The 248,749-nt window shown below is 47.2% G+C and overlaps 6 protein-coding genes across 8 annotated transcripts; 4 read left to right on the top strand and 2 right to left on the bottom strand.

Moving 5' to 3' along the window:
- The first annotated feature begins 19,994 nt into the window (after nucleotides 1–19,994).
- LOC121447346 (GRB2-associated-binding protein 2) lies at nucleotides 19,995–147,706 on the top strand. The gene is made up of 10 exons (XM_041650541.1): nucleotides 19,995–20,136; nucleotides 107,178–107,478; nucleotides 132,765–133,008; nucleotides 138,084–138,655; nucleotides 139,480–139,547; nucleotides 140,495–140,759; nucleotides 141,454–141,544; nucleotides 142,011–142,113; nucleotides 143,085–143,210; nucleotides 143,828–147,706. Exons 1-10 carry the CDS (start codon nucleotides 20,059–20,061, stop codon nucleotides 143,969–143,971), a joined length of 1,992 nt encoding a protein of 663 aa, XP_041506475.1. The 5' UTR covers nucleotides 19,995–20,058; the 3' UTR covers nucleotides 143,972–147,706.
- A 457-nt stretch (nucleotides 147,707–148,163) lies between these two features.
- LOC121450494 (ubiquitin carboxyl-terminal hydrolase 35) lies at nucleotides 148,164–170,432 on the bottom strand. Of its 2 annotated transcripts, XR_005974618.1 has the most exons (12): nucleotides 170,159–170,432; nucleotides 163,485–164,259; nucleotides 162,376–162,508; nucleotides 160,637–160,766; nucleotides 160,178–160,279; nucleotides 159,412–159,570; nucleotides 154,027–154,220; nucleotides 152,547–152,640; nucleotides 151,682–151,788; nucleotides 149,998–151,258; nucleotides 149,000–149,215; nucleotides 148,164–148,754 (listed from the first exon to the last, which is right to left on the bottom strand). XR_005974618.1 is itself a non-coding variant. In XM_041655440.1 (11 exons), exons 2-11 carry the CDS (start codon nucleotides 164,155–164,157, stop codon nucleotides 149,051–149,053), a joined length of 3,018 nt encoding a protein of 1,005 aa, XP_041511374.1. In that variant the 5' UTR covers nucleotides 164,158–164,259; nucleotides 170,159–170,430; the 3' UTR covers nucleotides 148,164–149,050. The 2 variants fall into 2 exon arrangements, 1 of the variants encoding a protein (XP_041511374.1); XM_041655440.1 differs by having other exon boundaries at nucleotides 148,164–149,215; nucleotides 170,159–170,430.
- On the top strand, nucleotides 169,885–184,879 carry LOC121450502 (BTB/POZ domain-containing protein KCTD21). 2 transcript variants are annotated; one of them, XM_041655463.1, is made up of 2 exons: nucleotides 169,885–170,046; nucleotides 182,073–184,879. In XM_041655463.1, the coding sequence occupies exon 2, from the start codon at nucleotides 182,102–182,104 to the stop codon at nucleotides 182,882–182,884; it is 783 nt and encodes a 260-aa protein (XP_041511397.1). In that variant the 5' UTR covers nucleotides 169,885–170,046; nucleotides 182,073–182,101; the 3' UTR covers nucleotides 182,885–184,879. The 2 variants fall into 2 exon arrangements, with proteins under 2 accessions (XP_041511397.1, XP_041511389.1); XM_041655455.1 differs by lacking the exon at nucleotides 169,885–170,046 and adding an exon at nucleotides 170,649–170,701.
- An 18,899-nt stretch (nucleotides 184,880–203,778) lies between these two features.
- On the top strand, nucleotides 203,779–221,585 carry LOC121448380 (probable dolichyl pyrophosphate Glc1Man9GlcNAc2 alpha-1,3-glucosyltransferase). Its single transcript, XM_041652364.1, has 13 exons — nucleotides 203,779–203,886; nucleotides 206,151–206,229; nucleotides 207,074–207,267; nucleotides 208,818–208,927; nucleotides 209,210–209,277; nucleotides 210,617–210,743; nucleotides 210,994–211,097; nucleotides 211,770–211,890; nucleotides 214,013–214,152; nucleotides 216,968–217,107; nucleotides 218,906–219,003; nucleotides 219,385–219,457; nucleotides 220,560–221,585. Exons 1-13 carry the CDS (start codon nucleotides 203,801–203,803, stop codon nucleotides 220,789–220,791), a joined length of 1,572 nt encoding a protein of 523 aa, XP_041508298.1. The 5' UTR covers nucleotides 203,779–203,800; the 3' UTR covers nucleotides 220,792–221,585.
- Nucleotides 221,586–225,395: 3,810 nt separating this feature from the next.
- LOC121449322 (NADH dehydrogenase [ubiquinone] 1 subunit C2-like) lies at nucleotides 225,396–230,056 on the top strand. Its single transcript, XM_041653644.1, has 3 exons — nucleotides 225,396–225,693; nucleotides 229,371–229,514; nucleotides 229,900–230,056. Exons 1-3 carry the CDS (start codon nucleotides 225,525–225,527, stop codon nucleotides 229,947–229,949), a joined length of 363 nt encoding a protein of 120 aa, XP_041509578.1. The 5' UTR covers nucleotides 225,396–225,524; the 3' UTR covers nucleotides 229,950–230,056.
- A 3,675-nt stretch (nucleotides 230,057–233,731) lies between these two features.
- Nucleotides 233,732–239,650, bottom strand: LOC121449570 (thyroid hormone-inducible hepatic protein-like). The gene is made up of 2 exons (XM_041654096.1): nucleotides 238,770–239,650; nucleotides 233,732–234,322 (listed from the first exon to the last, which is right to left on the bottom strand). Exon 1 carries the CDS (start codon nucleotides 239,239–239,241, stop codon nucleotides 238,789–238,791), a length of 453 nt encoding a protein of 150 aa, XP_041510030.1. The 5' UTR covers nucleotides 239,242–239,650; the 3' UTR covers nucleotides 233,732–234,322; nucleotides 238,770–238,788.
- Between the last annotated feature and the right edge of the window lie 9,099 nt (nucleotides 239,651–248,749).

Raw genomic sequence — 248,749 nt, 5'->3', positions numbered from 1 at the left:
TTTGGAGCCTGTCCTGGAGACCAGGCTGGCCTCGAACTCACAGAGATCCACCTGCCTCTGCCTCCCGAGTGCTGGGATTAATGGTGTATTGGCCTTAGTCACCAATCTAGTTCATTTATATTAGCTATTTAAAATACTGTAATAGTCAATAAAAATGTACCTAAGAGGGTACATTTTTGGGGTGAGGACAGGGTGTAACGTATGAAATCCCTGCTGGCCTGGTATTCATTATGTAGACCAGACTGGCCTCGAACTCACAGAGATCCTCCAGCCTCTGCCTCCCGAGTGCTGGGATCCCAATTTACTAACTTGAAATTGGGAAGAACGGTCTCCTTTAATCCAAGATGGGGACAGAAATAGGTCATTCTCGAATGTGGTGTGACCTAGGAAGAAGGGACAAGAGCTAGTTTGGGAGCTCACGTTCCAGTACTTGGACAAAGCTGCTGGTCTGTGTGACCCGGATCATTTTTGTCAGAGTTGCTGCAGTGACTGAGTATCCTTGTATTTGTGTGTGTGTTGAAAAGCATGCTTGTACCAGAAGTGTGGCTCGGGCTTAGAGCACCCATGTCACATGCTTTGGGCTCAGGATTTGATCCACAACATGAGGGGGGATAACAGCGTCTCACCGTTCCGAAAACGACTTGTTCTCTGCCTCAGTCCTCACCGGGCTTCATCTGCACGGGTCTGTTGCTGGTTGTGTGCTCAGAATTTATGTGTAGCAAATAATTATAAAAGGATATGCATACCTAAAATAACTAATTTTAAGAGTTTCATTAGCTGGCTCTCTCAGATTGTCTTTTAATTTACTTGTAGATATATGGTTGTTTGTCTGTGTGTATGTGTGTGCCCCAGTTGCCTGCCTGGTGCTGACCGCGGCCAACAGGGGACATGAGATGCCCTGGAGTTTGGAGTTAGAGATTGTGAGCTGCTGTGTGGGTGCTGGGACTAGAACCCGGATCCTCTGGAAGAGCAGGCAGTGCTCTTAACCACTGAGCCATCTCTCCAGCCCCTCTTAGGTTTATTCTCTTATGGAGATTGGGGGTGACAGGGTCTCTCTGTGTAGCCCTGGCCTCCCAGGACTTACTACACAGAGCAGACCGGCCTTGACCTTGGAGGTGTACCACAGTGCGCGCCCCTCTCTTGGATTAGCTCCTAACCAGTTTGTTTATGTTCCTTTTTGTAACCTAATCCAAAACAACAGCTGGAAAGACTGAACTTGAGACGCTAAGGGTCAGAACACCCCTAAGAGGTTGGCAGGACCGGCCTGCTAATGCAGAGAGCACCTCTGTACCTGGACCATCTGCTTCTTTCTCTAAAAGATACTCATTCCATGGCTGAGTCTGTTAGTCAGAATGATTGCTAACCCCACTCCAGTCTGCTTCCCTGGAACTCTAAGCCCTGGGCTTGCATACTAAGTTTAGGAAAGTTTGAGAGGGATAATTAGGACGTTCATAAGACCGGCTCTAGCTGGGATTAGAGAGGAAAAGCCACTTGTGAAGTAGGAGAATACTGTCTGAGCTGCTTTGGAATGCCACTCCTGTGCCGGGTGCTGAGCAGCTGTGGACGAAGTGGAGTGGCACTTCATGGAGTTTATAATCCCTGCAAAGGACACATAACAAGAAGTACGTGTGACATTCAGATCGCTGTGAGAGAGGAAGCTGTGTGAGGACAGAAGCATCTAGAAAAGTTGCCTTCGGAGGACAGTGATGCTTAGCTTTACACCTGGGGGACTAAAGGCAGAGAACATTTGTTTTTCAATTATTACATTTACTTATTTGTGGGGACAGGGTGTTCATGGTAGCGCAGGTGTCGGGAGCAGAAAGCAGCTTTTCAGAGTTTGTTCTCTTCTCATGTGAGGCCCAGGGGTTGAATTCAGGTTGTCAGGCCAAAAGGGGAAAAAAGGCTAAAGCCTTCATCTTGCAAGCCAAGTCACCGTCCTATAGAAACATTCGCAGCACTGGCTGGTATGGCATAGTGGCGGTGGTTTTGTGATATGTAGGGCCACCCACCCGCAGTCCAGGGCCACCCACCCGCGGTCCAGGGCCACCCACCCGCGGTCCAGGGCCACCCACCCGCAGTCCAGGGCCACCCACCCGCGGTCCAGGGCCACCCACCCGCAGTCCAGGGAGCTTGAGGTGGTAGCAGTTCCACCAGGAACCTGGCCTCCCCTGATGTCTTGCAGGACGGCAGGACATCCCAGCAGTCACCATGAAGGAGCACTGGGTAAGAGCTCCGTGTTCCAGTCTCAGCACCAGCTTCTCCGAGGAGTCTTAGGCAAGCAAATCATCTCTGGGGTCTGCAGTTATTTCATCCTCAGAATTCACTCTGAGTAGGTAAACTCTGAGGATCCTTCTATTTCTCGGTCCGCATTGGACATAGTCACTAAAGTCTGTGTAATCTTTATATCATTCACGGAACCTAGCACACGCCGAGTTTCTAACGGTGGACAATGAAGTCAAGTGATTGACAGTCGAACAGTAGATCTCGGCCTGCTCAATGTGTGGTACGGAATTGAAAGATTTTAGGTCGTCAGATGTATATTGTTGCAGGCCTTTTGCTAAGCTTCAGCAGGGTCTTTCCAAAACCTCATACTTAATCCTTCTCTCCTTGACTGTTGTTCGTGTGTGGAGTGTCTCTCCCTGACTGTTGTTCACATGTGGAGTTCACACGTGGAGTGTGTGGTTGAAGCTGAACACTTGTCGCACGCCCGTTGGTTTCCATCTTTGTCTCAACTGCTTGTGTTTTACCGGTAGTTGAACAAAACAAACACTGACTTCAGATGATAACACGATTTGTGAAAAATGAAGACGATACCAAATCAAACTGGCTTCCAGGTAACCTAACAGGGAACTTGTTAAAAATGTCCACGCATCAGCTAACAGGTAAACAACTGGATATGTGAGCATATAAAGATAAAAAGAGGATTTTAGCACTAATAGAACAAATAATCCAATCTATCAGTGGGCAAATTCATTGAACAGACTATTCTCAAAAGTATAAATTTTGAAAAAGAAGAAATACAAATGACCAGTAAATATAAAAGTCTGCTCAACATCCTTAGCTGTAAAGGAAATGAAAATCAAGACTGCATTAGGAATCCCTTTCACCCCTGTCAGGACGGCTGTCATCAGGAAAAATAACAAGTTCTGGCGTGGACACAGAGAAGACTCCTTTAGACGCTGCTGGTAGAAAGGTATGCTAGTTCAGCCCCTGTGGAAATCAGTTTGGGGATTCCTTTTTTAAAGGGGCAGCTAAAAATAAAATGATCATATGGTCCTGCTGCCCCCACTCCTGATGTGTACCAGAAGGAGTGTGCAGCAGCATGCCCATAGATAGATCCCACCCATCCTTGCTGTCCCGCTGTTCACAGTCGCCAGGATGCAGCCCAGCCCAGGTGTCTGTGAACAAAGAAAACCTAGTCCATATGCACAGGGGGTACTCCATCCCCTTAAACACATATGCCTACATCCTTTGCAGGAAAGTCGGTAGGATTGGAGATCCAACCCAGACAAATACCACATCTTCTCTCATGTAGAATCTAGATTTTTGTTGTTTAGAAACGCTCTCACTGTGTGGCCCTAGCTGACCCAGAACTAACTCAATTTGTAGACCAGCTCTGGGATTAAAGGTGTGTACCACAGTGCCCTTCTAGACTATAGACTGTTTTTAAAGATGACAGTAGATCAGGGGCTATGTCAGAGTAAGGGGACCAGTGGGAAGGGACAGAGAAAAGGAGGTAAGGAAGGATATGTGTGTGGCCTGGTAAACTGGATACACGTGTAAAAATGTCGCCATGAGGAAGCCCAGCAGTTAAAAAGCTCACTACGCCTCAGTTAACCCGAGTGTGTGTAAGCAGGGTCTGAGTAAGAATGGCCCCCATAGACTCATACATTTCAGTTGGTGGAACTGTTTTGGATCAAGAGGAGTGGCCTTGTTGGGGGTGTGTCATGGAAGGTGGGCTTTAAGGCTTCAAATGTCCACTCCAGGCCCCATCTCCGCCTCCAGCGTGCAGATAAAATGCAGGTTCTGAGCTGTTGATCCGGTACCTGCCTGCTGCCCTGCTCCTAGCCGCGACTGTCATGGACCTCACCCTCTGAAACTGTAAGAAGTCCCCTATTAAATGCTTCCTTTTATAAGCTCCCTTGATCACTGTGTCTCTTCACAGCAGCAGAGAAGTAACTCAGGCAGGGTCTCATGCTGGCAAGGCTGTCCTGAGCTCAGATGCTCTGCCTGGTAGCCTCCTGAGCTCTAGGGGCTACAGGCATGCTCATAGAGCCACACCTAGCCCTGGACCAGTACATTTTTTCAGGAAAAAAGTATCGTTTAGAGGCACAGAATTGCACTGTATAATATCCACCCCCTCCCTTTGCTGAAGGAGGGTGGTTTTAGATTCTAAACCTAGAGTTACAGGGATTTTTTTTTTCATAGAACCTCTGGTACTCATGATTGGGCAGGCAACACTCTTAACTGCTGAGACATCTCTCTAGCCCCATAAGAGTATTCTTACTATGTTTTCTGTATTAAAAGGTTGATTTAAGTTAGGTTTTTCTTGCAAGACTAATTTCCAATGAGAAAGGCATGAGATTGTATTTCCCCAACATTTTCAAGTATCGCCTCCAAATGATAACCCCAGCAATTCAAGAGTATGTATCCTTTAGAGGTTTTGTTGTTGTTGGGATTTTTTGTTTTATGTTTGTTTGTTTGTTTTTCAAGACAGGGTTTCTCTGTGTAGCCCTGACTGTCCTGGAACTCACTGTGTAGACCAGGCTGGCCTCAGACTCACAGAGATCCACCTGCCTCTGCCTCCTGGGTACTGGGATTAAAGGTGTGCGCCACCATATATACATATTCTTTATCAATGGTTCCTATTGTCATTTCAAGGTTTGGAATTTCCCTTTTACTGCCCTCTTGGCTGGCAGTTGTCATGTTTTTCCATCTGAGGAGAAGGTAATTGCTTGAGTAACACATTCCAGATCTATGCTCTCATTGTCTGACCCATCCCAGAGACTGTATATCTGTTAGAGGTCAGAAGGAGCTGTTTGTCTGTGTCCTTCTCAGACAGGCTGTGTCAGAAGCTTCCCTTTATAACCCCAGTGTCTTCCATTCATCTTCTGTGTAAATGGGATCTAGGCCTTCGAGCATGGCAGGCCCTGGAGATGTGTTTGGTCAAATGGAGAAACCCTGCCCAGCTTTAAACTTTGTGCTTCCGGTAGAGGTGAAAGATGCTCTTGTGGGTTTCATCGCTCTTTATTCCTATGTTTGTTTAATAAGTGATGGCTTCTGATTAATATTTGTATTCAGTCTGCAATCTAAACTCAGTGTAATTACAAAGAAAGCAGATGAGGTTGGTGTCCGAGTGTGACTTCTTCCCAGTGTATGTGGCAAATTAAGAATTAGCAAAAGCACTAAGAAATGAGAGAGCATCCCTGATTGCCGTGGTAACATGACTCAGTGTAACATCCATGAGAAACATTTTAGCAGGTCATGGTTCACACGCCTCCTGGAAGCTGGACATCCTGTGGAAGCCGGGAACCCTGGATCCTCTTACCAGTTGTAGCTCCAACGAGCTCTTATTTAGAGTTCTATTTGGAGTCTCGTGAATTCACAGCTTTTATTACCATGTGGAGTAGTTTCTTGTGACTTTATAAAAAAAAAAAAAAGCTGCCAGGTGCTTCCTAAATCAGGTAGGCTCTTCAGTAACCTTTTCCTAAAGCCTTAAGTCTGTGTGATTGTTGTTAGTGTTAGGACTGTCATTTGGACATCGCTTTACAGTTTCTAAAATGTTTTGATGTGTCTTATTTTCTTAATTCGCAAAGCAGTATAGCATAAACCTTGCTCTCTTGTATCGGAGTAGTCTTGAAGTTTATTTGGTTAAATAAAAGATAGCTTGGGGGAGAGAGAGAGACAGACTACAGGTAAAGCACCCAGCCTCCAAAGAAACTAAAGCCAGAACTTCCTAGTAACCAAAGAATGTTGCATCTTAAACCCCAACATGTTGTAAAACATACCTTTGGCCTCTAATTTCCCTGTTCTACAGAGGGAAAGGGGAATTAAAATTGAAGAAGGAAAAAAAACATGATTGAGTTTAAATACATTCTAGTGAAGGAACCGAAAATGGGACAAAGGACACTAGGTCAAGCAATTTATTTTAGCTACACCTCAGTTAACCTCAGAATGGATAATGGATACAGGGTCACGGTATGCAGCCTAGGCTAGTTTCAAGCCTGTAGGTCCTCTTCCTTCACCCTCCCGCGAGCTGAGATTACAGTGCTGGACCACTAGGCTTTACTTCACCTTTGGTTCCTTCCTTCCCGACAGGGTCTTATGTAGCCCAGGCTGGCCTGGTACTCCTAATCCTCCTACCTCCCTGCCTAAGTGCTAGGATTAGAGGTTTGCATACCATGCCAGGTTTGTGTGGTACTGGGAATCAGATCCAGGCTTCCTTTTATGCTAGCCAAGCACTTGGGCAACTGATGTCCATCTCTAGCCATCCTCACTTTCTTAACTGAGTCTGTTTTCCCTGTCTGCTTCTTTGGATTATCCTAAAATGTACCCAGAAAGATGGAAGAGCCTGGTTGGGAACTACCGATGCTCTCCCAGACAGATGGATGTTGGTTACTTGAAGAGTATCCCTCTGATAATGGAAACCTAGCAAAGTGCTATTTTGTTTCATTTATTTGGTTGTGTTACACTCTGCAAGTTATTTCATCTCTGAGTTTATAAGCCACCTACAAAATCAGAGTAGAGCTCCTATAATGTCAGGAGAGCTGTGAGATTATATGGCAGGGTTTCCTAAATTGAAAGCACTGCCCAAATGTAAGGTCCCTAACAAAGTCTTTCAAAATTAAAAATAAAAGCATGCCTATATTAACTAATATGTATATGTATTTCTATATATTATATTTTATTCATTTCAAATGAAGTTTTATACCTAGTAAGGTTATGAGAAAATATGTTAAAAATTTTGAACAGTTCAGTTTTGATCCATGGTAAATACTGTGTACATAAAAGGGAGAATCAGTTATTTCAGGGCTGTGGTGCTGTGTGGCTTTTCCTTTAAAGTCTGCCTACACGCTCAGCTCAGTTCCATGAACTTTTATTGACCGCTCCCTGTGCCACACCCAGTAATGCGCTCCCCGTTGACCCTCCTGTCGGAGGCTCTTATTTCTACTGATGTGAGCGTAGCTGGGATCTGAGAGCCCGTCATGGTCTTGTGCTGTAGCAGTCAAGAGCAAGAGTTTAACTCTGCACTGAGAAACGTCCAGAGGGGGTTTGATCCTTGGTGTGTGGAATAAGGGACGCTTAATTATACAAATGCCCAACTCAGTGAACACCATAGTGGGCTCGTCCCCTGTTCTTTATTGTTGCTATTGTTTGAGATGTATTCTTCTCATGTCGTCCAGGACGTGGGGCAACTGGCCTCGGCCTCTCGCTTTCTGGGATTAGAAGTATATGCAACCTTGCCTGTTTGTCCCCTGGACTTTTTTGTATAAAATATGGGGAAACAGACCTGCAAAACGGTACCCCTGGGAACCCTTGCACCACAGCCTGCCATAGCTCACAGCACATTGCTCTTCCTCCAGCACGGCTCCATATTTCCTCCCATGTTTCCCTCCCACTCTGCTCCCTTACACTGTGGTATATCAGTATCCAGGTCCTCCCCTCCCCCTCTGCTCCCTTACACTGTGGTATATCAGTGTCCAGGTCCTCCCCTCCCCCACCCTGGTCCCTTACACTGGGGTATATCAGTGTCCAGGTCCTTCCCTCCCCCTCTGCTCCCTTACACTGTGGTATATCAGTGTCCAGTGCCTCCCTCCCCCACTCTTTGGTCCTCTTACACTGTGGTATATCAGTGTCCCAGTACCTCCCCTTCCCTTTCCACTCCAGCACCCTAGATGGGTCAGTTTTATTGAAAACGGCTTCTGTCATCTTTCTAGGTAGTAACAAGTGCAAGTTAGTGTTTTAAAAACTCAGAATAGGCTGCTTGTTAATTAATGACCACATAGACAGCAAAACAGAAAACCCTGTAGGATCACAAGCGGAAACTAAAGTAACATTGGGTCTGAGAGTATTGCTCAGTGGGCAGAGTACTGGCCCAGCATACTTGACTCTGGGGGGAGGGGGGAAGTATTGCTCAGTGGGCAGAGTACTGGCCCAGCATACTTGACTCTGGGTTGGTTGCCAACACTGCACAAACCTGGTATAGTGGGACATTCCTATAATTACAGTATTTCAGAGGTAGATACAGAAGAACCTTCAGCTACATATGTGTTCACGTCCAGCCTGGACTACATGAAGCTCTCTTACTTTAAATGCAAACAAACAGACAAAGACTGTTGTTAAAAAGCAATGGGCCAAATCTGGTGGTCTGCGCTTGAATTCCCAGCACTCAGGAGGCTGAGGCGAGAGAATAGCTCGTTTGAGGGTGACCTGAGATTCACAGTGAGCTGCTCTCTCAAAACAGGCAAGAATCTGAAGGTTCACCTAATAGTTTGTCCTCGGGATCTGTGTTCCTTGTGGTGATTTCTACGTCTCTCCTGGCATTGCTTCTTGAACTACAGTGACTTGGCAGGTGACCTCTCAAGAACGGATCTGTCCTGCTTTGCCGTCCTGTCCCCAGGGCCTGACGGTGTGCCATGCATGTGGCATTCCACTAAAAACTTCAGCTGAAAAAAATTTCAAGAGTCAGACTCAGAGGGATAGGGCCGAAGTTCTGAGATTTTTCAGCTTCTGATTTTCTCCAAGCTTTCTCTCATTCTGGACAAGCTTCTTGCCTTCAGTTTGAAGCAGTAACTACTTAAATCATCTCTAACTCAACAGATGTCTGTTGGCTTCTCTGCCTGTCCGCGTTGAGGGCCTGAAAGAAGCTGAAATGTAGGTTGGTGTGTCTTCAGTTCCCGCAGACTTAGTGATTCCTGGTTTCACCTGAACAAGCCTCGTGTTGTGCATTGCCCGGGTACTGCTGCAGAGGTCTGCCTACCTCTTTGTTTCCCCAGAAGGATCTGGAAGTTCTCAGAAACTCGTCTTTGTTCATCTTGTTGTTCTGCTGCCACACTTGAGGTGATAGTTTCTCAGCAAATCCTTACTGAGAGTTGCATGCCATTCCCATAACCATTCCTAAATAGTGTGTATTTGGATATGAGCATAATATTTTATATTTGAAAGAAGTACGTGCTTTTCTAAGTGTTTTAGAGGTTTAGATGATAAGTAGATACACACTGAAAAATGAATTGCTTTTTATTACATTTTCCAGGCCTGAGGTGGTGCTTTTTTTTTTTTTTTTTTTTGGTTTTTTGAGACAGGGTTTCTCTGTGGTTTTGGAGCCTGTCCTGGAACTAGCACTTATAGACCAGGCTGGTCTCGAACTCACAGAGATCCGCCTGCCTCTGCCTCCTGAGTGCTAGGATTAAAGGCCTGCGCCACCCACCCGGCGAGGTGGTGCATTCTTATAATCCCAATATTCAGAAGCCTGAGCCAGGAGTATTAAACACAAGTTTGAAGACAGCCTATATAGCAAGACTCTGGAGGGAGCAGAACGGGGTGTGTGTGTGTGTGTGTGTGTGTGTGTGTGTGTGTGTGACAGAGCAGGGCAGGGGGAGGGAGCAGGAATGGGGAGTGGGGATGTAGCTCAGTTGCAGAGCGGCAGGAATGGGGATGTGGCTCAGTTGTAGAGCGGCTGCTCTTGTTTGAGCCTCCAGGACCCCATAAAACCAGACAAGGTGGCACGTATCTATAATCCCAATCTCAGAAGCACTCAGAAGGTAGAGGCAGGATACAGAAGACCCTATCTCAAAAAAAAAATGTGGACTTTTGTTTGTTTTAAGAATATCTATTTCGTAACAACCTATCCTTCAAGCCTGGATGTAGCTCCATAAGTTCCTAGCACGCTCAAACTCCAGCATTGAAAAAGAAATAAAAAGACAACATTTTAAGTCGGCCATGGTGTTGGTAAAGCACAGGATGATTGCCATGATCTCAAGGCCAGCCTGGGCTATATAGTAACAACCCAGCAAGAGGAAAACTTTTCAAGGCTAGCCTGGGCTATATAGTAACAACCCAGCAAGAAGAAAACATCTCAAGGCTAGCCTGGGCTATATAGTAACAACCCAGCAAGAGGAAAACATCAGCTAGCCTAGGCTATATAGTAACAACCCAGCAAGAGGAACACATCAAGACTATGTCTCTAAACACATCAAAATCCTCTTCCTTTGCCTCACCCCACCCCCTCCTGTTAGCCAATGGGTTCCTAGCAAGCACTCTTGAAACCTTTGCTGAACAGACACCTGACCCAGAATGGCCCTGTCTCATTTTCTCTTGAGAAATACATTTGGGAACACAAAGGAGCATGGATCAATTCTTCAAACCAGAAACACAAACTTTGGAGCTGCCAGGCTCAAAAAGTCAGTGCCTCAAGAGTCAGAAATGGCTCAGTGGTTAAGAGCACTGCCTGCTCTTCCAAGGGTCCTGAGTTCAATTCCCGGCAACCACATGGTGGCTCACAACCATATGTAAAGAGGTCTGGTTCCCTCTTCTGGCCTGCAGACATGCACACAGACAGAATATTGTATACATAATAAATAAATAAATATTTAAAAAAAAAAGAGTCAGAAATGACAGTGCTCAGAGACACACACAGATCAGACCTGTCTGGCCAGTCCTTGCTGTGTCGCTAGCTCAATTTACTCTCCTTTCTTGGGCCATCAACTTGTTCCATTAGATATAATTTACTTTTTTATAAAATTTGAGACAGGCTCCAGGATCAGTATGTGGTTCTGGCTGGCCCAGGAAATTATTGTATAGACCAGGTTGGCCTTGAATTCACAGAGAGCCACCTGCTGCCACCTCTCCTGTGCTGAGATTAAAGAGCCACCATACCTGGCTCTCTTTTTTTGTTTTTATTCTTTGTGTCTTTCACATCATGCCTCCCAGTCCCACCCATCTCCCTCCCCACCCCAAAATAAAAATTAGAGAAAAAGAGGGAAAAAGCAAAGTGTCACGGAAGCTACAGTATGACAGAGTAAGTCACGTAGTAAACTCCCTTATCCATACATGTTTACATGCGGGCGTTTATCAAAATCAGTCATCGATCTCCTGCACCATCAGTGCTGGGCCTTCCCTGGAACTCTTTCTGGACAAACCATTGCTGCCCTGTATCCACAAGACTTACACACGGGCGCACAAACACACACACACACATACACATACACACCGTGCCCCAGCACGGTGAAAAATTAAGATGCAGTAACAGGCTAAGTGACTTCTTCACTTTTTAGGATTCTTAATATCCTAAGTCACACACACCACACACACACACGAACACCACCAAGAACAGAACATGTATGTGAGGCCGACTTAGGGTGGAGGTGGACAAACTATGCACTGGATTAAAGAGGTCTAAGGACCAGCGTGGTGTACAGCCTCCCGGAGCATCTCTCTTTAAAGATTCTGCCTTCGGGAACTATATAATAAGTTCCCTTTGTCATAGGCCTTACTGGTATTGAGCCAGTCTAAGCTAAAATGGAAGAGACTCGAACAAGTGTGTGCGCTCCGACCAGCCCGGGATACACCATTGACCTCGTCATGAGCGAAGATGAACAGATGTACGAAAACAGGAGGAAGACCTCAATCTGCAGAAACAATGTCAAATGTTGTGGGCTTTGTACACACATTTATTGTCATCAGACAGGGTCTTGACATGTTGCCTTGACCTGGAACTACAGAAATCCACCTGCCTCTGCCTACTGGGTGCTAGGGTTAAAGACGTGCCGCCACGCCCGGTCATCACACACATCAACCCTGGTAGGTTTCAGAGCAAGACACCTCAAACATCTTTTAAAACGTGTGTGAGAAACAGAAATTGTTAACTGCTATGTTCATTGATTGGATCAAAGAAATTGCAGAGGAGAATTTTGAGGTTTTTTCCCCCCTCAGAACATTATGAAAATATTAAATTACAGTTGCTGCCAACCTAATTCTCACCACTCTAGGAAAATAAAGCAAACGAATGTCCAGCTCTCCTGAGATGCGCTGGACCCTGGAAGTGCCTCCCTGTCCTCCGACTTCAGCTGCTTTCCTTTTTTAGTCAATTGTGTTTAATATGCTTTGTAACTTCTCATCCCAGGGGAGCTGTCATTTAGAAGGGGGCTGAGCCGGAAGCTGTTTTCATTCTGGCTTTTGTCTCAGCCACTAAATGTAATGCCACATGATTGTGGACCCAACAGTAATCCAGTTTTAAAAAAAAAAAATCTTCAGGGTTACTACATCACCAAAATTAACCCTGATTGCATCAAATTATGTTGAAACAGACCACAGATGTTTACCCTGTTGCAGCAACTGCTCGAGGGCGCGCGCTCATCCAGAAGGTACATCTGGGTGTCAGGAAGATGGGTTTGGGTTTATTTTTGTTCCACAATACAAATGTGTGAGGGAAAACACCCTGCCCTCGCTCCAGCGCGTGGTGGTAGCTGCAACCCTGGTGATTGTCCAGCAGTTAGAAATCATCTCCATTCCCAAAGAGAAAGGACCCAAGACCTTTTGTACAATTTTCTGTAAGGGGAAAAGTAGCGTAAGAAGGAAAGTCAAATCTGTTGTGTGTGCTCCTTTCCACTCCAGAACTGGCTAGAGAAAGGTGGGTTCTCTTAGGCCGTGTGTGGTGGGGCTCTAGAGCTGGCTCATGCCAGATGGTGAGAATGGGCTGCTCAGTCGTAAGGTTTCTTATAGGTCAGTTGTTAAATAAGATTTAAATTGTCATAAAAATGGAATATAAGCATTGGAGAAGATGTGGACAGGTTGGAACCCTGCTCATACATTGCAGGTAGGTATGGCTGCTACAGAAAAGAATCCAGCAATGCTTAAGTAGATGAACAGGGCGCTGGAGAGAGAGTTCAGATGAGAGCACTTGCTTTCCTTACGAGCATTGAGGTTGGCTTCCCGGCACCCACGTGGTGGCTCACAAAAGCCTGCAACTCCAGTTCCAGGGGTCCGACACCATCTGCTGGGCTCTGTAGGCTCTTGTGAACATGTATTCATTCAAGAAAACAGTCGCAGCTGGGCAATGGTGGCACATGCCTTTAATTCCAGCACTTGGGAGGCAGAGGCAGGCGGATCTCTGTGAAGTTCGAGGCCAGCCTGGTCTACAAGAGCTAGTTCCAGGACAGGCTCCAAAGCCACAGAGAAACCCTGTCTCAAAAAACCAAAAAAAAAAAAAAAATGAAAGAAAGAAAGAAAGTCATAGCTGGGCAATGGTGGTGCATGCCTTTTATCTCAGCACTCGGGAGGCAGAGGCAGGCAGATCTCTGTGAGTTCGAGGCCAGCCTGATCTACAAGAGCTAGTGCCAGGACAGGCCCCAAAGCTACACAGAGAAACCTTGTCTTGAAGAGGGGGAGGGAAGCAGTCATACATATAAAATAAGAAAATAAATACTTTTTTAAAAGTTACAAAGACCAGCTCCTCTTGGGCTACTACTGTGGTTTGGATTGCAAGTGTCACTCACAGGCTCTGGTTCTGAACGCTTACTCCCCTGCCGCCTGCTGACCTGCTGATTGTGGCATTCGGAAGGCTGAGGAACCTTTAAGAGGTGGGGCCTAACTGACAAAAGCAGGTCACCAGGGCCAGGGTTTTGAAGGTGAAGGGGCATTTCTCTGAAGGTGTATTATCAATCGTGTGGTTACAATGTTGCACAGTGACTGATACAGCTGCTTAGTGAGACGCTATCTTAAAAAACAGAAAAGTGGATCAGAGACTCTTGTGTTTATGAAAAAGCTTGACCTGCAAGCCAGGTGTGGTGCATCCCTTCAATCTCAGCAGTTGCAGGCAGATCTCTCAGGAATTCGAGACTTTAATACATAGCACCACACCATTCAGGGCTGCATAGTAAGACCCCTGTAATGGTGGAGCTGGAAAGTACTGCACCTTCTCCAAGCTGCAAGAGTGTGGGGACTTGCAGCACTTTCCCAAGGCCATGGCTCTTGCAGTCCACGGAGGTCGGCCCACGCATCTCCCTGTGCTTGTGGACTGGTTTGGTGATCCGCTGGTTGCCAGGGTTCCTTCTAATGGCTTTATGAAATGAACTGATGAGGATATCCTACAAGAATTTGTATGTAGAATTTTCACGAACCCAACTTCAGCACCCTCCAAACATCCAGCTCTGTGTCCTGCAACAGACCGGTGACTCCAGCCAGCAAGCCAGGTAACACCATGATGAACAGGCTTGCCATAACTTGCACCCTTAGAACTAAGCATTTGCAGCCACCGCAGGAGTGCAAATCCTATATATGACATCACCTCATTTGGTCTTATATCCTAGCCTGTGCCTTAATCTGGATATGTGGGGCTGGTAACCCGCAGGAACAGGGAGTAGGAGGGTTGCGAGGGCAGACCCTCAGAAGGAAGTGCACTGTGTCGAACTGCTGCTTCTTCTGTAGCTCCTAGATGATGTATTTGGACGCACCCATCTTGGCTCACCTGATGGCTGCCACCATCATGGAAAAGAGACTGTCTTAAAAAAGGTGTGGGGGGGGGGGGGGCTGGAGAGATTGCTCAGAAGTTAAGAGTACTTACTGCTTTTTCAGAGGACCAGAACTTAGTCCCTAGACCCCTCATGGTGGCTCAAAACCATCTATTACTCTGGTTCCAGGGGATCCACTACCCTCTTCTTCTCCGTGGGCAGCAGGCACATGTGGTTAACATATATACATGCAGGCAAAACACACACACAGTCAACAGCTCCTCACAAGGTTTGGGCCAATCATCTTAGGGACCTGGGAAAAAATACCTGAGGCCTTTGGATCCCCCACAAAAACAAAGATCAGCTCTCCAAGCTGCAGACCCACATAGTATGCTGTGCCACTTGGGGTGCAGGGGCAAGTGGCCAGAGGTGGGATGAGAACCATGGTCCAGGCAAGCCTAGATTTCTGCATAGGTTAGGCCTCCAACCCATGGCAACCTTTCTCCCTTGGCTTCTTGAGTGCTGGGATCACAAGAATCATAAACCATCATGCCTGCCAGAAGAATTTCTGCTCGAGCTTGATGAAATCACTTTAAATCAGGACGCGATTTCTCCTGCTTTTCTAGTGTTGTCTGGGGACGGAAGCTTAGTTCTAGACCTGCAAGACTGTGATCAGGAAAGCCAGAGTCAGGATAACCAGAAAGTTTCAGCACTTTGTCCCAGAGAGGAAGATACCCGGCTTCTACCCTAGTGGCTGGATTTGGAAACTAAAGGTTAACGGATTTAGCGCTCGAGCCTGTGGTTAGAAATCAAAAGGTCAGAGGAACCATGGATGTTGAAATTCCCCAAAGTTCTAGCTGTTTGCTAGGCAAGCTCTCAGCCTGAAACTACACTCCCAGCTCTATAGCCGTCTTCAGGGAGGCAACTACAGGATCCCCTGGATCTGCTCGGCCTGTCCAGCTGGGCCAGTGGCTATGGTAGGACAATCCTTCTCTGGTATTCTGGGTGTTCAAGTAATCCACAGTCCTACTCGTCATCCTTTTAAGGGCGAACTCTTTTGATCTCAGAACAAATACAGAGTGACCACATATTGTCTATCTGACCTAAAAAAATTAAGATTTACTCCCGCCCTCAAAGAATTCACATCACTGGCTAAGTATTTGCAATAAAGAAAGAGGTCAGCTCAAGGAAAACGGGTCTTGGCACGTATTCAAGGTCTAGTTTGAGCTTCTTCTCTGTGGAGCAGGTTAGGCGCCGTTCATTGGCTACTGCGCTCAGTATTTCTTGGGAGAACGTGACCACTGGATTTGCAGCAGGATCTGCGTAACAAATATTGCTTTGACCACCAAGGCCAGAGAAAGAGTAGCTAAAGAAACACCAACATGTCTCCCTCCAGCTATTGGACTACTAAAAAAATGAAGAGCACACTCACATGTGTGCACACACACAAACACACACAACCTTCTCCAGAGTTTGCATGCTGGAGGAAGAAAAAGGCTGCAACCCTGTGCTAGCCAGAGGAGGGACTTGATCCCGTACAGTTCAGACAATGTAGGGGAGCAGCTTCCAGGAGAGACTGGAGCTAGGACGATGATGGGTCGGTGAAAGAGAGGACCACACCTTGACCAGAAATGCTTAGTTATGTATGTCTCTTGTCCTCTATTTAAATCTAAGCCAGTGCTCCCCACAGGATGAACTTGGGGTTGGTGCACGGGTCAGTGATACTTCTAATTTCTCAATATGGCCACGTTGGGTAAATTTCCTTTCTCCGCTTTTCACTATTAAATGTCTCTTTATTGGTGTATGAGGACCGGTTTAGCTACAGGTATTGGCTGTAGCTGGCTGAGGTTGCCAGGGAGTAGATTTTCAACTAATGACTAGTTACTTTGTCACCTCCACCACTGTTTGGCTGCCACATCTTGGAAGGCTAAGCTGTCGCAGAACATGTAACACTGGTCCATTGTTTCATTTTGAAATGGGCACACTATGTAGCCCTGGCTGCCCTGAAACTCACTGTGTAGACCAGGCTGGCCTCGAACTCACAGAGATCCACCTGCCTCTGCCTCTCAGTGCTTGGATTAAAGGCCTGTGCCACCATGCCTGGTTGGTTCTGGTTATTGATCAAGGTGGATCAGGAAAACTGGACTAGCTTGAACATTTCAAAGAAGTTTATCAAACAACTCATCAACAGAGAGGAAGTCCAATTCCGGCTTAGTCACACCCCAAGTCCACCATCCTCAGCTTTGGGTAAGTAAGAGGGTAATTTAATGAGGGTAATAAAATTGGTTTAAAGCACCCAGGAGCACACAATATCCCCCAGAGGTAAGTGTCCTGAAAGTCACCAGCTGAGATAGCTCATCCGGTCACAGCAGCACTCCGCTCTGAAATTAACCTGTCATTTAAATTGAAGGGGAGAGAAGGCAGACGGTCTAGGGCACAAACGTCCAACCCGACTAGCAGGCCAGTCACTGACGTCAAGGCCAAAGAGAAGGGCATTAATCACTCCGGCCTGGTGTGCCGTTGTGGGCAGCTCTCTCCAGCTCTCCCAACCCATTCCTGGGATCCTTCCGCCAGCCATGCACCTGCTCTTGGCCACAAACCCTCAACTTTTGAGACAGGCACGAATTCAGGCTGCCACCAATAACATTCAAAGCCACACTTCACCCTTTAGAGCCCAGGCTCTGTGGAGGAGAGAGGAAACAAGGCATGGGTAGTGTCTGGATTTCCCTCTCCCGGCCCCCAAAGAGTGCATGTCTTTAATCTCTACAGGGTAACCTCCCCTAAAATGGTCATTTCCTGGGAACTTAATGAGAATATAGGATTAATGTCCCAAAGAACTCTTGGGGCCGGCTATTAATTCCGCTTAGGAAATACCAGTGATCTTTAATCAAAATTGCCTAAATTACAAACTAGTCAAGCATGTCCCTAGACGGCTTAGGGGGCGGCTGCCACTCCAGTTATTTCCGATAGATGGCGCCCACCTTCATGTAAATAAATCATTCACATAATTTGTTTTCCATTTTTTTCCCCCCAGGGAGATGGGGGGAGGGCAGGGGACAGAACAGAGAACGGAGACTACTTAGAAAAGGTCCAGACAGGAGCGTTTTATCCGATGTCTGTTCCATGCAGAACACGCTTCTGTGACTGGACACAGAGCTGGGGACCCCCCCCCCCCCCCACACACACACACACAACCGTCCTGCTCGCTATGTGCAGCTCATCCTTGGTAGTCAGTGATAAGAAAGGGAAGGTCAAAGTCAGGGCAGGAAAGCCAGAGCACTAAGCAGGGCCCCTTGCTCTAAGCTTTGGGGAAGAAGGATCAGGGTGCTTAGAAGACTTCCATACTCTGCAACTGTTGCCTTTCAAGACCCTTCCTGTCTCTGGTCGCCAAACACCAGACTTCTGCTTGTTTCCATGTGGGTCTTTGTTAAACAAAAGCAACCCAAACTAGCCGCTGAAGGGTCTCCCAGCCCGTGTCTTGAATTCTGTAATTCTCAGATTCTAGGAGCGTATTCCTACACTCCTAGGAAAGGATAGGGCATATTTCTGCTTGACGTTCATCACAAACCCCAGGGACAGGCAATCCTCGCAGATTTTCTCAGGCTGCAATCCTGAAGACTTGGCACCATGACTCAGAAGTGAATGGAGTCAGGGCTGCTTTATTTTGACTGGGAGTCACTGCCTCCGGATTGATTTGGCAGACTAAGTATTTTGATATTTATGCCTCACAAAGAGTTTAAGGTCCTGGGAGTCAGAAGTTGAACGTGACCATAATTCTACTGGTGGCTTAAGAATCCCTAATTTAAAAAGTCAAGGACGATATGGTCTTAGATAGAGCCTAAGTGTTCCGGTTTGCATTCTATCCGGCAGCACACTGGCTACTTCAAGGTCAGTGAAAAATGAGGGCAAGGGGAGGGGTCTTTTCACCTCCCAGGGTACCTAGAAAAGCTAAGTGTAGTAGGGATGGGTTTTCACAAACTGAAATGGTTGAAGATTCTCCAATCCAATCAAAATCTACTAGAGTAAAGGATGTCCAGCTGTCTAAAACAGCTCGCTCAGCTGCACTGAAGCAGAGAAATGAACAAAGTATCTGGAAACTAAAGTCAGGGCGAGGCATTGTGAGATTCTGGTCCTCCAACTCACCTGTCAACAGTCCAAGTCCCCATTGATAACGCAGGTTACTAAGCAACTTGCCAGAGAAGCTAAGAGGAGAGCCACCTCTTAATACCCTTTGTAAGGGTGCTTGGTGAGTTAAAAAGGAACTCTTAGCAGAGTTCTGGTTTGGGTGCCCTTTTCCCTCCGCCTTCCCCCTGGAGCACCGGCTGAGGTGCCTGCTTCTTTGTACTTAGTCTTTGCCTTCTCAACACAAAGCAGTGAGGAGGAGGTCCTTACAGTCACATTTATACAGGAGAGATCTCGTTGCCTAAGTGGGTGAGTGGAAACCCTGCAAGTTTTTTTTTTCTTTTATCGCAGCTTCTTATTCTCCTACACCGCCCTGCTCTCCAACTCATTATGACGTCCATTGACTAATTTTTGCTTCCCCCTTTCTGCAACTCTTACCGTTTCCTTTTACTGGGTTCGGTTTTTCCAGAGGCAATATGGGAGAGAGCCAGCTGGACTTTGTTTCCTAGCAATAAGGTCCCGTCCCTTCGTCCCCCCTCCCCCTCCCCCACATGTGATCTGCAGGCTTTACAGCAATCCACCACTCAGAAAAAAACAGGTGGGACGACCCCCTCCTCACCTCCCAACACACCTGGGTTAGAAAGGACTGCATTGTCTCAGCTGCGGGACTTCAGGCTATCCGTGAAATGGGTATAATTACTGCCTGCTGGATTGGTAGGTTCGTGGAGACCATCACTGTGAACAATGAATGCAAAAGCCCCCAGCACACAGTAGGTCTGCATCCTTCCCTGGTCTAGAGCTGGGAGAGTTAATTCTCAGGGAAGCAGGACACTCAGCCAGCATCGGACGTACTGAAACCTGAAACTGTGGGAATGGACAGGAAACCGGAGCAGTCCTTGGAACTCTTTCCCACACGACCCTAGGGGGTGGGGACTGAGGGTGGAGGCTAGGCTCGATGTTCGATCTCGGGTGGGGTGGGCAGCTCTATCCGTCCCTCGCCCTAGCTCCACCAACAGCACCAGGCAGCTGCTCTTCAGCACCCCGCCTGCAGCTCTAGGCTTGGGAGAAAAAAACAAAACAAAGCAAAAAAATTAGCCCAGCCAAGATCCTGAGGACGCACCGGCTGGCGACAGCTCTCCTGGCCTCCAGGCCTGTAGGCCTGCAGGGTCCGAAGCCTGGGGAGTTGGCCTCTGCGCGGGCTGACCTCGGGGACCCTGCGGGGCTGTGGGCGTGGCGAGCGGCCGCCTGCCGAGGCGCCCTGGTGGGGCTGGCCTTGTCTGTGTGTGCGCGCGCGGTGGGGTGGAGGGGGGGGGGGGGGAATCGAGCACGCGCAGGCAGCCGGGCCCGCGCTCAGCGCCGCCTCGTCCTCGCCCGGGGCTGCCCGGCCCCTCCCCTCCCCAGCGAGCTGCGCACCGGCAGCCGGCTGACCCAGCAGCCCGCGCCCTTGTCCGCGCGCGAGCCGGCGGCGGGCTCCACTCGGCCGGCGACCATGAGCGGCGGCGGCGACGACGTGGTGTGCACCGGCTGGCTGAGGAAATCGCCTCCCGAGAAGAAGTTGAGGCGCTATGTGAGTGAGGCGAGCGGGCGCGGCCGGGCGAGCGGGTGGACGGGCGGGCGGGGGGCGTCCGCGGCCCCGGAGGTGGGGGCGCCGAGCCAGGCCGGGGCCCCGCGGCCTCGGAGGGCAGGAGCGGCGGGGCGCGAGTGGGGCGCCGTCGTACACCTGTCCCAGGTGCGCCGCCGAGGGGCGGGGCGCAGGTCGGGGCTGCGGCTCGGCGGCAGCCGCTGCTCATCGCCCGCCAACCCCGGGAACTCCGCGCCGGGACGAAGTTTGGAGCGATCGTTCTGGGCGACCCGGAGAGTTGACGCCCGCCCGGGGCCGAGGGGGCCGAGTCGCCCCGAGAGGGAGGGTAGGCTCCCGGGCCCACAAAGGGCGAGGCGCCGCGCCCCTCTCTCGGTCCCTTTCTCGGCCCGCCCCTCCCCGGTGGCTGCCGGCTTCCTCCCAGTCCGCGGCCGCTGCATCACCGGCAGCGTCAGCGGCATGTGCAGCGCTCGTCTTAAGTGACTCATTTGTTTGTCCCCCTTCTTTCTCATTATTCCGTACGTCTCTCACAGCCCCCACCCCACCCCAGCCCCCCTCACCCACCGCGCGCGGTCGTCCGCCCCACGGGGGTGACACTGCAATTTGGTCCGCTATAACTGGCCAGAGTTTTGTGTCGTGCAGCCCATGGTGTCTGGGGTCTGGCGAGATCATGATTCTCAATTGCTAGGTGGTGCTAACTGACAGTGTTTACTGAAATTGTTGGGACAAGCTGTCCCTCTAGGTGAGAAGCTGCCATCTGTGGGGTGCACCCCCTCGTTGCTTAGCGAGGTCAGAGAACGAAGTGGTGCCAGGATCTGAGAGTGGGGTAGTCCTGGGAGTTCAGAAACGGAAAGTCCGTTAAAGGAGTGCAGGTTCTCCCATCTTCTCCCTCTTCGCTTGCCAAGAAACGTTCTTGTTACGCTGGCTGGGAGTGCTGGACTCCGAGAAATCACTCCCACAGCCTGGAAGTGAGCGGTTGCTCCCAGCTGCACTGCATCAAGGGAGCTCCCAACAGACCCTGCCCTCTGTCAGCTGCGCTAGCGGCTGGCCATGGGGGACAGAAGCTTACCAGAGTTTCCTGTCTCTGCTCCCCTGATCAGAATCAAGGGACTTCTGGCCTCTGGACTGAGGAAGTGACATTCTGTTTTTCAAAGGAAGTGTTGTTGTTGGGGAGTGCAACTGTGTCAATGAAATCAGGCTCTGACTTAGGTCATTCGTGCGGGGGTGGGTGGGGGAAATTTAAGGATTTGGTGCGTGACTTTTGAACATGAACAAAGATTTGACATATAGTACAGTAGAGGTGTTTAATGTTTAAGGCTCATTTTGGGGGGTTAATGTGGGTAAAATATTTTAGTTATTAGGAGAGGATTTTGTTTTGTTTTGCCTTGCCTGTTGCTGTAACCCAGGCCTATAATTTCAGCGCTTGCATTCAGGAGACAGGAAGATCACAGGTTCAAAGCCAGCATAGTTTTAGCATTCTAGGCCAGCTTACGGTACATGAGATCCTGTCTCTCTTTCGAATACACACAACCCAGCTCCCCCACCCTCAAACCCAACAAATAGCACTCAAGCTCGTGCTTGAGTGAACAGCACCGGGATGGCCCAGTGGGTAAAAGTGCTTGTCCCTCAAGCCTGGTGACTGGAATTTGATCCCCTGGAAACCACATTAAGATGGAAGAAGAGTTCTGACCTCCACGCTCATGCTGTGGTGTGTATATGCACTCACATACCCAATAATAATTTTAAAAATTAGGGGGAATTTTGTTTTTTTCTTAAGGGGTGTGGTTGGTCATGCCTGTAATCCCAACCCTTGGAAAGCAGAGGCAGCAGTATCAAGAGTTCAAAACCATCCTTGGCTGCACAGTCAGCTAAAGGCCAGTCCAAACTACATAACCAGCCAGTGGGATGGTGTCCTGTTTAAAAAATGCAGTTTTCTAATTAGAAGGGGATGTAACATTGTTGGTAGGATGCTTGCCTAGCATACAAGATATCCTGGGTTTTATCCCAGCACTGCCTAAAACAGGGCTGGGTGACCAGGTCTGGAATGCCAAGGAGAAGGAAGAAGGATTAGAAGTTCATCCTTGAACTGAAAAAAAAAAAAAAAATACTACTACTTTAGAAGTCTTTGAAACTTTGTTTTTGAAGCAGCTTGCAAAAAAGTTGATACTGTTGCTCTTTGACTCCTGGCTACATCAACCCTTCCCGCTAGATTCTCTTTATGACCTAGCTCGCCAGTGTTTTTTAGAACAGCTTTAGCTCAAAATAGCCAAGTTTGGAGGCTTGTGTCAAACTCGGGTTTTACCCATTTAAACTCCTTAGTGCTCTTGGGTCCTCTGATGACCTCAGCCACCCCCCCTCCCCGCCCCCTTCACACATTCCCTGTGGCTCCAGCCCCTAAGGCATCTGACTGGAGCAACAGCTTGTGTGACTGGAAGCCTCTCCAGTTGGAGCAGTCCAGTCCTGCTTCAAACAAGCAACCCAACTAACCCAGGCTTCCTGAGCACAGCCTCCTTCTACATCCACCAAGTTTCTGGAGCAAACAGTTGGCTTCTGCACACTCGTCCTCGTACTAGGGTGGCAACTAAAGGGCTTCCCTATGAACTCAAGGTCTTGCCGGTTCTGGGCAAATGGGCTATCACTGAATCCCCAGCCCTTACATTTTCTTTTAAAATCTTTTAAAATTTCTGCCAACTGTTTTGAGTTACAGCTCTGTTCTTGGTTTCTTAGAAGCTCAAATTAATTAGACTCAAACTTAGAGATATTTTCCAGTCAAATTGCTACATGCATCACCCCTAAATAGCTGTAATAGTCAGGTGGTTATTGTAGATTGACATGTCTTCATTTTAAGGGTGCATCAAGCATCAGAGATAAAAAAGAAAGTGGCTTATTAACTACATGACAGCTGAAGGCTATTTGGAAACCTAACTCTAATTTGTGGGAAAAGGTAGGCAATAGGAAAAAATACAGAAGAAGTTCTGTTGCCGGAATGTAAAGTGTTGTATTGTTTGTGATAGGGTCTAACCCTCACATTGGCCTGAAACTCACTGTATAGCCCAGGCTAGCCTTGAAGTCGGTAATCTCCTGGTTCTCTCACGTGCTGGTATTGAAGGCATATGACACCACATCCAGCAACAGGGTTTGGTTTGGGGGATTTTTTTCTCATTGAATTTTCTAATTGATTAGCCATAAGCAAGAACAAATGACCTAGAGCAGCATTTCTCAACCTGTGGGTTCGCTGCACCTTTCACAGGGGCCGTGTGTCGGATAGCCCGCGCACCAGATGTTTATATGCTGATTCATAACAGCAGCAAAATCACAAGTTATGAAGTAGCAATGAAATAACTTTATGACTGGGGGGTCACCCCAAGACGAGGAGCTGTGTTAAAGGGTCGCAGGGTTAAGAGGTTGAGAAGCACTAAGCTAGAGAGTATTTGTTGTGTGTCCTAAAGAAATTGGGTGGGTGGGGAAGAGAAGGAACACACCGTGTGTTACCCAGGGTGCATCATGGGATTACACGGAGAAGTGGACAAGGAGCTTCGTCCCCGTGTATGGCTGTGAGAACACATGCATGAGAACACATGGGTACATGTATTTAAATATCAAACAGGATTTTGTGGAGGGAAAATTTACAGCACACAGTGCGTTACAGGCTATTATAATTTCACAGTATGGCAAGATTTGAGGGAAAAGAAGATTGGTCACAGCGTTGCCCCCTGGTGGTTTATTTGAAGAAAGTTGTATTGGTTGGAATGACCAGCTGTGGGAACAAACAGTAACTGTCTGTTCTTCTTTTATTATCATTATTAAATATGTGTGTTCCTGGCTTTGGATTAGTCCGCTGGCCCAGCCCTTCAGTGTTCGCTGATGACCTCGTCTTCTTGTCACAAAGAACATCCATCAGGGTATGGCCGTCCGCACAAATCCCAGTCAGATGTCCCAGTTTACCTGAGGTTTCCGCGATTTCTCTCCTCCTCTCAGAGTAGATGAGGTGCCCCCTCCCAGCTAACTGTGGCTCAGACCCAGCCCCTGCCCCGCCCACCCAGCTGGTCCCATCCTTACCCCTTACCCATCAAATCTAAATTGTGTCATCCATATCATTCATCTTGGATGTGTGGCCTGGCACTGGAGCCTGATCAACCCCCCATGGGCCAGGGTTAAAGGGTGCCGCCATGCCTACCTTATTGATAATTTAAAGGACCAGCTGTTATTTCGCAGATTTATGTATTATAACATTTTTCTATCTTTGATGAATATTGCTTTTCTAGTTTTTTTTTTAATGTGGGCACTTAAATTACTGATTTGAGGCTTTTCTTCTAGTACTATTATATGCATTTAGTGCCATAAATCCCCTTTGAGGGTTGTATTAGCTTATTCTAAAATTTTTAATAATTTGTATTTTTGTTTTTCATTTAGTTCAACGTCTTTTATTTCTCTTGAGACTTTCTTTGACTCATGGATTACTTGGATGTATGTTGTTTAGTTTCCAAATGTTTGTAGGTTTTCTTGTTATTTCTCTGTTCCCAATTCCTATTTTGGCTCTATGGTGGAAATAAAATACATTCTGTATAACAACGATCATTTTAAGTTTGTTGAGATTTACTTTATGGCCCAAGATATAATTTTTCTTCCTTAATGTTCCTTGGCTACTTGAAATGATGTTTATTCTGCTATCATGAAGTAGTCTACAATGCCAGTTGGACCAGGTGTGGTGGGACGCGTGAAGGGATAATGAGGAGGGTTATGAGTTTGATAGCCTGTGCTACATGGAGAGTTTGAGGTCAGCCTAGGGCCACACAGCAAGACTCTGTCTCCAAAATACAACAAAAATCTTACTTTAACTCAGTCCATTCTCTTGAGCTTTACTTATGTAAGAGTTCTGCATGCATGTGTGTATGTGTGTTGTGTGTGTCCTAGTGGAGGCCATAAATGGGCGTTGGATACTCTAGAACTTGGAGTTCCAGATGACAGTAACCTACCATGAGAACTGGAAACAGAACCTAGTTCCTCTGAAAGAGCCAACTCATCTCTCCAGGCCCCCAGTGTTAGTGTATTTCATCTTAGCAATAGGAGCTCATGTAGCCCAGGATAGTCTTGCATATACTGTGTAGTCCGTGTTGCCCTTCAATGCCCTGAGCCGTTGTCTCTAGCATCATATCCTATTTCCTCATGGAGAAGCAATCCACATGTTCATCAGTGAGTGAATGGGTAAGAAAAATGTTGCTTTTGCACACAAAAGAATAATCTTGCTGTGTGGTGGTGGTGCACGCCTTTAATCCCAGCACTCTGGAGTAGAGGCAGGTGGATTTCTGTGAGTTCAAGGTCTGCCTGGTCTACTGAGTGAGTTCCAGGACAGCCGTGCTGCATAAATAAACCCTGTCTTGAAAAAAATTTAAAGAAAGAAAAAAAAGATAATAATGTGAAAAATGTTGACGCATAGACATGTTACAAAATAGATGAACTTTGATGATATTATGGCAAAGAAGCTACTCACAAAAGACAAATATTATATGACTATTTTCATAACTTATCTAGATCGGTGATGGAAAGAGTGGTGATTTGGAAGGTCTAAGGAACTATTTATTGTGCGGTGAATTCAGAGTTTCAGTGATACGGGTGGAAAGTCCTGAGTAAGACAAAACACTTATACACGTAAAATATTAACCAAATTTAATTTTTAAAAATCTGCATTTGGGGCTGGAGAGATGGCTCAGAGGTTAAGAGCATTGCCTGCTCTTCCAAAGGTCCTGAGTTCAATTCCCAGCAACCACATGGTGGCTCACAACCATCTGTAATGAGGTCTGGTGTCCTCTTCTGGCCTGCAGGCACACACAGACAGAATATTGTATACATAATAAATAAATAAATATTTTAAAAAAATCTGCATTTGGTAGGGGTTAGGAATGCTGCTAGTGGTTGCTTTTTTTTATTGCTGATATTTCTAAGGAAAGAGAAAAGACAGAATGGGCTCTTCATAGCCTTAACTCATCAGGGTCTGAGCACCAGAGGCAGTGAATTTATATGAAGCTTGAAAGCACATCTGTTCCTTCCCCAAATGCAGCACCTCTGGCATTGCTTCGTATCTCCGGCTGGTCTTTAGATCGAAGGGAGTAACAGGATACGATAGCCGGGTGCTAAGCAAAATGTGCAGAAGTGTAAAGCAGGCCTTTGCCAGCTTCCAGATTAACTCTGACAACCATGACTAGAGAATATATCACATTCTTTCCCTTCCTAAAGGAGTAAATCAGTGCCTAACCTGCCTTCAAAGACCCCGAAGACTAGGGAGATAGAAATGCGCACGAGAAGCCGAATGCTGCCCTTATATGGGTGGAGACGATCCGGGACACACACCGTGGAAAGGCGAGAGCTCTAGGTACAGACGATGACAGGAGTTTTGAGACTGAAGGGAATCAACCTGACTTAGACTCAGAAGTGTGGGGGATGAAAAGGAGTACTGTGTGCAGGATAATGGAGACTACAAATATGAGATTAGGAAACAGTAAATCCACCCAGAATGGAGGAGTCAAGTCCATAGAGGAAACCCGAAAGAGGATGTTCTCTAGAAGGCCTTGGATGGTAGGGTGGCGTTGACTGGTGGAGCATCCCTCTTGCCCAGCAAGTCTTTGCCTCACAGCTGGCCCCTTTTTCTCTGTGAGATGTCAGTCAGTGAGAGTTGACAGTGTTTATCTTCAGAAGACCTGCCTCGGTGTTTGGGTTCTTAAGTGAATTATTTCCTTCCCTGCTTCCTACTTTATTACCTGTAAAACTGGGATAATGCTTTGTTTGGTTTGGTTCGGTTTGGTTCTGTTTGCTTTCTCTGTGTAGCTTTGGAGCCTGTCCTGGAACTTGCTCTTGTAGATCAGGCTGGTCTCAAACTCAGAGAGATCCACCTGCCTCTGCCTCCCAAGTGCTGGGATGAAGGGCATGTGTGCCACCACCGCCTGGCTGGAATGATGCTTCTCACTCCACAGAGTTTGAGATTTACCAGGATAACATGGAAAAGAAACCTCGAGTTTTGCCTAACCTAGAGCTGTGTGGCAGTATTTAGTGGCGGAGGAGGTAGCAGAGTAGGGTGGTGTAGACTTACACATTTGCTAACTCAGAGCTGTGTGGCAGTATTTAGTGGCGGAGGAGGTAGCCGAGTGGGGTGGTGCAGACTTACACTTACTGAACCTTTCATGGGAAATCTGAACATGTCAACGAGCATCTTCACGTCCATTTCACGCTGGGGCCAGATTAGCTTTGTGGTGGTATAAAGTGGGATTCCGAAGCTAGAATTGAGTGCTGAGGAGTTAGATTTGCCTGCGAGGACCATCTCAAGGGTCTTCCATTTCAACGGATAGAAATTAAATCACAGTGAGTTGCCCAAAGCCCTGACTTTGAGAAATGTCTGTGTGCTGGGAGTGTGGAACTGCTCGTGAGAGTCTGGGACACACATTTGACACGGGTCTGAAATGACGAAACCTTCTAGGGAGCAGTATGTTTGCTTTCGTCACTCTGATAAAATATTGTAACTAAAAGTAACTTAGGAAAGAGTTTATTTTGGTTTATAGTTCCAGAGTGTTTGAGTCCATGCTAATAGCATTTCATCCACACACCAGGAAACGGTGAACTGGAAGCTGACCCCCAGTGTCCCACAAGGCACTACCTCCTAAAGGCTCCACATCCTCCTCAAACAGCACACACGAACTGGGAACTAAGTGTTCAGACATCCGAGTTTATGGGAGACGTTTCTCATTCAAACTGCTCCTTGAAGTAATCCTTCAAACTCAGCTCAGAGATCCTCTCCAAGTGTCTCCAAAGTGAGCCTTTGTCTGGACTTGCTTCTAAAAGACATTTCAAACTCCAGCATTCTGACGCTGGGCTGGCAGTTTCCTTTTGCGCTTCCCAGACAATGTCTCGTTTCGCACAGGGTATAGGTATGGTGTGGCATGGTGTCATTCGTTAGACAACAGCTCCAAGACAGTTAGAGTCATTGTGATCAGTGTATTAGAACTACTGTTCTCTGGATTTCTGCTTTTACCAACTGACAAGTTGTTGGAATAGTGGGGGTCAGGGACTGGGGAGACACTTTAGTTAATAAAGCACTTTTCCATCAAAAAGGGAGGGTCTGAGTTCAATCCCAGAACCCACACAAAGCCAGGTGTGGCGGCACATACTTGTATTCCCAGTGCAGGGGAGGTAGAAAAGAAAGAGCTTTGGGGCTCCCTGGCCAGCCAACCTAGCCTGTGTGAGCCCCAGGTTCCCTGTAATTCACCACAGGCAGACGGATCCTGAGGAGTGACACCTCCATGAGCTCTTGTACACACATGCACGGGACATAGAAGGAGCCGTGAATTGGTCCCACAATACCCTTCAAACAGATCAATTGTGGCCTTTTTGAGATAGTACCTATATGTGTTATCCAGGCTGATCTTGAACTTAGCATAAAGTCAAATTCTTCCCACCCCAGCCTCCTGAGTAAATGGGACTATGGGCATGCAATATAATCTGGTTCTCAGTATTTTTTTTTGTTTTTTTATTTTTTTATTGCTCTATAAACAATACCATTCAAAATTTCCACTTCCATATGAAATCACATGCTTAAATATATTCAACATATTTGGACCTATTATTTTGTGTTCGAAGTTCAGATTGTACTATCCTTAGCCTGTGGTACCCTATTCACATTGACTTCTGATATCATACTAGTAGTCTAATGATTTCTTTGTGATATGGTATGGCAAGGTCTTCCAGGTTTATTTTATACATATCTTGATCCAGATATGGAATTATCCAGTTCCTTAAAGGATTCTGCTTCCTTTTATGAAAAATGCTATATAGAAACTCACTATGGAAAGAATTTCATCATCAGGTTGGTTGCACGCACAGTTGGTTTTCACATGGTAACGAGCTATCGATAAGCTTGTATTTTATATTCTGCTTCTCCCCCATACACTGTAATTATGAATAGGTGCATTTACTTCTCCAGAATAGTTGTCCAGTTTTTAACTATTGAAATCTTGATTATATAGAAAAATAAAGCAAATTGTGAAATGAATAAAGATTCATATCGTGTCCCATATTATCAAGACATCACATTTGTTTCATCTATTCCTTTACTTTTCCTTTTTTTTTTTTAAACTTATAGCACCTGGTATTCCCAGGGGGCCTCTCATCCAAGCACTACCCAGGCCCATCCCTGCTTACCTTCTGAGATCAGAAGACATGTGGTCTTCTTTTAAATCCTAGAAGTGTCTATAAATCTATAAGATGATAAGGTTATCATCTTAGTGAAGATGCCGTATATTACATATCTATTTCCCACTTGGACATTTATGTTGCTTCCAGTTATTTACTAGCATATGTAATCTGTATGTCATAGAGGTGGCACTCTTCTAAGAATTCCACTGAGCTGTTAACCATTGTTATATATATAGCATGCTATAACCACAGTTCCCATGGGAGATTTCTTGGAAAGAAAATCAGCATCGTTCCTTAGTCTGTCTTAAAAGAATGTGTCAGTTGGAGTTCTGGTGGTTTGCACAGCCCGATTCTTTATTCTTTAAAGTTTTGAACAAACATTACATTAGGGTTGGTGGCATTTCCTTGAATAAGAAAGAACCAGAGGGGACTGGTAAGATGGCTCAGTGGGTAAAGAGCATTTGCTACCAAGCCTGCTGACTTGGGTTTGATCTCCAGAACCTACATGTGGAAGGAAAGAACGGACTCGCCAGGTTGCTCTTCACATATGTGCTGTGGCTTGCATAGGTCCTCCTCCCGCTTATATACAGGCAATTCATTGATTAATTAATTATGTTGTTTTTAAAGGAAATGACTGGAACAAGAACGGAGTTGAAAGCAAGACTGTTTCAGCCGCAGGTTCTGGAAACTTTTACAGAATGAGACATTAAAAATTAGTTGGTTTTTTGATTGTTTGTTTGCTTGCTTGCTTTTTTGAGACAGGGTTTCTCTGTAGCTTTGGAACCTGTCCTGGAACTAGCTCTGTAGACCAGGCTGGCCTCAAACTCACAGAAATCCGCCTGCCTCTTCCTCCAGAGTACTGGGATTAAAGGCGTGCGCCACCACTGTCCCGCAAAAACTAGTCTTTTTTTTCATGCCATACATGGTGGCATATGCCTTCTAGTCCCCTTACGTGGCAGGCTGAGGTGAAACCTGGGCAGCCTAGTGAGATACAATCTCAAAATCGAACAGGAGGAGGGGCTCACAGGGCCTTCACTCCTATCTGAGGATCTATAGGCAGTTAAGGGTTGCTAGAGGGGGCGGAGGAAACATTTTCTTCAACAGTGTAGCTACTAGTAAGATGCCCATGTTCCTAGTGTCAACATTGCTGCTGTAACCGACTCTAATAAAATTCACTAGGACACAACACACACACACGTGGAAGTTAAAGGGGGGGGGGTCTACTTGGAAAAAGGAAGGAGAGCAACCGGAATGGGAGAGGGACAAGAGAGGATAACAAGGGTAGTAAATATGATCAAAATACATTCCAAACATGTATTGTAGTGAGATACATTTTCTGTATATTTAATATATGCTTAACAACACATAAAAACAAAAATAGAATTTTTAGTGACCCTTAAATTTTACTTTTATAATGTAGTTATTATAAAAATAGATAACAGCAAAGTAACCATAGTAGCGGGACCTGCAACAAAGTAACAGTATTAGCAGGACCCACAACAAAGCAACCATAGTAGTGGGACCTGTAACAAAGTAACCATAGCCATGGGACCTGCAACAAAGTAACCATAGCCATGGGACCTGCAACAAAGTAACCATAGCGTGGGACCTGCAACAAAGTAATCATAGTGGGGCTGCAACAAAGTAACCATATTGGCAGGACCCACAGCAAAGTAACAATATTGGTGGGACTTGCAACAAAGTAACAGTTTTAGAGGGACCAGCAACAAAGTAATCATGGTAGTGGGATGTGCAACAAAGTAACAATATTAGTGGGACTTGCAACAAAGGATACACAATATTTAAATGTATTTCTTTTGTCTATTTTTTCTGTATTTATACATTTGTGTCATTTATAAACTCTGGAAGACTGTTCACCCTGTGTATTACCTTAAGTTTGTATATTAAAAATATTGTGTCAGAAAATAGTCTCCTAAGGCATAGCTTGTTGTTTGTTTGTTTCAGAGAGGGTTGTATAGCCTCTGCTAGCCTGGAACTCACTATGTAGTCTAGGCTAGCCTCAGACTCATAGAGATCCACTGGCTCTGTCTCCTGAGTGCTGTGTAATATTTGTTATATTTTATAATATTTAATCCTGTCACTAAAGGTGTTCATCGCCATACCCAGTAAGCCATGGCTTTTTAAATGACCATATAAGTAGAACAGCATTAATATGGAGCTTCTCAAGTATATGTAATGAGTTTTTATCCAATTCATGCTCCTTTTAAAGACATGTTTTTTATTAATTCTTTGACAATTTAATATAATATATTTTGATTATATTTACTTCCCATCTTATCTCTACCTCCCTAATCCCTTGAACTGCTTGTCCTCTTTTGTCTTTTTAAAAAATAAGCCATGGAGTGCAGCTAAGCTATCCACTACACTCCTGGGTGTGAGGCCATTCGCTGGGGTGTGGTGGGCCTACTAGGGATAGCACCTTTAAGAATGCTGACTTTCCTGCCCCCAGAAACCATCATCTGCCCATACTTCTTTGGTTAAGAACGGGGCCTGTAAACCTTCCTCCTCCATGCTGTGCTGACTGGCTCGGTCTTGCACAAGCATTCACAACAACTGAGAGTTCACGGTGCAACAGCATTTCATGCCCTTGCTATTCACTGATTCATTATAAACTCTCTGTAAATGCAGATGTTTGCCTGGATCTAGATGGATGGTAAGACACTTCTTCCCGTAGTCTGTCTTCTGTTCCCGCCATTTCTTCTCCACATGACCTTAGGTTTGAAGTCCAGTGAAATGCTGATTTCTGCACCAAACACACTGGCTTTTAATTGCAAGAGTCATATTAATTGCATACTGTCTCTTTTGTACTTTCTTCCTAGTTATTATTGTATGAAAAGGGAGAAACTTAGCACTATGTATTAAGTTCTAAAATGCTGTAGTAGCTAGCAAGAAACAACATTTGCCACTAAGATGATCATTCAGACCCTCGAGTCTGTGTGTGTGTGTGCATATGTGTGTGTATATATTTCTCGAGACAGGATTTCTCTGTAGCTTTGGAGCCTGTCCTGAAACCAGCTCTTGTAGACCAGGCTGGCCTCGAACTCACAGAGATCTGCCTGCCTCTGCCTCCCGAGTGAGTGCTGAGATTAAAGGTGGGCGCCACCACCGCCCAGCTATATTTTTAAAATCACTCTTGAGATGACCAAAAAGCACTTGTTGGCATACAGTCTTCATGCAGTGTTGGGTCTCAGACAGACAACTCCTTTCAAGTATGTCGTATCCATTGACCATGCTCATTCTGTCCCTTTCTGTCATTTTAGTCCCCCCTCCCTCTCTCTGAGTCCCAACTTGTCTCCTTCCTCCTATAATCTTTTTATGCTTTCATGACATAAACATAGAAGCATGATGTCTCTATAAAAAGTTCTAAGACCCTTAGTGAAAAGTGGCGTTCGTTTTTCTGCATCTGACTTTCTCACTCAGTATGTTGATCTAGTTTTATCTAATTTTCAGCAAATATGATTTTTACTATTCTTCATAACTGTGTGAAAAAATTCAAGTGAATTTTCAGACGCTAATGACAGATGTGTAAAAAAGCATGGTCTCTGAAGCTAGTCCTGGATCGGAGTCCAAGCCTCCCTCCCATTGTTGTGTGGGATTGAGTATATTTTTCCCCTTTCTGAGCTTTAATTTCCTATTCTGACTGGGCAGAAAGGAAGCAATTCTGTCCTGGGGAGTCTGTGCAAAGGGGAAAACATCTAAAATACAGCTTTCTTGTAGTATCCGAAGAGCTGCACACAGGGATGCCAGGTCTGGTGGGAAGGAGTAGCTCCTCCAGGGAAAAATATCAGAAGTGGGTGACATTTGAGATGGGCCCCCAAAATGAATCACTATCAAATGTCGCATGAGGTAAGTCTCCAGAATCATAACTGAAAAGCCCTTGAGAGAGAACTGCTAAATTCATAGGCACATCTGGTTGGATCACTCACTCATTCCTACTGAACTGCAGGTGATTCTCTGCTCAAGTTAGTTTTCTTTTCTCTTTTTGAGACAGGACCACATGCATTCCAGATAGTTTTAAACTTGGTAAGTGTATGAGAATGGCTTTGATCTCCTGATACCCCTTGTATCAACCATCTAAATGCTGGGATCATAAGTGTGTGCTATCACGTCTAGCTTAATGTTATTTCAAGTTTTCTCATCTACAACACCCGAAGTCACTTCTTAGTTACATCATTTTTATCACAGAGTATCTAACATTTAAACAAGCAATTCCTTTAAAAGTATGAGTCGATGAATATATTCAGTCAGCGATCAAAGAAATCTAAACAGAATTGTCAAGTATTTTTTAAAAAATTATGTCCTAGTATCCAAGAGAGATCATGGAAACCCAAATTCTACCTATCCTTTCTGAAATTCTATTTGTTACAGTGCATCCAAAAGCCTTATGACTAACTCCACCCTGTGAATTAGAAATTTAATTTATAGGAATTCATCCTAACCATAGAAATCTTTGTTTTAAAGTGTCATATCATTTAAACTAGCTGAGATCTGAGAGGTGTAAGTAGAACATGTGCTTAGCATGAGTGAAGCCCTGGGTTCTGTTTGCCAGCAAAACAAACAGACAAACAAACAAAAACAAACATATTAGACCTTAATCAAAAGGCAAATAAGCCACATAATAAACAAATAGTTAAATATCTAAGTGTCCTAGAACTGAAGACTATATGTATTTTTTTCACTGTAATAACTGTGACTATGTACAGTGTTTAAAACATTCCTGACAATATATTCAGCATCACAGCAGCCTATAAAGTAATTGTGTAAGGGAATCCAAGCAGAATTCTCTCAGTTACACTGCAGATGGTAAAGAGACTGCTCAGTAGAAAGCAGAGGTAAGATCCCACCAGCTCAGGAGAGCAGTCGGTAAGCAGGGCTGACATGGTCCTGAGACTCAAAGAAGTGAGCATATGAGATCTTCTAACCCAGTCATGACATGTGTTCCTGTACATTGACCTTTGCCACAACCCACAAGAGAGTGGGAAGAAATTGTGGACCCTTTGACCTAGCGGGTTGAGACAAACCAATTACAGGTGTTAAGGGGAAAGAAAAGAACAAAAGGGGAGGGCCAGTTCCTGGTGAATATGCAAGTAGGCAGGCAACTTAGAGCTCTGCCTGCTCCAGTCCAGACAGAAGGGAAATGGAGTCACTAGGGGCAGGGATGCTATCACCCCACCACTGGTATAGAAAGAAGTCTGATCGGTCTAGTGGTCTCATGGAAATTTGCCAATTCTCCATCCAAGAGGGCTTAGTACGGTAGTAGAGGATGGCAGAAAATGGACCGACAGAGAACGTTAGAGCTGAATGCTATTCTTTAGGTCTGCAGACCACACAGTGAAGGAACTCATTCTCCAAATACACATTTAGGCAATGCTGGTTAAGCAGTGAGGAACTCTGTTCAGGAGACTCCAAGGCAGCTAGCCGCCAAAAGTCTTTGCCCCTTACTCTCGTAGCTGTCCCTCATATCCAAACAACTAGAGTCTAGAAGGGCATGGGGAAGAAGCGTCAGAGACTGTGCACCTTCTGCACAGCGAGAAACAGAGCAGAAGAACCGGGGAAAGAATGAAACAGATCTACCCTTCACATCTGCAGAAACGCTAGAGTAGCCAGAGGTGGACATGGAAATTTTCAGTGGTGGATTTTGAATCATCCAGCATGGCCAGAAAGTCGTGTGGGCTCAGCACGAGGTTCATGGAAAAGGGAGATTTTTGTCTGTTCTAAAGAAAAACATTAACATTTACCTTGCTTTGGCCTACAGCTGTTAAACTAACCAACTAAAGTTACCATTATTTCCATATTACAGACTAGGAAGAAGGAAATAGTTACATATTTTTTCCTCTTAGTTCTACCGGTTATCCTAGTCACTTAATCATAAAACTTTGGTCACGCTAAAACAGGTTTGAAACCTAAGCATGTTTCAGTGGCATAAAACAGCATTTTCATTTTTGCACGTGGATTCTGTGGGTCGGAAATTCAGACAGCAGAGTGAGAACTTACTTGTGCTTGCCAGCATCCAGGGCCTAAGCGTGAGAGCGGGTGGCTTGAAATAACTTAATGGCTCAAAGCTGGAGCCATCCTGAAGTGTCTTCACTCACCTGTCACCAGGCCTGCAGTGACTCAGAAACACCACCCAGCACTTTCATACACGTGTGCATATCTTTACGTGCAGCCTGGACGTCCTCAAAACACTCAGAGAACGTAGACTTCTTTACATGGTGGCTCAGAGCTGCAGGGGCAAGCATCTTTATGGTCAGGACTTCACTTTATAGAGCCTTAGAAGTCATGTGTTACTTTTGCCATTTATTGATCGAGAGACTCACATTTCCCTTTCAATTCAAGAAAAAGGAACACAGATTTGAAACTTCTTGATAGATGAAATAGAAAGAATTTATGATATTTACTTATTTTTAGATGTCCAAATTTTATTTATTTTATATTGGTGGTAGGCCATGCACATGCTGTGGTGTGCAGTTGGGTGTCAGAGACTTCCAACTTCCAGGACTCTCCCCACCATGTGGGTTCCAAGGATTAGACCCATTATCTGGCTTGGCAATAAATGCCTTTACCCATTGAATCATGTTGCTGGCCTAATTTGTGAGCTCTGCTTTTTATGGGTACGTATGCATGCACACCACACATGTGGGTGCCTCCAGAGACCTAAAGAGGGCATCCGATCTCATGGGGCTGCAGTTCCAGGCGGTGTGAGGCACCTGACATGGGAGCAAAACGTGGGTCCTCTGGAAGGGCAGCACGCGCTCTTAACTGCTGAGCTATCTCTCTAGTCTTTGATTTTATGGCTCTGTTCTTTTCATTCCTCCACAGAGGTAGAAGGGTCAGGCTTCTCTCCGTCCTCTCCTTCTTTCTGACCAGGGCTTTTAGATCAATATACCTTTTTCTACCTCAAGCCTGCTTGCAAGCAGGGAGACACTTGAGAAAATGCAGAGAAGCTATCTTGACACAAAGACCCAAGTCAAGAAGTCTTTCAAAACTGTCTTAACAGTTCTCCGTTCTGTCACGGTTCAGAGTAAGGTGACTTAAGCTGTGGCAAGAATAAAACAAACTTCCTTCCATCAAACCACATTTCCACGACGCCAGCATCATGCAGGAGCTCAGAAAGCAGGTAGGAAGTTGTAGGGGACTCAGAAGAGCACTTTAAGAAGGCTTTGTCCTCTTTCCTAAAGACACACAATTGGTTTTCTGATTTAAAGCTGGGGACAAGTTTGACCTGATTGTTAAATGGATGCTTGGATGATTTACATGAAAACTGAGGCAAAACCCAGGTCCCCGTCTCATTCTTTATAAATATTTCTAACACGATTTCCAAATGACTTGATGAAGTTAAAAGGTATAAACCCTGGAGCCAGCTGTGATGTGGGTGTCTTTAATCCCAGTCTTCAGGAGGCAGAGATAGTCAGATCTCTGTGACTTTGAGACCGGGCTTATCTGCATAGTGAGTTGCAGGCCAGCCAGGGCTACACAGTGACAGTCTCAAAAATTGTTCACACACATGCGTGCATACACATACATGCATACATAGGTAATGGTTCTTATCACCAAACCTAACAACTGTAGTAAGGAGGCCGCTTGTTGGTTCCTGGCCACCCAGCTATCTTAGACCCAAAATAATCACACAGAAACTGTATTAATTAAATCACTGCTTGACCCATTAGCTCTAGCTTCTTATCAGCTAACTCATATTAATTTAACCCATTTCTATTAATCTGTATATCACCACATGGCTGTGGCTTACCAGGTAAAGTCCACAGCATCTGTCTCCGCATGGCTTCTCTCTGACTCCGCCCTTATTTCTCCCAGCATTCAGCCTAGCTTTCCCTGCCTATCTAAGTTCTGCCTTGCTATAGGTCCAAAGCAGTTTCTTTATTCACTAATGGTAATCACAGCACACCACTGTATCCAGCTATAAAAATTTTAAGAAAAATGTAAATGTTGATTTACTTTTATCCTAAGTAAATCAAAGCCTATAAGGAATAAGACTTAGGATATGTGTTGTTCAGAAGTCCATATGACTTTGCCACCTACCCCCTGATTAAAAACCTTCACACAGAGAAAGGTCCTGGTTTTCCCAAAGTGAATCTTTTTATGAGGCTACCCATGGTGGCTGTTAAGGTGGGCTTTGTATGATACTACCCACGGTGGCCATTAAGGTGGATTTTTATAAGACCACCCACAGTGGCCGTTAAGGTGGACTTGACTAATAGCACTGTTTCCAGCTTGCTGCTGTGGGCACTAATGTGTCAGAGGTTTTCCCACTGCCTTTAAGCCAAGGAGAAAGATACTAAGCACTTCCTTATCTGTATGAGCTTCCATCTCTAAGTGTTCTATGAACTGGGGCTGTGCTTGTTGAGATTTATGCCAGAAAGTCCTGCGCTTTTCTGTCCTCACGCATGGTGTGTGTATGTTGTTCGTGGATAGCGTGCCTCGAAAGCTGCCTGCTCTGTAGCTGTTGAGTGTGTGATGGGAGGAGAAAAGGGCTGAGACCATCCTGAAAACAACCAAGCAAGTCTGAGTTAACAGAGAGCTAAAATGCCTGTCTGTACGTGACAGTGAGGACATGGGTTTGCCTTGCCAGGGATAAAAATATTACAGCAGGAAGTCTCGCTAAACTGGTAAACGGTGGTGACTGGAAAGATTCAGAAGGGAGAAATGGACAAACTTCAACTTTTTAGCCTACTTCCCCATTTATGTTCAGGCTAACCTCAAACTCCTGGGCTCAAGGTGATCCCTTCTGAGACTGAGTGATATTCTATTATACATTGACCTGTATATCATGCTTTATTGGTGAATTCTCATCAGTTGATAAGCACTTGTGTATTGCTTTTACTCCTTGCCTATATGAATAATGCCACTAGGACCATTCATGTGTCAGTTTTTGAATGGGTGTATTTTTAGCTCTCTTGGCCATATGCCTAAAAGTAGAATTTCTCAGTCATATGGTGTATTTAATTCTGTGAGATCAAAATTGTTCTCAGAGGTGACCCTATTAGAGATCCGTAATATTCATAGACACAAATGTATTTTCGATTCCCAAGCTTTCAGGGAATTTATTAGAGTTTGGGGAAGAGTATCTTTCAGTGCTTTGCATGTTTAGGGAAATAGACTTTATTTTGGATGAGTCTAAAGGAGCTTCTAATTAGAGCTGGACTACCACTGTTGTTTATAATATTTCAAACCTGGAAAGCACTCAGATAGGCGCTACAGTCCACAACTGCACAATGGACAATCATCGCGGGTGTTCAGGTGAGATACATGCAAATCACAGCCACCGTGTTCAGTCTTTTGAAAGTTTGGTTCACATTTTATTTATTTCCCCTTCTCCCTCTCCCTCCCTATCCCCCCCCCGTGTGTGTGTGTGTGTGTGTGTGTGTGTGTGTGTGTGTAGCAGACAGTCTGGAGGAATCCGTTCTCTCCCTCCCACCATGTGGATGTTCGGGGTTGACTCAGGTCATCAGATTTGGTGACAAGTGCCCTTACCACTGAGCAACCTTGCCAGTTCCTATTTAATCTCCTTGTCACTCAAATGAGGTAGGTTACGGATCCCTTATTTATAAAAGCCAGGACAGGATACTCATAGAAAGACTGGTCTTATTCAAGATGAGAGGTCATCCGTCACTACTCTGAAGGGAATGAGCAACTCATCAGTGGACAAACCAAAGTCTGCTGTGTCCCCACCCAGTGCTGGACAATGATATCACCCTCATTGCAGTAATGGGAATCTCTTTCTTTTCTATTTTATTTTTTTTAAAAAAGAAAACAAACTATCTTTTTTTCTTTTTACATACTAACCCCAGTTCCTACCCTTTCCCCTCCTCCCATTCTCTCCACCTTTCCCCACACCCACCCCACCCCATCCTCAGAGAGGGTAAATCACATTGCTTTGAGGGTAAATCACATTGCTCCCTACTATATCTGGGCTGAGCAAGGTATCCATCCAAAGAGAATGGGTTCCCAATAAAGCCAGTACACGCAGTAGGGATAAATCCTAGTGCCACTGCTAATGGCCCCACAGTCTGCACCAGCCATACCACTGACACCCACATTCCAGGGATCTAGTTTGGACCTATGTTGGTTCCTTCCCTGTCTGGCTGAAGTCGGTGAGCTCCCATTAGCTCAGGTAGACTGTTTCTGTGGGTGTCCCCATCATGGTCTTGACCTCTTTGCTCATATTCTCACTCCTCCCACTCTTCAGCTAAACTTTGGGAGCTCAGTCCAGTGCTCTGTTGCGGGTCTCTGCCTCTGTTTCAATGAGTTGCTGGATGAAGGGTCTATTTAAGATATTCATCAGTCTGATTACAGGGCAAGGCCAGTTCGGGCACCTCTCCACTATTACTTAGGGTCTTAGCTGGGATCATCCTTGTGGTTTCTTGCTAGCCCCATAATGGCTCCCTCAATCAAAGTATCTCTTTCCTTATTCTCCATCTCTGTCCATCCTCCATCTCGACTGTCCTGTTCCCTCAACAACTGGAGAATAATGGACATTTCTATTTAAAAGAAGAAAACTCACCTCCCCCCCCCCCCCCCCCCGTTAACAGTCCAACCGGAGAGAAACCATTTGTGTTGGCGGTCAGAACCCTCTCCTAGCGAGCTCTGCGTTCTTCTCCTGTGATCTTGTGCTTTCCCGTAGTAAGGAGGAAGCCAAGGCAAGGAGGCAGCAGGGACATTTAGTTTCAATTAAGTCAAGGTGGGACTCGCTTTTAATCAGATCTTTATGGTTTCAGTTTCTAGAAAGTATCTGTATCTCTCTTGCTCTTACAACATCAGCCCTTGAGTTTGGTGCTCGGACTGAGTGCCTGGAGAGCCAGTGATAAGTAGCTGACATCCCTGCGGAGACGCCTCCTCTCTGGAGAACAATGGCCTTAAATGAGGCTAAAGAAGTGCTAGCTTACAGCAGGAAGTGATGTGAACAGCGGGAGCTATTGGTCGGATGATTCAGAAACCTAAACAGTCTGAAAAAACCGTTCATTCTGATTTTCCTTGTTGAATATGTAGAGAGCACTTACTGATGGCTTCCCCCGACCCATCCCTTTTAATCCTCAGTAGCTGGGTAGCTGTCCGTGTGCTTCCTAAGAAACTGGCTTCATCTACCCTGTGTCTCCGTGTGGCTAGACAGTACATTCCATCCCCGGGCCTCCGTAACTATTTAACTAATTGCGCCCCTAGCAGGAGCAGTCTGAATGTATTTTCCTTGGTGGGATTCTTCATTGTGCCACCAGATTAGTTAATATAAGGAGTGGCCGTCCTGACTTTGGGCTCACAGAGAAGCTCGCATCATTGTGATACATAGCAGTGCCTGTCTTCCCATCGACCTGCTGTGAAGACTGTATGGGATCTTGATTATAAAGCACCTTACAGAAAGCCTCGCATAAAATATAAATCTGGGTTTTAAATGTTGTTTTTAATTACACAATGACAAAATTCAACTCAGACAAAATTAAGAAAAAACAGAAATATATTTGAGTGGTCATAAGGAAGCTCGTAAAACTGGAAGAAGTGTTTCAGATTCCGGAGCAACTCTGATGGCCTTGGACTTGCAGTAGTATTTGGAGCTTCCAAAGCTCCTCCTGCATTACTTACTGTTTGGCTACAGCTGGTTTGCTTCTCCCCTGTAGACCAGCTTTCTCCCAATGATAGGAAAGAAATTTGCAGTCAGCTCATGCTCCTCCCCCAGTTATCCTCTGTCTGAGACTCTTGTGAGGCCTCTGTTCTCAGAACTCTAAACGGAAAGGCCTGGAATAACCTAGGTTATACTTTTACCTCTTGGCTAATCCGTGTGGCCCGGGGCTGGAGAGCCATGCTGCTCAGCCCAGGGCCTTGGAGAAATGACTCAGGGGTCAAAAGCACTGGCTCCTCTTTTGGGGGCCCTGAGTTCAATTTCCAGGGCCTGCATGGCAACTCACAAGCAGCTCTAACCCCAGTTCCAGGGGATCTGACATCCTCTCCTGGCTTCTGAGGGTGCCGCATGCATGTGATGCAAAGACATACATGTAAGCCAAGCATCCACACATATGATAAAAATGAGATTTAAAAATTTTAAAGAACTTAAGATGAAGGTTGGGTAGATGAGCCAGTCAAAAGTGCTTGCCACTCAGATGTGAAGACTTGTTTGTACTTATTATCACAATGCCAGCAAGACAGGAATAGGAAGATTCCGGAGCTCAGTGACCAACTGACCTAGACACAGAAGATGCAGAGGCCTGGAAAGGCGGCTCGGCAGTGAAGAGTACTTGCTGCTCTTCCAGAAAACTGGCTCCAGCTCACGGCTGCCTGGACCAACTCCAGCTTCGGAGGCTCTAACACCCTCTTCTGGTCTCTTTGGGCACCTGCATGTATGCACACACACATATAACATAAAAACAGTCATACACACACATGGGCAGGTACACACACATATACCATGCACGTTAATTGATAGAAATAAATTAAATTATAGGTTTTCCGCTCTTACGTCACTCTTGTTCCGTCCCACGGTGGTTTTCTAAACAAGAATACTAGGATGGGGATTAGCTCACTGCTAGAATGCTTGTTTGTCATAAACAAGGCCTCTGGTTCACTCCCTGGTATTGCAAAAAAGTTATAAAACAAAAATTTAAAAAGAAGTACTTTGTATTATAATCATAAAAATAAAATTGAAAAAAAAATTAAAAAGACCATGAATTTGAAAGAGAGCAAGGAGAGGCATTTGGAGAGAGGAGAGGACAGGAAGACACGAACACCATTATAATAATCTCAAAGGCAGATGAAAAGCCATAGTGCTGTGAGTGTGCTAGACCTGGAGGACACGTTTCTGAGCATGGCCTTCGGTTTCAGCGCCGTTGTAGCACACGCGGGATTTCTGGCTCGGAGCCCCACTGCTTACTGAGGCAGCATGTCCTGTGTCTCGGTTCATTCATCTTTAACGTGAGGCTTGTGAGAGAACTTAGCTCATCAGGCCTATTGTGAGTCTGGATGCGTCAGTCTGAAATGCTGAGAGCAGTGTCTAGTGCACAGCAAGTGCATCAGCTGCCTCTATGGGGGTGTCGCTGGCATCCATCGTAACGCCCTTCTGGGGTTAATGCAAAACAGGTGGACCTCTGCTGAAGGACGCATTATACCGCTGCTTCAGTTCATGCCTGGGATCTCCGTGCTTAGCTCGCGGAGGAACAAACCCACCTCACCGTGATCTGAAATGAACAGCGCTGAGGGAGGGGTTTTTCCGGCCTTCCTTTCCTGTGTATACATGTACGTTTCCCATCTGCATCACCTTATTATACTTACATATGGAGACAATTAATAAAAACCCTGAGACAGATAGTGGGGTTCAACCTGAAGATCAGAGAAGCCCAGCAACCAAGCCACTAGAGAGCTCTCACCCCTATGAAATCTTCAGATTGAAAGAGGGAGTTCCTGTCTCATCCTGCCTTATATTCCTCTCTAGTGCTGGGATTAAAGGCCTGTGCCACCTCTGCCCAGCCTCTATGGCTAATTAGTGTGGCTACTGGGATTAAGGGCATGTGCCGCCACTGCCTGGCCTGCATGGCTGACTGGTGTGGCTGTTTTGTGTTCTGATTTGAGGTAAGCTTTATTTATTAAAATACAAATGAAATATCACTACATACATATAGCATTTGTGTTACTACGTGTACCACGGTTCTGTAGTGCCTGTCCTACGCGTACTACGGTTCTGTAGTGCCTGTCCTACGCGTACTACGGTTCTGTAGTGCCTGTACTACGTGTACTACGGTTCTGTAGTGCCTGTACTACGCAAACTAAGATAGTTACTACGTGTACCACGGTTCTGTAGTGCCTGTACTACGCGTACTACGGTTCTGTAGTGCCTGTACTACGTACTAAGATAGTTACTACGTGTACCACGGTTCTGTAGTGCCTGTACTATGCGTACTACAATACTACCACCTGCACTATGGGCCAGTTCACGAGCTGGCCAAGGGGCTGGAGATTGAAACACACACACACACACACAGATGGGTCATCTTTGAAACAAGAACACCAACTTTATTGTGTTCCAGGGCAGCTTACATAGGGCCTTCCCTAACCAATGGCCACGCCCCAATTCTCAGCTGCAAGCCCACCAGAAACCACTCCCCTGTCTCAAGCTGAGAGCAGCTGCAAGCACAGGAAAACAAGTTGTTTGTAGGAGATTCGGGCTCTGGGGATGTAGCTTCTGAATGACTTTGGTTTCCCTGGTAAGGAGCTGGGACACCGCGGCTGAATTTCACGGTTGGCAGAGGCTCCTCTGGAGAACCTGAGTGTTCTCTGTGATACACCAGCTGGTAAGGTACGACGGGAAGTGGGAGGTCTGTCACTGGCTAAACTTGGTGAGTGTGCCGGCCAGGGTTCTCTGTGAGAAGCAGAGCTAATGGAATGAACACACATGGAATTTAATAGAGTGGCTTACAGTCAGCGGTCCCACTCTTCCAACCATAGCTGTCTCCCAACAGAAAGGTCAATAAGTCAATAGCTGTTTGGTCTACAAGGCTGGATAGCTCAGGTGGTCTTTGACATACACCAGAATCCTGAAGTAGTCAGCTCCATTACCGGTGAAGGACTGAACTGGGCAGCAAGAGAGAGGGCAACAGGCAAAGGGAAAGGGCTTCCTTCTTCCGTGTCCCTTGTGTAGACTACCGCTAGAAGGCGTGGTCCAGATGAGAGGCGGGTCTTCCCACCACGAATGGTCCAATCAAGAAAAGTCCCTTACGGGTAAACCTGGCAGTGTGGGTTTTGGTTCATTCCAGATACAGTCAAGTTGACAACCAAGACTAGCCATCACAATTTTTATGGGGTGCTCCAGTTCTGGGCCCTTCTTATTCTTTCTTGCTCAGTTCGGATTAGAACCTGATGTTAGGATCCAAGCCTCATTTGTAGTTGACAGATCTCAAGGTGTTTGCTTCTGCATCAATGGCATATTGGAGACTATCTCACTAAATGTTAAGTTCTTTAGTAACTTCTGGTCTGATTATAGACATGTTGGCAATGTAACCATATACTGATATAAACTGTTTTTCTTTTTCTTTTTTTTTAATATTTATTTATTTATTATGTATACAATATTCTGCCAGAAGAGGGCACCAGACCTCATTATGGATGGTTGTGAGCCACCATGTGGTTGCTGGGAATTGAACTCAGGACCTTTGGAAGAGCAGGCGATGTTCTTAACCACTGAGCCATCTCTCCAGCCCCCTAAACTGTTTTTCATATTAGGTGTTTGACAATGAATACTTCCATGAAGAAAACCATTTCAAGATGAAAGTGAATGGCTGTAGATTTTGCTTTTAAAAGTCTCATGAAACAGACTGAGACTATTCTGTAGCAGCAGTAGCTTAACTCAGTTACCTAAATATTGGAAAATATACCGTTTATAGTCTTCCTTCTGTTGAAAGTTTTCATTACATTATACAATTAAAAGAATATTTAAGCTAGGTATGATGATACACGTATCTAACCCCAGCACTTACAAGGGCAAGGGTATCAGGAGCTTAAGGCCCTACTATGTACCAGGTGTGAGGGCAATCTGGACAATATGCAGCCCTTTCTCACTCCCTGCCCATCCCAAACCTTCATGTTATTTGAGTAAACTCGATGTTGTCAGCAGCGATTGGAAGTAACTAATTCTGATATTTGTTTCCCTCCCAGCCTCTGCCTTATTTTATGCCTAGGATTAATAACTTCCTGGCAGGTTCTCTTCACTCCTAGGTCCCTGCTGGCGAGAATACGGGCTCACCTTTGTACTTTTCAGGACCGTGTGCAGCCTTTCACTGTGGCGGCTCTCACGCTTTATGCTTTCTGAGTCCCAAAGAATATCAGACACATTGTGTGATGTCTTGCTCGTTTGGTTTTTTGAGGGGCCCACCACACAGCTCCCGTACAAGTCACACACAGTGGCTTATTCTTAATTATGAATGCCCGGCCTTAGCTTGGCTTGTTTCTTGCCAGTTTTTCTTAACTTGAGTTATCCCAACTACCTTTTGCATCTGGGCTTTTATCTTTCTCTATTTCTTTACTTCTTTCTCCATGACTTGCTATGTCATTGGTGGCTGACCCCTGACGCCCTCCTCTCCTGGGTCTCTTTGTTCCTCCATACCCTCCCAGAGTTCTCCTTCTATTTATTTATCCTCTCTGCCTGCCAGCCCTGCCTGTCCTTGCTCCTGCCTCACCATGGCCGTTCATCTCGTTATTAGGACCATCAGGTGTTTTGGACAGGCACAGTAACACAGCTTCACAGAGTTAAACAAATATAGCGTAAACAAAAGTCACACACCTGAAAATCATATTCCACAACTCAGAACCTTTAGGATGGGGGAAGTCTTATTCACTTCTGTATTATTATTTTTTTTTTTTAGCATTCAGTGTATTGCCTGCTACATAATAAACATTCAACAAACATTTGGGTGAATCATTAAACCATGAAATTGATGATCAGTGCTGAGGACATAGTAAGTACCTGTCACACAAGTTTGAAGACTTGAGTCAAATCCCAAAGAGCCATCAAAGATAGAAAAGGAAGGAAGGAAAGAAGGAGCAGACATGTATACCTGTAATCCTAGCACTGAGGAAGCAGAGATGGGGGATTCCTAGGACTCACTGCCAGCCAGCTTAGCCTTGGTGCTCATTCAAGACCAGTAAGAAACCCTGTCTCAAAAAACAAAAACTAAAATGGTAGACAGTGCAATTAACACCTTAGGTTGTTGTCTGGCCTACACACACACACACACATTCACATCCATACTTGTATACACAGACACATAGGCACAACAACTTGCCTGTGTAGGCAGTACCAGAATTAAAACTAGAAATATCCCCTATATCAGTGGAGCCTTAGATACAACTTTATATTTATAATGATTCCAGATAAGGCATAGCAACCTGGAATAAATACAAGATTATATGTATGCTAGGCCCTGGTGTGTGAGTGTGTGTGTGTGTGTGTGTGTGTGTGTGTGTCAGTGTCAGTGTCAGAGGCCAGCACCAGATGTCTTCAGTTGCTCTCTACCTTGCATTCTGAGATGGAGTTGTTCACTGAACCTGGATGCTCCCGCCTCCACCATCCTAGGTGCCGAAACTGCCATTGAGCCCCACTGTGCTCAGGTTCTCATGTTGGGTGCCAGGGACCCCAACACCGGTCTTCATGCTTGTCCAACAAGCAGTTTCGCCCAGGAGCCATCTCTCCAGCTCTAGCCTGGGTGTTTTAAAGTTCTTCTTTTTCTCTGAGAGTTGTTGAGGAGGCCGTCAATGGCATGGGAAACGTTTATTGAGGAAGTGGTATTTTGGGAGCACAAAAATAAACCTACCGACTTGATGTCTTAAGGGGTTTATTGGAAGATGCGGCTAGTTAGTCTGTTTCTCGTGTGTAATACTATGATGTAGGTTCGGGCAAATCTTCTGGGTTATCACTTCCCTACTGAAAGTGAATCTCCTGGAAGGTTAGCTGGGACTTGAATTCTTTTCAATGCAGAAGTCTCAGGCCTTCAGACGAGAGCCGGAGGGACTGGTTTGTTTTTTCACAAGCCCTTGTCGATCCCAATCACACAGCACTTCTCAGGGAAAAGCTGGAGCAATCAAGAATTAAAAGAAAAGCAAAGTGGTCAGTAATAATTGCTATATAAACTCAGTACCAGGGCCAGGCAGTCTAATAAGTATTTGATACATATTTAGTATTTGCCTACATTTTGGGAACTTTCCCTAAGTCCCTTTAACACAGCCAAGGATTTTTAGCTTTACATTAGAACCTGGCTCTTTTGTTTTGTGGCTTCTTATTTAATTACTAAGAGGCATTGTAATCCCCTGACTTTAGAGCTGGCTCTTTATATGTGTGCATGACTGAGGAAGTGGAGCTGGAGAGATGGCTCAGTGGTTAAGAGATCTTGCTGTTTCAGAGGACGCGAGTTCAGTTTCCATTGCCTACCTGACAGCTTAAAACCGCCTGTAACTTCAATTCCGGGAAATCAACCCTCTTCTGACATCTGTGAGCACCAGGCAGGCACACATGTAGTACACATATATACATGCAGGCAAAGTACTTATAAAACAAAACCAAGTACATCTTAAAAGTAATAACAGAGAAAGCGAATTTACCTCATAATTGTATATAGTTATATAGTTATTATTTATATATATAAGTAATTCATATTAACAGTTCCACCTGTTTTTCAACCCTGACTTCTAAGGTGCAATGATTATTTTTTTTCTATCCCTGTCCCCCCCCCCAGTTGATTCCCTCTGTTCCCAGCCCCCCCCCCAATCAACCCTCAAAATCTTTGTATTTCTCTTTCCCGGGGAGGTCCTTGTGTTTCCCCTTAAGCCCTCTATAGGTATGTGAACTGATTATCCTTGACTTTACAGCTAACACCCACTTACAAGTCAGTACGCACTATGTTTGACTTTCTGGGTCCAGGTTACCGTACTTGGGATGATTTTTTTTTTTTAAAGTTTCGTCTACTGGAATGATTCTTGCTCACTTCCAGGACTCTACTTTTGTCTGATGGACTGAAAAAAGTAAAAGTATAAAAATCAAGAAGATACATGGAATTTCCATCATAAAGAGTTAGTCAGGGAGCAGAGAGATGGCTCAGTTGGTGAAGTGCTTGCCGTGTAAGTATGATGTTCTGGGTTCAGATTCCCAGAACCTACAGAAAAGTCCAAGTGTTGAGGAGGGAGAGTAGCTGGATTCGTGGAGCTCGCTGGCCAGACAGTCTAGCCAAATCATTGAGCTCCAGGTTCAGTGAGATACCCCATCTCAAAAATAAAGTAGAAAATTGACTGAAGAAACACTACCCTGGAAGTCAGTCTCTGGATCCTATATATATACACTTACATAAGAATATGCAGCCATTTACACACAGAGACACATACACAGACACACACAAACATACACAGATAGATAGATAGATAGATAGATAGATAGATAGATAGATAGATGATAGATAGAAACAATTGATAGATAGATACATAGATGATAGATAGATAGATGATAGATAGATAGATAGATAGATAGATGATAGATAGATAGATGATAGATAGATAGATAGAAACATAATTGATAGACAGATACATAGATGATTGATAGATAGATAGATAGATAGATAGATAGATAGATAGATAGATGATAGATAGATAGAAACATAATTGATAGACAGATACATAGATGATAGATAGATAGATAGATAGATAGATAGATAGATAGATAGAAACATAATTGATAGACAGATACATAAATGATAGATAGATAGATAGATAGATAGATAGATAGATAGATAGACAAAGTTAGCCAAGTATGGTGACCAGAAGGAAGGAGAAAGAAAAAGAGGAAGGAGAAGGGAATAAGAACAGGACAGAAGGAAGAGCGGTTTTGAATCCTGGTGCCTGTGAGAAGAGAGACGAGGAGGGGTTCAGAGCCATCTTCATCTGTATAGTTAGTTTGAGGCCCATCTTAGTTACATCAGACCCTGTCTCAAAAACCTAGAATAAATATTTTCACCGCATAGGGTAATGTGAATCACATGACAAATCACAGAGGATGGACTTTTGAGCACAGAGCTGATAGCCAATGAAAATGTTTTAGATGGGGGAAAATGAGGGGGGGTGGGGAGTTAGGAAGCAGGTGCCTTTGACTCACAGCAGAAATCCTCTCCGTCTCTGCTTTTCCCGTCAGAGTTGAGTTAGTGCCCTGCACCATGGATGGGATACTGAGAGGCAGGGCCAGGCCTGTCAGACCCCTGCCAGTTCTTGTTTGTTTGTTTGTTTGTGTTTGGAGCAGGGTCCCATTAGGTCGCCCAGCCTGGTCTTTAACTCTCATTGATTCTCCTGCCCGAGCTTAGTGCTAAGATGATTGTTGTCGGTTTATAGCTTTTATTGTTTAATTTCAGTCCCTAAGGCAGTGCTATAAAATACAGCGTTATTCCCCTCTATGTTCAAAGTTCTTTATTAATGTTTCAGAGTTTGTCACTTGACCATTTGTTACTGGGACTGACATACAAAACTGCCTTCAAAATCCTTGATACCCCGCAACACTCACATTCACATTTATGGGGGTGGGGGTGGGGGAACGGTTGTCAGACCATGTCTAAGTCATCTGTCCCATGAGGACAAATACAGTGGCTCAAACCTGTATCCCTAGCCCTTGAGAGGCTTTTACACAGGGTTGTCATAGCCTATCTGGTCTACGTAATGACCTCCAGGCCAGCCAGCACTACAAAGCGAAACCCTGTCTCAAATTGAAGTCTCAAGAGCCCCTTGAGTGACTCTAGTGATCACATGACCAGCTGTCTCCTGGGGATTATTGGAAGTTCATATTGCATTCAGAAAACCTTCCTGATGCTGCCTGCGACCCTTTACACAGTTCCTCATGCTGCAGTGACCCCCACCCATAAAATTGTTTTGTTGCTGCTTCATAACTGCAGTTTTGTCGGTTAGGAATGGAGATGCAAACATCTGACCTGCAGGCTCTCTTGATGTGCAACCCTGTGAGAGGATTCGCCCCTCTCCCACATCTTCTCACCTAGAAATAATGGTTCACTAGCAATGTCCCCATCACTCCTATGGGGTTTTGTTTATAAGGGTTCCCCCCCCGATATATCTATAGTAACATGTGAATAATTTGATTTAGTATTATTTAGTTAGCAAGTGTCTTGGTGTGATTTTAGTGTTTCTGTGACATAACGCATACACTGTTAAAGTCTTGAGGAAAGTAAATTTATCTGTTATAGTTCTAGAGACTGGGACAGCAAAGGTCACGTGGCTGCATCTGGCAAATCTTTGTTGTATCATTAAACGGTAAGAGGCATCCACAGTGGTGGGAGAGAGTGTCATAAAACCATTATTCTCGTTGTGGGGTCCCCACCCTTGTTCCTTCACTTATCTCTAATTTCCTCAGAAGAATCTCACTTTCCAGTACCATAAACATACAAGTTTGGGGGTTAAGTTTTTCCAGCCCTTGAACTTTGAACCATAAATCACAGCAATAAGCCTTTACAATGTTTTCTTTACTATTTTTAAATGCTGAATTGCTTTTTAAATGTCCTTATAAATGCCTTTGTGTTTCTGTAATCAGCTGGAAATACGTTGTCTTGCTTTGAAATATTTTATATAGATACTAGCAAGTGTCAAATATAACTGTTTTCTAGGTTGAAAGGCTCTTAACCAAGGTAAAACTCAGACAAAATGATTGCCCTGATATGACTTCTCCATCAGAGTAAAATAGAAACAGAAAATGTGATAGAGACGCAAGTTTCACATCCTAGGGTTTAGTAACCAAAAGAAGCCATAGGCCACATTGCTGGTCAGAGGTCCGTTCTGAGCTGCTCCATTAGATTTTATGTATTTTGTCTTTGACACGGTCTCACGTATTCCACGTGGCCTGTCACTTGACATGTAGTTGAGGATGACCTCAAGTGGATCCCTTTACTTAGGATTTTTTTCAAGCAGAGTCTATCATGTAGGTCCAGGTTGGTCTTGAACTCACGGTTTAACTAAAGATCACCTTGAACTCTTGATCTTCTTTGCCTCCACCTCCCAAGTAATGGGATCACAGGTGTGCACTCTCACCCATTACCTTATAAATTAAGGGTTTGCTGCCCTAAGTCAGGACTCCAATGTAGCAGAAGCTCTGACTTACATTCAGTTTCTAAACAATGAACTAACTCAGTTAAAAGCCATTGAACCTTATTTTGGAAAGAGTATGGCTAAGCTTCTAATCGGTGAACTTTTGTGACTAACACACCCCTCTAGAGACCTCACAGGGTGAGGAATTTTCCTGACACTATGATTGACCTACATTGGAAGAGTTTGCTAAGGGTCTGAGTTTGGAGATTTAAACCTATACAATTATTTTTTTGTCCCCTGTTCTTAAGCTTTGGATTATGTTGTACTGTTATATAGATACTGAAAGCCCACCCTTTCAGTATCTAAGAGAGGTAGGAGAGGTAGGAGAGGTAGAATTAGAGTTCATTTTTCTTTTCTTGTTATATACTAGCTAGTGAAACTCTTGCTTTTTAGGGTATACTTTGTTTCAAATTTTGTTACAATATTTTTATTGTAACTGTATAACAATCTGTGGAACTTTATTTTCAGTCATAGTTTGCTTCTTAATTGTCGGTACTGTATTTCAGTGACTTTGAGGCAGACATGATTTAGTTGTAGGAAATTTTTTTTACTCAAAATAATTTGGAAAATGTCCCTTTGTTGAGAACTTGAGGTGACAGAACCCTCAGAAATTTTCCAGATAGCAAGCCCATGGCAGAGCAGATGATAATTAATCATACTAATGAACAATACTAGCCTGTAGCACAGCCAGGCAAACCAGCAAGACTGCTCTGCTGTGCTCGCATTGCTGTGTGTAGACTTTCTGGTGGAGCAAACTAAACTTTTCATTCTTAGCAAGGCAGTCTCTAAGCAAGACGTAGCACCACGGTGAGCCACAAGAACAATAAGAAATGGAAAAAAAATTAATAAGGAATTAAGAACTGGAAATGCTCTGAGATATGTTTTATAGGAGGCTCAGGCTAAATGTGCTTGGCTGCTTGATGTTTATCCAATCTACCTCTACGAGAAGTGGTGTCTCCTTGACCGGGTGGTGGTAACGCAGGCCTTTAATCCCAGCACTTATGACTTCACTTAACCGTAATTGCTTAAAACAACAACAACAGCTCACTTTCAAATACCACAACCTACAAATTTGGGGATTAAGTTTCCCAATATGTGAACTTTAAATCAGGTCTAAATCATAACAATAAGCTGAAGCAGGAGGATCTCGGTGAGTTCAAGGTTAGTGTGGTCTACAAAATGAGTTCCAGGACAGCCAGGGCTACACAGACAACCCTGTCTCAAAAAACCAAAACCAAAACAAAGAAAGTGGTGCCTCCTCAAGTCTAGGAGAACTTCTTATATAGCAAGCACTGTGTTTACCACGGACCTTTAGTGATAGTGTCTAAACCAATGTCATGAAATGTTTTCCAACATTTCCTAAACAGACATTTTTAGCCAGAATTCTACCCATGAAGTATTTTTGCTTGGAGTTTTCGTTCATTGTCAAGTATTAAAAACTGAGGTATTTGCATAAAATTTCTAGCTTCCAGATCTGAAACATTGGCTGCAAATTTTTGCATAGCAGCAGTTAGCTGACACTGGGTTGCAGCGGTCTATTTTGGCCATAACTTATGCTTTCCTGTTGGCTTGTCTTCCTTCTCTCCCTCCTCCCTCCCTCCCTCTCATCTCTTCTATATGTATACCTGTAGAACCTAGAATGTATGTCTCTTAAAGCAAGACTTTCTGTCTATTGTGTTCATTTCTTTTCCTCATGACCAGAGTATCTTCTGGCATGGAGTAGATGTATGGAGGTGGTAGAGGTGGTGGTGGTGGAGGTGATGGTCGAGGTGGTGGAGGTGGTGGAGGTGGTGGAAATGGCGGAGGTGGTGGTGGAGGTGGTGGTGGAGGTGGTGGAGGTGATGGAAGTGATGGAAGTGGTGGAAATGGCAGAGGTGGTGGTGGAGGTGGTGGTGGAGGTGGTGGAGGTGATGGAAGTGGTGGAAATGGCGGAGGTGGTGGTGGAGGTGGTGGTGCAGGGAGGTGGTGGTCGAGGTGGTGGAAATGGCGGAGGTGGTGGTGGAGGTGGTGGGGGGGGGAGGTGGTGGTGGAGGTGGTCGGGGGGGAGGTGGTGGTCTAGGTGGTCGAGGTGGTGGAGATGGTGGTGGTGGTGGTAAAAAGCAAGAATTTGTAACTCCTGCTTTAAAATATGGGGATGAGGTAGACTTTTCAACTTTGATCCTTTCAGAGAAGGGGATTGGGTTCTCCTTTACTCCCAGAGGCTAATATGACTTAGGAGCGTTTGTCTCTGTATCTGTCTCTTTCTTGAGCTTGTGAACGATGAAAAGTTTGAGAGAAAAATAAGAGGGCAGGAAAGCTGTGAATCTTGGCAGCCACTATGGGGGAGAGGAAGCATGGAGAGGAGAAAGTGTCCTGCCTTTCGAGTTAGCTTGCCATGTTTACCAAGGGAGGTCAGTAAGCAGCAGCATAGCAGAACTCAGGGGAGGTGTGTTAGGGAGCCAGTGAGAAAGATCAGCATGTCTTGATCATTATCAGAAAGAAAATGATGGAAAGGAAGGAAGGAAAAAAAGGAAAGGGAAAGGAAGGGAAGGTTATGCTTTTTCTGAGAGACTCAAACATGCAACACACACTGCAGAGGCACCTAGACCTAGCAAACATCTGCCCATCACACTTTTCATATGTGACTGTCTCAGTTACTAGACGGCCAATTTATTGGGTTCAGGAACCTGTTTGTTTGTTTGTTTTGTGTATGATATTATGTTTGCTTCTCTCTCTCTCTCTCTCTCTCTCTGTGTGTGTGTGTGTGTGTGTGTGTGTGTGTGTGTGTGTGTGCGTGCATGTGCGTGAGAGAGAGAGAGAGAGAGAGAGAGAGAGAGAGAGAGAGAGAGAGAGAGAATGGTCCTTGTCAGGTATGGGCTCCCTTGTGTTTTTTGAGCCAGGGTCTCTCGCTGCACCTGTAGCTTGTCCTTATGGCTAGATTGGCTGGCCATCAAACACCCCATACCTCCCACCAGATTGGGATCCACTTGCCTCTGCCCCCTAGTGCTGGGGTTACAGAAACACACCCAGCCTTTATGTGGGTACTAAGTTAGGTCTGGACTCAGGTTTTTACTCTTGTGTAGCAAGCACTGTTACCCACGAGCCATCTCACCATCCCTCAAGGGTCTGCTTTGTAATGGTTTGTGTGCTTAACAATACATTGTGCATAAGAGATGCTGAAATCTCTCTTGAACAATTTCTCTTGAGGGAAACTTAAAAGTCAAGAAGGCTCAACAGCAAAGAGTACTTGCTACTCTTCCAGAGGACCTGGATTCTGTTGCCAACACCAACATTGTGGCTCACAACCATCCGTAACCTCAGTGGGATCCAATCACCTTTCCTGGCCTCCATGGGCACCAAACACAATCATAGTACACATATATTCATGTAGACAAGATACACACACACATAAAATAAATCTTAAAAAATTGAACGTGAAGGCAAGGAAATGTTAATCTTTTTATTTTATTTTTGGTTTTTTGAGATAGGGTTTCTCTGTAGCTTTGTAAACTGTCCTAGAACTTGCTCTTGTAGACCAGGCTGGCCTCACAGAGATTCTCCCGCCTCTGCCTCCTGAATGCTGGGATTAAAGGCGTAGACCACCGCCTGACTGGAAATGTAAATCTTTATGTCATGGTAGGAGATCATGGGATGCTCACTGGGTTGTTCCCTCAATCATATTTTCCTTGTATCCACACTCCAAACATGTTTTCTCTCCATCAGGGCTGTGGAAGCTTATTAACAATCCCTACCCTTACTTTTCAGAAGCAGAGTGATTGGCGCCTCCTCCTAAATTTTGCACACACCCTATTTCAGTGCTTGTTATATTATTTTGCAATCTTATCTCCCGAACTAGGCCACGATTGCCACATTAGTTAGAACCGTGTCTGCGAGCTCACATTGATGTTACATTCCCTGCCAGCTGTGTGTAGGCGCTCTACTAGAGACTCGGTGACTGAATGGGATTGAGTTTGTGTTTGCAGTTGGGTTGAAACTCTGCACCATGCTGTGGCTTATCCATTTGTTTAGTTACTGTCCGTTGGATCTCGCAGTCAACTCTGAAGGCTGCAATGAGAAAACCAAAGTATAGAGAAAGCAGGCCAGTGCCCCTGCTGGAAGGTCCATGCTGAACTCCCTCAGATGAGTGCTACCCATACGGAGCACGGTTGGAGTACAGAGCGCTCACCATTCTTGGCTGGGCAGCTTGGACTTGTATATATGAAAGCAAGAAGAGAAAGGGAAACGTTTTTATGACGAGTTATTTTTGGATGGGGTTTTTCTTTTTTGCTGTCCAAGTCCTCGTCCCTTCGATCAGGAGGACAATGGCATTCCTTCGGGGAGTGAGAATCCTGAGTAATATTTAGCTTGTTTGCCTCACCCGGATTCCAGTGCCACCTCCCAGAATTTCCTTGTTCCCACCCAGCTCTGCAACAACAATCAATCTGATCTGAGGCCGTACTTCCATTTCTTTTGGACCAACGAATACCCCTCCTCTCTCCACTTCCTCCTTAAGGCCTTGAACAGGAGCCTTTAATTGCTCCAGACTTTAAAAAAAAAAAATGAGAAAAAAGATTGGAGACCAACCCCTGCATACCAGGAATGCCCGTGGCTTTGTCAGCCTAGGAGGGCACTGAATTAGCACTGCCCTCTAAATCCCAGAGCAGGTGGAGGAAATCTAATTGGCATTCAGTATGCCAAGGTCCCTTGGGGGAATTTCTGATTTAAAATAAAAGGGTCAGCGTGAAAGAAGGAACACTGATAGAAAAGACTTCATTTTCCCATGGTGGGAACTTCCTGAAATGGTCTGGAGATCAGATGAGCTGGCTTCTAGTCTCTCCTCTGCTCCTCTCTGGCTCACTGACTACAAGTAAAGGCCATCTGTACAGTTCAGATTTCCTTCTTGGCCGAGTCTAGGCCTTTGCTAGGCCCCCACCTGGTAAGCTTTTCCAACATTCCTGTGTCCAAACCCCACTTTGTCCCTGCTGAGTCGCGAGAGCTGCTCACTAGCTCTGTTGTAAATACATAGTTTGGGAAAGGCTTTCTGGGAAATTTTGATGAAATTCTCATGCTTTTGAAAGCTTAATTACAGAGCACTCGATCAAACCTAGTGTCGTGTCTGTTTGCGCTATTATGATTGTTCAGTGTACGTGTGTGGTCTTTTTCTGAACTAAGAAAGGACCTGGAGGGACTGGAGAGACTACTCAGTGATTAAGAGCACTGGCTGCTCTTGCAGAGGACCCAGGTTTGGCTCCCAGCACCCCTATGTCAGCTCACGACCATCTGCAACTCCAGTCCCAGGGGATCTGATGCCCTCTCCTGATCTCCTCAGGAGTTAGAAATACACACAGACATACATTCATGCAAAATATTCATATGCACTAAATAAGTAAATTTACTAAAAGAAAAGACCTAGAGTTGAAATTCTAGCTGATTATGACCGTCACACAATGAGCATTTTACACAGAGGGGCTTGAGAGCAGTTACTGAGTAGTGAAGTCAACGGGAGTAAGTTGTTACCGTCCTTCTGATGCCATCAGGGAATGCAGGAATGGGTTCCTCTTCTCTATCTAGTAAAGAAAAGTCAGCAAAAGCTTGATAGTCAAGCAAAGCCCATGTTTATTCAAAAAGGACAATTTTATCAGACTTTTAAAAGAAAAAGCCCAGGACAGGACAGCCGTAAGCATGTACCAAGCAGCTATGCAGAGGAGAGAAGGAGAACACCTATGTTGCTGGTGTTAATCCTTCATGAAAGTCAGCCGTGTGGTGACAGCCAGCCACATGATGGGGAGTGGCTTTAGAGAAAGCATGACGTTCAAAGTGCCAGGGAAAGCTGCTTAGGAAAGAGGTAGAAAGAAGAGAAAGGTCACAACTCAGGAGTGTGTGTCTGCTCTCCGTAGGAGACTGCACTGGGCAGCAAAACCCCTGGGATGGAAGAGTACAGTAGCTCGTTAAAGGGACAGTTATTCTGCCTGTCTCTTCAGGATGGGCCAAGTGATCTGGCCTTTCCACGGGTTGTCTGTCTTCCCTTAGCCAGGTGATTAGCTACTCCAACTGGGTTAATTATGGAATAATTCACTTGTATTTTGGGCACCTTGAAGAGTCAGGTCTCCACCCAGGTCAGCGATTTCATCCTCTTGACCAGAAGGAGTTAGTTTTCCCCTCAACAGCCCTTTGCTGCTGCTGTATCAGCTAAGAAATGAAGTATATTTAAAAGTAGCATGCATTGTTTCCAGAGAGGATATTCATAAAACTTGGGAGTTCAAGCTGGACGTAGCGGAACACTCCTTTAATCCCAGTGCAGGGAGGCAGAGGCAGGTGGATCTGAGTTCCAAGCCAGCTTGGTCTACAGTGAGTTCCAGGACAGCCAGGGCTACATAAAGAGAGCCTGTCTAACAAATAAACTTTAGAGTTCCATGTGTTTCTAAATCCTGGGCTTCAATTTAAATATCATTTGGTTCGTTTGTAGTCAATAGCTCTGAGCTAGACAGGGTCAATACTAGAGAAGAGAAAGTTCTAGGAGGAAAAGATCTTAGAGGGTGGGCTGTGTTCTATGCCCACGCCGTTTGACTTTGAGCACTTACGTTTCCTCCTAAGCCTTATATACTTATCCTTTCTCATCACCTAGCATTTCTCCTGTGGATTTTATCAAACATTTGCTTCTCAAGGCTAATTTAAAGGCTTTTTCTTTAATACAGTCCTGATTCTGGCATCAGGCGCTTATAAAATATATCATCTACTTTAGAACATGCCCTTCAGACGTTCAATCCTTCTCTGGGCGCTTTACCTACTGGTCCGTTGATAGGTTGTGTTGTCTAGTTCTTTGCTTGGGGGCCGGGGGTTTCTTATTTTATTCTACTCTAAAAACCTTTCTGTTTTACTCCTAGATTATAAGCTCCTGGAGAGCAAACACCGTTATTTATCAGTGTGTTCTCAGTACTTGGCATCTAGGACAAAACAGGCACTTCAGAAGTTCTGGCACGAATATCTTTAAAAAGTACCTAAGGAATTAGCCAACAGACTCTTGATGAACCTTTACTGTGTGTCAGGCATTGTGGTTGGTGTGGAGATAGATACAGATGCGTATAAGAAAGCACTATCATCTTCTGAGAACATTCGGAAGTGGAACCGTAAGCACACAGGGCTGCTGATACAGGGAACATGTTCACATGTAGCTGCCTGGTTGTTTATGCAGCCAGTGTGTAAGTTCCCATTTCTGTTTTTGAATATTAGTCATCGGAACCAGACAGGAAGCACGTCTTTCCATCTTGATAAATTTTCTCAGGAATGTAGAAGCAGATTTTTTTTTCTGACGTGATGACGGAGCAGTTCTAAGAAAGGTTAATTGGAGGACAGAAGAGAAGTCTCACCCTTGTTCTATCAAGTACTAAGAGGTTTCTTGCTCTCTGCCATGATGATAATGGGGCTGTTGGTCTCCACTTGCAGAGACAGAAGTTATTGCTGTAATATATTTTGTGGGTGTGCTTTTTAAGTGCACATACTTTTAAAATAATATATCTGGTTGGACTTTTAACCTTCTATCTTTGAAAATAAATCTCCTTACCTTTTAGCATTATCGTTTTTGCTGACTGTTCACACATTATAGCAGTATTGTCTTAGAGAAATACATTGCTTGTAAGTTTTTCCACCTCTTGACTTTCAACCTTCCTAGACTGTTAAATTTTGACAGGTATCTTTTGAAAACAGTATGCAGTTACAAGGTTGTGTTTTTAGTTAGTCTGAGGCTCTCTTTTAACTGTGAATTCACCTAATTCCCATTTATTATGGTTAAGACAGTCTAACTGATTTATATTTGGTGTGATTAGGAGGATATGTAGACTTATCTAAACCATATACTGTTATGCCTTCTATCGACTTGAATTTTCTATTTCTTCTTTTAATCTTTGTTCTGAATATTTTGTCTTTCTCTCTATTTTTGTTCCTCTACTAGTTTGGACATTGTATTCTGTGTACTTTAATAGTTTTCCTAGGCATTTGATTGAGCACATTTGTTATGATTTGAAAGTGTATCCCAAAGTTCCCTGTGGTGGGAACTTGGTTCCTCATGTAACAGTGTTGGCAAGTGGGGACTTCAAAGAGGGGACTGAGACATGAGTGCCCTGCTTCCGTGGACTGATCAATGTTACCATGAGAGTATGTTTGTTACATGTGTGGGCTGAGCTCATCTTGGCTTGTTCCACTCATCTTGCCCTGCCTTCCCTTAGAGGGTGATGCATCAAGGAGACCTTTGCCAGATGTCAGCCCCTTGGCCTTGGACTTTACCTGCCTCAAGGACTGTAAAAACTAAACCACTTCGTTCTTTAAAAAAAAAAAAACCATCTTAGTATTGTTATTGCAGCCTGACAGCTGAGAAAAGGCTTACTAATTTTTAAAATTTCAATTGAAAAGATACACACTTAAGAAATTACTTCCTTTGACCCTTCTACCCCAATCTGCTCTATTCTAATTCTTTGGATAAACAAATTTATATAGTCTATATTAACCTCTATGTTCTAATACAGATCATAACTGTAAATACAAATATATACATATTCTAATTCACTTATTTTTGTGATACCACAAAGCACAACTTTATTTATTCTTATCCACTTAACACATCTGAATAGTCAGTATGTATTAATATGTTAAGATTTTCCTTCCCCATACCTTTCATTTCAATATTTGAGTGTTATTACAGACATTAGTGGAGTTATAACTAAATCTCAGCATCTATCCATTTGCCTCTCTCTTCCCACCCCTGAAAGAGTCGTTCAGAAATCCTGGACTCAAGAAGTTCTGAAGCCATAGCCTACTGAGTAACCAGGAATGTGAGCCCGTGTCAGGGTGCCCATCCCACTTAAATTTATAGACATTTACAGTGTTTGCTTCTTACTTTAAAAAAAAAACTAAAAATCAAACTGTAATTATGTGCATGTCATTTTATATATGTGCTTTCTCTAAGGTTAATTTCTAGGAAGGAATTACATGGTTAAAGAGTGTGTATGTCTGTGTTTACATATATAGAAATATAGATGTATATATAAAAATTGCCTGCTGAGAGAGTATATACACAATTATAATTCTGTTTGGTTTTATGTTACATTGCCATCTTGCCCTCCAAAGAGATAATAGAACTCATTCTGGCAAAAAATATCTGTTTTTCCACAGTCTTGCCAATATTATTGAATTTCTGGATTTTTGCCTGTCTACTAGCAAAACAGTATTTCAGAGAGCTTTTTGTTTGCATTGTAAGTCGGCTGTTTGTCTTTTCACTATGTATGAACCTTTGCTCATTTTTTACAGGTTTGATGGTCTCATTGATAGTAGGTGCTTTTTATATAAGAAATACATCTTTCATAACAGGAATTATGATAAAATATGTGATTATTAACAGTTTGCAATTTGTTTATCAATATGAAAATCTATAGGGATTTCCAGATTATGTGTATTTGTGTGTACATGTGTGTTTTACCATACAAGATTTGTAAATTTTATAACCACTATAATGTTTTTTTTTGTTGTTGTTGTTTTTGTTTGTTTGTATTTCAAGACAGTCCAGGCAAGAGCAGTTTCTTGCCCAAATGGCTAATAAACTCCTTATGGAGGCTCTTTAATGCTCATCTTCCTCTTGAAGTAATTGGTGCTGCCAGGAGCAGATGTGTCTCATTGTCATGAAAAGTCCCAAGTTATTAAAAGATTTTAAATGCCATATTCTGAAGGTCTCTGAAAGATCTGAAGAATACCTATTTAGCTGAAATATGTCTCTATATATCTAGAAAACCTAACTAATATGACTACAAGCTTGACTATTACAGATGTCTGTTAACCTGTATTTCTTAATTATACATTACATTTTTAAATGAGCTGCACAAACACAATATCTTAATCAAGAGAAGAAATATACATATAACAAAATTGACCTTAAATTTGTATCAATAGACCAAGATCCATACCAATGCAAATCTCTATAGCAGTCCTGGAACTCCATCTGTAGCCCAGGCTGGTCTCAGACTCACAGAGATCCGCCTGCCTCTGCCTCCCGAGTGCTGGGATTAAAGGTGTGCGCCACCACTACCTGGCTCTAATGATCTTTTTAATGACTCTGGATATCAGATATATAAGAAATATTTTCCCAGTCAGCGCTTATAAAAGGAATGTGCCCCTATGCATTCTGTGTATCTTCCCTCTCCTTCCCTTCCTCCCTCTCTCCCACATTACCTAGAACTCTCAGTTCTCCCCGCTCCCTTAGATTCCAAATGTTATGATCGCAGGTGTGGACCAGCCTACCCAGATCTGTCCAGCCACTTTCATTTTGCACTACATTTAAATTTAAATGCCATCTCAAATCCTTTACCCACGGATCTGAGATCCTACGTCTGTAATAATCTAAGCATTGATGCATTAGTAACCATGTACAGAGTTAATTAAATATTAAATTCCATTGGTTGACCCATGCATATGGAAATCTACTTTGTTTTATTAATAATACTTCAAGGTGTAGTTTTATGGCTGCAATGGTCTCCCTTATTCATCATTTTTCTATATCAACTTTAAAATTGCCTTCTAATTTTAATATGTGTAAAATTAACAAATTCTCTTGGGGAGTGTGTTAGTTATGTTCTTGTGCTGTGATGAAACACCTTGTTCAAAGCAAGCTGTAGGAGGAAGAATTGATCTGGGTTTACAGTTCCAGAGGGTCAGAGTTCATGGTGGCAGAGAGAGGCAGCAGCTGCAGTCGGCATGACAACGGAGCAGAAGCCAGAGGCTCACATCTGGAACCAAAAATACAAAGCAGAGGGAGCTAACCCAAAATGGCAGGACTGTTTAGAAACTCTCAAAACCCACTTCTAGTGATGTCTGGTTTCCAGCAAGGCCACACATCCTAAACTTCCCAAACAGCTCAGTCAGTTTGGGACCAAGTATTCAGATGCCTGAGAGTATGGGAGACATACGTTATTCAAACCGCTACAAAAAAAAAAAAATGAGTACCTTACTATATACATATATATACATATATATATATATGAGTATATATATTTTAATTTGAGTAAAGTAATTAATTTCTGTTCTAATTTCCCATGGTTGCTGTAACAGGTTGCCATAAATATCTTGGCTCAGACAGTGGGAATTTGTTCTCTCACAGTTGCAGAGGTCTAAGCTCCAAGCCCGAGGTGACATAGGGCTCAGCCACCCTATGGGCTCTAGGGACAAATCACCTCCAGCCCCTGGCGGCTGCACCATTCCAGTCTCTGTCCCCAGATATGCATTTGCTCTTCTTTCTATGTCTTCTCTGTGAATCTTTGTCTGTTCTTCCTGTTTCTGTGCCTCCTCCCAGGATCTTACACATGCGCGCGCGCGTGCGCGCGCACACACACACACACACACACACACACACACACACACACACACACACACGGGGGAGGGGGAGAATGAACATGGAACCCAGGACCTCCTATGTACTGCATACACATCATCCCTGTTTTATTTCCATACTGAAGGCGTTTCGTTGGCTATAAGCATTGAAACCCATTTTTCCCATACTGAATATGCCCTGCAGTCTCTAGATTTTGTCACTACCGTGGGGTCTACCATGCCAGCTGTCTAGCTGCCATTCTTTCCCTGGTGACCTGTTATTTTGTTTCAATATCTTTTTTGCCTTTAATTCGCCAGCTTTATAGCAATGTGTGATTTTAGTTCTGTTTATTCTTCTTGAGACTGTTGAGTTTTCTATTCTCTCAGTGACTCTGAAAAAGTCCTATTTGAAGGCACCGAATAATGTCTTTCTCTATCCTCTTCTTTTAATCTTTGAAATTAAGTTCTAAGATTAGTTAAAATTTAAATCCTCTTATTCTGTCATTCATTTCTCTAAAAGTTTAATATACTTTAAAAATATTTGTTTATTTTTATTTAATGTGTGTGAATGTTTTTGCTTTGTGCATGTATGCATACTACTTATGTGTCTGGTGCCCATATAGACCAGAAGAGGGCACTGGATCCTCCTGAACCAAACATACAGATGGCTGTGAGCTGCCGTGTGGATGCTGGGAATCTAACCAGGTCCTCTGCAAGAGCAGCAAGTGCTCTTAACCATCAAGCCCACTCTCCACCCTTATAATTCATTTCTTGATCTTCTCTTCCTCTTTCTCCTCTTCTCTCCCTCACCCCCATCCCTTGTTGAAAACTGAACCTAGGACATCCTCAGTGCTCGGCAAGTATCCTATGACCGAGCTCTAGTTCCAGTCTCTTTAAATCTTCTTTTAAACTTTGAGAGTCTCAAAGTCACACTGGCTGGCCTTGAATTTGCAATGTCCCTGGCCTTAGGCTCTTAGGATAACGGGTGCGTGCCACTAGCCCCAGTTCCTGTGGACCATCTTAGGATGTCTCTTAGGAAGCCTCGGTGCAGAAGATAATTTTAGTGCTTACTCTCCAAGTCTTTTTACTGTGGCAACATATCCATAGTCTATACCACCCTGAACATTTTCACACGAACAGTCCGGCGGTGTGAACGTTCCCTGTGTTGAGCCAGCAGTGCCACCATCCACTCTCAGAACTTCTCATCTTGGGAAACTGAAATGCTGCACCCTCTAAACAATAACGCCACATTGCCGCATTGGCCTCCAACCTTGGTTCCCGGTCTTCCCTCTTCTCAGACTCTGACTACGCTAAGTTTGCTACATTAGTGCGGCCCTGCAGCATCTCTCCTCTAGTGGCTTGGCTTGTTTCACTTTGCATATTTTCATATTCACTCATGCTGTGCTTTGTGTCAGAAGTTCATCTCTTCTGGTGGCGTGATAACACGAGAGAGAAAGAGCGAGAACGTGGTACATGGGACATCATTTTCATCTGTGCTCATCCATCCATCGTCAGATGGCTTTTGGGTCGTTTCCACCTGCCTTCATTTAATCTTGTTCTCTACAGATACCTTACGTAATAGTATTTTAGAAGTCAATTCTGGGGACTGTTTCACTTGGTTTGTTAAGTTGATTTTCTTTGCACTAGAAAAGGAAGATTCTAAGATCTATCTCAGGTTCTGAGATATGGGACAGTTGGTGTGTAGCTTTGTATGTTTTGATTCTTTCTTTGGGCTCTGTTAGGTGATTTCCCCTTCCATATAAGAAAACCTTTTTAAAATGATAGGAAAAACAACTCTGTTCTGTGTTCGGTGTTGTCCGTGTGCCATTTGTGCTGATTTCCCACCTACCTTGGAGTGCCCTACAGAAGCGTTAGAAACTAGCCTCCCTGTGACTCTGTCTATTGGAGGAGACTTCTGTGGGTGCTCTGCACGTTCCGGGCTTGGGCTTTTGAAGATGTTGAGGATGCTGCTGACGACAATCTGATGTGAATGTATTGGTGGAGCAGAGGCAAGAATCCATACAGAGTCGGTCTTCCTGTTTCCCTCGTCTCTCCTGTTGGACTCTTTTTACTTAATAGCAGGGCTGAGAGTGGGCGGGGCAAGCTCCTGAGCTCACTGGGTCCAGGCTCTGCAGCTCCCCGTGACGTTCTAGGGTCTGTGTACTGCACGGCTTCTGCTCCTCGTAGATGAAGAAACTATGTCCATACTGTCACATGATCACCGCAAAGGTGAGCTAGACACAGACATCCTGCTCCTGTTCCAGGGGGAACCGCCTTTACACCGAAGTATTAAGTTCACTCCTGATTTTCAACAGAGCTCCGCTTCTGTGCTCTCTATTCTGTGATTGTGAAATCGCCTAAGGACATTTTATCTCTAAAAATAAACTGGAACTGGGAGGGTTAATAAAAATGGAAGCGTGGACGGGGAGTCCTTTTCGCCTCTCCTCAACTGAAGAGCTGCTGGGCTCGTTCCCTCGCAGCCCATGTGGTCCATTACGGTCTAATGATGTAATTACCAGTAATGGCGCTCCAGCTTGAGCAGGGCTGGAGAGGCAGCATTAAGGGAGAGGCTAGCCCCGTCCTCTGCTGAGAGCCCTCCTCAGTCTATTAGATTGAAGACGCTGGAAGGTGAATGGCTGCAGCAGAGGAAAAGGTCAGATTTAAAAGCTTCTCTGGGCTTGGCATTTATTATTGCCTTTTTGACCTTCAGAAAAGTCCCTTGTGTGTTTGTCCTTGATTTTTGCCTTTCTCATTAATACTTGAAAGCTGTGTTGCTGGCCAGACCCAGTCTCTGGCAAAGATGGTTTCCTCTGTGGTGTTATTCAAGAAGGCGTAGCCCCCAGCCTGATCACCAGTCCAGCTGTCTTTCCTGACTTTATTCTAGAATGTGTCAAATCTTCACACGCTTGGATAGCAAAACCACACACCTACCTCCACTGGCATGATTAGAATCAGGAAATAAAAGGAATACGTGGGGGTACCTTGTGCAAATCACTTCTGTAAACTTCTTCAGAAGCATGGCTCCTGCTACCTGGCGATCATGATTGATGGTCTCTGGAACACAGCCGGCCTTCTGAGCTGTTTCTCTTGTTAGAGAGCAACCATGTCCCTTTGGTAATATCAAGCACCTGCTGGGTCCGAGGCGCAGTCTATAGAAGAATGTGAACAATTTTTACTTATTCCAGTGCTTCTCAAAGTGTAAGCCTGAGATGAGAAGCACCCAGGTCAGAGGAACGTATCAGAAATGCAGGGTCTCGGGCTAAGCCTGGCCTGCTGGGTCGTAACTTCCAGGAATGGGAGACTTTCCTGTATATTTTACCACTCACTGTAGAGATCTAGTTGCGCACCAATGTTTTTTCTAGTTCTCCTTCAAGAGCTGTTTGATTATGTAAGATTCCTTATTTAACTCAGACCGGGGCTCTCTAATACATAGGCCACTGACCTTGAACACTTACTAAAAATCCCCTTGCTCAGTTGCACTTAGCTGCTCTCCAAGAGCAGTGGGGACATTTATGTTCACCTATAACTTTATTAGATATCTCAAATAAAGACATGTCACCACTGTAAAACGTTCAGTTGAATAAACCTGAGTTCAGAACAATATTCCCTAAACTTTAGCGTGAATCAATTCAGCTGGAGGACTTGATAAAATACCGATTGCTGTCTGTGCCCCATTCCTGATATTTCTAACTCATTTGGTGCGATATCTGGCCAGTGACCTAGACTTTGAGTGATATTCGCGCTGATAGTCCGGGTACCACGCACTGAGAGCCACTGGTATTAAGTAAAGACTCTTTTGTTGTTGTTTCTGCAACTGTATAGCTCTCACTATGTAGCTCTGGCTATCCTGGAACTCACTAAGTAGACCAGGCTAGCCTCAAACTCAGAGCTCTGCCTGCCTCTGCCTCCCAATTACCAGGATTGAAGACATGCACCAACATGCCCAGCTTGAAGACTCTTGATCTGAATCTGTGGGCCTCTCAAAACTTAAAGACCAAATAATACATGGATATACAGATTATATACAGGATATAAGGCCGATGGTTTTACAAATTACTAAGCAATTCAGCAAGTCAGGAAAACTCTGATGTGGTTAACAAAATCTGACCAGTAGTGATTTAAACCCTAAGGGAGTTGACACGTTTCATAGACTAAAAGGTAACAAGTTTCGGGGTTTTGTTTATGGTTATTTTGTGGCTCAAGCATTGTTGCTAGGAAAATTGGATACTTTCTGTCCTCCAGAAAATCCCTTATGTTTAGTTTTCAGACTCTTTTCCTTCTCTTTTTTATTTTTATTTAATGTTATTGGCTATCACTAGGTAACATGTCCCTCTCTAGATCAGTCCCAGCTGAGGGGAAAAGGACATGCACAATTGCTTTAGACCAGTTGGGTTTCAACTCCTGTAACAAGAAGGGTCTACTTTCCCTTAGAAGAAAAGAACAAATCTGTAACTTTATTTTTGAGGCAGGGTCTCACATGGCTCAGGCTAGCCTCTAGCTCACTATATAGCTGAGGTGCCCCTTGATCTCCTGATCTTCCTGCTACTTCCCAAGTGGTGCATTCATAGAAACATACCACCATGCCTGGCTTTATACCTGCATTCTATTGCTGGAAGGAAAATGGCTTCGGGTCTCTCAGTGAGTGATCCAAACACAGGGGCATCTGTCTGGGTTGTCATTCGGCAACTGACTTGCTTCATTGGCAAGTCGGAGCCTAGACACAGTGTGCCGTGACCCCTGCCGTGACCCCTGCAGGGCTCTGCCTTTCCACCTTACAGAGAATTCTCTAAAGCAGTTCCGCTAGGGCGAGAGAGTGTGGGATTTAAGAACCTGGTCTAGGCCTCGGGGAATCAGTAAGTCTTAAGGCTGATCACTTTCTGTTGGAGCCCCCAATTTCTAAAAAGCTTTCTTATTTGTTTCCTTTTAGCCAAGTCCCTGACAAGGTGCAACTGCTCATATATTGATTCCATGATCATTTTCTATTTTGGTCTGTTATTCTTTTCTCGCCGGTCCTCGGAGAGCTGGAAATCTGGTCCCGAATTTTCAGACCAAGCAGCTGGATTCTGGTCCTAGACTTCCAGACCCCTATCTGCTTGTCAGCATCCCCGTTCCTTCCCAGTGTACTTTAGATCACTCTGCTAAGAAAAGGTCTAATGTGAGGCTCTTCCATAGAGAAATGGCAAATGAAATGTTGGAAGTTGTTGATATCCTCAGAAGAGAATCTATAAGGAAGTTAGGCACATCTACTTGAGTCTGTGAAATCACACGTAAAGACAGCCATCTAGGTTCTATACAGAGACTCTATGGTACTGTAAGCCTGAGACTAAGAATTAGCAGAATCAAGACCAAAACCCAGACTTTATTGTTTTGTTTTGAGACATGGTCTTAATGTGAAGCTCTGACTGGCCTACAGCTTGTTCTGTAACCCAGGCTGGCCTCAAACTCACAGAGATTCACCTGCCTCTGCCTCCCAAGTGCTGGGATTAAAGGTGCGCACTGGAGGGGGGGGGGGAGGCAGCAAGGCCTGTGTCCTTCTGGCCAGACAGCTTGGACTTACAGCTCATAGTTCTAGGCAAAACATAGGATACAGAAAGGGGGAGAGGGCTCCAAGTGGGGGTCAGAAAGAAGGAACAAAGGGAGATAGAGAAAGACATAACCCGGCAAATGATCTCCAAGAGCCTTTCCAACACTGGCCTTGAGCTCAAAGGGACCAAGAAGAAACTGTAACAAATGAGACAGAGTTTAATGCTCTCCTTCTTTAGACGGAATCCTGGCTTCCTGTTCTTGAGCTGACAGTTGTCTAGCCAACAGCTGGATACAGCACCCAGCTGTTTGCTGCCCAAACCCCGCGGCCTCCTTTCTTCTGCAGCTCTCCTCCCCATCTTCGCAGGGCAGAGGTGACTTGAGGGGTGTGCTTCAGTTCTCCCCCCGCCCCCGTGTGTCTGCCTCTCACAGGAATTTTTATTCTCCAAAGTCGCTTACCTGGCTGAGTACGCTCTGGGGAGGAGGCTTTAGTCAGGTGAGCACAAAAGCCGATAACCCTATGGTGAGTTCTTTGTGCATGAGAAAGGGGAGCTAAGGAACTTTAGTAAGATCGTAGCTCAGACTAAATCAGGAATGGAAATACCCAAAATGAGGACCCACCCAAAATACCACAATTTGCTTTTAATGGGCTTTATCCCTGCCTCTCAATAACACTCAGATGAAGACAGGATTCAGAGGATGCTTGTACATACTTCAATTTTTTATTTGGTATTATAATTTATAACGAGACAGTGCAAAGCTGGCTATTTTTATAATACAGAATTGGGAAAGCGAAGCTTGGCTGCTGAGGAAGAAACAGGCGGCAGGGCAGCTTTCGTACAGGAAGGACTTGAGAACGTGAGGACCTGGGGAAGTTATATTTGGTTGGAAATGGAGGCCTTTTTTAAAAAGCTGAAAAGCAGGTTTCTCTGAAAACCAGTATGCATGCGTTGTGAGGTTAAAGGAGTCATGGGCAAGAGGAAAGGAAACCCCAGAGTCCCATCATCGTTCTGGTCTCCAGTGTTGGTCCCCCTTAGAGCCCCTTCCCCTGAGGACTCCTTTGGGGGTACGCTGTCAGCAGCTCCATCCATATTCTCCTTGATACTTGGCCTTGTTTCAGTGGAGATGGACGCCAGCTGGTCCAAAATCGGAAGACAGCAAATTTGTTGAAGCTTTCAGCATGGCCTGTTTGCCTTTTCCCACCGTGATGAATGAAAACACAGACAAGAGAATGTTTCTCAAGATGGAACGCAAAGAGAATAAGAATGAGAAGTGTGTGATGGGTTTTGGCCTTTAAGAGAGAAACACATTACAGACTTTTTTCTTGAACCTCTGTCATCTGTGATCCATCACCCTTTCAGCCAAGATATTTTGGCTTTTGACTCTGGGAAATCAGTGGGTGGGGAATCTTGGAGAAGCTAAGAATTAGCAAAATACCAGCAGATGCTAGAGCCAAGGAAGAGAATTGTCCTTTGTCCACGAGGCAGAGGTGTACCCCACTTACGGCTCTTCAAGACCCCTTTGAAAAAGACGACAGAAACCCCATACGTGAGGGGATAGCCCACTCCTATCTAGAGATGGCCTTCCTTCCTGTCCTAGGCTTGGGGGGGGGGGGTGAGGAGGCTCTAAGCAGTGGAGGAAATATTATTACTGTCTTTGAAGAGATCTGTTCTAACTCCAGTCCCATCACCAAATCAAAATCTGCTATTTCCATCTGGGTGGAGTTTTAAGAGTCCTTAAGCCTCCTGAGCCTATTTCTCCATCTATACTGACATTATAGTACTACTTTATCAGTTTTGCTAGATTTAAATGCCTGGCACAGTGCCAAATGCCTGCTGGATGCTCGGTAAACAAACTGCTTCACCCTGGCAGAAGCTTTCCTAATATCTTCACTATTGGGTTCAGTTAATTTCTCTTAACGTTATAAACTTAGAAATACTATAATTTTTGAGGGTAATTTACTGACTGCATTATGACTTTCATCATGTCACCAAGGCATTCTTAGGTAAGGTGAGTATTATTGAACCATTAGTTAGGTTTGTCTTTTCAGACTTCCATTTATACCTGAAATTTGGCCCCTTCCATAACAGTGTACAGAGTATCTAGACTCCAAGAAGTAAAATGAGGGGAGATCAGTTCTTTCTAGGAATCACCTACTTTTCTGGTCCTCTTCCAATCATGCTTTCCTTATTGTGTAATTTTTCTCTGTCCAATGTTGTTGTCTCTAGCCGTGTGTATCTCCTGAGTATTTGGAATCGGGCTCATCTGAACTGATGTATGCCCTAAGTATAAAATACATAATGTATTTAGAAGACTTAGAATCATAAACAGATGATAAAATACATTTCTAGAAATAGATTTATTAAATCGTATTGACTTCTCTTTAAATTTTGTTCGTGTGTGTGCACTGAGTGTGCACAGACCAGAGAACAACTCTGAGGAGCTGGTTCTCACCTTGATGTGGTTTCTGAGGATTGGCCGACAAGAACTAACCAACCCTATTTCCTCACGGCTTTCGATAGAAGTATTGACAGGCTGCTCCTCTATACTCCTTGCCCCAGAGACTGGTCTGTTGTCTGTGGACTGCTCAGTAAGAGAAAGGGACAGTGACCCAAGGAGCCCACGCTCCACACCCGAACCCATTAATGGACATCATTAATCAACTTCTGTTCGGAAAGCAGAAACTCTTTTCTGAATCACTGGGCAGGGCTGAACTTTCATTTTCTTGTTTTTAAGATTAGGATGATGATTCCCCGACGAACTTGACCAAGGCATCATTGTCAATAAGGTTGGGACATGGATACACTGGGGTCTAAGTGTGGAGACGCTACTAATTATGCCTTCAAGTAGATGTGATAAAAGAATCAACTGGAATAGTCCTCACCTGGGGTCATCAGCTCCAGGACTGATTGATGATGGTTACTTTTGGAGGGGGAGGGTTTCTTTGTGGAGCCTGTCCTGGAACTCACTCTGTAGACCAGGCTGGCCTGGAACTCACAGAGATCCACCTGCCTCTGCCTCCTAAGGGCTGGGATTAAAGGCGTATGCCACCACCACCCTGCCCCTGATGCTTGCTTCTTAAAAGGTATAACTTTATTCCAGTTTTGATTCACGTGGGCAAACACAACACCAGCTTTGCTGGTTATATCTCGTGTCACTGTTGAGATCTGTCTCATGGAGCTCTTTTCTTTAAATGCTAACTCCACAGAACAGATTCTTAAAGTGCACCACATACATTTCCACCCACAGTCAGCTTTGTCCTTCACTGCTTCCATGCTCGCGCTCACCAGCGCAACAGGAAGAGAGAGAGTTTGAATTCAGACTTGAACCGAAAGCCTAGCTTCCCCTCTCCTTTATTCTGTGAACTGGGGTAAATGTTTTACACCCGTTAAAGGCCTTGAGAAAATACTCACAACGCTTGTCTTTTCCACAGTCACTGATGGTAAGGGGTAGGTGTGGACTTATGTAGGCGCACTTAGAGTGGTGTCTGTCATGTGACGAGTACCCTTTTCCCCTTCCTGGAGACTCTCATGAAGTCTTTCCTCAGTGTCTGCTTATTAAAATCCTATCTGACCTTTATTTGGCGATTACATCACCCCTCAATAAAGCACTTCCAGTGTTTCCAGATGTGTAAGGTACAGTATTATCCCTCCACATGTGCATTTTTCGTGGGACGTGAGACCTTTAAAGAAAGGGTTCTAAGTAGGAAGGGAAGCGGCACAGAACGCAGAGAAACCTGAGCCAGCCCTGTGCTTGGAAGCAAGAAAGTAAATGCTAACAAGAGGCAGAGAGCAACGGTATCAGGAAGGTGCTCTCGGTCACCCAGTGCAAGGTCACTCGGTGCACCTCAGTAGGCCAGAGACAACGGCTGTCTCCAGTTTTCAGTATTAGCTACAGAAATGGGGCGCTCACTGCTTACACGGGGGGGGGGGGAAGGGTGGCTACCCCCCCCCCGTCTCCTAGGCAGCCTGAGTTATTAGGATCAGCTCTGTGTTGAATTAGATGGGACAGTCGTGCTAAAGGTGTTTCCAGCAAGACCCAGTTTGTTCAGCGAAAGAGAAAGCAGCAGGAATGACCTCAGCTTTCCGAGCTTCGAAGGGAGCGGCCAAAGACGGGCAGCGGAACCGCTTGCTCTTTTATTTACCATTCACACCTGGTGTATCCAGGAAGCTACATTAAAAAAAAAAATTCCTCTTTTTTAAAAAGTGCGCTATAAAGTCAGAGGGATTTTTTCACTGTAACCGGTGATGCACTTTGGCAGAATTTTGTACAGCTGCAGGGGCTTCAGGGCTGAATAAGGTTGTCAAAAGGGTACTAAAAGGCTTTTGCTTTCTGAATGAACCGAGTTCATTTAGAAGGCAGTTTTTCTTGATCTATGAGGGGTGATTTCAGGCAATTAGCTAATTGACTGAGGGAGATGACCTATCAGTATCGCGTAAGGGCTGTCTGCTCTTAGGGGTCCACATAAAGAATCGATGCCAAGTTTCCCATGACAGCCAGAGGCAGCCCTACTGAGCCTCCTATGTAATGGCCAGTCCTGATCACAGAAGAACACATTTCCCTGGAGAGTGAGCCCTGAGCAACCCCACAACTGCCACCAGCTGGTCCCTGCCACAATCAGATCAGCGTGGTTTCCGCTGTGAAATAGTTCCAAACAGCCTTCCATTTTGCTCTATCGTGAGCATAAGTGACCATCTAGAAATAGTCCGCTGTTTGTCTGTCAGTGTGTTATCAGATGCTTAGTCTTTCGACATGGCTCTTGTCTACTTAATAGACAATAAGAGCAGGACTTGGTCTCGTGTGTGATAGTCGTTAATCTCCAAATTGGGACAAAAAAGGAAAACGTCCTGTCGACAAATATTGAAAATTCAAATGTGGGCTGGAGAGATGGCTCAGAGGTTAAGAGCATTGCCTGCTCTTCCAAAGGTCCTGAGTTCAATTCCCAGCAACCACATGGTGGCTCACAACCATCTGTAATGAGGTCTGGTGTCCTCTTCTGGCCTGCAGGCATACACACAGACAGAATATTGTATACATAATAAATAAATATTTAAAAAAAAGAAAATTCAAATGTGGAGAAAACTGCATTGAAAAGAAGGTCATCAATCAAGGAAAGAATCAGGAGATGACTATAAATAATAAGTTGAGTTCCTTTGCCCCAGTGTGAGCACAAGTAAAACTAGATTCAGTGCTGTTGTTGGTGATGCCATTATAATGTACCTAGGATGATGTCGTCAGATGACTAGTCAAGGCACTCATAGCCTGGCCAGCAAGAGGCAGCCTTGGTAGTCAGTGCACACAGTAACCACTTGTTAATGCAGCAGTTAAGTCTGGGCTTTGGATCTGTCAGCCATGGGCTTGAGATCTGTTTCTGCCTCCTCCTTACTTTATAAACCCCGAATAAACACATGATAAGCATTTATTTCAAGAATATCTTCAGTTTATGGAACAGAAAGGCTGATTGACAGTGGTTTCAACAAATAGCTCGTTCTTTTCACATAGAAATTCTGTAACAAGCAGTTGCTCTCTTAGGTTTACAAGCTTTAATCAAGGATACCTAATCTGTCCTCCCATCCAGGGTACTAGTTTTCAGCCTCATGGTACAAAGAAATCCAAACATTTCCCCTAGGAGATTTGTGCTAGTAACTTATTAGCCAGGACAGTGACGTGTTAACAGAGAGAACGGGAAAGTAAATGTTCTGCCTCTCTAGACCCTACGATGAAAGCAAAGTAGAAGAGGGTTGTATGGTGTTATGTTATCCAGCCAACACCTCAGACTCAGCGTCAATGCCCAGTTGATGTTAGATGCTTTCATGATGGTAAGGGAGACAGGCACTCCTCCCCCATTGTGTTCTCTAGAAAAGTGAAGTGATACCATATTTAACATTTTGTGCTTCATGAAGTATTTTTATTTACCCATGCAAGTAGTTTGTTGGTAGTTATTGTTGTTATCGTGTGTTTAAAAGTTCCTTGTTGATGGCTCTAAAGAAGAAAGGTCGCCCACGAAGAACAGCAAAGCCTTCGTGTTGACTGGCCTGGTCCCAGGTCCGTTGCTTACACAGCTTTCTTAGACCACCCAGAACCACAGCAATTGCTCATTCAACTGAACTTCTGACATACACTGTTTATTTCCTGGTTTCTATTTTTAAAAGGCACATGTCTTCTTGGGTAGGTTTGAAGAACCTTGACTGTAGGATCCGTAGCCTAGAGAATGTAGGAATTCCCTACGACATTTGACAGAATATTTCTGCTTCTTATTCTTAGCTGGAATGACGCCTAGAGTAAAGGTGGGGTGTAACTGAAATGATGTTTCTGTTATCAATGAGGAATTTCTTCTGCTCATGGCTGCCGTTCTTTTTCCAACTTCTGCGTTGACACCCTAAGGGAGAAGATGAAGTGCATTCCCCATTTTTATTGTATTTCAGGGCTTCTGAACTAGATCTTACTGACTGACTTTGCTGCCAACTCTGAGCCTGTTGCAGAAAACCCCGTACAAAGTAGTGTCTCTGTGCCTTCTGCAGACTCTGCCTGTTCTGGTTCTTTCTGGAGACTCAAATGTCAGCTCATATTGCGGTAGGGCGTTAAACCCATTGACTGGATCTACACTGAGTTATAAATGTTTATATAGTCCTTCCCTGAGACCAGATGGTGAGAATAGACTGTGTTCGGGATCTTGGAACCCAGAAGCATTAGGTGAATGTTTAGAATAGTCATTTCGTAAGAGAAACTAGTGGGACCAGCCCAGATTTTCTCCGCCCTGTTCCTTCCTAAGTCTAGTCATCCAAATTCCACCGTGAAGTAGAGATATCAGAAATCATAACCGTATTTCTGAACAGTTGAATCCCGTGATTTTTCCTCTTTCTTCTATGACCTCGAGTTTTTAAAAACAGAAGAAACCAGGCATGTTGGTACACACCTTTAACCCCATTACTCAGAAAGCAGAAGCAGGGAGATCTGAGTTTGAGGCCAGGCTAGTCTACATAGCTCCAGAGCAACTAGGACTACACAGAGAATCCCTGTAATAAACAAACAAACAAACCCTGTAAATAAATAATAAAAATAGAAAATAGTTGCTATTATGTTTCAATATGTATCAGTCTCATCATTAATCCAGTTAATTTGGCTTTTATTATGTTTGCTTGTACACTAAGATTGCCATTAAACATTTGGCCACTTAATTTTCTCATACTTTTTATTCTTATTGATTTTTCACTGTTTGATGATGTTTGCTATTTAAATTTATCAAATGAAATGCCAATTGTGGTATTCATATTTCCAAGATTTAAAATAAGTAACACATAGACTTTGTGCTGACTAGTTTTATGTCAGGTGGGCCCAAATCAGAGTCATTTTGGGAGAGAGAACCTCAATTGAGAAAACATCCCCACCAAATTGATCTGTGGTTCATCTTCTTGATTGATAATTGATGTGAAAGGACCCTGCTCACTGTGGGCAGTGCTATCCTTGGGTTGGTGGTCCTGAGCAAGCCAAGGTGATCAAGACGGTAAGTAGCATTCCTCCATGGCCTCTGTATCAGTTCCTGCCTCCAGACTCCTGCCTTAAGTTCCTGCCATGACTTCTATGGATGGAGAAGCTATAAGCTGAAATAAACCTCCCCCACCTCAAGTTACTTTTGGTCATGGTTTTTTATCACAGCAATAGAAACCCTAATATTCATAGACAAAATACAAAATTCTATTATTTATATCGAAAAGCGATTTTTCAGGGCTTTGGGTACCAGTGAATCAACCTTCCGCTCTGACAAATTAAGGCGAGGATGTTAGCTTGACTCATGCTTGCCCACCAGGTTCTAAAGTGCAGTGTGGAATTTAAGTGCCAGGAGGGCACACTCTAAACCACCCAGAGTGTGGGGAGTAAGACGGGAGGGTGAAATCTCAGGGGTTGTAGATGTTAAAAGGTCCATGTGAAGACTGACCACAGAGACGCAGAAAATTGTAATACCCCACCATTAAAGGGATTCGGAAGAAGCCTTTAGGGAAGAAGAAGCGCTCAGATGCTTCAGACGCTGCCAAGAAGTGAGCAAAGAGCAACAAAGTGTCCAGCAAGAGAGAGATCACCCACTGTGAAAGCTTTGTGTCCTCGCTAGACTCTATCACACTGGACCACCTACATTTTGTTTGCCAGTACCCGTCACATCTGGCTCCTATTCCGGCATAAAAAAAAATATACCGCTGAAAGATCTTCGCTCTCAAATTATTCATTTTAATTTTGGAAGAAGGACTTGCCATAATGTATCTGTGTGTTTGCAGGATAGTTAGCAGTAAACTTTCCCTTCGTGCTTGGGAACCATAACTTCCAGCTGTACAAACTGCAAATACAAGGTCAGGAATTGTGCCTTTCACCTGGGTGAGCCGGTAGTGGGTACAGAGGACACCTGAGCGCTCCACAGTTCCTGGCGAACTCTGAAATGAAGTCCAGCATTGCCCCCCTCTTCTGTCTTCCTTTTTAAATTGTGTTCTGTGTTGTAGAGAAATTACAGATATTGGAGTTCAGTAAACACTTAGCAAAAATTTTGGACTTTGTAGGTATAAGAAGAGGAAGAGCTCTGAAAACCAACTGTCTTTAAATTTGTGCTCCGCCAAGCATCTGCCCCTAATCACCCACACAAAGGTTCTTTCTCAAAATTTACAAATAACCACTTTTAAGAGCTCCTCTTTGGCCTACTGATATCACAGTTTAGTTTCCCTATACACAGACCTCTGAGTGCAGATAGATATTCTGCCTTTCATTATCCCTTCTATGCCCATATTCCATTGACTGAAGTCTTAGCTGCTTCAGAGGTGAGGCTCACTGGTTCAGAGCCCACATTCAGGTGGCCTGGGCACTGTTTGTTCTTCTGGTTCATGCCTCTCTTCATGTGTGAGAACTGAGACTCTTAATCTTCTCTCTGGGCTGTAATGACTCCCATAAGTAGCCTAAAACATGTCAAGGGTTGATAAAGCCTCAGGTGAAGTTTAAACCACATTCGGGGCCCCCAATCAGCTTCTTCTAGGTGAGTAAGCCATGTTAAGTTGACCTCTTGAGAGGAGAGTGCAGGGAAGCCTGGTGACTTCCTGAGCCGCTTCTTGAAATGTCAGGCCCTTGCTGCTGGTTTCCAATCGCCTGTGTATTTTTAGTACTGCTTTTCATGTTAGCTTCCTGTTAACTGCTTGCAGGAAATCTTTTCTTGGACATAATCTACCCATTTCCTGAAGTTTTCCTCTCCACACTGTGTCAGTTTGGGGATGAATCAAGTCAGCAGTTTTGGAGAAGGCTTGTTCTCTTCTCTGCCACAGCCTCTCTCCTTTGTGGAACACCAGAAAAGCTGCCTTTCTAGATGGGGAGGGAGAGGCGGGTCCTCAGTGTGTGTCAGCCTCTGAGGCTCCCTGACACAAACGTGCTTTTGTGTGTGGAAGGGGGCATGTGTGTGTATGTGTTTTCCACTTCCCAATGGACACTTTCATTTATGAGGTCCGGATGGTGTCCTAGGAGCCGTGAACAATGGTGTGGAGATACAGAGCTGTCTCAGTAAGGACGCTGTGGTGGCAGCCACTAGATTTCCCTCTTTGCCACTGCCCCCAACTCTTTGTCCATTGTGAGTCCGGTCTGATTAGCGTACCCTCGAACCCCAAAGTCTCTTTAGAACTGCACGGACACTCCCTTCTTACCTTGAGTCTTTACATGTAGAAGAGAGGTTTCCTGTGGCTAGCACAGCAGCTCCTTATGTTGGCATGATATTTAAATGTGCTTTGATGCCCAGAGAGCTGTCTGTATACACGGCTGGTGAGAACACAAACTAGCCCAGCCATTATGGAAATCAGAGTGGAGATTTGCAAACAAGAAGGAGATCGATCTGCCACAGGATCCAGCTGTCCCACTGTGACGTATTTACCCAAGTCAACATATCACAAAGATACTTAACACAGGGGTCATTGCAACGCTATTCACAAGAGCTAAATGATGGAGCCAGCCTAGGCATCTAGTGACAAAATAATGGGTTATTATTTTGTGTTAGAGTGTGGTATATATGCACAAAGAAACTTTTCCAGCCACGGAGAAAAATGAATCCATGTGATTTTCAGGGAAATGGATGCAGCTGAAAATAATATTAAGTGAATTAAATCCATCTTAGGAAGACATGTTCTCTCACTGTGGTTTCTAGATTTTTGTGGAGATACATAAAATTATGTATATTAATATGACATGAGAGTAAACTTTTTAAAAGCAAACTTTTAAGGTGAGCAAAGGGAACTCTTGGAGAGGGGGTAGAAAAAGAAGATGAGCGTCTGAGGGTAAATATGCTTAACACACAGTACATACATGTGCAAAAGTTTAAAGAAATATGCTATGCACTGTTTCTTGAACTGAAATTCTGACTTTTTTATCCCTTAAGAATGAACAATTTAGATGAGAAATAAGGTTGGAATACTAGCCTTCTCTGTAACAATTGTGAGGCCTCAGATATCAGTTTTATATTGTTATTTTAAATTTTAAATTAAAACATAATTATATCACTTTTCTTTATTTCACTTGTTTATTTATTTGCTTTATTTAATTTATTTATTTTGCTTTATAGTCCCTTTCTCCTTCCAACCCTTCCTATCCTCCTACTCCATCTCAAATTGATGGCTTCTTCTTCTTTTATTCTTATTATTACAGACATACACACACACCCCTGCACACACACACACACACACCTGAGTCCATTAAGTGTGGCTTGTGTGTATGTATATTGTTTCAGGATTGACCAATTTGTATTGACTAACAAGTTAAGGGGCTCATCCCTGGGAGAGGCTGATTCTGCCTCTCTCAGCATTTTCAGTTACCGGCAGTTCTTCCTCTATAGATGGGACCGTCGAGATGTCCCCCTTCCATGGTATTTTCTCTATTAATATGATTTGAGATTATCCTGGCCTAGTAAAAAGTTGTGGTAGTAGATTATCCACGATCTCACTAACCCCAGGAAGTTGGCTGGGTTTCTGGTACCAGTCATGATTTCCCTGTAGTTGAGTAGGCCAATTAGACAGCTGTTGGTCACCACCAAGGTATGTGTGCTAGGATTGCAGCTTTCGGCATACGTTGCCAGGATTGCCGTTGTCATAGTTCATAAGCACCATAGATAGATGTGAAATAGGTTTTTTTTAAAAAAATATTTCATGTAGCCCAGGCTGGCTTTGAACTAACTGCATAGAAGAAGCTGGACTTGACCTCCTGGTCCTCATACCTCCATCTCCCAAACTCTTGGATTACAGGCATACATCCTTAACACCGGGATTAGTTTTCCAGAATTTTTCACTAAAAGGAGAGCAGAGTACGAGGTAAGTGAGCTAGTCTATAATGCATATTGGCCCATCTTACTTACAAAAAATTTCAAGAAGCAATATGACAGACTGTTTTCTGCTCCCAGCACCCGCAGGGTGGCTCACAACTGTCTGTAACTCCAGTTCTGAGGAGCCAGTGCCCTCTCTGGCTTTTTTGGGCACCAGGCAAGCATGTGGTATACAGATACAGGTGGTACATGTTGACCAACCACTCACATTCATAAAAGTAAATAAATCTTAAAAAAACAATAGATGCTAAGATAAAGATGGTCAGGAACACAAATGAATGATATGTATGGTAGTTTGACCCCCATAAACTCAGGGAGTGACACTATTAGGGGGTGTGGCCTTATTGGAATAGGCGTGGCCTTATTGGAGGAAGTGCTTAGCTGTGGGGAAGGCTTTGAGGTTTCCTTTGCTCAAGCTACACCTCATGTAGACACAGACTCCTTCTGCTACCTGTGGATCAAGATGTAGAACTCTTAGCTCCTTCTCCGTCACCATGTCTGCTTACATGCCAGCTGCCTTGATGATAATGGACTAAACCCCTGAACCGTAAACCATCCCCAATTAAATGCTTTTCTTTATAAGAGTTGCCATGGTCATGATGGTGTCTCTTCAATAGAAACCCTAACTAAGCAAAATCAGCAAGCTCCGAGTTCAGGGGTAAACCTGTCTTTAAAAGGGGATGGGGACTGGGGATCTGTTGAAGAAGACACCTCTATGCACACACTCAGGTGCACATACACAGTCACATACACACACAACACCACATCATAGGCTAGAGATAACTTTAAGTTGGTTATTCCTACAGGAAAGCCCTTCACAATGCTTTCATGACTGTAGTTTGAATGACTTGCTCTTCTTTCGCACATATGTGATGTGCTTGTTTATTCCTCCTATTGACATGATCTTTAAATATCGTTTCCTTCTTGAAGGAAATCCATGTAAGCGTTAAAATAAATCCTCTTAAACTAAGGCTGGTGGCTCACTTTTGAGCACAAAAGGCAGGAAGACTAGAAGTTCAAGATCATCACCAGCTACACGCCAAGTCTGTCAGTGAGAGCTCTCTTTAGCGTCTGGCTTGAATGATGTCTTCTGGTATCAAGCTGGGATGCAACTTGAGGTGAGACTTTCAAGTGACAGTGAAGCTGTAACACTCTGTCTTCCACAAAAGTAACAAATATGTTCTTTGGATACTGTTACTGAATACCCTCCAAGACATTATTTAAATGGAAACAAAACAAGAAAAATGCAATAGATAGTGGGGAACATGATATCTATTTCGTTATGCACATCAGATATCTCAAAAAGAGACACAGGAAGCTGATGGCAGTGATTATCTCTACAAAACAGAACAGAATGCTGGGGTTAAAGGTGGGGGAAACTTGTTAATCTTTACCATCCTATATACAACTTTTTATTTTCTTTTGGGTGGCTTTGGAGACAAGATCTCACTATATACTCTAGGCTAACCTTGAATCTACAATCTTGGTCTCATCCTCCTCAGTTCTGGGACTGCAAGCATGTGTTCCTGCATCCTGTTGCCTATTTCTATTGATTCGTTTTTTAAAGATTTATTTTTTCATTTTTTAATTTTGTGTGTGTGGCGGCTGGGGTGGTGGCAATTACAGGCAGTTGTGAGCTGCCGGCCATGGCGCTAGGACCTGGACTCAGGTTCTTTGCAAGAACAATACATACTTTTAACTGCTAAACCATCTCCCCTCTACCACCTTCTACTGCTGATTTTTAAACAATTTTCTCTCGTAAAACAGTGCTTAGGAGTGGGTATGTGGCTTGGTTGATGGTACATTTTCCTGGCTCTCAAGGTTAGGTCCCTGGTACCACTTAAGTTAGATAGCATGGTATATGCCTATAATCTCAGCACTCCAGAAGTAACGGCAGAAAGATCCAAAGTACGGTGTCATCCTCTGCTACGTGAGACTATATCTTTATAAAACAAGCCGTATTTAAGTTAGAATGGTAGCCCGCTCCAGTGGTCTCAGTTATTCAGGAGGCGAAGGTAGAAAGGGCTACTTTCCAGCAGTTTGGCGACAACTTGGATACCATAGTGGGATCTCTATATAACAACAGCTGTTCTTCTTCCAGGGGACCCGAGTTGAATTCCCAGCACTCAACATCAAGTGGCTCACAGCCATCTGTAGTTCCAAGTCTAGTGCCCTCTTCTGGCCTGCACATGCTAATGGGTGCCCCCCAACACACACACACACACACACACACACACACACACACACACACACACACACATGTTCTAGAACATGGGAAGTCTTATCCTCTCCCAGGAGGGAGATGGGGTGGGGAGAAAGGTGGGGGGAGTGGGAGGAAGGAAGGGAATGAGAAAAGATTTAAAAAAAAAAAAAGAAAGAAAGAAATTAATTTTAAAAAAAAGAAAAAATCAGGCTGACTAGTGGGCTCAGTGGCCGCCAAACTTGACAACCTGGATCTGGTTCCTGGGAGTTATACATAGTAGGAGAGAACTGGCTCCTGGAAGCTGCCTTTTGACCTCCAGGCAGGAACATGTGTGTACAACTCCCACACCCTGACTTTTTTACGTTAGCACAAAAAAAAAAAAAAAGATTTTTATTGAGCTCTATATTTTTCTCTGCTCCCCTCCCTGCCTCTCCCCTCCCCCCTTCAACCCTTCCACAAGGTCCCCATGCTCCCAGTTTACTCAGGAGATCTTGTCTTTTTCTACTTCCAATATAGATTAGATCCATGTATGTCTCTCTTAGGGTCCTCATTGTTGTCTAGGTTCTCTGGGATTGTGGTTTGTAGGCTGGTTTTCTTTTTAGCAAAAATGTTTAAGGAAAGAAATGTTACCTGAACAAAACATGCTTTAGGGTGGTATATTTCTAGTAGACGTTGTCGGATTTTCACTGTGTCTGAATTGTTATTGGTGGTTATCATTAACATCATGTTTTTATACATGAAAAACAGTATAATCTCTATATCTTATGATTTAATCATTTACCATGTAATAGCTGTCAGGGTGTTGCCAAGTTGTGTAAGATTCTTAGAAGCGTCACACCTCAGGTTGGTGGTGGTTTCTGTAGCCAGGAGGCAGGCCTACCAGAGAATAGACAGAAACACGGTAAGCCAAGAGCCAAGGGCTCATCCCATCTGCTCTGCGCTGCCTTTGTATTCCTTTAGCTACATTCTTTGATGCTGTTAAATGCTGCTCACAGGGATGCAGCCACATCAAGGGGAGGTTCAACTCCCTGGTCTGTGTGCTCTCCTAGCTTCAGGATCACCAACCACTTCAGCCTGAGCCCCACAACTCTGGCTTCGGGGAAGGTACTTTCCTTCTGTGGGGCTTTTATTTCATCTGTAAATTAGGGCATGTTAGGGAATATGGACGTGGATTAAGTGAAGACACTTTCCCCTCCTCCCTTCTTAGTCTGGGAAGATTTTGGTTTTCGTGTTGTTATTTTGAGAGAGTCTCATTTAGTTGCCCATGCTGGCCTTAAACTTTGATTCCTCCATCTTAGCTTCTGAGTATTGGAATCATGTGCACAATGTCATAAACATCTTCTGGTGTGTTATTAATGATAACCGCACACGATGTCTCCGAACCCTACTCAACAACCTTTCTTCATCACAGGTAGAACCAATAGGTAGAACTTGCCAGGACGGGAGCCATCCCTTTTCATCTCTACGGCTATTGGACAGAAGTGTGCCGGTATTTATTTAGCAGTGGGTTATCAGGGGAAAGAGTAGTAGTAGCCTCTATTTTGAAGCATTTACTAACATCCATGGCATCAATATTCCCAACGTGGCTGGTTGCACACTATCATTTTGAAGTCCTCCGGGTTGCAAAAAATCTTGAAAATTTAGCAAGCAGTTTTCATTAAGGCAAGGAAAGACAATCTGACTCATTGTCAAATTGATGAATTAGAATTAAACTAGTTACATCCAGGGATCAAAATGAAAAAGACCATTATTTCTAGCAATTATGTCTAGAAATGAAATTTTGACCCTATACAATCTTTCAACTATGGAAACATATGAGGATAACTTTTTAAATCTCACTTTCCTCCCTGCAAGTCATTAAAATCTGTTGCCGGTTAGAGAGAAAAATAGTCCTTCCTAGACCTTTCCCCCGTCTTACGTGCCTACAGCCCCTTCGGAAGGAGCCTCCCGACCCGTGCAGACTGTCAGAAGCTACAAGGGATGACAGCTTCTGTGGCCCCTGGTGCACAGCATCTCCGTTGTGCGGGGTAGAGAGGAGAGGGATGGAGGGAAAGCATAGCACAAACCGTGCCATTGTTAGGGGACTGGGTCGCTGGGATAATGTGAGAAGGGATGAAAAGAACGATTCTCCATTCTCGATTGTTTATGATTTCCAAGAATGAGCCAGCGGCCCCAGCCCAGGGAGGAATGGATCCTCGCTGCCGCCAGATGCTCCCTTCACCAGTGTCCTCCCATTATTCCTGGAGAAGGGAGAAGCACGCAGCTGAGACAGATTAACTGCTGTGCCAGTTCCCTCCCTTTGGGTGACGGCCCTGGATCTGAGGCATTCAGAGTTGGTCAAAAGACACTCCTTCGAAATAAGAACACCGCTCGAGGTCCACGGTGCATAGGAGCCAACCTTCCAGAGTCTGCGCCCTACCCCGCCTGTGTCTGCTCAAGCCTGACGCCTTACCATCATGGGTCTCCTTTCTGTTGTTTCTGAGCTATGGCCACAGACGCCTGCATCCTTTAATCTATCTGTGTCTGCACCCCTGCCAACATGGTCTCTCTGCTGCTCATCACTCTGCTGTCTCTCCTGAGCCTGTTGTCTGGGCCTATCTGTGCTCGCCCCCCACTGCTGCTGTGTTAGTTTCCACTCTTGTGACCGGACGCCTCATAAGTGCTCATTTAACCGCCACACCTTTCATGGATTCCTTCCTGTCTAAGATCTCACGGTCGGCACACAAGTGAGCATGCCGTTAATGGGTCAAAAGATGGCTAAAAATAATTTTTCCATCAGCATACACAATATAGTCTTAATTTTAGGAATTAGAAAAGATCTTGTGTGGTCTCTACTCACCAGCAACTGCACTGAAGTTGGAACAAGACACAGTATTTTAATCAGCACCTGATATTTTAATTTTCTGTGTAGCATGTTGTCCCTGACAACATTATTTGAGCGAAGAGAGAGGCTTTGTTTATCTTCGCTTTAGGATCAGGAATCCGTAGCCCAGGAAAACTGAGGGATTTGCCCAAGGCCACCTGGCTAACCTGAGATCCAAGTGGGGTACTTTAGGTAAAATGTTTACCCACTTCATCAACCAAATTAGTTCATCTGTAAAATAAAGGTAACGGTCCTCGCTTCCTAAGGGCCATGAGTGTTAAAGCCAACACGGGAGAATGTGGTGTAGTAAGGACTCATCATGGAGGGTCTCTGATGCTGAGAGTTATCCTCGCCTGTCATCTTTCTGTCGCCGTCAGAACACTTTCTGGGCATTTGGGGAAAGGACGCCTGGCATGGATTGTTGTGGTATTAGTGACTAAGCCTGCTTTACGTGTGACCCCTACGTCAAGTGCCTCACGTGAGGCCAGCCTAAGCCCGAATGGTCCTTTTTAACAGCACCCTCACAGCTTAGTCCTTCTGCAGATGAATCACACTGGATTCAATCTACTCAGAGTCAACAGTGATCGTGGACTAAAATCTCTGAAACTGTGAGCCAGAATAAATCCTTTGATTTCATCTCCGGCATGTTCTGACTCTGGACCTTGTGGTAAGACAGGACATTACAACGTGTGTGGTCTGTGTGGTCGAACAGAGCTGCTCACATCCTGGTGGCCAGGAAGCTAAGGGGAGAGAAGAGAGAGTGGAGGGAAAATGCCACCCTTCAGGTACAGATCCTTAGTGACCTGCCCCCTCCAACTATCCCACCTCCTGAAGTCTCTACTGCCTTTGAGCAGCTTGTTAAGCTCTGAAAACCCTTAGGATCTATTCGCCTCCCAACAGGCACTATTTTTTTTTTTAATGCTGCTACACTGAGCCAGCCTTCAACACATGAACTTTGGGGGGATATTTCAGATCTAAACCATAACTACTGATCCAGGTAGAAACGGGATTTAGAACTTCACGGTATGGTGGGCCAGAGTTCTTTACGGTCTTCGCCCGTGTTCCTCGTCACTTTGGGGGGCAGGGCGGCAGGTGGTGGGTTTAGTACACTGTCCTGCACCCATGTCTTGTTTTCACTTTGCGTGGCCCCAGGGCACTTGTGTGATAAATGGTGCCGCGTAAATTAAAATGCAGCTAAAGATCTCTTCAGTGTTTCTTAAATTAAGTTTATTATGTGTGATAATTTGCACCTAGAGGCTTTTGTTGTTGTTTGCTGTAATGACTATGGCAGTAATGATCTGGCTCCCAGAAAAGCCTGGCACATGTTCCGCGGCTTGCATTTGGCAGGGCTCCACGGCGTACCCTGAGTAAAATGAGTCAGCCTATTTGGGGCGTGGGGAAACTGCACTGCTGGACGGTTGTAGGGCTCATGATCCCCAGCGATCCTCAGATAAGGGAATGCCATGGAATCCTGCATTCTGTCTCTAGCAGGATTGTGCCTTTGTCTCCTGCCAGGAGTGTCAAGCCCTGTCTATTTCAGTCACTCACACAAGCACCAAGCCAGGAAGGGAAGTAAAGGGACCGTTCGCTTGACATCTGAATCTGGTCAGCATCACATGGGGCTCTTGACATGAGACAGACATGTAAAACAGACCTGGCCGTTAATATTTACAACAGCCCAGGATTCTGATTCAATGAGTCACGTGCTTTACTATTGTAGGTGACACCATCTATCTCACATCTACATTCACCCAAGCCATTTGGAGAATTTAAAAGGGGAAAGGGTGAAATAAAATTCCACAATAATTCTAAAACCTATATATCAAGGTACACATATCTGATTCTTAGCATAACCTTTTAGAATAAACAGGCCATACTACTTTTCTATGACCTTTATACCAAAGAATTTGCAAGGTGTCGAGGATCATGCAATAAACGACAGATTACAGACTAAACCCAAAAATGGTGCTTAGATCAAAAATTGACATAATACTATTAATCAGTGTAAACATTTATTGTTTCCAACTCCTCCTTCTGTAATAGGGATTCCAGGCCAGAAAGTTGGAGTAATCTCTGAGAGACGTGTGATCTGTCTGAGGCTGGCCTCCATTGGTCAGAGATGGATCTTAGTCAGCAAAGACCTTGTAAGAAGGTAAAGAAGTCACGACTGTGACTCCTGATAACTTTATATAATCTGCTATTCAAATGGGACAATGGTGGCTAGTCATGTACTGTGAAGATGAAACAAGCAAATATTATAAAGTGATATTATTAAATTAACTATTATAGATGCTGGGTGTCCATGGATACTGCCAAGGCAACGACCCCACAACTTAGGGATCTCAAAAAACTTCCTCCTGCTTTTCCATCAGTGCCTTCCTGTTGAAGAGCTATGTGGAAATGATGTATCCTTTTGGGTTTTTCTCCCAGGTCAGGCTGACCTAGGGTTTTCTATGAACACCAACAGGCACCCATCCTGCTTTGTTCTCAGCTCAGGGCGTCTTATGTGACGTTGTGTTTTATGATATAATTTCCTCTTCCCCAAACTGTTTCCAGGTCTAAAGCTAATGGGGAAATCACTAGTCTCAGTCATGGCGGCAAGGCACTGAAGCTGGATTTTTCTATCAATAAATCCCATACTGGACAGCATTATTCTTTTGGTAAAATCGCCGAGAGAGCTCTCCCACGCCTCCTCTCTCTGGACCTTCCATTGCAGAGCTCTGGCCTCTGCCTGACCCAACCTGGTTGAGCTGCTGGTTGACTCCTATTTAGGGGGCTGCTCCCTCCTAAAAGACTGCCCTCCATGAGGCACATGGGCACAGGCTTAAGGGTCTAACCCCTCTGGCAAACATCCTGCATCTTAGGTATTTATGGGAAGAATCAGCAAACATAGGAAGGTGGTGTTGAAGCAGCTCATTAGGCAATACACTAGTATGTCATGCCTGGCCCAGTCGCTCGGTGATGTAATAGGTTTACTGCCCTAAGCACGAATTTGAAGCCTAGTTCAAGTGCTGCCCACTTTGTTGAAGCATTCCTATATTAAATACATTTTTTCTTCTTCTATAACAAGTTGTATTGGAAAATTAATAGTCTCCATATAGGCAAAGAAATAAAACACCCTTTCATTTCCATTACCCGACTCTCACAATTGCCCTCCTAAGATCTTTGTGTAGTAATTGGAGAAACAGGCTTAGATCCATGAAAAAGCCCAAGTTTAGACAATTCTGTAGCACCAAATTAGCGCCAAAACTACTTTCAGTTGTTAATAGGTGAATGCTTCTTTTCTTTGGTTGTGTTTAGGGTTTTATTTCCCCAACAAGAATGAAGCCCTTTTTATCTGAGAACAGCCTCCTACCATTGTACATGCTTCATAGAGTATCACTTATAATAAACACTGGAAATAAATTATCAACTTTAGTATTCATGATAAAATTGAAGCAATGATCAATGGTAGAATTCCATACAAAAGTAACTGGAGAGAGGAAAAAAGATTTAGATGCACACGTCTTATGTAGAGAGCTCCCTAACACTTATTGTTAAGCTGTAGGACATAGCCCTGTGGGTCCTCTTTCTGCTGGCTTATATGGGGCCCAGGTTTGTACCAATGGGCACAGCCTTTGCCCTTCCCGCATCTTTGAAGCTGCAGCTCCGACGTACAGCATAGACGCCAAGGCCGCGGAGGCAGAGAGCTGCAGGCTTCAGGTCACCAGCTTCCATAGCTGACTGAGATCCACTGCTATAAATAGCTTAAGTTTCTATTAATACCCCCCTTTCAATGTGAGCTAATTTAAATCTGCTGTTCTCTAAGCTATTTTTAACCACACATTTTTTGAGCACGGGCCTGGTTCTGGTTAAGAGATCATAAATTCCATTTTGGTTGTTGCACTTGCAGAAATAATAGGATCTCAGCCTTTTCCATTTCTTTGAGGAGAAATGGGCTCCACCGACATTTGAGGGAGCCAGGTGACAACGCTTTGTTACGGGAGACTATTATTTCATACAGGTTTTGTTCGTATACCTGTCCCCTGAGCGACGGTGCCTACAGAGCTCCAGGTACCATCACACAGAGTCACAGTTCCAGCCATCCTGGACAGCGCTTCTGCTCTTTGAAGACCACTATGTCCTGACACCTTGACTCTTTAAGTTGGAACTAGATCCATCTTGAGAAAAGATATTGTGGAATTTGATAGGGGTGATGGCTTCACACCCTTAAAAGTGTGCTAAAAGACAGAGGTATATGAACTGTTGTTTGTTTATTAAGTTACTGTGTGTATGTATGTGTAGGGGGTCGGGCACGTGGTTAGAAGACAACATGGAGTTGATCTGCTCCTTCCACCATGTGGTCTCTGGGGATGGAATTCAGTCTAGGCAGCGAGGGTTCTTACCACCTGAGCCGTTTCACTCCCCCATGAGTAGACATTTTGTGGCATGTGGATCAGATAGTAATTTCTTCTAAAATGCCAAGTCTGCTACTTTTAATATTTTTCCCATTTATCATTTTAGTTTTCACAGCTCCCAGTCGCTTGCAGTGCCTCCTTTCCCTCAGCTTCCTTTCCTAATGGATTACTAGGACCTAATTCCTAAATAATCCTCGAATCCTCCCTTTACTGAAGTGACATCCCCTTGTCCAACACTGTCGTGACCTCTCTTCATTTTTCACTGTTCCCAATGTCTTCCAGCCTCCATGATATTTTCAGTTATGTCCTCAACTTTTTATCATGAAATATAATATACATACAAAGAGTGCATAAAATATACTATGCCGTAAAGGAAAGACCCCTGCCTGTCACTAGCAGCCGAAAAGCTCTGTATGTCCCTTCTTGGTTAATTTATACCATACCGACACTCTTCTGCCATCAGTTACCATGACCTTTGTGGTCGCCTGCTTGCCTTCACCTGCCTGGCTTTATTTATAGTTTTATCGTAAGTATATATTTTTGAGCAATACTGTTAATTTTGTTTTTGAGCTATGTTTAAAATGTTACGTTCTCATTCTTAATTCATTTTCTCTACTTCCTGGTTTTTTTTTTTTATATTCCCTGTCTCTTTTGTGAGCAGCTTCATTCACTCTTTAAAACCAAGTCATGAAGGTGCTAAGTTCACATTTCTTGATGTGGCAGTCGGAGACTGTACTTTATGGTTACCTCATGGCTACAGTGTCTGTCACGTCCTTCCCTGTAACGCATGAAAGAACTTGCCACTTCCGCAGATGCCACACGTTTCTGTGCTCCATGGGCTTGCATTTTAGGGTTTCTTCCATTCTTTCATTTTGGCGTATCCTTGTCTCCACTCTCAAGGTAGAATAGTTGGGTCTCTGTCTTCCACAATTCTTGGAGCCCATTCTCCCCTTAGGTATTTTATTTTGCATTTCATTTATTTTACACACACACACACACACACACACACACACGCACGCACACGCACGCACACGTGCCTGCAAAGGTCATAGGACAATGTACAGGAAATCGATTATTTCCTGCTGTGTGGGTCCCAGTATCAAACTCAACTCATCAGTCTTGGTTAGCAAGTTCCTTTATCAACTGAGCCATCTCATGAGACCCTTTTGTTTGTTTGCTTGTTTGTTTGTTTGGTTGGCTGGTTGTTTTTAGTTTTTGATTTTTAAAACTTATTTCTATATTTTTAATATTTTTTTCTGGTTTCTCCTTCTTAACCTTCACAAGATGTTTCATATTAGAATAACAAGTTGTTTATTGTGCCAGATTTGAGACTAGATAGATAGTGAGTAGAAGTTGAACTCAAGTTTTGTTTATTTTTTTTACGCACTTAGCATTACAGATGCTCAGTATCTGTAGAAGAATGTTGTCTACTTATGCTTTATCCTATGTTTCATTTCAAAACTTAGAAAATTGATTTTTTTATTGCACAGTCAAATGTTACTGTAAATTTGTTTAAATTCTGTTCAGCATCGTAATTGAGGTTTGCACCTAATTCCCTTGACTAACTTACAAGTCTTAGATAGTAAATACATAAATATCACAATTGGAAATCTATTTGTGTCTTATGATTAACCTCACCCTAAAACTAAATTCTTTGTAGGTTCCCTTAGGGTACTGTTACATTCACAGCGATATCCTCCCCATATTTAAGTTGTGTGAACTTGAGTTCTCCAAAGAAACAACCAGAGGATAAAATGGTCTCACCTGAATAAAAAGTTAAAGGAGTTTCTTCTCGAATTGCTCGAATTGGCAAGGTTATGGGGCCCGATAGCTGATTGGTGTTGGGTGGAGGCGTGGAGCTTGGCTTCTTTCTTAAGATGACTGGAGCCTGTGCCGTGGCTTGTGACTTCTCTTGCAATGTGATTGTGACTCACATGCTTCTTTTCTACTCCAGTTTCTTACCTGCAATTGAAGGCCCCTTCTCTCAGTCCTTTAGTTCGCCAGAATAATGAAACACTGTCCTGTCGTGGTGGCGTTGGGACCCGAATGTTAATGCTTCTCAGAACTTGCTGTGCCTCACACGTGACCTAGGCTGGCTGTGGTGGTGCACACCTTCCACCGCAGCATTCAGGAGGCAGAGGCGGTTCCAGGACGGCCATGGCTACACAGACAAACCCTGTCTTGAAGACCCAAAACAAACAAACAAAACAAGAACAATAAACTGTGATCTAGAGACAGTGGCAGCGTCTAAAACTTAATAGAAAATCAAGTCTGGCCTGTGAGATGGCTCGAAGGGAAAAGCACTTGCTACCAGGCCACATGGCCTAACCCCGCAGCAGGAAAGGAGAATTGACTCCTGCACGTGATCCTTTGGCTTCCACACACATGATGTGGCACACGAGTGTATGAACATACATTCATATGTTTACACAAAATAAATAAACTGAAATGTAAAAATATTAACTAAAAAATACATAAATTCTTACATTCTTCTAAATCCCAGACCTCCTAAATCAGAAATTCTTGGAATTTCTTGGGGCCCAGAAATCTGTATTGTAAAAAATGCAGTAGGTAATTCTGATGCATGCTAAAAGTTGATAAAATACACCTGAAAAAAAAAATGAGACAGTGGTTCCTTAATCTAGCCTACCTTGCAGGCTAAAGTGTTTTCCTGAAGCACACTGAACTCAGTCTACTTGGTCAGTGTACACAAACACCAGTGCTTTCTAACTGTTGGGGTACTCTTTTATTGGCCACTGTGTTGGTTTGAAAAAAAATGCCCCCCAAAGGGAATGGCACTATTAGGAGGAGTGGCCTTTTTGGAGCAAGTGTGATCTTGTTGGAGGAAGTGTGTCACTGTGGAGGCGGGCTTTGAGGTCTTATATATGCTCAAGACTCTCCCTAGTGAGGCAGACCACTTCCTGTTGCCTGTGGTAGATATAGAACTCTCCAGAACCCCTCCAGCACCCTGTCTGACTGCATGCTGCCTGCTTAAACCTCTGAACTGTAAGCAGGCCACCCTGATTAAATGTGTTTTTTCTTTCTAAGAGTTACCATGGTCTTGGTGTCTCTCCACAGCAACAGAAACCCTAACTAAGGCAGCCATTATGTATGCTCTTTAGTACTGGCAAGTATCTTGTCCTTCTGTATCGCTCCCTTTATTGATTCTGTCCTCGCATGTACAGACAGAAATAGGCACATATCCATACTGCTTCTCAACTATGTCGCTTAATGGGAGAGAGCATCCAGTGTATTGACTCATTTTCCTCATAGAAATCGATTGAAAACTTCACATAGCTAGTGTCTGCATCAGTGTGGATTCTTCAGAGAAATGAACCAATAGGATGGATGAGGTGTATAGTAACACAGGACTAACTGTAAGAATTGAGTCATGAAGTCATGCATAATCTGGAGAACCGTGGGAGCTGATGGCGTGGTTCAGCCACAGAGGGAGCCCTATATCCCAGAATCAGAATGGTGAGAAATGGAATATTTAGACTCCGATACTCATTCAACCACAGGGTACAGCTACATAGAACCAGAGAAAGATAGCTTGAGATAAGGGTGTCTTGAGATGAAAATGCATCAGTGCTGTTTCCTGAAGGGACCAGCATCTTCCTCTGTGTAAAGACACCTGTGAACCGGTGAGGTGGCAACAGCAATTGCTAAGTTAGGAGGAATGCTTCAACTGGGCTGGGCGGATAGCTCAACCATTAAGAGCAGTGGCTGCTCTTCCAGAGGCCCTAGGTTGGATTCCCAGCACCCACATGGCAGCTCGCAACCATCTGTGAGTTCAGTTCCAAGTGCATCCAGGTCCTGTTCTGAACTCAGGATGCACACAGGACACAGACATGCAGGCCGGCAAAGCACCCACACACATAGGACATAGACATACAGGCCTGCAAAGCACCCATGCACATCAGATTTTAAAAGGAAGACAGCAGCAAGAGCTTCAGGGAAACTAAGTCTCCCTCTTAATGGAGGACTCTTCTCTTGTCTGAAAACTCAGGATTCAGACCTGTCTAACATCCTGACCTTCAATCTGTAACCTAACATCTGTATACATTGTATAGAACAATACTAGGAATTTTTTTTTATTTTTTTGCAATTTACATGGCTGGTCTGGTTGGGTGTGATGGCACACACCTGTAATCTTAGCGTATAGGAGGAGACCAGAGGATTGTCGTGAGCCGAAAGCCAACCTGGGATACAAAGTGAGACCCTTGTCTCAGGAGAAGTGTTGTGAAGGGCTGGGGAATGTGTGGCGCCTCTCTCTCTCTCTCTCTCTCTCTCTCTGTCTCTGTCTGTCTCTGTCTCTCTCTCTCTCTCTCCCTCTCCCTCCTTCCCTCTCTCCTCCACCCTCGATAAAAGCACAATGATTTATGGTCTGGCTAGAGGAGACTTGAGTTCTTGACTCCGCTCCACCGTGCACATCCATGCAGGTCGCTACTATTTTCTGGTCTGTGATCTGTAAAATGATGAAGCTATTCCCCCTGTTGTCTCTGACATAAAGCAATTTTTAAAATGCAAATAAGAGCTGCTATTCTGAGAAGTCATCGGAACCAAGCACTCCATGTGTGTTAGCATACGGGGAAGAAAAGGCTGAGTTCCCACCTTTCCTCCGAGAATAAGGAAGGGCATTTGTGTAGACTCCTGGAAGGGTAATAGGATTCTGACAGAGATCATCCCAAAACTCAAAATTGCAGGGCTTGCCTTCCCAAAGCTTCTGTTTGCCCTGTAGTCTAGAATGTTTACAGACAGTGAGGGAAGGGAGAAAAGAACCCCAGGAAGCATTTGGCAGTCCTGTGAAAGGAAGCCCTGGCGCTCTTCCGAGGGCTGAGGCTCATGGAAGGATAATGGCAAGGCTAGAACACAGATAGTACTTAAGAAAATACGGAGTCTCATCTGGGGATGGGGGTTTGATGCAAGAAGTCTCTGTTCCCAAGGGAACTAGTTAGCTGTATTTATGAACATTATTTGTCTGCCTTTCACTTAACTGTGCTTAGGTTTTCATACTAACCTTTGCTTAATTCAGTTTTTAAAACATGACTTAAATCAGATCACTCAAGGACATGACAGTGCTGTCCCTCAACAGAATGACCTCCAGTGCTAAAACTCAAATGGCTGGCAACAGCTTCTGTTTCTTTGTCAATGGAAGAGGTAATTCCATTAAAGGGTTTTGAGTCCTCTGCAGGAAGCTTAGCTGACCTCTGAAGAATCAATCTCCTAGAAGGCAATGTAACTACTGAAGAAGGCTCTCTGGTTTCCCAGATGTCATCTGTCCCCCCTCAAACGTGTCAAATGCACATGGACCCTTTGTCTTTGACGTGGTCGGGGCAGAAATGGATAGAATGCATTATAATGGCCTTGTCTCAGAAAGATAGCTGGGATTTTCTTCCCATGTGAAAGTCATGACATAGCCCACTGAACTGATTACGCTAGAAATGTCGGGTGTTGTTTAAGCTAGAAACCGTGGAGTTTTCCGTATTCTTCTGCATCCCTCGTATTCAGCTCACTGCCTGGTGTTGCAGTCTCTGAAATCTATGCTTTGTTATCTTCATTTTGCCACTGTCCTGGTCCAAACTGCCATTATTTCCCCAGCAGTGGTTCAAGCATACTTCCATTCAGTGGCTACAGGCCAGAGGGACCCTTCACAATTGTAGGTGTGTGTAATTCTCATGTTTTCTGTTAGTGGTTCTACCGAGTGCTTTCAATGCTGAGGTGTTATGTGTGTCTAAGCAAAGAAGACTGGGTATGTTTAACTGAGAAAAGAATTATGTCCAATAAACTTTTTTCATGCTGTTGACCCTGAGTTTTGTGCTAATAAGTCAATAATATCTATATTAAATAAGTAAAGTGTCTATGAACAGAAACACTGATTAATCTTTTAAAAAGGTCACTAGAGTTGTGTTTAAAAAGGTGACTAGAATTGGACATACTGGCGCACGCCTTTAATCCCAGCTCATGGGAGGCAGAGGCAGGCGGATCTCTGAATGCCAGGCTAGCCTGGTCTACAGATGTAGTTCCAGGACAACCAAGGCTTCATAGTGAAACCCTGCCTCAAAAACCAGCATGCAGCATAAGTACAGGCTCACAGAAGCCCAATACTCTGTCCCCTAGGAAAATGATTCAGCAGCCACGGTTCATCGCACTGACCTTATTAACCATAACTTCCTCAAGAATCGAGTCAATCTGACTCGTTCTCCTTGTTTGAATATTTCCCCTGTAATATTTTTCTTCCTTCAGCTGGTGGAATGTTCCATCCTTTACGATCCAGCCCAAATATCATCTCTGCTGTGAGTTTCCCTGTCTCTCTCAAGGCAGAGTAGGGCTCAGAGGAAGAGGAAGGTTTTTGTAGGTAAGAGGAAATCCGTGAGAAAGGTTTAAATGAGCATCTAGCGATCTAAGCCCACAGATCCGAGGAGAGACCTGGCTCAAAAGTGAATTTGATTTAGGGCTCACGTTTCTGTCGTGCTACCCCACTCCTGTCTCCGCCGTCATCCCTACGGAGCTTGGACTAACGGACTTCTGATTGCCCTCTCTCCCACTTCTTTACCACACCTGGACAGGATTCATCTTAGAACTCTTGCTCTCTCTGGGTTAACTATCCCTGGGTGGCAAATAGCAATCTCTGCATTTCAGAACCAAATCATTACAGGCCCCTGTGCAATGATAGAGAGCTTGAATTAACATAGAAAATGGTGCCGGAGTTGGATCTTGGTTGTGTGCTGATTGCTGAACTAACCACTGTGGTTCACTGGAAGTTCTTCCCCTGGTTTAGGCTCTGCCCACTACAACCTGTAACTGGTGTAGTTTCAGATATAAAGCATGAGTTTGCCTGGATGCCCATTGTGTTTCTGCTGTGTGTGCGGTACCACCTCACCCAGGAGAGGTGTGGCATTGCTCTGGCGTCGGCTTCATTCACTTTTCCTGTTTTGCCAACAGAAAAGCAGATACTCTTTCCTCCTGCTCCTTTAGTGTGACTATCGCTGTTATCTGGTACACTATGAGTCCTAAGTACCGTGCTCAATGCTGAGATAAAGAGAGCCCTGACCTCAACGTAACAGTCTTGTGATTAGATACAGCTAATTCTGTGTTCATCTGGAGGCTGAGCGAGCGTTTATAAGAAGTAAGTCAGGAGCAGGTAACTGTTCTGCCTTTTCCTGGGGGCTCACATCTCAGGTTAACTTCGCGCCCAGAGCTAACGCCTGAATTCTGGTGGTGCTGTTGTCTTCTGCCATCATCAGTTAGCTATTATTTGAATATTCTCCATGAACTCTATGACCATGTTTCTCAAATTTTATCAGGAGTTTGTCTCGATCTCCTCCAGCTCTTTTTCTGGGCTCTCACTAACCCTCTGGGATAAGAAGATCTGAGGCTGTGATGTTTGCAAGTTGTAGAGTCTCTGAGCTCCCCTCACCCAATCTGTGAACAGGGAGGTATAATTAGCTTCCCTCCTTGGTTTAAGAATTAAATCTGATAAGGGTCAGAAAGCACACAGCCTGTTGCAGGAGCTCAGGAAATGCTTCCTTTGAGTCCCTCAGAGTATGACGTCTCAGGGGTCCACAGTAGTTGAAAGATTCCTAGAAGAACATTAACTCCAGAGCCTCTGCTCTCTGGAAGAACTCCTCCAGGAATCTACTCTGTCCCTGCTTGTACTCGGTATACCAGGACAGGAGGCTAGCCTGATGTGCTTTACACTAAAATAAATTAGGATATAATCGTACTCATCAGTCTGATCAAGTCTGCTGTGCCTATGATTGCTTAAAGCAGAATTCCAATCCTGCCATTACTTGGAAGTCTGCAGGGTGGAGGTAGATTTAGCGTTAGCTATGGAGATTTTTTTGTTTAAGAAAGCAAGGAGATTTTTAAAGATAAAGTATTTTCTGTTCTATCTAATAGAGTGATATATTGATAAGTGATAGTCTCTGTTAGGTTTCGATGGACTATACTCCTCACTTGACAGACACCTCCTGGCTTCTTGGCAGTTTTTGGTTTCACCTTCATCGGAAAGAGGGAAGTTAAAAGGACACACCCATTTCTAGAAGTTATACAAAACTCTCTTCCAAGAAATGCCTTGCCCATTCTACAGCTCCAGCCACAGGATCTGGAGAAAGATGATTGTAGGCACTGAGAACATTTTAGCCAGCAAAGAAGAGTTCTGTTATCTGTGGTGCAGTACCTAAGGCACAGCAGAAGATTGTGGAGTTCTAGAAGTATTTCCAACTGCCAGGGAAGAAAGTGATAGAAGGTTCTGCCTAGCTTGGCTATTCAGAAGAACACATCTCTTCCAAGAATCTGAGTAGTCTGGTTAAATAAGGTACTGTGATATCAGATTGTCTTAGCGAACACCGTGAGAGGCTGTCCAGTTGGAAGAGACTCCGGTCTCTCGTCCATGTGTTAAGCACGTTCTCTGAGAACACCCTCTACTATTCCTTCTACTTTACCTTAATCTGGGGCTCAGCAAAGAGCCCTGCACCACTCTTTAGGAATAGTATCTCCCGAAGATCCATTTGCTCGTAAACTGCTGTGTTCACGCTAAGGTAGATCTGAGGAATTGTAATGAAGACCGTGTGCCTTAAAGTGTTTGCTATCTGCCCTTTCCGGGGAACTTGGCCGATCACTACTCTAGGCTGTTCCTTTTTCAGAATTTCCAGTATTAAACATTTTTTTAGTTTACATAGAGGGTCTAAGAAAATCCTTAGTACTTCAAAAAGAGTTCTATTTTCTTTGGTATAGTACTTCAAACCGAACAGGAGAGTCTGGAATTGTAGAGGTAGCCTGAACTGACAGTCTCCTGTGACCAGATTGGTGCCTAGCCTAACTGTCATCAGAGAGGCTTCCTCCAGCAACTGATGGACACAGATGCAGACAAGCACAGGTAAACACTAGGCAGAGCTCAGGGAATCCTGCAGAAGATGGGGAGGAAGGATAGCAGGAGCTAGTGGGGTCAAGGGCAACACAATAAAACTCACACAGAACCAACTAACCTGGGCTCACGGGGGCTCACAGAGACTGAACCAACAACCAGGGAGCCTGCATGGGACTGACCTAGGCACTCTGCATATTTGACAGTTGCTTAGCTTGGTCTTGTGGGACTCCTAACAGTCAAAACAGGGCTGTCTCTGGCTCTCCTACTGGCTGTTGGAACCCTATTCCTCATAATGGGTTGCCTTGCCCAGTCTTAATACAAGAGGAGGTTCTTAGTCTTCCTGCAACATGATATGCCATGCTTTGTTGATACTCATGGGAGGCCTGCCATTTTCTGAATAGAAATGGAGGAGGAGGGGTGGGGCAGGCAGGTTTGTAGAGAGGAGGTGGGAGAGGGACTGGAAGGAAAAGACGGTGGGGGAACTTCATCTGGGATGTAAAATAAATTACTTTTTTAAAAAAAGTACTTTTAGCTTTTAGGACTGAAGCTAAAAGGGTCTTTAGGAAGTTCCTCCTGAAAACAGAAGAGAACTAACTCCCCCGTAGGAAGTAGTCCAGTTCAGCTTTAGCATGTGGAATAACCTAAAACCAGTCGAGTTCTTGTTCCGTTTGTCGAGCAGCCTTTGTACTCACTACACTCATTCGCGATGCCACAGAATCTCACCGGAGGCTGATAGACGAGGATTTTTTTAAGTCCGTCACCAGTAGAATACCTAAAATGTGATTTAGTCACCCTAAGTCCCAGTTGGGGTCTATTTTAATTTTCTGGTTGCCAAAGAGCAGTAGGAGGAAGTCATGACATTGTTCTACACAGTTACAGACATGACCCAAAGGACAGAGAGGACCGCATGACCTGCCACACACCACACACACCCCCACCCCCCTGCCCCCGCGCTGGGCAGCAGAAGTGGAGCAACGTCCAGGTCGTCTGTGCCCACATCTGTGTCCCTGTGGTCTGGGTCATTGTGAAATGCTTTGTTTCCTGACTCGATTTGGGTACAAAAGGAAAAGAGTCACTTCTGTTTCATCAGAGCAAACGGTGATAGCTACTTGATGCTGGACACAAATTCTAACTTTATTGTATCTGTCTGTCTACTTCTTTAAGCTCTGACTCCTCTGCCTTGATTATCACTACTCTGTTTGTTTATTTCATGTATTCCTTTGGGTGTTTTTTGAGTTTGGTTTTTCTGTTTTGGTGTTTTGTTTTGTTTTTGTTTGTTTGTTTGAGGAGAGGTCTCAACTGTGTTGCCCAAGCTAATGTTCCGACATCCCTTTATCCTCACGTAGGCTGCCATTTTCTCTGACCATAGAAAGCTGTAGCAATGACTTCCTAAATAGATTGGGTTTGTTGTTGTTGGGTTTTTTACCTTTTGTTCTTTTTGCCTCGTATTTATTTTTCTTTCTCTGGCTCACCTTCCTCATTGCTAGATGACCACTATTTAACAGTTTAACAAGTAGGAGCACAGCACGATTTAACATTTCTTGCTGCTGTGCACTTTGCGGTGACTCCCAACACCGATAAACATAAAGCGTCCTAGGGTGGCTCTGAAGGCCTTGCGAGACCTCCCAGTTCTGCTTTCCTCCTTCTGCAGCCTAAAGACTCACGGAATTTTCCAAACCTGTCTTATCTTTCCCCGTGCTCAGGCCTTGTTTGTACCGTGCAATCTTTTCAAAGCAAAGCGTCTCTCCGTGCTTTGTGAGCTCCCTCGTGTTTATAGTCATCCATGTCTCTCTCCTCTTCCTCTCTCCCTTTTCCTCCCTCTCTGCTTCTGTCCCTAGAAGTCTGAGTTCCTTTTTCAGGGTTCTGCTAGGATATTGTGTCTCTCTTTATGATATGCTTAAAACCCTGCTTCTTCTCTGAGGGCTATACATCAATGTCTTATCTTCCTGGAACTTTATAAATATTTTAAGTCACTTAAAAGGATCGTTGTGTCTTGCGTCTCCTCTTTATCCCACATAGCACAGAATAAAACTCATCTTTGTTCTCACTGACTACTTAAAAAAAAAACAAACAAACTTGTTGATTCATCATAAGACAAAAATTTCCACCTATTTACCTCTTGAAAAAACATTTATTTTTTATTTGGAGAGGAGTCTGTCTGTCCATGCACATGTGCACTAAGTCCCCAGAGGGGCGGGGTCAGATCCCCTGGAGCTGGAGTTCCAGGAACTGTGTGCTGAGAACCTAAGTCCTGTCCTCTGGGAAAGTGACAAGCCCTCCTCACTGCTGAGCCATCCAGCTCTTTGTTTACTCTTTAAATATTTTATCGCTTTGACATTTTGCTTTCAAATCCATGATTCATCTTTTGTTACTGTTTTGTTAGCCTGTTTGTTTTCCATATGAGGTCTCTGTGTGTGGGCCAACTTGGCCCAGAACTCATAATCCTACTGCTTCAGCCTCCTGAGTAGTAGATGTTACAGGCTTGTACCTGACTCCTTCCCCGGGCCCTTTCTACGTGGATACCCAGTTTCTCCAGCACCGTTTGTTGAAAAGGCTGTCTGTCTTCCATTCCTTGGCCCCTTTATCAAAAATCGATGGGAGGCAGCAAGATATTTCAGTGTGTAAAGATGTTTGCTGACAAACCTGGCAACCCAAATTTCATCTCCAGGCCCTACGTGGTAGAAGGAGAGAATCGGCTCCTGCAAGTCGTCCTCTGGCCTCTCCATTGCATTGTGGTACACATGCCCACCCCCTAAATAAATGTAATCATAGGAATGCATAAAGATTAGTGAGTATATCATTTGGATCTAGTTCTCTGTTCTGGATGTTTGACGCTTTCCTCCAGCACACATAAGTCTTGATTGCTCGAGACTAACAAACGTTTAGAACACTTGAAATATGCGCACTGGGGCTGGACATGTACTTTAATGGTTCAGAGCACTGGCTGCGCTTTCAGAGAACCCAGCCTCAAGTCCCAGCATCAACATGGCAGTTTACCACCGTCCACGACCTCAGTGCCAGGGTGCCCAGTGCCCATTGCCTTTTTCTGGCCTCCAAGGGCTCCACGCACACAAACACACCTGTTACACAGAATTATAAACACTCATAAAATACATAAAAAATTTAATATGGTGCCCTGATTCTATCCATTATAATCTTCTTTTCAAAAATTGTTTTACCCATTTTCATCCTTTTTTCTTTCCATGTATTATGCTACAGAATAAACTGGTCTACATCAACAAATCTTTTCACTGAGATTTTTATAATTATTGTGGTAAACATATATGTATATATATATATATATATATATATGAAGATGTACTGTGTTGATTCTTCTAGTCTGTGAACATGGTATGTCTGCAAACATCTAGGACTACTTTGACTAATTTTCTCAACACTATATGGTTCATAACATTTATGTCCAGCATGCACAATGATTTGTTATATTTATACTTTTTACTTTTAAAATGGTGCCTATAATGATCCTGTGTGCTTTCTTCTCTTTTTCCTTGTTTTCGGTGCTGAGGGCTGAACTCAGGGCCTTATTCACGCTTAGCACTGAGCTCCCCACCCAGCTCCAATGTATATTTTCATTGCCTATTCCAACAAATTCACTGCTAGACTACAGAATAAATAGACTAGAGGCAAATGGATTTTTTTTTACTTGTCTTATATCCTGTGACCACCATGTTCTAGGAAGTCTTTTGCAGTTATTTTTGGGTTTTCAGCATAAATAATCACGTCATCTGAAAACAGGACAGTTTTTTCCTTATCTTTTGTCTTTGTCCTGTTTTCCTGGTCCGTATGTTTCTTATATGTGTTTCCTGCTTTGTTGCATGGCTGGAACTTCCAGCATGGTGTTGGAAGTCATTGCCTTGGTCTTGCTTCCAACTTTGTCGGTCTTTCAGAATCCACTCTAACCTATAATCTTAGATATTGGTCTTTTTAAAGCAGCTTATCACATTCTCCAAGTTTAACTATATTCTTATTTTTTTAACTTTTTTTTATTTATTTACTTAACTTTATTATGTTTGTTGGTGTGAGGTGTCAGATCTCATGGAACTGCATTTTCAGACAGTTGTGAGCTGCCATGTGGGTGCTGGGAATCGAACCCGGGTCCTCTGGAAGAGCAGTCAGTGCTCTTAACCGCTGAGCCATCTCTCCAGCCCCACTATATTCTTATTTTCTAAGTTTTTTAAATGAATGAGTATTCTGTTCTGCACTGATAGAATCTTGCTTTCAGTTTTAGCCTTTCTGTGTGGTGATTATATTTGTTAGTTTCCAATCAGCTCCACCTCCTCATAATAAGCCGCACTTAGTTACCTGGCTCTTTGGGTTATTGAATTGCACTCAGATCCATAATCCACTTTAATTTTTTTTTCAAGATTTTGTGCATATGAGAACGGACCTGGGAAACTTTCTTTTAACATCATGTTCAGGACTTGTGTCCCATATTGTCTCTGCATTATGTGTCTGTTTCCGAGAGTAATGTTTTTGTATCTGGGTCATGGGATTTTTGGCTAGCGCTCCCAAACCCCTTCATAAATATTTATCATGTACTCTGCTCAGAATGGATGGGCAGAGCTAAGGAGCTCACATCGTAATCTATATACGCTTTCATTTTGTTCTCTCTTCTGTAATCCTCTTGTCGCCTTTCTTATTTTCTGTTTTGAAAACTTATTTTTTTTAATTAAACCTCTTAGGATGAATAAATGAATATTCTCATTGAATGAAAAAAATGCCAGTACATCTTTGCTGAGTTCCCGGGTGTTTACACCGTGCCAAGTACCTGGTGGCCACACCGAGCCTAGTAGCCTCAAAAGACTTAAAGTAAATAAGAACATTTCAGTTGTTTAACTGAAATTCAGATTTGGAGAAAGAAATTCCAAAGTCCAAGGTATTAACAGTTTGGGATCCAAAGTTCTTGCTGTATCTTTAGTATCAAGCACGGTGGTTCTCAACCTAGGGGTTGATGAGCCTTTCCCAGGGTCACGTATCCGATGTCCTGCATATGGGATATTTACATTACGATTCATAACAGTAGCAAAATCACAGTTAAGAATAGTAATAATTTTTTGTGGTTGGGGTCAGCACACTTGGGGAACTGTGTTAAGGGCTTCAGCGTTAGGAAGGGCGAGAACCATTGCTCTAGGATAATGCCTGGAACATAATAAACACCAAATGAGCATTCACTGTGTGGACAGAGGTGAAAATACCAAGGAACAGGCGAGAGCAGTTATGGCAGAAGAGGGTTGTGACTAGAGACAGCGCTGCCCGCTGCCATGACTACATCAGCATTCTGCAGCAGCCATTTGTTGGTCTGGACTACGTCCTTGGAAGAAGAACCTGGGAAGCTCTTAAAGTATCTGCAGCCAACCTCATGTTCTTCCTCTTGAAGTGTCTGTGTTTGTTTATGTGTGCACCTGCACACCTATGATTTAGGGACAGCCTTTTCCAAAGAGACGGGCACTGAAGGGGTACTTCAACTCCAGCAGCAGCTGGCCTAGTAAAATTATTTATAATGTACCATGGTATTTATATACTGTATAATATACTGTATATATATATAGTGTACATATAGCTGTATATAGCACCTGCTGGATGCATCTATACAAGTATAGAGTTTCACAAACAATGACCAGGATAAGATTTTTATGTGACTATAATCATATGCTTTTCATTTTTATTTTCCTCAACTTTCTTATATATGGTAATACCTCAGTTTTCAATTTAATCGAAAGTTTATCAGACCTCACGTATATTTCCCTTGACCAAGTAAATGTCATAAGGACTTTATGCTAAAAAATAATCAATTAATGAACATATTTATTGATTATGCTCTATGTGCCAAGCACTATTCTAAAAATTGTGACTATAACATGGGAGTAAGGAGTATTGGTTAATTTACCTTGACCAAGGCAATTATAGAGGAGTTGGCTCGTGCTTATGATTCCAGAGGGATAAAAGTCCATCGTGGGGGGACACATGGGAGCAGGTGACAGGCACGGTAACAGGAACAGAAAGCTGCATCCATGTATCTTCAAACACAGACACCAAGCAGGGAGAGCAAACTGGAGGGGGGCCAAGCTGTAATCTCTCAGAGCCCGCCCCCAGTGAGACACATCCCCCAGCAAAGGTACACCTCCTGAACTTCCCAGACGACACCCCTAACTAGGGACCAAGCATTAAAATTTCAGAGCCTATGGAAGACATTTCTCACTCCAAACCCCACAGGAGGGACCGCAAATGAGAAAGAAAGGGTCCCTGTGCTGGCGGTGTTTACATTCCAACACTGTGTGCAGACCGTCCACAGGGCTGGGATGAACACTAAGGAGACCAATGGCACCAGGGAAGCCAGGCAAGGAGAAAGAGTTTGAGTGTTGGCAAGGGGAGAGGTGGGAAAACAGGAGTGGCGTCTTCAACAGTGTGGCATTTGGATAAGCACTTGAAATAAAGAATCAGGATGGGGACACTAGGAGAAGAAGTGCCCCAGAGAGAGCGACTGGAATGGAGAGCCCGAGGGAGGTGTGCGCCTGGCAGTGTTTAAGGCCATGCAGCAACAAAATGGACAAGACTGACGTGAGATCCCGAAATGAGACGTGAGGTTTAGGCCCACCAGGCAGCGTTAGTCAAGTTTTTGTAATACCTAAGGTTGTCAACTATAGAGAAAAGACAGAACACTGGCCCTGGGGCCCATGCTCAGCACCATGAAGAGGGGGAAAGAGGCTTGCTTTGGAGCACAGTTTCAGAGGTTTCGGTTGGCCCTGTTGTTTTACGCTATGGGAAGGAAGTACCTATGACAGGGAGCACACGGTAGAGCAAGCTGCTTGTCTTAGACTAGGGAGCAAACAGAAAAAAAAAGAGAGTCCCATAGTCCCTTCCAAGTCATGCCACCAATGACCTAAGGCCTCTCTCTTGGCCTTTTTTCTTAGGGATCCCACAGGCTCCGAAACAGCATTACACACTGAGACCAAAGCTTTGGAATCACACAAGACCCAAACTGTAACCTAGGCTAAGGGGTCATTGTAAGGAAATTGGTTTTTACTCTGAGTGGACAGACGATGGTTTCATGTGGAGAAGTACCGGTGATTCTGATTTACATCCTACCCTGCTTTCTGGCCTCACTTTTGTGACTAGATCATGGCGGGTGTAAAAATCAACACAGTTGTGAGCTGGTGAGATGGTGCATTTGCCACCACACCCGGTGACCTGAGGTCAGTCCTCAGTAGGCAAGTAGTGGAGGGGAGAACTGACCCCTGACACACCCATGCACACACACGCACTCACGCACACGATAGCATGCACACACTTCATACCACAGACACACAATCACAATGAAATGAGGGAACAACGGGGGAATGAGAGATACTCTGAACTTGTTCACTGACAGAATTTGCTGATAGATTGAATGTGGAGTGTGAGAGTAGTTGACTTTGACACAGGAAGGATGTTACAGCCATAACTAAGATGGGAAAGGTGGTGGGAAAAAAAGGAGTCTGAGGGATATTAGGTCAAATTTTGGAGGTAGATAGGAGCTGTGGCAGAGTCTCGTTTGTATACCACGTAACTCCGGTTGACCTCAAACTGACAGCCGTCCAGTCTTAGCCAAATGCTGAGACGGCAAGCATGAGCCACTGTGCCTGGCTGGGAGTTCAGTTTTTAACATATTAGTTTTGAAATGCTCGATAGTGGAGAGCTGGTATAGGGCTTGGTTTCCTCAGATGGGACTATGCTGGGGGCTGACGTTGGGAAATGGCAGCTAGTGGATGGCCTTGGACCAAAGGTGGGTGTAGAAGCAGGCCAACTGAGAACTGAGCTTTGGAACACTCTAGGGCGTAGAGAACAGGAAAAAGAAAAACCAGCACTGGGATCTGGAAAAGCAATACCAAGTGGACAGTTGAATGTGGATGCCAGAGCCCACTGAAGAAAGTTTGTCAGTGGAGGTGAGATAGGGAAGGTATGTCAATTACAGACCACTGTAACAGGTTCCTGAGAGGTCACAATAAGATGCAAGTTGGCATCACCAAGATCTTCAGGCCTTTGATGCGTTATCCCAGAGGTGCAGCGGGGAGCAGCCTGATGAAAGTGCTGTCATAAGGAGGAGACAGAACAAGTGAACATAGCACTACAGAAACTGCTTGCAGCTTAACTGAAGAATTGAAAAGCTGAGCCATAGTCAGAGACGAACATAGAATCAAGTCACCTTTTACAAGCCTTCTGAGATGGCAGAAATGGTTCTAGCAGGGAAGGATGAAGCGGCTACTCTAGAGAGTGCACAGTTACTGAAGCGATGCTCCAGGGGAGTGTGGGAGCCTGTGCCTAGGGAAGAAGACTGCTGTAAATTATCAGGAGAGCCGCTGAACTCTCCAGTACTGCAGAACGTGCCTGTGGAGGCAGGTGCATTGGTTAAGGTGGCACCAGATCTCTTTTGATTGTATTTTCTCTGAAAATGAGAAAGGAGTAGAGGTTTTGGAGGTACAAAGAGATCAAAGATTATTGCCAAAGAGCACAAGAAAGTCCTTGGCCAGGCCACCAGGATTGTTGGGCATTGTGAGTGGCCCGTGGGAAGGCCCAGGAAAGCCGGTCTGCGATGAGCTCTCTTACTTCACCCCACCCTGCCTGTCATCAAGTGAGAACAGGCAGAAGAGGTAGGACATTAGACTTAGCTGGAGGTTGTGGTTTTGTCAAGGAAACAAGAGAAATGGAGAAAGAAGCAAGTTTGGGAGAATTGAACACTGAAAAATAATTGAGGTCAAGGATGAAAGGTGTGTGTGAAATATTGTAGAGCTAGTTCAGCTTCCTGGAGGCTGAAAGAATCATGATGGTGATCGTGATTATAAATTATTGACATTTCTACCACTATGAGCTCATTTGTATTTAAAAATAACCCTCTTGGACTAGAGAGATGGTTCAACCGTTAAAGGCTAGGCTCACAACCAAATAAATAAATAGGGTAAATGGTCTTAGTGGTGGTTACGATTCTCATTTCATAGAGAAAGATCCAAAGAAATAAGTAACTTAGCTGAAGAATCTTACAATGCGTCTGCAGGAGAGCTCACACTCAACCTGAAGTTCTGCAACTATATTTAGCTTCTGGTTGTTTGGGGTTTGTTCTTTGTCACCGCCTGCTGAGACTGCCAGGTTCTTGTGTCCCAGGATAAAGAACTGGACTAGGGACACAGGTTAGTGATAGATGCCACACTGAGAATGGAGTGGTTAGGGGGCCAGCACAGGCCCCAGGTCCTCTGACTTTGACAGCCTGGATTCTTTCTAGGTGACCTACAGCACTTTCCTTCTTCCTCGTTCAGAGAGCTTGAGTCTTGGGGGTTTGTTTTGCGGGGAATGCTCTTGTTTTGTTCCGTGTAGTCAATGGCCAGAAGTCCCCATCTTCCTCTGTCAACTGGCTTCCTTTATATGGTAATCTCAATTACATATTTATCTAGTGGGACACAAACGCCATGATACACATGTGGAGGTTCATCCCGCGTAGGTTTTAGGGATTGATCGGATCATTCAGTGTGGTGGCAGGTACCTTTATCCACTGAGCAATCTGGTGGGGCCCTCCTATGATGACCTGAGTTTTCCCTCCAGGCCTTACCCTCCCATCGTACCCATCCTCAATCTGTGAGATGCTGGGACCTGATAAAAGCTTTGAAATACCATGACATTTTCTCCCTCTTCTTTCCGTGGCTCTGGTGATTTAGGCCTGGAAAAAGCGCTGGTTTATACTGCGGAGCGGCCGGATGAGTGGCGACCCAGATGTTCTGGAATACTACAAGAACGAGCACTCCAAGAAACCCCTGCGGATCATCAACCTGAACTTCTGCGAGCAGGTGGATGCGGGCCTGACGTTCAACAAGAAAGAGCTGCAGGATAGCTTCGTGTTCGACATCAAGACCAGCGAGCGCACCTTCTACCTGGTGGCCGAGACGGAGGCCGACATGAATAAGTGGGTCCAGAGCATCTGCCAGATCTGCGGCTTCAACCAGGCCGAGGAGAGCACAGGTATGAGCGCAAACACAGCCCTTTCCAAGGGGACGCTGCTGAGACCCCGGTCCCTCCAGCCGGGAGAGCCAGCTCTGGTTAAGGCTTCGTTTTTGGTACAAGTTGTTTACAAATGGGGAGAGCGGAACAGAGTTGGCCTCATCTAGGGGGACCTCCGGGTTCTAATAATGATCCGATGGGGAATCCAGAAAGGTCAGGGTTATGATGGGGCTAACGATATTTCAGGTGTTCTGATGCTTCTACCGTCTGTCAGCCCTGAACCATTTCCCCCACCCCCGGTTTTCCACCTTCAGCCGTGCCAGGGAAGAGCTCCCTTGGATCGCACTATGGTCCGTTTCTGTCTGCTATAGTCCATCTCTTTCAGAGCACTTTACAGTTTGCTTGCTTGCTTCTTAGGCATCCTTTGTGGTTATTGATACATCGTCTTGTGTTCCTTTGTATCCATTTGAAGACAGATAAGAGAACGAAAGACTGAGTTTATGTTTCAGCTTTGAGAGCCCTTTCTTAAAAAGTACCTCAATTTGTCTCTGTTTTATGTGCGGGAGGGAGGGGTGTGCACACCCATCCATGCACATACAGCAGCCAATGGTGAGCACTGAGTATCACTTCTGTGGTCCTCTACTTTAGTTATTGACATGTAAATATCTTTTCTTCTTTAAAATCTTCCCACTGATTTTAGGACTTACTAGCATCTCACATTTGCAAGTCATAACTGTGGCTCTTAAATTACAAAGGTTTTATGTCCACTATAGCAGCATCCGTAGGCACAGTCCCTTAATAAAATGCAGTGAGCGTCTTCATGTACGTAATAGTCTTAGCATTAGAAGGTGCAGTTGCCTCGGTAGCAAAATACAAAAGGAGACTGGCCCAGATCAACTTGAATGACTTGCACTCTAGGAAAGCAGGACAGAACGCATCTCTTGTCAGAAGCAATTCACTGGGCTGGCAAGACAGCTCGGCAGAAGTGTCTGCTGCACGAGAAAGACAACCTGAGCTCTGTCTCGGAGACTCGCGGCGAAAATAACTAGCCCACAGAAGTGTGCCCTGACCTCCAACTCCCTGGAGCATCCATACTAACAGGAATCATTAGTTTATTGTCACTCTTGATGGTTCTGGAAACTAAGCACAAGCCCTTTGGGTCTAGGTAGGAACTTGCTACTCAGCTGTATCCCAGCCTTTATCCTTTTTTCTACAAAATGAATGCAGTTTACATAGATCTAAAAATGATCTAGAGGTTCTGATTCTTCATGTGAGCGCAAGTAAAGACTCCAAAATGATAACCTGTTCTTTAAGTAAATGATACACAGGTGATAATTTAGGCTTATTACTCATAAATCACAGAAGACAGTTCTGTCCCTTCACGTACTATCACCCATTCAAGAAGATGTGAGGTTCTGTTTACATCACTGAACTGGCAGGTAATAAACGTTTTTGCTAGTTTATTGTATAGCTCCAAACCATTACCATGTAATTTGAAATGTTAACGATTTAAATGTCTAAATACCAAACACCTGTCTGCAGTGGGCGCTAAAACATGCACTGTTACCAAAAACAGTAATTGCTCATACCAAATAATCGAATGTGGAATACCACGCCAGGTCCTCTCAGAGAAACGTGGAGATAATGCTGAGGATCTCACTGTGGCTTGGGCTGATTCATAATTTGGAAGAATGGAATAAAAGCCAGAAGTTAGAAAGGTGTGATTAGGTAGTTACAGCCTTACAGCCCAGGGCGTAGTTAGTGAGGTCCTTGTTCAGAAAACTGGGAAACAGCTCACAGAACAAACACCAAGGGTCTGGGGAGATCAGAAGATAGTTGGTCAGTAAGTGAGTTCACTGTATCCACATAAGAAGCTGGTGTAGTAGAAGTGCTACAGAGAGAGGGGAGGGGGCAGGTCCCTGAAGCTTGCTCGCTAACCAGCCTAGCTAAACCCGTGAGAGGCCCTATCTCAGAAAATAAGGTAGAGAGGGACTAGGGAAGACACCTAACAGCCAACGCTGGTCTCCACATGTGTAATGGACACATCCATTTGCATATACACAGGCATACACACACAGAGGGAAAAAACATTTGGGCCGAGCAGTGGTGGCCTTTAATCCCAGCACTTAGAAGGCAGACGAAGGCGGATCTCTGTGAGATCAAGGCCAGCCTGGTCTACAAGAGCTAGTTCCAGGACAAGCTCTAAAACTACAGTGAAATCTTGTCTCGAAAAAACAAACAAAACTTATTAGGGCATGGTGGCTCATGTCTTTAATCTGAGCACTCAAAAAATTAAGGTAAGAAGATAGCATGAGTTTGAGGCCAGCTTGGGTGACAAGAGCTAGACCTGTCTCAAACATCAAAGCGAGGCCAGGGACAAAGCTCAATGAGTCAACCCCAATGACCTGAGTTCAATCCTCAGAAGCCAAGCTGGGTGTGGCAGTGAGCGTCTGTAATCAAAGCACAGCTATGAGAAGTAAGACCCAGGGAGAGGAGAGTCTTCTGGAAGCTCACAGCTCGCTAAGCTAGCTGTGAACCTATGAAATGGCAGCATGAGGGGAGGGAAATTCACACACACACACACACGTGCACACGCATACACACATACATGCACACACGCATGCACGCATCCTCGAAACAAGTTCTGCCTCAAGAAACAATCCACATACCCAAGGCTCAGGGAACATCACAGAAGAAGTGGGGTAAAAAAAATGGCAAGAGCCAGAAACCAGAAATCCACTTCAAGATAGTATCTTCTTATGTCAGGAAAGCTGCACCCATGAAACCTCAGGCATATGGTCACCTAAACAAGACCTGCATAGTGATAACGCATGGTGGACATGCCAGCGTGGATGGGGAACTCTCACGAGGCCCCAACCCTAAGTGAAAACCACAGGAAGAATCGGTCTTCCCCAGAGATGAACTCCCTGGTTGGTTATCTAATATGAAGTGGTCAACCCTAAAAATACACACGTGTGAGCAAAGTAAATGGGCTCACAGGCTGTGCTTGTGTTTGTACATGCACACGTAATGGTAATGAAAGCAAAGGGGGCCACGGATCTGTGGGAAGGGTAGAGGGTGAGGGATGTATCTCCTGGGGGCGGGTACCCCAGTCAGTGTTCTCATAGTTTTCTACAGTGGGCTCTGTTTACCACAAAAAGAAATTCTGTGAGTAAGAGGATGAGTACTTAGAATGCAGTTAAGAGTGTAGTTGGGAAAGTGGCCGCGTTAAGGTCTCTGCGGCCTCACCAGCCATTCATCATTGACTAGGTTCACAGCACTAAGCATGAATTCACTCTCAATGAGTGGGCTTTCTGTCCAATTAGCCATAACACTTAGCTGTGAATTGCCCTCAGAAGATAAGTACCACCATTGAACCTTTGGGGATACTTTACCTATAATATCTGGATAGGACGACTGTCTTAGTCAGGGTTTCTGTTGATGTGAAGAGACACCATGACCATGGCAAGTCTTTTGTTTTTTTTTCTTCAAATAAATGACAGACAGACAGACAGACAATTTATTTGTTTATTATTTTGCATCCCAGCTACAGTTTTCCCTCCCTCCTATCCTCCCAGTCCCTCTCCCACCCACCCTCTGTCCCCACCCCAATCCATTCCTCCTCCATTTCGGTTTAGGAAAGGGCAGGTCTCCCAGGAGCATCAACAAAACATGGCATATCAAGTTGCAGTAAGATGAAGCACCTCCCCATGTATTAAGACTGGGCAGGGTGATCCAGTATGAGGAGTAGGGTCCCAAAAGCCTGAGAAGAGTGGGAGGCAGCCCCTGCTCCCACTGCTAGGAGTCCCACAAGACCAAGCTCCACAACTGTCACATATATGCAGAGTGCCAGATCAGTCCCATGCAGGCTCCCTGGTTGTCGATCCAGTCTCTGTTTGCCCCTGTGAACCCTGGGTTAGTTGATACTGTGGATTTTCTTGTGGCGTCCTTGACCCCTCTGGCTCCTGCAATCCTTCCTCCCCATCTTCTGCAGGATTCCCCGAACTTTGCCTAATGTTTGCTGTGGGTCCGCGTCTGTTTCCATCGGTTGCTGGATGAAGCCTCTCTGATGACTGTTGCGTTAGGCATAGATCTGCTCTCAGGAGATGGCTGGCTCAGGCTCCATACCGCTGCTGTTAGGAGTCTAAGTTTCTTGCAGATTCCTGGGGAAGTCCACTGTGCCAGATTTTTTACCTGACCTTGAAATGCCCCCACATTTCCAGTGCTCTCTTTAAGTATTCTCCCCTCCTTTATTCCCCACCAACCTGACCGCTCATGTTCCCCATCACCCCTCAGTTCACTCAGAACATCTCTTCTATCTCCCCTTCCTGGGGCGATCTGCATGTCCCCCACAAACCCTCCTTGTCACCTAGCCTCTCTGCGGCTGTGGATTGTAGCATGGTTGGTTATCTTTTATTTTACAGTTAATATCCACTCATGAGTGAGTACATACCATGTTTATCTTTCTCAGTCTGGGTTCCCTCAGTCAGGATGATTTTTTTTTTCTAGCTCCGTACATTTACCTTCAATTCTCCTGGTGTCCTCGTTTTTAAGAGCTGGGTAGTACTCCACTGTGTAAATGTACCACATTTTCTTTATCCATTCCTCATTTGAGGGACATGTAGCTTGTTTCCAGGTGCTGGCTATTATAACTAAAACTGCTGTGAACATATTTGAACAAGTGTCCTTGTGGTATGAGTGTGCACCCTTTGGGTTTATGCCCAAGAGCAGTATACCTCGGTTTTGTGGTAGGTTGATTCCCAGTTTTCTGAGAAATTGCCACACTGACTTCCAAAGTGGCTGTGCAAGTTTGCACTTCCACCAGCGATGGATGAGTGTTCCCCTTGCACCACATCCTCCCCAGCATGAGCAGGTACTTGTGTTTTTCCGTCCTAGCCATTCTGACAGCTGTAAATTAGAATCCCAGAGTCATTTTGATTTGCCTTTCCCTGATGGCTAAGGACGTTAAACATTTCCTTCTTACATGTTTCTCCGCCATTTGAGACTCTTCTGTAGAGAATTCTCTGTTTAAATCTGTACCCCATTTCTTAAATTGGATTCTTTGGTTTGTTGCTATCTAGTTTCTTGAGTTATATATTTTTGAAATTGGCCCTCTGTCAGATGTGGGGTTGGTGAAGATCTTTACACATTCTGTAGACCGCCATTTGTCCTATTGACAGAGTCCTTTGCACGACAGAAGCTTTTCAGTTTCATGAGATCTCATTTATTAATTGTCTCAGTGCCTGTGCTACTGGTGTTCTGTTCAGGACGTCGTCTCCTGTGCCAAAGCGTTCCAGATTATTTCCCTCTTCCTTCTTTCTTTTCTATCAGGTTCAGTGTATCTGTATTTATGTTGAAGTCTTTGATCCACTTGAACTTGAGGTTTCTGCAAGGTGATAGAGATGGATCTATTTGCATTCTTCTACATGCCGACATCCAGTTAAACCAGCACCATTTGTTGACAATGTTTTCTTTTTTCTGTTGTATAATTTTGGATTCATAAGTGTTCATAAGTGTGTGAATTTACATCTGGGTTTTTGGTTCGATGCCATTGATCCACCTGTCTGTTTTTATGCCAATACTATCTGGTTTTTATTACCATAGATCTGTAGTAGAGTTTGAAATCAGGGGTGGTGATGCATCAAGAAGTTCTTTTATTGTCCAGGATTGTTTTTAGCTATCCTGGGGATTTTGTTTTTCCATATGAAGTAGACTATTGTTCTTTCAAGGTCTGTAAAGAATTGCATTGGGATTTTAATGAGAATTGTATTGAATCTGTAAATTGCTTTTGGTAAAATGGCCATTTTTACTACGTTAATCCTGTCTATCAATGAGCATAGGACATCTTTCCATCTTCTGCTGTCTTCTTCAATTTCTTTCTTCAAAGAACGGAAGTTCTTATCCTACAGCTCTTCTACTTACTTGGTTAGAGTTACCACAGGATATTTTATATTATTTGAGGCTGTTGTAAAGGGTGTTGATTCTCTGATTTCTGTTTATCATTTGTATATAATTAACTCAAAAAAAAATCAGTATCCCTCCTGTATACAAACCATGGCCACTCTCATACAGGAAAACATTGAATTGAAGTGCTGACTTAAGCTTCAAGAGTTCAGTCCATGACCTCTATCTAACCTTGGATAGAGGTGGGTGGTCCTTGGGCTTCCCAAGGTTTCTTGGTGCTGAGTCTTTGTCAAATAAACTATGGTTCTCAGGGGGAAGCAATATCACCCTAGTGGCATAACTTCATCTAATGTGATCGACCCTGTGTCATTCACTCTCTTTGTTTCTGTTGTCTTCCTTTCTCGTGTTCCCCTCCCTGCCTTCCTCTCTCTTTCTCCCTCATGCTTCCTTTCATTTTTCCTCCCTCTAGCCCCACCTTCCTATTTCCTTCCCTCTTTTCCTATCTTCCTCTCGTGTGATCTTGCTTTGTAAACCAGGGTAGCCTTGAACTCCCTCAGCCTCCCAAGTGGTTGGATGACAGCTGTGTGCCACCACATCCACCTCCGATTACAAATAAGGACGGTGTGTGATTTCTCCTTACCGGGTAGCGCTTTCAGATCGACAGTACTTAAAGACTCTTTCTGCCCACCCGCTCCGGACCTGGGCTCAGTGCAGTGAGCTACCCAACCAGTGGCAGTCCCTGCTCTCCTGCTGGGACCCGTGTCCTGGCATCAACACCCACCTTAGGTATAGAGCACCCTGAGCTGCCTCAACCTCCCCTTCAGCGGCCATAAAATGAAATAATTGCTGCCACGGATGCTCTGAACATAGAGACTTTAAAGAAATCCCTACTAAAAATTAACAGCTATCTTTTTAGGTAGTAATAATCTCGACCCACGGTCACACAGCTAGAAAGTGACCCATCCAGGATTCGCGTTTAAGCTAGGGTTGACTCCACATAATAAAGGATAGTCCATCTCTTTGCTCCTGAACTCCTGGAATAGGAGTATTTGGTAGAACTAGACAGCTTTTCCCCCATTGGCGTTGTGTAAGATTGTAGGCCCTGCTGACCCCGCCATGCCGGTCCCACAGCTAGCTCAGGTGTTGCTCCTTATACCTCAAATCATTCCCATAATCTCTGTAATGACTTCCAGGGCTTCAGTCCAGCGACCGATTTCATCGGCGTGCCTGTAGGCTGAGGGAAAGATATCTGGTTCCGATCCTCTCTCTGGGACTGGATGAGCAAGGGTTGCCTGAGTCCCAACTTCGTCTCCTTCTTGAGAGTGTTTCTGCTTCTCTGTAAGCCGTCAGGCAAACCGCAGATCTCTGGCTGCACTCCCTCTGCGTGGTTCCCCAGGACTGGGCACACTGTACCCCACGCGGGGTCATCTGCTTGCTGCCTGACCCTGTACAAATCCCTCGCGTGGGCGCCTTCTTCGGGCAGACACCCCTTTTCCTTTGTCTGCCCCCTTCCCTCAAGGGCTGTAATGGGATCCACTGAGCGCTTCTGGTTTTCTCGTTCATCTGGAAGAGCTTCTCTAGCAGATGGAGTCTGTCCTTTTCTTTCTTCAACTTTCGTGCCACCCCCAGATTCTTATTTCTACTGCTACCCTGCAGTTCCTCACATTCTCCAGCCAAAAACGTCTAGCGCAGAGCCTGAGTGATCAAGCCGGACCAGCAGTGGAGCTGACTCTTGAGTTTTCACATAGGCTGGGGGAGATCAGCCCGACAAAGAGCGCCTCCCAAAAGAAAACCCGGGAGAATACTCCAGGAAGAAAAGAATACATGACAGAAAGATTTCATATTGCATGTAGGGTCCATTTTTGTTTTGTGTGTGTATATACAAAATTAAAATCCCCTTCCCTCTATGAATCAAATTTACCTTCAAAACGTGACATAAGGAAGCAGATAACCACTCTGAGCTTTGTTTACTAGTAGACTCGGCTGGGTCCTCACGCTGGTGGCCGTTCGTGGGCAGCTGTCCCTGACCAGATGTACCACAGACAAAAAGAACCAGCGTTCAGCAGAAAGCTTGGATGAATTATTCATGTGCTGAGAAATCTGCCAGTGTTAGGAAAGAAAGCCCTCACCCCTTTGAGTCCTGTGCCCCCTCCCTCCCTCCCTCTCTCCCTCCTTCCCTCCCTCTCTCCCTCCTTCCCTCCTTCCTCAGTTGCTGTCCAGGACCCACAGAGCCACTACGGAGTCTGGCTGGAACCCAGGGCTTCGGTGTATTTGCTGTTTGACGTCAAATACATAACTTCACCTCTTAAGGTTTTATCATCTAGAAAATGGAAATGAAGCCTCCCAGGGTTGTTGGGAAGGGTTACCCCAGATGATACAGGAAACAGTAGGGACAGTAGCTGCCAAGTGCTGCTTTTCATACAATGAGGACGAAGATGTCAAGTAAGATGTTTTCTCTATCTATAGAGCAAGATAAACAGTGTGACTTAGTATCTACCATTTTTAGAGAGCGTTCCTGTCAGCAAAGCCTTCCGTAGTCTCACGTGAAACTAAGTGAAGTAGACGGGGGCAACCAGCGCTGTTCCGATTGCACAAGCGGGGACAGGGAGCTTTAGGATCATTGAGCAGCCTGACCCGAAAGTAGAGGTGCTGGGGGTGAGCTCCAGGGCTTTGAGGCATCCTCAGGCTGCGTTTGCTAACTCCTTCTCTCTAATCTCTTCACAAACAGGTATAGCATAGCCGCTTCTAAGTTACAAAGTAGCCAGCCAGAAGGAGGAGCAGCAGGGCGTTTCTAAGTCACTGGGAGCGGATGACTCTGCCGGTGCAGCGCTGTTATACATTAACAGCCTCTGACAGCTAAATTAGCAGACCAACGTTCTCTGTCTGCGTAGCCAGCAAGCCACTATGAATGAATTTGAGCTCGGGGAGTTTAGGTCACCAAAGCCCCATTTTTGTAACTGGTAAAGATTTTGAAATAAGGCCAAAGCTCCTTCATATCCTCTCCACGGGATTAGCTTTTCTCTTCTTTACTCCTTGGCAGGAGTTCTGTGGCAGTCGTTAGCCTAATTCTGGGGATGAAATCCCCAGAGTTTCAGCTGCTTTTTATCTCCTCCTCCAACCTTTCTCTACTATAAAATTGATGAGACTGTCCCCAGAAATGTTTTATAAATATTTAAACCTCTAGTAATCCTTGAGTTTCCCAACTACCCAGCAGGGTATTTCAAGTCGTGGATTCCATCCGGGGTCAGACAAAACTCATAAAAATGATTTGGGAAAATAGACAGCATCCTACAAACAAATGTCTTCAAACTGAGGGGTCTTCAAACAGCTTGCCCCTCTCTAGATCCTGCTGGGCAGCAGAGAGCCCTGGGAGAGCTGCTGTCCCCACAAATGTCTCTGACTACCGTGTCCTCCCCCGCCACCGGGTACTAAAAGTGGGTGGGAGTGTGGCGAACTGGGCGTGGAATAGGGTGGGGAGAGAAGAAGTCTTCCTTCCCTCATCCCTGGGAGACCTTCTCTTTTCTGTTTTGTTTCTCTGAGCTCAGACTCCCAGCTTCTCTTGGGACCCTTCTGGAAACTGAGAGCCAGTGTGGGAGGTGAGAGACAGCATCTCCCAGACTGCAACCAGCTGCTGAGGAGCAAAGCAAAGAACAGGGTGGGGACTGACCCAGGTCCCAGCCCAGAGGTGGAGGCTGCGGTCTCAATCACCCACCCATTTTTTTTCCACTGAGACAATGAGGAAAATAAACATCCAGACCAGTTTTCAGCCTGATCTGGGATCCCTGTGTCTTTTCTGGAAACTGTTATTCTGAGTCCTTCTAAAGTAGCACATCTCCTTTGTAAGTCTTTGGCTTATTTTTTTGTTTACAACTGGGTCTAATCACCCCCAAGAACAGGTCTTGGGTTGAATATAAACTCCACAAATCTTCATAGAACTTACTGCATTGTCCTGGAACAGGCCCCAGCCCTGGCCTGACCTTCAAGGAAGTCCAGACTCTGGAGGAGGAAAAGGTGACTGGGAAAAACATGACTCCTTTCTCCATTCAAAACCTTGATCCTTCTTCCTGCTCTGTCTATTTATACGAGACATTCCCCCTCACCCCCTAGCAGCCAGCATAGATTAAGTCTAGTGTTACCTGCCAAAACCCACAGACTGAGAGGTAGCAGCAGTCTGGTCCCAAATTCCCACCCCAGCAGCTTTGGATAGCTCCCAACTATAACTTGAGATTCCCTGCTCCCGCACCCCCTTGTTGCTATTCATAGAGGACTTGTGATTCTCCCAAGTGAAGGACGGCAGTAATGATGGTTGAATTGTCAGAGTAGATTCCAAAGTTCTGTCTAACTTTCATTTTGGACCAGAGATAGAACTAGATTTTTGTATCAAGTGGTAAGTGGCATTTGTATTAAGCTGTCTTCTTGAATCCTTGACAGTCTTGAGGCTGGTTAAACATCCAGTTATAGATAGTTATTCTGGAGATTCTGGATGCCACAGGGCCTATGGTGTGGTCACATCTCCAGGATCTACACCAGGAGATTTCAGCTTTGTTATTGATTCGATGCACAGATCTCGCGGCCTTCAGTGGTAAACTAGAAGTCATTTAAAGCACTATTTTAAGCATTGCTTTTTAATCCACTCCTGCACGGAACACAATACCTGAAAAGGGAGAATAGGGTCGATGTGAAGGTTTCAGCAGAGAGGGTCAAAGGCTACAAGTGAAGCAGGACCTGGGTGTTCCCTCGCTCTCCTGCAAAGTCTAAAACACGGTATGAAAATACTGCCTGTGGTGGAGACCCAAGAGCACTGACCTTGAGGCCAGGACTAAGCTACGAAAACTTTATCGGTCAGCAACAAAATGGAAAACACCAAGAGAAAGACAGAGTTGATTTTATGAAACCAAGCATGGTCAGACTGTCAGGCTTCTTTATCCAGAGCCTCTCCGTGCTCACACGCATACAACACGCTCTCTCGTGTGCACATAAAATCACAGTCCTACTAGATGGTGCTTTCCCCATAGCTGACGCCAGTAAAAAATGGCACCCCAGCCTGGCGGTGGTGGCGCACACCTTTAATCCCAGCACTCAGGCAGAGGTAGGCAGATCCCTGTGAGTTCAAGGACAGCCTGGTCTACAGAGTGAGTTCCAGGACAACCAGAGCTGTTACACAGAGAAACCCTGTCTCAAAAAAAAGGGGGGGGGTGGAGCCCCAACTTGATATACCGTGGCTGATTGATAGCCATGGGAGGCTGCTTTTTCCGAAGAGTGGAGGAATAGAATGGTGGGGGGTGGGGGGGATACTTGCAGGAGACGAAGGAAGTGAAACTGTAGGCAGGCTGTAAAAACAAAATAAGTACAAAAAGAGCAAGAAATTATTAGGAAATCAAAACAAGCAAATAAATACATAAAGTGACAGACCCATTTTTAAATGGCCATTTCTAAAGGCACAGAGAGGAAGAGCAGGCTGTGCTCTAACTCATCAATAGGATGGTACATTTGGAAACAGTGCTTTAGTGGGCCCCACCTCGGCTTCTGCAGTCACGCCCAGACCTCTGACTGCACCATCAAGTCCATTGCATGCACACACCACTCCAGCATGACATCCGTGCTCTGGGGGAGCCTCCATCCCCTGGGCTGTCCCTCTGCTCCAGTTAGGATGAGCCCTGCACTCTTCAGTCTAACCTAGGATGAACCTGTCCTGTTTTTAATGTCATTCTCATAGAGCAGCGTCTTCCCAGACATTAAGTCATTGCCCAAAGCCTCGCGGCCCACTGGAAGGTGTCTGGGTTTCCAGTGGTGTCTACCTGAATTTCTGAAGAAAATCTGCTTCTGCTTCCCCTGAACCTGTTTCCTCTTCCTCTTGACCACTGCAGCCCACAGTGTTAAGTGCTGCCTCTGTTTCTGTTTTGTTTACTCATCCAGCCTCTGCCATGGAGAACCTGCTTTTTTATTCTCTCAGCCAGACTTCAGCCTCTGCCATGGAGAACCTGCTTTTTTATTCTCTCAGCCAGACTTCAGCCTCTGCCATGGAGAACCTGCTTTTTTATTCTCTCAGCCAGACTTCCTTTGTGAACCTTTTCATAGTTTGGGTTTGAGAAACGTGTACCAGAGGCTAGTCTTGAGCTCAGATTGACTGCCTCATCTTTTCAAGTGCTTGGCTTGGACCCTTCTTGATGGCTCTGCATCCTTATTAGCAAGGTTACATACTATCAGTTGAACAAATTAAAATTTAATTCTTTAAATTATGTTTTTGAATTTAGCTTCAATATTATGCACCATGTGGCCACTAATAGAGATAGATATTTTGATACAGTTCTCTTAAATTATTTAGCTGCAGCCGGGCAATGGTGGCGCACGCCTTTAATCCCAGCACTCGGGAGGCAGAGGCAGGCGGATCTCTATAAGTTCGAGACCAGCCTGGTCTACAGAGCTAGTGCCAGGACAGGCTCCAAAGCCACAGAGAAACCCTGTCTCGAAACCCCCCCCCCAAAAAAAATTATTTAGCTGCAGTGTTGGGCTATAACTTTGAAAATTGTCGCTTAATCTACTTTGTTTTAAAACTTCTAACTCATTTCCAAATGTTGTTTTCAGAAATGCATTGTTGAAATAGGAAAGAAGCATGAAAAATTTAAACTTTAGGGCTGGAGAGATGGTTCAGTAGTCAAGAGCACTGGCTGCTCTTCCAGAGGTCCTGAGTTCAATTCCCAGCACCCACATGGCAGCTCACACCCATCTATAACTCCAGTTCCAGGGGTTCTGACACCCTGTTCTGATCTCCAGACATGCATGTGGTGCATATACATACATGCAGGCAACACCCATATATGCATTTTTAAAAAAGAAATTCTAATGTTATTCATAAGAGGCTGGGACTGAGACTTGTAGGTTGATTTTGTTTCCTTTATGTCTAAAAGCCACTTATGAATGAGTACATATCATATTTATCTTTCTGGGTCTGGGTTACCTCACTCAAAGTAGGTAGCTCCATTCATTTTCCTGCAAAATTTAAGATTTTTTTCTGCTGTGTAATACTCCATTGTGTAAATGTACTAAATTTTCCTTATCCATTCTCCAGTCAAGGGGCATTTAGGTTGTTTCCCGGTTCTGGCTATGACAAACAATGCTGCTATGAACACGGTTGAGCACATGTCCTTGTGGTACGATTGAGCATCCTTTGGGTAAATACCAAGAGTGGTATTGTTGGGTCTTGAGGTAGGTTGTTTCCTAATTTTCTGAGAAATCACTGATTTCCAAAGTGACTGTACCAGCTTGCACTCCCACCAGCAATGTAGAAGTGTTCCCTTTGCCCCTCAACCTCTCCAGCATAAGTTGTCATCAGTGTTTCTCATCTTGACCATTCTTACAGGTGTAAGGTGGAATCTCAGAGTTGTTTTGATTTGCATTTCTCTGATGACTAAGGATGTTGAACATTTCCTTAAATGTATGTCAGCCATTTTAGATTCCTCTGTTGAGAGTTCTCTGTTTACGTCTGTACTCCATTTTTTTTATTGGATTATGTGATCTTTTGGTGTCCAATTTCTTGAGTTCTTTGTATATTTTGGAGATCAGCCCTCTGTCTGATGTGCGGTTAGTGAAGATCTTTTCCCATTCTGTAGGCTGCTATTTTGTCTTGTTGACCGTGTCCTTTGCTTTACAGAAGCTTTTCAGTTTCAGGAGGTCCCATTTATTAATTGTTTCTTTCTGTGTCTGTGTTACTAGGGTTATACTTAGGAAGTGATCTCCTGTGCCAAATACGTTCAAGTGTACTTCCCACTTTCTCTTCTATGAGGTTCAGTGTGACTGGCTTTATGTTGAGGTCTTTGACCCATTTGCACTTGAGTTTTGTGCATGGTAATAAATGTGGGTCTATTTTCATTCTTCTACATGTGGATAACCAGTTATGCCAGCACCATTGTTGAATATGCTTCCTTTTCTCCATTTTATATGTTTTGCTTCTTTGTCAAACATCGGGTGTTCCTAGGTGTGTAGATTGATATCTGGGTCTTTGACTTGGTTCCATTGGTCCTCCTGTCTGTTTTTATGCCAGTACCAGGCTGTTTTCATTGCTGTAGCTCTGTAGTAGAGTTTGAAGTCAGCGATGGTGATGCCTCCAGAAGTTCCTTTATTGTACAGAATTGTTCTAGCTATCTTTTTTTTTTTTGCTTTTCCATATGAAATTGAGTATTATTTTTTTGAGGTTTGTGAAGAATTTTGCTGGGCATTGCATTGAATCTGTAGATTGTTTTTGGTAAGATTGCCATTTTTACTATGTTAGTTCTACCTACCTAAGAGCATGGGAAATCTTTCCATTTTCTGGTGTCTTCTTCAATTTTTTTCTTCAAAGATTTAAAGTTCTTTTCATACAGGTCTTTCACTGGCTTGGCTAGAGTTACTCTGAGATATTTTATGCTATTTGTGGCTATTGTGAAGGGTGATGTTTCTCTGATTTCTTACTCAGCCCATTTATCATCTGTGTAAAGGAAGGCTACTGATTTTTTGTTGTTGTTGTTGTTAATCCTGTATCCCGCTACATTACTGAAAGTGTTTATGAGTTGCAGGAGTTCCCTGGGACCACGGGTGTTTCTTCCTGGAAAAGTTTAGCAGTCTTTACAAACTGTGCAAACCAAGGGCTTTTAGCCTCACTCAGTTTCCTTGCAAGCACACCAGGATCCAGGCTCCAAATCTCAAGTTCCTTCCCCAACATCACAGTGCCTCTCCTGAAGCCAGTGTTTCCTTCCAGATGCTTTTGTGTGTCTCCTTGTTCCCTAGGGGAAGCTAGAGCTCTTAGACTCCCAGCATCACATCCAAACTGATCAGTTTAAGCTATTGTTCAATTAATCCCACCGCGAATGATTCTCAGTGGGCTCCCACAGTTCTGGAGTTTACACCAGTGCCGTCTTAGTGAGAGTCACTGAGAAAGGAGCAAAATCTCCACCTGACAAAGCTCGTTAGCTTTAAGTGTTTATTGTTAATGTTTTATATATATTTTCATGGAAAGTTTTCAAGGTTCAAATGCATCCCTAAAATCTGAACTTATGGTACCCACTGGATAGACTGGTCCCCCCGGGAATGCTAATGGGTTCCCAGGGTTCCTTAGGAGGAGGATGGAAGTACTCCCGTGAATATAGATGAGCACTTTGCTTCTGAGGCAGGAGCTCGTGAATCAAGGACAAGATCCACCCCTTGAGACTGGCCTGAGATTGCTCGTGTAGTCCCTATGGCGGCTGCTCATGACTCATACACAATGACAAGAGTGTTTCATTCCAGTGGTTGCAAACATGTGTGGCCTTGGGTTCCACGCCCAGCACTTTCTCCCCGCCCAAACCAGCTTTATTTCAAGTATGAACAAACACTTTGAGGGGACTACCTTTCAACAGGGACCCCTAACCAGCCCAAGTTCCCAAGAAAGGAAGAGGAGAAAGGTGGGTGTGCTTGGTAAGGCAACAAGAGAGCTTGCTGACCTGATCACTCGCGGATGAGCAGGACAGCACCTGGCTAAATACAGACTCATTGTCCAAAGCCAGAAGCATACACAGCCCAGCAAACGTCACACCGTGGGAACAGCTTCTTCCAGCCCGAGAGAATTTGGAACCTGGGGCCGCTCATTCATTCTGCTGATGCCAGGGAGGGAAAAATTCTGACTGAACGGATTTCTTATCGAAACCCAGGCTTTTGCTAGGCCTGGAAGTGCGAAGCATCGTTAGAGAAACAGTGATCGGGATCCTGACTTGTAGTCTTGTTTTATGTGGCAGGTCTCTGCCTTTCCTCTGTGCATTCCCCAGAATCAGTTTGCGCTAATACACACCTCAGGATCATATGCGCCAAGGTCAGGATGTTCTGATTTGGCTGCCCTGAGCGCTGAGATGTTCTTTCTCGGATTCTTCCGCGGAGCGGGTGAGAGAGCGGCACTCAGGGGAAGAAGGACTCCCGGGCTCTCACGCCCGCCGTCTCTGCCACCTCTTTCGGCTTCCTCTGCTTTATGACGACTGTAGACACTAGAAGACGTATTTTTGAACGTGGAGAATTATTTATAGTGGTCTTTAAGTTTGATCTAACAGATGTTTGCTTACTGCAAAACATTATAAACCCAGAACAAAACAACCCTCCAACCAGCCAGCGTTCTGGTGGTCAGATCTCCTTATAGATTCCCACGCTCTAGAGAATACCGTCTCATTCACAGACCAAGAGATTTGAACTCCAGCTCCACGGTTCATGTCTGATCTCACCGTAGAGCCTTGGACCAGCTGTTTCCCTTCCCTGGGCCACCGTTCCTTGAACGGTGGATGAAAGCTTTGGGGAGGACGAACAGTGGTAAATGAACTGGGCTCCAGGGAATCTGCTGTTGCTACCGGATAAGGTTGTCTATTCAGTAGAGCCTTTTTGTCTATTTGTCCTTATGGTTAGCAATTTCTCCCTAGTTATGGTATGTATGGAAAGACTATGAGAATTATGCCTTTGTCAATAATTTCGAGCTTGTGGTTATGAGTTCAAATGGCCTGGAACTGTCGACCCAGCCTCGCCCTTCCCTCTTGACCTGTCTGTTTTTCTAGTGAGCTTTGTTAGAGGAACATCCGCTCTTGGGATCCTCTACCGTTCTCTCTTTAAAACTCTTCCATCGACCGTTATCTCTTGCCAGACCTTTAGAAGCTCCCCTCTACCAACCCGCTTCTTGAAATAAAAACTAATGGTATATCGAGAATTAAATTATTGCTTTTTATCGACTGGGTGGTGCCGCTGATCAGTAGTGCGTGTATCAGGCCCTAGCACTGAAAACACAACGACGCAAACACGCTAGTGCCTCTTCCTCTCAGAGAACTCTGCGGAGACTCCTCAACATTTGGCATGGCCATGAGGGATGTGAGGCCTCATATAACAACATTAAATGTTTTGCCCAGAGCAAAAGCGAAGTGATTTCAGAGTTTAGATTTGAGGACTTGGATCCTGCTGCTTGGGAATTAGCTTTATAATTTCAGTGATACAGAGAAAAGGTTTGGAGGCGTTTGTTCCTTCATTGAACTTTCTGAGCTCTGTGGCTTGGGCACATGTGTGTAGGAACATGACTACAAGTACTTGAAGAGGCAGAGGTGTCAAATCACCCTGGCACTGGAATTATGCACCATTGTAGGCTGCCCAGTGTGGTGCTGAGAACCAAACCCATGTCCTTGCAGGAAGCAGGAAAAGCTCGTCCTCATAGGGTGACGAGGAGTACTTAGTAAGTGCTGGGTAAATGGTAGTTTTCATTTGTAGACGCTGTTGGCTCTCTGTTCTCAGTAGTTCCCCAAGGAGCATCTAGGGTAGCTGCCATCCATACATCCAGCTCATCCCTCTTGGCCCTCTTGAAGTCTCCCGGTAAGAAGGGATGTGCCAAATGCTTCCTACAAGATGATCTCGAATCCTTCCACGCCCAAGCCATGGAGCTCAGAGTTAGCAGAGACAGGCTTTGGGTCCAGCCTCGTCTCCAGTATTTTGGTCTCCCTGGGTCTGGATACTGAGGCCCACTGAGACTTTTAGGGATGCGGATTGTTTAGAGAGAAGGAATAGAGATAACAAGGGCATTCAGATAAGGGAACTGGTCGTTATATGGCCAGTCATCTTTTCCAGAAACCCCTGCCAGGTCTCCTTTCCTGCCTCCGTTATCACCAGCCTGTTGATGGCTGGCCCTGCCTGGGCAGAGCTCCTCCCCTGACACCCTCTGAGCTCCTGCACTGCAGTTTTGCAGGGCGGTGGGAGGAGTACTTGCATGCTGGGCAGCCTTCCCAGGGGTGGTTGTGGAAAGGAAGGGGAGTGATTCTTTAGAGCCGTAAAAAGAAGCCAGGAAGAAAAGGAAAAAATAAAACCCTGCTTAAAAGAAAACAAACCGACCGAGACATTTGCAGCCGTTATCTTTAGTCTAGACTTAGAGATAGAAGCCAGACCAGGAGTCTGGAAACCTCCCTTCTCTCCGTGTAGCTGACCTTCCTAGCGACCCAGGACGCATCACCGCAACAGCATGTCCATCTCATACCGAAAACATCCCAGACATACGTTCTCTCACGTTTTTCCTTTATCTGTGCCTCAGTTTCTTCTCTCCAAAGGTTCCAGGCAATAAAAACAAACGTTGCAAACGTTTTATATCTGTGCATGGTCTGCTTCACACTCTGACCTTGACTCTGACAACAACAGCCACATAGCATGGGGATTGTAGGCCAGGCGTTATCCTCCCAGCTCCAAACTGGGGCGTGACCTCAGTCTGATGCCTGCGGAACCAGACTTGGGGGCTGAGTGAACTGACTGCTGTCCAGACGTGAAGGTCACTGTCTGGAAAGAATTTTTCAGCTCGCTCGGGTCTCCAAGTCGTATTACCCTGCTGTAATTACGGGGTGAAGGGGAGTAAAGGAGGGGGCACGGGATGATGAAAATGGAAAAGGGGCCAGGTCTCTTAGTCAAGTATGTACCACTTTCGTGAGGACTGGTGTCTACCACATGCTCAGTTTTCACTTCAGAAAAGGAAATAAGGAAAAAATAAAGGTCGGATGAACCTTGTATCTTGAGGCAGGGTCTCAGTATGCAATCCTGGCTGGCCTGGGACTTGCTGTGTAAATCAGGGCGACATCAAACACATCATGATTTTTCTGCCTCTACCTCCTTAATGTCTGGGTTAAGAGAGTGTGCCGCTGTGACTTCCTCCCCACCTTTTTCTGAGACAGGGTCTCATTATGTATCCTTGACCAACCTAGAATCCACTACATAACCCAGGCTAGCCTTGACTTCACAGTCGTTTTTCCTGCCTCAGTCTCCCTAATGCTGGGAATGTAGACATGAATTTCTATGCCTGGCAAGAACATATGATTAGATGCTATTGAGCTCTGTCCACACTTAATAGTTTGCTAGGGATTTGTATGTGTGTGTGTGGTTTGTTTGGTTTTCTGTTGTTTTGTTCTGATGTTTGAGACATCTCACTGTGTTTCCCATCCCAGACTGGCCTCAAGCTCACTGCCTAGTAAAGCATGACCTTGAACCCCCGGGATCCCAGGGTACATGTTGCCATGCCCAGACACGTATGGTCTTTTATAACCCATCTGAAGCATGCAAGTTATTCAATCATATGACAATCTAGTAACTGATATTTTGGGCTACAGCGATAGGTAAAGTTTGATCCTGGCTATGAAACTCAGGTAGCCAGCATACACACTGAGCTGTCTCAGTGGCCCTGAACATATTTCTGTATAAGTTCATTTTACAGACAATTTTTTTTTATTTATCTAGGACATATATGTACATGTGAGACTTATGGGTCTTTTTGGAGGGGATAGGTATATTTAGCTTGTTGGGAAATTATCAAACTGTATGTCTAAATCTTTAATGAGATTTATTTCACATACCATTAAATTCGCCTATCACATATACAGTCCAGCAGGTTTTAGTGTGTTTATACGGATGTGCAGCCCTCTCCGCAGTTCCCAAGTAACCTCATAGTCCTTAGCGGTCACGCTCCCTTTTGACTGCCCCACCCCCACCCTCTGCTCGGTCTTAAGCATTCATTGCGCCTGCTTTCTCTGTCTGGGGATTTGTCTGGGTTTCCAAACCCTGCACAGAAGTTACACTGTATGGTCTCCATCTCTTCTAACTGGCTTCCTTTACGAAGTCCCGAGGGTTCGTCAGAACGCTGCGCGTCAGTGTTTCACTCATGCGTATGTCTGTGACTCCACTTTGGGGACTGCTGCGTTTTATTTAGCCACTCATTAGTCAGTGGGCAGTTTGGGCTGTTTCTCCTTACGTTTTACTTATTCTTACGTGACATGTGAATGTGTGCACTGTGTGTGCACCTGGTGCCTGTGAGGGTCAGAAGATGGCTGGAGCCCCTGGAACTGGAGTTACAGGTGGTTTGAGTCACAGTGTTGGCGCTAGGATCCTCCGCAAGAGCAGTCCATGGTCTTAACCACTGTGCTGTCTCTCCAGCTCCATTGTGGGTGATTTCAATAGTGCTGTCAGAAACATGCATGTATGACATTTGGGGTGTGCGTGTTTCAATTCTCTATCCTTAATAGTATCCTCAATACTTAGTGCTAGGGTGTGTGGTACTTGTAACTTTCCACAGCTGAGGTGGGTAAGGTCCATCAAAGGCAAGCAGCCTACTTGCCTTTGAGTTAAATAGCAAAGCAGAAGCACAGTTAGAAAAGGAATCCAACCTCTCAGTTGTTTACTTGATGCATCCTTTTCTGTTAGATATGTCATCCCATGGAGAGTTTGTGCTGTCAAGTATTTGGATATAATTTTGATTTTTTTAACAAAAAAAAAAGATTATGTACCTGGTGATGTGGGATTCCCCTCTGTATGCTGTGAAAACCATTGATTAATAAAGAACTGCTTTGAGTTGAACCTATAGCAGAGCAGGGCAAAACAAAAGTAGGCAGGAAAAACTAAACTGAATGCTGGGAGAAAGAAGAGCTGAGTCAGGGAGACGACATGAAGCCACTGCCAGAGACAGATGTGTTGAAACTTTGCTGGTAGGCCACAATCTCATGGTGATGCACAGATTAGTGGAGATGAGTTAAATTAAGGTGTAAGAGTTAGCCAATAAGAAGCTAGAGCTAATGGGCCAAGCAGTGATTTAATTGATACAGTTTCTGTGTGATTATTATTCTGGGGCTAAGAGGCTAGGGACAAACAAGCAGCCTTTCTCCTAGAACCCAGTGCTCTCCCTGCATGTTTGCCCACACACCAGAAGAGGGCACCAGATCTCATTACAGATGGTTGTGAGCCACTATGTGGATGTTGGGAATTGAACTTAGGACCTCTATTAGAGCACCTGGTGCTCTTAACCTCTGAGCCATCTCTCCAGCCCCTAATTTTGAATTTTTTTTATTATAATCTAGGACCCTGAGTGCTCATGGGGTCATAAGTCATAGCACTACTAAGCCCTATCTAGAACACGCATGTAAAACACACTCCAATTACTGAAGACCATTGCTGCCTAAAAGGAGCAAAGCAGAGCAGCACAGAGCCCAAGCTGGTTGATACACTGCCTGTAGCAGACGGGGAAAGTGAGGACAGCATCCCCCAGCACACCCTGGATGGTGCACAGGCTGCTTTCCGTTTGCAAGGGGCTCCAGGGATACTGGGCCTTCTGTGTCCAGAATGAGGATACCGTATTCCAGTAAGCTGGATTCAGCTTTTATTAATTATTATCATTATTATTATTATTCCTAAAGCAAGCAAGACCTTATATGAAACGTGGGATTCATTCGATTGATTTTTTTTTTGAGGTCATGTTATAGGGGTGTTGGTATGTTGTTGGATGTTGGTGTGTGTGTGTACGTGTGCGTGCACGTGCATGCTTTGTTGTCTTCTTTTTGAGATTATAACATAGTTCTGTCATCTCTCCCTTCTTTTTTCTTCCTTCAAATTCCCCCCATGTCATCCTCCTTGCTCTCTTTCAAATCCATGATCTCTTTTTTTCCATTGTTGTTGCATATCTAATTATCTTGATTCCTAAATACATAAATACAACCTTCTCAGTCTGAATGACGCCTTTATGTTTTCAAAGGCCATTTGGTATTGGATAACCAATTGGTGTGCTCTTCCCTGTGGAAGACTTCTCTGGCTCTAGCATTCCTCAGTTCCCTGTGGTTCTTTGTGTAGGTTTGAAGCCTTCCTGGCTCTGCCCACACCCTATCCTTGTTAGCATGCCTATTGTTTTTCTTGTTCAGCTCCTGTTTAGACAATCATGTTGTTGAGACTTAATAAATGTAGATTCTGACATCCCTAGGAGATAATTTCGCGACAAACTCCCTGTTCCTTTGGCTCTTACAATCTCTCCACCCCCTCTTCTGCAGTGATCCCTAAGCCTTGGGTGCAGGGTTTGTATTGTACTTCTAGCCCTTGAAACCAGGCTCCACAACTCTGCATTCTGATTGGCTGTGGTTTTCTATGATAGTCTCCATCTGTGGCAAAGAGAAATTTCCTTGATGAGGGATCAGGACTACACTTATCCATGAGTATAAAGGACAAATATTTAGAATATAGTTGGGGACATATGGGGACAAATTTATGTGTACACCGCGAGTGCCTGAAGCCCAAGGAGACCAGACAAAGGTGTCAGATCCCCTGAAACAGAAGCCAGAGACAGTTGTGAGCCAAATCCCAGTCCTCGACTAGGACAGCAAGTGCTCTTAACCCCTGAGCCATCTCCCCAACCCCAGGGCAGAGATCTCTTATTGATGCTTTGTTTTGTATTGAAGACAGGATCTCACTGAAACTCATGTAGTGCAGGCTTCCCTCAGACTTACATACTTCCTCTGCCCAGGACTCTGTAGGGCTGTTACAGGTATGAACTACAATGTCAGGCCAGGCAGAGCTCTTCTGAAGTTGCAGGGTTGATGTGAGCCAGCTTTAACAGAGCTTGTCTAGATCTACAGACTAGAGCTACATAGAAACGCCAGTGGTCTCATAGAGGACCCAGCTCATCCCAGCTCCCGCTTCATCTTATTAACGCATAAAGTACAGATCTTTACCACAAGGAACAGACACATCTGGATTTGTGTGCTAGGGAAAATTTTTTTACTTACTCGGTACACTCATTCAATAATTTTATTTGTATGTATTGAATGCACCCAGGCAGTTACAGTGCTGGAGATACAGAAACAATTGGAACATACGAGATTATATATACCCCACTGTCAAGACTGTCCCAGGCCTGTGACAAGGTTGAGCAGGTAAAGGCACCTGATGCCAAGTCTGACAGCCTGATTCCACCACTCCACCCCACCCCAGCCCTGCATCCACACGGTAGAAGGAAAGCCAGCTCCCAGGAGATAGCCACATCTCAGAGATGTTTTATCGTGTTCTGTTCTGTTTCTGTCTCACTATGTAGAGATCCTCTGTATGTAGACACATATGCCCTGCGGCGTATACATATCCACCCCCAACACAAACATAATTAAAGGAGTAAGATAAGTCGAAGTAAGAGAGCTTGTCGGTATCTTCCCGTTCCCTGTGTCTCTGAGAGGCAAATGAATACACTGAGTCCCAGACTGACTCCAGTCCGCGCTGAAGGCAGAGGGCTGCGGGGCAAAGATGATAGGTCCCTTTATTTGTGCACTGCAGGAGTGAGGGAGGCACTGGGCGACAAGATAAAGCATACAGGTTATTACAAAATACCCTTCATTGTCACATCTTTATTCCGAAGGCAATGAGAAATCAGTAACTGTTACTGAAGACGTAGCACTTTATTATCCTTTGTGTCTTATTTGTTTGGCCAACAAATATTAAGTCACGTGATTCAGGAGGCATGACCCAAGGCCACAGCTGTTAGGAAAGGGTTGGAATCTCTGGCTTCACCGAGTTTCAGTCTAATGCGGAAGGAGCCCAGTGATGAGCGGGAGACTGGCATGTTCCTGGAAATACTCTGGAGTACAAGAAGCATCAGTAAGAAATACAGTTGAACAAATAAACAAGAAAATACTATTCAGAGAGACAGAGCTCTGTAGGCACCGTAAGGAGAAGCCACCATCGCTGAGTGGGGCAGTGCCAGGCTGACACGGTGGCAGGGACGCAGGGCAAAGTCACAGACGACAAGCTGACGGCTTGGCTGACTGACTGATGGAGAAGGCGTTGGTGTGTTTCCCTGAGACAGGAAGCACTGGGAGGAGATTGGCTTAGGTTGCTCATGTCAAGCAGCTGACAGGACATATGAAGGAAGAGCCCAGCAGGTAGGGAGCATGCAGGAGGGAGCCAGGACGACCCGGGCTGGAGATGAAGTGTGAGAGCTGCCATCCGTCACAGGACAGTCTAGAACTAGGTCGTGAGGAATGCAGATGTAGACAGAGCAAGAGGAAGCCAGAATAGTCAGCTGAGAGTGGAGAACCTTATCGGAGGGCTTCTTCTTATCCCTCCCCTGTGTCTTCTCAGCAGAACAGCTGTGTTCCTCCCCTGTGCCGTGACTACTCTGTGCCTGGTATAAACCGTCTCTCACCCACCATTAGAGAGTTCATTCCGCAAACCTAATGGAGTAACAGATGCATTGATTCTGTTAACATCATCCAGGTCACTAGGAGACCTGTTGTAGGAATTCATTTTGGAGATCAATATGGCTCTTGTAGAGCCGTTTTCCCCAGAGGCTCGCTGGCTTTCTCTCCTCTGCCCTGACTGTATGGGGGGTGACCAGAGAGTGATTAGCACTAATGCACCAATGACCCTGCCCTGGGCCATGCGGACAGTGTAGCTTGAAATAGGTCAGAAGAGAGAGTAGCCAAAGAACCTGTCTCCTCCGATAGGATCTGGATAACTTAGAAAGCCATTATCCCCTAAACGGTCCTCCCTAGCTAGCATGTCACCTGAGCACATTTACACCTTTATTCCGTATTTCTTAAGAACATGAGTTTTACTGTTGGAATTTTTAAATAGCAAAGGTTTTTTCTTATATAACCATGGACTAAGAACGGTTGATGTAGGTAAATGCTGGGACTGTGTAAGCAATAACCTCACTGACACACTTCTCAGAAACCAAGAGCAAGAGAGCACAGTGACCAGAGATCTGAAGGGAGTGTGCCCTGGAACCTGTCAGCACCCAGAAAGAAAAATAAAAAAGGGTTCAAGAAGTTTTGTGGGAATGTAGCATCTACTTGGGATCTTGAGGTCTTCATATCAGTTTGCTAGGAGTGTAGAGATGAAACCCAGGACGAAGGAGCAGTGTAAGAAAACAAAGAATCACAGAAGAAAAAGCCACTATGCTCAAAGACCGAGGATGCTTCCATCTGCTTTGCTTGTGTGTGGACAGAGAGTAGGAAGTAGGTCAGACTAGGAAACGAGGACCAAGCTTAAAGAACCAGCCCATGAATAAGGCTCTGGGCTCAGGTTGTAGTACTCTTAAGTCTTTTTCTGTCCTCAAATACCTCACTTCCTTCCCAATCTAACAGAGGAGAGTTTGAGATAAGAAAAAACAAAGAAGGACCAGTGGACAAGAAACGTAGGGAACAGAGAACCAAGTTGTCCTTGGAGAGAAACCGAAGAGCACCCGGACGAGCAGGGTCTAGTCTGAAGGGCAGCTGGGATGTGTTTGTGCTTCATCGCAGAAAGGCAAAGATTCTGGACTGAGCCAGTGAGTCTGAAGTAAGCAATGTGTCCTTCAGCAGAGCCAGAAGCTTCCAGGGGATGGTAACAGCAGGAACCTGCCATGCCTTACATGACTCTATCCCAGAAGCCTTGACTTACTTACTTCATTTGTTTCTTCAGGTTTTGGTGGTTGTTTGGGGGACAGGGTTTCTCTGTGTAGCTCTGGTTTTCTGGAACTCGCTTTGTAGACCAGGCTAGCCTCGAACTCACAGAGATCCGCCTGCCTCTGCCTCCCAAGTGCTGGGTCAAAGACGTGCGCCACCACTGCCCGACTCCCTTCCTTCTTTCACTCACAGAGCTCGCTCTTCTTTCCACAGACTCCCTGAGAAACCTTTCTTCAGCCGGCCACGGTCCCCGCTCCTCTCCAGCTGAGTTCAGCAGCTCCAGCCAGCACCTGCTCCGAGAAAGGAAGTCCTCCGCCCCTTCCCACTCCAGCCAACCCACTCTGTTCACATTTGAGCCCCCCGTGTCGAGCCACATCCAGCCAGCCTTGTCCACCAGTGCGCCTCAGGAGTATCTCTACCTACACCAGTGCATCAGCCGGAGGACGGAGAACGCGAGGTAGGAGACAACAGGGGGATTCGTGGTCACTCAGGTCCTGTTACTCCTCAGTCCCTGGGTTTCAGCTTTAAAGACAAAGAAGTAAAACATCACTATCTTATTATTAGCAATGACTTGGGTATAAGAAGCATTAAGGAATCAGGGTGATGGTGGCACCTACCTTAAATCCCAGCACACAGGAGCAGAGGCAGGAGGATAGTTGTGAGTTCAAGGACAGCCGGGTCTACAGAGTGAGGTCTAGGACAGCCAGGGCTACACAGAGAAACCCCCGTCTCAAAAGAGGAAGCATCGGGGAATAAAGCTTCAGAACCACCATATAACAATACTACAATGTAACAATGTAACAATCAAATTTCTTGCTGGCTTTAAGAGCTCAGCTGGTAAATACTGCTGGGCAACTCCTTGTTTCTCCGCTCTAGGGTGGTGCTGCTCCTGATAGCAACTACCACTCAGACATGTCCGCGTAACCTTACATTAGCTAAGTGAGAGAAATTTTAAAATTCAATTACTCTGTTATGTCTGCAATTATTACTTTTCTCCAAGTAAGAAGCAACTTAGAGGAGGAAGGGTCTGCTCTGGCTCACACTGACAGGAGCATGGAGCAGCTGGTTTGACTGCATCCAAATTAGGATGCAGAGATAAATACTGACACTCAGCCCTCTCTCTCTGTTCGATTCACTCCAGGATCCCATCCCATCCCAGGGAAAGATTCCCCTTAAGCACAGGTTTAGGCTGAGTCCTCCCTCTTCAGTTTAACTCTCTAGAGACACCCTAGTAGACAACATAAGAGGTATCTTATCCTGCCTGCCACAGTGACATAGTCAAAGCCAGCTATACCTCAGGTGCCATGTGACTCCTACTAGACAGCAGGAACAGAAATGTATCCATCATCTTAGAACATTCTGGGACACATTCTCGGCACAGAGCTATACCTATTCTTATGAGCTTTATTCTCACTGTTAGAAGAAACAAATGCAGAGCTTTGCCAAAATAAGTTCTCAGTTGCCACCATATCCAGATTACAAATCATGTTCCTGAATTAATTTAGTAAGGCATAATTCCCATTTTTAAAACTAAGGCAAAGAAGCAGCAAGATGGGTCAGTGGGTAGAGTCACTTGCACACAGGCCTGACTTTGTGATTTCAGTCCCCAGATCCCACAAGGTGGCAGGGGGGAACCAGCTTGCAGTGGTTGTTCTCTGACCTAGGAGTTACCTGCGCACGCACACACACACACAAACACACACATTGTGGTGGTTATAAAGGCCTAGACTTGACTTGAGGAGAAGCAGCTGTAAAAATGTGGACCCATCGCTAAGAAAAATAGGAATATAGGAACAGACTAAAATAGACATAGATTTGGGAGGTAGTCTTAAAGGGCTCTAAATGTTGTGATCAATGGTTTCTACAGGTGTGTACTAGAGGGGGTAACAGGGAGCTTCAGGAGCAGTGTAGAAACTCTGAGGGGCGTTTTAGGAATCCCAGTTCCACCGAGAGCATAAACCATGCCACACTGTGCCTCTAGGACTGCAACTCACAATTACAGACGACGTCTTAAACGTAAACAGTAAAATCCCAAATCTCTAGAAAAGTTCTAAGGCTGCAGTCCATGATGGCAGGGAAGGCATGGCAATGGGCAGCTCTGTCCTCGGCTGCGGAAGCAGATGGTGTAACTTGTTATTTGCATCCCATTTTAGGACACTCAAGGTCTGCCCCCTCCCCACTTAATTCCTCCCGGTAGAACCCATACTCTTCCAAAATAGAATCACCGTTTGGGGACCAAATATGAAACACAAAAACCTATGGAGTCATTTCCCACCAGGCCTGTAATATGGACTAAAAGAGAAAAGCCACAGGAGATCAGTGAAGAATTGGGTTTTTGAAAAGCTAAATAAAATTAAGTCTTTTAGGTAGACTAACTAAGGATTTAAAAAAAAAAAGATGCAAATAAACTATAGAGCAGAGCCTGATCTACAAAGCAAGTTCCGGGGCTGTGGCAGCAGCAGAAAGAAATGGGAGCTGGGAACCAACTCTGCTTTTGTAAAGGGAATGATGCTGTTATGTTAGACACCATTCCCGAGAGTCACGAGGCCAGGGCTGGAGTCTAGGCAAGGGGCTGTGTTTGGAAATGAGGGAGTAGTTCTGTGAACTACAGAGGAGGATTCTGAGGCTGAGGCAACCTGGAACATAACTTAATGGTGTCTAAAGAGAAAGGTTTTGGCCAGGAGTGTAGCTCAGAGTGGAATGTCGACCTAACATTTACAAGGCCCTGGTTTAATCTTCAGCACTCTTGAAATAAAAAATTGAAAAAAAAAAATAAAACTAAGCTGGATGGTACACGCCTTTAATTCCAGCATGTGGGAGGCAGAGGCAGGGGGATCTCTGTGAGTTCTAGGCCTGCCTGATCTACAGAACTAGTGCCAGGAAAACCAAGGCTACACAGAAAAGCCCTGTCTTGGGCAGGGATAAAATCATGAAGGAACGAAGATTTCAATACGGTAGACCAAAAGAAGAAAAGGTCAGCAGGGCATGGTGGCACTTGCTATATAACCCCAGCACTTGGGAGGCAGGGGCAGTGAGGGTCTAGTGTCTATAGTAAATTTGATGAGGACACTTTAGAGCATAAGACAGAAATAAACCTAGCTGATGACAGAAGGTTAGTCTAGGGAGCTATCAGCAGGATGCAGGTGACCAGAGAGTCCTGGATGACATAAAATCCTGATAGATCAGGATGGGTAACCCCTCGATTCTGGCTTCCCAATACCAGAGAGTCAAGGCAGGAAGGGGACCAGTCCATTCTGGAATGTGTCCGTTGTTACTGCAGGACGCCTGTGATGCTCTGCCACTGCTGGAAGTCTCCCTGGACTACCAGATTTTTATAGAGCGGAACCAAACTAACTGAACCTTTTACACTGACAGCTGCCATTGCGTGACTTTATTGTGTATAATGGTGGTGACCCTGCTTCTGTGCGATAAGTGATTTGGATTCCATATGAGTGAGATCACGCGGTGTCTGTCTGCCTTACCTTCTGCATGCTTCCTCCAGCCCGAGCAGCATGTAGGTCCTTAAACGTGCCAAGCTGTGTCACAAGCTGGACTGCCTGGGAGAAAGGCTTCCTGGCACTTGGCGGTGGCAGCGCCACCACCAGGCAGACTCAGACTGGAATAGAGTGGTTTCCAAGCACAAGCAGGTGGCATCCCTGGATCCATTGTCTGGCCTAGACAGGAAGGAGGACATCAGCCAGTGTTTGTCAGATAAACAAATCAAATGAAAACATCTGGCAGAGGGCTGGATATCCAAAGACAGTAACAAGACAATATGAACACACTCTGTACCTGCTGTCCATTCTCCTGTCTCAGCTGTCCTGGGCCCTAGCTCCTAGCTTGGTTATGTGTTTGGAATCGACTGGAATGGGAGAAACACATGCGGGGGGGGGGGGGGAGAGGGAGAAGAGAGAGAGGAGAGAGAGAGGAGAGAGAAGACAGAGAAGAGAGAGAAGATAGAAGAGAAAGAGGAGAGAGAAGATAGGGAGAAGATAGAAGAGAAGATAGAAGGGAAGACAGAGAGAAGATTGAGAGAAGAGAGAGGGGGAGAAGAGAGACAGAGAGGAGAAGAGAGAGAGGAGAGAGAATTTAGAAGAGAAGGGGAAGAGAAGATAGAAGAGAGAGGAGAGAGAAGGGAGAAAGAGAGAAGAGAAGAGAGAGAGGAGAGAGTGGGAAGAGAAGGTAGAGAGAAGAGAGAGAGAAGAGAGACGAGAGAGAAAATAGAAGAAGAGATGGAGAGGAGAAAGATGATAGGAGAGGAGAGAGAAGATAGAGAGCAGAGAGAGAGCGAAGAGAGGGGGGAGAAAAGGGGGAAGAGAAGATAGAGAGAGGATACAAGAGAGAGAGGAGAGGAGATAGAGAGAAGAGCGGGGAGAAGAGAGAAGAGAAGAGAAAGGAGAGAGAGAGGAGAGAGAAGATAGAAGAGTGAAGAGAGAGAGGAGAGAAGAGAGAGAGGGGGGAGAGAGGAGAGGAGAGGAGAGAGGAGGGGGGGGGAGAAAGAGGGGAGGGGGGGAGGGAGAGAGACCTGGCCCACACACCTGGTTTTTCTTCGTCTTTCTTCTTTCTACCACCACCTGGTGACCACACCTGTCGCCAGTCTGCAGTAGCAGAGCTAAGGGAAATCTAATGACCCCTGAGAATGCACAGGTCTGAGGGTGTTCCTGCACCTTATCCTGATAAGAGCTCCCAGGGCGGGTTATTAGGTTCCTAAGCAACCTCTGGTCCACAAAAGACTGAGAATTACTGCTGAAGGGGTTGATCCCTTTTCTCCCCCCACCCCAACCAAGATGACATCCTCGAAAGGATCATCAGAGAGAGAGAAAAGCTCCCTGCTGTTCAAGCCTCACCCTTCAAAGCACTTATGCAGAACCCAGTTTAACCATACTCTTGTGAAACGGGAGGCTCAGAGCCTCTGATCCAGGTGGCCCCTCAGAAGTCACCGAGACCTCCTCGGTCACATCAGGAAGAACGTCTTGACGATGGATGGTCACAGGGTGTGGCAGTAGCAATACCAGGACCTGACATAGATGCCCTCTTCGCCGTTCCTTTATTTCCCTCAACCATCATTTAAAATAAAAACAATACCAGTTTCTATCCTGAATAGAGCTCCCAAATAGAACCCATTTTACCTATGTATTCTTAGAGAGTAAATGACTTGCTGTCTCCCACAACCTGCCACACTGTCTCCTCGCTTTTGTCCTTGTGTGTGTGTGTTCTGTGGTCATTCAAACAACTGGTTTAGTTGTATCTCTGGGGCGCAGTCACATGAGTCAGGAGGTTCGCAAAGATTAACATTGCTGGAGCATATACATGCTAGATACCAGCGCTGACTTCCTAAATAGTCTTCATAGTGTGGTTTTAATCACTGTGTTGGAGATGCCAAAAGAAGAGTCTCAAGATCACGCGTTAATACGTGGTAGGAACTAGGTCAACCTCGGATAGGTCTGACGCCTCAGGATTCCCACGCCAACCAGCTGAACATGCTCAGAGCATCCCCTGCCCCCTTCTCACTGCCCCTTTTCCCTCTTTTAGGAGTGCCAGCTTCTCTCAGGGCACCCGGCAGAAGAGTGATACGGCCGTGCAAAAAATTGCCCAGGGCAATGGACACTGTATCAACGGAGTCAGCGGTCAAGTCCACGGCTTCTACAGCCTCCCCAAGCCAAGCCGACACAACACAGAATTCAAAGACAGTACTTATGACCTCCCCCGTAGCCTGGCTTCACACAGCCACACCAAGGGCAGCCTCACAGGGTCCGAGACAGATGAAGATGTGTACACCTTCAAGACCCCCAGCAACACCCTGTGCCGGGAGTTTGGAGACCTCCTAGTGGACAATATGGATGTTCCCACCACCCCCCTCTCAGCCTACCAGATTCCTAGAACATTCACACTGGACAAGAACCACAACGCCATGACGGTAGCCACTCCTGGAGACTCAGCCATAGCTCCCCCGCCCCGGCCCCCCAAGCCAAGTCAGTCAGAAACACCTCGGTGGGGCAGCCCTCAGCAAAGACCTCCCATCGGCGAAAATAGCAGATCCGTAGCTGCTACCATCCCCAGGCGCAATACCCTCCCCGCAATGGACAACAGCCGACTCCACCGAGGTCAGTGCAATCCCTGGCTGAGACCAGAGGGCCGGGGAGGTGGCCAAGGCGTTCTCCGTGTATGGCGAACCCTTGGTCACTCCTAAGCCAAGCTCAACCTAAGGCAGCGTCCATGCAGTCCCCTTAGCAGTTAATCCTCTGCCCAGCTGACCACGTGACCCTCACCTTGGAAGAAGAGAAGCAGACTCTACCTTAGAGATATTTTGGAGGCTCAGATAAAACTATTTAAAACTAAGTCAAAAATGTAAAAACAAATTTAAAGGACTAGCAAACCTATGTGGACTCACAGAAAATAATACGCAATTACCTTCAGGGTATTTTCATGCTATACCAACAGCTCTGGTTGCAGTCTGAACTTTGACCTGAACCCCTACGTTCTATCCTCGCTTGTCCCAGGTGAATTCTAATGCTGCATATGCCCTCTCTAGAGTTTGCACAGCGGCACTTTAGAGCTCGGCAGTTGGTCGGGCTATCTGAGCAGCCACCCTGTACTGTGGAGCTGTATCACACATGCGTGTGCCCCTGCCTTTCAGAGCTCACCCGCTGGGAAAAGAAAACTAACATGTAGTCAGTCTCGGTGCCGTTACTAACATATTCCCAGAGGTGAAGGAAGTAGGAGAACCCAGGGCTGAAGTCAGGAGGCCCTCTCTGCAGGCACCCCCACTGCAACAGACCTGAGAGCAAGAGGGGTGCGTGGCAAGCAACACCCTGTCCCTCGAAGGCCCAGCAGCACCTCTGGGAACATCAAGAGAATGGCCACACTGGACAGGGGAGTCAACATGGGGGACAGTGTGAGTATAACCATCTTCCTTCCTTCCTCACAGCTTCTTCCTGTGAGACCTATGAGTACCCAACCCGAAGTGGGGAGAGCGCCAGCTGGTCTGCCGAATCTGTGAGTGAGCATGTTCACCCTTTCCCGGGGGGGGGGGGGATTTGATCAGGGCCCCTCGGGTCAGTCAGGGTAGAGAAGCAGCCACACCCTATGTAACTAAAAGCACATCACCCAAAGAACAATGGTAATTCCCTCAGGATCTGCCTACTTGTCAAAGTCCAACATCCTAGGGAGGTGTCTACTGGCAAATGAGAATGGTACTCTCATCTGATCCTGAGACACACCTGGAATGCAACGGAGCGGGCACGTGCCAAAGTAGAGGGTCCTTCCTCTGAGGCGACAGCCCTGCTCGCCTGCTGGCATGCCGAGTAGGGACATAGCAGAAGTGATGGCAGCTTCCGTGAGGATCCCAGGCTGCCTCTGGAATGGGTTGACCAAACCTGTCCAGGTTGGAAGCAAGCCGATCAGGGCTTAACACGCTGCAAAGCCAGGGAGGAAGATCAGTGCGGGCAGATGTGCTCTGTCGCACGATGGGGTGAGAGTTGGAGGATGGCTGTCGTTAGGGCTGATGCACTGTGTACACAGGCCTGGGGACTGCTCTACCTGCAACCTGCCGTGACCTATGCATCCAGGATGTGCTGGCCAGGGTCTGCACTGACTTACCTGTGGTGAATCCTGAGCTATTTCTGGCCTGAACTAGCTAGGCGTCTGTAACTTGAATATTCCTAGCCACGAGCCATAGGCTTGAGTAGCCACAGAGTTTTGTACTTAAATCTTATCGGAAATTATAGATGGCTCCTAAGAGGTCATGAAGGCAAGAAGGAGCTTGCAGAACTCAGCTCACCTCAGTTCCCGCTCTCCTTATTTGGTCTTCTCAAGGTCTCCAGTGTAGCTTCAACAGGTATCCAACCAACAAACTGGAACAGACAGCTCAGCTTGTACAGAGTCTCACCTTCTTTTCACTACTTACAAGCAGGTCTTTTCCTGGTTTTTTTTTTTTTTTCCAGCCAGGGAAGACTATCGTGGGTAGATCAGACAGTACCAGCTCTGATGACAACTACGTGCCCATGAATCCAGGTTCTTCTACCCTGCTGGCTATGGAACGAGCAGGGGACAATTCCCAAAGTGTCTACATCCCCATGAGCCCAGGGCCCCATCACTTTGACCCACTTGGCTACCCATCCACTGCCCTTCCTATCCATCGAGGCCCCAGCCGAGGAAGTGAGATCCAGCCACCCCCCGTCAATCGCAACCTCAAGCCTGACCGGAAAGGTGAGCCTACTCTTTCCCCCATTCTGTGTCTTAAAGAGACTAGGCATCTACGGGATGTAGTGGGTGTGGCTGTTTGCAGATAATACAGACTCAAACTTGGGATTTGTTTCAAAGGATCAAAGGAAAGCATCTAGGGTGTGGCACATGGTCTACCACAGGTGTGCTGTAGCAGCGGACCCATGACTGGCATGGAGATCAGGAAAATGTCCAAACTAGATTTCTGCTGGCTCTAGCTGAGCAGCGGGGACTCAAAGGGAAGAGTAGGAAGTTGGGCAGAGATGCTGCCCATGGGTCTAGCCCACTGGACGCTGAGGTTTATTGTGCCGCTTACTTTTCTTCAGTGTGATCTTTGTAACTTTTTAACTGTCTAAAATCAACAGTAGCTGTTACTGTGACTGTCTCTGTTCTGGATACAATTGATTTTATATAAAATCACAAACCTGGGGAGAATCTGTTGTCATATCCACGAGTCCATTCTAGATCCTGAGAGTCTGCCTACGGTAGATACAATGGAAAGGACTCAAGCTGTAGAGAATGTGAAGATATGGACCTGAGTATCTGGACTGTGATAGCCACGGAGTCCTGAAACCAAATCCCTTGCATAAAACTGGTGGCCTTCCTAACCGTGCTTGTGTTATGCAAAACGTGTCTACTCGGCACAGTCACTCAACCCTGAACTCTGTTGCTACCTTAGCAAAGCCAACGCCCCTTGACCTGAGAAACAATGCTGTCATCGATGAGCTCCCCTTCAAGTCACCTGTCACCAAGTCTTGGTCCAGGATCAAGTAAGTGTCCAAGTGTCCGTAGAAGCAGGAGCTTGGTGTCAGTACTGAGTGATAGCTACAGGGTGGTCAGGACACCGGGGTTTTGATGCTAATGCTCTATCAGGGCAGGGGTTTTCTTCAGTTTCTGGTCTTTCTCACAAAACGTGGCGTAAACCATCTGTGGTAATCTGGCTCATCTGAGGCCTGTGGCAAGGCAAAAACCTATTAAGGAGAAGGGCATGACAGCCAGAAAGCATGCCTGTCCTGGCTGCTGCTTTTGTTCCATCCAGCCCCAGCCTATTTAGGGGTGGGTCTTCCCAGATGCCAATCATCTTCTACTTTATTAATCTGTCTCGCTCTATTAGGAATTGTTTTCCTCATCTATGAAGGAGAAATGGCATTAAGTTTCCCTATCTTAGAGCTCTGGCAGCCCAGGTCTAGGTAAGAAGTGCGACTTTTGGGGTTCACTCCGTTCTCTGCCCCGCAGCCACTCCTTCAACTCCAGCTCCTCCCAGTACTGCCGCCCTATCTCCACACAAAGCATTACCAGCACAGACTCGGGAGACAGCGAGGAGAACTACGTCCCTATGGTGAGTCCTCAGGCACTCCCAGTTCTTACTGCTCAGGACGTGGTCGCCTTGTAGCTCGGGATGGCCTTAGCCTCCCCCTGCAGACCCTTCCTGGATGTATGAATGTCAAACAAGGAAGATGCAGTTTTGTCCCCCAGGGAGATCTGTCTCTTAAAACCCTCCGTGGCCTGCTTCTCTCACTACTGTAATTCAGGTGATAGCATGGTTGGTGCCCTTGGAGAGACATGCAGGTATATAAGTCCCTGTGGTGGTGGCAGTAGTAAAGAGACAGACACACACACAGCGCATGATACGACGGTCCCTCTCTGAGGTCCCTGAAAAGGGCACAGCTCCGAGGCTGTGAAGATTCAGGACAGATCAGTCATTAAAATGGGACTGTCACTTCTTACTGCAGTCGGACCTTGCTCAGGTCCCTGTGGAAAAGAGCAGAGGGTGCCTGCTGCTTGTGGCCGGATGTGACAGGAAACTCTGCATCACCAGTATCAGGGACCTGCAAACTGAGGCTGGCCTTCGGGGGAGGCAGTACCTAAGCACCGTCCCGAGTGAGAGAGGACGGCCAGGTACATGGGTAGTCAGAGAACATCCCTGGGTGCTGGAGAGATGGTCAGGGTAACTAACTCTAAGTCCAAGGGATCCAACACCCTCACACAGACATACATGGAGGCAAAAAAATATCAATGCACAAAAAAAAAAAGAAAAATAAATCATTTAAAAAAAAAAATCCCTGGCTCTCATCCCACACCAGCTGCGGCACTGTGGTTGTCTTGCTGTCCTTCCTGAATCTAGGTTTTGAGCCTTTAGTGATTTCAGCAGTAGTGATAGCCTCCTCCCAGACTGCCACGAAGACTTAAATGAGACTATGGAAAGTCACCATGCACAGCTCAGTAGACTCGGGAGCTCTTGCCCTGATACGTTTTTTCAAGGTGACGATTTTGGCTGTTGAACTTACCCAGTTTTCCTCTCCGTCTCAGCAAAACCCAGTGTCTGCATCCCCTGTTCCCAGTGGCACCAACAGCCCGGCTCCGAAGAAGAGCACCGGCAGTGTGGATTACCTAGCCCTGGACTTCCAGCCTGGCTCCCCGAGCCCTCACCGCAAGGTAACTGGAGGTTGGGGATTAGGAGACCCATGCCAGAGACATTTCCTATGACTCATGGCACCTTAACTGGGGGTGCAGGGCACCAGTCCCCTTAATCTGCCCATTTCCTTACTGTGGGGTACACCCACACAGAGTGCTCAGGGAACAATCCAAGACATGGAGGTCCTGTCTCCCTACCCTTTAAAAACCTGTCTGGATGAGGCCGAGAGCCGTGATGGAGAAGACACAGCACCCTTGGAAGGGACTTCAGGGCCCAGGAAAGCCTCGCCAAGAGCTGCTTTCAGCCCAGACAGCAAGGAGGAGGTCCCCTTCAACAGCTGCCCTCAGCATGTTGTGAGGGCTCTAAGGCCCCGGCGCTTATCCCTTTTTGTGGGAACACAGCCCTTTCCTTTCAAAGGAAGATGGATGGAGGCATTCGCCAAGGCCTGAACCAGCGGCTGGGCCCAGGTGGGGTGGGTGGGGTTACCCTGAAACCTGGGCAGCAGGTACCAACAGGCCTCGTGCCTCCAACGTGAGATTGCCCTGTGAAGTCCACATTGTGCGCAAACAAGACCTTGAGGCCACTCACAGTGCAAGCCTGATGGGTAACCCATAGTCCGTCCCTTTTGTCCCCTCAGCCATCCACCTCATCTGTCACCTCGGATGAGAAGGTAGACTACGTCCAAGTGGACAAGGAGAAGACGCAGGCCCTGCAGAACACCATGCAGGAGTGGACAGATGTGCGGCAGTCCTCAGAGCCTTCCAAGGGTGCCAAGCTGTGATGCCTCGAGGCGGCTGCTCAGCGCTGGCCTTTGCCACCTCCTTCTCCATCCCTTCCCACACCTCCTCTCCTCTGTGCCACTTCCAGCCTTTAAAGCACTCAAAGTCAGGGACCTGACCTGTCCCCCTTGGAGGCAAGGGCCTGATGGAGACACTGCCTCTGCCACTCGGGGTCCACCCGTGACTTCTGTCATTACTACTAGCTGTGCCTCCGCCACCTTAGTTAGGAGCTGTTGCCAAAAAAAAAAAAAAAAGAAAAAAGAAAAAAAGAAAAAAAGAAAAAAAACAGAAAGAAAAAAAATAGTCTCCTGCTTTGGACCCATTTGTCTGCTGCTTGGACTCAGAGGGAGGGCTGAGGCTCTGAGCCAGGCTCATGTCTCCTGTCTGCTCACCGCTCTCTACCCTCTACCTCAGGGCGGCTTCTCCATCCCTCGAGGATGCTCACCAGGGAGCCGAGGACCAACAGACTAAAGTAGATGTGGGCTTTCAGATCCTTGCTGTTTGGGGCAAGGGAAAGACAGGATGCCACAGGAAGAATAATGGAGGTCACAAGTCACCTTGAGTGACAAAGAAATTAGGTTCCCGGGCACAGAAGGGTAGCTGATCACCTGCAGGGTGGAACCCAGGATCAGGTTCTCATACATAGCTGCTGTAGACTGCGAGAGGCTAAGGATGAAGGACAGAAGGAAGGAAACCGCGGTGACAGGCAACCAGGAACAAAGAACAGGGCTTGAGGTGACAAACCCCGGGGCTCAAGGACTCTACCACTCCGGGACAGGCAGTGTTCTTCCCTGGCCCTGATGGAACGGGGAGACAGATGGGAAAGAAAGTAGGGGTGAGGCAGGGGGACCCTGGGACGGGGTGTGGTAGGCACAGACATCACAGGGACACTGTGGCAGCGATAGCACATAAAGCAGGGTTTCTAGGAGGTAGGAGGGTGCAGAGGTGGCTGAGGAGCTGGGGAGGCAGGCGTGTCCCAAGGGCCTGATGGTGAGCCCAAGGCCACCTGCAGGAGTGCAGCGGGAAGCAGGATGGGAATGAGATACACTTAATCAAATCTAGGGACCACACGAGGGTCTGGGTCATGGCTTGTGCCCAACAGAGGCACCTCTGACCAAGGGCCCGGCCAGATCTTCTCAGCTCTCTTCTCTACAGGGATGGTCGAGAGTATCCCTGTCCTCCCACGGCATCAGAGGGACGAGAAGCAGACATTCCCTAAGGCTCCTAAGATACGGCAGGGAGATCTGAATGTATTTGTGTGGAAAGCTGTTGTGACCAGGTCTTCAAGAAATTCTGAGCAAACGGGGCACACCAGCATTTCATTCTGTCCCAGATGAACAGACCACTGTCCTCTAAAACCAGAGGCACACCTTACCTCCCCCCTCAGTAACAGCCCTCTTCTCCCACGAGGATGGGTCATTTAGGAATGGCTAACAAGCCCTGTGCTACAGATGGAACCTAACAAGGTCACAATCAGTGAGAAAAGTAAGACAATGACTGGGAATTTAAAAGTACAGAGGATGGGGAGGGAGATTGTGCCCTGGGGAGGGAGGCGTCCGGGAGAGAGCAGAGTGAACCTTACAGAAAGGTAGGTGTGGCTGGGTCCCGGAGAAGACAAAAGAGAACAGAAGGTGTTTGAAGGTGTGAAGCCAGCCACAGAGGTGTGTGCTGTCCCCTTGAGTAAGGGGGCTGCGGTTGGTTGCTCTGAACAGAGGTACAGGGTACTGGCTTTCTCTGATTCTCATGGCACCCTTTAAGACTCTCCAACGGGGCTCCCATGTGACCAAGCTCTGGCTGGTACTGCTGGAGCTCACAGCAGGTCCAGGTATCCCCAGCCTCAGCAGCCACCCCGGAGTGCGTGTTCTGAGCTGAGTGTGGAACTTGCTGCCACTTATCAAGACGGAATCCGGTGTCCAAGTCTAGTTAGTCTTGCTCTGGTTCCAACTCCTAACCTTGTCTAATATACCTACCAACCCATCCTCCAACCCCCGAATAGGAAAAAGCCAATTCCGTTTTAAAAAAAAATCCTTTGGCCTACCCATGGGTCAAAGTTCACCTCTCCTGGTGGCTGTCAAGGACTGAGATCAAAACCACTCATCACCTCTTAGCATAGATACCACAAGTACCTGTCCTGTCCTGCAGGGACTCTTCCAGCTCCACCCTCTGTGAAGGAAGGAGATGGCATCTCCTTGAGACTTGCCAGTCTGACATGGGGTGTTCACAGCTGATGCTCTGTGGCTGTAAAGAGAACCTGGGGGGATCCTCTGAAGGTCTGGGTCACTGGGGAGGGGCAGCACACAGAACATTAGCTCAATAACTCCACCCCTCCCTAGCTGTATTTGACTCCATGAAGATCAGCCCCTTTCCCAGAACCGAAGCACAACCATTTGAAGCTACTGGAACGTGGGTTTGGGTCCAGTCTGCCACTGGGCCCTCTATCTTCCAGTGGCCATGGTCCCAGCCATGGCCCCCTCCCCTCCCTACAGCCGAGTTTTGAAGGCTGAGAAATAGCTCCTCTCCATTTGGGCCTCTGGCTGTGAAGTGTGGATAAGCAGGCTAACCTTAGAGGGCCATCTTTGTGGGACTTGCCATATTTGGGCCCTGGACCCGGCAGGAGCCAGACTTGACAGGAGCGCCTAGCGGTGATCTGTGCTGTTGTGGTATCTGGTGATGTGTGTTCTTGTGTAACCTATTGGCTACTTGTGTCTTGAAACTTAGAACCCTTTCACACAGGACTGTCAGTGTTTGTGAGGAAGAGAAAATGAAGTAGAAGCAAGCCTAGTCTTATATTTGTCTCTTGTTCCCATTAAGATCGACATTTAATTTTTCAAATCATTGTTGGTGCCTAATCACTTAAGTTATTAATTTATTCTGTTTTCAAAAAAAATTGTAACATGTATTTATCGTGTGAGGTCTGGGGGTGGGGCGGGAAGTGTGTTCAAGTGAGTCGTGTTTTTGCGGTGGTGACTACAGACGGCACAGGCCTGGAGCTGGCGGGTCCTTTCTACTATCGTGTAGAAGCAGGACAATGAAGTCCTTTAGGAGTGCCACCCAGAGTGGGCCACTGGAGATCGCCTTCAGGGCGTGGAAATTTACTCTTGTCCCATCCTGGGCAGCCTTGAGACCCACGCTGTCGCACGGCCACACCTCTGACAAACAGGCCTGGGAGCCGGTGTGCCCAACTCTGTTCCGTGCCGACGGCTGGGCACTTTTCCAGGACAGGGACAGGGACAGACCCCTCCTTTCTCAGACCAGCATCTGGCATTAATGGTTGTGCACATCTGTAATCCAGCACTCCCCAAGCTGAAGCAGGGGCAGGACGATCAGTTTCCCCGACAGCTCGGGAGTCCGGCATTTGGACCAAAACCTCCACCGCAGCCCATGAAAGCCCTGTCACAGCCCCATCATGACCTCTGAGCCGCTTTGTTCCTAAAAGGACGAGTACACATGGAAGGGGACGTGGGGTGCAGGCCGGTCACAGACCCTCCCTGTACTCACAGCTGCCCATGTCTCTCTTCGGCTTCAAGATTGTGACGGGAACCGGAGGAAAGAGCTGAATATTGGGACTGGAGAGATGGCTCAGCCGTTTGGTTCCCAACACCCACCCTCAGGTGGCTCCCAACAACCTGTACCTTCAGTTCCAGGGGAGCTGGTGCCCTCTACTGGCCTCCTCACAGACATGGTACACAGACACTCGGACACACATTCATACAATAAAAAAAAATAAAATCTTTTTAAAAAGCTGTTGATTCTGGAGTATCGGAGACCTGCTTCCCAGTTCATCCCAGCCCACACCTCGTCTAGCCAGGCACAGGCAATGACCTCCTCAGAGAAGGGATAGAGGAAGGCAGTGGCTCAGAATTCTCAGAATCTGAAAAGTCATTGTTGGGTTTCTGTGTTTACCCGGCAAACCAGTCTGCTCCAAGTTATCCTGTGAAGCACCCCCAGCCACCCCCTTGCTCTCTCTCTGCCCCAGGAGGCTGCCAGCTCGGGAGCCTCCAAGAAAGCACCAAGCACCTCCTTGCTACATCTAAAGTCCCCAGGTCATGGGCACATCCTCATCTTGCCTATGGGGGGGGGGGGGCAAGTTTCTGTCAAAACTGCTTAGACACAAGCGAGCATCCCAGAGGATAGCAGACGCCACAGCTCAAGCTGGAAGAACAGCAACCTGCACAGGCTCCAGAGAAGCGAGTTTTATTCCTATTAAGAACACAGGTTTCTTCTCCACTGAGAAGGGCTATAGTAGTCTCAGGGCACAATGAGGTTGTGTGGATCACACAGTTAATACCTACCCAGCCCGCACATTCTAGCAGAGGAGCCAAGCCAGCTAGCTCCCTCAAACGACAATGGCTTTCGACAGACTAATGTCTTCAGTAGGGTGAGGACCCAGGACCTTAACTAGACGGCGATGCACTGGCAGCATCGCAGGCACTGAGGCAGGCTGGGGAGGGGAGGGACGGGGCTCTCCCAGTGGCTTGCCTGGGGGATGGGGGGCAGGTAAGACTCTTACCTCCAATCCTGTGCTATGCTGCCTTCCACTAATGCTTCAAACACACGGCGGGTATAGGCACCCACAGACCTTGTTTTAGGGACCCCCTTGAAGAAACAAGAGGGCAGGCAGAGGGAACACTGTCCCAACCCCCCTTTCTTGGTGCAAGGGCTTGACTTGAGCTGTGCTTTTTCTCCTACCGAGGAAGAACTGGGTGAAGGAACCAGAATAGAAGGAAGGGCTACCGGATGCTGGACACCAAAGGGATGCCATCCCGGCTCCTGAGCTGCCTGGGCCTGCAGGGAGACAAAGCCCAGAGTGGGCTCATCCAGGCTGCTCCTACCGGAACCTCTTAACAGGATGCTGCCCAAGGAGCTTTTGGGTTTCAGCTTCTCCGTGACCCTCAGCTGTAGGCTGACACCCCAGATGGTCCCTCTCCATCCTCCTTGCCCTCGAAAGGATCTGCTTCACCTTGGGCTTGCCTCCGCAGCTCCCTAAGACCCCAGACGGCAGAGTGCTCTGCCCGGGCCCTGAGCCCCACCTGGCCCACTCTTGAGGTTGACTGCGACACCCCCACAGGCGGTAGTTCCCGTTAGAAGACTAGTCTGTGGAAGTCACCATTGCCACCTGCAGGGTTGCAGCCCCCTGGAGAGCCTTCATCTTCATCTTTGTCTTCATCAAAGCCCCGACCCCAGTGTGGAGGGGCAGGGAGTGTAGAGATATAAGCAGCTCTGCTCCGGGCCTCCTTCTCCTGCTCCTGGAAACAGATGAGGACAGGAAGTAGGCGGAGCACAACACTGTTAGCAGCTCCGGGCCCCTCCCCCTCCCGGACTGGCCCCAGTAGAGGAGCAGGATGGAGAACTTCAGGTCTAAGATTCAGACTCTACCCTCTCCTCCCAATGACCGCTAGATAACGACCAGCTGAGTGCCTGCCTGGGACCTCGAGAAAACCCCTCCAACTGCCCCTCGCTGCCTCTCCTGGGGTATGAGGTCCATCTTCTGCTCATGAGCAGGTTCTTCCCTGCTAAAATAAGATCGGCCTCTCTCAGACTTCACCAAGCCGCGTCTCCGCTGCAGGGCCTAGCAAACGTAGAAGCAGGCTGGTGCCCCATGCCCTCCCGGTCCTCACAGGAAACACCAACTCTAGGTGCAGGACCCACAGAGCTCCGGTGTGGCTGCCCCACGGCTCTGGACTCTGATACGGGAGCCTGAGGCAGTGACAAAGGAGAACACTGGGACATGAAGGCCACTGAAGAAGTGGCCCCTCCAGGAGCCCCGGAGGCAGTCCCTGCCCATTAATCCCACTCTTTGAGCATCAATCTGTGCTGTCATTCAGGGTCCACTCCTGATGTTAAGGGGTGTGCCGTTCCAGCCGCCAACATATCCCCCCACTAAGCGCCGAGTGAGCGGATGGATTAAAACTAAGGATGACTCGGAAGAAGAAGCTGGCCTATGTGGGTGGCTGCGCCAGGCCAGGTCCTCCACCCAGGCGTGGCATCGGATGTCCGGAGCTCTACTGACCCTCAGCAGAAGACTCACCTGCAGGTAGAGGACGTTGTCTTTGGAGATGGCCTCCATCAGGTCCTTGTGGAGGGTGGGCTCTGCTCGAACTCGGGGAGATCTGGGCTCGGCCTCGAGCCCCTCCCTGGGCCGCTGGCGGTAGAAGAGCACATAGGCGGTGTCCTTGGGGAAAAAGGAGGTGACGTTGCTGACGGACTCAAAGGACGAGAAAGACACCCGGGTGTCGTTGAACAGGTACCACTGGTTCTCAGGCTCAGGCCTGTCCGTGGACCCCAGGACGGGGCTCGGCCGGGCAGCGCCCTCCCGGGCATAGCAGTAGTAGTGGCCACTCTCTGAGGACACCCCGGAGTGCACCACCACACTACAGAGGTCGTAGGCCTGGCCCTGACCCCCGGCCAGCGGCAGGCGCAGCAAGAGGGGGATGGCGACATCGTCCAGGATCTTGCGGCGCCGCATGGTGCGCAGGTCGAAGGAGAAGCGCAGCAGCGTAAGAATGAGGTAGCGCGGACCTTGGCTCAGCTCCACCACCTTCTCTGCATCCTGGAGGGAGGCGCATGACTCACAGTAGTAACGGTTCTCCGCTGTCAGCTTCTCCGGGGACAAGAAGTAGTTGACCAGGTCCAGTACCGAGCGGGAACCCTCAGGCCCACAGACCTGCTCCCTGGGTGGGCCAGCGGTATCCCTGTGGGTCCCTGGACCCAAGCTGTCTGCTTCCTTCTCCTTGCCGTTCTCGGCTTCCTTCTCCTTTTCGTCTTCCTTTTTCTCTTTCTCCTTCTCTTCCCCCTGCTCTTTCTCCTCTTCCCTTGCTCCTTCCTCCTCCTCTTCCTCCTCTGAGGCCTCCTTCTCCTTCCCAGCCTGCTCCCTCTCCACTTTCTCCTCCTGCCCAGTGTCTGTGATGCTCAGCCTTCCTATGTCTAGCTCCGTGCAGGGAGCATCCCCCATGACACAGTGCTTCCTCTGCCTCTGTGTTGCCGGGGTTCTGGGAGTCAGTGCCATCTCCTGGGTTTGCACATCCTCTGTGGGGAGCATCACCGAGCCCAGGCGGCGGTGACGACATCGCTCAGGAGGAGGGAAGGCCAGAGAGAGGTCTGTGAAGGCCTCCTCCCGAGAGGAAACATTGAGGCAGTGCAGACAGCATATCCGAGTCACGATCTTGCCTCCAAACATTTTCTCCACGGATGTCACATGGGAACTAGGGAGTTCGTCCGGTGGGGAGGGCAAGCTGGACTGCTTGAGCTTCTGGCAGATCCTCGTCCCGGTTTTCTCCTCTTCGTGAAGCCTGGAACAAGCAGAGAGGCATGGTGTATACACCGACAGGCAGGGTGCACAGACCGACAGGCGGGGTGCACACACTGACACAACAAGCCCGCCTCCAGCACACTGCCCGCCATACTTCAGACACATGAAGAGCCTGCCAAAACAAATCCCATCCCTGTCCTTCTGTGTTGACACTCTCACCTAGCACACGCGTACATAAAGGTGGCCCTAGAGCTGTGGATAAGGGTTAGCACACTCATGCAGCACACTGGATACTCATGCACACACTGACAGCCCCTCCCGGGCTTCACACACACTTCAGCATCCTTGGACACCTACGGGCCACACCGTCTCGGTCCTTCAGAAGAGCAAAGAAGATCCAACCCCACTCAGAGGGACAAGCTGCCGCCCCAAGTGTTCTCAGGACCCACACCACGATTCTTACCGATCCAGCAGGTACTTCAGATATTCTGAACAGTCCTGCTGGGTTCCAGGGCTGAACCAGGGTGTCCAGGACGCGGAGAGGAAGTTCTCGGGAGAGATGGCTGGCCTCTAGGACAGGTGAAAGGTGGGGTCAGGAGATCAAGCCATGCCTAGCAACAGGCAGCCCCTGAAATCTATCAAGATGATGTTCCAAATACATCAGCCCCCTACCCTCTCCTTCCCTGCTGGTCCTGACCCACATCCCATTCCACAGGTCCAGGAGTGGGCGTCATCATTTTGGTGATAACTCTCTAGGAATCTGCTCTGCCCTCACAGACCACATAAGTCTCTCCTGGCCTTTGTTCATCATTTTCTCTGCCCAATCCCTGCTTTGCCAAAATGAGTCCCTGGGGTGCAGGAGGCCTCCCCCATGACACCTTCCCAAGGCCTTGCGCCCCCTCCCGTGAGCCGTCAACCCCCACCCAGCCTGTTCTCCCCTTTCCAGCACCAGAGAGAGGCTCTCCCGCATTCCTGGCCTCAGGCTTTGGGTTCTATACTCGGGTCAGAGACCCAGGTAACCGAGGTGTTCACAGTCAGCAGAGGAGAGTGCGGAGAGTGCGTTAGTGCATGGGGACTGAACTCTGCAGGGGAGCTGGTGTTACACAGCCCGGAAGAGGCTCCAGCTGCAGCCCCTGCATCAGGACACTGAACGGACCTGGAAGTTTGGCTATGAACTGGCGCCAGCAGGGGCTGGGACTCAGCAGCTCAATCCACACAATGGGAGCTTCTAGCCAGGCACAGGCAAGTCCTGGAGTCATGAACAGTGTCAGCAGGACCGGGCACGGCCTCCCCTCCCTACCGCGCCCACACCCACACCCAGCACACACCTGACTATGCTCCAGGAAGGCAAACAGCCACTGCAGTTTGGTCATCAGGGGCTGCGAGTTGTTCTCAGTCAGGCGGAGCACGCAGTGTCGAAAGCTTTGAAAGAAACAGGAGCCCAGGGTTAAGCCAAAGCCCCAGGGAGCCACTACTCCCTATCCTGGCCGCCCAGAGGCTCTGGCATTTGCTCCAGATGAGGCCAGAGTCCAGGGAGTAGATGGTGAACAGCTTGGTCTGGTGTGGCTGGGGCCATGAATTCTGTAACGGCCTTGGGACACAACAAACAGGACCACAAGGTGACCCCTGCCCTCTCTTCCAGCTCTGACACCCCGTGACTCCAGGACTCAAACATGCCAGCTTTCGAAGGTGGGCACACTGGCGTCCCAGAGGGAATAGCATCGCCCCAAGCACTGGCACACTTACACGATAACGACTCTTTCACTCCCAACCTCAGCCCTCAACCCATTCTTGCGGCCCCTGCTCAGGGCCCTGGCCCAGAGCCACACTGAGTTAAGTAAGCCTCTGCCCTCAAACCAGGCAGGTTCTAAAAGAGGGTTTCCTTGGCACAATAGAACACTGCATGGAGCCTGTGGGGTCAGGGTGTCCTGAGACCCACTGCCCCTGAGGCACACTGCCTTCCTTCGCAGCAGGTCGGCCCCACATTGCCCCATTCAGAGCCACCACCCAGCCTGCAGCACTCCGCGCTCCACTCCATGGCGGGTCTCAGACAAGGTTAGATGCAGACAGTGAGCAGCACAGAGGGCTGTAGCATCTTAACATCACAAGACCTCACACAGTCAAGGGATTTTTTCCAGCAAATTCTTTTGCTGTATTTTACAGCAGTCATCGTGTGGGCATTGCAGGAAGCAGAACACAAAGTTCACTCCAGCAGGCAGTGAGGACAGTGGCGCCCAGCTTAGAGAAAACTGACTGATGGTCAGAGGCACGCCAGAAAGAGCTCTTCTTCCCAGAGCCCTGATGGAGCCCTGAGGGTGCTGTAGGAAATCCTACAGCCAGTAGCCTTTAAGTTACCCGCCCACTTGGGCATGGCCCCTAATACTATTTATACCCATGTAAAACAAGCATCCGGCCTCTTTTCTGACTGCAGGATTCAGGGATTCGGTTGCTGTTCCCTGCTCCAGCAGAAGACTTGTGACTTGTGAGTCTACTCCTTAATAAATAACCCTCTATTATTCTCAATTCTAAGCCAGTGTGGGATTTCTTTTAAGTGTCCATCTTCATCTGGTGCCCAATGTGGCAAGCAAGCCACAAGGTGTACCAGGAGCCACGGTGATTGGGTGACGGACACTACGCTTTCTTCATGGCAGAAGAGGAGATGTGGCAGCTGCACCCACAATACCAACACCGAGGAGGCTGATGCGGGCTAGCCTAGGCTACACAGTAAGAACCTGTCAAGGGAGGGAGGGAGGGAGGGAGGGAGGGAGGGAGGGAGGAAGAGACAGAGCAAAGCAGAAGAGCACCTACTCGGAAGCCATGAACAAGGCCTGAAGGACACTGTTCACATAGCATGTGTTGCCCAGGTTGATTAAACCAATCTTGCCCGTGTCTGACTTGGCCATGAGCCGGGGATAGAAGCCAGCCAGCTCGCTCTTCTGTGAGGTCCAGGCATCCTGCCCCAGCAGCTGCTTGATTCGGTCCTCATTGGGAATGTGGAGGTCCTGGGGAGGAACAGCAGACACCAATGGTAGCTGCAGAGCCCACTCCACCGCTCCCTCCCCCAAGCACACCCTCAGAGGCATCTGGAAAGGTGTTTGCACAGCCCCTGCTTACAACTCACGCAGGGTCTCATTCTGACGTGTGGGCCTTCTATGCCATCTTTCAGGTGCTGTGTGAAGGAGCAATCCCCATCTCAGAGATGGAAAACTAGGATTCAGGAGAGCAAAGGACTGTGTAGTCCCATAAACACTAGGCGACTAACACATCTGCTGTGGGCAGAGCCCAGGGGTGATACTCTAAGCCACGATGGCACTGGCTGCTAGCCAGATCTAGTGGTGTTGAGACTTCAGTCCCAGCCCCAACTCTCGCCACAGCAGGTGAGTGCTTAGCAAGCCTCTGATTCAGTCTGCTGACCTCCAGGTGCCTTGGTGTCTTCAGCTGCTGAGAAGACACCCTTCCTCCATGGGTCTAGCACTTATGGGGTCAGAGTGATGACCCCACTCTGCCTCCCAGTGTGAGCTTCCAGGCAGATCAGTCACGCCCGGCACTGGTCCCGCAACAGCGGTGAGAGGTCCGAGGGCTCTGAGGTAGTCCTTTGTCACAGGCCCAGGGCTCAGCATGCTTCCCCAGGCTATCTTTGGTCACACTCAACAGTTGCACCAAGAGGCTGTCTGACATCAGTTCTAGTGACATCAGAGGCAGGCATCTGAGCACAGCATGCTGCTCTAGAGTAGATATCAAGGCATTCCCAACACTTCCTCTAACTAGTCACCTGCCCCGTTAGGTCCATTGCTGTGGTGAAGCACCACGACCAGGAGCAATTTCAGGAAGGAGAGGTTAGCTGGCTCACACCTCCACACCATACTCCATCGCTGAGGGGACTCAGCACGGGAGCTCAAATAGGGCAGGAACTGACGCAGAGGCCATGGAGGGATGCTCCTTACTGGCTTGCTCTATCTGCTTTCTTACAGAACTCAGGACCACCAACCCAGGGATGGCCCCACCCACGATGGGCTGGACCTTCCCACATCAATTGCTAAGAGAATGCCTACAGCCAGACCTGGGGCATTTTCTCAATTGAGGTTACCCCCTTGCTAACTACTCCAGTTTGGGTCAAGTTGACATAAAACGAGCCAGCGTAACTGGCTTTGTCAACTTGTCACAAACACATCCACTAAGCCACAACTTCTCCTTTCGTGTGCCTTCCAAAATTTTAACATCACACTGTAAGATACTCTCCAACTTACAAGTCCCACAGTCTTACAAATTCAACCACTTTAAAAATTCTCTTTAAAAAAATCCAAAGCCTCTTTTAAAATCCAAACTCTTTCAACTGTGGGATCCTATAAAATCAAAAATTAGTTAAATACTTTCTTATTTCAAGAGGGAAGAACCAGGGCACATTTACAATCAAAACAAAATCAAACTCCAATTATGTAAACTCTAACATCCACTGTCTGGGATCCACTCAATCTTCCAGACTCCTCCCAAAGGGCTTGGGCCAGTCTCTGGTTCCTCCCTCTGCAGCAAACGGATTATCTTCCCAGGCGCCAGCTAGCCCCACTCCACCATTGCTCTTCCTGGTGGTCACCCAAGCCAGATACTGGCACATCCAGAATGCCGGAATCTCCGCAGCAACTGGGCTCGCTTTCACCCGTGTCTCCCAGGCGCTCTTCCTGGCGCTGAGCCCTGCATTCTCTGCATGACCCCTTCTATCCTGGGCTTTCAACTGCTCCTGAAGGAACACCTCCCTTCATCAGCGGCCTCTCCTGGCCTCTCAGCGTCAAGCCTCAGCTGCTCTCCACAACCCCCTTAATGCCTTCAAAACCAGTACCACCTGGGGGACCCATACACAACCAAGTTCAGCTGCCAGGGTGAGGTACAAAGTTGGCCACCTCTGGCACACAGCTTCCGTGTGCTGACTCTCAGGAAACACTTCCCAGATTTCACCTCAATCACTGATGTCGTCACAGAATCTGAATTCAAAGTGGCAAATATTCAATGGCCCGGAGAGTCCTGCAGCCACTCTCCATCTTCCCTCTGGACCTTCACAAGCCAGGCTCCGCTGTCGGCATTCCTATCGCTATTTCTAGCTTTTCTTTCCTGTTCCCACAGAAGAGTTCATTGAGCCCTTAATACTTTTCTTGACCAAAGTTCCAAAAGTCCTTCCACAGTCCCTCTAAAAACATGATCAGGTCTGTCACAGCAAGGCCCCACGATCCTGGCACCAATTTCTGCCCTTTTAGGGTTCTCGCTGCTGTGATGACACCATGACCACAGCAGCTTGGGAAGGAAAGGGCACACTCGGCTCACACTTCCACATCCACTGAAGGGGGTCAGCACAGCAACTAAGGCAGGGCGAGACACTGGAGGCAGGGGCTGATGCAGAGGCCATGGAGGGGTGCTGGTAACTGGCTTGCTCAGCCGGTTTTCTCACAGAACCCAGAACCACTCTCCCACCTTCCCAGGATGGCCCCACCCACAAGGGGCTGGCCTCCCACATCAACCACTAATTAAGAAAACGCCTACAGGCTTGTCTACAACGGGATCTTCTGAAGACATTCTCTCAAGGAGGCTCTCTCCTCTCTGATGAACTCTACCGTGGCGTCTTAATTCGGGTGTCTACTGCTGTAAGGAGACATCGTGACCAGGGCGACTCTTATAAAGGAAAACATTTAATTGGGGCTGGTTTGCGGTTTCAGAGATTTAATCCATTATCATCATGGTGGGAAACATGGCAGTATCCAGGCAGATATGCACAGGAGAGGTAACAGTTCTACATCTCTATCCACAGGCACCTACAGGAGCGACTGCTGTAACTGGGAGTGGCTTGAGTCTCTATGACACCTCAAAGCCTTCCTTCACAGGGGACACACTTCCTCCAACAAGGCCACACCTCCTAAGCGTGCCGAACCCTATATGCGCCAAGCATCAAACACGAGTCTATGCAGGTTTTACCTATTCAAAGCACCACGCTTATTTCAGGTTGACAGAAAATGAGCCAGCACATCCTTCCCGCGGAGCACAGAGCCCCCACCCAGCCTTGACCACACGGTTAACATTCTTGTTGATCCTTCCCCAGGATCATTTATCAGCTACATCAGTCGCCTCTCATGGATGACATTTTTTTAAACAGAAAAGAAAAAGCTGCCTGTCATCCCAGCCACTTGGGTAGTGGCTGAAGGAAGGCTACAAGTTCAAGGCCAGCCTGGGCAAGTCAGATGTACTGAGCAAAGAAGAGAGATTCTGCCTGGATTCAAGGCCTTTCTGAGGCCCCCTGAACGCCACTGACTAGACTCGCCTTCCCCACCTGTGGGCCTTTCCCGCGAATTCTCCGGAAACGTCTTTCTCATCCAGAACTTAACAGTCAAGGTCAAACTGCTCTTTCCAGAAAGTTCCCCACCCCACGTCATTCACACCTCTGCCTTAACTGCACACACAGCCTTAAGGAGAGGCCAGAGTACACTGGTTGGGGAAGACTAGAGGAGGGCTGTACCTGGATGGCCACAGAGAAAGCCTCATCTCTGTTGGGTAAAGGCTTTCCAGGTGGAGTTACAGGAGAATCACCCACACGGGTCAGTAGCCCCTCTCCTATGCACTGCAGAGAAGCCTATGAAGTCACTGGTTCCTAGGAGTGAACTTTGGAAGACTCGTGCCTGCATTTGTCACTGGGGTCTTGAGAAAAGTGGGGCGTAGGGAGCGGGGGGATGAATGGACATAGCTTTTGGCTCCTGGGAAGGATTTTACAACAGTAATTTCTAGATTAACTCATCTACAATACAGCCTGATATTGCTGGCTTGTTTTATGTCTACCAGACAGCCCTTGGGTATTGTGAGTTTATACTTTTTTAAATCAACGCCTACACAGATAACAAACCCTGTCTTTCAAACCCTAAACCTGGTGGTTACAAATTCCTTTTTATTTTTTTTTTCTCATCTAGGGTCTACATCAAGCCAGAAAAGTTCTTCCAATTTCTGTTTTGGACCACATATATTTTTTTTCCCTAGACCATTCTTCTTATCAACACGGAAGCCTTTTTGTTGGTTTTTTCTTTTTTTTTTTTTTTTTCCTTTAAAAACCTGGAGGGACAGCCGTGGGTGCTGGGAACCAAACTCTTATATTTTTGGTTGTGAGCCTAGCCTTTAACGGCTGAGCCATCCCTCCAGGCCCTTTTTGTTGGTTCTTGAGGGGCTTCAAAGTACCACTCCATAGTGGAGGTTAATCGGGGCTTCTCGACACCAGTTCAAGCCCCTCTGTGCTTGAAGTTGGTCATGTCACTGATCCTCCTACCCTGGCTCCAAGGCATTATCCTCTGCCCCCCTCACCATCTGAGAACTCAGCTTTCTCTTCCTTTGGGGCTCCTTGGAGGTTTCCCCTCAATTCTCTTGCAAGATCAGCTCTGTCCTTTAAAAGATGTCTGCTATGTGACTGGAGAGATGGCTCACCAGTTAAAGGCACAGGCTGTTATTGCAAGGGTTATCAGTTCCCACGTGCACAGCAGGAGGCCGCTCCCAACTACTGGTCTCCAGCTCTAGGGGATTCCAATGCCCTCTTCTGGCCTCTTCATATATAGATATAGACACACAGACACAGACAGACAGACAGACAGACACACACACACACACACACACACACACACACACACGGAAAAGCTGTCTTTGTCTGAACACACATGCCCGGATGTCCTGTAGAGAAGTGTCCTGGGCATTGGGTCTGCTGTGGGAGTGAGCATCACATCAGAGCCTCTGAAAGAGGCCTTCGCCCCCACCCCGCCCCCCCGCCCCCCGCCACCCTCTCTCTGTAGCAATGGTCCTTAGATTAGACTTCCTATAAGCAGGTCTGTTACCCCAATGGGCTCCAAAAGCTCCTCCAGGAAGACATCTTGGTTTGCTTTGTGCCTGGGTCCCCAGCTTGGCTGAGGGCAGGACACCAGCCTAGCCCTATTAGCCAGGTGTCACCCCTGTTCTGAAGTGCTCGGGACAGAGACATGGGACACACAGTGCTGGTACCGCAGGAGTCACTGAGAGGCCCTGCCGAAACCTGAGGAAGAAAGTGAGGTGGACACTAGCCCAGGGAAGGCTCACTAAAGGCAGTCTTTGAGACCCAGAGAGGTGACAAGAAACAGCAGGGGTTCAGGTAATGGAAGCTGCTCCCAAGCCATGGTATAGCCTCCGAGAAGGCCATCCACTCACCTTAATGGCTTCCATGACAGGCTCATACAGGTCGGGGAAGCCTGGGAACCGAAATACCATGCAGTGGACCAGCTCTGCCAGCTGCTCCAGGCAGCTGGCCCCAGAGTTCGAGTCCTCCTTGACTAGAGAGGCCACTATGGGAGGAATGTGAGGGAGAAGCTACAAGAGAAAAGGGGGTTAGTGTGAGGGCCAGGCTACCCATCTGCGGCTCGACTGCAAGGGGGGGCCTCGGTGGATGGAGGGGGCACTCATGGGAACTGTGTCCTCCTTCACTGTATAGAGCTGAGCGCCACACAGTCATCTTTGTTTTTCTTTAATATTTATTTATTATGTATACAATATTCTGTCTGTGTGTATGCCTGAAGGCCAGAAGAGGGCACCAGAGCTCATTACAGATGGTTGTGAGCCACCATGTGGTTGCTGGGAATTGAACTCAGGGCCTTTGGAAGAGCAAGCAATGCTCTTAACCTCTGAGCCATCTCCGCGGCCCCCAATGCCATTTCTTTATCTCAAGAAGGCAAGGCCTGTCTGGGAGCTGGGAGAGCAAGCACCTGACTCCTGACCTGGAAGAACTGTAGCTGTCACCAACCCAGGCCCTGTCACCCTACAGTGTGCTCGTGAGAGACACACATCCTCTGGCTTCTGCTTCCCACCTCTCTACAATAGGGCCTTGAACCTCCTGTGCTAAGACCCAGAGCTTGGCCTCAAAAGTCCCAGCTCCCATCTCCCAGGTCTCGGGTGGAGGAGAGCGCAGTGAGGCCCTTACCAGGTGGAAGGCCTCGTGGGAGTGCTGGAAAGTCAGGAGCATGTACTTGAGGACAGACAGAGCGGCCCCCCGAACAATGGGGTACAGCAGCTTAGAGAAAACCTGGAAAAGAGCTCGTGTCAGGGGTCCCCAGACCCAGGCTGCTACCCAAAGCCAAGCGTGGCCACAGCGGACCCAGCAACAGGCTGACAATGCAAGAACACAGAAAAATGTGCCTCGGAGCTGGATGGAGCAATGCATGGTGAAGCAGGTAGCCAGGGTTGGGCGAGCGATGGGTGGGCAGACATGCCCTGGGATGAGCAGTCGGGGTAATGGAGCTATGATTTGAGGCCCAGAGAGGAGCAGCAAATTAACCCCATCACACAGTGACCCCAAGACCCTGCACCCCACACCTGCACTGTGCCCAGAAGAGACCAGCGGGAAAGGCCACAAGCCCATGTTTGGACAGAGGCCACCAACCTTCTCAATTTTGGCGAGCGAAACCTCAATCAGGATGCTGAACTTCTTCACGGCAGCCAGGCCCTTCAGCAGCGCAATGATCCACCTGTCAATGTTCTTCCCCAGGGGCCAGGACACCCAGTCAATCATCCTGGTGAGGGGGGTGACGGTGACACAGGGGAGGGGACAGGAGAGGGGACAGAGGAGGGGACAGGGGAGGGGACAGGGGAGGGGACAGGGGAGGGGACAGGGGAGGGGACAGGGGAGGGGACAGGGGAGGCCCAGAAGCCAGAGTCAGGGAGCCCAGGGACTGACCATAAAGTCCTGACTCACACCCGCACAGCGACAAACGGAACACTCCTGGAAAATGCAAACGAACCCCGCACCCAGCAGAAATGGCTCCCAGTCCTCCAGAGGGAAGCCAGACCCTTTCACCCGCTGTACCGGACCACAGGGGAGAAGGCACTGCAGGCTATCCTGGCAAAGAGCTCCAGCCTGGGCTGAGAACTCTGGCTCCACCAAGTCCCTGCTGGGGACCAGGGCAAACCACTTCCCCTCGGAGCCTGGACTTCAGCTGCAAATGGAGACAACCCCTCCCACCCCCCCCACCCCCGAAAACTATCACATAGGAGGGCAGCAGCTAGACCCTGCCTGCAGTGTCCCCCCAGGACCATGTGCCCAACTGAGCATGGGCTGGTATGTGGTCAGTGCTCAGGAACCAGCACCAATCTCAGGTACTCAGCTGACGGTGCCACCATGAGAATAATGGCCCCGATGGACGTTCCCAGGATGCTATGCTTCACCTCAGGATGGTTCACTTTGACCTAATCCTCAACACATTCAAGGCTGACCAGTTTAGAGCTGAGGAAAGGGAAACGAAGCCACACAGTTGAGAAGCCTGGAAGACAAGCCCCTCTGCTTACACCCTCACCCACTAAAGACAAGGAACCCGGGAGAATCCTATGGAGATGGTGCCCTGTGCGTGGGTACAGGAAGAACAGCGGAGGGAGGCATGCCAGGTTGATGAAGTCTGCACAGGCCAAGGCCTGAAGAGAAGAGTACAGGCCGCCTAGTCAGAGGTCACAAGGCAGGCAGGTTGAGCTAGCTCACGGGGTGACAATATTCAAGTGAGGGGGAACGTACACCGATGGCGGTGAGCTGAAAAGCACCCAAACTGTTTCTGATCTTTTCCAGACTCATAAAGTACACCAAAAACTACTTTCACCGTGTGTGCCTGTGTCTTCATGCGTGTGTGCCTATAGTACGGAATCTAACTGACAGCAGGTGCCCTGCTCTATTACTGGTCTTCAGGGTTTCCCAAGAGCCTGAAGCTGACTGGTCATGGAACCCCCAGGATTTGCCCATCTCTGCCTCCTCAATCCTGAAGTCACTTGCATGCACGGCCATGCCAGGAGGTGGGTGTTTGCACTCAGGTCCCCAGGGGCAAGCACTCCTCACTACCGGGGCACTCCCTCAGCCCCTATCTTTATCAGCTCATCCGACCATGCACCTCTGTTTTTCATACAGAGGGAAAATGAGGCCGAGGGTTCAGAGTCACACGCTAGCACACAGTCTGGTGGGATCACTGGGGCAGGACTTTGTCGTTTATAGCTAACCCAAGGCCAAGCAGAGGAGGACCGTAGAACTCACAGATGAGCCTGGCCTCTGACCGCGGAGAGCCTGAGTCCCCATCCACAGTCAAGAGCTTCAGAGAGAAGTGGGGGGAAAGCCCACCCGCACCCACTAACCTCAGCACCCACCTGCTAATGGCAGTCAGCATCTGGGAGTCTGTCACACTGTCGTCATTGCTGAGGTTCCGGACCACGCCATCCATGAGCTCCAGCGGGAGGTGCTGGACCACACTGGCCAAGGCGCTGGACGGCGGCTCTTCCTCTGGAACAGGGATAGCCTCAGCTCTCCTTGCCCTTCTGCTCTCACTACTTAGGCAGATAGCACGTGGAGCCACCTCCCCTCCCCCTACAGCATCAAAGCCTCTGATTCCATTTAACACAGTCATTCAAAACCCTTCACTGGCATAAGCTGACAACCAGACGTGCAGAGACGCCCAGCGGAAGAGTTCAGGCTGGAACTAGCCTTGGGAGGAAAGGACATTCCAGGTGCAGCTACACAAAGTGGGGGGATGTGAGACGGCACATTTAATGCCAAACTCTTGTGCAGTTGTACAGAAGACAGGCCGTGGTACAGAGGCTGGCCCTGGCTCTCTCCTCCCTGCCCCCTCCCCCGCACGTCAGCCCTAAGATCAGAAAAATCACAGCCTTCAACTCAGTCATCCACGCTAGAATCTAAGGTCCACTGCTGGCTGGCAACTGGATGTCAAGAGTTCAGGGGTTGGAGAAATGGCTCAGCGGTTAAGAACCCTTGCTGTTCTTGCAGAGGACGGAGTTCGGTTCGCCGCATCCACACAGTGGCTCACAATCATCCTTAACTTCCAGGGATCAATGCCCTATTCTGATCTCAGCGGACCAGGCACACACGCAGTGTACAAACATACACACAGGCAGAACACGCATACACGTGAAATAAAAATTTTAAAAAAAATTAAAAAAGATACAGCCTGAGTTTAAGTATCGCCTGCAAGCTCCCCCACTGCCAGATGCTAATGACTCCAGACCAAGCCTTCCTGACCCTAAAGCCCAGGACCCCCTACCATTCTGCCCTCCCAAACTAATCTCATCTTCCGCCCCACGTAGTGTGCTCCCCGCATTTCCAGCCGCACCACGCGATGATACCCACAGCAAACGCCCGCGGTAGATTTGCGCACTAAAACCAAGCGCCGCAGTCCACCTCCGTGCGCAACCCGCACCAGATCCAGCCCGAGTGCCCGCCCCAGCCCGGGCTGCACACGCACCTGTGCAGGAGATGACGGCAAACAGCTCCTTGAGGCAGGGCAGGATGGCGGCGGGCTGCGCGCGCCACAGTTGCGCCAGGAGTCCGCTAACCTGCTGAGCCTGCTCCAGGAACTCCACGGCGCCCTCCTCGCCCTCGGCCGGGCAGCGGAAGCGACCAAGGCACCGCACCAGCTGCTGGCAGAAGAGCAGGCGGTGCGCGCCGTCGGGGACGCAGCGCGGGTGGCGCGCCAGCAGCCGGGCAACCTGCGCGCAGATGGCGGGCCCGGGCCGCTCGCACACGGTGCGCAGCACCTCGCGCCGCAGCAGCGCGAACACCTCGTCAGCCGCAGGCCCGTCCGGCAGCAGCTGCAGCCCCAGCTGCACGCAGGCCAGCGCGCGCGCCCCGGGGGGCCCCGCGCCGCCCTGCAGCAGGCGCAGCACGCGGCGCGCGCTGAAAAACTCGGCGAAGACCTCGGGGTGGTGGCGCCCCGCCACGTGCAGCAGCTGGCAGCCCACGCGGCGCAGCAGCTCGTCCGTGCCACCCACGTAGAGGCGCGCGCCCAGGGCCAGCAGCGCCAGGCACTGCTCCCGCTCCAAGGGCTGCCGCGCCGCCTCCAGCACGCGCCGCACCAGTCCTTGCTTCACGCTCGTGGGGTAGGACGAAGTCACCACGGCCTCCAGGATCTTGTCCATGACGGCCACACGCAGCTGGGGGCAGAGAGGGTGGCGTTCTGACACACACCCCGGTCTAGATCCCTGGGTGCTGACGCCGGAGAACGGCCACGGTTTTCTAGCCTGTAAAATGGCACACACACACACGAATATCTTTAGCACCTACCCAGCCCCTGGGAACAGCTCTGACTGCTGGGCGCCTTCTCACCTCGCTGGTGATTACAGACACTCCCGAGAAACGCAATGGTCTTGGGAAAGGCACTTGGGGCAGGGCGGAGCCTAGTCTCCGCCCAAGACCCTTTCCGCAGATCACCGACAAGTTTGGAAACTTCTCTTGGAAAGTGCTGTACCACATCTCTAAGGCCCTACCACTATCAGACACCGGGCAAACTGCTTTTCCTTTCCGAAGTGAGCCACTCCCGGTCCTGCCAGACCATCCTCGCGGTGGATTACGTTATTATCAATTTGATAGGACCTAGAATCACCTGCAAGACCTGCTTCTGGACACACGGCCTCTGGCCACCGGTGGGGTGTTATCTTGATTGATTTGGGATCAAAGACCCACCCACCATCCTCTGGGCTGGGAGGAGAAAGTGACCGGACCACAAGCCCTCATTGCCCTCCCCTTCCTGAGCGTGCAGTGACCAGCTGCTTCAAATTCTGCCCCGTGACCGCCCCACCCTGACTGTTACACTGAGAAGGGAGCTGCAAGAAACCCTCGCTCCCTTGGGGTGTTTTTGTGCACCTGGAAAACTCTAGCCTAAGCCTGTTCCCTCTCCAGCTGCCACGGGTGAAGCCTATCATCCCAAAGGCCTTCACTGGCCCTCCCACCCAGCCTGGCTCCACAGCCCTTCACCCCAGGGCCCTACCTGCGTCTCCAGCCTCAGCCCCTACCCTTTGCCCACCGTGTTCTGGTCACATGCATTCGCCCCCTCCTCTCCTCGCTTGATGGGGTGCTTTGAATGAGAACGGACCCCCAACAGGCTCGCGGTGGGATACCTGGTTCCCATGGAAAGGCCTATTTGAGAAGTGGGGCCATAATACTGACTTTTAGGGTTCAGAAGTTAGCTTTCTCTGCCTCCTGCTTACCAAACAAGATGTGAGCTCTCAGCTGCTCCTGCTACCACACCTTTGCTCACACATCGTGAACTCGAACCCTCTAAAACCATCAAGTCCAAATTAAACACTTTCTTTTACAAGTTGCCTTGGTTGTGGCGTTTATCACAGCGATAGAAAAGTAACCAAGACACTTAGCGGGCTCTCCGAGCAGCCTCACCAGACCTCCCTCCTTGCTTCAGACCTCAGAACACCCTGCCCAGCTCCTCTACAGCCCCTGGCAGGTGTCCGCCTCCCCACCAGTGAAGTCAAGGTTTGTGTATCTGCCTCCCAGCACCTAGCAGGTGGCTTAGCACATGGCAGGCTTGCGTTGGGTAAGTCAGGGCCTCACTGCCCTGCGGTATAAACGCCCTGCACACTGAGCCGTCTGGCTCCCTAGTCTCAGGCTGATATTCACAGGTACCGCTGGCCCACCCTTATCTAGCTGGCACCTAAGAGAAGACAGGGCCCTTTCTCTGCATAATCCTATCCTAGGCAAAACCCACAGTAGCTGCCTCATTTGCTGAGTCCATGAAAACCACCGAAGCTTCCCACTGCAGCTGAGTGAGGACAGCCGGACATTTTCTGGACAAGGGGTCAGAACACTTGACTCAGAACCTGAGCTGTTCTGGAACCAACTACACACTAGGCTCTGTGGAGATGCGTACTTCTGTGTCCTGCCTCTGAACTGCCCCCACCATTAATTACTGCATGTCTCTCTCCAGGGGCCCCTTTTTTAAGTCTGTCTCGGGGTGTAAGCTCCCTGGGACAGGGACCAAGCTTATGTCTCAGTGGCTGGCATCTGCCACACCAAGTTAGAATCTTTGGAGTTCCATGGCTGTAGGGTACACTGTAGCCCAGATCAGTGGCCCCCAAATGCTAGCCTCGCCGCCTGAGCATCAAAAGGCCTTTAGCCCAAGTGCTCTTAGCATGTTCCATTTGTTTGATAATGCTGGGATTGAACCTAGGACCTCACACACCCTAGGCAAGCACTCCCACCTCTCAGTTGCTCAAATCGCAAGCATGAATTACCACGCCTGCTTCTTGGGGTTTGCTTATCTGTTTTCATTTTGTTTGTATGTTTTGCTTCTAGATGGGGTTTTACTTTGCAGCTGAGGCTGACCTGAGTCTCGTGGTGTTCTCCCCCCAGCCTCTTCAGGGCTGTGATGGATTACAGGTGTGAGTCACCAGTGCCGGCTCTCATTGCTCTTTTAAATAATGATTTCACCTTAGAAAAAGCAGTCAAATGTCCAGGGCCTCCTCAGTTAGGCAACGGGAGGATGGTAAGTGAGACTCCATGTTTACTGAGAGAGGCCTATCTGGCATGCATTCTGGTTACCGGAAAGATTACCCAGCCCCTTGAACCTCTCACTCTCTGGGCTATGAAAAGGAACCAAGACGCCCTTAGCGTGGTGCTGGACGTGAGGAAATTCTCGAGAGGCGTCAATTCCCGCTGCTCTGGAAGCAAAATCCGGGTCCTTAAGGAGGCGGAGCACAGCAGTGGAGGCAGATGCCATTAGAGAGAGCAACAGGCGGTGCAAAGCGGGATCCAGCCTGGAGGCTGGGGATGCCAGGGTTGGATCCCCAGCACCACAAGAAGAATTAACAGAAAGCAGGAGGGCACCCCCCCACCCCCACCACGTCACCCTGGGCCCCCTAACAAGGCAATTGCTGTCATCAACCCCCTAGGCCTTGTAGACTAGTGGGTAGGTCGTGCTTCTTAACCCTGGCTGCCAAGAAAGCCCAGCACGCACACTGCTGAGAAGGAACCTTAATCAATGAGACTCTGGCATCATGTATAGAGGGTGAGGGCAAAGGGCAGGCACAAATGGAATTCTGGAGCCAGGGAAGGTTCTAGAAAACGATTTTTTAAAAAAAAAATCAAAGTAGAAATGGAGACCTGCACTGTGTGACCTTGAATAAGGAATATATATATATATATATATATATATATATACTGCTTTTCTCATTTTAAAAATGGGGATAAATGGCCTTAGATTAAACCACAGAAACCGAATAATCAAACACCCACAATTCCCTGCCAGTTTACCTGACACTCCCTCAGGTGGGCCGCACTTGGCAGCTGGAAGCCCCGTCCTCCAGTACCACCCGAAGTTCCAATCACCGGAGCCAGCCTTCCTCAGTCTTTGGCCTCTCCACAAAGCACCACCCCTGCTACCTGCTCCAACTCCTACGCAAGCAGTTGGGTCAGCTGTCACCATGGTTACCAGTAAACCCACTCCGCGATATCCTGGATGCATTCATGCAAAAGAGCTTCCGAGGTTTTGACTTCACCTGACTCCTGGTCGCAGACCAGAGAAGGAGGGCAGGCGTAGGGAGCAGAGGGAGACACGCTTCCAGGACACAGAATCAGCTGGCGTTCCCCCCCCCCCCCCCGCCCCCGGAAAGAGCTGTAGGCCACCTCTCTCGGAGGTGCAGGCTGGGTTACCCAGCAGGGATGGCGTGTCCACACAAGCTCTGAGTGCAGCCAGTCCCACACCAAGTGCAGCAGACCTTCCTCCCTCGCTAGAGCCTGCATCAGGGACGGGGCAGAGGCTTCCCCTCAGAACTAGCACCTCAGCTTTCTCTCTGGAAAATGGGAGCTGTTCTGCATCTGCCACTCCCAGGGTTGGGTCAGTGTAAAAAAGAAGAAAAGAAAAGATGGTGGCCTGGGTAGTCATGAGTCTCTCATTGGTCCTCTGTCGTGGAGGGAACATGCACTGCCAGCTGCCTCTAGGAATTCCCTCAGTTCATCTGTTCATCTGTTTCCACGCTCCCCCGACATCAGTTCCTCTGTTTCCCTTGCCTGGACCAGGACAGGAGTTTTCTAAACCTCACTCCTCATCTGATCCATCCTCCACTAAAGGCACAAGTCCTGGAGGGTCGCAGTTTTTAATTTAGCCAGACACAGCCGCCATGGTGGTCTTGGTTATGGAGGAAACAACTCCCTCACCTCTCAGCCTCTGAGACCCAATGGAAGATGCATGGCCACTTAGTCCTTGGCCTTTTCCAGCCAGGGCTGATGCCCTTGCACAGGCCCTGAGCTGTATCCTCACCCTGCCAGCCTTCCAACCTGAGTGCCCAGGCACATTCTGTCCGTATGTCCCAGGCCGCCTGGGAGAAGCAACACCCCTCCCAGAGGCCCTGGCCTTTTCATGGATAACCCCTGGCCTTTCGGCTGTGTGCTGACAGTTCCCTGCTTCCTCTTGGGCGGACCTGGCTCCTCTCTATCACCACCTGGGGGGCTGTGGAGAGGGAGAAAGAGACCAGAGACCAAGACCCCTAGTGATCAGCTCAGCCTTCATCACCTCCTCAGCCTCTCTCTGGGCCCAACTCTCCCAGCAATGCCATCAGATGAACCTCATTTCTGAAAAGTTCCTTCTTGCCTGGCTATGCAGAACCTCAAGGCAACCTGCCCCTTCTGACAAAACCCACACTCGAAAGCCAGGCGCTGAGGCTATCTGGGAGACACAACACTGATAGAAGGCATGGATGGGAATTTGAGAAGGGTTTGTGTTTTGTTGTTTTGCTGGTGTCCTCTCTATTGGAAAGGGCTTGCCTCTTCTCTCCTGGCTGGTTCTGACTCATCCCGCAATGGCCAGTCTGCAGGCCATTCCCTGTCCCTCCACAGAGCGAGTCTCAGAGGTCTGGCTCCAAGGCCGTCTTGGCTTCTTCACTCTCTGCAGTCTGACTCCTCTGGGCACGCTCTCTCACCCACCTGGCTAGGGCCTGATGCTGTAGGAAGTAGATCCAATCCTGTTCTGTACACGGCGCCCAGGATGGACAGAGGTGGCCGTGAAGGTGTGCCTAGCTATTGGCGAGAGACTCGCGACAGCAACGCGAGATAAAACCCAAGGATGTGACCAGGAAAGTAGCTTCCAGAGACAGGCTTAACCTTGAGTGCAGTTCCTGCCCCCTCCCCTGCCTGGGCCTGGTCCACAACCCTTGAGGCCACTAGACAAGACTGAAAGAGCCCCTAGCCACTCTAGAAATGGTCCACACAAGCAAGGCAGAGAAGTAGAATTAAAAACCCTGTTCCTGGTTAGCCCCTAGGGCAGATGTTCCCAGATGGCCTCCAAAGGAGGAGGGAGGGTCAGCGGGTCCCTGCCCTGTGCTAGGGATGGGGGGGGGATTCACCTTCCCTCGGCCCCTCACATTCACACCTCACACCCTGACTTCCTTCCATGGGTGCCAGGGCTTCCTGGGGGCACCCTGGGGTCTCTGAGCTGCAGAATGTCCGCTTTTTAACTTAGTGCCTGACCAAGGCAGACCTGAGGGTTTTGCTGGGGACAAGCAAGTGCCCTATTGCTGAAGAGGGATGAGAGAGAAGACGGAAGATGACAGGAGATGGTTCCACCTCCAGGACTGGCCACACTCAACCCCTGCCTCCAGAACTACCCCTGACTAACCCAGCCTTTCTGGGAGGAGGGGACACGAGTTTACGCTTCAGTTGTCCAATCTGCAAGGGTTGTCAAGGGATCCAGATTCCGTGAAGCTAAGACGACCAGGCAGCCTCTCCCGATCCTTGGTTTGTACTCTCGCTGGGGTCCCCTCCTCTCCCTTCCTTCTGCCATCGCACCCCTGCACAGCCCGCACTGGGACTGGGGTTTCTCCGCAAAAAGATTGCCAGGCTTCGTGGTACTAGGCGTTTGTGCTCTCAGTACTGAAGGGGGCAGGAGATGGCCCACCTCTATACTCAGTAGATGAAGATGGTTAGGGCTCAGAGAGGGGCAGTACTAGCCCAAGGTCACACAGCAAGGCCCAGAAGAACCTAGACCTCCCACCTCCCATTCTCCTGCTCTCAGAACCCTGTAGGTAAGTATGGGGCCCTGGAAACATCAGGGTGCAGACACTGTCTGCCCCCCATCCCTGCCACCAGCACTCACACCCAGGGCCCCCTTACCTCCTGGACTTCAGCAGGCCTTACCTCAGAACCCACTCCTGGGCGGGGCGCTCGGGCCAGGCTGGACTAGGCTGGGCCAGGCGAGGTCAGGGCGGGTCCTCCGCTCCCCTCCAGGGGGGTCCCAGACCTCAGGGATGCTGCTGCCACCGTGATGTCCAACTCCACCCACCCCGCTCCGCATAACCCCAGATGGACCCGGACAGTGAAACTCTTCTGCGCGGTGGCTGGGCTGCGGGACGGAGCGGAGGGGGGAGGGGCGAGGTGCGGGAAACGGGGCGGAGCCAGAGCGGGGGCTACCCCCGCGGGCGGCCACTCGGGCCGCGTCCCCTTTAAGGGCAGCAGGCCCGAGGGTGGGTGGGGCGGGCCAGTCGCGAGCCGGCTCCCTGCGTTGCCTCCTGGGAGGTGGAGTCCGGGCGGGGGCTCGCGGCGTCGCGAGGCTCCATCAGGGGGACTACAAGTCCCGGCGGCCAGCGCGCGGCCCGGGATGCCCCGCCCCTGCCCCCGCCCGGCCCGCCCTCTGGCGAAGCTGCGCTGGCTGGAGGGGAGGCTGCGGAGCGAGGGCTGGAGGTGGGTGCGGTGCGCCGGGGGTGAGGGGACGCTCGGGACCCAGCAAACGCGTAGTGGGGCCCGCAGGGCACCTGTCCCGCCGTGAAATGTCATCTGTTGCCGCCTCGATAGTCTCATCAGTGAAGTGGGGTGGCCCCGCCCTTGGCCGCGGGGGAGGGGCGCGTTTGGTGGTGATGGGGTGGACGGAGCTGGGGGTGGGGGTACGGGGCTGGGGAAGGGCGCTCTGTGGGAGGAGCCTTGGATGGGTGGGGAGAGGGGCGGGGTCTGCAGATGAGCAGGGGCGTCTTGTCTGTCTGAGTCCCGAAGGGTCGAAGGGTCGGGTTGCAGCGCCCAGGAGTAGGGTGCTGGGTCAGGTGAAGGGGCTCAGGGCGAACCACAGGGATGACAGGGACCCCCTCCCAGCTCTGGCCACCCCAGGGCGTGTGGTTGAACTGTGGACCCGTGGATGGACACAGCACCGTTCTTTCCATGTGACTAAGAAATAAAGAGCCCATCCTCGGTGCTTAGTGCGTCACACACAAAACTCAGTCGACTCTCGCATCCCGCAAAGGCTTCGCCTCATCCGTTTCCATTTGAGGAACACGGGTGATAAGTTACTCGCCGCAAACGCCTTCAACAACCCAGCCTTTTTCTGCAGGCCGGGGAAACAGGTTGGGTCTGTGGTAGTGTAGGGAAGAAATAAACCTTCTGATCTACCCTGCCAAAGTTGTGCTTCGGGACGAGTTCCCTCAGCTCCTCCACGCGCCGAGCTAGAAGGCAACCCTCCTATGGTGTCTTCAGGCTGGAGGGGTTTGAAAGCCCTTTGTTTCTCATTATCACTGATGCGAGGAGTGGAAAGACCACAGGAAGAGAAAGGAGGTGGTTACAAAGCAGGAGAGCGAGCTAATATGGCTAAGGAAAGTTCTGCATGGTTGTTGGGAGTCTGCACCATCTTTAACAAAGCATTTCTGTACAAGCAGGGAAATCGCATCTGGCTGGGTGCTTTCTTCTTCCAGCCTACTCCCACCTCCCCCGCTGCGCTGATGGTCACAAAGTCCAGGGTCCCTTGTGTGAACTGAGTCTAGAAGGTACCTGTCCTCTCTTGCTAAGTTGGTCCTATGGCCTCTTTTACAGGTTGGACACAGCTGTTGGGTGTGCAGGGTGAAGCTGAAGTCTGCCCGACTCTCAGCCAAAGTCCATAAGCTGGTGACCTAACCGGGTTAGGTGGGGAAGCTGCTAGTTGACCGGTAGACACTTGGAACGCTGTCTTCTTTGAAATGTGCCCAGTGCCCTGCCCACTCCCCTCCACAATGGCAGTCTTCATTGCCTGACAGCCCAGCAGTCAGAGAGACCTTGTCCCAGGACTTTGATTCCAAAAAGAAAATTCAAGTATTTCAAAATGAAGTGTTTCAAAAATATTTGTCTCCAAGACAGGGAAATAAATATTCCTGTTGGTAAATAAGTCTGTCAGGGAAGGTGGAAATGGTTCAAACTAAACAAAGTAAGAAAAAAAAGTGTACTCTGCTTCCAGTCCCTGCCCAGCCTGTTTCTGGCTGTAGAGAGGGGCTTCCCAGCCTACAGAGAGGCCAGGCACCCATCTACTTAGGTTAGCTGTGCTAATAATGCACGGAGGGAAGGTGCTAGGAGCCAAAGAAGAGGAAGACAGGAATTCCATATGCGAGGCCGGGCAGGGAAGTGGGATTTTTCTCTTTGAATTCCTGGCATAGGGGATTGCAGAAGCCAAGTTACAGAGGAAGGAGATGGCCTGCCGTGGTCTATAAAGCAGAGCACCAAGAGCATCTGTTTCTCCGGGCCAAGGTGGCCTACTCCTTAATCCCAGCATTCGGAAGGCAGAAGCAGGTGGATCTCTTGAGTTCCAGGACGGCTGGGGCTACATAGAGAAACCCTGTCCTGAGAGAAGGAAAGAGAGAGTCTGATTCGCCTATGAGATTTGTAGAGATGAGCATGTTGACTCATTAGCAGTTGGAAATGCTGAGTCAGCTGTAACCCTTATTATTCCTGTTCCAGTTTTCATGATCGCAGTCTTCCCTGGGAACTGGCCACGGGCTACACAGCTAGGACACGGCAGAACCTACAGCAGACTTGATTTCGTCCAAAAACCATACACTGTCCTCGACCCCTAAAAGCCCTACTGGTTCTTACCGCCTACACTCAACGCACTCTGGCTATAGAAGTAGCTCTTGCCACGTAACAGCAGCAGATTCTAGGCTCAGGAGGAAGTGGCAGAAACATTCTCAGGCAGCCATATCTCAAAGCCTGGATCCCAGTGTGGAAGACATCAGGCTGTTCCCATGGGACATCTCCCACTCAGCGACTCCCCCGGCTCTGAACCTCGCTCACTATCTTAGCCTCCAACTGCCAGACCTATGACAAGTTCCAAGAACAGCCTGCACTCACCTGCTCATGCTTGGCCACATTTGCTTCTTTGCGGACACACACACGTCTCCCAGCTACTTTAACTACAAGCCAGGCTGGGCAGCTTGTTCCTATAGTCTGGGCCGCTCAGGAGTTGGGGGCGTGAGGATGGCTTGAGCCCCAGAGCTCCAGACTGCGCGGGCAGGGCAGCTCTATGAAAGCCTGACACACGAAAGGGGACGGAAATGGGAAGAGTGAACTGAGAGGGAGGAAGAGGATGAATATCTTAGCCAGGCATGGTGGCACGTGCCTGTGATCCCAGCATTTGGGACGCTGAGCAGAAAGATTGCTTCTAGGCCAGCCTGGGGAACATAGTGAGACCTTGACTAGAGGGAAAAAACAACAACTTTTTCTTAAATTCTCTGATATGCATCCATCTCATAGTAGTGGCATTCTGCTACATAACAGTTACCAAATTAGCGGTTGATACTACATTTTTTCCAGATTTCCCTTCATCGAAAATCTTAAGTTGTTGCCTTTAGCCATCAGATGCGGTCCCACCCAGCCCACATACCGCGTTTGTTAGCATCTCTCTGAGCAAATAAATAATCTGAGAAGAGCCGTCTTATCTTTTATGTATACTGGATCAGTCCATTAGTGATCGGGGCCTGGCTATTTTTGTTTCTGCCTTTTTAGTAATGTGTGCTTCTGATTCCATCACTCTGGAAAGCAGATATCAGGGGTCTCTATGAGGCATTTGGTTAGTAGTTAATATCATGACCGTGTGATGTCTCCATGGCAACAGGGAAAATGTCTGTAACACAGTTCTCTAGACCAGCGGATCTCAACTGTGAGTCTTGACCCCTTTGGGGGCTGAACGACCGTTACCACCAGGAAACACATATTCACATTACGGTTCATAACAGTAGCAAAATTATAGTTATGATGTAGCAATGAAGATATTTTATTGGCCGGGTCACCACAACGTGAGGAGCGGTATTGAAGGGTCACAGCGTGAGGACAGTTGAGAACCTCAGCCCTGCACTGCATTCCTTCCATCCACGCCCATTGATGACCTTCGCCTGAACTGTAACGCTGAAGGCTGCAAAACGGTGTTTTTCTTCCATTCCTTCTGTATTGGTGTTCATTTGGGGTGGAAGAGTAGGTTGAGACAGGATCTCCTGTAGACCAGGCTGGCCTTGAGCTTCTGCTCTCCCTCCTTCTTCCTCCCAAGTGCTGGGGAAACAGGCCTATATCCCCGTGATGGCTAGTGGTAATTGTCCACCAGATAGAATCTACAGTCACCTTGGAGGTGGGCCTCTGGTCATGCCACAGGAGGTTATCTGGATTATTTTTGTTGTGACCAAGACAATTTAAGAGTTTGTTTGAGTCTGTCCAGAGGACTAAGAGTCCATCTTGGCAGTAGGAACAGCTGAGAACTCACATCTTGAACTGTAAGTCGGAAGCAGAGAATGATACATGACCCCTAAAACCTCAAGGCCCTCCCCCAGTGACATATTATTCCTCCAGCCAGGTCAGACCTCCTAAACCTACCCAGACACCACGACCAACTGGAGGCCAAGTATTCAAACATCCGAGCCTACTGTGGACATTCTCACTCCAACTACCACAAGACTCAGCTTTTCAGTTTCTTCAAGACAAGGTCTCACTATGTAGCCTTAGCCGAACTGGTCACTTTTAGACCAGGCTGGCCTCGAACTCAGAGATCCGCCTGCCTCTGCCTCCCGAGTGCTGGGATTAAAAACATCTGCCACGACATCCAGCCATAAGAGCCATTTTAACGCTGGGTGGGGCCTATCTCTTTCTATATAAATGGAGGAAAGGAACTGGGCAACAGTGAGCACTCATTTCCCTCTGTCTCTTGACTGGGTGCACCTTTGGGAGTCCACAGAGATGAGGCTCCAAGAATTTGTGATTAAGTTTATACAGCATCCTGGACTAGAGAAAGGAGGAAGAGCTTGAACTTCGGACAGTGGTAGGGAATTATGGGAGAGTGGGGGGAGGAAATGTGTAATGAATATGGGTTAGCTTCTTATACAGACGGAAGTCTCAGGTGACCACAGCCGTCTCCGAGTGGCTCCCTTCTCGGTCCTAATGAGTTTCCTGTGCACTTGCAGCCCCACCCCCCCTTCTACATCTGTCCAGAGCTGCTCCGACGCCTGCACTTTCTCAAAACAACTAAACAGTCCATATTCCTGAGGAGACACAGCATATTCTGGTCATGTCGTGTTGAGGGTGGTGTGTCCTAGACCCCCTCAAGGTGTGCTTGTAAAGGCTTGGAGGGAATCACTTAGCACCACAGACTCCATATTAAAGTAGGGCTGAGGATGTAGCAGGGAGTAGAGACTCTTAAATTCCCAAGGTCTGGGGTTTTATCTCCCACAATACAAAAATGTGAGCCAGGCAGTGGTGGCGCAGGCCTTTAATCCCAGCACTCAGGAGGCAAAGGCAAGCAGATCTCTGTGAGTTAACGGCCAGCCTAGCCTGGTCCACAGAATGAGTTCCAAGACAGCCAGGGCTGTATAGAGAAACCCTGTCTTCAAAAACAAAACAGAAAAAAAATTAAAAATATATGAATGCTGAGGATGGAGCTCAGTGACAAAATGCTTGCCTGACTCCACCACCAAACGTGGAAGAAATTAATTAAAATGGGTAAAGAGTTGCCAAGTGTTAAGCGAGGCCCAGCAACAGGCGGCAGCCACTGGCTTGCCAAGCATGTCGCCGAGTGGTGTTTGAACAAGATGCTTCAAGAGGTTTCAGACCTTTTGAGGCTGCTCCTGCTTCTGCTGCTTATGGCTCTCATTACCAGTTTGTCAGTCTGTAGTGTTAGGCTTGGAAACACTGCACATATTTGGGAGATGCTCCTGAGCTGTATGACTCAACCCTTAAGCACCACTTTCTGGGCTGGAGAGGTGGCTCAGTGGTTAAGAGCACTAGCTGCTCTTCCAGAGGTCCTGAGTTCGATCCCCAGCAGCTGCATGGTGATTCATGACCATCTTCAGTGGGACCTGGGATCCTATACCCTCTTCTGGAATAAAGGTGTATGTGCAGATAGAACACTCTTATGCATAAAATAAATAAATAAAATCCAAAAGAGGAAAAAAAAGTACCACTTTCTGAACTCGGCCTTCTGAACTCACTGACCTTCACCTTACCCCACCTTAGTCCCTGTTCTGCTTTGAAGGGGAGCCATGACCAAGGCAACACTATTTATTTATTTTTGATTTTTCAAGACAGGGTTTCTCTGTGTAGCCCTGGCTGTCATCCTAGAACTCATCCCTTAGACCAGGCTGGCCTTGAACTCACAGAGGTCCACCTGTGTCTGCCTCCGAGTGCTGGGATTAACGGTGTGCGCCACCACTGTCTGGCTGCAACACTTCTCTCAAAGAAAGCGTTTAACTGGGGGCTTGCTCACGGTTTTGGAGTGTTCATTCATCATCGTAGCAAGGAGTATGGTGTGCACACAGACAGGCCTGGCCCTGGAGCTGAGAGCTTTACGTCCAGATTCACAGGGTTTCTCAGTAGCTCTGGAGCCTGTCCTGCTACTCCTACTGTAGACCAGGCTGGCCTCGAACTCAAAGAGATCTGCCTGCCTCTGCCTCCCGAGCGGGACTGTAGCCCCCAGAACAGAGTTGGTTTGTTTGTTCAGACAGGAGCTCACTATGTAACCCTGTGTGGCCTGGACCTTACTCTACCAGACTGGCCTTGAACTCACAGAGATCCTCCTGTCTCTGCCTCCCTGAGTGTGACTGTCAGTTTGACTTCCTGTTGCAAGATGTAGGACACTTGGCTAGTTCTCCAGCACTATGCCTGCCTGCATGCCACCACACTCCCCCAGATGATAATGGATTGAACCTCTGAAGTGTTTTCCTTATAAGAGTTGCTATGGTCATGGTGTCTCTACACAGCAGTGGAGACCCTGAGACAGAAGTTGCAAGCAGGAGTCAGGTCGTGCCGTGATATGCCTGACCACTGTGCTGGTTTGGAGGAATTTGGACTTCGGTGCTTTGGATTATGAACAGTGGACTGCTTTAAGCACTGCTTAAGGGCCATGCTCGTAGGAACATGGAAGACAGAGGTACTAAGGTCATTTGAACTGCTGGGGGCTCACTTCAAGAGGTTTCAGAGAAGAATTTTACTATGTTGCCTACAGATCGTTCTTGTGATATTTTGGTGAAGAAGGCAGCTGTCTTTTGCCCTTGTCTGAAAAGTCTGCCTCAGGCTAAAGTGAAGAATTTTGAACTAATTCCATTGGCAGAGGAAATCTCAAAGCAGCCTAGTATAGGCGCTGTTGTGTGGTTTTTAGTGGTCACTCTAATGAAAATTAATAATGAAAAGGAGCAAGCTGAGCAGGGTAAATTACAAAATGTAAATTTTAAAGAAAAAAAGAGTACCAGGAAGTGGAATAAAGCTAACTGCTGTGTTCAAGGAGATAAAGGGAATGGTGACCTCAGGGCAAGACCCCACCCAGCTAAGTTTCCAATTTGTGAAAAGAAACTGAAGAAAAATTTGGGAGCAGGGTGTAGCGGGGCACACCTTTAATCCCAGCACGGAGGAGTCAGAAGCTGGCCGATCTCTGAGTTTGGTCTAAAGAGCAAGTTCAAAGACAGCCAAACTTAGACAGTGGAAAACAGAAAACAGGTGAAGATGGATTTGAAGGAGGGGGCCATGTTCCAGCCCCGGCACGCAGCAGAACTTGGCAGCTTCAGGCGTGTGATTCTGGCTTTAGAATTAAGGATAGAAGCTGGGCAGTGGTGGCGCACGCCTTTAATCCCAGCACTCGGGAGGCAGAGGCAGGCGGATCTCTGGGAGTTCGAGGCCAGCCTGGTCTATCTACAAGAGCTAGTTCCAGGACAGGCACCAAAGCTACAGAGAAACCCTGTCTCGAAAAACAAAAAAAAAAAAAAAAAAAAAAAAGAATTAAGGATAGAAGAAAGGAATTATGGAATAAAGCCACCAAGGCTAGGCATGTGTCAGGGGCATCCCTGGGAGGCCTAGTGGAGAGGCCACTGCACGAAGCTGTGAAGGTGAAGCCTGGACCGCTTGGAGAACCCAAGGTGTTAGAGATGCCAGAGCCATGGGACACCTGCCGAGGAGAGCTGCTAACGGGGAGTGGAAGCAGCCCAAGACAGAGAAGTGTGCTGCAGTCAACAAAGCTGACTGGAGCTGGAGATGTGGAGAGCGCTTTGACATCAGAGTTTGGAGTTTGCCCAGCTGGCTTTCGGTCTTACTTTGCTCCAGTATTTATTTCCTCGCTGTTAGTATTTTTCTTAAACAACCAACCTCTCCACCAACACAACTAATCCCCATCGGACCAAATTAAAAGATACCCAGGTTTAATGGGTGACAATACTCCTGGGTGGCCCCTGGGAAAACACAGAGAGGAAAAGGGGAGACCACGTGTTCATTCTCTGGGGGGGCAGTCTAAATAGCCTGTGGGAGTGGTCTTGACCCTCCCTGGGGAGGGGTCACCATTTGGTGGACTTTCTCGGAGGTGGAGTTTGGACTGAGGCAACTCCCAGGGGAGGGAGCTTGGAATGGAGTTTTCCACCCAACATTCCATAAATGGATACCAGGGGTTGGGGTAAAGCCCCCTAACTAACAATCCAGACTTTTTGTATAAAGGGGTGTTAGGGAGCTGAGGTGATGCTTTTGACCAAGCATTTCAGATTTTCTTTGGATAAAGGGGCGCAGACTCAAGTCTGGCTACTTCTTGCGGGCATGGCACAACATGGGAGAGGGGAGAGCTGGGAGTTGGTGGGCTCACACTCAGCAAGAGGTGTGCCTGGAGACACATCCAGTTTGCTGTCATCCTGGAGAGCTCAGGCAGCTGTTCCTTGAGGGAGACAAAAAAGCAGGTGGCTAGGAGAAAAAATACTGTTATTATTGGCCCTGTGAATGGGGTTAGTCATGGGAAATCATTAACTGTCAGAAAGAATGGGACAGAGAAGTGCCCTGGTTGTCGAGGAGAGGCTCGGGTGAATAGCTGAGACACAAGAGCAGATAAGACCAGATTTTAGTTGGTAGGTACCAGTGGTGAAGTCCCAGGAGCTGGTGCAGGTTTTGGCGTTGTCTGGAGGGCCCTTTGAAAGTTGGTCTTGGTCCAGACAGCAGGAGTGACCTGTAAAATGGGTAGGGTTAAAATAGGCTCTGGAGACTGTTAGTTTTTACCAGACCAGATTTCCTGATAAAGCAGCAAAACTTTTTTTTTTTTTGAACCTTTAGGTATCTGTAAGACATTCTCTTACAGGAACATTAAAGGGAATTTTAAAAGATACACCTGTTAGTCCTGGACTCTGAAGCCTTTTAAAGAAGTACACCTGTCTGTATTTAACAGGAAACTTAACAAATGAGACAATGAGCTACCAGTACCTCAAGTCATCAAATGCCATTAGCAGATCTGGGAGGGATAAATGAGCAGATATGAGACAGCTTTTTTAGCCACACAGGCAATCCCAAGTCTCTCCTTAGTCCTCGGAGAACACCAGCCTTAGAGGCAGTGCTTGCCAGTAGCTGCTGAGTATAAGAGGCCTGAAGATTTTCCTATGGTGGTGGGGGAGGATTTAGTCTGCCTGCCTCTGCAGGATGAGACATCAGATCCCCCAGGTGTAGCATCCAGGAAGCTGAAGGGGTGGAAGGCCGCATTTTGCTGTGTGGGTGGCTTTGCCATACCCAAAGGCAGGCCTCAAGGCGGAAGGTCTTTTGTAACCACGTGCGTCTTCTTGGAGGAGCTATAGGATGCTGTGGGAGCTGGCATGTCTCTGTGGTAGAAGCTCTTTTGTTAAATGCCATACCCTCAGATCTGTAAAGGCACTTGAGAATATTTAAACTAGACATATAAGCTAAATTTAGACATGTATTTTATCCAGCTAGTTACAGCTTACCAATGCTAGTAAATGTAAGAAGATTAAAAGGAATATTTTAATAAATCCAAGACTAATAGCACATGTGGGTACTCTTACCCAAGATAACAGTGAGGTCAAAATGGAGGTTACCCATGTGTTTGTATCTTTCTAGAGCCATTGTAATCTGGAGTTAAAAGTTTTACAGATCTTAAAACACACACACACAGAAATGAGACAAGCCTACTGTGGAAGCAAACACATATACACAGATAGACATAAAAGCATAGTATGGCCACAAGCAAACATACATATAGAGACATAAAGCAAGCGTACTGTGAAAACGAACACACGTAGTCACAGAGACATAAAGCAAGCCGACTGTGGAGACGCACCCCTGCCTGACTCGGCTGTGTGCCCCAAGCACCCTTCCCAGCTGCTGACAAAGCTGACCACCCCTTCCTTCACGGCCGCTTACCACCCAGCCCTGTTGGATCTCCCTAGTGTCTCACAGCCCATCTGCTCCATATTTCTGCCAAGAGTTTTGTAACTTCACCGTGGGCTGGTTCCTCTAAAGACACTCCAGATGGCGAATGCTTGTCTGCAGTATCAAAATGCCCCCACTGGACTGATGGGCAAAGCAGCTGGGCATCTCTGTCCACCCTGGCCCCGTCCCTGGAGAGAAAGGGGGTCCCAGTGTAGATACACTCCACACAGAGAAGGGTGCTGCCTCCGCTGACCCCACCCCCATGGACCTGTATGCTTACAGGATCTTTCTTGTGCCTGGATTCGTCTCTGCCAGTTCCTCATGAATCTGTCTGTTCAGCACACTTTACTGCCTGTGGTCTGCCCTCCCCCACGCTCCCACCAGCATAGGTTCTTCTGTAGGGCAATACTGAGGCTTATTTCTCTCGGTGTCCCCACCTCCACTGTCAGGGTGGCACTGCTGAATCCATTCTACGTTTCCTGTAGAAGCCAAGTGGGCGTAGCTTGTTCTCTCAAGAACCTTAAAAAGATTCAAGACTTACAGTTAAAGGAGGCCAGTGCTCTAGATGCTGGAGGCTGGGAGGCAGTGGGGGTGTTTTTTATCATCTTTCAAAAACATTTTACCTATTTTTATTTGATATGTATGTATATTCTGCCTGCCATGTACGTCTGTGCACCACATGCATGCAGTGCCCTCAGGGGCCAAAGGAGGGTGTCAGAACCTCTGGAACGGGAGTTATAGGTAGTTGTTAGCAGCCATGTGGGTGCTGAGAATTGATCCCAGGTCCTTGGCAAGAGCAGTGAATGTTCTGTCTGCTGAGCCATCTCCAACCAGGGTGTTTTTAAGGAGTGGGGAGACCGCCTTCAGGAGCAGCACCCCTCTGCAGTCAGCTTCAGGCTGAGGACCGAGTGGTTTAGTGTGGGGGAGGGGTCCAAAAAGGACCGTCATGTGGACGCCAGTGATCCAGGGTAGCTCTGCAGATAGGTGGAGATGGCACCAGTCACAATTATTTGTGAACTGGAAGAGGAAAATAGTTCATTTCAGATCAGCGCTGATGCGGTGAGAATACTGAGCCCAGCACAAAGCATCTGTTAAGGGATGCACAGAATGATCTTGAATCATTTACACATTTTTCTTTCACAAAAAAAAAAAAGGACCTTGAGTTTGAATCCTGCCAAAGCACTCACTTCTTTAAGCCAGGAATAAATCCTGGCCCAGATGTCCTTGTCCACAGGGATGGTTGATGGCACCATCTTTGTCCAAAGATGATAGGCCTGTTACGTATGCAAATTAATACTCATAAAAGAATTCAGGGAGCTCTTAGCCCAGGCATGTGTTCCTTTCGTCCACAGACCAGTGGCTCTCCAGCCTTACTGAGCTTTTGAAATCACCAAGGAGGCTTTTCCAAAACTTCTTATGTGTGTCTGCCTGAGTGTGTGTGTGTGTGCGTGCACATGTGTGCGTGCACATGTGTGCGTTTTTCTTCCCTTGTGAGTCTAATATGCAGCAGTTGTCAACCATTCCTCAGGCATTAATACATTTCACCCTCAGCGAGGCTTGGCCTGTAATTAGGAGTTAAGGCGTGTGACTGTGTAGATATGCTTAGATCATAATTTAATTTTTATTTTAACTTACTAATTTAGGATTTCTCATTTTACACACCCAGAACTGTTTCCAGGCACCTGGCCTCCTACCATGTCTGACCCCATCACACTGAATGTCGGGGGGAAGCTCTACACAACCTCCCTGGCCACGTTGACCAGCTTCCCCGACTCCATGCTGGGCGCCATGTTCAGCGGGAAGATACCCACCAAGAAGGACAGCCAGGGCAACTGCTTCATCGACCGCGATGGCAAAGTCTTTCGCTATATCCTCAACTTCCTGCGGACCTCCCACCTGGACCTGCCGGAGGACTTCCAGGAGATGGGCCTGCTCCGCAGGGAAGCTGACTTCTACCAGGTCCAGCCCCTGATCGAGGCCCTGCAGGAGAAAGAGGTGGAGCTCTCCAAGGCCGAGAAGAACGCCATGCTCAACATCACCCTGAAGCAGCGCGTGCAGACGGTCCACTTCACCGTGCGGGAGGCGCCGCAGATCTACAGCCTGTCGTCCTCCAGCATGGAGGTGTTCAACGCCAACATCTTCAGTACCTCCTGCCTCTTCCTCAAGCTCCTGGGCTCCAAGCTCTTCTACTGTTCCAATGGCAACCTCTCCTCCATCACCAGCCACTTGCAGGACCCCAACCACCTCACTCTGGACTGGGTGGCCAATGTGGAAGGCCTCCCAGAGGAAGAGTACACCAAGCAGAACCTCAAAAGGCTGTGGGTGGTGCCCGCCAACAAGCAGATCAACAGCTTCCAGGTCTTCGTGGAAGAGGTGCTGAAGATCGCCCTGAGCGATGGATTCTGCATCGACTCTTCCCATCCACACGCTCTGGACTTCATGAACAATAAGATCATCCGGTTGATACGGTACAGGTAGAAAGACCCCCTCCACACGGGGGAGAAGCCAGCCTGGCTTTGAGAAGGGTCTCACCAGGCACGAGGCGGGGACCTACACTAATCTGTATTAATTGCATAGCAGGGCTTGATCCGGCACGATGAAGTCCACCTTCGGGAATCCACCTTCGGGAATCCACGTGTCCTCCAAACGAAACCACCTCTTCTTGCTTATGTTGATCTGGCGGTGGGTAGTTTACAAGTGAGAAGTCAGCTGATGCACACAGGAGGCGCCCACAGAACTCTCTGGCTGGGACAAAGGAGGAGCAGTGGGCTGGGCTCATGGGTTCTCATACTCCAGTCAGTGCCTCGCTTCCCCATCTCCAGAGAGAGCCCTGGCTGCCGAGGGGGAGGGTGGGAACCAGAGGCTCCTTTGCATGTGCAAAGGACACAACGTGTGCAGCGACTCCCATCACACCTGCTCTTTGCCCTGGGGGGTGCGTCCAGGTACCAGGACACCTTTGCCCGTGTGTAGGTGGTGCGGTATGTTCCCAGAACCCTTTGTGATTCCACTCAGGGAGAAAGCTGAGCTGTGCTGTGGCCTAGAGGATGCCTGTCTAGGCTTCAGCTGGAGGGAACGGCCCTCCCAAAGATGCTGAATGAAGGGTTCTTGGCTTCAGAAACTGGTTGCTTTCCCTGCAAAGATGTGATAGTATTGGAGCCAGGATGATGAAAGACACGTCACGATCCTGCCTATTGCTTGACTTTCCTAGCCCTTTTCCCGTGAATTGGAAGCGTCACTCAACAGTTTAAACCAATATATTATGAACTCTCAGGGTTGGAAAATAATCCAGAAGCTTTTAGTTCTTCCCCTTCTCTAGGACACCCCAGTACATTTGGGGACGAGTGCCTCTCCTTGAGTACCTTCAAGGGATCACCTTTGCCAGCTTGCACACCCCTGGTGACAGAAAGCTCACTACCCAGGGCAACTTCTACCAAGGTTGAGCCCTGCTGGTTATCAGGAAGCTCTTTCAGTGTTGACAGTCTGTCCCGCTAGGTCTTCCTCTTCACACAGACGTACGTGCTTGATTTGACTAGACACTTTGACGATGCCATTACTCAGAACTCAGCCTCCCTTTGCAATTTGTCATTAGCAAAATTAGCTCCTTTCTATCCTTGTTCATGGCCCCCAGTTCATCAGCCTTCCCCACCAGCCATGGCTCTGCATGTTCCTGATCATGTCTGGCTGGAAGAAGACTGCTGACTGGGGAGATCTGGGGTTTGGGAACACTGTGTTCGGCAGGGAGTACAGCTCTGTACCACCAGAGTGCCCTGGAGTGAGTGTCCAGCCCCTACCACTCCTCCTAAGAAAGCAGCCTTCCCCGTCATAACTACCTGTGGGCCTCCCAGGGCCACATGAAGGGCTAGAAATGCCAGACTGCTACTCCCCAACAGGAGCCGCACATTGTGAGTCATCCCTGCTGGAGACACTCGCCAGACACAGCCAGGGAAGCCGGGAACAGGATCCAGGGGTGAACAGAGCAAAGGGTTTCCATGGTTACACCTTGTGCATGAGGCGTTTTCATAGTTATAGACAAAACCTGGTCCTGAGGCAACAAAGGCCTTTTCCCTGCCTTCAGCGAAGCCAGCGGGAGCCAGGAGTCTCCCTGTGGCTGTGGAGCCACTGCACCAGTGGTACTAGAAAGTTCTTCAGAGAACACAATCCGGACAACAGAAGCTGTGATCATGGTCAGATAAGTCAAGGGGGAAAAAAACCCTCCAAAATCAACACTGCCCCCCCCTTTTTTTTTTCTTCATCTGTTTGGTGCTTCCTAATTCAACAGCTTGACCTTAGAGCAAGGGCAGAGCCTGTGAAGACACTAACACACTACGTGACTCTGCAGGTCACTCGCCTCACTGAGCCACCTCCATTTCTTCATCTGCGAAATGGGCGTAGAGTAACACATAACCCTACCTACCTCACAGGACTGTTGTGAGGAGCACAGAAATAACGAATGTGAGAATAAACCGTACATGACAGTTACTTTGTGTCTGCTTCCAAAGGGGGACACCTCCGGTCTTAAATAAGATGGACCCGGGCTGGAACTAGCTCCACTGCTTACTGTTAGACCCCTGGCCCTGACTGAGTTCCTCTGATTTGTTTCCTCACTGTGTTAACACCTATGCCCCAAGTACCTTGAAAGAGTTGGTGGGAACTCCAGCCGGTCCTGGAACACAGCTCAGCCGATGCTGCTGCCTCTCAGTAGTTACTGGGGACCGCGGTGTAGGCAGTCAGCTAACCAGCCTGGAAACAGCTGCGCACCTGCCACGGGAATGTGTCGTAGCCTTATGGGTGGCGGAAAGTGGGTTAGCCCTTGATGGAATTGACAGGCGTGCACTGAGGGTCGGCAGGAGAGTGCTGAGGGCAGGTGGACCTCCCACATGGTCGCTGCCTGAGGGAGTGATGGGGACAGGCTCACAGGAGAGGTCAGCCAGCTACCCAGCGAAGGTGAGAGAGGAGGAGCCCGGAGCAGTGTGGGCGGAGTCATCGCCAAGGATTTGGGAGTGGGGCAGGAGCAGGGGTGGGCTGTTCTGAGCCCCTCACTCCCAGAGGGAGCTCACCCGCGGTCAGCTGAGCTCTACCGCTGCTGAGGCGGCAGCCCTGTCGGCTCTCTGTTCCCTTACGTGCAGCACACGGTCAGGAAAGGTGCCCATGGGAACTCTGAGGCACCTGGATGACCACTGCGTGAGGCCTGCCCCAGTGAAGGCCAGCAGCGGCTGCCTCCGAGGTACCATTCTGTCACCGGACACCCTCGGTGCGGCCCAGATTCGGCCATTTCCACAGTGTTTTATTAGGCACTGTGTGGCCTGAATCGCGGCATTTATTAGAATTTACCCAGTGCCAGCTTCCTTTCATGAATTATTCCCAACAGGCTCTGTGAAGGGGGTGTTAGCCAAGGTCAGCTCGTGGCCGGAGCGCCACCCCTCCCTCCCTGGACTGCAGTCCACAGTGACCATCTGTGTCTGCCTGGGCGTCCAGGGGCTCGGGGCTGGTGGCAGTGGTTGGCAGGGACACGAGACCCTGTAATCATTTCCCAGAGTGAAACAAAAAACCTTGACAACAGACCTATCAGAGGGAGAGACCAGGCTGGTTTCCAGGTCCCAAGAATTGGACTTTTAACAGCTCCATCTGCCCAGACAGCTGGGTGCCCTCAGTCTCCTTCAGAACCTCTGGGTCAGTGAAGCATGGCAGAGCAGCGGAGGTAGCCTGGTGACAGAGTCACCCTGAGGATCACTATGCACCCATAGCTCCCGGGTCCCACCTGAACCAAGGTGACCAAACAGCTCTGAAAGTGGTGCTGTCTGCCAGTCATGAGCAGTGAGTTTGAACCTCACATATCTGACCTTCGCCCCGCCCCCAGTGCCCAAGGCTACCATTTCCGGGTTAGCTGGTAGCCTAGAGTACTCTCTGTTATGTGAGTCCCCCGACACACACTCTGCCTTAGAAAGAGGACTGTAGAGGACGCTCTTGCCCTTCCTACCCTGAGAGCACAGGGAAAACATGGCCGTTTATGAGCAGGGAAGGAGCAGCTAGCTATACCTTGGATGATGAATTCCCCAAAGGCTAGCTTCCCAGGATGGAGGCTTTAAGAGATGAGTGGTGGGGGGTCCTTAGCTCACTGAAAATAACTGTGGGTCTATCTCCCTCTATTTGTCTGTCTGTATATCTTAGAGTATCTATTGCTGTGAAGAGACATCACGACCATGGCAACTCTTAAAAGGGAACACATTTAATTGGGGTTGGCTTACAGTTTAAAGGTTTAGTCCATTATCATCATGGCACAACATGGCGGCATGCAGGCAGACACGGTGCCGGAGAGGGAGCCGAGAGTTCTACATCTGGATCTGCAGCCAGCAGGAAGAGACAGTCACTAGGCCTGGCTTGAGCATCTGAAACCTCAAAGCCCACTGCCTTCCTCCAACAAGGCTATGCCACTCTCTGAGAACCTCTGGGAACCACCACCCCATCTTCTCTTTCTTCCTGACTTGGGGTGTGACTCTCCGCTCTGACATGTACTCCTCCCCTGATACAGTACCCTCACCACAGGCCCCACAGAAAAGGAAACTTTGAGACAAGAACTTGCTATGTAGCCCAAGCTAACCTCGAATTCAATAAAAGCCTCGGCTTGCTTCCCAGTGACAATCCCCCTGCCTTGGCATCCTGTGTGCCAGGATTATACAACTGTACCACCACATCCAGTCTAAAGAAACCTTATTATTGAGGGTTGAACCAGGGCTTCACACTTGCTAGGCAAACACCCTACCACTAGGCTATCTTTCTGACTACAAAACCTCTATCACAATCTCTCTTCATAAGAACTTACAGCAGATATTGTTTACCACCATGGAAAGCTGATGTAATAATTCGTAGTGTCTCAACAGGTATTTAATGAACTTGTACCTTGTTCTTGGACTTAGCAGCCTCCAAAACTGAGAAACCAATTTTTACCATTCATGGACTGTCTCAAGTACACACGAAGTACGCATAAAGCCCTAGATTCTATCCTCGGCACAAAAAAATTTTTTTTCTATTATTTATAAATCATTCTGTGTATTACATTCTCCCAACCAAACTCTGACATTTGAAAGCTCTGTTAAACAATATGCCAGTCCCAGAGATGGGCTCCATAAGTATAAAGTCCACACATCCATCCTTGGGAAGGCTGCTGAGACAGAGCCACAGGTAAACAGATATGGTGGCCAGTGCTTTGGTGGCTGCAGGTAGCATGGCCCTTACAGACAGGACAGCAAGCTTAGCGATGCCCCTGGGTGGATAAATCGCTTCACGGTCCACAAAGCACTTGACTTCTCTTTCCCAAGAGAAGCTGCACCAAAAGGGCTTTACTTCATAGATGAGGAAACTGAGGTACACGGAGGTGAAATGGCTTGCCTGTAAGTAGGGTGCCCCTCACATAATATGCTCCTAGCTGGGATTAAATTTAATTAAATAGCATTTAATTTAAGTGGCCAGGTTGGGGCAAAAATCGTCCTGGAAATTGATCTGACGCACTTGAAGGTTATGTCCAGTCAACTGAGGCCAAGGACAGAACAGGCTTGCAAGTGCCAGGACTCGGATCCAGACTTTTCCCCTGGTGTTCCAAATGACCTGAGCCTGAAAGCTTCCTCAGCAAACTGCAACATTACGAGCCTGCTCTTCCAGTGAAAAGTCTTTTTCTAGCCAGAGCTGGAAGGGAAGATCACCTGCTTGCCCATGGAAGCATGCCAGCAGAGCCCAGACAATCCACGTTTAGTCTCTGTCAGGCTGGAGGCTGGCCTCTTGTGTTCTCAGCCGCCCTTTCATCCTGTGGCTCGTACCTGTAACCAAGATGCTGCAAGGCTGATGGAGCCATCGGATGACTGCATTTTACGCCACCGTATTTCCCAGGGTGAAACGCCGAACTGCACTAAGTGCTACTAGGGAGGAGAAGCAGCCAGGCAAAATGGAGGTGAGGGGGGGGGGGGGTCACACCTGAACCCTCCCATAACTATAGTCAGGAGGCTTTTGTGAGGGTGTGGCTCAGTCTTCTGGAACCCGGTGCCCTCTGCCTCCTTAACAGGAAGCCAGTATAGACTCCCTGAATGCCTCCCACCAGCAGAACAGGTTCATCTTATTTGACCGATGACAAAGGCGAACCTACTGGGGATGACTAGAATGTGATATTCGTTGGCTATTTTTGGGCACAAAATTAAAAAAAAAAAACCATTATGTGGAAAGCAAACTTATGACAGGCCACTTAAGACAGAGAGCTGGCTTGACGTCAAGGAGAGGGAGTCTGCACCCGGCACCACTCACACCGGAGCCAGCGGCACTGGTTCCGTTTCTCGGTGACTGTGTGCGCAAATACGAAAGAAAATGCCCGCAGCCAGGAGGCTGAGAGAGGAAGATGGCGAGTCGAGGCCAGTCTGTGCCACACGGCCAGACCTCAAAAGAAAAAAGAAAAACAAACCCTTTTATCTACTTCAGTGACGCTAGAACGAGAGGAGGAAAAGCTGCCAGGCGTGTGGCCGCCTTCGCCCCAAAAAGGGCAGAGCTTTCTTGAAACAGAGGCACCGCTATCCCTGCACCCCAGCACACTGCCCCCAGCTGTGGGGAGGCCCTCAGTTCACATTTGCTGAATGGGTAAATACATTCCACCGCTCAGTGCATGAGAAATGGCCTAGTCCAGGGCCAGGGAAGGAGGATCTGAGGCCAGGCTCCGGAACCCCCGGCACCCACTCCCTCCTCCCATGTTTGTGTACAAAGCCCTCTTCATACTTGGAAGCCTTTCTCTTTTCAACTCCTTGGTCAGTTAGTAATAGCTTTGAAACAAGAACCCAAACAAGCCATAGGTTCATTTCATAGGGCCCACTAAAACTCAGGTGGGGCATCAGCAATGGTTTTTGATGTCTTTTTCCGGCCACGAATGTGGATAGTTCTGCCGGTGATTGTCCCCAGTAAGTTTGACCCTTTACCAGTCTCCTCCTCTGCTCAACCTGATATGGAATAGCAGCAGAATCTTAGGCCCCAGCCAGATAACCCAACCTGCTCCCTCTCCGGTGGACCTTGCTGCCAAGACCCAGAAAACTGGATATATTATCTTTTGTCAATCCAACACATTTTTTTTCAAATGCCAGCATCAGTAAAGTCAGAATAAAATGTAGCAATTAGTAGTCCAATTGTCAGTTTCTATTCCTCTATGATAGAACATAAAATAAACTTGTGTCGGGGGCTGGAGAGATGGCTCAGTGGTTAAGAGCATTGCCTCATCTTCCAAAGGTCCTGAGTTCAATTCCCAGCAACCACATGGTGGCTCACAACCATCTGTAATGAGGTCTGGTGCCGTCTTTTGGCCTGTAGGCATACAGACAGACAGAATATTGTATACATAATAAATAAACAAACAAATAAATATTTAAAAAAATAAATAAATAAACTGTGTCTTGGAGTTATTGCTGATGAAGGGAAATCTGGCATGGGCGAGCTAGAACACAGTCTCTGTAAGTCTGTGCACTGTTTCCCTAGGCTGTCGAGGGTCACTTCCTTTGAATTCCCGGTGCCTTATCTCTACACACCTGGGCCATGAAGCTGGCCAACCGTGAGCCACACAAAGAGGCCTTGTTTGAGGGCTTCAAGACTCCAGAAAAGTCAGAAAATTGCCAGCTGTTGTTTAAGCCACCCAGCCTTAACTACTTTGTCACAGAAGCCCTGCAAGCCCAGAGTGAAGCTGGGAAGCAGCTGAGGAAGAATTGTGCACCCCAGTTGTCTGTGCTATAAACCACCCCCAGGACCCAGGACCCAGGAGTAGTGAGGCAGAGCCAAAGAAGACATCCCTGGAGCTTCCATTAATGCTCTAGAGCCTGATAAAATCAGTCGTGTTTTTTTAACTTTAGATATTATTTAACCAGGCGGTGGTGGTGCACGTCTTTAGACCCGCACTTGGGAGGCAGAGGCAGGTGGATCCCTGTGAGTCCAAGGACAGCCTGGTCTACAGAGTGAGTTCCAGAACAGCCAGAGCTACACAGAGACTGTGTTATTTTTTGTTTTTGTTTTTGTTTTTTCTTCTTTAAATTCAGATGAACCAGAAAACAATTCCTCTCCAGAGGAAAGAGGCGGTGAATGTGTTTGGTGTATTTTGTCCAAATAGACTCAGCGCCCTGCTGGCCCGTTCGCCAGCTTGAGTTTGCAGTGTTTTGTTCTCATGTTTTTGAGGACTGGGTCAGCAAAATACATCTCTGAATGGTCTATCTCTTCTCCCTGTTGCCTGGTGACTCCAAGACAAGACCGCCAAGACTCATCCTCCCACCACCACTCTCCTAGTGGCCCTCTAGGAGATAAGATGCCAAGATGGATAAGATGCAAGATGAATTAAGAAAGGCCCAGAGATGCTCACAGACTTTCCCAAACGTCCCATGCCCACGAGGTGGTGAAAGACAGCAGGAGTCGGATTCCAGGGCCTGGCCTTGACTCTCTAACTAGCTGTATGATCTGGACTGCTTCTTTTGCCTCTCTGAGATTGTTTCTGTGCATGGAAAGCAATGGGGTCATAATCCGTCTAAAGATATAAACAAGTGTGGTGCCGGGTGCTAGGAGACTGAGGCCTGAACCTCATGAATAGTCTGTTTCAGGAAAGTCCCAGACCAGGGTTGGGAGTCACCAGTCAATAAAATGAGGCAGAGAGAAGAACCACCCCCTTCCCCGGCTGGAGAGCTGGGCAGGGTCAGGAGGGTAACCTCTGAACTGAACTCAGAGGGCAGAGGGGAGTGTGTAGAGCCAGAGATTGAGGGGGAGATGTTCCAGGAGGGCGAGGATCCTGAGAGAAGAACAAAACCAAGCTTGCAACAGCTATGGGAGAGCAGTGCCGAAGGCTGACGGGGTCTGGGCAGCTCTAGACCATCCTCACAGAGAAGGGCTCCTTAGTCTAGGACACCCTGTGGGAAGACTTCCTGTCCACCCTGTGCTATGTGTGCATCAGAAGGACTGTCCACCATCGCCCAGAACTCCAGGAAGAGGCCCAGAGACACAGCTCGCCCCCCACTGGCCTTCCCTGGACGTATATTTCACAGATGTCCCCTCCTATACTCTCAGGGTCACTACACATAATCACCCTCCCCCCAAGGGAAGCCTCGTAGGCCCACAAGGAAGTGACCTTACCTTCTGGCCTCACTTATGCATCCTCAAGGATAACACCCGATATACTACCACGATACACTTTTCCTGCCTTTTAAATTTTTGCTCTTTGACAATTTCATACATGTATCTCCCCACGGCCTCTCTCACCCCCCACCTCGCCATTGAAACTCTTCCTTTCCCAACAAGCCCCTCCTACTTTGCTGCCTTTAATTGTTTTGGACCCACTAAAGCTTACCTATGGTTGTTTGCATGAGCATGAATGGGGCTTACTTCCTGGGATATGGGCAACTTACCAGAGGCAACACCACCAAGGAAAATGACAGCCACTCCCCGGGGACCTAACTTCTTTCAGTATTAGCCCAAATTGTAACCAGGTGGTTGACCACACGCTCCCCAAAAGCATACATCTGTGTATTCATCATATCCCCTTGCTTCCTTAGAGTAAATGATGGTTGATGGTTGTGTGATTCAAGAACTTGTGGAGCTCTCGAGGTGGTTCAACAGGTGAAGGCATTGACTGCCAAGCCTGAGAGAAGAGAACTTGAGTTCTGTTCCCAGGAAGAACTGACTCCAGCTAGCTGTCCTCTGGTCTCCACACGTGTGCGATAGCATCTATGTATGCACGCACACACAAGATCAGTAGATAAACATATACATACATACATGTACATACACAGATGATAGATGTCAACCTTTTCTGGGAAATGTCTCTCTTCATCCACACCCCTTCCTTCTGCTACCTGAAATGTCAGGTGTGTGGCAGGATTCAGAGGCCACACTACGGAGATGCATCCTCGGGATGGTGAAGAGGAACCCTGTGTTGCCAACACCACGGCACGTTGGACCATGGCTACATCTACGCTTTCTTCAGTGGGAGAGAATAGATCTGTCCTAGTAAATTTGGGCTGCTCTCATAAAAACAGCACAGATTAGGGAACTGTGTTCATTTCTCTTCGTTCTGAAGGCTGAGAAGCCTAAGATCCAGGTGCTGACAGATGTGTGGTACCTGGTGAGGCCCCACTTCTGTGTTTGCATACACTACCAACCCACTAATCTCATCATGCAGGCTCCACTCTCAGGACCTAGCTACATCCCAATCCATGGCTTCATGGTAATGAGGGCTAGTGGTGGACTCTGGAAGGGTGTGTCATCTTGCAATACAAGATCAGGATATTTGAGACACAGACCGTTTCATTAGAATTCCAGCATCTAAAGGACTGAGGCAGGAGGCTGCCATTATGAACTTCAGTAATGACTCCCAGCCTATCCTGTGCTACAAAGTGAGACCTGTCACAGATGATAATAATAATAGTAACAGTAACAAATAATATGATGATGATGACAATGGCGATCCCACCAGGCTCCGCAGGAGATGTCCGGCACTCCTCTGGTTTCAAAGAGTATGAAATCTGCTGGGCAGTGGTAGGGTGCGCCTTTAATCCCAGCATTCTGTGAGTTCAAGGCCAGCCTGGTCTACAAGAGCTAGTTCCAGGACAGGCTCCAAAGCTACAGAGAAACCCCATCTCGAAAAACCAAGGGCGGGGGGAGTATGAAATCTAGAACCAAAAACACAGCTTGTCCCTAGAATATACTAAAGATTCCAAAGCCCAAGTCTTCTCCAAAGAGACTGATATTGAGGGAAATGGTTCTACTGCACAGAAACTGCTGCTGTGCCCAGTCCTACACTTCAATGTAACCGCAAACGTCAGAGCCCTTGTCGATGCCATTTAAGCCAGGCCTACTGGTCATGCTTCTCAGCGGATAACTCCTGCTTTTACCCCTGCCTCTTTCCTACATTGGTCTGCCCTAAGGCCCAGCACTGTGGACTAGCTGGGCCCAGGAACATATAAGAGACCTTTGTACATTAACTTCAGTCATTCTAATGTGTCAAATCATCCTGATTCTTCAAGATCTCAGATAGTCAGTCCCTCCTCCAAACACTTTTCCCCTCATTTCCCTTCCTGTATTATTAATACCTGTCTTGTATTATTAATGATATTAATAACAATAATTCATTAGGACATTGTAAATAGCCAAGTAATAATAAACGAACATAATCATTCAATTGACTCTTACATTGACCTTCTGAGACAGGTGTTATAGCAAGCAATCTATGGTTGGGAAAGTTAAAGCAAGGAGAGAGGATATTTGAGACATAGACAGGTCATTAAAGTATATCACATGCTCAACTCAGAGAGCTGGTTAGAGCCTGAATCAGGATCTGGCCCAGGTGAAGCCCTGCATTATCCATGGGAAGCGAGCACTCAGGTCTCGACAGTCAGAGGCTCCTCCCTGGAGGACGCTGAGTGTGGGGTCCACTCTAGCTCCAGCCATTTACTGTCCTGGGGTCATCAGAGATGGCAAAAGGCCATGGCTCCTCGCTGGCTCTCTAGGAAGCACCAGCAAGGCCTTTGCTGCTGGCTTCTTTTCTAAAAGCAAGGCCTCCCCCACCCTGGATCCTCATGCTTCTTTAGAATTCCTGGACTTGGCTTCTGAGTAGTCTTTGCTGGAGCGAGTCAGTAATTTGTGGTTTCCCAGCAGTGGCCCTGTGCTCTATTATAGAACGTGGCTTGTCTGCATCTCCATTATGAGGCCGGGCACCAGCCTGGGTCTCAATTACCCGGGCGGCCTGAAGCTATTCTGGTTGAGTCCTGTGGTCAGGTCACCTGCCCCAAGTCCTCAGAGTACGACCCACAGGACGGGACAGGAGATGCAGCACCACTATCAGAAAGATAAAACCAAACAATCTGTCTTTTTTTTTCTTTTTCTTTTTATTTTCGAGACAGGGTTTCTCCGTAGCTTTTGGTTCCTGTCCTGGAACTCCCTTTGTAGACCAGGCTGGCCTCGAACTCACAGAGATCCACCTGTCTCTGCCTCCCGAGTGCTGGGATTAAAGGTGTGCGCCACCACGGCCAGGCTTCACATCTGTCATTCTTATCCAGAAAAAAAGACATACGATGGGGGTGTTTTATGTGCTCTTCTTGGTAGTATGAAGGAAAACAAGTAGGTTAAATCCCAGTGTCAGTGTGACTGGGGAAGCAAGCACTCACTCACTGTCACTACGGGCAGGCGGCAAACTCGCACCATCTCTGGGAGAGACGAATGGCACTGCTTTCCAGATGTGCAGACCCTTGGACACAACACTCACACTTCAGAACTTACCTTACAGATATCCCTGCACATTGTGATGCATGCACAAACATACTTGCTCTATTGGAGTTATCACTTGTCTGTGCAGACGTGAACATGTGTGTATACACGATGCATGTGTGGAGGCCAAAGGTCAACACTGGGTATCATCCTCAGTGGCTTCTTCGTGTATATTTGTTTATTTGTCTGCTTAATTTTAACTGGAGGAGGTGAAATTGCTTAATCACTAAGTGAGTTCGTCAACAAACGTGATGATCTGAGTGTGGCCCTCAGAACCCACAGGGCAGAAGGAGAAAACTGAATCCCACACGCTGACTGATGACCACCATACATGTACCTTGGCATAGACATGCACGTGCACACACACACATACACACACTACACACATTAATTAATGTGAAAATATTAGTTACTTTTATCTTAAAATTGAATTTATCTTAGTGCCTGGGAACATCCCCAGCCCACCCCAGGTTGGGGTGTGTGTGTGTGTGTGTGTGTGTGAGAGAGAGAGAGAGAGAGAGAGAGACAGAGACAGAGACAGAGACAGAGAGAACATGTAAGTAGGAGGAAACAAACAAGGATTACTTCTCAGGAAAAAAGTCTGAACTAAGAAGATTAACTTTCACTAACCACCACCTGGAACGAGTCGGGCTTATTTTACACTCATTTTCTATGTGGTACACACATAGCCACTGGATGCTGGAGTGGGAGGGCCGTCTTAGCTTGGACAACATAAAAAGGCCCCATATCTTAAACATACAGGTAGCAGGCCAGGGAAATAAATGGCACAGCTCTCGGTGGAAGCAGAGAGCCGAGACAGGAATGGAGAAACACTGGTCAATGGCACAGCTCTAGGTTAGGAATACTCACTGGAGATCTATTAGCAGCATGGCCATCCAATAACACACATTGTATTTGAAGACTTAAGAGATTAAAATTCAAACACTCTCACTACAAAAATGTTGTAGCTGTTCTTCATCATTCTTCAGTGCATTCGTGTATGGAAATATCACATGCCTCTCAAATACTTAAAGTCATTTATTAATTAACATATTGAATCTGGGTATGATGGTACATACCCGCAATGCCAGGACTTGGGAGGCCCAGAGAGAGAGGCTGTAAGTTCAAGACTATTGTAGACTACATAGCCAAATCCTATCTCGGGGAGCCTGCACTGGACCAGCCTAGGCCCTCTGCATATCTATTATAGCTCTGCAACCTTCTCTTCATACGGGAATCCTAGCAGTGAGAGCAGGGGATGTCTCTGACTCTGTTGCCTGCTGTTGGGACCCATTCCTCCTAGTGGGTTGCCTCACTCAGCCTTGGTGGAGGAGGGGTTGCCTGGTCTCACTACAACTTTTTATACCATGGCTGACTGATAGCCATAGAATGCCTGCCTGTATCTGAAGGGAAACAGTGGAGGAGAAAGGAATGGGGCACGTGGGGGAGGTGGGGTGGGGCTGGGAAGAGAAGGAGGGTTTAGTGAGGGGAAGCATTGGTTAGGATATAAAAATAAGAAAATAAATGAGAAAGAGTAAAAAATAATTTTATTTAAGACACAAAACTGGGGCTATAGCCCCATTGATAGCATGCCTGTCTAACATTCTGGGAGCCCTGGGTTTAGCCCCTGGCACCAAATAAAGTGGGCATGGTGGTACCTGCCTTAAATCCTAGCACTTGGGAGGTGGAGACAGGAGATTCTGAGGTTCAAGACTGAGTTGATTCATACAAAGAAAGCATTTAGCACAGCGCACAGAGTAAGGGTAACATTTTCATTTGGTTTGGGTTTTTTATTTTTGGTTTTCTGAAGCAGGATTTGACTCTGAAGTCCAGGCTGGTCTAGAAATCACTATGTAGCCTAGGTGTGCCTTGGGCTTGTGGCAATCCTCCTGCCTCAAGCCTCCTACGTGCTAGGATTACAGTCATGAGTCACCATGTCTGGCAGGGTAAACATTTACATGACTGTGTTTTCAAAAACTGTGGCTGTCTAACTTGGAAGCAGAAAGCTAAACAGAGATCTAGGAAGAATTACATTCTGGATATGAAGAGGAGAAAGGAGGGATTAGAGAATGAAGCAACAGAGCAATGGCTGAGGATTCTGAGAACAGACCAGGCTAGCAAGAATCCTGAGTGAGGGAGCTGGCCAAATAATAACCGCAATAGTAGCTAACACTTACATGGTGCGGACTCTATGCCGGGGGATCCCGGACATTCCCATCTAGTAACACAGCACACGAAGCCATACCGTGAGATACATACTGACTTTTTTTTTCAATTTGTAAAGAAACAGAATTACGAAGAGGCTAAACCACGTGCCCAACATCTGACAACTGCTTGTCCAGCCGAGATCCCAAACTGGATTGCAAGTCTTCCTTTTTAAATATATTTTTAGATTTATTTATTTTATGAGGGATTCCCTGCACATGTATGGGTGGATCCATGTGTATGCCCGGTGTATTCCTTACACACACACACACACACACACACACACACACACACACACAGGTTCATGTATATGTCTGGTGTTCTTGGAGGTAAAAAGCAGGTGTTGGATCTCCTAGAAGTGGAGTTATGATATTGTGAGCCTCTGGCTAGGTGCTGAGACTTAAAACCGGGCCTTCTGCAGAGCAAAAAGGACTCTTAACCACTGAGCCATCCTCTTCACACACACACACACCCCAATCTTCAGCTGTGTGATATTTTGATTGCTTTCTGACTACAAAGTTTGTTTTGAAACCAGAGGGCAGAGCTAGCCACATAAACTACAAAGTTTTTGGAGGACTGAGGAAGTAGTAAGGCAGGGCTTAGAGGATCTTGACCCCTTATAGGAGAGGGAGGAAGTGATTGGTGGCTTCCCCTCTTCTCTGATCATTCAGGTTTTTACTCCAATATCTGACTTCCAATTTTGATTGATAAAGAATAATTAGATAAATCTTCAGTCCTCATTTTTAATAACTATACTGAGCTGTGAAGGGCAATCAGGGGAAGGAAAAACCCTTAAGAGTCGAGGAAATCACTCCGAGGAGAGCTAGGATGTCTATAGAAAGACAGGCCAGCACATTTGCTTCTGAACACCCACACTCTCTCTGCCAAGAGCTGCTTGCTGTTAGTGCTTCTAGTAATCATTGAATGGGCTCCTTAACTCTAAGTGACAAGGACTATCAACCACTTTTAGATGATGAATTCGGATTATAGGAGCCAAATGATAAAAGGATGTTTAACCCAAGTCCATTTCACAGTGGTTCAGTATGTCCTCGACCCATCCTGCAGCTAGTTCTCCAATTTCTGAGAGGAAAGATCGGTGGAGATGCATTTGGCAAATATCAGAACCTTCACATTGGCTTCCTGACATGAAAAGTTACAGCTGTTATTGTAGAAAAGGTCAAGTGTAAATCTTGATGCTCTGAGTCAGCAGGCAAGTATCCTGCAGGTACGCTGCTTCAACACTCCCCTCCCATCGATGGGATCCTGTAAGCTACAAGTCCCACTCCATCCCCAAACTCTCCTACCCCTCCCCACCCCCCGTGACCTCAGAGGAACTCTGAAACACAGGCTGCAACTACACGGAGAGGACCAAGAGAGGAACTCTGAAGCATAGGCTGGGATTGCACAAAGTGGACCAAGAGAGCCGACCAAGAGAGCCGACCAAGAGAGCGGGCCCAGAGAGACCTCCATGGCTCTCTGAGACACAGACAGCGACAGTACAGAGCAGACCAAGAACAGTTCCCAAAGACACAGACAGCCACTGCAGGGATTGGACCAGGAGGCAAAGACACTGCCGACACCAACTGAAGGAAGAGATGGATAGGCACCAATGCAAGAATTCACTCAACAACCTCAAAAGCAACATGGTGACACTAGAACCCAGTGGTCATACAACAGGCAGCCTTGATCATCCTAACCCAGAAGAAACACAAGAAAACAATTTTAAATGTGACTTTATGAGGATGATTGCTGTAGGAATTCCTTCAGCCAGTAGCCTTTAAGATACCAGCACACTTGGGCGTGGTCTCACACTATAAATGCCGACTGCCAACAAAAAGTGCATGTGCTCTCTCTCTCTCTCTCCCCCGGCTTCTGGATTCAGTTTCTGTTTCCCGCTCATGCAGAGGACTGTGATCTGTGAGTCCACCCCTAAATAAATAACCCTTTATTATACTCAATTCGGAGCTAGTGTGGGATTACTTTATTTATAACTTCCATCTTCATCTGGTGTCCATGTGGATCCCAGCTCCAGACCTATGGGGATAGGACAAAACAGGTCTCCCACCTCCGCCTGCCTGGCTTGATTTCACCCACCAAGCGGCTTTTTTGCCAAACCCGCCACAGCCACAGCAGAGCCACTGTGAGGGCGAATTGGCAATACACCCGGCTTGTGTATGCTGCCCCCCCCCCCCCGCCGCCATTTTCCCTACTACACAGAGACATGCACAGCTTCCTGTTTGTGTTCCCTGCTTGCAAACTCCGGACTCCTTGTTCAATGCACAGAATTGATTTCATTGCTTTAAATTTGTCAAGCAAAGCATATTTGTCAGTATTTAACCAGGCAGCAGCAATGCGTGGAGCCATGGCTGGTCGCGTCTTTCCACCATGCAGCTACAACCGCGACACCTGCTGACCAATAAAGGTTACTACATCTACAACAATTTACTGAACTCTCCTAACAAAGGGAAGTAAATAAATGAATTTAAAAGTGATACAATTACAGACAATATTACCATTCAGGAATTTAATAACCTTTCTGCTTATACTATGGGTAGTATGCTGCAAGGCTTCTGTGATTTTCCTTACACATCCATTTATTTGATTTTGAGAATTAGTTTTGTTTTTCATATTATATCGTTAAAAAATGGTTTGATAACAGAGCCAAGAATGAGGCACTTTAAAAATGTTACAGTCTTTACAGACTAATAATGAACAGCTAATTGGCAAAATTAATAGTATTGAAAAGGATAACATTAATTTGACAGACAAAATCCAATCGATGTCGAAGGGTACTGTGACATTATCTGAAAAAAATTCATGCTGCTGAATTTAGTAATCGGAATCTGATGAAAAATTATGATAGCTTAACAGATAAGGTATCTCTCCAGGAAGGCAATATGCACACCATTAAAATTATGTCCAAGGATGAGACATTATCTTTACTGGACAAATTTCATAACTTGGAATCATCAATGAGGGCATTATAATAGAACACTGGACAGGAGATTCTGACTTTGCAAAAGGCAGTGGTAAAAAGAATTGAAAAGACTGAGGAAGTTATGAAAAATGAGGAGCAGGGAGAGAAGGTACAAGGACAGGGTTTAGCCTCGCCAGTTCATGCCACAGTCCAGGATGATTTACCCAGAGTTTTAGCTACCTATCTGGTAATACCTCTGAGAAGCCATCTGGCACAAAATACTCTAAGGTAGTCAAAGAATATAGACAACAACCTATAGGGGTGAGCGATCTAAAAATAAATCAAGCAAGCGATAGTATCTTATGGCCTGCATTTACCATTGGTGAAAATGTGGGCTTCAAGCAATAAAGCTACCCCACAAAATTGGCTTCAATTAATCTCAGTGGTCCTAGAAAATGGACCCCAACTGCTATGGAAATGTTATTGGCGAGAAAAGGCAAAAATTTTAGAACAACAGGGAAAAGCAAAGGACTTGAGGCTTTCCAGGATCAAACCCTTGGCGAGGGCCATTGCTCTGATCCTCAGGACCAGGCTCTCTATGATGAATAACACTTGCCCCTATGTAGCACAGAATGCTTGGGACAGGATTCGGGAACAAAGAAAGAATTAAATCCTATATCAAGATTGAACGAGTCAGAAAGAACCTTTTAGAGACTTTATACAAAAATTAACTAAGGCTGTACAAATAGGGGTAACAGATCCAAAAGCTAGATGTGTACTTATTGAATCTCTGGCTCTTGAAAATACTAAATTAGAATCCAAAAAGATCCATGGACCTTTAAAGGTCAGATCAACATCAATAGATGAATGGATCTTACATACAATGAATGTTGAGACATTTGACTATAGTACTATGAGGAGGAAGGGAGTGAGGGAAAGAAGGAATAAATAAACAACAAAGACCTAGCTAAGGAGGTGGGTTTGAATATGTGAAAGACACACACAAGACACATACATTTTCCTACGTGAGGACTGTCTTAGTTAGCATTATTACTATTAGGATAAAACACCATGACCAAAACAACTTAGGGAGGAAGGGTTTATCTAGCTTACACTTCCACATCGTAGTCCATCAGTGAAGAATTCAGGACAGGAACTCAGGCAGGACAGAAATCTGGGAGCAGGAGCTGCTGCAGAGGCTATGGAGGGATGCTGTTAACTGGCTTGGTTTACTCAGGCTGCTTTCTTATAGAACCCAGGACCACTGACTGGCTCCTGAATGGCCGTACCCACAATGGACCTCCCACATCAAACACTAAGAAAATGCCCTACAGACTTCCCTATGATCCTATCTATCTTATTTAGGCCTTTTCTTTCTTTTTCTTTTTGGGTTTTAGAGACAGGGTTTTTTTTGTATAGCTTTGGCTAGCCTCAAACTCGAAGAGATCCAACTGCCTCTGACTCCCGAGTGCTGGGGATAAGAACATGTGCCACTGCCAGGTATGGAGGCATTTTTTAAATTGAAGCCCCCTCTTATCTGATGACTGTAGCTTGTGTCAAGTTAACATAAAGCTATTCAACACAAGGACTGAACAGAGAAACAGTGGTAAGATTTTCCCCCAGTGCTGAGGAGCAAACACAGGACCTCTTGCATGCTAGACTAGCCCTCCACCACTGAGCCACATTAAAGAAGAAAATGCAGGTGTTCTTGAATAAAAACCATAAGCCAGGGGGCTGGAGAGATGGCTTAGTGGTTAACAGCACTGGCTGCCCTTCCAGAGGACCTGGGTTTAGTCCCGAGCATGTCCATAGCAGCTCACAATTACCGTGATTCCATTTCCAGAGGACCCAACACCTTCTTGTAGGCTCTGTGGCCAGTGCATACATGTGTTGCACATACATACAGTTAGGCAAAACATTTGTACATATAAAATAAAAATAAATATGTCTTTAAAAAACACAGGAGTTAGCCTGCTAGGGTAGTAACACTTGTAAACCCAGCACTTGAGAGGCAGAGGTAGGATGGTTGTTGCAACTTTGAGGCCAGCTTGACCTACAAGTTAGTTCCAGATAGCAGATAGTTCTAGACTAGCAGAGGCTTAATAGTGAAACCCTGCCTTGAAGAAGGAGGAGGAAGAGAAGGAAGAGGAGGAGATGAAAGAGGAAGAGGAAGGAGGAGGAGAAAGAGGAGGGGAAAGAGAAGAAAGAGGAGGAGGAGAGGGAGAGGAGGAAGAAGAGGAAGAAGAAAAAGAAAGAGAGAGAAAGAGAAAGGAAGGAAGGAAGGAAGGAAGGAAGGAAGGAGATGGTGGCTCACATGGCTGTAACTGAAGCTCAGGGTGGTGAGTTCAAGACTAACCTAGGTAATATCCCTGTTTCTAAACACAGAAACAAAAAGGACCAGGAACTAGCTCTTCTTTGAAATTATTTCTTATCCAGGCAGGTAGATTGTAACTGTAAGCTTCCCGGAGGCCAACCAGACCCCTACAGTGAAGCATGAGATTGCTGGTGGGGATTAGGATGATGTGTGTTTGCTAGAACAGCAAGATTACTCGAGCCCAGGAGTTTAAGACTAACCTGAGTAACAGAGAGAGCCCTCTCAAATAGGACACTCACTATCATTTCACAGTGAATGGCACAGCAAACTCAACAGGTGTGGGAGGGAGGGAAACTGTGTTAGGACCATTTGGAGTCCTGGCCTCCAGCTGCTCTTCCCTGCTAGAGATCTTCACTTTCCTTTTGATTTGAGCTACTGAAAGCTGTGTCAAAGTTGTTTACCAGCTCTGCTTCACAAGCACGTGTTGGCTTGGCCTTGAGGATCAGAGGATAAGGTTTTCACCTGTTGGCCCACTTGACTGTTGGGTATAGAAGCCTCCGTGGTGCTATTGAATAGGGGGCTTCTTACCAGTGACTAGAGGTCCGTGTCTCTGTCTCTCTGTATGGGTGTGTGTGTGTGTGTTTCAACCTCTAGCCCCTTGCCCAAAGCTCGCGAACTGTACGGTAGTGCATAGAGCGCAGACAGGCGTTGTGTGCTGCAAACTGGATATTTGATGACCTCCTCTATGTGGATAATACTAAAAATCAGGAATTCAGTTTTGGTTATAATAAGTACGAGGTATGTGGTAGAGAACACCCTCCAAAGATACCCAAGTCCTAATCCCCAGAACCTGTGAATGTCATTTACTTGGTAACTAAGGCAGGACTGAAAATTCAAGGACGGCCTGGACTCCAGAGTAAGGTTGAGGCTGCTTGGCATATAACATATTGAGCTTCTGCCTCAAAATACATAAAATAAGGAAAAATTTTAAATGCATTTAAGTGCGGGGATGTAGCTCACTAATAACGTGAAGCCCTGAGAATTCAATCTCCAACATCAGGAGAGATGTAAAAGAAGGGTCAGGAAAATGCAGGTGTTGTGAACGAACCACCGACTACCACAACGACAATGCACTAAGTGCTCGACTTTGGCCTCCTCTTGTTTGGGGCAGGGGCTGCACGGAGGGCTTAGCCTGGCGGTGCTAGAATCAGAATGTTTTTCAGCTCTCTCTACTCAGAGCATACTGCAACTGGACTTAACTTCCGGCCCCCAAAGGCCTTCGCCATTCTTACTCTGAGATCACAGCTGTCTCCACTACCACCACTTTGAGCAGCTGTTTTGTTTTTTTGTTTTTTGTTTTTTTAATTTATTTATTTTTTTTGCTTGTTTTTCACGTGTGTAACCCAAACTAACCAAAAATCAAGACCGAAAGCAGACAACCACTATTTGACTAGAAGTACGTACTAAGAACAATCAAAATGAATAAATAATGTCGCCGCAGAGGTCCGGGCAGGGGCAGCTAACTCTTGAGACGGCAGGGGCAGCTAACTCTTGAGACGGCGGAGACCGGGCGGGATGTTTAAATTTAGGCGCGCCCGCCTGAGAGCGCCCCCGAGCAGTCGGCGCATGCGCAGAGCTCGTCCTTGCCGCCTCGAAAGCCTCACCCGCATGCGCAGCGTCCCGGAAGTGACGGGCTCCAGGAATGGCGGTCGGCACCCGTAGTGGCCACTGGTTCTCGGCATTGGCTCTCGGGGTGACGCTCCTCAAATGCCTTCTCATCCCCACCTAGTAAGGACCTACAGAGGCAGGTGCTGGGTCGGCAGGGTGGGCGAGCGAGGCTTGTGCGGATGTCCTGGGCGGGACGAGGAAAGGCCATATGTTCTCTCCGCCTTTTAAGGCTTTGCCACACGGGTTGGTGCTTAACCTGAGAGCTGGAGTATAGCCGTGTCTGGTCAGCTCCGGGTTCTCAGTCCAGAAAGTTGTTAGTGTAGTTAACAACTCAAAGGAAGAAAAGCTACACGGGGAAACATACGCGGTGGTCAGATCACACCGGGCTGTGGAAGACATTTGTGTCAAAGATGAGTGTACTACAGTCAAAACTAAAAGCTCAGGAACCACCACTTATCTGTGTGTCCGCGGTGTGAAGCTAACGAGTCCGAGCATGGCAGACATTGCAGTACCAAGAACGCAAATGTATCATTTGACGACAATGTTTTTGTCGCTGATAGACTACATATACAAGGATAGTCCTGTAAGATTATATGTTCACCTTATTTAAAAAAATTTATTTGTGTGTGTGTGTTTGCATGCCCCATGTGTGTGGGCTCCCTGGGAGGGCAAAAGAAGGTGTTGGAGCTGGAGTTACAGGATATTGTGAGCATCCCAGTGTGGGTGCTAGGAACTGAACTTGAGTTCTGGGTAAAAGCAACAAGTTCTCTTAGCTTCTGAGCCATCTCTCCAGCCCATGAGTTTATTCTTAAGTGATGTCATAACGTTATTAGTTTCTTTAACTTTGCTCTGTAATGTGTGCACAGTGCAGTTTTTCAGAATGTACCCTGACTTTAAGCAATAGATCACTGTAGTTGCTTGCTGTTTGACATCCTGTTTCTAGACTTGGTTTTGTTTTGTTTTCCCAAGTACTTTGTTCTAAGCACTATACTAAGTCAGAGCGCCAAGGAAGAAACAATAGAGAGGGGGGAACTCACAACTTCATTGAAGGTTTTGGTTACCTAAGCTAATCTCATCTCCAAACCTGACTAAAATGATGTGAAAATAATGTAAATTAAATCCAGGCGAGGCAGCTCATGTCTTTAATTCCGGAACTCAGGAGGCCATCTTGGACTATATGGCAAACCCCTTAATCAAAAATAACAACATAAATTCTAGGTGTGATAAAGGATATTGTTATATGAACAGCATTCCACAATTTGAAGCAGGTGTAGAATGATAACAGTTTTAGCAGACAGAGGAACTTTTAAGCTGGGTACGTGCATAATAATTCCAACACTTGGGATGTGAAGGCTGAAAACCAAGAGCTCAAGGCCATGGTAAGCCTGACAACCTGAGCTGATCCCCAGAAACTACGTTGTGAGAGGAGAGAGCAAACTCTCAAGCTGTCTCCTTGCACGCACACTTGAACACAAGCACACAGACTCGTGTACACTTGAGTGCACACACAGGCCACAACTTGCTCCTCCCCCGTGCTCAAAATAAATAAATGTAAGAAATAAAAAAGAGTATAAGGCCAGCCTGGACTGTGTGGCCAGACTTTGTCTAATAGGGCTGTTGATACACAAAACCACCTCTGTATTATTTGTGTTAGTTCAGAGAGTTTCCAAGGCAGGGAGTGTAACCCGTGGTGGAGCGTGGTCTCAGTGAAGCACGAGCTGGATATGGTGGCTCCTATCTGTAATCTCAGCGCTCTGAAAGCAGAGGCAGGAAGGTTGATGCAAGTTCAGGACCAGCCAGGGCTGTATAATGACACCCCGTCTGAAAACAAATCCTTGGGCTCTTGAGATGCTCAGAGGGTAAAGGGCCCCTGATGGCAGGTTTAACGATCTGAGTTCCATCTGCAAACACATGCAGTGGAAGGAGAGAACCAACTGTCATACATTGTCCCCTGACTTCCGCATGCAGTGGAAGGAGAGAACCAACTGTCATACATTGTCCCCTGACTTCCGCATGCAGTGGAAGGAGAGAACCAACTGTCATACATTGTCCCCTGACTTCCGCACCTGTACCTACACACAAAATAATATAAATGTGATTTTAAATATTTGAAGCTCCTTGTAAGGCTTTTTCTGGATTGTGAGGAAGAGAAAGTCACTTTGTGCAGTGGCCTGAGAGCCCAGTTTAAGCTTTCTGTCAGCTCTTGGATATCTCTGAGACCCCTTCACAAACCCTAGATCCTCCAGTAAAGCACAGGGAGACCTCTTCATAAGAGAGATGACGGTTTAGGGCTCTGTGCATGTGTGCATGCCGTGTCATTTTATAGGGTATAATGAGATATGGCTGTTTCAATCTCACGCTGTGCCTGTATTTGCCTTGTGTAGCCACTCCACGGATTTTGAAGTACACCGAAACTGGCTTGCTATTACTCACAGTCTGCCAATATCTCAGTGGTACTATGAGGTAAGTTTCATTTTCACCTTTTAAAATTATATGTACGCTGCCAGGCAGTGGTGGTGCACGCCTTTAATCCCAGCACTTGGGAGGCAGAGGCAGGCAGATCTTTGAGTTTGAGGCTAGTCTGGTCTACAGAGTGAGTTCTAGGACAGCCAGGGCTACAGAGAAACTCCGTCTCAAAAAAAAAAAAAAAAATTAAACAACAGGGCTGGACCGGGAGCGTGGCTAACTGTGATGATGCTTGCGTAAATCCAACCCCAGGACTTCAAAAAAGAACTTAAAAGGGAAAATGAGCAGAGAGCGAGCAATCGTTTGTCCTGAGTCTCACCTTGGTTACAGTTACCTTTCAGTCACCTTGAGCCACCTTGAGTCCCAGTGATGAACCAGTTAGTGCCCAGGGAGCCTGTCCTGTCTGTGGAAAGAGTAACAGGGAGCTGGAGAATGGGCTCTGGCTAAGAGCCTTATTCTCCCAGAGAAACAGGGTTCCAGCCCCTACATGGTGGCTCACAACTGTCTGTAAGTCTAGTCCTGCCCGGGGAACCTACATTCATGCAGGAAAAAGACTCATACATATTTTTAAAATTAAAAAAAGAAATTTTAATACAGAGAAGGGGTTGTGATTGGTGTCTAGGCCAGTGCATGGCCGAGGAATCCCGGGCTGGTCTGAAGTCCTCCCGCCTCAGCCTCCTCAGTGCTGGGGTTAGAGGTGAGCATCGTGTTCGTCGCTCTCCAATTCTCCTCACATACAAAGAGCTCTGCATGTTTAGCATGTTTGAAGTGCAACTTTATTTCAGTATGCACCTTGTTTAGTTAGGGCGTTTTAATTTTGACTTTTTTTTTTTTATCGCAGGCAACTTCAGAGTGGACCTTGGATTATCCCCCTTTTTTTGCGTGGTTTGAGTACGCCCTATCACATATTGCCAAATTCTTTGATCAAGAGATGCTTAATGTCCGTAACCTGAACTACCGCAGCTCAGGAACGCTGCTCTTCCAGAGGTTCTCCGTCATCTTGGCAGATGCGCTCTTTGTGTACGCTGTTTACGAGTAAGTGGCAGGCGTCATGCTGCTTGGGCTTTTGTTCGTGCGGACGGTATTGAGAAATTGTATTACCGCTGATTTTCAGGAAACACAGCCCTGTTCATATAATAGCAAATCTTGAAACAGCAAAAACCCAAGTTGAGCTCCAGAATGCTTAAGGTAATTTCAGGGAGCAGTCTAAGAGGTGTGGTGGAGAAATGGGGAGCTGTTAGGGTTTGGGGTGGCGGTTTGAGAAGATGCTGTGAGCGTTGTTGAACTGTTCTCTCACAAAGGCCTGCCCTGTTTGGTAGGACACGCACCTACACGTAGTTCACACACATTTATGCACACACACCCGTTGTGCTTCACCACAGTCTGCTTGGCCAGTGTTGTTCCAGTCAACTCTTTATCTCACGGTTGGCTAGAGCATTTGCTACTCTTGTGGAGCACACAGGTTTGACTCCCAGTGCCCTCCTGGCAGCTCACAGCTGTCTATGACTTCAGATCCAAGGGACCCAGTGCCCTCGGCAGACCTGTGGGAATCAGGCATGCACATTCTACACACACATACAAACAAGCAAAGCACCATGTGGAAAAGACTGGCATGGTAACATACATGTGTGATCCCATTACGGAGGTGGATACAAGGAGATCCTTGGTGCTTGTGACCAGTCTGGACCAGCCTACTTGGCAAGTTCCAAGCCAGGGAGAGACCTTGTCTCAAATAAGTAAATAAATAAAAACGAAGAAGAAGAAGTAGAGGAAAAAGAAGAGGAAGAGGAGGGGAGGGGAGAGGAGGAAGAGGAAGAAAATGAATGACAGTCCCCAGAGATCCCCTTACTCTGCCTCCTGACGCTGGGATGACAAGCCCTGAGCTCAGGTTTTGTTAATGTTGGTTCAGGTCCCCACGCCTGCACAGCAGCCTCTCCCGAAGGATATTGTCCTCGTTGTAGTTGTCTCGGTAGTGTTCTATCTATTTTTGAGACAGGGTCTGAATGTTTTGCTCTGTATATAAATATATGGGTCATACATGCACATTGGGAAATGAGCCCAGCCAGAGTCTTGCTTTTCATTGCTTAGCTTGTCACAAGAGCTGTGCTCTGCCTCTGAGTTGTTTATTTTTATTTATTTATTTTATTGAGAGAAGGTCTCAAGTTGGCTTCAGATTTGCCATGTTGTTGATAATGTCCTCTTTCTACCTCTGCTCGTCAGAGCTGGAATGCAGACATGCACTACTGACTTCAGGGTTGGTGCAGGGCCACCTGTGTGCCAGGCCAGCACCCTGCCAACAGAGCCACGCCCTTGGCCCACACTTGTCACGTGTAAGGGCTGATCTAGTGTGTGCACTCTCATTTTTAAAATCTTTACTTTGAGGACTTAGATTGCTATTTGTTAGCTTAGTTTTATTAAATGAACACTTGTTATCTGATCAGCACACCCAAGGAAAAGATGCGGGCAGCCCTGAGGTCGACCATGGACAGCATGGACAGTTTGTCAGAAAAGGCGGAAAGGAAGTATTGCGATGGTGTGATGAAGCTGAAAGTTGTTTCTGTTCCCCTCCTGGTGTGTCCATGTAGGTGCTGCAAATGCATTGACGGGAAGAAAACAAGCAAAGAACTTACAGAGAAGCCCAAGTTTATTCTGTCCGTGCTGCTGTTGTGGAACTTTGGGTTGCTGATTGTAGACCGTATCCTTGGTGTGCTTTATCTTACAGCGTAAACTTGATAGGTTCGTTGTGGAATGAGGATTCGTCAGTGTAGGTCTGGGCTACTTGACTCCACAAACTGCTTTCTCCAGATGTACTGGGTTCTGGTTATTAAAGTAATTTGTCCCCGAATAGTTAATTTGGAGGACCAGTTAAACTATTGTTTTTAATTTACTTATTAAGAAAGCATCCACAAATTCCGTACCTTTTCATAGCACAGTTCATTATGAATCTAGTGTGCTCATTTCCTTGACGTCCGTCCAGATATTCATTTCCAGTACAACGGCTTTCTGTCTGGGCTCATGCTGCTATCCATTGCACGGATATTTCAGGTGAGCACGGAAGAACCTGAGGAGATTTCCCTTTCAGTTTGTAGCTTATACAGATGACGCTGTAGTGGGTGATAGATATTATTTGCGCCCCCCATTCAGAATTTCACCATATAGATACTTTTATTGGTACTTCCACAGATTCTACCTGCTCTTAGGATAATAAGTTTTCTTTATTTTATAGATGGGAAAATTACATCCTAAAAAACTCATTACAGTGTGGCAGGTGTGGATCAGAGTGTTTGACTGAACTGTTTCTGTCGGTAGAATCTCCAGGAGCATTTTCTGTTGAAGTAATTAATGGTGGTGTCTTTTCTTTTCTTTCTTTTTTTTTTTAAATATTTATTTATTTATTTATTATGTATACAATATTCTGTCTGTATGCCTGAAGGCCAGAAGAGGGCGCCAGACCTCTTTACAGATGGTTGTGAGCCACCATATGGTAGCTGGGAATTGAACTCAGGACCTTTGGAAGAGCAGGCGATGCTCTTAACCACTGAGCCATCTCTCCAGCCCCCATGGTGGTGTCTTTTCATGAGAAGCTTATAAGATAGTTAGAATAATGTGATGGAAATAGGGAATTTGAAATCAAAAGACCCATGCTTCTATCTTAATGCTAATAAAATTATAAGGCTCAGACAGGCCTTAACATTACCGTATTCGGTTCTTCTCCAATTTCTATGAGGTAGATAGAATTCAGACTTCTATGTTAGAATTAGCTGGGGCTTGTCTGAAGTTTTGTTTTCTGAACCAGGATACCATTACTCCTGTAGATTAAATACCACATTCACTCCCCTTGGCCTGGCATGGTAGTACACCCTATAGTCCAGCTGCTTAGAAGGCTGAGGTAGGTGGATCTTTTGGAGCTGGGCAGTCAGGGCCCATCTGCTCAATGTCATAGTGAGACCAAACTAGAGATAAACTCAGGGTCTCACACACACTAGGCAAGTGCTGTAACCACTGGAGGTTTCGTTCTTGTTTGTTTGTTTGTTGTTTACTAGGATAAGGTGTAGTTCAGCAGGAGAATGCGCACCTGGATGCACTAGGCCTGGATTCAATCCCCAGCACAAGCCATACACACGAAACAATTGTTTTTCTCACAGCACAACAGATAGGATTCATTCAGTCCTAGTTTCGAGTCCTCGAATGCCCCTCACTCATTTTCCCCTGGTGCTGCCTTCTCAAACAACCATTTGCCAAGGCTAAGAAGCCAGCATTGGTGTATCTGAACTTCATTAGCTTTTCTGCTAATGTCTTCCTTCTGTTCCAGGATCACTGCAGGATTTACACACTGCATTTCATCCACTTTGAAGTTAAAGCCATTTCCCTGTCTGTCTCCTAGAAAAGGCATATGGAAGCGGCATTTCTCTTCGCCGTCCTCCTGCATTTCAAGCACATCTACCTCTACGTAGCACCAGCCTATGGTATCTATCTGCTGCGATCTTACTGTTTCACTGCGAGCAAACCAGGCAAGTCTGAGCAGTGGTAACCAAATCCTTATTTTCTTCCTTGCAGCTTATACTGTTATGGAGTGTTATAGAGTCTCCTGGGTGCTGATCTATAACCCTTCACCATCCACAGAGAGATCAGTGTATTCCCCGGGCATGGTGGCATCACTTCTAATCCCAGTACTAGGGAGGCTGAAGCGGGAGGACATTTGGGCTATGTGTCGAAACCCCTTCTTCATGCTCCTGGTAATGCGGCTCTCCTTTTCTGTAGATGGCAGTGTCCGATGGGGCAGCTTCAGCTTTGTCCGCGTACTTTCCCTAGGACTGATTGTTTTCCTAGTTTCTGCTCTTTCGTTGGGCCCTTTCCTAGCCTTGGTAAGACATTTTATTTCTGATTTTCACTTTTTAAAAAGTACTGTAAGTCGTGGTTTTGTTGTTTAGAAGGACAGTAGAGTGGGGGTTATGAAGCCTTTGTAAAAGCTCCTTTCTTACCTTCCTATCAAGGGGAAGGGAAGTGCTCTCCACATGTTGGTCATGTTCAAGTGGCATGGAACTGTGGTTACACTCGGGAATTAATTGTCATTAATATTTCTGGCCTCTCAGATCACCCTTTGTAGACAGCAAACGCTGGGCAGTGCCTGCGATAGATGTCCAAATACCCTTTTCCTCTCTTGCTGTACACCCTGAAAGCAGTGCTCTCCTTCCTGTTAAGGGAGGAGAACCATATCTAATGTGCCTGCTCTTTACCACTTCAGGCTTACCTGGAGCACAAGCTGTGCTCTCCCTGTGCCTTGTCAATTCTGTGTGCTTCCTAGCAGGAAGAATGGTTTTAGCAGGAAGGTTTTAGGTGTCTTCTCCTGGCCACTTGGGAAGGTTAGGCAAAGAGGTCTATGGCTTGATTGAGATCATTCACCTGTAGAAACAAAGATTGGAACCCAGACTGCTGAACTTCCTATGCAATGTGCCACAGGCAGTTTTCCTGCTCTGTTTTAGAATTTGGAAAAAGTTGATGGCTGTTTAATTGGTTTCATTTCTTTTTTTCAACAGAACCAGCTGCCACAAGTCTTTTCCCGACTCTTTCCATTCAAGAGGGGCCTTTGCCATGCCTACTGGGCTCCAAACTTCTGGGCTTTGTACAATGCCGTGGACAAAGCCCTGTGTGTCATTGGTATGGTACCAGCTTTCTCACATAGACTACGAGTAGTTCTCTTGGGAGGTGGAAACACCCGCCGTGCTGTGTTTGGGTGTGTGTTCTGGATCACTTGGTCTCCAGCCCCGCACTTCAGCACAAGATGAGTGGAGCCAAATTGTCTGAGATCGAGTCTTTCGTGCAGGAAGTGGACTGCGTTGCTTACAAATGTCCCTTGTGGCAGTGAGGTTGTAGATGCTTTCCTTGAATGAGTAGATTAAGCATTTGGGTGCTTTTTAAGAATTACCTTTAATCATATGGGGGAGGGTGTACACTTGAGTGCTGATACCCACAGAGGCTAGAGGTGCTGGATCCCCCTGGACCTGGAGTTACATATTTATAGGGAATTGATACTTTGTTTACTTATTTATTTTTAGAAATTATAATTTGATTTCCTCCCTCACTCATCAGTCCAGTGTCACTGACACTGGCGTTCTTACAAAGTAACTTCAGACGTTTGTATTTTGAAAAGCTGTTGTCCGTTCAGCTTAGTGTGCAGTACAAGGCCTAATTATCCTGCCTGAGCCAGGAAATGTGCCCCACCTTGTGTACCTGCTCCCCAAAGATGCCTTACATGGAAATTAGTGTCGGGTTCAGATATTTAGGGGAATAGCCATTAATAGTAAGATAAAATCGGGAATTATCTCCACTGGTAGAGTGCAAATCCTAGTTCTACCAGCATTGCGTGATCCAGGTGCAGTGGGGTACGCCTGCAGCCCCAGCTTTCAGTGTTGCGTAAACCGGGTGCAGTGGGGTACGCCTGCAGCCCATATTTCAGTATTGCGTAATCCAGGTGCAGTGGGGTACACCTGCAGCCCCAGCTTTCAGCATTGCGTAATTCAGGTGCAGTGGGGTACACCTGCAGCCCCAGCTTTCAGCATTGTGTGATCCAGGTGCAGTGGGGTACACCTGCAGCCCCAGCTTTCAGCATTGTGTGATCCAGGTGCAGTGGGATACACCTGCAGCCCCAGCTTTCAGCATTGTGTAAACCAGGTTCAGTGGGGTACACCTGCAGCCCCAGCTTTCAGACAGTGGAGGCAGGAAGATCAGAAGCTCAGAGTCGTTCTTGATTGGGTTGACTACATGAGATCCTGTCCCAAAAAAGAGAGGAGGTGGCTGGGTCACCTGTAATTCCTATACTTGGTGGGCAGAGGCAAGAGGATCAGGAGTTCAAAACTAGCCTGATCTACTGAGACTGAGCTACTTGTCTCAAAACAAAACAACAAAAAGGAAAAAGAGACCCAGAATCTGAAAGGAAAGGAGTACGTAGGTAACACATCTGGTGGCTGTTGCCTCCCCGCATTGCTGGTTCTCGGTGGCCATAGAAAGGGCTGTGTGTGCTCAGCCTGTCTTAGCCACACTGTTTTCTCTGGAGCTCATTTTGGGTGGGGCTCGTATCGTTGTTCCAGGCTTGGTTCATCTGACAAGTAATTATTGACCTTCTGTGTTTGGGGATAGAAAGAACTCCAAGTCACTTGTGTATTTCAGGGACATTGTATAGTAGAGAAAGTAAACACAGAAACAGCGCTGGAGAACCGTAGAGCAGCCTGGCTTCTCGATTTAGGGGTTCTCTTTGCATGACTGAGTTAGTTAGTTTGGCAGAGTGGGTGAGTCACTTGGAGTTGCGTGAGCAGAGGAGAGTATGCTCAGGACTTGCAGTCCATTGTGACTAAGCCACATCAGTGCAGATGGGCCGGAGAGGGGACAGTGACAGCTCACCAAAGGCTGCTATATGTGGGAATACGGACTTCATGCTACAGGAAGTGAAAGGCTGAGTTTGGTCTGACATGGTTTGCTCTTTAAATAGCTTGCATCACTTAAGCGGTAGAGACGATTGCTGTTCCAATGCCGCCTGCCCACAAGGTTCCTGTAGGCTGCACAAATGGCTTGTTCCAATTTTAGTCTATAGCCATAGATTATCGTCTGTAACCAGAAAGAAGCCTGTGCCGGAGGCAGCACAGCTAGACCTACACCCATGCACCATGAAATCCAGCCGTGAACGGCCACAGATTTATTAGCGTTTTACAATTATTACTCAAGGAGTGGACTCATAAGATAGGGAGTCCTGTTGATTAAAGTGGAATGTCTGCTTACTCTCTAGGTTTGGAATTGAAACTTCTTGACCCCAACCAGATCCCCAGGGCCTCAATGACAAGTGGTTTGGTTCAGCAGTTCCAGCACACAGTCCTTCCCTCAGTTTCCCCTCTGGCAACCCTCATCTGCACACTGATAGCCATACTGGTAAGAACTTGGCATGTGGTACCCACTTGTTGATGCTTCTCTGCTTCTCCTATCGCAGTACTGGCTGAATTTCCAACTGCAGGATAAGTTCCATGGCTGAATTCCTGCAGACTGGATTATTTCCTAGCAGTTCTCAGTAACTTTGAACATAGCGAGGGAAGATTACCAGAAAAGCCTCTGTGAGACAGTCTTGCCAGTGGCTGTTTAAGCCATCTGTCCATCCTGGCACAAGGAAAAAGAAAAGCCCAAGTAGGAGGCGTGGAGCATGCTGTGGAGAAAGAGGAAATCTTTGTGGCAAAACATCCAAGCTTTGTTTTGTTTTTCTCATCCTTGGCTAAATGATCAAACGTGTCTGGAAAACAGGATATTTTGTCTTGATGGTGATAATGAATTGAGAGGAACAGTATAGGCCTGCGGTTCCGGCTCTGTGAGGGTGGAGGCAGGAAGATTGCTCCTTGGGGTCAAAGACAGCTGCTGTGGGCCAGCTGCGGTGAGAGCCTCTGCCCACGCCTGTCACTGCTCGGTGACTCCAGCTTTGTGACAGTGTTGGAAGGGTAGTACACGTTAGCTTTAATTTTGGTTTCTAAATGATCAAGATCTCCTGGCAAGACATGTGACCCCTTGCAATCGTGTGACAGTTCTAATATGCAGGCCTCTGAGTTCTGCTAATCTCCTTAGCCACAGGTTTTAGCTGATGTTTAGAAAATTCTAAAACCCCAGCCTTGGCTAGGGCAGTGAGTGAGAGCATGACGTGCAAACACAAGGATCTCAGCTCCCATGATGAAAACTGCCAGGCATGGCTGCACACATGTGCGTGTTTTAACCCTGCAGTGTGGAGAACAGAGACAGGAAGATGGCTGGCATTGCTGACCACCACCTAGCTCTAGGCTCGATGAGAGACTCTGTCTGAAAGGAATAACACAGCAGTAGAGTGCACAGCACCAGACATCCTTCTCGGACCGCTTTGTGTGCATGTGCCCTTACCCACACAAGTGTGCACACACACACATGCTTTGTGTGCATGTGCCCTTACCCACACAAGTGTGCACACACACACATGCTTTGTGTGCATGTGCCCTTACCCACACAAGTGTGCACACACACACACATGCTTTGTGTGCATGTGCCCTTACCCACACAAGTGTGCACACACACACATGCTTTGTGTGCATGTACCCTTACCCCACACAAGTGTGCACACACACATGCTTTGTGTGCATGTGCCCTTACCCACACAAGTGTGCACACACACACACATGCTTTGTGTGCATGAGCCCTTACCCCACACAAGTGTGCACACACACACACATGCTTTGTGTGCATGTGCCCTTACCCCACACAAGTGTGCATACACACATGCTTTGTGTCCATGTGCCATTACCCCACACAAGTGTGCACACACACACATGCTTTGTGTCCATGTGCCCTTACCCCACACAAGTGTGCACACACACACACACATGCTTTGTGTGCATGTGCCCTTACCCCACACAAGTGTGCACACACACACACACACACACACATGCTTTGTGTGCATGAGCCCTTACCCACACAAGTGTGCACACACACATGTTTTGTGTGCATGTGCCCTTACCCACACAAGTGGGCACACACACACACACACACACACATGCTTTGTGTGCATGTGCCCTTACCCACACAAGTGTGCACACACACACATGCTTTGTGTGCATGTGCCCTTACCCACACAAGTGTGCACACACACACATGCTTTGTGTGCATGTGCCCTTACCCCACACAAGTGTGCACACACACACACATGCTTTGTGTGCATGTGCCCTTACCCACACAAGTGTGCACACACACATGCTTTGTGTGCACGTGCCCTTACCCACACAAGTGTGCACACACACACACATGCTTTGTGTGCATGTGCCCTTACCCACACAAGTGTGCACACACACACACATGCTTTGTGTGCATGTGCCCTTACCCACACAAGTGTGCACACACACATGCTTTGTGTGCATGTGCCCTTACCCACACAAGTGTGCACACACACATGCTTTGTGTGCACGTGCCCTTACCCACACAAGTGTGCACACACACACACATGCTTTGTGTGCATGTGCCCTTACCCACACAAGTGTGCACACACACACACATGCTTTGTGTGCATGTGCCCTTACCCACACAAGTGTGCACACACACACACATGCTTTGTGTGCATGTGCCCTTACCCACACAAGTGCGCACACACACATGCTTTGTGTGCATGTACCCTTACCCCACACAAGTATGCATACACACACACACATACACATGCTTTGTGTGCATGTGCCCTTACCCACACAAGTGTGCACACACACACATGCTTTGTGTGCATGTGCCCTTACCCCCACACAAGTGTGCACACACATGGTGCCAGAAAGAGAGAAATAAGTAAAATATAAAAAACCTGGCAAACCAACAAGAACATGAAACCTCAGCTTTGTAAGCTGTGTGTATAGAGAGCAATGGCTTTATTATTGTAAATTTCACTGCAGCTCACAAAGCTGATAAAATTTAATGCACTATCTCCAAAATTTCTATGAATTTTTGTAGTTTGACATTAGCTAATTATACAGATAGTAAGCTGTTAAATTTTATATTCCAGAACTTACCATTTACTAGTTTGTATAAGGGTCATTTTGATGAAGTAAATACAGATCCCCGTGGCCTTGTATTTTCTTTTGTAGCGCTAGCTGTGGGGGACTGCACAGGGTGCTGGAAACTCCCCTGGCCCTGCTGATGTGTTGGTCTGCGCCTTGTGCTGCGATAACACTGAACTTCTGTCTCTGCCTGTTGCTTCTAGCCCTCTGTTTTCTGTCTGTGGTATAAACCGCAAGGGCCCCGAGGCTTTCTCCAGTGCCTGGTTCTCTGTGCCTTGAGCTCCTTCATGTTCGGCTGGCACGTGCACGAAAAGGCCGTACTCCTGGCGATTCTCCCGATGAGGTAGGCAGAGAGTTCAGAGTTGTGTTTCCGAGTGTCTTAACTGTGTGCTGTTCTCGTCGTGTCCAGTGGGGAGGGTCAGGGTGATGAATCTTTAGACCTGTGAGGGTTCTGAGACGTGCGAAAATCATTCATTATTTCTATATATTTGATGATCAAATACCATGATAGGTCTGGGTGTTAGGTGGGAGTGTGGCGTGGTAAAGACCGTCACCCTTGGCATCATCACATCAGTAAGAACAAAGCCCTGGTGTTCCCTGTCGTTAGGGAACGAAAGGACCAAGCATGACAGAACGTCTCATGTGTCTACCTAGACTCTCCAGAGCTGGGTCTTTCTCAGCTTATTGCTTTGCAGGCTTTATTTTCTACTCGGCAACCTTTAGGACAATTGGGATGAAGTGATGTCATCCCAGCTAGAATCTGCAGAAGTCAGGAAGCTGAGCGCATGTGACTTACCAGTCACATAGCTGAACCTATTCTGGTGATGCCTGCCTGTGTCCCCCAGGCTGAGGAGGCTGAGGCAAGAGGATCATGAGTTCAAGGCCGTTCTGAGCAGTATACCAAGATGCTGTCTTAAAAACCAAGTTACAGGGCTAGCAAGCCGCTGTTAGGACTTCAGCCTGCCCTTATGCTGCTGAGTTTGTGTTCTTCTCACTTGTTTGGCTTTTTTTATTATTGTTGTTGTTACTGTTTATTGAGGCAGAGTTTCTCTGCATAGTTCTGGCTGTCCTGGAACTCACTCTGTGGAAACAGACTGGCCTCAAACTCAGAAATTCCCTTGAATGCTGGGATTAAAGGTGTGCACCAGGCTCGGTGCTTTTTCTGATAGTACTATAAATGGAACAATATCCGCTTGACACCTCATTAAAATCCAGCACATGGATGAGAGTGGAATCTGCCTCTTTGTATTTTTAAGAGTTTTCTCAAATCAAGAGAAATCATTTAAACTATGATCAGTATCGTATCTTTGGAGCCATAGAACTTCCATACAAGGTAGAGCATACACTTCCATACAGAGGTGTTCTGAACTCACACCGCAGGTCCAGGGATCATCTGAGATTGGCTGTAGGTTTGGAAGTGAGTAGTTTCCCTGTCTTTATCCCCTGAGCAGCTGCCGATCCTTCATTCACTCAGCAAAGCAAGGGTGTGTGTGTGTGTGTGTGTGTGTGTGTGTTTACACAACACCCTGGGGCTGGAGAGATGGCTCAGCACTCAAGAGCTCTGACTGCTCTTCCAGAGGACCTGGCTCAGTTCTCAGCACCCACATGACAGCTGTAGTTCTACTTCCAGGGGATCGATGCCTCTGACCTCCGCAGGCACCCGCGTGCCAGCACAGTCACAGACATACTGTGTGTGCACACAGACATACTGTGTGTATACACAGACATACTGTGTGTATACATATGAAGTAAACAAAACTTTGGAAAAACTTTTATTTATTTTATTTATTTATTATGTATACAGTATTCTCTCTGCATGCCAGAAGAGGGAACCTGATCAAATTACAGATGGTTGTGTGCCACCATATGGTTGCAGGGTATTGAACTCAGGACCTCTGGAAGAGCAGCCAGTGCTCTTAACCTCTGAGCCATCTCTCCCGCCCCAGGAAAAACTTTTTTAAAAAACATAGTCAAATCTCATTTGAGTTGGACTTGTAACAGACTCAATGTTTATTTCGTAGGGGATTATCAGTGTTCGCTTTATGAAGGAATTGTCAGTATTTAATTTAGCCAGTCCTTAGAATAATAACACACAACTTCCAGTTGTGTTAAGGAATTTCTGTAAGAACTTTTACTTTCAGCCTTCTGTCTGTGGAGAGAGCAGGGGATGCGACGACTTTTCTGATTCTGACCACGACGGGACACTACTCCCTCTTCCCTCTGCTCTTCACTGCCCCAGGTAAGCAGTTTCTGCTGGGGAAGGTGCGTTTGGTCGCCGTGCTGTTTCCATTCCGGCCTAAAACCAGTGTGCTCTAACCTAATATGGGGAGTCTTGTGGAAGAAGAGACTTTTGCTCTTCATCTTAAGTAAAACCCCCAGTTTGACCCTAGTTTTAAGAATATTTAGATGTCTCAGAAATGGTTAGCTAGGTGTGGTGGCACACACCTTTAATCCCAGCACTCACGCATTAGAGGGAAGTGGATCTCTGTGTGTTCAAAGCCAGCCTGGTCGACAGAGAGCTCTGGGCCAGCTGGGTTGTGTAGAGAGACCCTGTCTGAAGAGAAGAGAACATCAGCAATGTCCGTGTGCTCTCTTGACGTCTGTATTTTATCTTTAACAGAGCTCCCCATTAAAGTCTTCCTCATGCTCTTGTTCACCGTGTACAGCGTCTCCTCTCTGCAGACACTCTTCAGGTACAAGCACATTGAGGGCATACTCCCTTCTGGGAGATGTTTGCTCTTCAGTGGTCAAAGAAGATTTCACATGTATTTTCAAGTTGAGACTGGGGTGCTGGTTCAGATGGTAAAGCTTTCAGTGTAAGCAGGAAGCCTGGAGTTCAAATCCCCAGCCTCCCAGAAAACAGGCACATGTGATCCTGTGATCAGTCTCAGCACTGGGCAGGTGGGAGACAGCATCCAAGCGTGCTGGCCAGCCAGTGTAGCCAGACCACGATGCCCAGAAGCACTGGCTGCTCTTCTAGAGAATCCACGTTTGATAGTGACTCCAGTCCCAGGGGTCTCACCTCCACAGGCACCAGACACATAAAGGGAAAACACCCATACCTGTGAAATGAATAATTTTAAAAGTAAGGTAGAGAAGCAGTTCTGAAGACACCTTGCTTCAGCCTGTGGTCCCCACAGCCATCACTGTTTCATAACAGTAATGGAGCTGTTGTACGCATTTGGTGAGCAGAGGGGGGGATTCCCTAGCCCTGTCTTAGGTTGGGAGTTACATGAAGAAGTCTGCCTAGCTCAAAACCTTATCTGAAAACCAAAGCCTAGAATGTGAGGTGCTCTTAAGGATATGGTGGTATAGCTGCAGATACAATCGGAAAAACTAAAATACTCACACTGTGAAAAGTTAGTAGAAAACTGCGGTCAGAATTTTTAACCTTCTGAACTATGTACTATGATTCCTATGATTTTTGGGGGGCTAAAGAGAGGGCTCAGCAGTTAAAAGCTAGGCTTACAACCAAAAGTATAAGAGTTACTTGTGTTTTACCAGAATAAAGCACGTTTTTAGAATCCCTGGTTCCGTGTGTGTTCTTACTCCGCTGTCAGTGCCCAGACACTGTATGTCCTCTACAGAACTGATATTGTCTGAGCAGCGTAGGTGTGGTAGGTTAAACTGTTGCGATGGTAGTGTGTCTGAGATAATGCTTTTCCGACATGTGAAGCGTCAGTGCGGTCTCCAACCTCAGCGCTGGCTCTTGTTCACGGAGGATGTGGGTGGGAGACATTAGCGGGATGTTCACTGACCAGATGTGACTCATCTAAAATCAGACTTCTCCCTCAGGAAAGAAAAACCTCTTCTTAACTGGATGGAAACTGTCTACCTCCTCGGCCTGGGGCCGCTGGAAGTCTGCTGTGAACTGGTCTTCCCTCTCACCTCCTGGAAGCTGAAGTACCCCTTCATCCCTTTGTTGCTGACCTCAGTGTATTGTGCTGTGGGCATCACATACGCCTGGGCCAGGCTCTACATTTCGGTGCTGACCGGCTGTCTTATCAGCAAGACAAAGAAGCAATGAGGAATGACGCCTTTGGATGAAAGCCAAGCACTTACTTCATGGGATATTACTCAGAACTTGAAGCAGTTGCCAGTAGCAGGGTCTGTTTATTTCGTAATCTGTTTAAGGACCATTCTTCCACAGTTGGCCTTGCCCTGCCTAGCAACCCGATTGTTTCCATGGTGAGAAGCCACTTGCCCTCTCTAAGCAGCAAAGCACATTTGAGAAAGCTCTCGCTGTCCTATGTTAAAATGGTCTGCTGTGCCCACTGAAGGGGAGCCATGAGGTGACTAATAGCATAGTATTCTATTGCTGTTCTGACCATCGTTAGGATGCAATATGATCGGATTCTATACCTAAGGAAATATAAATAAAATGCTGGTTTATATTTACACATAAAATATCAAAATGCTTTGGGTCATTACCAACCCTTGCATTTATTTTCCTGTTGGCACACACATGGGCAGATGGTGTATTGTGTCTGTTCTGTACACCTTGTTCCAGGAGAGTTGTTCTTAGGGATGATACAGCGATTACACTCAGCAAGCCAGGAGACATTTAATGTGCTGCTTTGGCGAGGCCACTGAGCCTCCAGGCCACCGTAGGACTTGTGTTCACTCTCTCACAGCAAGCCCTGCGGTTCAGACAAGGATTCCTACCGCATGACCTTCCTCTTGTGGACACACTGGAGTGGGTTCGGCTCCTCTCCCTTCATTTAGTGGAGTTTTTTCTTTTGTATAGCTTTAGAGCCTGTCCTGGAACTCCCTCTGTAGACCAGGCTGGCCTCGAACTCTCAGAGATCCTCCTGCCTCTGCCTCCTAAGAGCTGGGGTTAAAGGCGTGTACCACCACCACCCAACTATTGTTTTTTAAGATTTGTTTATTTTTATTTTGTGTGTGTGTATGCCCCCGTGTATACATGTATGCCCCATGTGTGTGTTTGGAGTCTAAACACCAGAAGAGGGTGTTGAGTCCCCTGGAACTGGAGTTACAGGTTGTGTGGCGGTGGCTCCATGGCGTCTCTCTGACTCCACCCTCCTTTCTCCCAGCATTCAGCCTAGCTTTCCCGCCTAGTTCTGTTCTTCCCTGCCATAGGCTTAAAGCACTTCTTTATTCATTAACCAATAAAAGCAACAAACAGACAGAAGGACTTCCCACACCAGTCTGGAAGCTGGGAACCAAACTTTGGTCCAAGAGCAGCTGCTGTCCCTACCCATATGTCCCCTTTTCTCCCTTTTCTTGAGACTACTTCATAGACACTTTGTCTTGGTTCTCAGTTTTCCTACCATGTGCCACACACCCCAGCTGACACAGGAACTGGTACACGTGGTATTTATCCGTTATCCACTACAGACCCAAGAAAGCCATAGCCTGTGTCGTCATGGGGTGTGGTCCAGTCATCCCATCTGTTATCTGTGGGGATTGTGCCAGAGGGAAGGGAAACCCCCATGCACTGTGTCCAGGCCCAGCCTCACGTGGTGGTGTGTGTGTGAACATTAAAGCTAGCACAGCACAGTGATTAAAGAATAGTCATACAGCCTGCTTGGAAAGCAAGCTCCCATTCTGTGTGTTCATGTGTAAGTGTGTGCACACCATGGCACCCACCTGTGGAAGTCTGGGGTAACACGGGAGTTGGTCCTTCCCTTTGACCGAGTGGGTTCTATGGTTGAATTCTGGTTATGTAGTGGCAAGCACCTTAACTCACCGAGCCATGAGACATTATCTAACCGTTCTTTATCATGGTGTCTCTGAAATGATTATCAGTTGCTGTTTATGTGTTCTCTACGCCCTTAATGCATAGCTGTAATATTTGAGTGTGTTTACCTGTTTTCCTCAAATCACACATAGGGGTCTAGATTTTTGGAACAGCTCCCAACAGTTAGAGGCCAGAGGATCAGGAGTTAAAGGACACCCTTGGCTAATAATGAGGTTTTCAGACTAAAATAGAACAAGAATTACCAAGATGACGGTAAAGGTGTCTGGCACAAACCCTGTCACTCAGGTTCTGTCCCCAGAACTCATGGGAGGCAAGAAATGACTCCTGAAGTTTTCTCTGGCCTGTATGTGTGCTGTGTGACACCCCCCCCCCGACACACACACACAATAAACACAGTGTAAAAACAGGCATGGTGACGCACATTTCTGCCAGCCACCAAACCATTTGAGAAAAACCTAAAACTAAAAGTGATTCTGTTTCTCTTTGAGGCAGGGTCCTGTCTCAAAGCCTGTCCCTGGCTGTCCTGGGACTCACTATGTAAACCAGGCTGGCCTCAAACTCACAGAGTTGCCCCTAACTCTGCCTCCTGGTGCTGGGATTAAAGGCATGTGCCACCTTTAACTCCTCTGTGTTTTGTGTATGTATGTGTGTGTGCTGCCCTGCCTGGCATGATCAAGTTCAATGAGTTAATTTCGATGCCAGTGTAAATTAAATTACGATTTGTAGACTGTCACTCTGAACGTGATGGGATGCAGAATGAGAGTGCCCACCTGGTGTGGGGATTTCCTGAGTGGGGCAAGCTCCACACTAGCAGGGTAGCTCAGTGGGCAAGAGTGTTTGCCACCAAGTGTGAAGACCTGAGTTCCATCCCTGGGATTGTCCTCTGACATCCACACCTACGCATATCCACAAAAACAAAATGTAATTTTAGAAAAAATAAGCTGGGCATGGCAGAAGAGGCAAGTGGGTCTCTGTGAGTTCTGGGCCTTAGGAAAGAGTTAGTGGTGTGGCAGGGCCCAGGGAGGCAGTAAAATGATGGCTTAGTGGTTAGGAGTGTATGCAGCTCTTCCAGGGTTCAGATCCCAGCACAACCGCCTGTCATCCCAGCTCCAGAGGATCGGATGCTCTTCCTGACTCAGTATAGGCCTGTGCACAGACTTCCCCCTCCACACACCAGAAACACAAATAAAATAACTTAGAGTTGAGTGTTGTGGCACGTGACTGTAATCTCAACACTTGAGAGTTAGAGTCAGGAAGGTTCGGAATTCAAAGTCATCCTCAACTACATAGCAAGTATGAAGCCATCTTGGGAAATGGGAACCTGTCTCAAACAACAAAAACAACACACAAAGAAAAGAAAACCTGAGTCCATGCGGGTGTCACACCTTGTTTATGTGGTGCTCGGGGTCGAACCCACGGCCTTATCCATGCTAAGCAAGCCCTCTTATCAGCTGAGCTACACCTCCAGCCCCACTGCTATATTTATTTCTCTTATCCAAAGAGCTCTGTGGTAGCAAGTCTTTCTCTGTATTGTCAGCTCCCAAAAACAACATGGAGACTTACTAATTATGAAAGCTTGGCCTTAGCTTAGGCTTGTCCTACTATCTCCTATAACTTAAATTCACCCATTTATTTTAATCGGCGTTTTGTCACATGGCTCGTTATCCTCTCTCTACTGCTCCTGCTGCTTTCTGAGTCTGGCTGGCAACCCTGCCTTTCCTCTTCCCTGAGGCCTCTCTGTCCCCACCTGGCCTCTTCCTGCCTAGCTATTGGCCATTCCGCTCCTTATTAACCATAGTGACATGTCTTCACACTGTGTAAAGGAACATTCTGCACTGCTCTGAACGGGTTTACCAGGTACACTGTAGGCTTACAGATGTAAGGGGAGTGCTGGGAGATTCTGATGGATAAAGGATCCGTATTGTTACACAAAGGGAACACCGACTCCAGGCGTGGTTCATTAGCAATTTTATCAGTATTGTGTGTGAGACTGGAGAGATGGCTTGGTGGTTATACTGTTTTTCTAGAAGCTTTCTCTGTGTAACTGCTCTGGCTGTCCTGAAATTTGTAGACCAGGCTGGCCTCGAACTCCCAGAGATCTGCCTGTTGGGATTAAAGGCATGCACCACCACCGCCGGCTAGCACTCAGGTCTTTGATGCATATATATATTTGTACTGACCTGTGGTTTAGTGAGCAGTCTTCTGGATAAAATGCAGAATGTCACCAATGAATAGACAGGACAGAAAAACATTTTAGTTCAATATCAGGAAACAGCCCTTATTCTAGGAAAGTGAGCAGAGACTGGGCAATCATCTGACAGGATATTAGAGCTTCCTTCTTTCTTTCACTCCTTAGTCCTTAAGGGAACCGTCCCCTCAGCCACTTACATAGACCTGAAGGCCCAGAGGGAATCATTTAGCAGACTATCACCAGAAGTGAATCTCAAGAACAGGTTAAATGATCTGCTCCGGGCCTTCGCTGAATACTTTGTTGCTGGCCGTACCTTAATTTTAGACTTTGGAGGGTGTAACTGCAAATGAACCCCAGAAAGCTAGTTTTTACGGAATTCAATAAATTAACTATCCATCGCGACCACTTATGGGTGTCGATTGTTGAATGCAAAGATAATCTTTACTGAAGAACTATGGGCGGAGGGACAGGTGAGGGAGAACTGGGGACATTTCTCCTATGTGAGAACTGGACAAAAATAAATAAATATCGATATCTCCTGGTCTTTGCCCACTTTGGGTCATTTACTGTACCCCTGGACTGGATCCATCTGGCTTCCCAAGCTCTCACTCCAACCTTAGGGCGAGCCTACTGGCCTCGTGGGCCACGTAGTAGCCCGGAACCTCGCGTGCTGCTGCTCCTACGGCTGCACTCGCGGGGGAAGCTTTTGGGTGCTGCACCGCCGTCCGCTCTGCCCTTCAGCCCGGAGCTCGAAGGAGGACGTTACCAGTCGCAGTGGTGGGCGCTGTGGTTTCTCTCAGAGCCGGGAGTCTTTTGAGGTCAGACCTCACGTGGAACCGGCATCAATATGATGAACAATCGGCCGGGCCATGAGCCCTTGACATTCCTGCCGGATGAGGCCCGGATCCTGCCCCCGCCCAAGCTGAACGACCCACGCCTCGTCTACTCCGGCTTCCTGGGCTACTGCGCCGGCCTGCTGAATAACGCGCTGCAGAGGCGGCCTGTGCTTAAAGCAGGTGAGGGCTGCGTGCACGGGAGCCTCCCGGAGGAGGGGCGCAGGCCGCCTGCCATGGTCCCCCCACCCCACCCCGGATCCCTGCTTCCCCGGGCCTGGCGCCTCCCAGAGCTCCTCCGAACCGAACTAAAGAAACCGAGTGCGGCGCTGCGGGAAACTCTAGATCCCACCGTTAGCTCGCGCTCTAGTTCGTACTACACGGTCGCGCACTCCGGGGCTCGCGCTGCTGTCACTCGGATGGGCGTGATAGCAGTAGGTGTCAGAAACAAAACAGAAACTTGGGAAAGTAGTGCCACTGACGGGGACCCGGAGCCTAAGAGCGGTTAAAACCCCTTGCCCATGGTCAAGTGGCTAGTCAAAGGGGCGGAGCTTGCGTTAGTGTGTGTTCAGAACCTGAGCTTCAGAGACTTAAAGCCCGGAAGAATGGATCCAGTGAAAATACTGGTTTGATTCAGAAGGTCTGGGGAAGGGCCTAATGTGGGCAAACTCCCAGACGCTACTGCTGCTGCTGTTCTGGGAGCACCTACTGAACAGGGGACTGTCGCTAAACTAGCAAGCCTTCTATTCTGTAGAGTATGTCACTGGCTTCCTGTCAAGATTGATTGCAGCTGACAGAATAGCGGTGCTAAGAACTGTAGAATTCCAAAGACAGAAAAAGAAAGAAAGAAACTAACTCTGGGTGTCTTTGAACTTTGTTGTATTATTTGTGTGTGGGTACGTGGGGGGCAGATGACAGCCTGAGGGAATTGGCTTTCTCCCGCTACTGGGTGAGTCCTGGAGCTTGAACTCGGCTTCTCAAGCTTGGTAGCAAGTGCCCTTATCCACCTCACTAACTGTGAACTTAACTTGGAATATCGGGCGAAGTTAAAAGAGCTCTAGGCCTTGGGAGGAGGTGCAAGGACTTCTGAAAGCGGGTGCATTCGATTGCTTCCTTCGTGTGTGAGATTAGGAGAAATGAGCCGGGCTTGTCAGCAACATAAACCACCAGTTGGAGCTAAGGACCACAGTTACAAGAAAGCTAACGAAATGGTCCCAGCCACTAGGAATCATCCCAGTTAGTCATCTCTGTGTTAGGCTTGGAGGTCCGCATCCATGACCTCCTAGGGCCACAAGTACTTGAATACTGGTGGGATCCCATCGCTCTTGGAAGTAATCTTTTTGTTTGTTTGTTTGTTTGTACTGCTAGGGAAATCTCTCTCTCTCTCTCTCTCTCTCACACACACACACACACACACACACACACACCACATTCATCTAAGCCTATCACTTGGAACTATGTGTTTTTATTCCATTGTTTCCTGTCTGTGTCCCTTAGGCAGTCCATGTGGTCAGTCTGCGGGTTTTCTCATCTAATAAATGAGAATAACGGAGCTTCGTGTGTTTGTTGTGGCAGCTCAGTGAGTCCTGTAGATAAGGTGTGTAACACACAAGGTGCTGAGTGAGAAGGAAGTGGCTAAATGTTCTCTCTGCCAGGCGCTGGGGCACGAACTGAGTAGATGGGGTGAAGAACTAACTGCCCTTAAGAAGCAAGTCAGCCGGGCAGTGGGGGTGCAGTGGGGACGCACACCTTTAATCCCAGCACTCAGGAGGCAGAGGCTGGCAGATCTCTGTGAGTTCAAGGCCAGCCTGGTCTATACAGAGAGAGTTCCAGGACAGCCAGGACTCTTACACAGAGAAATCCTGTCTTGAAACCGACCAAACAAACAAACAAACAGAAAACCTTGTTGATAACCACTTCAAGTTAGTTGGTAATTACGTCTCTTAAAATTAAATGTTTGTTGATTTTCTTTTTAGGTTAACATTGGTAATGTATCATAGCACAATGACTTCCAGGTTTAGTCTCATCAAATGAAAGAAAGGAAAAGTGACTGTGGAGGACAACTAGAGAAAGAAAGGAAGCTGGAGAAGTAAGGCCAAGCCATGAGTATCTAAAGGCCTGGCCTCAGTATCTAAAACATGTGTAAGGGCTTCTCCCAAGTATGGGCCACTGTGTAGTCCAGCGGCACATTGGAGAGCTCCTAGCACTGGCTTACCCTGGCTCAGAACCAGTTTAGGGAATTAGTAGCTGTTTGAAGCAGAAGAACCTGGACCCAGCCTGGCAGTGGTGGTGCAACGTTTAATCCCAATAAAATAAATAAAAATACATTTAAACAATATTTTCATATATGTGTGTGTGCCTAAGCATATATGTATGTGCACCACATGCATGCAATAGCCTGTGTAGGTCAAGAGAGGGTGCTGGATCCTCTGGAACTCAAGTTACAGGCATTTGGTTTTTGGTGTTTTTTTTTGTTGTTGTTGTTATTGTTTTTTTGGTTTTACGAGACAGGGTTTCTCTGTAGCTTTGGAGCCTGTCCTGGAACTCCCTTTGTAGACCAGGCTGGCCTCGAACTCACAGAGATCCGCCTGCCTCTGCCTCCCTAGTGCTGGGATTACAGATGTGCGCCACCACCGCCCTGCAGTTAAAGGCATTTGTGAACCACCATGTGAATGCTGGAAACCAAACCCGGGACCTCTGGAATAGCAATCAGTGCTCTTAACAGCTGAGCTGCTTCTCCAGCCCCACAAGATATTCTTAGGGCCTGGAACTGCAGAGTCCAGGTACTTCTGTTGTTGTTTCAAGACTGGGTTTCTTTGTGTAGTCCTAGAACTGGATCTGTAGACCAGGCTGGCCTCGAACTCACAGAGATCCGCCTGCCTCTGCCTCCTAAGTGCTGGGATTAAAGACGTGCACCACCACCACCCAGCTAGATTTATTTTTTTTTTTTATGTGTATTGATGTTTTACCTACATGTATAAATGTGTGAAGGTGCCAGATCCCTTCAACTGGAGTCACAGACACTTGCAAGCCGCCATGTGGGTGCGGGGAACTGAGCTAGTGCCTTTAACTCCTGGGTCATCTCTCCAGCCCTTAGGGTTTCTGTCACTGTGAAGAGACACCATGACCACAGTTAACTCTTATAAAGGAAACCATCTAAGTGGGGCTGGCTTGCAGTCCAGAGGTTTAGTCCATTGTCATCATGGTGAGAAGCACAGTGGCGCTCTGGCAGACAGTGGTCCAGAGAGGTAGCTGCAGGTCCTGCCTCCGGATCAAAGGCTACAGGAAGGGGGCCACACTGGGCCTGGCCTGAGCATCTGAGAGCTCAGAGCCCACTCACCCCGTAGTGACACACCTCCTCCCCCAAAACCACGTCTGCTCCAACAAGGTCACAAGTCCAAATAGTGCCACATTCTTTGGGCCAATGGGGACCATTTTCTTTCAAACCAGCACATCCTTTGAATTCCACAAACTGGGAAGCCACTCTGGAGAAGTTGGTGTCTGAGGCTATAGCGTGATGATGTAGTTGCTGGGCACTGCAGTAGCTGGAGCATGTGCTTCACAGACGAGGGAGGGAGGGGTCAAAGGTGACCAGGTGAACACCGGATCAGAGCCGGGGGCTCCGGCCTTAGAGGGGTAAGCTCCCTGAGGAGAAGTGTTTACCAGGTGGAATTGATGGGCTTTGAGGTCTGGGTGTGGGAAAGAGGCTACAGCGTACTCAATGCTGGTGAACAGAGTTCCAGTCTGAGCCACATGAGACCCTGCAGGGTGGGTGGGGCAGGAGGCGCGGTCCCGGGGTGCAATATCAAAATGAAATCCTTTGTGTGCTCTGACTTTGCTTTGGGGTCTGTCAACTACAGGCTTGCATCGCCAGCTTCTGTACGTCACTTCCTTTTACTTTGCCGGATATTATCTTTTAAGACGACATGAGTATTTTTGTGCCCTGAGGGACCGTGACATGTTTGGGTATATCAAACTGCATCCAGAAGATTTTCCTGAGAAAGGTATTTCATATAAACCTCTTTATTTGCTTTGTCTTTTTCCTGTCCATGGCTTCAGGTACTGTCTGGTTGTGTGGACTCCACATATTCTGTAGTAGACCAGACTCCCTTGGGTCCATAGGAAATGTCTTTTATAAGAACATACTCGTTCTGAACACCCCTCACCACCTCGTCACATCTACCAGATAGTAGCGAGCAGCCTGTGCTCCTAGCTACTGTGCTGTCTCTCCAGACCCCAACCTTTGTTTCTTTTGTGAATTCTGAGGAATAAGCTGGGGCCTCATACACACGCGGCAAGTGCTCCACTCCTGAGCCACATCCCTAGCCCAAGAAGTCGCATTTGTTTTAAGTATAAATTAAGAATAACTGTGGTGTGCTTCCTTCACAGAGAGAAAGACGTACGGTGAGATTCTGGAGGCGTTCCATCCAGTGCGCTGAGGTCTGCAGAGGCTCCACTTCACCCCAGCCTGAGTGGTTTCCCAATTTTATGTAATATCAGTTGACATTTGGGTTAGTCAGTGTAATTAAAATAGTTATTATAAGCACTCTGTTCTTTTGCTGCTTTCTGTTTGTGTGTGTGTGCGTGCGCACCCATACACGTGTGTGTGTGTGTGTGTGCAGGTTTGTACACTTGGGTATCCAAGGCTGCCAGAAGAGGGTGTCCATGCCTTGGATCTGAAGTTAATAGAAGTGGTTGTGAGCTGGAGCTGCCCTGGCAAGAGCAGTACACACTCGTCTCTCCAGCAAGGTTCCTTTTTAAAGTTTTTTATGCTTTAGCCAGATGTGGTGGTAACACCCTTAATCCCAACACTGGGGAGGTAGAGGCAGGTGGATCTCCTTGAGATTTTGGCCAGCCTGATCTACATATCAAGTTCCAGGTCAGCCAGGGTTACATTGTGAGATCCTGTTTCAAAAAAACAACCACAAATAAATAAATGAATATTTGGTTGGTTGTTTTGGAGCTGGGTCTGCTATGATCAGCTGACCTTGAACTTACTATGTACCTGAGAATGACCTGAACCCCTGATCCGCCAGCCCTCACCCCCTAAGTTTGGAGGTTTCAGGTGTATACTACCATACTCATCGTGGGACAGAATCTTGCTGTGTAGGTTAGGCTGGCCTCAAAGCCACACTTCATCCTCCCAAGTGCTAGAATGATAGGTGTTTGCCAGCTCTAACCCTAACTTCGGAATCCTTGTTTGTTTCAATTTTTATTTATTTTTTCACAAAATACATCCCAGCCACAGCTTCCCCTTCCTCAACTCCCAGCCCCCACACCTGCCCTCTCCCCTAGATCCACCCCTTCTCTCCCACCCTCATCTCCCAAATATAAGAGCAGGCCTTGACTGGGCAGTGGTGGCGTGCGCCTTTAATCCCAGCACTCGGGAGGCAGAGGCAGGCGGATCTCTGTGAGTTTGAGACCAGTCTGGTCTACAGAGAGAGTTCCAGGACAGGCTCCAAAGTTAACACAGAGAAACCCTGTCTCAAAAAACAAAACAAAACAAAACAGGCTCCCCAGGGACATTAACTGAGCATGGACATCTGGACATGTTGGGCTTGTATTTAAATTGTCTGAGTGTTTTACCCTTTAAAAGTAAATCTATTATAAAACTTAAAAGAAAAAAGCTAGTAACAAGCCTGAGCTATTGGCTAAGCATTTATATTAAGACTCTGGGTGGTTATTTGAGAGTGGCTGCCGGCACAGGGGAACTCTGCCTTCATTAAATATTGTACATTTATTTATCCTGTGTATTCTGTGAGCATCTGAAGGTCAGAAAAGAACATGCAGGAATCCTCTCTTCTCCCACGTGAGTCCTAGGGATCAAACTCAGGTTTCTAGGCTTGGCAGCAAGTACCTTTAGCCCCTAAGCCATCTCACCAGCCCATTTGAAAGAATTTTTTTTTAAAGACTAATTTATTTTTATGTATTTTGTTGTTTTGTTTGCATGTGTGTCTGTGCACAGAGTGGGTACCTTCAGAGGCAGGAAAGGGTGCAGATCCCCTTCACCTGGAGTTACAGACACTTGTGCTAGGAATTGAACCCAGTGATCTTAAGAGCGGAACCATCTCTAGCCCCCCTCCAGGTGAAATGTGTTTTAAACAGTTTATTAGTATCAGCACAGATCTTACTTTTTCATATTAATTAATTTGTTAATTTTATGTATGGGGTGTTTTTGCCTACATGTATGTATGTGCACAGCGCATGCACAAGTCTGGAAGAGGGCCCTGGATCCTCTTAGAGCTGGAGTGAGAGATGGCTGTGAGCCACTGTGTGGGTGGTGGGAATCAAACACTGGTCCTCTGGAGGAACAGCCTGTTGGGCCATCTCTTCAGCCCCCAGTTGGAATATTTCTAAGTTTAGAGGCTGTGGATATAGCTCAGTAGAGTATATCTACGGTAGAATGCTTTCTAGCAGCTACAAGGCGCTGGTCCTAGCAATACAAAAAATAAAACAAAAACTAGCACGTGGATCAGATTTGGCTGACTGCTGATAAAGCTCTGGGAGGGTTGTTTTCATGAAGCAAGGTCTCTAGTCCAGGATGACTCTGAACTCACTATGTAGTCGAAGATGACCTTAAACTTCTGTTCCTTCTGTCTCTACCTCCCCGGTGCTGGATTTATGGATGTTCTGTATGGCACCCAATTTATACGGCGTTGGGAACTGAAGCCATGTATGCTGAGCAAGAACTCTACCAACTGAACTACGTCTGAAGCCCCAGTATTGATAAAGTTTTATTAGAAAGCAACCATGTTCATTTGTTTATGTATTGCTTGTGGCTGCTTTAGAATACTACAGCCGTGAACTTGAATAGTAAAGACAATTTACTTTGAAAAGCCTGAGATAGTGTCTGACCTTCACCAACATCCCCCAGCTTCTCTTCTGGTGCAAGGAGGGTACAAAATAAGCGAGATTATGGAGGGTTTGTGCCACACAAAGAGATTTCAACTTGATCCCAGTGAGTCCTGGGAAGCTACCAGAGTGTTTAATAGGTTTGGGATTTTCTGAGCCCTCACTCCTATGTGATGGAGGAAGGTCATTGGCTAATAAAGGAACTGCCCTGGCCCATTTTATTGGTTAGAGGATAGGTGGGAGGAAGAGGAAGTGAGCTCAGACTCGACCGCTGTCCTCTCGGGAGCAGACGCCTGAGAGAGACGCCATGCTCCTGGCTCCTGGGCAGACGCACGCTAAGAAGCTCCGACCCAGGATGGACATAGGTTAGAATCTTCCCGGTAAGCGCACCTAGGGGCGCAACACAGATGATTAGAAATGGGCTAAATTAACATGTGAGAATTAGCCCAGAAGAGAATGGGCCAAGCGGTGTTTAAATGAATACAGTTTGTGTGTTGTTATTTCGGGCATAAGCTAGCCGAGCAGGCGGCTGGGGTGTTGGGGACGATGCCCCGCCGTCCTTATTACTGCACCTATGTAGCCCAGTGGACTGTGTGCTTTGATCTCCTGCCTCAGTTTGTCCATCCAAACACTAGGATTAAGACGTCACTCTTGGGTCACCAAAGGGTTTTGTTTTGTGTTTTATATTTAGGGCATGTGCTCATGCCATGGCAGGTGTGTTGGACAACTTGTGGGAATCGATCCCCTCTTTACATAAGTTCCAGTGATCCAGCTCAGGTCTTCAGGCTTGGTGGCAAGCATCCTTCCCCACTGCTCCATCTTGCCAGGCCCCCTTATATGTTTTTAATAAGAACAACAGGTTTGAATTTCTGAGCTCTCTCTGTAACAATACAGAGCGGGGTTTGGGAAGATTCAACGGGACAGATTGAATTTGCACCTAGATGGACCGCGCTGGAAAAGACAGCCAGTAGCTACCATAGTCGGTTGGAGCATCACCACTAGAAGACAGGTCAGCATCGCCACTAGAAGGCAGGCAGAAGGTCTTTGTTGCTACAGGTCTTGTATAGCTTGGACTTCCCTGGAACTCACAGAGACCCTCCTGTCTCTGCCTCCAGAGAGACGCATCGGATCCAAATGCTGTCCAAACCCTTTTTTCTCTACAGACCTGTATCTAATCAGATTAGGTTTCAGAAGTGAGTAAAATTGGTGGGTACCTGATTTCAAATTAGGTAACAGTACGAATATAAGAAATTGCTTCTGGGCAATTGTTTCAGATGAATTTGGTGTTCAGGGGTGGGTATACTTGTGAAAATTAAAAGTACATAAAATGTTTTTAAAAAAGACACCAACACGCCATCTTTTTTTTTCTTTTTAATTGTTACTGCAATAAATAGGTTCATAGGTCACCTGTGCTCAGCCTCATCAGATCCAGCAGGGTGAGGAGCTCATCCCACACACTCAACTACCTCAGCCTCTTCCTGGGGTGAGAAGCAGGAGCTCCAGACAGCACGTGCTCCAAGGAGGTTAGGAGAAACGCCGGCGGGTAGGATGTGGGCACATGCCCGGGGCTTTTGATTCCGTGTTTCCTTGTGAGGTAGGTGCAGCGTCCCTGCTCTTTACGTGAAGGAATGTGGGCCCCAGGGGATAGATAACTTGTGACACCAGGCACTAAATGACATCCGAGAGGTTGCATCGCTAACGTCTTTGCTTTATACTGATCATTGCCTTGTGAAGCTCAGTCACCACCTCACACTGCTAAGGAAGAGAAACTGGGAATCATAACAAACTTCTTAAAGGTGAGCCTGCAACTGAGTCCACAAACTCAATCAGCTGGAGGTGGGGAAACACCCCAGAGATACAAGTCCCCTTCACATCCAGCTGGGTCCGGGTCTTCCTTTCTGGTCTCAGGGTGATGGGCCATTGAGTCTTCATCAGAGCCCCCTCTCTCCAGTAAACTGATCTGTAGAGTGGAAATGTTTCAAAAGCCAAATGTCAAAGAAAAGAAAAGAAAAAAGAATGTAATCAAGCCGGGTGGTGGTGGCTCACACCGTTAGTCCCAGCATTTGGGAGACCAAGGTAGGTGGATCTCTGTGTCTCTGTAAGTTCGAGGCCAGCCTACAGAGTAAGTTCCAGGACAGCCAGAGCAGTGACACAGAGAAACCCTGTCTCAACATATAAATAAATAAAATAAAATCAGGGGGGCTAGAGAGATGGCTCAGTGGTTAAGAGCATTGCCTGCTCTTCCAAAGGTCCTGAGTTCAGTTCCCAGCAACCACATGGTGGCTCACAGCCATCTGTAATGAGGTCTGGTGCCCTCTTCTGGCCTGCAGACATACACACAGACAGAATATTGTATACATAATAAATAAAATAAATAAATATAAAAAATAAAATCAGTTATATGACTCCCTATGGGTTCATGAATCAAGAGTTTGAGGCCAGCCTGGTCTACGAAAGCTAGTTCCAGGACAGGCTCCAAAGCTACAGAGAAAAAAAAGGAGGAAAGAAGGGAGGGAGAGAGAGAGGGGGAGAGAGAAAGGGAGGGGGGGGAAGAGAGAGGGGGAGAGAGAAAGAGAGAGAAAGCTGGTAGCACTGCAAGCCTTAGGCATTAAGGGCTAGCAGACGAGCCGAGAGCAGGGCTGCTGGTATTTTCTCCTCTGCATCCTGTTAGCAGAAGCCGAGAAGCAGCAAGACTCCAAATAGGCCCAGGGTACCATAGCAGGCAATAGTGGAGCTAAGAGAAGAGCCCAGATTTTCAAAGCTGTTCCATTAGTTGGAGAATGTGGTTTCTACCCCTTCCATTGCCCCCAATTCCCATTTCCACCATAGGCTGCAGGCTTTATTGCTCTAAAGAACAGAAAACTGAATTCTTAGTCCTCCAGCACTTTTGTTTGTTTATTTGGCTGGTTTGGTTTGGTTTTTGAGACAGGGACTTGTGTAGCACAGGGTGACCTCAAGCGTGCTGTGTAGCCTAGGGTGGCCTTGAACTTCTGGTCCTCCTGCCTCTACCTCCCAAATGCTAGAATTATAGGCATGAACCACCGTGCCTAGCAGATCTCCAGTTTCTTTCTATAAGAGGTAATAAAAATATATGGACCAGCAAGATGGCTTAGCAGCTAAGAACACTGGCAGCAATCCTGAATGGCCTGACCTTGAACTCTGGAACCCTTGGTGGAAGGACAGGCCAACTTCCAAAAGTTGTTCTCCAGCACAGAAGCCTGCTTCTGCTTGTGCGTGCGCACACACATGCGTGCGCTCTCTCTCTCTCTCTCTCTCTCACACACACACACACACACACCAATAATAAAACATCCCCCCCACCCACCAGGAGGCGGGCTGAGGCTGAGGAGCAAACCCTGGGGTCTTCGGCTTGCTGGGCAAAGTGTTGAATGACTGAGCTAAATCCCCAACCATGCAATAGTAGCAAAATATTTAAGTAATGATAATTCATTGAATAATTAATATGCAGGGGATTTAAACACTATTCAAATGCCAGTCATTGCTTTACTACTGCTGACCTGCAGAGGAAAAACAAACAAAGTATTGCCGTAATGCCCCACAGCCCCACAGCCCTTCAGTGATGATCGGTGAGCAGGAATTGAGGCTCAGCCCGCCCTCTTCCCCCAGGCTCCAGCCTAGTTGTGTTCAAAGAGCGCCTTTGGAAGGTAGCCCAGGAAGACTCAAGGGGACAGGGAGAGAGGCTTGAGGAAACAGGTCATGTTTGAGGTGGAGAAAGTGCCCGGAGCAGAGTTTCTGTCTGATCCCTGAGGTCCCTAGCTTTCCAGGGTGACAGAGAATGGTTCTGGGAAGAACCCTCAGCTCAAAGTTGGGTCAGACTTGCTTTTTGTTTGTTTGCTTGCTGGGTGATGTTTGGGGGTTTTGTTTGCTTGTTTGGGGGTTTTGTTTTTACTTTTCTAGACAGGGTTTCTCTGTGTAGCCCTGGCTGTCCTGGAACCCACTCTGTAGATCAGGCTGGCCTTGAAGTCAGAGATCTGCCTGCCTCTACCTCCTGAGTGCTGGGATTGAAGGTGTGCACCACCACCACCCATCCTAGGTTTGGGCTTTTTGGAGTTGCTCTGGGACTCCCAGTTCTAACTCTGACTCTGAGCGCAAGGAGCACACCATGTCTCCTCTGGCTCTTGTCCCTTTCCTACCTACATGACTTCAGATGGTCACTCAGCTCTCCCACGTCAACTTCCTTATTAGGAAACGGGGAAGGCAATGCGCACACGGGGGGGGGGGGGGGGGGCAGGACACCTGGTAGAAGTCGATCCCCTCTTCCACTGTATGAGTCCCAGGGATCAAATCCGGTTGTCAGACTTGGTGGCAGGTGTCTACCTGCCCAGCCATCTCGCCCACCCTGGAGGTACAAATCTAGTCTCAGTGCTAACTAAGGGACTGAGATGGAGCTGGCAGGTAGCCCACGGTCAAAGCCAGCGGACGCTGCAGTCTGACTTCTCCCTGCCAGTCTCAGGACCACCATGAGCAGCCTCACCCTGTGTGCCAGGAAAGGCCAGCGTGGGCTCGTGCACATAGGAATCATCGTGCACACACAAACACAGCTGGTTAGGATCTTCACCTGCATAGTGAAAACAATAACCTCATCTTTGACAGGATCTGAGGGACATGCAGGAGGGCGGCAAGTTTAAGACCAACCTGGACAGCATAGTGAGATGAGACCCTGTCTCTGAAACATAAAAATAATCAAAACCTAAAAGCTGCTTTCACTTGGTAGGTTTATACGGGAATTATACAGCAATTGGGAGCCATGTTGGCACTTCGTGCAAAAGAGATACTAATTCAGACGGGCGGTGGTGGCGCACACCTTTAATCCCAGCACTCGGAGGCAGAGGCAGGAGGATCTCTGGGAGTTCAAGGCCAGCCTGGGCTACAAGAGCTAGTTCCAGGACCGGCATCAAAGCTACAGAGAAACCCTGTCTCGAAACCCCCCCTCCCCCCCCCCCGCCAAAAAAGAGATACTAATTCATGGCAGGAGAGGTCTTAGGATTTGTGGATGGCCTTAGTGGGTGGTATATGCCCTGGGATTATATGTGTAGGATGTGTCCCAACTCTGGGGACTGTCAATACCTATAATCAGACTTTTATTTACTTATATTTTAAAAGTTTACTTTAATGCTTATTCCAGACCCTTTCTCTCTCCTTTTTAAAATTTATTTATTTTTATTTTATGTACATTGGTGTTTTGCCTTGGGTCCCCTGGAAACGGTGTTGCAGACAGTTGTTAGCTGCCATTTGTGGATCAAACCCAGGTCCTCTGGAAGAACAGTCAGTGCTCTTAACCACTGAGCCGTCCCTCCAGCCCCCATAACCAGATTTTTAAAGAAGCTGACTTTGAAGTTGAGCATGGTGTGGTATGACTTTAATCCTGGTACTCGGACACTCTTAGGCAGGAGAGAATCTGAGTTTCCAGACCAGCCTGGTCTACATAGCAAATTCCAGGACAACCAGGGCTTCATAGAAACCCTCTCTCAAGGGGGGAAAAAAAGGAAGAGGAGAAGGAGGAAAAGTAGTTGTGACTTTAGGAAAGGTGGAAGGAGTACTTACTCAACCACAAGATCCTCTGCCTTCCACACACACTAGAGCACACTTGTTCACAGCACACATCATGTACACACACAGGAATAATGCTAACTTTATGAAAGGGCCAGCCAGATGGCCCAACAGATGAAGGTGCCTGCCACCAAAGTCTACATGGTGGAAGGAGATAACTGACCCCCGCAAGTTGTCCTCAGACCTTCCCATGTATGCCGTCACACACAAACACACTCTAAAAGACAATAAATAATTTAAAAGCTTTTTTAAAAGTTGACCTTGAAAGCTGGGCATGGTGGCACACAGCTTTAGTTCCAGCACTCAGGAGGCAGAGGCAGACAGATCTCTGTGAGTTCGAGGCCAGCCTGGTCTACAAAGCAAGTTCCAGGACAGCCAGGACTACACAGAGAAACCCTTTCTGGGGTTGGGGTAACCTTGAGAATAGACTCGTTCAAGTGCTAATCTACAAACATTCATGTGTTTACTAACAAATCCACAGTGAACACACACACACACACAGATGCCCATGTACTCAGGAGGGATGTGTGCATAGTCACATGCACACACATACACACACACACACATACACACGCCCATGTACTCAGGAGGGATGTGTTCATAGACTACTTTCTACATAGATGTACACAGGCTGTTCTCTGTAGGAATTCACAGTCATTGCTTATCAATACTGGGGGACAATGCTAAGGAGGCCAATTCTGGGTCCCCCCACTTGATAACCCCAATACCCTTGACGTGAGCGCTCACCTGGCCCCCTTCTACTGAGTTATACCACTGTTCATCTCCTCCCTCGTGCCCCTGCATGGATTATAACCTGCTGGCATGGCCACCATTACCTTCCTTAGAGCTGGAGGCCTACAGGACCTGTCCCGTCATTTCCTGGTACTTCCTTGTCACCTCCTGGGCTTTCCGGGTGAGGTGGGTAAGGATGTGATGGAGGCTGGAGAAATGCCGATAGAACTGAGCTTCTAGGTCCAGCTCCCCGGCAAGCCTCTCCTCATCAGCCTCCTCTGCCTCGGAGGCCTCATTCTCAGGGTCGCTGGGCTCGCCACTGGCCACCTTGGCCTGCCACTCCTCCCTCGGGAGCAGCCCGTGCTCCACTTCCACGCAGATGGTCTTGAGCATGGTGAAGTAGGTGTAGAGATCCGGAGCTCCCTCCCGGACGGAACCCCGGTGCCCGCTCAGCTGCACGTCCCTCAGGAGGCTGGGGATCATCACCACCTGCTCCATGTTCCGCACCGCCGCAGAGTACCGGTCCATGACCGTCAGCAGGCAGTTCTTGGGGTAGCGTTTGGTTAGCACTTGCATGGCTGCTTTCTTTCCCAAGGAGTACAACAGACTGCCCCGGCGCTATTTCCAGGCTTTTGAGCAGTCAGCAGATTGTCAGGATGCCAAAACCCAACCATTGGAGCAACACAGCCCTGGTTTAAGCCAATCCCAGAGTTTGGTCCCCAGTGTCTACATCAGGTGATCCATCTAGCCTTCTGCTTGTCATTTCGGGTCTGCATGATCGCCTCAGTGAGAGGCCAGCTCTTCCTTCAGCAGCTGGCCCAGCCAGCTAAAGGGAAGCTTTGTCCCCTTGGCAGCCGGAACACTCGAGGGCAGGCAATCAATAGCTCTTTTAGGTTACCTGAAGTCAAGCTGCCTCTTTGCCGCTTGCTCCCCTCCTAATGCGCAGAGCTCACTTCTTCAATCCAGGTAAACTGGCTGTGAAAAGAACAGGAACAAAATCCTGAAATGGAACAGCTTGATACAAGACAAAGAGCTCTGAAACAGCCCAGAAGCCCAGTCATAGTGGGTGTTACCATGCGTAACCCTAACAGTCCTCTCTGCGGTAATTTTCCACCAAGCCCTTGTCGGTGACAGAACTGCTTTGTAGGACACATTAGCCCAGTGCAGCCCAGATCAGTCAGTAGTTAGAGACTTGACATCAAGCTGTTGGCTAAACTGAATTGGGAAAGAACAGTTTTTCAAAATGAATGTTAAGTTAAAGGATTTTCCAATAATGCCAACACTCAGGAGGCTGGGGCAGTAGGCTCACCACCAGTTTGAGGCCAGCCTGGGTTATATAATGAGTTCCAGGCCAACCTAGGCTATGAAGGAAAATGTTGCCTCAGAAAAAACAACTAAAATCAAAATTAATCCAGGGTTAGGAGATGTAGCTCAGTGATAGAATCCATGACAGGTAGGGGCTGTGGATTTGATCACAGCACCACAAAAATAATAAGTAAATAGACAGAATTAAGTAAATGAGGTCTTTGGTTTGTTGACTTCTAAACATTTTATTTTATATGTATGAGTGCTTTGCCTGCTTGTATGCCTGGCCCACCGCAGGTGTGCCTGGTGCCTGCAGAGGTCAGAAGAGGGCATTTGACCTCTGGAATTGGAGTTACAGACAGTTGTGAGCCATTGTGTGGGTGCTGGGACTCAAACCCAAGTCCTCTGTGAGAGTAAAAGTGCTCTTTTAAGTAAATGTTTTATTGCCGGATGGTGGTGGCGCACGCCTTTAATCCCAGCACTCAGGAGGCAGAGACAGGTGGATCTCTGTGAGTTTGAGACCAGCCTGGTCTACAACAGCTAGTTCCAGGACAGGCACCAAAGCTACAGAAAAACCTTATCTAGGAAAAAAAAATAAATGTTTTATTGATTCATTCTATCCCTATATTCATGTGTTATGTGTTTTTACACTTTCTGGAGAGAACTTCTCCCCGTGTTGATGCTGATCATGGGTCTAGCCTAAGGTCATGAGACAGGACTTCATCCCTAGGGGCCCTGGTGCTGCTCACAGCTGCCGTGCCGCAAGACTCCCTGGCGTGCACCCGCAAACTGAACGGTTTGGAAATCTCCAAAGGAAAAGACTTTCCAGTACCGGTTGTGTAACCCCTTCTGAATCCACATCCAGGTCCCTGAGGGCATTACCCTCTGCCTAGTGCCCAAGCCCAGGGCCACAAGGGAGGACCGGCAAACAGAGTGTTCTGTTGTGGTCAGGCCTGGGAGAGCTGTCTCCAGCGTGGCATGGAGAACGGCCAGAAGGGCCCCGGGAGCCTCTGGAACGACTGCCTCCTGCCTCTTTCACCCAGTGGCCAGGTCATCCCTGGGCCTCTTCCGCTGCAGTTAAAAAACTCAAGGGTGAGTCTGTACTGTGTGCCTCCGCACCGTAGATCCACGGGCTCCTCCCGAGTGCCTGGTCCTAGCGCCTCAGTTTTGTTCTTATTTTGGTTTGGTTTTCTGAGACAGGGTTTTTCTGTGTCGCTTTGGCTGTCCTGTAACTCACTCTCTAGACCAGGCTGGCCTCAAACTCAGAGATCCACATGTCTCTGCCTCCAGAGTGCGGTGATTACAGGAGTAGCCTCCCTTGCCCGGTGCGCCTCACGGTGTATTCTGCCTCTGTGTGCATATTTGAATCCCACCTGAGGCTGGCCTATTCCCAGACACAGTTCTGGGTTCGAGGCAGAGGAGTAGGATGAGTGGGTGTATTAGCAGCAAAGGAGGACGTGGGCTGGCGATCCGGTGAGTAAATGAACTGCACGGACACACGGGAGCCACAGGATGGGGGGAGGGGAGGCTGCAGAAACACCCAGACAGCAAATGACTAACCAAGACGGCCTCCGATCTCCACGACAGCCAGAAAGCCCTGGATAGGACGTCACCAGCCTACGCGTCACATCAGAAGACAGACTGAGCTGGGGGCACAGGCATGAGGACCTGAGTTTGCTCGCCAGAACCCACATAGAAAACTGGGTGTGTTAGTGCGAGAAAATGAAAACAGGAGAATCCTGGGGCTGCTGGGCTGGAAAGCAGAGTTGCTGATCCCCAGGTCCCAGAGAGCCTCTTTCTCAAAGGGCAGGAGGGCTCCTGAAGAAAGGCACCCGAGGTTGGGCTTTGGCTTTGCACGCGCCATACACGCGTGCGCATGCGCAGAGACACGCGGTAGTCCTAAGGCTGAATTCAGGCCGTTTAGCTCTAGAGAAGGAGGAGAGGCTGGAAGGGGAAACGGGGTCTCTTCAGCGGTGCAGTGTTCCTGCTCTCACAGATGCCGTATCTGAGTTATCTGGACCGAAGCCGCCTGGAGACCCTTAGGAAGGAGGGAAGTGTGGAAGCTGGCCTGGTCCTCAATCTTTATTTAGCTCAGTTCCCCAGCCGTGTGCTAAAGAGTAGAACCCTTGCCTAGCAGCAGGGAAACTCTGGATTCCAAGATATCTCTCTCTCTCTCTCTCTCTCTCTCTCTCTCTCTCTCTCTCTCTCTCTCTCTCTCTCTCTCACACACACACACACACACACACACGACTTTCTCTAGTCTTCCTTTCCAAGATGACAACCACATGGAGAAACTGAGGCTGGCCCATGTGACTCCTGGAATAACCTTGTCCTGAGTGCTCCAAGCTGGACCAACTGAATTGGCACCAGAGGCACTGGGGTCAAGGGCCTGGCCAGGAACACCATGTGAATCTGGAGCCAGGGCAAGACGAGCAAGTGGTACCCAGGCTGCCAGACCCCAAGTAACCTCAGCTGGCATCCAGCCCAGGTGGCGACTGCAGACCAAGGGAGGGACAGCTTTTCCAGGATAAAAATGGTATCTACATGTATACACATGTCACCTAATGTCTGTGGGCCCCAGGCTGCCGCTAGGAATCTCTCTCTCTCTTTCTCCTCCCCTCCCCGTCTACCATCTACCATGCTAAGATCAAGGCTTAGAATCTTCCTGGGCACTGCATCCTCCTACTGAGCCATCTACCCCCACCTCCTAGATGTTTTCCTTGACAGTTCCCTCCAGTCCTGACTGGTGAGGTCCAGAGTCCAGCAGTCCATACCTGAGGGTACAACTTAGTAGCAGATGGCATCTCGGCACAGTACAAGGCCCTGAGTTTGACCTCCATTGACGCGGGTACACCCCCCCCAAGGTCAGAGGCCTTCTATCTGTGATCTGCCCTGCTCCTGCCCTCAGTGGCTTAACCCACACAGTGTCTCTGAGCCCTAGAGAAGCCCAGAGCCTCCTGTGTGTCCTAACAGCACTCTAGGCGGTTGAGATCTGGGGGAGAGTCATGATGACATATGCAATCTGCCTGCATCACCATCCTGTCTACTTTGCGATGTACATCAGGGAGATGCAAGGTAACACACTCGGGTCACTCACGTCACCAGCGGGGCAGCAGCCTCCAATGTTCAGAAAGCAGCCATGTGGCTTCTCAGATCCTGTCCAGCCTAACTCCAGACACTTGTTATCCCCGGGAAAAGGAGAGTGGACGCACCCAGACCAAGGAACGTGTGCTATCCACCACCCACAAAACTTAAAGGGACGGCTGGGTCCATACATGACAAGCCTCTGCAGGCCTCAACCTCCTGCCTAGAAATCAGAAGAATTAGGCTAAAGGGGGCAATTTTTCAAGCTGAAAAAAAAAAAAAAAAAGGTCTTCTGGCTATGGAGGCATCAAGTGTCTAAGGACTGTTTATTGACAAGGGGACAGAGACCCTTCCCTGGAGACCTCAGTCACATCAGGAGCTCCAGGTTCTTTCCACTGCTGGCTGTAATGTGAGTCTATGCAGCTCAGAGAGCCTACTGACAGCGGACTGTTAGGCACTGTGTGAAGTCCTGACCAGCGTGGACCCCGGAAGCTGGCAGGCCTTCCTATCCAGCCCCACTCCCAACTTCCCCCATCCAACCCCGCCCCCTTTGCCCCAGTTCTGGGAAAAACCAGTCCCTCCTGTGGCTGATGCAATGGGCTCACAGGCCAGGATCCCAGGTCACACTGGGCTTCTGAGGCTGTGGAGCAGGAGTGCTCCTCCTGAGTGCTCCCTCACAGCTCCATCATCACAAGCATGGAATCGTCACCGCTGCAGGACTGTATGGTGGTCTGGCCGCACGGCCCCTAAAATCTACCGATGAGGAAGCTGAGACCCCAATTTCTATTCGCAGCCACATTTTGCTTCCTCTACTGGAAGAACTTCAACTTTATCACTATCTAAACCCTGTCACCATACCATTCTTGTCCCTGTTTTGTGCTTCTCTGGGAACACTTGGGAGGCAACATGCAGATCTTTCCTCTTCCCCTGCCCTGCAGTTCAGGATCCTGTTTCCTTACTGCTTACCAAAAGGGTGAAGGGTATATATTGATTTGTGTGTCTTTCTTTCTCTTTCTTCCTTTCTTCCTCTTTATTTCGCTTTCTCTCTCTTTTTCTCTCTCTCTTTATTTTTTTCCTTTCTTATTTTTGAGACAAGGTTTCTCTGTATAACAGTCCTGGCTGTCCTGAAACTTGCTCTGTAGACCAGGCTGGCCTTGAACTCACAGAGATCCACCTGCCTCTGTCTCCCAAGTGCTGGGATCAAAGGCATGCACCACCACTGCCCAGCTCTTATGTATTTATCTAAACAGGGTTTTGTGTAGCCCATTTGCTTGGAATTCCCTGTATTCTAAGGCTGACCTTGAATTATTTGGTCTCCCGACTCCATCTCTCAAGAGGTCCACAAGGACAGGTGATGAAGGAAAAGCCTGGACATCCGGCTTCTCTGTGTTCCAGGTGTTTGTTTGTTCCTATTTATTTATTTTTATTTATTTTAGACTTCCATTGTTTCACTCCACAGGCTTTTGCTTGGCTCCTCTGAGTGAAATACTGGCCAAAGAGAGCTTATCCGGGATGCCCAGGACCCAAATAGCCTACCTGCATCCTCTGCCTTGGTCAACCCCTTTCTCAATGAGTTGTGTGTATTTAGGAGAACTGTCAGTCTTACCCCAGGGCCAGTCCCTAAGCTAGGACCCTAGCCAGTGTCCAGAAAAATGATTGGGGAGCCCTTGCCTTCTCTAGGCAAGTGCTTGCAGGAGTCATTGCTGGTTATGAGAGACCTTGAACAAGATAGGATCTGTAAACTTGCTGGGGGTGGTGGCACACACCTCCCAGCGCTTGAGAGTTAGAGGCAGGAGGATCTGGAGTTTAAAGCCAGCCTGAGCTATACAACCTAATTCTGTCTCGAAAAGCAAAGGAAAGGATCCAGGAGCTCAGGAACAAAGATTGGCCAATAGTTGCCATTCTTCCGAGGCTTCTCAGACTTCCGGCCTTGAGCGTCCCTATCTATCCTAACGGCCTTCTTCCTTTGGGGCCTCCGTTCTGCGGGACCAGACTCCTGCACAATTCTGCCCTTCGTAGGCAGTCTTGAGGTGCGAGGACCCCATTCCTCCTTTCTGAAAATAACCCCCGTGGCTTCCTCTGTTAGTTTACATCTCTGTGTCATAAATTACCCTAAATCTAATGTCTCAGGGGGACACGGGTCAATTTGTTACATTACAGTCTTGGAGGTCTAAGTTCAAGAATGGATCTCACTGGCCTAAAATCAAGATGTCAGCCAGGATGTAGACCATTCTGGTGTTGGGGGAGGATTCACTTGGTGGCCTTTTCCCAGCCGCTAGAATCCGCTGTCAAGGCCTCTCTCCCACTGCTCTGTTGCCTCCTTTCCCTTCCCCCTCTCCCTTTCTTTCCTGTTTACACCAAGCACACCTGGATAGTCCCAGATGATCCCCCAGTCTGAGAGCCTGCTGACTAGGAATATTAATTCCTTCTGCAACCTAATTCCCTTTTGGCCTGTAAGCCATCTTAGTCCCAGGGGCTAGGGGACAGACTCCTTTCGGGTCATTATAATGCCTGCCATTCTTCTCATCTCTTCCAATTCTGATTTCACAGCCTATTTAAGGGAAGTTTTGCGTTGAAGCCAGCAGACAAGAGAAGGAAGAAGCTAGCGTGGCTGCAATCCTCTTACGTTAGCTCTCAGGTCACCTCTACAGAACAAGGAGCAAAGTCCAGCTAGAGAACCACCTGCTGGTTAAAGTTCAAAGCCTTATCGTGGCCTCACTGGCCTTCCTGGCCTTATTCCCTGCCAGCAGTGAACTGACTTGACCTCCTCTCCGTGCTAAGTTCCAGCCTGAGCACACACGCACGCACGCACGCACGCATGCACTCACACACACGCATGCGCACACATACACGCACGCACACACACACACATATACGCACACACACGCACTCACACACACGCATGCTCACACATATACGCACGCACACACACATACGCACACACCACATGTTTCCGGACTCAGAATCACCTGCTTGCTCACTGGTAGAAGGTGGTAGGAGAGGGGAGAGGCAGGGATGTGAGCAGAGAAAAATGTAGAGCTCAAAAAACATCAATAAAAAATAGGGTCCTCCCCCCAAAAAAAGAGAAGGTGGTAGGAGAAAAGTCCTTCCATCTTTCCAGACACTCACAGTTGAGACCCCAGGAAGCTCAGAGTCAGAGACTGCCAGGGAAGGACGGACAAACACACTACCCAGTGTGCCAGTTCAGCAGAAACGGATGAACCCCAAAGCACAGGCAGATGGAGATAGGTACTTGCTTATCCTGGGAGCTTGGGAAAGATTCCAGAAGAATTTCTCACTATGTGGATTTAGCAATGAAGAAAAGTTGGGGGTGATCTTATACGCAGAATGTTAAGGGAGAAACAGTTTCTTCCTCCTCCCTTCTTTCCTTCCCTCCACATAATGTACATATCCACACACACATACACATTATACTACATATCATATATATACACATGTATTGCACACCATGAGCTGTATTTGTGGCATAGTATATATAATAAAGAATGTGTGTATAATTTTTCTGATTTCGTGCATCTTTACCTTAACTATGATCATATACATGTGCAGTAAATAGAAACTTGCACAGGGCTAGTCTGGTATCACAAGTCCCATCACTTGAGAAGCTGAGGCAGGAGGATTGCCTGGTGGAGGTCAGCCTGGGCCATGTAGTGAGACCCTATGGCAATAAAGGGGGGGCTAGAGAGATAGCTCAGTGGTTAGGAGTATTGACTAGTTTTTCAGGGGACCCAGGTTCAGTTCACAGCCCCCACGTGTTAGCTCACGGCCATCTGTGACTAACTCCAACTCCAGGGGATTGATGTCTTCCTCTGGGCTCCGTGCCTGCAAGCACATGACACATCCATGCTCACACAGGCAGAACACGCATGCACATAAAACAAAAAGAAATACTTTAATAAAGGGGGTGAGTATAATTCAGTGCTAGAGCTTTTGTTTAGTACCAGCATAGGGCTGTTTACAGCATTTCAAATGAGAGGAACTTACCACACGATGAAAACCACTAATTTAAATAGCTATCACTTGGTGGGGTGGGGAGAAAATAGTATAGTTACTTTATATTTGCTAGGTCTTGCGCATCACGCTAAGAAATGGGCACGTTGATAGTCATAAATATCTGCTACTTTTAACACTGCTTAGAAAAAGCCAGACGTGATGGTGTGTGCGGCTGTCCTAGCCGTCCAGCACTCTGGAGGCTGAGAGAGGAAAGCCGCGAGTTCAGGAACAGCCTGGGCTATTTAGTGAGGCTCTGTAACAGAGTTGGGGAAGGGTTGGGAGGTGGGAAGAGAGGGAGAGAGAGCGATTGAGACTGATTGATTCCAGGTGGAAATACCAGCCCAAAGAAAAAGCTCAAAGGCTATATATACACACAGGATTTGGCAAGGCTGTGGCTCTCTCCCGAACTCCAATCTTCCCTTTTTTATCTTAACTCCTCAAATCCAGCCTCACTCCCAACAGCCATATTTTCTGACAAGATCTTTCCTCCCCCACTGTGGAACTGGCGCTCCGATAGTTGTAAGAGTCCATCCTGGCTATCTGTTGTCTAACCACCAGGCTTGTCCTTAGCCAGGCACAGTAGGAGCGAGCGCCTGCCGCTCTGGTTCCGGCCAACAGAGGGCACCGCCGCGCAGGGCTGTGGGCCTTTGCGGAGAGCATGCCTCCAGGACACAGGACTCATTAAAAAAAAAAAAAAAAAAAAAAAAAGCTAAAATCCACCCTCTGACCTCAGAGAGAAACCTGAGCTCCCTTAGGAACTTAGAGGGGAAATTTCTTTGGAGAACCGTCAAGGGTCCCCTGGCTTGTTCCTACAACGGCTTTCCAACCAGAAAGTAGAGGGAGCAGCCTGTCTCCTAACGCCACAGAGAGAAGTTTAAGGAAACCACCTTCCCATATTCCGTGGGGTCTGGAATCTAGCTGGCATCTGAAAAGCTGGTCTCATTCTGAGATCTCTGCCTCTCCAATTGGTGACCATCTTTTGGCATTTGAAGCCAAAATGTCTCCTCTTCCAGGAAGACCCTCACCTGACGTCCTCTAGCTGATCCAGGTTGTCCCCACAAGGTGCTTCTGCACTAAGGATGCTACCCTTCCTTGCCTGCCCAGCCAATCCCATATCCGTTGATAACTGCTAAGAAAGTGACATGTGCCCTTTCTGTGATCACACACGAACACACTTACACACTTTTATAATTTACGCGGTACTTCTTAGCCTTGGTTTCGGTTTCCACTTCACCTTGAATATCTTTCGTGTTAGTCTGCACACTAATTTGCCATGTGGTGAGTGTGTATGTCTGTGTGTGTGTGCTGACGACATCAAAATATCATACAATGATCCCCAAACAGAAGCTCGGCACCCGAGCTGGGCCTGGGGTCACACACCTGTAATCACCGCACTCAGGAGGCAGAGGCAGGAGGACCAGGATTTTCAGACCAACATGGGCTACATGGGGAACTCTGATCTCAACAAAACAAAACAAAACACCCATCTGGATAGATTAAGCAATAATTCCCCACCCTTCCCTCTCATGAGTCTTGGTTATCAATCATCTATGCTTCTATGAATACCTCATTCCCTTTAATGGATGAATATTATTCTTAATAGGAGACATCAAAAAATAGGAGACATCATTTGTTTAATCGTTTTCTGATATTTAAGGTGTGTGCACGCATGCAAACACAT

Source organism: Microtus oregoni, unplaced genomic scaffold, assembly GCF_018167655.1.
Source record: "Microtus oregoni isolate MIOR12 unplaced genomic scaffold, Mior012 000000F_ref0000247, whole genome shotgun sequence".
NCBI classification, from domain to species: domain Eukaryota; kingdom Metazoa; phylum Chordata; class Mammalia; order Rodentia; family Cricetidae; genus Microtus; species Microtus oregoni.
This window is presented reverse-complemented; position numbering and strand designations above follow the sequence as displayed.

What these genes read in the sequence shown, in the direction of transcription:
- LOC121447346 (XM_041650541.1), top strand. Translation starts at nt 20,059, where the DNA reads ATGAGCGGCGGCGGCGACGACGTGGTGTGCACCGGCTGGCTGAGGAAA. An exon ending in CCAGGCCGAGGAGAGCACAG is followed by an intron (nt 107,479 to 132,764) that starts GTATGAGCGCAA and finishes TTCTTTCCACAG; the next exon opens with ACTCCCTGAGAAACCTTTCT. An exon ending in AAGTCTTGGTCCAGGATCAA is followed by an intron (nt 141,545 to 142,010) that starts GTAAGTGTCCAA and finishes TCTGCCCCGCAG; the next exon opens with CCACTCCTTCAACTCCAGCT.
- LOC121450494 (XM_041655440.1), bottom strand. Translation starts at nt 164,157, where the DNA reads ATGGACAAGATCCTGGAGGCCGTGGTGACTTCGTCCTACCCCACGAGC. An exon ending in GCCTTGTTCATGGCTTCCGA is followed by an intron (nt 152,641 to 154,026) that starts GTAGGTGCTCTT and finishes TTTCTTTCAAAG; the next exon opens with CTTTCGACACTGCGTGCTCC. An exon ending in CTGAAGTACCTGCTGGATCG is followed by an intron (nt 151,259 to 151,681) that starts GTAAGAATCGTG and finishes TGCTTGTTCCAG; the next exon opens with GCTTCACGAAGAGGAGAAAA.
- LOC121450502 (XM_041655463.1), top strand. Translation starts at nt 182,102, where the DNA reads ATGTCTGACCCCATCACACTGAATGTCGGGGGGAAGCTCTACACAACC.
- LOC121448380 (XM_041652364.1), top strand. Translation starts at nt 203,801, where the DNA reads ATGGCGGTCGGCACCCGTAGTGGCCACTGGTTCTCGGCATTGGCTCTC. An exon ending in TTTGTGTACGCTGTTTACGA is followed by an intron (nt 207,268 to 208,817) that starts GTAAGTGGCAGG and finishes GTGTCCATGTAG; the next exon opens with GTGCTGCAAATGCATTGACG. An exon ending in TCTCTGCAGACACTCTTCAG is followed by an intron (nt 219,458 to 220,559) that starts GTACAAGCACAT and finishes CTTCTCCCTCAG; the next exon opens with GAAAGAAAAACCTCTTCTTA.
- LOC121449322 (XM_041653644.1), top strand. Translation starts at nt 225,525, where the DNA reads ATGATGAACAATCGGCCGGGCCATGAGCCCTTGACATTCCTGCCGGAT. An exon ending in GCGGCCTGTGCTTAAAGCAG is followed by an intron (nt 225,694 to 229,370) that starts GTGAGGGCTGCG and finishes TGTCAACTACAG; the next exon opens with GCTTGCATCGCCAGCTTCTG. An exon ending in AGAAGATTTTCCTGAGAAAG is followed by an intron (nt 229,515 to 229,899) that starts GTATTTCATATA and finishes CTTCCTTCACAG; the next exon opens with AGAGAAAGACGTACGGTGAG.
- LOC121449570 (XM_041654096.1), bottom strand. Translation starts at nt 239,241, where the DNA reads ATGCAAGTGCTAACCAAACGCTACCCCAAGAACTGCCTGCTGACGGTC.